At 45.1% G+C, this 288,358-nt stretch overlaps 1 protein-coding gene and 2 long non-coding RNA genes across 3 annotated transcripts; all 3 read left to right on the forward strand.

The window, feature by feature from the left end:
• Nucleotides 1-18,760: 18,760 nt before the first annotated feature.
• LOC142591137 (nucleoside hydrolase-like) lies at nucleotides 18,761-224,990 on the forward strand. The gene is made up of 5 exons (XM_075703515.1): nucleotides 18,761-18,788; nucleotides 206,571-206,851; nucleotides 216,270-216,564; nucleotides 219,105-219,241; nucleotides 224,633-224,990. Exons 2-5 carry the CDS (start codon nucleotides 206,582-206,584, stop codon nucleotides 224,987-224,989), a joined length of 1,059 nt encoding a protein of 352 aa, XP_075559630.1. The 5' UTR covers nucleotides 18,761-18,788; nucleotides 206,571-206,581; the 3' UTR covers nucleotide 224,990.
• LOC142591135 (uncharacterized) lies at nucleotides 19,817-26,885 on the forward strand. The gene is made up of 3 exons (XR_012830352.1): nucleotides 19,817-19,947; nucleotides 21,623-21,728; nucleotides 25,008-26,885. It is a non-coding gene; the product is annotated as an uncharacterized LOC142591135 (long non-coding RNA).
• On the forward strand, nucleotides 194,852-200,651 carry LOC142591136 (uncharacterized). Its single transcript, XR_012830353.1, has 3 exons — nucleotides 194,852-194,978; nucleotides 196,654-196,759; nucleotides 200,047-200,651. It is a non-coding gene; the product is annotated as an uncharacterized LOC142591136 (long non-coding RNA).
• Nucleotides 224,991-288,358: the final 63,368 nt, after the last annotated feature.

Raw genomic sequence — 288,358 nt, forward strand, 5'->3', positions numbered from 1 at the left:
TCTGGCCCTTGGCACAAACAATACACTTCCTCTTGCGAGGTCTCAGTCTTCAGCAGTTTCTAGCAGATTGCCACTGCACCTGCCAGTCCAGTAATGGAAGCAAAGTTCCGGCAGAAGGATCAACTTGAAATATTCTTCACAGCGCTTCACCATGTTGGCACAAAATTCTGCCTCCTTGTACACTCTGATTGCAATAAAATCTTTCAAAGTCCACAATACAAAGTCGCAGTACTTCACGTTACACACAAATATCTGCATTTGTATTTGTTAATAATAGGGATGGTGCTGCTTGAGCTTGACAGCCCCATCCACAACGGTTATACAGGAGCTCTCTTGTGTAGCAAGCACCCGTGCATGGTCGTCTCTGCCATTAAATGGACATTCTAACACTGCGTTTTTGCAGCAGGTGCAACTTATTATGCCATCAGGAGAGGCAGCCAGAAATGCAAACTCGGTGGAGATTTGAAGACCAGAATCCTTGCAGACAAAATTCACATGTATGTCCTGTGACATAGCCTTGTAGGCATCTCTCACTTTTCCTTCATGTTCTTTTCCCCAAGCAGTCTGTGGTGACCAAAACTGTGTACTTTCAGGATAACAAATTTTTCTGAGAAGTGACATTGCAGGATCACTCAACGATGTTCGGCATACTGCCTTTGCAATAGATTCAGTGATGCGGCCTTTCCTGAATGCAAACCATTTTGTGCATTTTGCCTGCTCCCTTGTGCTTTCCTCGATGAGCTCTACAACCTGCAACATACAACAAATTATTACAGGTTATGCACACCCTTCATTTGCTTTTTCTCTAATATTCTTTAATAACCAAGCATGAAATGCTAGATAGCAAATAGAAGTACTATGAATATTCATACTTTACCTGTGGTTCAAATGTGAGAATTTAAGCCAGCTGGGAGCATCGCTCCATTACGGAACTCCATGTGGTGGGTTGATCATCCTGCTGCATGTTGGTCAGGATGGCACTTGTAAATTTTGTCGCAGCAGGGATGAAGTGATGAGCATATTTTGGTTCCAGGGATAACAGTGCTGGTCTGCTCCCACTTTGGCGGCACGCTGATAAAAATTCTGACCACTTTTCACCTGTGGTAGGTTGAACATTCAACCGGCGCAGTTTCCCACGACATGGTGTCTCACCGTCCATTACCCTGTTCTTCATCTTTGAGGATGAAAAGCTCACACCTGATACAGGCTTTGCTTCAAGGGACCGTACAGGTGGCGGCAGCCATGCATTTTTGTCGGTACAGGCTTGTCCATCCCATCTCTGCACGACCGCCTGTATGTAAAACAGGATAGCGCCAATGTGGGAACAGACTTCCCCTGAGCGTGCCTTGCATGTGCAGTGCGCAGCTTGCACCAGCCCATCTTCTTTCACAAGGAGTCAGGGGTGCAGTGGTTTCTCACTCAGTGACGGGGAGTGTAGAACCTGCATTAAAGTGAGAATAAGCTGGTGAGAAAACAACAGTTATGAAAGCTTTTCCTTAAGGATTGTTACCTCAGAGCTCGTTCAGAAAAAAACATGTTTGCGCGCAAACATCGCAGTTGCGCCGCAGCAGCCAGAACTAGGCTGTTTGCCAATGAGCATTAGCTCATTGGCAAACACACGCATGCATCAGGAATGCTAAAACGAACATGTTGGCATAATGCATGAATGTAGGTGCTTCGGCATTTAGATTTTATGATTAGAGATTGCTCGTTTCGCGATCGAACAATCGACACATTTTACGCCGCTGCCTATGCTAAGTCAAAAGTCGCTTGTGTAACGAGAAAATTGAAAAACAAAAAAAAAACTACATCGGTTCCCGACAATGCGCGATCGCTGCGGTACACAGCGCTCAAATCAGCGAAGAAATGCGAGGAGATTGGACATTTTTGATCGAACAATGCGCACATTTGCGCTGCTGCCGATGACGCTACGCAGAGTAATGAAATCATCAAAAAAAAAAAAAAACAACTCAGCGCTCGACATCACGCCACCGCTTCAATACACAACACTTGACGGTGTTACATGAAAACAAATGAGCTTACCCTGCCAACGATGACCACTCGGCTGTCGGCGAGAGCTTTGAGACGCGGTTCCTGCACCCAACCACTGGTCAGATAATTGTGAGCTTCGAAAGCCTTGTATGATTTCAGCTTCTCTCGAGTTATGAAGATCGTTGCATGGACGAGGTAATCCTTAATGTCTGTGAAATCCACACGTGGCAAAAGGTTAACGTCGCACTTCACTTCTGATTCGTTAAAGTCAAGAGCGTCAACACCACCGCACAGGCTCACCTTTTCTTCCTAGCACGACTTTTCAGGCTCTTTCAGTCCACGCGCGTACGCGCTTAACCGCATACTGAGCGAACCACGATGGAAGCAAATCTTCCGAACCTCTCAATGCGCCGTTCACTGGCAAAAAACGATCAAAACAGTACGCACAACCTAGCACACTGGTGGTAGTCATACTGCGGTGCCAGCGCTCGCGACCACGAGTATGGTGACCGCCGCGCCAGGCGCTAGCGCCCCTTGCGGATGACGTCACGAGAATACCTCCTATACATGGGCAGCTCCGTCTGCCACTTCCACGCGGAAGCGCAGCGCGCGCTGCCCTCTGGTGCCGCACTCTGTGAGCGCGGAGAACAGAACAGAATCGGTTTCGTTTTCGCATTTGCGCTGTAGTTACTGGAACTGCAAAATAATTGCTTGAAAATTAAATGAATTCTAAAAGAGGAGAACGCTTTCTCTTCTACAAGTTAGTGCTTTTTATACAAAGGGAGAGAGAATGCAAGAATCAGAAAGGCAGGGAGGTCAACCAAAGCGATCGCTACTGGGGATAGCAAACCCCTGTGCTGCAGTGAAGTGCAACGCAGTGCCCTGCGATGCGTCCGTAAGCTCTAGTATAGTGATAATTTGGGCTGGTAGATGCATGTAATGAACGGGTAAATGAGTTGTGTCATAACATTTACCTATGTATTAACCACATGGAACTAATGATGTTGCATTCTAGGTGAAAAAGAAATAAAGCTTGAATCGTTACATCTCGACACTGGGCATTCTTTCTTTCTGTCTTTCTTTTTCTTTTTGACAGTACACACAGTACTAGCACGGTAATAGCTCCTTCATCTTCAGTCACCTTCCTGTAGTTTGCACACATATCGGTGCATGTTTGCGTTCTTTTCTCTGCCGTACAAAAACGAGCGTGCTTGCCGGTCTTGTTTCAAGATGAAGCGCCAAATGTTTGCGAATACATCTTACCGCAAGAATTAACACATGAACAGTGAAGATTATGTGTAATCGATTTGTCTCAATGAATGGGCAGTTATTGTCAAAGACGAGATATTTTGTAAATATTATGGGAATGAGTTAAACCAACTATATTGCAGTTCAGCAATGCCCTTTCACACTTGGGTTAATTCTTTGCCGCATTCGAAAATTTCATCAGACCGTTGTACTTGGATCTATAGGCTGCCAGTCCCCTTCGAGACCATTTGTTGCTTAATGTAAACGTAGTTACGGTCATTATACCACTTGTCTGTCGACCAAATTCCTTTACCTTGTGGTCAAACTTACATAGGCCAGACAGGCCGTTGCATCAATATTAGACTAATGGAGCATGCCAATTCAGTGGGCAAAAAAGACACTAACTTGGCAAAGCATTGCAGTATGTTTAAATTCGTACCTTACTTTGACGATACACAAACGTTATTTTTCCCAGTGACAAGACTACCAGAGAAGTCGCTGAAGCATTCCATATCGTCGGAAAATCTAATAATTGCGTTAGCAAAACATCTTTATTCTTGTCAGCAAAAGAAATGGCATTGCTGATTAAAGGGTAGATTGCAAGGCATGTACATCGCGTGCGTATGTTGGCTGTCCGGAGTGTGTGTCTGATGATCGATGTATGACCGGGCGCATGCGTGCCCAGCTTTGTACGTATAAGTTGACTTCTTGCTTCAAATAAATCAGTTGTAAGTTCAGCGCTGTGTTGGTCTCCTCCTCATTCTGGTCCTGTCGTCTAGCGCTGTTTGAATTTTATTGTTATGATGGAACACCAGCTCGCCCAATCCGCTGCCCTTCTGCAATTATACCACTCCCTGCGTTTCGGTACTGATTTATAGTGCGCACAATTTTTGCCGTAGAGCACCAATGTCACTCCCAGTGCACCAGCACCTGAGTGCCGCAAGCTTGTTTACGTATGCACGTATGCCCACGGCTCTTCGTTCATTTAAACATATATGCTGTATTATTAACTACAAAGCGCTTAATTTGAGAACATTGCAAGAACACGCATATATTTGCGCTGATGATCAGCGTTACAAGGCCCATATGTGCGGCGAACTGCGACCGGAATAGAAGATGCGCATATATACATTTATACGTTCTGTTATTGCAGCTTTTGGTCGAAGGTTAGCTCTCACATTTTGTACGTATCTTCATGATGCGTACAGTTTGCGTGTTCAATAAAATATTGTTAGCTGAAACTTTGTGAGTAGGAGCGCTCATTCAGACTGCTTAAGTTTTCTCACAATAATACGTATATTCGCATAACAAAAATACGGAATTCCGTCTGTTTTGTGCAAAACAGTGTATAGCCGCTATATGATTACAGTGAAATGTCCGTAAAGCTTAAAACGGAGAGCAGTTCCCGTATAATAACGGCAGATTTTGCCGTATTTTTGAAATGACATACTTTCCGTATTTTTACCTGCAATTCTCCGTATAATGACGGAAATCCTCCGTATAATGAGGGAAATTTTTTACAGTGTACTCAACAATAGACCATATTCATACTATCAATCAGGTGATGGAGAAATGTGAAGAATATAACCAATCCCTATATATAGCTTTCACAGATTACGAAAGAGCGTTTGATTCAGTCGAAACCTCAGCAGTCATGGAAGCATTACAGAATCAGGGTGCAGATGAGCCATATGTAAAAATACTGAAAGATATCTATAGCGGCTCAACAGCCACCGTAGTCCTCCATAAGGAAAGCAACAAAATCCCCATAAAGAAAGGTGCCAGACAGGGAGATACAATCTCTCCAATGCTATTTACAGCGTGTTTACAGGAGGTATTCAGAGACCGGGAGTGGAAAGAATCGGGGATAGAAGTTGATAGGGAATACCTTAGCAACTTGCAATTCGCTGATTATATTTTTTTTATTTATTTTTATTTACAACATACTGCAGGCCGTGTGGCCCAAGCAGGAGGGGGATGGTAACAAGTAAAAGTACATGTATAAAAGGCAGAATTGCAAAAATATGAAATTCAAGAAATGAAACAATATAACACGTAACAGCAATGTTAGTTAGGAAATACTAATAATATGAGTTTGAATTGATTCAGGTGAGTTTAGATGATGGAAAGGGATGAGGTTCCACTCTTCTGTGGTTCGAGGAAAGAATGAAAATTTAAAGAGGTTTGTCTTGACAACGTAAGGGGAGAGAGCGAGGGGGTGGGAATGACGGGTTTTCCTGGATGCGCAAAGTGTTATGTGTGAACTAGGATCTAAAGAAAATTTACGTTTTGTCAAGGAGTAGAGGAACTGCAGGCGTATTATTTTTCTCCTCGTTTGAAGGGTGTGAAAGCCATTTGTCCGCAGTAATTCAGAAACAGACTCTTCTCGGCCGTATTTGGAAAAAATAAAACGTATGGCTCTTCTCTGTATCCTTTCAAGGGCGTAAATTTTGATTTTTGTAAACGGGTCCCAAATAACGCACAAGTATTCCAATTTGGGTCGAATAAATGTGGTATAGGCTAAGGATTTTACTTCATGGGATGCATGTTTAAGCTTATGGCGAAGTAGACATAGCTTTCTGAAAGCAGCGGAGGCGGTAGCAGCAATATGGTTATTCCAATTTAGGTTGTTAGTAATTGTAATTCATAGATACTTGTACTCGCTCACTTCGGCCAAGGGATCTTGGCCAATAGAATAAGAAATTTTAGGGGTAGTTTTTTGTTTGTTATACGTAGAAGCACAGATTTATCTGAGTAAAGTTTCATTCCCCACTTGTTGCTCCACTCAAGAATGTTGTTTAAGGCTAAATGAAGAGATAGTTGATCATGAACTGTATTAATATCGTTAAAAATGATACAGTCGTCTGCGAACAGACGAATATTGACAGGGGTCTCTATTACATCAACTATGTCGTTACAATAAATAAGAAATAGTAGCGCGCCAAGGACGCTGCCTTGAGGCACGCCAGAGGTTACCGAAAGAGAATCGGACTGCTGCCCATCAATCACTACGTACTGTTTGCGACGCGTCAAGTAAGCTGAAATCCAGGTCAGGATAAAGGCAGGAAGACCAAGGAATTCTAATTAACAAATTAATTTGTCGTGAGGAACTACATCAAATGCTTTTTGAAAATCCAAAAATATCACATTCACTTGGCCAGCCTTGTCAAGGACAGAAGCAAACGAGTGAATGACTGTGCTTATTTGGGTGACTGTCGAGAGCCCCTTCCTGAAGCCATGTTGGAAAGGAGATAAAATGTTACGCTTGTTTAAGAAATCATTAATGTAGTCAGCAACAATGTGTTCAAATAATTTACAAGAAGAGGATAATGTGGAAATTGGACGGTAATTTAGGATTGAGCTTGGGTCACCTTTTTTAATATAGGGACAACACGTGCTACTTTCCAATCGAGCGGAAGTACCGCGGAATGTAGAGAGGCCTGAAAGATTACTACAAGGAATTTACTTAAATGTTCCGCATAACGCCGAAGGAAGGTGTTGGGAATGCCGTCTGGACCAACAGATTATTTTGCTTTTAACCAGAGGAGCATGTTAAGAACACCTTCATGAGAAATGTTAACGTCAGAAGAGCAGGATGGTGAAGTTTGGAAAGAGGGTTCAGTTGGTGGTGAGAAGACACTGTGGAAGTGGTCATTTAAAAGGTTAGCAACAGCCTTGGGATCAGTTATTGGAATGTTATCATGGATAATGTTCGTCATGGATTTATTCCGTTCCTTAATAAAGTTCCAGAACTTCTGGCGATCGTCCTTAATAAAATTTGGTAAAGTGTTGCTAAAATAAAAATTTCTTGCTTCTGTAATGGCCTCTGAAAGGGCGACACGAACACTGGTTAAATTGTCAGTAGCTGGGCCTTCCTTTCTTAGGCGTTTGGCTTTACGTTTTAATTGAATAGTGCGTCTATTTATCCATGGTGTATGTTTAGCAGGCTTTTTAAGTTTGTTAAGTATAAATTGATCAATGCAGAATAAAGACATTGCTTTAAACTTTCCCCAACGCTGCAGAACGTAATTCTGGTGAAATTCAGAAAGACAAGAGTCCAGATAATCTGTTATCCGCACATCATCAGCCTGCGAAAAATTTTTCACAATTGTAAGCGCATGCGTGCCATGCGCACGGGTAGCATTCAAGGGGAATGGTACAACAATAAGAGCATGGTCAGACAGCCCAGGTTCGATAGATACAGAATAATCGGAAAAGCAGCGTTCAAGAAAGACAAGGTCAAGGAGCGAACCAGGACCATTACCAAATCTGGTAGGTTCACGAACTACTTGTACAAGGTTGTGATCGAGCATCATATCAAAAAGCACATTTGCGTCGGTAACAGAACCGGCACTTGACATAATACGATCCCAGTCAATGCCCGGCAAGTTAAAATCCCCAACCACTAAAAGCTTATTTCTATTGAACTGTGCCATTTGTTCACTTATCGTAAATAAATAATCGGGGGAAGAGTCAGGTGGTCTGTATACCGCACATATAATAAAAACATGACCATAAATATTCAGTTTTACGAACAGACTTTCGGTGTTGCTTGACTCTGATAACAGGATGGCCTCCACGGAAGACTTTACAATAACAGCTACCCCACCACCCCTAGTAGTCCGGTCTCTACGAATTATTTTGTAAGCGGGCGGGATCACGTCCTTGTCACTGATTTCGCTATGAAGCCAGGTTTCCGTTATAACTGCAACGTTTGGCGAGTGCGACAAAAGAATTGATTCCAGTTGAATTGTCTTATTCACGATGCTACGTGCGTTAATGTTCAGTAATCTGATAAGTCTCTCTTTGACTGGTCAATCAGAATGTTGACCAGTACGGGAATTAGAGGCTATCTCGCGTTGGTTTGTTTTGTCATTTCAGATGAACATATCATTGTTAATACGAAGCTTATCATGCTGAAGTGAAACCTTCTTTCCGAGCGATTTGTCATGTTTGGCACTTTCCCATAATAGCTTGAGCTTCCTTGCCTTGCTTACCTTGCTTAGAAACTCAGGAGACCAATTGCAATGGATGCTCATTGACCTGGAGAGGCAAAGCAGAAAAGCGGGTCTCAAAATTAATCTGCAGAAAACTAAAGTAATGTTTAACAGTCTCGGAAGAGAACAGAAGTTTACTATAGGTAGCGAGGCACTGGAAGTGGTAAGGGTATACATCTACTTAGGGCAACTAGTGACCACGGATCCGGATCATCAGACTGAAATAACCAGAAGAATAAGAATGGGCTAGTGTGCGTTTGGCAGGCATTCTCAAATCATGAACAGCAGGGTGCACTATCCCTCAAGAGAAAAGTGTATAACAGCTGTGTCTTACCAGTACTCACGTATAGGGCAGAAACCTGGAGCCTTACGAAAAGGGTTCTGCTTAAATTGAGGACGACGCAACGAGCTATGGAGAGAAGAATGATGGGTGTAACGTTAAGGGATAAGGAAAGAGCAGATTGGGTGAGGGAACAAACGCGGGTTACTGACAGATATATATATATATATATATATATATATATATATATATATATATATATATATATATATATATATCTGATCATTCTATCCCATTAAATATATATCCCAACAAAAACACCAATGACAACATTACTTGTCCACACAAGGAACTTACAAAGACCATAGAAACAGACGAGGACATCATCATCATGGAGAGCCGCCTGGCCCATCTGATAGAGGCCAAACGTACGATACAGGGGCGTTGGAAGCAGCAACGGCTGAATCGCAAATTGAGGGAGAAGGTGGCTGACTTAAACAGGGCTATTGAACACCATTGCATGCTCCTGTGCCGTCAACAGTGGAACCAATTTGCAACCGAACTGACAAGGAACTGCATCGTAGTTGTACATAGAATCTATTTTGGCACCTCCTAGACGAAACAAAGACCAAGTCATACCAACGCGTCCGCCTGGCCCGCCTCATGCACACCATCACACAACAACAAAGAAAAGACGCTGTTATCAGCAGCCTGGAAGCCAAGTATCTGCCAGACACGCCAACGAAACCCACCCGCCGTAAGGAGGGCTGCCCAACGCGTGGCTCGACCGAGACATTGCCATATCAGATGTACGGGTAGCGCTGCACAAGCTCAACACCCGCTCATCAGCCAGCCCAGATCTCGTTACAAACAAAATGCTACGCAACCTGGAAGATGTTTCGATAGAGGCCCTAACCCATTACTTCAATGAATGCTGGCATTCGGGCAAGCTCCCCCGACAGTGGAAAACGGCAAGAACAATCCTGATTCCGAGACCGCGCAAACCTCTGGACATCGGCAACTTGCGTCCCATCTCGCCGAAGTCCTGCGTGGGCGAGGTGCTGGAGCACGTGGTGGCCAACTGGAGGCAGGAATACCTAGAGAACGAAGGCCTCTATCCTGACACAATGATCGGCTTCCGCCGCAGACTCAGCACACAAGGTGCCATGTTACAACTCAAACAAGAAATCATCGACAATAAGACACAAGACAGCAAAGTAATTCTGGCTCTCGATTTACAAAGTACACTTGACAAAGTCAAACACTCAGCCATATTAGCACAAGTATCAAGACTCAACATGGGGGTAATGAGCTACAATTATATTCAAGACTTCTTGACGAACCGCATGGTGGAACTGCACGCCGGAGACCTCAAGCTCCCCGAACACAAGCTCGGCAGTACAGGTACTCCGCAGGGTTCGGTCATCTCGCCGTTGTTCTTTCCCCTTGTCATGATCGGGGTAGCGAGCGCAGTAGCGGGGACCGGCGTCTGGCATACGATCTACACCGGCGACATTACCCTGTGGGCGGCCGGCGGCACCGACGCCAGCATCGAGCAACAGCTGCAAGTGGCGGTTACCGCCATCCAGCAGCACCTTGACGGCAGAGGCCTAATGTGCTCACCCGCCAAATCCGAGCTGTTCGTCCTCACACCGTTTCGACCGGGACGGAAGCGTGCTCCCTTTCAGGAGTGGGATCACATCAACACTGTGACTGCATCGGGGCAACGCATCCCCGAAGTTCCCAAGATCAGGGTCCTGGGCCTGCTGCTCAACAGGAGCGGCCTCAACGGCGAGACGACCATCAACAAGCATACCACCAAGGCAATTGACGCCATCCGGCTCATACACCGAGTCTCTCGATGACGGGCGGGCATGCGTGAGGACAGTCTCGTGCGCCTTGTCCAGTCGTTCGTGATCAGTCACATCGCCTACGTTGCGGCCTATCTCAACTGGCACGTCACTGATAGGACCAAGATCAACACGCTGGTCAAACGGGCTTACAAGACGGCGCTGGTTTTAATGGGACCACGAGTACGGCTCGACTCTTGCAGCTCGGCGTCCATAACACCCTAGAAGAAATAGCCGAGGCGCATCTCACCGCGTAATTCGAGCGCCTCACTACCACCAAGACGGGCCTCAGTATACTGACGTCCCTGAGATACAACCCCCAAGCCACCTGCCGTGGTTGCTCAGTGGCTATGGTGTTAGGCTGCTGAGCACGAGGTCGCGGGATCGAATCCCGGCCACGGCGGCCGAATTTCGATGGGGGCGAAATGCGAAAACACCCGTGTACTTAGATTTATGTGCACGTTAAAGAACCCCAGGTGGTCGAAATTTCGAGAGTCCTCCACTACGGCGTGCCTCATAATCAGAAAGAGGTTTTGGCACGTAAAACCCCATAACTTAACCCCCCAAGCTCCCAGCCGGCAACCGTGCGAGATCACAGATGAGGCGCAGGCCCACATTTACGTAGACTCCATCCCTAAGAACATGCACCCAGAGTACAACCAAGAACGGCGGCAGGCGTGGGCCAAGGCCCTCACCGAACATGCCCAAGACCCACACGTCCGGTACGTCGACGCCGCGGAATACAAGCGGGAAGGCTTCGCGGCAGTGGTCGTTGCGGTGGCTACCGGCACGGTGGCTACCGGCACGAGCGTGCGGTGCACGAACGCCACAGACGCTGAGGAGGTTGCCATCACTCTGGCGATCACCGAGGCCGAGTGTCGCACCGGGCTCAGCGACTCGAGGAATGCCGTGCGCAACTTCGCCAAGGGGCGAATATGCGCCAAGGCGGGCGCCATCATCGGCAAGCTCCAACTTCAAGACCGCGCATGCGCCGTCAGTATCAAGTGGTTCCCGGCGCACGCCGGCGAGTGTGCATCCTCACCGAACCACAGCGAGACCGCCCATTCGGCGGCGCCAGCGCTTACCTTCCGCGCCCCCAAGAGTTACTGTTCCGTGTGGTGGTTCGAAACCATGGACAGATTGACTAGTTATGCCGAAGCAACCAAGTGCTACCGCTTAGCTCGACGGACAATGCCGCCTTCCCACCCAGCACTCAGTCGGGAGGAGGCTATAATCCTAAGGGAAATACAGACCGCGTCACTCCTCGCCCCTGCAATGCTGCACGCGCTCTAGCCAGAGCTCTATCCGAGTGGGCTGTGCGGTGTTTCTGCAGCTGGTCCGGTGGACCAAATGCACATCATGTGGGACTGCGCCAGGTTCCCGACTGCAGCTACCTCCAGGACTTATCCGCCCGAACTTCAAGGTGCACTGCAGTCTGCAGACAAGGACTCACAACTATGGGCCATCCAGCAGGCCCGGGTTGCGCTCGAAAAGCACAATCTTCATGACCCACAACAAACCTGCCCACCTTGGCTAGTGCAGAGTAGGATATAACCACGGGTCGACGCTTGGCAGCGTCACGACGCGTCAAACCGTTGTTTGCCGGCACTTAATTAAACTTATCCCTATCCTATCCTACTTGTACTTACTAATTCAATATATAATTGGTAATGAAATGAATAAAAAGCAACTTGCCCCAGGTGGGGAACTATCCCACGTATTCGCGTTACGCATAATGATTTTGCATAACGATTTCGTCGAATGTAATGCGAAGAGGAGCGATAGTTCCCATCTGCGGCAAGTTGTTTTTTCGTGCACTTTCATTACCATTGATTTATCAATTCTTTAATACAATTAGTAAGTACAAGTAATTTGCCCTATGTTGTCCTTGGTGTCCTTGTTGACTTCTCATGATAGGATTAATAAAATGGGGCCCCTCAGTGAATCCCAGTTCTTGTCGTTCTTACATAGGGAAGGTCTCGAATCCGGCAACATTAATCCCTTTAGATAGCATGTGCGGGCTTATTGACCACTTGTCTTCACCCCTCCCCTTTCAGAAAAAAAAAAACATCGCGTACTCTTGGCGGTTGCGGCACAAAGGATGTTCCACATGGCCAAGGTTTGAGTAGTGGCACTGGCTAACACTCCCAAGGTTAGTTCTAGTAGTAACACATAAATACTCAAGAAAGTGGACGGGGAAACGGTGCCGTGGTAGATCAATTGTTTAGAGAATCGCACGCGTAGTGCGAAGCCGTAAGCTCGTTCTGCACCTACAGGAAGTACATTTTTTCATGCACTTTCATTTTCATACACCCGTCACTGTTTTCTTGGCATGATAATAGATCGCAATCTTTCTTGGACCACAGATGCTACTGCGCTTAGGCCTAAACTGACAGATATACACACTCTTCGCATAATATCTGGACTGAGATGGGGCCCCTGTGAGCGAAGTTTTTTGCAAGTGTACCGGACACTTTTTTGGGCTACATACGCTACAGCATGCCTGTGCTATCCAACGTGGGATCATATTGTATACGCACGCTGGAGAGCGTTCAGGCACAAGCACTACGGATATGCCTTGGCTAGCCACGCTGCACGTCACCTAAGGGCACAATAGCGGAAGCACGCGCTTGTCCAGTCGACATATGCAGGTCTTAGGAACATGTTAGAACCTACCTTCGCCTGCTAACGAGACACTCACACCATCCTCTGTCAACACGTCCAGAACCAACCTTGATTGTGGTTTTTAAAACCAACTGTATTTCACGCGAGCATTACACCTGCAAGGTTCCAAGCCACCAACATCCCCTAGACATCTCTATGGACATTGCCAAGACCACTAGTTAGGCTTCAGGTACCCGGAATTATTAAGAAATCCCAGGTTTCCTCCATGGCTTGAAACAGCTCACCCTGTCCCATATATTTACAATATATAGTGGTGCTGTGCAAGTATATACCAATGATTCAGTCACGCCATCTGTCACAACGGCCGCATTTGTCATCCTTCAACTTGGAATTAATCGGCGATTTCAATTGGACCACAAATTGACGTCTGCGGCCATAGAACATGCGGTATTATGGGAGGCTGTCCGTTTTGTGAAAACGCCAACACCTCACAAATGGATGGTATTCTGCGATGCCAAATCAGAGCTACAAGCGCTAAAATGCTTTTTAAAAAAAGGACCATACTACCTGCTCGTGCGGGAAATCGCTACGTCACAGTGCCGAGTTAAGTGGCCACGTGATCACTTTGCAATGGATGCCTAGTCATTGTGATGTGATTATCAATGAACTCGCTGACAGTGACGCGATATCGGCCTACTCCTCCTCTGATGAAAACAGATTGCCTACTCGCTACCTGACACCAACTCCTTAATCTAGGCACACATGCAGGACCTTACAAAGGCATACAGAGCCCACATATGACAAATTTCACAGACACCTACATATGATCGCCCCAGACGCTAAATTTTGTTTGCCTCCGAAGGTTGCGCGGAGCAAAACGTCATTCCTACACAGGATTCTGCTGGGCGTTGCTTTCACCCGTCGCTACGCGCACCTCATCGGCCAATCAGCCAGCCCTGATTGTGAACAGTGCCAGATGCCTGAAATACTTGAACACATACTGTGCGATTACCCAGGATATATGCTGGGGCGAAGGACGCTAGAAAGATTCCTAGGCAGCGTTGGCAGGCAACCACTGTCGGAGGAAGCTATCCTCGGCCCCTGGCTTGACACTGCAACTTCAATGCGTGCAAATGATGTGTTGTTGAAGGTTCTGCAAGACATCAAGCTCGACAAGTGCTTCTAGCAAGGCAACTGTTTGATACACATAATCACTCACTACTTCTCTTATCATCATCACACATCCCAGTGTATTTAATGCCCTTCCCTTTTCCCCAGTGCAGAGCAGCAGACTAGAGCGGACAAGCTCAGGTCGTCCTATCTGCATTTCCTGTCAATAAATTCTATTCTCTATATTCATTGCCATTAATTTTATCACTTCTTTAATTCAATTGTTAAGTACAAGTAATTTGCCCTAATTTTTGCTTCGTGTCTGTTTTTCTTCTTCCTTCTCGTCCTACATATATATATATATATATATATATATATATATATATATATATATATATATATATATATATATATATTGTATTGCTTACAGTGCCGAATTTATGCGGTTCGATTTGCTGCCAAGATATTCAACGTATATTCGGAAGCTGGCGGAGTTCTTGAAGGGTGCTTCACCTCCGCCGCGTTTCGGCCCGGTATTTCAATATCTCCTGAATCGGCTCACGCATTCCTGCCCACGCGTTGTGATGCGGACGTAAGCCAGCCCCTCCACGCAACGCATGCGGGGGATGCGTACGCGGGCTAGAAGTCTGCATATAACGAAACAGAAAATAGCCCCACGCATGCCGCTCAAACACAACTACCCGAAAGGCCCATCAGCCTTCGCCACGAATACCTCAAGCTCAAGGGTCTCTTTTGCCCCAACTACGTTGCGCCAAGTCCTTCCGCCGTTTCAATTTGGCATTTCGAAATGGTTGGTACATGAATCACGTCCGTCGCCGAATGACAATTCGTGCATAAAAGTGAGAGCACGCACTCGATTACCTTTCGTTGAAGACAGAAGGTTTGCACTCGCAAAACTAGCACGTGCATGCACACCATCATTTCTTAGGAACAAATTTTGGGAACGCCACTTCAACAGTAGCTATACGCAATTCTGGCAACCAAAAATCAAAACGTCATGGTGGCTGATGAGGGCATCATCCCTACCCAAGCACTAAATGATCTCCACCTACTTTAGTTCGAAGTATGTGCATCATCCGGTGGTAGGCTTCTATAGTTTACTTAAGGGATTTTACATCTGAAACTTGCAACCGTATTAAGAGGCACGCCATAGTGGAAGACCTCGATTTAATTTTTGCCATCTGTGGTTCTCTGTCGCGCGACCATTGCACGATAGATGAGCGTTTTCCAATTCAGTCGCCATCGGAACGGGCTTGCAGGTCAGGGATCGAAATCGCGAACTCGAGCTGAGCAGCGCCACAGCGAAGCCTCCCGCCAAATTCGGCGAGTCTCGCCTACGGTGTAAGCGTAGGAAAAGCTGTGCACCTCTCTTCGACAATGGACTGCATTGTCTTCGAGATGCCAAATAATTTGGTCGCATGAACTTTCACTCTGGCTTCGGAATGCCTGATATAGAGTCACACTACGCAAGTCACACTGTCGAAGATAGCTGAGGCGCTTGTGAGGCCGCGCTGGTGATGGAAAACCTAATCGTCCATTCTTGGGAATGGGAGTCGTCGTTAAGGCCGTCCTGTGCGCAACCAGCTTTTCTGGGGTTCCGCAATGACTGCGGCGCTCGCGTCGCATGTCTCGTCGATGATCATCTCGTCGCATCTGGCGAATCATGGAAAGTGGTCTCAGACACAATAATGCCATCTCTATCGCTAAACGGATGCGGTTGTGCAGGTCGCCGACATGTGCAGTGCCTCGGGTTGGTATACCAGGTGTCTGTGGCAACGACGGGGCGAGTTTCCATCTGGGTGTGCGACGCGACTTGCTTTCTCGCAGCGTTACTGCTCCCGCGCCTATTCTCTGCGGGGTGCTCGACCGTGCAGGACTTCACAAGAAATGGCGTGCAACCGAACTGTCCTGTCAGAAGCCGTGCCATCTGAAGCAGCTAGCCGGCCTGTGATTTGCGTTGAAAAAGTAGGATTTGCGAGCTGTTCAAGGCTCGAAATATGGACAGCGGTGTCTGTGGGCAAACCGATGGTTTTTTGCGCGTCTGGTCACTCAGTGGCGTTTGAATGTATTTGAATTCAAACAATGGCTCCTTCTAACGTCTGCAAGTGTACACAGCCTGGTTACTACAGCTTCGCGACATGAAGCGTGAAAATACTGCTCTAATTATATCCGATGTCATCTATCACTTTGAAGTGATGCCGTTCGGGTTATGCTTTGCCCCTCCTGCATTTGAACTTGTAATAGACGCTCTGCTCCACTGTTTTAAGTGTCCATTCTGTATGTGCTACCTCGATGACCTTATTGTCGTTTCATCGGCTTTTTCGACACACTACGAGTATTTTTGACCCTCTTTTCAAGGCCAGGCGTCAGGTAAATTAATCAAAATGTCACTTTGCCCGCCAGCAGCTCGCTTGCCTCGGACGCTGCGTCGATTCTTTCGGTGTGCGTCCAATTCCAAAACGTTTGAAGAACCAAAGGCTCGCCCTTGTCGACCTGTGCCAATGTTGTTCAAAGCTTTTTACGCCTCTTCTCACACTTTCGCCTGTTTAAATGCAATTTGGTAGAAGTTTCACCCTCTCGCACAGCACATTTCCAGAAAGACACAGATTCGGAGCTACGGCGTTCACTTAGCAAACTGCGCGGATCACTTCACCCCCAGTTCTCGCCTACCTCGACGTTGCCGCTCCAACAGAAGCTTTCACCAACGCCTGCAGGCATGAATGGGTGCGGTTCAGGCTGAGCTGTAAGGTTTCGAACGTGGTATTGCGTGTGCGATCTGTCTTCTCTCCAAAACAGAATTTAATTACTTCAGTACTGAGCGTGATTGCCTTGACAACGTTAGGCGAGTGGGTAAACTCGGACCCTTCTTGTACGGGCGGCTATTCCCCGTTATCACCGACCATCATGTCAGGGGCTCTCTTTCATCCCTGAAATATCCTACTAGACTCACCATTCAATGTTCTCAACGACTCCAAGCTTACTCATGGATAGTTCTGTACAAGACTAGTCGATCACATCAGGAGGCTAAGTGCTTGCTGCGTCATGCAGGAGACGCGCCAGAGCTTCCCTACAGCTTTGAGTCTACATGGTTCAAGTCGCTTCCCAAGGAACACATACGAATGGCGAGCTATGGGCAACCGCCCTCTATGGTATCACTGCGGAGGATAAGGCCATATCTGCCATCGATGCCCATACAGCGATATGGGCATACCACGTTTCACGAGCAGTGCGTCGTGTCCGATGCAAAGCAAACGAATACATGAAATCGCCCACTACATCGTAGCGACAGAGTGGAGACCTCGAAACACGTCTCGTTCGCGGTCGCCAGTACGCCACCTCTCGCCGTAGCTCCGACCGTACCCGGGCCGAACCCGTATCTAGACTGCTAGCACTTGTCCAGAAAACTAAAAGGAGCAACCGACGGAGGTGCTATGACACCGGTTGCTCCCCCATCCCCCATTCCGGCCACCTCCTAACGGGATGTATATCTCCTATCCCCCCCAATTCCGCGTGCTAAAGGTTGGCGGGAACCGTCCCCACGTTCCTCCAGCCCGCGTGAGAAGATGCCGCCGCCCTGAGCCACCATCTTTCTCGGCTAACTTTTGAATTATGCCCACTGAACCTAGAGGGCATGGCGAGCGACGCTGGCGGAAATTTTCTCGCAGTCTCCTCATAATCGCTATAACAGTGAAATTTGTTCATTGCGATTTTTTTGCAAGAAAACTTTCATGTAGCACGCATTGAGCAACACAAAGAAACCTTTGAAATTTTTCATGATGACCCACAATTTTTGTGTTAACTCTGCCCTAAGTTTATTATTATTGCAATGACAATAACAACTCCAGGCGCATTTCCGCTGTCGCCGTAATGGTCCGTGTAACGTCCAAGTGTGATAACATCGTGGCTGCATGACGCACGCGATGGGTTCTAGGGAAAGCATTCGAGGTTGAGCCGGGTATGGTGGCTCGATCTCGTGTGTTTGGGAGACGAAAGTGGGGAGGAAGCGCGCAGTCTTCCATAACATGCACGGCACCAGGTGGCGAGGCAGGGGAGGCGTCGTATTCCTGTGGCGGCTGCCAATGTGGGAAAGATAATGATATATCAATAATAATAATAATAATAATAATAATAATAATAATAATAATAATAATAATAATAATGTAGTTTGGCAGATATAGAATAAAGTCACTTTAAGCGACGGAAAAGGACATTATCTTGGTTCTGTCAAGCTACGTGGCACACGCATATTTTAATACGTTCGGATAAGATACATGGAAAACCCTGGAAAGCTCAAAGAAAGCGTTCGCCATTTTGAACTTGAAAATAAAACAACCACTATCCATAAAAAATCTAGGAACTCGTTTAAAAAGTACTAAAAGTTTAAAAGTTTAATATAAAAAGGAAAACGCAATCCTAACATTTTTTTTGGAAATAGTGAATACTGAAAAAAAAAAAAGCTAACCCTTCACTTGCGTTTGACGAAATGCCGCAGCACTGGCGTCTTCGCTAGCAATGATTGTTTAGATGTCATCACGATAGCTGCTTTAGGTGTAGCAATCAGCGCTGTTGACCTTCTCTCGGACAGTATAAAAGCCACGCACCAAGCTCACTTTCTCCGTTGCACTCACGGCCTTCTCCTCACGTGCTACGTACTTGATACTAAAGGTAAGTCGTGCCTTAACATTCATAGTCAGCATAAACCGGCCGTTTTGTTTGATAGCAGGAGAGGTTGCTTTCAAAGAAATATATTATAATTGTTGTCTAGACTCTTGCATCAATGCTCGCTAGATAAGGTGAATATATTTCCCCCACGATTATATTAAAATATTTCGGTTTACACGATTTATCTATGTGTACATGCTAAGTGAAAGAAATATAATTAAGCCAAAGAAAGCATAGGTGAAGACAAATGTCATTCTAAAGATAAATGCGGTAATTATCAGCTATGACGAGTAATGAAAGCGGACAATAAGATCTTGTCGCAGTTCGGCACCGAACCCACCTATTCCCCATTACTCGTGCGGTGGTTCAGCAGTTAGGCCACCATGACGGCGATCATATGAGCTGCTCTTCTGGGCGTACTTCTACAAGATTATATTTTGGAGTGTTAGCCAATGCCGCTCTTGTCCAAAGTAGCGAACACGAAATTTAATGATACCAGCACGTGCCACGTAGCAAATGTCGCCTCCCTTTCTCCAATATGCCTCCTCTTGCGTTCTTGTCTGTCCATATATCCTTCTTGGTTACAAAAAAAAGTTTGTCCTTTGTACAATGTAAACACAAATGAGCCCATATGGGCGTTTTAACAGTTGATATGCCATTTTTTCCCCCTAGCCTAAAATGAGTACTCCCACAAGAAGAAGTAAAATAAGCTAGAACCATTATTATACCCCCGACCCAATTTGAATGGGCATTGCGGTTGTAAAATGGGGGTTTTCAAGGAATAACGGTGGCCTACGGGAAAGTGGGAGTGTTGAAATACTCCCTTATCTGAGACGAGCCAAATAGAGAAAAGAATAACTCAGCCGTGACCAACAAGGCAGTGAGCCGCAGCGACAATTTCAGTAGGGTTATTTCTGCAGTCAGATTCGAAATATCCCGCGCAATGTGTGTCGGCGCTGTTTCTCTGTTCGGAGTAGCCGCGCCTTGGCGCTGCACAGGACGCCGAAAGTCGGAACGGTCGGAACTACGCGCGGAGGAGCACAAGCCTTCGGAGCGCGCACGCGTGCGTTGAAAGCCGCAAAGGAGCAGCCATTGTCAGCGACGGCGCATTCTTCTACCGTGGTTGTTGTTTCTCGCAGCATTGAACCCCCAAGACTCCACGGTAAGTGACTTTGAACGATTATTACACGTTCTATGAGTGTGCATGTGTTCAAAGTGAGGAGACGCGCTGATATGACTCACTGAAGGTCTCAGTACAACATGTCGCGACCGGTGGCCGTCCGGAACCATTTTGCACGATCGCTGTGTTTCTTCGAGCTTTGTCGTAATCGAGGCGACTTGAGTGCTTAGAGTCAAGCGAGTGTACTTAAATATGGGTTTTTTACATGATGACGGACTTTGCCGCGTCTTTAATTGGGTGGATGTGAGCATTCGACGTGTTCCCCGAAGCGCAAGCCACTACCATAATAGTTACGTGCAGTGCGAGGTGAGCTAAGCTTCGCCGCCTAACCGCGGCCTGAAAAATGTGGCGGCTCGTTAAGGGTTTACTGCGGTGCGCGTGTGTGAGTGTTTGTACAGCGATCGTTTGAGCGAGAACCGGCGGCGCTTCTTCGTGCGCGGTATCTGCTAGCTGGCGCGTACGTGGCGCCAATCCCCTAGCGATTGTGTGCAGTAGGTCGCTCACTAAGCGCGCATTGTGCAGATTTGCCAGTACGCTCCGTGCTATCGTCTGTGTCTCTTCGCGCCCACATCGCTGATTGTGCATGCGGCGCGCAGCATGTAGAGCCTGCACATGTCGACTTTGATCTGCGGGCGTGAAATGTCGGCTGCGCGTTTGTGGTATTAAAAGCGTGTGGTGAGCTTCCAACGGCACTACGGGTCAACGCCGCATGAGCTGCCGGTCAGAGTATAAGAACCTCTTTATTGTTAGCGTACTGCCTGGCGGTAACAGGTGTCCTGCTTGGGTTCAGATTACTGGATACGCCGTCACTTGAACGGCGACGGCCGGAGCAGGTTAGTATCAGTGGCGCCGGCACCTCGGCGGCCAGAAAACGATGCCTGTGCCGTGACGAGATATATCAATTTACGCGATAGAATTTCCGGCGATGTCTCGTACGGGCGCGTCGCTCCATGGCTGTGTTCTTTGCTGAGGCCGCCACTACGCCTGCCGTGCGCATACTACGATATATCTATATAGTCGATGCTTGGGCAATGTTGTTATTCAACAGCTGGCGCTGTGCACTGGATACCTGGACTTGTTTAATGTTTAATTACTTTGCTGCTGTGCCATTGCGCATTGGGTACAGATATTCAGTTTTGAATTCTAGGTGCCAAATCAGGATCATACCAGATCATATCATATCAACTCAGGATCATATCATACATCACAGCGTCATCCTATATTGCACGAGTATTAATAACAAAATTTCTGCTGCTGGTGAAAAATTAAGGCAGACCGATCAACCTGTACCTGTGAGAAAAATGTGCTTGAAGTCCACCATTATCTATTATAAAGAGATACTACCTTGGTGTTTAATGTCAGTAACACTCATAAATTATGCATCCTTTTGTGTGAAATAATTTGTCTTAGAAGCCATTCATTGTAGGGGATCAGTAAACATCTCATAGCTTATGTAGTGCATGAGTTGGGCAAAGCTTTTAGTTTGTAAAGAGCAAAGCCAATAAGCTATAAAATTTTGGCAAGCTTAGTTTAACATTAAGCTGACCAATATACAAAACCTAATGTAGCGGCAGATGTTCTCCAAGATAAACTTGCGACCAGCTTTTTCGTATCCTGTGTGATCATTGTAGTGTCAAATTTTTCTCTTTTATTTCAGGACTGTGGCTGCGGCCATTTCATTGCCAGCTGTGAGGGTGAAGCAGCTTCATAGCCGGAGATCAGATGCCTCGCATCAGTTTCCCTTTTCAGCAATATAGGCCTTGGTATGCTCTTACCTAGAGTTTACTTTTTTACCCTGTATGTTTTAAGTGCAATGACTAGTTTAGTGGCATCACTTAGAGTGATTGGTGTGACACATGTTCCATGGGACGTATGCAGGTTATGCCATGTAACTTTAGCAAACATTAAAAAATATGCAAATGCCACCTAGCTGCACAGAACCTAGGTAATGTTGTTTCCTGTCTCTTGGAAATACTTGGATTTTCTGCATTTTGCCTAATTACCTAATTAGCCTTGATCAATTAATAAACTTATCAAATATTATACTTAGATAAAAAGTCTCAATTATAAAATTGTAGAGCAACGTGAAAATTTCCCAGTACAGCTTTCTGTGGCTCAATATGTGCTACATAATGTTTTTAGGAGCATGAAAGAAGCCTGAGAATCTCGCAAAGTGCCTTTAGTGTGTGTGACAGCGCCTGTGTTGTGTTCTTGCTTCAGTCCTCATCTTTTGCGCTGCACAATCATGTCGACCTCGAGTGGCCAGTCCCGTGGTAGTTTTGCATATATTTGACTGCTTGCCCTGTATAGGCATGTGTGTTCGAGTAAGAAAAAAAAAGATACTGAAGGAGCCCAAAGTGATGTATTTGAAGACAAGTGTATGATGTAAATTACTATGTAACAATAAAATAAGAAACTGAAACAAGACTTCACAGTAGAGGTATGCAGGTATGTGCATCAGCATAATGACGAAAACTTCGTGCAAGTTTAGAAAAATATTAATTAGATTGGTTTCTGTCATTCTTCTCTATGACATATTTATTCCAAAAATGTGCTCTCTACTATTGCACGATTAAAGATACAGCTCAAATACATCATTTGCTAGCACCTTCACATTCATAGCAACATAGAGAGGAATAGTTAAAAATTTGCTTTGCTTCTCTGATCTTCATTTTAGGTCCTTCTCATGTTTGCTGAGCTTCTTAAAGTTTCATAGACACCTTCCAGGGTTCACAGGCAACTTGAGTACATTATGCCAGATTGTGGAGAAGCCGCAGAGGTCGCAGCATCTATAGTGGTGTCCGGTAAATGCAAGTTTCTTGCATGGTGCATTATGCTCAGTACGAATTATATTAAGTTATCATTTTAGCAAAAATCATTGTTTTACAGATATATATCAATGTGTGTCCAAAGAACTGCACTTTTTATAAAAGTTGCTCATTCTCTAAGTCTACTGTTCAGTGTTGTAAAATGCATGTTTGTTGGACAGCATAGTGTTTGGCCTTCAGCTGAAGGTAGTAGTGGCCCATTTGCATGCGCATAAAGCTGCAGTAAGCCAAATGTGAAAAGATAAGGGCTAATACGATACAGCCCGATAAGAAAGATATGTATGCAAATGACACAAGCACCAGATCTTCAAGCTTTAAAATAAGGAAGCAGGCAATATTAAGTAAAAGGCGGAGACATAATTTGATAATACCTGTTAAACGAAATTCTTTATGCAGTGCAACTAATGGACCAGTGATACATTTGTCCTTTTTAAAAGTCGCAAGCCACAATTACCTTTCATGTTGTCAGGTCGTAATACCTGGCTACAACGCAAGTTTTGTGGAACACAGGATTGCAGTCACATTCTTTGCAGTATCTAACATTGTGTGAGGGAGGGTTGTTGCACACAGATGACTCAAACTCGCTCAATCTCCCTCATTTCGCATTAATAGAGCATCCCATCTGTCCGATGTAGGCACGGCCTTATGATGGCAGCAGAGTACACAACGCTCGCGACCTTGCTCACTAGATGCATATTGTGCTTCAAGCCACAACCAACCTTTTCCTTTTTTTGGCTTCTGCCTTTTGTTACAGCACAAAACTCTCCTAGCAAGGGGCTGAGAAAAAAGTGATTTGTGCAACTAAATTAGGCATGAATATGGAATATAATGAATGAGATGATGAAGTAAAAAGTGGTTGCAGTTGTTTCGTATGCATTTGTAATTTTCATGGGTAATTGTGTAGCTGGTCCCTACGGGCAAAATTTTTTTTCTGTATGAAACATGTGGAGAGATTTGCTCTGATGAGAAAAAAAAGACTGAAGCCAGGAAAACAAATCAATTTGTTTGTTGCATGCAGCACAATTTGCAGGCGGTGCACTGTGCAACGGAGGTTATGTACAGTCTGCCGTTCCCATCCAGTCATGCTTGCATTGCATAGACACACATTGTAATAATTTGAGATTGAGGCTAATGAAGTTTGCAACAACTCTCATCCGCACATTGTAATGCACTGCAAAATAGATTGGTTCGTTCCTGTGTTCTTCAAAACTCATAGCCAGAAATTATGAGCGGACGTACATAAGATAATTAAGCTTTGGAAGATTAGCACGAATAGGACAAATGCATCAGTCATTCTCAGTTACATTGCACGAAGAATTTGTTTTTGAAATGATGACGCCACTTCATGTCTCTGCGTGTTGTATGTGATGTCTGTTTTCTTATTAAAGCCAGAGTTGAGGTGAGGCGCTTGTGCCCTGCATGTCTGTCTTCATTTGCTTCTGTGGTGCCATTACACCAGAATAAATCGATGACAGGAGCTGCCAGTCCATGCAGTTATACTACATTGGGCTCAGTACGGCTGGCGGCCTGAATGTGACGAGTTCGAAGTAGCAGTAAGTACTTCAGAAGGGCAGAATTTTGTGTCACTTGGGGGTGCATATTACAGTATGGTGAAGCAATAGATGGAACAGTGTGAGGCGAGACAGGTGGGAAAGTGCTACAGACAACTGTGAAAGTTTACTGGAAAGTTTCACTGCAGCAGGACAATGCGTGCATTATCCTGGTGCAGCAAAATTTGCCAATTTTCATAGTTGTCAGTAACACTCGCCCATCTATATTACACTTCACCGTACACTAATAGCAGTAACAACAGCAACCAACTGACCCGAGCAATAATCAAAGCCCGCAGAATTGCCAAATTGTAGGAGAAATGTTTCAGTGTGACACGTTTTGCTAACTGACAAGTAAATCTGCAAACCAATAATCAGGTGTATTTTTCATGCACATACATTATTTTGTAGAACTCCTTCCTGCTTTGGTTTTTTTATGGCTTTTAGGAAAGCATTTTAAGGTATGTAACTGTTTGTCTGTTCTAAAATTAAATCTGTTGTCTGCCAGCACTATGTGTCATTACTGTATAAGCCCTTACTTTGCCAGTGTCCTTCGCACTGTTCCCAACTAAATGTGAATAACCAGATAACCATTTTTAATTTTCAGATTATGAAGAGAATACTCTTAATATGTATTTCATTAGAAAAATTTTCTCAATTTTAGGAAGAAGTCCGGCTGACCCCAAGCCTGGTGTGAAATGAAGAGATGGCTCTCCACATCAATTCATGTTTACTTGTCGTCATAGCCAGTGTGTTAGCTTAATTTTTGGTTCTTACTATTGAATTCCCAAAAAAGGTACCAACTCTCATTCATTGAAAAGAAATTTTTGCACTTCGGGACGCAGCCATGCACAAAGCCTTTGAGCTCATTAATATCTTTTTTTTTTAAGAAAGTGCAGCACCTGCGTAGAGCAATAGGTTTAATAAGGCGAGGGTAAGTGAAAACAATGGCGACATTAGTCATCAACAGTTGTCCAACAAAGGAAGTCTCATGCTGGAGCCAATATCTTTGCAAGGGAACCAAATGGCTCTAGCGTGAGACATTCGTTGTTCAACCTGGCAAGTCTCCTTGTCGAAATATTTCCTCTAGCCTGAGACCTATATCCGTTCCACCACCCTCGACCAACAATACACCTATACATTTGGCAACCCATGGCAAGGTAACAAATTCACATTCAAAGAGAAGGTAGTGTGCACCCTGGAAAGTAGCATGAAGTGTTTTATTTACTTAATGAAATGCAGGTTTGCTATCCAATTACTTTATTTTGATCCCCATTTTATAATTGGACAGCATGGTTCCTCAGGGAGAATAATAATTCGAAGCTTACACAATTTTGCTCCTTTATGTCCGTTAGTCCTGGTTGCTACACTATCAACCCTGTCTGCAATTGCATTGCAGTGTTTTGAGTATGCATCACACTTAAAGAATAGTTAGGCTTCTACTTCGGAATGTCTGCTACTGCGTTGCAGCATGAATTTTATGTCTAGGTGGTGACTGTGATGCCATGTGCTTTTTAAATGACCAATATGCTATTTGAAGTGCAATTAAATGCAATCTCAAATGACCTCGGCTCGGGGGATGACACAATTGGAGGCCAATGTAATAAGGTGGATTTGATTTCTGAAAGCAAGGCACTTAAACGTGAGAAAGCATGACTAATTTCGTCTAAAGATGCTGCTATTAGATATTATCAGGGAAAGTACTTGTTCGTGGCTGCATTTGCAACATGTTACATTGCTAGCTTTATATATTGCACTGGGTACAGTGAAATGTTGCTGCTTGCACAATATTCAACTAAACATGGTAGCCATGCCAAAGTGTCCATGCAGAACACAACTCATCCACTATTATGGTCTACAGTGGAATCCCGATAAACGAAAATCGCTTAAGTGAAACTGCCACTTAAACAGGACACCATCCTGGTAGTTGGTTGGCTCTCTGGAATGTATCTCAGTAAATAGAACACCTGGTAAATGGAACCAATTTCCCTGGCTCCTTGAGGCTCCATTTAAAGAGCGCCCACTGTAAAAATATAGGGGGGATCCTGTTTGGAAGTTTCGCAAATCTAGTCGCAAACAAAACCACATTTCAGTGGGAGCGAAATGCAAAAGCACCGGTGTACGTAGACTTAGGTGCATGTTAAAGAACCTCAGGTTGTCCAAAATAATCCGGGGTTACTCGCTACGGCATGTCTCATAATCAGAAGGTGGGTTGTGGTTCGTAAAATACGATAATTTTTAATAGCTTGCTCTGAAATACAGCCCAATAACTACACTAAATTATGTAGCTTGTTTGTGTGATGAGTCCCAATTTCTTAATTTAGTACTTTGACATTTATCATATTTGTGTGCTAGTCCATGCAAAATGCCACTGATCGGCCTCATTATACAAGCGACTGTTAATTTGGAATGGCTTATTCAAGCAACTTAAACTTACAGCACAAACACCTAAGACGGTCCACAAAAGGAAGATACGACACACACTGGCGCTAACTTCTTTATTTCTTCGTCGTCGATGCAATATAAACCCTAGGCAACACAACCGTGCAGGCACTCAGATTAGATTACAGAGATCTGCCAAATTATCACGTACGCAAACCTAGGAAGTCAAATTCAGATGGGTGCAGGGACAAAGGTATCTCACTGATGCAATTATCGCCTTGCCTTCTTATGTGGTAGGCCTCTAAGGCAAGCCACGCATGCTCATTCTTGCTTTTGCCAAGAATTGACGTCCCATCAAGTTGTGCCTCACAATTGTTGCAAAAGTTTATATGCGCACCAAGGTGCGCTCCTCTATCTACATTTTTGTTTATTTTTGCGCATGTTCCCCGAGTCGCTCATTGACGCAATGCCCTATCTAGCCAAGCTATGTCTTACCACATCAGAGTGGAATGGTATAAACCACGCCGACAGCGCGCGACACGTATGAAGCAACATGCCGAGTTTGGCATCCTCCTCTGCTCTCTCCGCAGATGCGGAAGCATAGCTTTAAGAGCTTGTTCGGCTCAGAAAATGCCAAAGGAACACTATGCCTGCAAGCAACTTTCTTGAGTTGATAGATGACCTTATGTGTTTAAGGGACCACGCAGGGAACATTCGCAAGAAGTAAACAAAAATTTAGATAGAGGAGTGCACCTTGTTGCGCATATAAACCCTTGCAACAGTTGTGAGACACGACTTGATGGCACGTCGATTCTTGGCAAAAGCAAGAATGAGCATGCGCGGCTTGCCTTAGAAGCCTACCACATAAAAAGTCAAGGTGATAATTGCATCAGTGAGATATCTTTGTCCCTGCACCCATCTGAATTTGACTTGCTACGTTAGCATATGTGATAATTTGGTAGATCTCTGTAATGTAATCTGTGCACCTGTGCAGTTGTGTGGCCTAGGGTTTATATATGCATCGACGATGAAGAAATAAAGAAGCCAGTTATTGCCAGTGTGTGTCATATCTGCCTTTTGTGGTCTGTCTTAGGTGTTTGCGCTGTAAGTTTAAGTTCAGAATTATGTACCAATTAGGCTCAAATGAAGTTTTACTGTTAGTCAAGCAAGCTCAATATGTAGTCTGTGCAAAAGTGTGGAGTGTCAGTACAAAGTAACAATTCAAACACATGGCTCTGTAGTTACGGTTCAGTATGAAACAAGGTAAGAGTTCTTAGTATTTCTTTCATTTACTAATTTCATTGTGTTAGGACATCTAGAATACTAGTCACTGGCATGCTTACAATGTACATTGTTCTTTTTTAAAATCCAGAAAATTGTTTTACTGGGGCAGAAATGTGCTTTCTTTTGGGCCCGCAAGTAAACATATTATGTTTATTACATTTGATGTCTAATAAATTTTCTTGACTGTCAGTGTGTGTCTCGTGCATTTTCCCTTTCAACAAGTAGCAACTGCTCTCCAAGGCGTTTGCTGGCCTCGGAAGCACTGCCGATAAGCTAGGACGACTGCATAAAAGCTTTGCAAAGAGGGGCTCTGTGATCAGCGAAAAGAAAAAAAATGAAGACGTGCGGTGACGGGTTCATGACCTGTTCTGCTACCTGATTGCCAGTTCTAGAAATACGAACGCGCTCACAGTCGCTTAAATTTTTCTGTTTCACAGCGCAGCACTTTGACGCTCACTACTGCGGCGAGCGTCGGCGGTGTCCGTCGTAGCCGAGCAAACGAACACAGCGAAGGACGAAAGCGAGCACCGAATGCAGCGGGAGATGATTGGCCGCGTTAGTGAATAGAGAGAAGGGAGGAAAGCACAGGAGGAGGTTGTGGTGAAAGCGTGAGGTGCAAAGCGTTGTCGCTAGGAGAGGGCAGCAGAGTAGCGTCCGTCGAGTCTGTCGTCTGTACGGGAACAAAGCGCTTCGCGAGCGGAAGTCCGTCCGCGACGGCTGCTGTCAATTGCGCCCAGGCGATATTCCTACTATGGAAGCAGTCGCGCTACACATCCCTACGTTTGCAGCGTGCCACGTGACAAAGATTCTCCGTGCCAGCCAATATATAGCGAAATGAAAACACGTAAACAGCTGTGCTGAAATTTGGCATTAGGGAGTATCGCAATCGTCACCGCATAGTATATTTTATGTTCGTAACAGTGCGTCAATATTTTGCATATGGGATAATCAGCATGACATTCCCGCATAAAACTTACCATATCGCAATGCTCGAACATGGTGCGGGAGCAGGCGCTCACTCGTGCTCGCATTAAGAGGAGTGGCATGGTGCTGGCAAGGTCACCGGAGTTTCGGCATCTACCGGAGATCAGCTTGACCTTGTGCTCGGTCCTTTGGGGTAACTTGTCATTTACTGTATGTGCACGAGTAATAAATGCAATAATTATGATTAGTATTCCTCGCATGTCACTGTGAACATTACGGGTCAAACATTTATGGAGCATATTCGGCAGTCACTCCTATCATTGCGATTTTCCCACAGCGTTCCTCTAAATAAAGAGTATGGTGCACTTACGACCACACAGTGCGAAAATTAAAGCCAGAGTCAGTGGCTTCGAGACAGGGACTGTGCCGAGCATCTGCACGCTAATATAAGTGTTCTAATGAACATGAAACGGCACGCATGCAACCCAACAGTAGTACTTTGTAGGTGGTAAATAAAAAAAAAAACAGAGGAATGACGCTATTTTAATTAAGGGTTCTCAGTCCCGACACTGAAAATTCAAGCAAGATATCAGTTACAAGGAGCACTTACCTTTGTAATAACAGCACGGGCAGCTTCTACAGGCACTACAAAGGCCCTTCATTTGCCGACCCTACAGCTAAACCTAGGGCCACTAAACGGATCAATAAGGTGACTCTGGACCGGCGTATACATACCCTACTCGTTGTCAACACTGACGTTAGAGCAGGCATACGAATGTCACTGCAGCAAAGTTTGAGGTCGGAACCATTAATTCAGCGAATATTATTCTTTTTATCTTTCGATGGCCAATATGCAGAGTGCGTTAGCTATGCTAGGGCGAGCATTGTGCGAGTACACACGGCATACTTCTGGGCTCCCACCTGACGATGAACGTGTCCCCCCTTTGGTCCTCCCAACATCCGGAATTGCAAATGTATCGCTGAATTAGGCCTAGCAGCAAAACGCGAAGCCGTGCTTCTATAGCTCACCCGAAACCGCGGCTACTGGGTCACGCAGTGTTCATACTCATGTGGACGACTATACGCGTCGCCTGCGCCGTGCTTTTCCTGGCGGGAAACGCTGACTTCGTCCTCTCGACCGGAGGAAATGGTCAGGAGTCCTGCCTGAGGGTTCTGCTCGACGTGGACCCCGGCGTAGACGACGCCCTTGCAATCGCGCTGGCGGCGACACTCACGAACGTGACCATCGAAGCCATCACCGTGGTCGCCGGAAACGCCGAAGTCGAGGCCGGCTACAACAACACGCTTAGGACACTGAATTTCCTCAACCGAACGGACGTGAGTACCGCGCAACTAGTCGGAGGGGCAACGAACCTGCATGGGGGACGTATATTCTCGGACGATCGCTTTCGGAGATAGATATCACTCTCAGTGCGCGCTGATTGGCTGCTTGAGCAAAACCGCTCGAATAATCCCGCGTGCCGTGCACTACGTCGCGCGAAAGTCATACGGCGAATTCAACTGGTTGATCTAGAGCCAAGTCTGCGTTTTCACACGGGTCTATTTGCACCCCACCCGCTCCGCTACGGAGCGCTGTCCGTTGATCCGTCGAGCAGACTCGGATTTCCTCGGAACTCTGACGACACGTTACCGTCACTTCCGGATTGGCAGGGTGGCTCGGCTGTTTTCTGCTCTCTTTGAGGCGTTCTTTGATATGGCGGACCGGTGCGGGACCCAACTTAATCTGCGCTCCCAGCCATAGCATGTTTATTAGTGGGTGAGCATTCTTTTGCGAGTGCCCCGGGAAAATTTGTCTGTCCCGCGAAAAGTGTAAGGCCAGGTGTCTTCACAAAAATGCGTAATTTGCGAAGTTAAGACATTTAATCGTCATAATAGTGCAAGTGTAGATAATTGATTCATTTATGAGCCATAAGCAACAATTAAAAAAATATGATCAGAAAGAAAACAGTCCCCGTCAGGCCACCTTGATAGCTTATCTTAGTGCAGACAAGCGAGCTGTTGGTCTACTGAGTGCAGAATAATAACTAATTTATATATGTAATAATAATAATAATAATAATAATAATATTAATAATGATTGGTGGTGCTAAAAGAAACAAATTACTGGCGTCGCCATCGCCACGTGAAGGTCCTAACAAAACAGGAATAAAAGGGAAATAAAAGTAGAAAAGGGGACACAACATCTCTGGTGAAATCTCTTCCAAGGGGCCATAAAGCTTCCTGGTAGCTCTTCTCCACACACTTCAGTACACGAATTTAATTTCTTTGGCACCGAAAGAAAGCGATGGGTAAACATGCGTAAGAAAGGAAAAACGAAGTAAGTAAAAGCGCAGTAACATCCGGGCCCAATAATGTTCACGCATAAGTAAAAAATTCTCAGAATTTCGTTAGAATTTTTTTCACTGGTTGACCTGTATTGGTCAGCCCCGTGCCTGGTTTTGTTGCTGACTCGTGGACTCAGCAGACTACCCAAAATTGACCAATTGAATTCACCAGTAGTATCGCCGAAAGTGATCGTCTTCGAATACAGTCCCTGATTGTGATTGCGTATTCGGGCGCCTTCAGTGCAAAAGTAACCAACAGCTAGCCAACACAATCGTTGAGCGCACTGTAAACCATTTCGCATCAGTCAGTAAATCACATCCCTACAGGGCTTCGTAAGAGTGTATTTAGACTGTCGGTGGTCCGTGTACATCGCTCTCTGCTTTTGAGTATGAAGAAGAGGGTTCCATTACGGCGCGCCCGCTCTCCAAGCTCGGGGAATCGGTTTGTGGCTTGTGGGCTTTTATGGGTCCGTCTTTTTCGAAGCTTCCGAGCCTTTTTTGGTCACCTAGTGGTGTAAATTTGATATCATCGGATCCGTGAAGAAGAGAAGATTCAGCGGATACCTGATTTTGAGGTGGGCCACCCCTTTTTTGGACTTCATTGGAACTTTTGTGCTCGCGCCACGCTGGCCGAGAGCTAGCGTCTCGTAGACCTAGCGCGGCATGGCAGCAATGCACGTTGAAGGGGAAGTGCTCCCGGCGGAGGACTTTACTGAAGACCTGGGATGGCGGACAGTGTCCAACCGAAAATCTAGAACTACGACGAGGCATGGATTAGGTGATGGCGGTTCGCCAAGTGAGATGCCTGAACGACGGGGCGCAGGTGAACGGCGCGGAGGCTCGGCAATCAAGAATCGCATTGTGAAGGCGTCGCGCATGCCATCGATGCCACAAGAACACATCAAAATAGTCATTCGCCCACGGGGTGGACTGAATTTGGAGAAAGTTAGCTCTACAGCGGTGGGCAAGGCAATCGTAGAGGCGGCAGGCCTCGGTATTGAACAGATTCGGGAAGATGTTATTTGCCCGAACTTTATGCAAAATATATTGGTGGCTAGTACGCCAGAAAGGAGCAACGCTGAACGATATGTGAGACTCAGGTCAATCAGAGTGGCAGACAAGGATTTTGAAGTCAGTGCGTACGAGACGGCTCCACACACTACGTGTAAGGGGGTCGGGTCATTCGCAATGTAGACATTATGGATGGCCCTGCGACACTTGAGCGGAACATTGTTAACGATCGCAATCCGCTGGCTATGGCGGCCAAACGCATCAAAAACACATGATCAGTCATCATTGTTTTCGATGGGTTAAAGGTGCCCAATTTCGTCAGATATGGGCCAACTCTGGTACGGTGCTTCCTGTATCGAAAGCAGTTGGATGTATGTTATGTGTGTGGCAAGCTTGGACATCGGGCGGACGTCTGCCCAGCCCCGGATTGTTTTGAATGCCGAGGATGCGGGGCTCGGAACCCTGAAGAGGATCACAACTGTGTGCCTTGTTGCAAGCTTTGTGGCGGACGACACCTGAACGCGGATAAACAATGCAGACAACGATACCAGCTTCCCTACGTCGTGCGTGTTCGACGACAGGAGAGAGCTAGGGCGGAGCTAACGGCGGAACAGGAGGCAGCCGAGATGGTGCAGCTGGTGAGCGCCCGCCAACGCTCTAAGGGACGCTCGCGCTCTAGGAGCCGCTCCAGGTCGAGGCAGCGGCCATCTTCTGGGACTCGTACGACCAGGAGCCGATCCGTTTCTCTGGAGGCGCGGGTGCGCTTTCCTGCAGCTGGTGGCGGCGGCGGCGCAGCTGGGAGCCAGACCACCTGGGCTGACAAGGTCAAGGGTGGCATCAGCGCCGGCCGAGCGCCCGAGCAGCGCCAGGAGCATGTGGATGGTAATAAGGATAGGGATAGGATTGCGCAATTGGAGAGAGAGAATCGTAGTTTAAAAGCAGCCATTGACGGGCTTATCAAAGAGATAGCTGAACTTAGGAACGGCTTACCTTCCGGTAACAACGATAGCGTAAGACAGACTGGGAAACGTGATGACTCGGTTGAGGTACCAAGGTCTGTGGAGGTCGCAGAACAGAACATGGCGGACGAAGAGACGCCTGCTCCGAAAAAGAGGGCCTTATCCTCGACCGTACGGATTCAGGGTAAAGACGGTTCCGAGCTTAAAGCAACGATGGCGACATTGCAAGAAAGTGTAAATCAGATCATTAGTAGACTGGAGCGGATAGAAGAACGGGAAAATATCACGGATCAGAGATTAGGCAAAATTGAAATATATCTAAACGAGACAGTGGTCCCTGTTATGGAGCGGGAGTGCACTCGGCCGCTAGCCCAGCAGGGTAAGTCGCCGAGTGGACTTGAGCTCAAAAATAGTTCACCAAATTTCCGTGGTCAAGATGGCTCTATTAAATAGTTCATTTAGTATTTGGCAGTGGAATTGTAGGGGGTTCAATCATAAGAAGGCGTCTCTGTAGCAGTTTGTTAGAACGCATGGTGTCAAGCCTCAAGTTATCATGTTACAGGAAACACTGACGTCTAACGTGACCTTAACGAATTTCAAAGCGGAAGTTAAGGATAATGAACAGGGCAGAGGACTCGCTACTCTCATTAATAGGAGGTTGGCGTATATTAGACATGATCTTCACATGGCAGATTGCAAGACTGAATATATTATGGTGGAAGTAATCTTAGGTCGGCAAAGGTCATGTCAGAGGAGCGTTTACCTGCTTAAGCTGTACAGTAGCCCCCGGGACACGAAGCAGAGTTTCAAATCTCTCTTGACCAAGGCAAACAATCTGGCTAAGGATGCACCGTTGCTTATTGGAGGGGACTTCAATGCACCATATCATGTGTGGAAGTATGTTTATAGCACTATTAAGGGGGAGAGACTTTGGCAGCAGGCACTAGACTTGAATTTAACTCTGATTAGAGACCCCTCGTATCCCACCAGATGTGGCACGTCGACATGTAAAGATTCGACACCTGATCTCACTTTTGTTCGGGGGGTGGTGGATTCGTCCTGGTCCAATTCTAATAAAGATTTTGGTAGCGATCATTACATACTTATGATTACTTTGGCAGTGGCTAATAAAAAGGAGCGCACATTCAGGATGGTCGACTGGGATCCATTTAGGAAAAGAAGAGCGCAGAGAATCGATGATGAAGGAAATTAGTTGACCTTGGAACAGTGGACTAGTCAGCTTAAAAGTGACGCTGAGGCGTCCACTGAAGAGGTTCAGACCGATATTGACACGGAACACATGGATAGTCGCCTGGCACATTTGTTGGAAGCAAAGCAGTCGATGTTAGCGAGATGGAAGGGTCAGATATTAAATAGAAGGCTTAGAAAGCGTATAGCAGTGGTTAATCAGGAAATTGAAGACCATTGTTGGGTACTGTGCAAGCAGCAATGGGATGAAGTGTGCAATTCTATTGATGGTCGCATTAAGAGGGGAGGCGCATGGAGTTTGCTCAGACATTTAGTAGATGAGACAAACACTAAGTCTAATCAGAGGACTGTGATAGGTAAGCTGGTCCATCAGGCGTGTCGGGACTCCACGGAGCAGGAGTTGCTAAAGGATTTGGCTCAGAGATACCTTCCGTTGGAGACCTGGCACGATACACCTGATGTGGTTTTGGAATATAGTGGAGACGAAAATGCAGCTATGGACGCGGAATTTACTGAAAGTGATATCAGGATGGCGCTGCAGAATCTTAATGGTCGATCGGCATCACGGCCAGATGGCATTACGAATAAAATGCTACGGAATTTAGTCGGTGGGTCAATTGAGTTCCTTACGCGGCAGATCAATTGCCTATGGAAGGAAGGCTCTTTCCCGGAAGAGTGGAAACTGGCAACTACTGTTCTGATACCCAAACCGGGGAAGGCCATAGGGCTTGAAAATCTCAGACCCATTTCCCTGACGTCGTGTTTGGGAAAAGTCGCTGAGCATGCCATTTTAAATAGGCTAACGCGTTATGTTGAGGGCAATGGGGTCTTTCCGCATTCGATGATAGGATTTCGGCCCGGCCTCTCGACTCAGGATGCTATGATCAGGATTAAGCATCAGATCCTTGACCGGCGAACAACGGATACTAAGGCACTAATTGGACTTGATGTGGAAAAAGCTTTCGATAAAATCCGACATTCTTTCATTCTATGGGTGCTATCGGACTTGAATATGGGGCAGCGGCTTTTCAATTTTGTCAAGGCTTTCCTTACGGATAGAAAGACATGTCTCAGGTTTGGGGAGATACAATCGGAAGTCGTTAAATTGGGTTGCTGTGGTACTCCGCAGGGATCCGTACTCTCGCCTATGTTATTCAATCTGGCGATGTCGAAGTTGGCTAATAGACTGGACACTGTCCAGGATATTGGCTATTCTATCTACGCGGATGACATTACTATATGGAGTGTCGGTGGTAGTGATGGAGAGCTTGAGGCTAGGCTGCAGCAGGTGGTAACGCTTACGGAGGAGTACCTGGGTCTCATGGGGCTCAAGTGCTCCACTAAAAAGTCGGAGTTGTTGATCTTCAAATCTAAGAAGCTAGGTCGTAGGCCGAGGGGTTGGGTACCGGAAGTTGAGCCTTGCATTAGAATTCATACTAGGGAAGGGTCGGTGATACCCAAAGTTGAAGCAATCAGGGTCCTGGGTTTTGTACTTGAAGCGAACGGATCGAACATTAGAACCATTCAGCGTATTACCAAGAAAACGGAGCAGGCCATAAGACTTATAAGAAGGATCTCTAATAGGCGTAGGGGTTTAGGAGAAGAAGGTGCGATGCGCTTAGTTCACGCATTTATTATGTGTCATTTCTCGTATGTGGCAGCTATGCTAAATTGGAATAGGGAGGAGAAAAATAAATTGGAAGCATTATTCCGAAAAGCCATCAAGGCTGCGCTTGGTCTGCCTATAACTACGTCGAACGATATGTTGTTACGACTGGGTTTGCATAATACTTTAGATGAAATTGCTGAGGCTCAACGTACCGCACAGAGGGAGCGGTTGCTAGGTACACCAGCGGGTAGGTATATATTACAGTCAATTGAAGAATCGGTGGCTGTGTCGCACGATAGGGCGCCCCTACACGAGTTGAACGTGAACCTTAGGGCAAATATCATGGTTCGTCCATTTCCGCGGAATGTGCACCCCGTGCACAATGTAGGGAGGCGGGTCGCGAGAGCTAGGGCTTTGTTGCGAGAGGCAAAGGATCAGGAGGAGGAGTCTGCGTTTGTTGACGCCGCATGAATTAATGGTAAAAATGCTTATTCGGTGGTGGTAGTAGATGGCAAAGGGAGCGTTAGAAATGCTGCTTCCATTTATACCATTTATACCAAAGACCCGGGGGTTGCTGAACAGGTGGCTATTGCTCTAGCACTAATTGATTCTAGAAGAGTTTTGGTGTTTAGCGACTCGCGATCTGCGATTACAGCCCTCTCGAGAGGACTTGTTGCGGAACCGGCTAACAGACTGCTGCAGGATAGGGATATCACTTCGCATACCGTTACTTGGTTCCCGGCGCACATGGGGACAGTGGAGGGAGCCCCGCGTAACCTCAACTAGGTGGCGCACAGGGAGGCACGAGGATTAGTGTGCCGTGTACTCCCTGAAGGGGCTGGATCTCCCGCTCCTGAGTACAGGGACCAACTGTTAACCTACAACGAAATCACCAAGCACTATTACTTAGGGCGCAGGGCATTCCCGTTGCCACATCCTAAATTAAGTAGGCCGCAGGCGGTTACATTAAGGCTTCTGCAGACACGGACGTACCCTAACCCGGTCATCATGAATAAAATTAATCCGGACTGCGGGGTTTCAGTCTATTGTAGTAAGTGTGGGGGTTTGCTCGATTTACAACACATGCTGTGGCGCTGGTTGGTGTTGGCCGGTGATGGTTCCCGAGGTGAACAGTGGTGGCAGCGAATGCTGCACAGTGAAGTGCTGGCGGACCAACTCAGGGCTGTCCAGAGGGCCCGTGTGATGGCAGAGGGGCTCGGCCTCTCTCTACCGACGTGGGAGCGTCCCGCATCAGTCCCAGACTGATCCCTCAGGACCTAAATAAAGTTCTTCATACCATACCATACTGATCCTTTCCACAGTCTATATGATTCAGTACGTGTCATCATCACCATCAGCAGCCTACTTTATATCCACTGCAGGACGAAGGCCTCTCCCCGCTACCTTTAATTACCCCTGTCCTGCGCCAACCGATTTCAATTAGCGCCTGCGAATTTTCTAATTTCATCGCCTCACCTGGTCTTCTGTCGTGCTCGACTGCACTTACCTCCTCTTGGCACCCATTCTCTACCCCTAATGGTCCACCGGTTATCAAACCTTAGAATTACATGGACTGCCCAGCTCCGTTTTTCTCCCCTAATGTGAATTCGAATATCGGCTATCCCCGTTTGTTCTCTTATCCAGACCGCTCTCTTCCTGCCTCTTATCGTTATTGCCTATCATTCTTCGTTCCATCGCTCGTTGCGCGGTCCTTAACTTGTTCTCGAACTTCATTGGGAAACCTCGAAGTTTCTGCTCCATATGTTAGTACCGGTGGAACGCATTGATTGTACACCTTTCTTTTCAATGATAATGTTAAGCTTGTCAGGTTCTGATAATGTCTGCCGTATGCACTCCAACCCATTTTTATTCTTCTGTAAATTTTCTTCTCATGATGAGGGTGCCCTGTGAGCAATTGACCCAGGTAAACGTACCCGTTCATTGACTCTAGAGACTGACTGGCCCTCTTCCACTCTTGTTCGCTTGCCCGGCGATTGATCATTATCTTTGTCATCTGCATATTAATCTACAACCCCCTTCTTACATTCTGTTAAGGTCCTCAATCATTTGTTGTAACCCGTCCCCAGTGTTGCTGCACAGGGCAATGTCATCTGCAAACCGAAGGTTGCTGGGATATTCGCCGTTCATCCTAACTCCTAAATCTTCCCAATTTAATAGCTTGAATACTTCTCGCAAGCATGCAGTGAGCCGCGTCGGACAGATTGCATCTCTTTGCATGACCCCTTTCTTCATAGATACCTTCCTACTTTTCTTGTGGAGCATCGAGGTAGCTGTGGAATCTTTGTCGATATTTTCCCAGGTATTTAGGTAAGACTCCTGTACTTATTGATTATTTAATGCCTCTATGAATGCTGAATCGAATGCCTTTTCGTAATATAAGAGGCTATATAGTATTTGTACAGTAAATTTATATACTATTTGTATCGCACCCCTGTATAAGGTCACTCTGTGTATTTATTGGTTTTACGTTGCTTTTCGGCTGCACACATGTGTCTGATCTATATAGACTTGGCGTTTGTTTCATTAAATCATGAGTAGTCAATACCGCTTCGTGTCCTGTCCCTTTGTTCAAGTCTCGTGTTTTGCTTGCGGTAACTTCCCAAGATCATGAATCAGCAACTTGCGTACACGCACACTCTCCTATGTTCAGTCTAAGCCACGTTTCATGAACATTACACGCCTAAAAGCTCCCGTGATTTATCCGCGATGGGTGGGTTTCGCTTATCGCGGTAGGCAGCGTAATATAGCATTATTTCTAAATTGTTCCATCATCGTGGGACCGGAATATTGCGCACGCAGGCGACCAGGGACGCGCCTATATTGCGAACGAGACATTTTCGACGAACTTGATCAGCGCTTAAAAGGAGTAATGTAGATAGTGTACAATTGTCTCATCCTTTCTCTAAAGCTCTCGTTCATACGACAACGCCCAATAATTGCCGAAATTCCCTCTCCCGGAGAGCCGACTGGTTTACCCCGTGTCGATTTCGCCCTGGACGAGGCATCCAACTATAGGTGGCCCAGGTCGTCGCTCGAAGCTGCGGTGCAGGCTCCCAGAATGTGTCTCTTCTCTGAATATTTGTTTGATACCCCTGTAGCAAGTTTTAGGCACACGTTATCCTGGTTGGTAACGGAACCCTGGGGGTCAAAATCCGGTACGTTCCACTGTGATCTCGCTCAGAGCGCTGGTGTTGCTTTAGACTTATCGATCAATCAATCAGTCAGTGAACGACTGGTAATAATACGACGAACCAACACGGAAAGCCTGGAAACCATTCGTATTAGACATTCGTTATTTTCGAGTTTAATAGAACACTATATAAAAGTGTTACTTTGCATAAAGCTTTCTCTGCATTCCTTCAGCAGAAAGGTATTCTTTAAGCTGGAAAAAATGTCCAACATTATAGTAAGCTGAGCTACATATCTGTTACACTTCCAGCATAACAAGCAGGCCAGTCTTACCACGAGATATTCATTTACATGCCAAGGGGAAAACAAAATGGACGACGGGTGATCGATACGACCGTTGGCATTGCTGCATCTGCCATGGGTGACACGAATGTCGAAAGCGCCTGTTGGACGTCCATTGAGTGTTTATTGATAAAAGAAGGAGCACATGGTGTCCGAAAATACGCAACAACTCCAACTCGCAAGTTTTAGAAACTTTTGCCATAACAAAAAGTGCAGAAGATAGGCGAAAACACAAATAATTTACGTATTGCGCTGGCATCAGCAGTGCTTCAGTTTGAGTACCAAATTGAAAAATGTAATGCATTCTTGGTTCAAGTCGCTTTGCTCTTGCTAAGTCGTATGCTTTTAGCGCTAAAACGGGAAACACCGGAGGGACAAAAAAGAACAAAAGACAGGTAGACACGATATGCTATGCTACATCGATCTCTGGTTTTATGGAAACAGCTGTGGCTTTACACATGCGAGCGCTATCATGATCACTCGCCGTTGTTATCTATACCATGACCTTTAAATCAAGTGGACTTTTCAACTAGGAGAGCTTTTTCGTATCTCATCGTGGCCGCGCGGTCTTAGGGCTAAACCTACCAATTTCAGTACCACATGCTTAACTAGCCTAAACTGTTCAAGCGTTTCGATTTGGAGTCTTTGGAGTCATTGATGTATGGCAAGAGTATATACAAACATATATTTCGTTCAAGATGCTGTTCACAGCCCACAGGCAAAGACCACGGACCGTTGAGTGAAACCGAAGTCATCACAGCCATAAGCAGAATCACTTCTACTCTCTCTCATCTGTCTCTTCATACCCATACCCCCTTCCCCCAGTGCAGGGCAGAAAATCGGATGTGCGCTTGGTTAACCTCCCTGCCTTTCCTGTAGTCTATATATATATATATCACTTTATAAACGGTTTACTGTAGGGCAGGCACAGACGGAGCAACTCGGGCATATTGTACATCAGCCTATTCCCAGCTACTCATTTATAAACGAACAGATATTCAGAGGAAGCTTTAGCTCGGGCCCAACTCCGTCGCGGCCTATTCAAATACACGTGAAACGCAAGAACGTTTTTCTGAGATAACCCCTGGACCCATTAAAAAAAAAACTGGTTGCATTTGAAAGAGATAGTTAAATTCTAGGGACTGTTGGAAGCGGAACGTCGAATTAGGGCCTCAATAATGTTCTTCAAGTATTCGAGAGTCTGAAAAAAAAATAGAAGCACAAAGTTTACAAATTCATAGGTAAGTATCAAAAACAGATATCGCGGTTCTATTAACGGTAGCCATTAGATCATTCAAAGCGAATAATTTCTGTACGTCAATTTATATATTACCTGAATTTGTTACGTTGAGTACAAGGGTCTTGAAAAAGCTATATTTATACATTGCTGAATATATTGAGATTCATGTCAATTTTGTCCACTTCAGATGTACTATGATATGTAATTCGTAGAATTGTCTTATCGCTTTTCAATGCTGAGATACGGAATTGTAAACGTGATAGCTTCCTTTTCTGAAAATTTGCGGTTTTTGCTAATTTTTAGTAAAAATTGACGGCCCAAACAAAAGAATTTAAAACCAACAGTCGCTAGATTTTAGGTGTTTCTTTTAAATTAAATAAATCTGACCAGGCTTGGTGCAGTGGTTCCCGATAAAAACTAGTTCTCCTTTCACATGTATTTAGATAGGAGCACCCGAGCTAAAGCGTCTTCTTTAACAGGTAACGACGCTATTGGCAACTTCTTCTCGCAGGTGTCGGTTTTCAAAGGTGCCGACCGATCGATCGATGGCCATGGGAAAGCTGAGAAGAGATACTTCGGTCCCGACAACTTCGGAAACGTCAGTGAGCAGTACCCGATGCCGAGCAACCCAGATAATGGTTCCCAGACTGGCTACGCCAAAATGATGGAAATGGCGAAGGCGAACCCAGGACAAATAACGTTCATCCTCACGGGCCCTTTGACAAACTTGGCCATCGCGATGCTCGTGGATCCCGAATTTTCTAAGAACATCCAGCACGTATACATCCTGGGTGGAACCCTTTATGGTGAGAGACAGCATGCACCTTTCGTCTTCGCACCCGTCAGCATGCGACAACGTGCGCATGCACTATGTAGGCAACTGGAGCCTTAGATCGCTTCCTGTATTCTCTGTATGCGGGCCTGGGAGATGCAGTGACGTGTGCCGTTGCGGGTTTTTGTGCGCTGCATCTCCGTTTTCCCTACCCGTCCTTTTCTCTTCTAATCTCTGTGTGTCACTTTTCCAGTTCTCCAGAGCAAGGTTGCAAGTGAGACTTCTTTCTGGTTACTTTCCCTGTATTGTCTCTATTCGCTCTCTGTCTCTCACAGACACACATTCTACTTAACAAGAAATTGAGGTTGCGTAATAATGTAGAGAGCTCAGACGACAGACAGGTGGTCGATAGCCTGCCAAAACTTCCTATCAACATGGCACAATGGCCACTGCTCTACTTGACCTGGCAGAGCATAGAGATTGTGTTCGGAAGAGGTCGGCGCACTGCCACCTATTCTGCTTTTAAGGCACTAACTGATATTCAGGGCTAAGAAAACCGAAGAAAAAGAAATGTCGTTATTGTCCGGCTACAAGCAAGACAGTCATACCCTTTAGGCTTCTCCTCGAGTGAGTGTGTGAGTGAGTGAGGGAGTGAGTGAGTGAGTGAATGAGTGAGTGAGTTATTGAGAGAGTGAGTGTGTGAGTGAGTGAGTTTGTTAGTAAGTGAGTGAGTGAGTGAACGAGTGAGTTTGTTAGTTAATTAGTAAATTAGTTAGGCTTGTTTAGTTGGTTAATTAGCTTGCTCGTTCGTTAGTTAGCGAGCAAGCGAGCAGCCTGGTATCATGAGATTTGACGGCTGTTCACTAGCACTACCGCTAAAGCTGTATGATGGGCCCCTGTCGTGGTTGCAATGTCATGGTCAGTGGGAACCTGTGGTCCGTGTGCATCATAATATTACTATATCAACGAGCGATGATCAAGAGACGAGCCGCCGAGAGAACGACGATCAAGTGGGTCTGTGCCCTTGGCGCGAGCGAATGTCGGCTTGGCGCTCTGGCTCCAGTCCAGTGTAAGTTAGTGTAAATAACCTGTAAATCGCCTCTTCCGTCTGTGTCTTTCTACACGTAACAATATATTGCCGTAAATAGGGCGCCATGGTGAAGATAGCCCCTGCAGAGTGCATGCGACAAAACATACAGTCGGCCGAAAAGTTTACAGGACACGGGATTGGCAAGGAAAGCTGAATTCCCGCAAATTCTATACAGATCTATCCTAGAATTTAAGTTTTCAATATGCAGTAGTCTTGGTAACCTGCGTTTTGACAGATTGAACTATGAGTTTCGTAGCTCAATGGAGCAACGCAGTGGTGGAACAGCCATTTCACCTTTCGGCGCAGGTCCGGGCGCAAGCAAAATGCCGATTTGGCGCAGCAGCAGGCATTTTTGGCGCAGGCTCCGACGCGCGTGCGCTTACCATATACCAGGCAAATTTTTGATGATATAGTCGATATGTTGTGTAGAAGGGCTTGCGCAAGGCTAACCTTGCAAGCATGCCCAGAATAGGACGCGACCTTCCTCCACGCCGCGACGCACAAAGGGCGCTACGGCCGGGTTCATCGATACGGCACAGAGATGGCACCACAGACAGAGCGTCAATAAACACCTGTTTATTAGCCCAGGATGCGGCATAGTGTGACAGTCATGGCTTGTGGGCAAACATGGCTCACCGTATGACCGGTCAAGTATACGCCTACACTGAATACGGCTTCATGCAATATAGTCATGTCATGTCATGCACATTACGAATACGGGCCACAAAGATCATGCGGCGGAAGAAGAGAGCGTCGGAGCCACTCCGCATGCGTTAGACGCACATACGATTTTGCTCCTCCATCAGTGACGTTATCCCAACGACATAGCGCTTCGACCCAAGTTTGACGCAAAATTTTCCGTCAACGAACATGGCGGAACCCGTCGAAGTGGCGGCTCTCGCCGTGTACCACATTCTACCTCATTCGCCAATACCACTCTTAACCATGCACCGCGTGCGATTCTGATCGCAGCGGCTCTTTTCCAAAAGCCCCGCTATTATACATAAACATTGATAGAGCTTAACAAAGCGCCAGCAAGACGGCATAGCGGCATTACACTATACGTCCGACCGAGGAAAAATGTCCGAATGACGAACCGGATGACTTCGACAGGCCCGTAGTTTCTCACTATATAGTGACAAACTGTATGGACAGGTTTCTGCTTCCATCTGTGAAGATGACAATAGCGAGCCTTTGGTTTTAATATAAGTTTTGATAGCTGCGAAACATCGAAGGAAGGAGGAGTTATGTAGGCTTTGGAGCACGCTCGACGCAATTTTCCTCTGAAATGCCATTCCGGCGCAGGATGGCGCACGGAGCCGCTCTCTGCGCTGTTTGGCGCAATTGGCGCAGCTGTTCGACTACTGGCAGGAATTCCCATTTGTCGTGAATCACCCATCCCGTAAACTTTTGCTGCCGACTGTACGGCGATCAGCCTCCAAACCTAGAAGAGTACAGTGAAATATCCCCATAATGTTCTTGCTTCTTTTTCTCTCTGCTGCAGCGATGGGCAATGTCCAACCTTCTGCGGAATACAACTTTTTAACGGATCCTGAGGCAGCGCTTATTGTTCTCCAAAGGGCCGAATGTCCCATCACTATTATTCCTTGGGAAGCAAGCCTCCACGCACCAGTGTCGTGGGTTAGTATTCGGAAGGCTGCCAAGGCGTGCTGTTAATTACTACTATTTATTGCAATAAGAAAAAAAAATTAGATGGCGCAGGAGTACTGTGCCAGCTACCCTGTGCTTCAAGCACAGGTCTTGTGCACGCACATATGTTCAACTGCAACCCAATAGACAATTTTCATATTCTTGTTCTGTAGAGCATGCACATTATTAACATAAGCACACACTACACCACACACACACACACACACACATATACATATACATATATATATATATATATATATATATATATATATATATATATAGTCATGCGGTAGTGACAGTCAAGAAACACCATAGCAAACTTTCACTCGCTTCACTCACTTTTTATTGGGGGAACCTGTGCCCACAAAAGCAAGTTACACTCAAAATTTAAAGATAACGGCGAACACAGTCGGCAATCGCTGAAAATGTGACCTGCCGGTGAAGCGCGTCGGCTTTCATACATGAGTCATCGAAGGTTCCAGAGTAATCGCTGGTGCCCGCGTGTCTACCAGAGAGTTCTACACAGATCTCACTGCACGTGCAATCAACTTACACAAGCTTCGGCGACGACAGACAGCAGATAGAACCATAGATAACCGTGACAATCCGCCCTGGTTCGTGGACGAGGGGTGGGAGGGGGTGCTCGAGGCACTCTCTGGTAGAGAGACGCTCCGCAGCGTGGTGGTGATAAACGATGACTGACCGCCGAGCAGATGCATGTGCTCGTCGGTGTTCAAGTGGTGCGCTGACCAATGTTGGCCACCGAGCATGGCGGGCTAGCGAAGATTGATGCCCAGCTAGTGGGGGGGGGGGGGGAGGCGGCGTCACATGCTCGTTACAATAGAGAGTTTTAGTACGGCGCCATGACGATACGTATACACAGCACGCAACCGCTTTGCGGAACGCAGGAGCGCGTGTCGCGCCAGGGATTTTAGTACTACGAAATCCCTACGTGCAGTCAACAGCAAAAGTTTGCGGGATGCGCTAGCGCGTAGCAAAGCGACCCTTCTCCCCGTCTAGCGCTGAACCCCTGGTGTAGAGACCGACGCCAGCACGCAAGCGCGTCCCTCCAAGACTGCAAGCGTGCGTGTTTCCGCGCTTCCTCTTTGCGCGCCGGCGATATCCGAATGTAGCCGCGAGGTAGCCCCTTTGCAATGGTAGTTAGAAGTTTAAGGGTTCAATAAAAGGCGATGAACTAAATCTAAGTGTAAGAGCTTTTTTTTTACCTATGACTTCCGTCAAAATGCAACTTCTATGGCTGGCAATTCAACCCCTCGCCTTGTGTTAGCAGCAGAATGCTATAGCCACAGTGGACAGTGACCAATAGTTTTGCCTATACTTTTTTTTCTTGCTTGTATGTAAGTAAAATTTTGCATAACTTTGCCATTGCAAAAAAGCAGTTTGTGGTCCTTTATTGAATAAACCACATATTGTGTATAGCTGAAATGCAGAAATTTGTTCTAAACTCCCTGGGTGAAATGTTCTTGCAAGTAGCACGGTATGTCATTACTTATAAATAATCACAGTGGACATCGTTATATGGTTTTACACACTAATATATGTGATCAAATTGATCGCAAACTTATTAGAAACATGTAAGGCATGACTGTTTCAGCACCCTACATCAGCTTTGAACGTGCGAGAACTGCTTGTACTTAAAAGATTCAAAATTTCACAGGAAGGGATGCAACTGGCTGACTTCGCTGCACAGTTTTGATTTACTTTTCTTTAACGTGTCGTTTCTACTGTCTTATCCCCACAAGAACAGGTTGCTTGCCTGCTTTTCGCATTGTTGCACGAATTTTACATGACGGTGCCGGAGGGTACGTTGCCACTGTGCCACTATAGCAAGCGAATGATTTACTTAATTTACTAGCTGCAGAGTTAATTACCTTTCGAAGCAAATGTTGATACAGGTGCAGTAAAGATACAAAGTCCGCAGCATTTCAATGTTCATTGGTTTCTGTGCAAAAAAGAATATCTAGAGAAGACGTGCAACTTAACATTTATGTAATATTCGAAAACAAATTAACGACGCTGTTCATTCAAGGCACGGATTTAATGCTATCGTAGAAAATTCAAACCATATCCTACACTTTTGCTCTGTCAAATTTAATAAGTGAGGTAAAATAACCTATCAAGATGCATCGGGAAATTCACGCTTGAAAACCGTCAAGAAAATGCAACTGAACGGTACCTCGTTCAGCACAACGCTGAAATTTCGGGTACTTTGCTGTCTTGTCATTTGCCCTTGCCGAGGTTGAAATTATTTAGGCTGCTCCGTACGTGCGAGTTTTGTATGCTATTCAACAAAAGAAAATTGTCAAGAACCCAAAAGGCTATGCGTCTCGCAGCAACTCGCAAAGGTGTAGGAAGCAAACGTGAAAATGCACTTTATTTGCTGCGTAGCGTCTTAACAAACGCATAGAAATGGGAGAATGGAATCTGCTGCACAAGTTTTTTGTTCTCCCTTCATGTACGTACCGAATTCAGCAATCCACGTCTCCGCGCATCGTACTTGTCGTGCGAGGCGCCTTTTTCCAAAACAATCCGGCGAAATAACTCCTTGAGAGTTCTCCACGCAATTTCGACGGAAAATCGCAGCGACCGCTGCGACGGTGCGATTGTGTGACCAACCGGTTGGTCGCAGCCGAAAATCGGGGGTTTGGCAGTGCGACTGTGATTTTCATCGCAAACGACAGAAATCGCACTTCCGCTGCGACAAAAATCGCATCATGTGAAACAGGCTTTAGACCCCGGACGCGTCGGAGCACATTGGCCGCGTCCACCAGTAAGTCGAAGCGTTGGTCGAACTATATAGACTCTGTTGATCTCGCTAACGTGATGTAACTTGTGGGCAAATTCCCGCTTCGTCGAACTATATTCAGGCCTTTAAGAGACTCTACCTTTAATACGGATGAAATACATGAATCATATCGAGAAAAATAAGAACCGAGTACTTACTTTTCGAGGCTGGCACGGTCATTTGCGACGAACTGCGCCAAAAGCAGGTCGAGCCTTTCGCGCAAACAGCACACACTAAATATTTTCTCATAAACAAGGTTCCTATTTTTGCTATGGATTCCCGCCGTCTAGGATCCGGGAATGGCTTCTGCACGTTCACTTCACGCAGCAAAGCCAAATCGTAGACCACTGAAAAGTACAGCCGTCCGCTGGTCGCTTTCCTTTGACGCTGCCATTTTGGGAAACTCTTTTGTCTCGCGCTCTCTTGAACAGACGAGAACCACGAGTGCAGCACTCAAGGCTGCCCACGTACGCACGCAAGAATCGCATGCGTGCGTACGCAGCGGCCGCGTACGCATCACGTACCGTTCGTGTTGCGTTCTGCACAAGCGCACTTCGCAGAACGTAGCGATCTTACGTACGCAACGCCGTTACGCACGCTACGTACGCAGCACGTCACGTTCTCGCGCCCAAACTAGGTAAGGGCTCTGGCGCAGGGGTCGAGCGCACTCTGCACTTATGTATGCGATGCTTTGAAGCTGCTGTTTAACGAATCCTCGATGACGTCGAAAATCAACCGTCGGCTTTTATACAGCGCGTCGGCTTTTATACATCAGTCATAGAACGTTCGACCGTCATCGCTGCTGCCCGCGCGTCTTCCAGAAAGTTCTACACAATTCGCGTCGCACATGCAATCAGATTACACAAGCTTCGGCGACAACAGACAATAGATAGAACCCCCGATAACATTCGAGAAACTTCCAATACATGCGGGCGCGTCCCGCGCTGAGCGATAGCATTTGTCAGATGGTGAAAAGCGGTCACCCGAAAAAAATAAAAAAGTACACGTATCGATATATACGATGTCCCAGCTATCGCACATCAGGTTTCAAAAAAAAAAAGAAAGGCCATTTTACGTGAGGAAAATGAAGTAATTTTTGTTCATGCCAGCCAGTTTATTAATTATTTACAATTGAATATTCTTAATTAATGCACTCAAAGACGTGCTGTCAATGAAGAAATCATAGTGAAGAAAACAAAGCCGTCATGCTTCCAGCCAGTTAATTTTCTGACCATTAATTTTTTTCGGACTGATAAAGAAAGACCGCGAGAAATGAAAAAAAGATGTATCACGCACATGACCAACCGTCCACCCGCACCAAGGAAGCAGCGCACCCCCATATAAACGGGTAAAAAGTACCTCGCTGAAAACATGCCAGTTTCAAGTTACTCTAATATTTGCACAACTTCAGCGCAACAATTAAAGAAAAAGCAAATTGCATTAAATAACAAAATGAGTTGAGTCAACAGATGTATTACTGCGGCTTCTCCACTTGACTGTGAACAATATGCACTCCATTATCCTCACGCAGAATGACCCTCATATTAAAAAAAAAGGGTTGCATGATAGCTGGGGCACCCTGTATATTGCTATAGACAAAAAGCTTCGAAAACAAAAAGGGAAGCTAAAGGATGAAGAGAACGATGTGAATTCGCGAAACAGATGGCGTGGTCTGATAATAGTTAATGAATATAGCACGCTATCCCCTGGTGTAATCTCCTCGGTACAATACGGGTAGTACCCGCAACGTAACTAGAACCAAATTTTAAACATAGAGTGGTACACGTTAGAACAACGACATGCTCTTCGCAGTCGTCTTCATTTACATGGTCTACTTTTTGAAGTGTGATTAGCTATCTAATCAGTTGCGTTTAATTAGTTGTGCAACACCTTAGAGATTTGTTTTAGAGCATACGTCATAACTGAAAAGCTTTAGGGCGTTCTCAGAAACGCACAAGAAAATTTTTATACGATGATACCTTTTTAACGTGATTCTTTCTTCCGAGATCTCAAGACAGCCGGCGAAATATTCAAGCGTCGTAGGGAAACCTCATCAAACACACAGCATATGAGGCGTTCTGTTTATTTTATATTCCCTCCATGTCCTTCCACTGTGTAGAGTACACCCAACCAGACGCTTTCCTGTTGGCCTCCCTATCTAACACTATGAATATACTCTGCCTCTCCCACTTTCAGAACACCTTCTACAGCATCACGAACCAGACGGGCACGCTTCAGACATTTCTGCGGGACACCACGAATTTCACTATTCAGTGCTGCCTGAGCGGAGACTTGAGTCCGGACGGCTTCCCCGTGGGAGACTTCCTCGCTGTTCTCGCAGCAGCGGTCCCCGCCAGCGTCAACCACACTCTGCAGAATCGCGTGGATGTCGAGAGGTGCGGCATGTTCACCAGAGGCACACTTGTCCACTCGTGGGAGCCCCGGCACCTAAAGCACGTGAAGCACAACGTGACGATCGTGGAAAGCTTCAATGTCGACTTGGTCGTAAAGTACTTCAATGCCACTTTCAACCGAACTGGAGTGTGAGATTAAAAAGAACTGCCACTTTCTGAACAACGAGCGCCTTTTACTGCTAGCATTATTTCGTATCACAAATCGCTGCGGCGATTATCCGGCCACACCAGCTGCGTGTCATGTATGCGGCAAATTTTACGCCAAACGCCCGGCATACCTACCATGAATGCCTTCGAACTTATTCCTATGCATTTCTTGACCCTCGGATTTTACTTCCCTTTCTGGATCTGTGTTTCTACAAAGGCTTCTAATTAGCCGTGAAAAGACAATCCTTGTGTTATCACGGAGCGAAACTTGCTCAAGGTTATGCTATAGTTGATAAACGTAGAGGATTACGGAGATGTTCTTTCTTATCTGAAGTTGCGTAGGTTAGGGTTTCAGAGTGGCCCGGTCTTCAGCGGATTTTCTTGAGCAGCTTTTCTGCTCCTGACCCCAATAAGTTCATTGAATAGGCGATGTCATGTAAGCGTCATACCTGTTGCCTAAAGCTCTGGTTCATTAAGTGCGGGCGGATTCTTTGACGCTTGTTCAAGCACATATTCGTTATGCTTGTTTTAACTAGTTTCGAATGGCTGGAGTGAAGTGACAGAAGTCCGACGGTTGTAACACCAGCACAACCGGTGGTCGGAACTTCAAGAAATCAGATGATCCCATCGAAAGGCCATTCAACTGTGACTTCGAGGGGGTGAAGACGATCACTACATATATATAGAACGTTAGCACTCTCCTTCCGAAAATGGTCAAGCGTGCAGTCAACAAGCACTATAAAATTATCCACACACCTAAACACTTCTTCGTACATTTGATGCCTCGAAATGATCTTACAAGCATCTGTCTAGGCGAGCTAAATATATATTGTTAACACCGGAGCTAGGCAAGACCCACTGCATGGCATGGCACGGCAAGAACTTTATTTTGGTCCAGAGAAACTACGGCCCGAGGGCAAAAGCCCCCAGGTTAAGTAGGTGGCTCCACCCACGTATGCACAGGAAGGCCAAAGGCTTTCACAATGTCGTGAGCTCTCCGGGTGGCCAGTAGTTGATAGGAGGACTTCGCTGGATATGCGCCGATTCCAGTCCTCCTCATTATTGAGATCCGAAGCCCTTTGGTTGGGGCACAGCCAGAACATACGATCAAATGGACACGGAGTATGTGAACAACTTTTACATTTCGCGGGAAAATCCTGGTCAATTTTGTTAAGCATAAAAGGTATGGCATAAGATTTAGTTTGAATCATTCTTAATGTGACTGCCTGAGCTCGGTTGGGCTTCTCATGGGGGGGGAGGGGAGGAAAAAAACATAATGCCGTGCCTATAGTGGGAGCTGATCTCGTGAAAATCACAAAGCGGGTCTTTGTAGGAGCCGCAGTCATCCTGGAGCAGTCCCTTATCTGATGCGCGGCATGTGAGATCTCGCACAGCAGAGTGAGCTTGCTCGTTAGGATTGCAGCCACTGGGGCTGACCGAGCGGCCCCGATGAGCCGGAAACCAGACAACATGGGAGATTTCCAGTCGCTCGTAATTATGAGTATTAAGACTGCGTAAGTAACTTGTGTGCTTCCATTGAGACGAAGTCGGCTGGGTAGTTCCTATTAGCTGTACGGGGATCGGAGAAAATCGGGGAGCTTCTCCTCATTGTAATTGCAAGTTCTATGCTTGCTTCTTCGGCGGCATGAATTGAGGTCGTTCTTAGTGATGCCGCGCTTATTAATTAACTGTTCTCATCGATCACGGCAATAGCGTGCCAGTTGCCCGATCCGTAACTAGTTGCATTGACAAAAAGAGCAGAGCTTTGTTGTTGGTGCAGTTTACCGAGAACGCATTTGGTCCTGGCGTTCCTTCTGCCCTTGTTGTGGACAGGATGAATACTTCTAAGAGTGGGTTCCACAAGTATTTGTTTCTCCACCTGCTTGGGTATATTGAACTTAGAGACGTATCCTCGTCGAGGCAGTATTCCGACTTCATCTAGAATTTTGCACGCTGGCTTAGTGTTGGAGAGTCTTGCAATTTCTTACATTGGATGCGCCTCAGTGAGCTCATCTATAGCGTTATGAAGTCCTAACTTGTGAGGAGTTTGGTACTCTTCCCGTGCGGGAGTCCCAGAGCCCTTTTGAGTCCGGAGCGTATAAGTGTTTTTAACTTAGCGTTCTTACCTTACCCCCAGTTCAGGTGTGATGCAATGTACCTGACATGACTGACTGCAAACCCCAGTTTTTTGCAGGTATTAACAATTGTTCAACATGATGAAACTTGAAGTAAAATTTCATTCTAAACTCGCACAGCCACCCCATCTTCCCCGAGCATTATACCTGGAAGAGCTAAAGCACTCCACCGTGAGAGCTACGCCCAACTATATGGCCATGGCTAGTGGCCCACACAAAGTACACAATCGGGTGCGGACAACCCGCCTGAGCACCATCACTTGAAACCCAGCTGGACGCCAACAGCTACGACTTAGAGTGAGTCATTTAAAAATGACTTCTCTCTCTCAGCGGCTACGGCATTCCCCTGCTGAGTGCGAGGGTCACGGGTAAAGGGTTTGATTCCCTACCACGGCGGGGGTATTACTATAAATTGCGGAATCTAAAACAGCTTTGGGAGCAGGTCCAAGACACAGTGGTAGTCAAAACTGACCCGGAGCCTCCAACTGTGGCTTCATTCGTAAGTTACAACCCTTCTTTGACGTAGTACTTCTGCGGGAACCCGCTAGCTAAGAATTAAAATTGCTACAATTGCTACGAACGAATGGATGTCTGATTTTCCGTTGATTAATTACTTCTCTCCACCTGGCGGTTTTCCGCAGTACTACTACGTCAAACACTTCCCTTTGTTTCGTGTTGTCGACAAATTCGACTTCGCCCTGCCGTTTGCTAGCCGCCTGGTTAGCTCATATGGTAGAGCAGCTGCCCCGGAAAGTTGGTGGTGCCGGGTTGGAGTCCCGGACCAGGAAGAATTTTTCTTCAACTCTGAGGCTTTTCTTTCGAGGAACCCATATGGGTTTCCTTTGTAGCAAGTGCTACGAAAGGGTGGATGTCTGATGTTCTCTTTGTTAATTACAACCCTTGTGTTCATTTTGTATGTGTCCATATCCTTTTAGGCTTCGTATGCGGATCGATACAGAAATTGGACAAGGGGCATGTCAACCCACCGTCTACTTGTTACGGCGAGCATCGCAAAGCGAAAGTGCCGGTGAAAGAGAAAAAGAAAAACGCTTTATTTCGTTCACTCTCCTTTTTTATTGGGTGCGGATGTCACACGGCAAATCTAATGTCATTTCTAACAAATGACATTTGTTGCGATTAATGTCATTATCACAGCGCGCTGTCACACGACGAAAACTAATGTCATTCAAAAATGATGGCAATGACAATAGTAAAAAAAGGACATGCAAAAATAGACTGAAACCCGCTTTTGTCGAACAATTATTTTACAATATGCTAAATTCCACTTAATTATGTAATCATCCCTTGCACACCGTACTGGTCAATGACTAACTTGTCGACATTGCTAACGAAGTCTAGTGAAGCCAAGCCGGAGATAGAGTAAGCATCATGGTGAAAAGCACGATGTGCGCGTCCGCTACATCTGCTAAAGAGCAACGAGAATGACTGTTGCATGTCATCGTCGTTCTGATGTGTATGCGGGCTCCTAATATCCACATTTTTGGCGCGTGCCACAGGAAAACGCGTTGATGTATTTTCGTCAGGTGAATCGAAGTGCCCGCGGCCGATGCTACGGTGCGAACCTACTCGACGGCCGCAGCGAAGGCTAAAGTCACCTGTCTAGTCACTGCATTGAGAGTAGCTTTCTATAATTATGCACTGTGACGCACTTCAATGTCGTTAAAGTAATAATTTGGTAATGTAACTGACAGAATAATAGTTATTTTTTGTAAGCCAAAAATAAAAGAAGCATGTACTGTTTGCAAAATGACCGGTACGCTCGTGGTGTGAAGGATACACAATCGGTTCCAAAACGAATGCGAATGAATTTGAGGAACTCATTCGTTTGTAAACGTCACTTTCGACGAATGTCATTACGTTTTACCGTGTGGCAGCAAACGAATGGCTTTATCAGCGAATGTGATTTGTTGTAAATGAGATTAGATTTGCCTTGATACAGGGGTGACCCCTTTTGCTGGCGACGAACCGCCGCTAGCGGTGCGAGTGCATCACATAGCCGTGATTGATTGCTTGGTTGATTGATTGATTGATTAAAAACTTTATTATTCCACCGAGCTGAGGTGCCTGCCTCTTGACCTACACGCAGGTAGGGGGGAGCATGAAGCAGCGCCCGCGCGTTGAGGACGGCGAGTCTTCACTGCCTCAACGGCCAGGCGGATTGCTCGACGCTGGTCGTCTTCAGCCTCGCTCTGGAGCAAGGCCTCCCAAGCTTCTCTACTGTCAATGTTTTCCTTGGCCCCTGGGGAGCCAGCGCATTCCCATGTTACTTGATCTAGCATGGTGAATTTTGCAGAGGGCGTCGTTATAGTCCCTCGTCTGAGTTAAGTACATCCAATATAGTGATCTATAATTGTTGCCCTGGAGGGGCCACCAAATGCGAGTGTCCTCCAGAGAGAGGGACCAATGCGGAGGCGGAAGGATTCTTCTTTCGGCTTTGTAATTATCTACAATTTAGCTGTACGTGATGATGTTATCTTTTATCCCTGGAACTGGCTGATCTGGAGTTGCCCGGTGGTAGAGTGCTCGGGCGAGCTCGTGAGCGACTTTGTTACCTGGGACTTCTTTATGCGCTGGAAGCTACATAAAAGTTATGTCCTTCCTAGGAGGGTTCTTGGGTAGAATTTGGAGGGCGTCATCCGAGATTCTGATGTTGTTAAAATTTCGCATACCTAATTTGCTATCGCAATACGCAAAATATAGCTCCCGCTTTTGTACCCACACAAGCGAGCGCAATATATATATATATACAAAGACGCAGACGGAAAGCTATATACAAGTATATTTACTAGAGAATACGCCGCACCTGGCCAACAGGCAACATCCCGCGCTAGCCTCTAATGGTCGTCATCGTCTTCTCACTGCTCGCCTCTTCGTCATTGTAGACACTGTTCCGTAGCATTATCCCCGGCGGCAAAAGCGCCGTCTAGGAGCGACTAAACGTCGGACTCGGAAGCAGTGTAGTAGGCCTTGAGCCTACTGACGTGCACAAAATCACTACAGGCCAGAGTAGAGGACGAGGTAGGACACACAGGAGCAATTTTGTACTTCACAGGCGTCTCCTGGCGCACCACGCAGTAGGGCCCTGCGTATCGCGAAAGGAGCTTTTCTGAAAGTCCGACGTGGCGAGAGGGCGACCACAGGAGCACGAGCGCACCAGGAGAAAACTGTACGTCACGGTGGCGAGCGTTGTACTAACCCTGCTGAGCGGTTTGCGAGGCCGTCAGTCGAGCACGGGCAAGCTGGCGTAGGCAGTAGACATGTACGTAGTAGAACGCTTAGAACTGTCGACGTGTTCTCGTAGGCAGTAGACACGTTCCTGTTCCCCTCCCTTACGGCAACCGCCTGAGGGACACGTTGGGCAACCTAGCGGCCAGCGCGATAGCCATGGCGTCGTCACTGCCGGTGTCGACGTCCATGAGAACGCTCAAGCAGCGTCCGTCCACGTCGCGACTGGCGCCAGCGATAGCTGCAGTGATTGATTGCCAACGTGGGAACGAAGAGGGAAAATTTCGGCAAGACGCCTCTTTGTGTCGACATCGCCAATCTTGGACAGAGAGCAAATTCCGCGCACTGCAGCGAATAGTTACGAGCCGTGTCAGCCGACCGCGACGGAGAACCAGAAGAAGCGCTCCTCCGGCGTCTGCCGCTCATCGCCGTCAAGGCGATGGCGACTCAATGTGAGGTTCACCTAAGTATCAGTGGTGTGCAATGGGCAAGCACTCCTCCTAATCTCTGGAACATGGCGGCCGCCTCTCGCGACTGATTGGCTTGCGCGAACCTTGTAGATATATCAGCCCTGCAGTGATTTGGTGAGACACAAAGTAGAAAATGTGTAGTTCGGCAACCGTACACATGGGGAGGGAGCACGCCGAGTGAAAGACAGAGAGAGAGAGAGAGAGCGGTCAAGCGACAGGGCAAATGTTCAGAGAGGCCACGTGCGCTAAACATGGCAGAATGCGTCGACATCGGTCGGGCACTCCAGTCCACTGCGTACAAACGTTCGAGGGAAATTCTGAGGATGAGGGAGGGTGAGGCCAGGCAGCTCCCAGGACCTGGGCTGATGTCGATCGTCGAATCGGTTTGCACGGGCGTTGTTCGTTGATGAAGAAATGGTGGCAGATGACTGGCTTTTTCTACAAACTCCTCACGTCTGCGCTAGGTGCGCTTTAGCGAATGCGCGAATCAGTCTAAGTGGTTTCGTTTTTCTTCCTGTGTACTAGTGCACAGATAGGTTTTTGACTGGGTGTGCTTTGTCTAGGTTTGACTGTCACACTTGGGTGCGGACGATGCTTTGGGTGAAAAGTGGAGCAGCGGCAACGAATGTTAAACCATGACAAGCGCGAAGCGAGGAGTAATCTGACGTCGCCAGCGAAGGGAAGGCGCTTCGAAAGGCGCGACGCGGCGCGACATGCTTCCATGCATTGGGCGAATGCAAGACAGTGTCGCTCGGCTAGCTCAGCTCTAGCTTGTTGTTTTCTGCCGTGAGTCGAATTGTCTGATTCCGAGTCGGGAAATGGAGTGAACGTCGGCCTCGGGCTTCCGCTTGTTAAAACACAGCTCTACACTTCGTCCTTGTATTGGGGCGCGTTTACTATTTGTATATTACTTACAAAACATCACTCATCGTCGAAGCCAAATGAACACTGGCCGCATAAAACAAAAATTAAGTGATCTTTCGGAAACCGTGCTTTCGTTGTTCCCAAAAGGCGAAAGGAGTTAGGTCGTGCCTTATACATGCTACAGATGGCGCTATGAACTGGTCTCAATTAAAAAACCTCAATCTGCAAAAGTAGCGCCAACCACTTCCCTGCTCCTTCGCTCCACTCCCGTGGCCTCGACAGCGGCGCCGCCTACGCTGGCCCGGCCGTAGCAGACGACGGCAAATGCGCTACCGGAGAAAATCTGCGGAAAAGTTCGAGCCCTGCGAAGCAGTTTTTGAGTTTAGATTTCTCTTCATCAGTCGCTAACTGGCCTTAATAATGTCGTGTTGGAAATGTGTAAATATATAGAGAAAAGGACCATTATTTAGGACGTAAAGCGACCGCATGTTTAGAGTTCGCGGTGCTGGAACACGACGCATGCATACCGTGTGCTCAAATGCGCGCGCAATTACCTCAGTTTCAGGCTTTCACTGCGTGAAAGTATGTGTGCGTGGTTTCGTAGGTTCACTTACGTACCTGCAGGACACTTTTGTTCGACTGCGCGTGAGAGATGCCAACGGTCTGGGCCCAGCACTGCCTACCAACAGGATCGCTTCTGTTCCGCACCCTTTACAGATGTGTGTACCTCATGCACGGGTTGTGGCGGCCATGAGCAATGTTTTCACACGGAGGCAGTATTGATAATTCAAACGACGTACCAGCACATGAAATCGTTTTGCCTTTATTTATTATAGTGGAAGTGGTTAGAATTCGATAGACGAACGAACTTTTTGGGACAACTGGACAGAGATTGGTTGGTTGGTCACAACTTTATTTATAGTCCTGCAGAGCTTTCGCCGATGGGACCTTAGGTCTCCCACGTGGGGATGTCGAGGTGTTGCTTCGCCATCGCCTTGCGGGCCTGCTGTACGGCCCAGAGTTGGTCACCGAGGCTGGGGCTGCGCAAGGCAGCACCCCATCCCAGCGGAAAGGTTCCAGAGTTAGCACCCTGCGAGTTTTTGTTACAGTGCCAGAGCATATGAATTAAAGTGGCTATCTCAGTGTGGCGGACCTTGCATATATTGGACAGAGGTTCCGAAAATAATTATCCCATTGCCATCATTAGCACCAGTAACACTTTCGTTAAGTGCTTATTTTACATCTGTATGCTACGTGCGTCTGTATTCTCTTGCGCTGTAAGTTTTCGCAGGGAAGCAGTGGTGCTTTAACTGGAACACTCAATGCGCGCGAGACAGAGACAAAAAAAAATGATTCTTGGCTTTTACGTGCCAAAACCACGATCTGATTATAGGCACGCCCTAATGGGAGACTTCGTATTAATTTTGACCAGCTGGGGTTCTTGAACGTGCCCCCAATGGACAGGACACTGGCGTCTTTGCAAACCACCCCCATCGATATGCGACCGCAGCGGCGGCGATTCAGTCTCACGACCTCCCGCTATCAATCCGTCTGCGCATACTTTCGTCGCACTGGGCCAGCGATGGCGGCCGGAGCGCGCGCGAAAAAAAAAATAGACATAAGGGCGACGCGCGCTTCCACGTGACACAGATTGGCCAATGGGGGAGCGGAGAAGGCCAGGGCGACAGGAAGCGTGGAGGAGGAAACACCGGAGAGAGTTGAGTGGCGGAAAAATCAACGAATAGCGCTACTTTTGGAAGATTGAGGGGCTTTAGTGTCAATATCGGTTAGATTTCCACGTCGCCGATTGAACGCATGTAGTGCTGTGGTAATAATAAAGCTTTTAAGATAAGGCGGGACGATAGTGATCTTTTCGTGGCGATGACTGCGCTAGAATGTCAATCAATTCACTACGACCTCTCTAAAACGTATAGCTGCTTGATGGACATGTGTCCCTTGGCTAGGTCATCCAGGGGCATTTTTGCTTTTGTTTTATGTGACCAGGGTTGGTTCGCCTCCGATAATGTATGCCCCTCGCCAGTTGCTGTTTTGTAGAAACTAGTAGTGGAATATTGCTAAAAAAAGCTTTTGTTAGTATGACAATTTGTTGGACGTACCTTGGTGGTAGTGTTGGAGGGGAGCTGTCGTCTGCGTAGGATTAGCTGTCATGCAGTTTTTCGCCTCAAACTCACACAAAGGCAACCGTGTGAGGAAGCAGAATAAGTCGAACAGAGATGTTTGGTCTTCAGTGAGAGAGAGGGAGAGAGAGAAAATGATAAATGAAAGATAGGGACGTTAACCAGGACTGAGCCCGGTTAGCTACCCTACATTGGGGAAAGGGAAAGGGGGACGGAAAGATTAAAAGAAGAGAAAGTGCACTGGAGTGAAGTAACTACTATGCTAACCCAGCAGAAGATAAAGCAAAAGGAAGGGTGGAACAAAAGACTTCATAAATTTGCTTTCTTTCTGAACAGTCGAATTATTAAAGGCACGTGCAGCTTGGATTTTTCAGACGATCCTCATATTCTTGGTAAGGGAAAAAGAAAATTAACGCAAAAAAAATAAATTCGACTGATCCCTGGAAGATTCAAGAACCGGGGTTAAACGAAGCTTTCTTCGCTACTTACGCAAACGGCTGAGCGAATGTAACGCGAATGACGCGAATTCAATACAATGAAGCGAATTTAACACGGTTGGACAACTATTTCTCTCTAGATGCAGTCACTGCTTCAATGCGATGCAGATGAAAATTAAGTTTATTGGACTCAACCCACGTGTCTCTCGCGCTGCTCAAGACTTTCGCCAATCACTATAGGCGCAGTTTCGTGGTCGTGTCAGCAGTTCTCGGCGCAGGTAATGATCCGTTTGTGTACAGTTGCGCTAGGCTTGGAGAGTGGGCAGGGATGACCTGCTAGGGTGACAGCTGGAGACATACGCAGAGAACGAGTCTTCGATGAAGGTCGGCAACCACCGAGTTTCTGGCTCTTGAATAGTCAGAGGCTAAAGTATCCTTTGAGCCGGAATGGCGTCGTGATGTTGCCGATAAACGTTCGTGTGGAGGCTACCACAGTTTCCCGTTACGATATTCTGCAAATTTGCGCGATAAGAATGTCCAACGCTGTGCCCACGTAATTCGTGACGCGGCCCTGACGCAAGACAGCCGTTCACGGCGATGTGAAAACATTGATGGGTCTGCTGCTCCCAGCGTGTCCCCTCAAAGGAGGTTCCCAAGGTGGAGGAAATCAGAATTCTGGGCATGTATATCCAGAGAAATGCATATAACCTCACGACAATCAAGAAGTTAGAAGGACACACGGCGCCTGTCACGGGGATATTTAGGAGATTTGCACTCAAAGGCAGGGGCCTCAAAGAGAACAACCTCCTCAGACTAATGCAAGCCTTTATTACCAGCCGAACAACGTATGGCACACCGTATCTTTTGTTTAAAGAAGAAAACGAGAAAATAGATGCGATCATTAGGAAGAGCGTTAAGAGAGCCCTAGGGCTCCCTGACGCGACCTCGACAGACCTTTTTCTCAAAATGGGTATTTACAATACGCTAGTTGAGCTCACTGAGGCAGTACGAATGTCTCAGTTGGAATGATTAAGCCAATCCAAAACAGGGGGAAAAATCATGGAATGCGTAGGAATCCAACGCGACAGGGGTACCTCGACTGGCAAGAAGGACGTGCCGTTGGACGTGGGTAAACGCTTCCGAATTCCCCCCTACGTAAATATATGCATGCTATCTACAACAAAGAGAGGACCTCTTTACTACTAGCCCAAAAAAAGCTCTGCTGGAATGAGAGGAGAGCTCACAGGGCTAAGGCTTTAGTAAATAAACTTAAAAACACACCGGTGCATAGAGTAACGTATATCTATTGCTACGGAACAGTGTCTACAACGACGAAGAGGCGAGCAATGACAAGACGACGACGACGATTAGAGGCTAGCGCAGGCTGTTGCATCTTGGCGAAGTGCGGCGTATTCCCTTGTAAATATATATGGGTTGCACGTGGCGTCAGTTCCGGCTTGCAAATCGCACGTGCGCCATCTTTAAGAACGACAACGTGTGGCTGTACGCTTATACCGCCTACCACCGCGCCTGAGCTTGATGTCGTTCGGGTTATGTTTGCAGCATGACCAAAGAAAATTTCCACGCGCTTTGTCCGTCATACTCTGAAGAGCTCGTAGGACCGACTCGGGCACGTTACAGAGCGAAGATCAAAATGTGTGACGGCATTGACCCTTATGAACTGTGCATCGGCAAGGACGCTACGCCGAACGTCGACTTGCTGCCCACCGTGACGCACGTCGACATCTTCAGTTACTTGGTGCTTTCAACAAGTCACGTTAGTTTGCAACATATGAAGGCGTACAAATTCTTAAAAGGCTATAAATATTTTACTAGCGGATGGGTCAAGAGCATCGCAGCAAAGCAGCTGGCATGAGAGCGTGTCATCGTTTTGAGCGAGGTTACTAATGATAGATCGTTGAGCTCCGCATTTTTTTTCTTATTTTTCCGAATTTACCCTTTGTGTCTTTGATTTGTTTCTTTTTTTGCTGTTGAGCGAAACCATTTTGTTGCTTGTGCACGTGTACAGCGGCAACCTGAGAACAAGTGGTTGGAAAATGGTGCATAAATTGTTAACATATGACCAGCAAAGCATTACAGCTGTCACAACTGTTAGAAAAATTTCGGAACTGCGTGAAAACATTGATGGGTCGAGTTACACGCGGCGGAAGCTTCTTTTCCAGAGTCGACTTTATCCGTGTACTAGGTATGGTTATTGAATCGAATGGGTCCAACAGCCTCATGTTTGCTAGAATCACAGCGAAAATGGAAAATGAAATGAGGCTCATCAACAGAGTCTCTAACAGAAGGGCAGGCTTGAAGAAAAAGAGTCTGCTCAGGCTTCTCCATGCTTTCCCTGTGAGTTATATCATTTATGTAGCAGCGATGCACATTTGGAAAATTTCTGAGAAAAAGAAGTTGACCATCCTCATTCGGAAAAGCATCAAGAGGGTACTTGGCATCCACATGACAGGAAGAACTGAAGGTATCTCTCAACTGGGCGTACACAGTTCATTGGAGGATATTATCGAGGCGCAGGAATTGGCCCAACTTGCTCGACTCTCCTCCTCTTCGGCGGCGAGAATAATTCCGGCCATCCTGGGCCTTAGCCCAATACTTGCTGAAAAGAGACGGCATCGAATCACTGACGAGCAAATAGAAGGCATTTACGTTGGGCCAATCCCTCGGAATGTACACCGGCAGCACAGTGCGGGCCAACGTAGGTCCAGTGCAATTGCAACCCTGAAGAAGATCAAGCACGAACCGCAATCGGGCTGCTTTTTGGATGTGGCTGAATATGGCCGCTCCTGTCACCATGCCACAGTGGCAATCGATCACAGAGGCTATACTCTTTCAGCTCCCTTGGTAGCTGGGACCACTTCTTCTAAAGCGGAGCAGTCTGCTGTTGCTTGGCTCTTTTGAACGACAACAGAACGCCAATGTACACAGACTCTCGATCTGCAGTCAGGTCGTTCAATTCCCGCTCAATCGGGCAAGGAGCACAGAGCATTTATTTGGAAAGGGCAATGGCTCCACATACTATCACTTGGTTTTCGTCACACTTGGGCCTAAATCTGGACTCGCTCCCAATGTCAATGACATTGACTTCTCTGAGGAGCGCGTACAAACTCTCCGCGCGGGATGAGGAGCGTTGTCGCCGTCCAATGGCCAAGAGTACCGGGACACTGTATTCACTTTGAATCAATTCCCAAAATATTTCTATCAGGAGAGAAGAATCTTTCCTCCACCACATAATAATCTCAGTACACGTCAACCCTTAGGATGCTTTAGACTAGCTCTTATCCTAGTCTGGCCTTCCTGCGCTGTTTATTCGCGGTCGTTTTTAGCTCATGGTGTCCTAGCTGCGGGGAGACATGCAATTTAGAACACATGCTCCGACGGTGTCCCACGTTACGAATGAATAACGACATCACTGAACAGAAGTGGAATTCGGCCATCAAGAGCTCGGAATACCATCGTAAACTTTGGGCTGTCCAGAGAGCCTGGGATGCGGCGGTTAGGTTCGGCCTAACTGTGTCCACGTGGAACTGGCCCGGGGTATGGCGCTAAGGGGCGGCGCTTCTCAGGATATTTTTAATAAAGTTCTTCGTATTTGTATCCATATTCAAGGTAGCGTTTTCAGACAACTGCAATGTCGTAGGAGTTTTTTCCTTTGCTTTATCACGGACTCTTACCCTTGTGCTAAAGTTCCAACCAGCGGTTGTTACATAAATATGTATTTGCAATAATTCCAATGTGTTTGAGTGATCTTCCTTGGTTATACGGAATTGTGGGCTTTTTACATGCCAGGACTGTAAAATAATTTGACAAAAGATATTTTGGATGCTGCGAAATCGCTGTTGATAGCACCCCTTGTGAATGATGCGTGTAATTAAACTTATCCTGGTAAAACTAATGTACCGTTTAGCTGTGCCGTACTCCAAGGGCCGTCCGAAGATTTCTTAGGTAGCGTTCCTAGTTCCGTCATTTCATCCGCAACATTGTCGATATCGGTAGTCATCCGACTGAGCATTTCGAACATGACGGTCAAATTTTACATGCGGCAAGCTTAGCCGATTTTCCTGACCTGCGAGTGTACTGATGAAAACTACAATTTTTTTCAGACTTCCCTTCAGAAGAAATATAATAAGCTAATTAGATTGAAAACCGGATGAACGATTGGTTTGGTGCTGCGGTAGCGCTGGTTTGTATATGTCGTACTTCATGCAAGGAGGGTAAATTTCCCACCTAAACACATTCATTCGATGACATAACGTAAGTGCTTAAAGCGTATTCGACATTGACAAGTATGACCATGTTTGACTGCGATAAGTTTTTGTATTTTCATATATTTTCAATCACCCAATCCGTTCTTTCATTCTATATTTACAGGTGTCGCTGTACTTCACAGAGTCATATTTATGGTCTCTGTGTCGGTGGTCATCACACGTCCAAAAATAAGCGTTTCTGGTAGTTACCGAGCTGCTGCAGTAGCACATAAGTGCTGATTGTGCCTACAAGTTTACCGACGATTGTACGGAGCCCGCCTACTACTACACACCTAGGTTCTCTATCATCCCGTAAATTGTCCACATCGATGCCGAACGCAGCGATGTATATTTGCCGGCATCACGGATGTGTTGCCTACTTCCCCGGGCGATGAAGTTTGAAAGGCTTCACACCCTTACAGCGTGTATGAGTAGCTGCGGTTAAAATATTCCAATAAATTCAACATGAGGCCGTGAATTCTTGTGAACTGCGAGGTAATTCCGTAGAGAGGCTAGGCGGGGATCTTCTGCAGAATTGGAAGCAGCATTTACGTAGGCCACTTTCCAAGGAAAAACAATCTTTATCTTTTCTCAGATTTCGCCGAGCATGCCAGAGCAGTTGTCTTGAAAACATCGCAATGGTACATTTTTGAAGCGAGATATTAAAATGTCTAGCTGGATTCCTGCATGTTTTAAACTACTCTCCCAGCAATCTGAGCCCTTAAAATGCTCTTCTCGCAAAGCGTTAAGGTCACTGCCCGTGCATATTTCTTTTCGCACTTTGTTTTAACATCAAATTTTATGTGTGAAACGCAATCATGAATGCATACTCTTTCAGAAAAGCCTGACCTCTGTTAAATCTCGGTGTTAAGGCGAAAATGGAAAGTCTCCCGACGAGTCGTTTCTAATAGCGTCATCCACTGAGATTTGAGCTGCGAAATAACGCCATACCCGATAGTTATCCTTTCCTTTACGATTTCTCTGCGAACATCAAGTTGAAGTTTAAGAGGCGGCGTCATGCCTTGTGTTTTTATTTTGTAATGACTACTGAAGGAAGTGAAAAACATCATTCATGGGATTGGTGCTGTCCAATGATGAACACAGATGTGGCATATGTTGGAATCCGGTATTTAGTTAGAACGGGTGGCAAATGTAGTCGCATGAGCCTTGCTGTTTTAAAATCGAGCACGCTGAACCAAATATTAGTCCTGCCCTGATGACGAAGTTCCACCATGATGTTGGGTGTTAGGAGCAGTGACTACTCCTGTTTTTCTTCATCCATAACAAAAGAAGACCTGCAGCTTGCCGTAGCAAAGCGATGCCTCATTCCTGGGGGCAGCCTACAAGTAGTTAGTCGTCGTTTTATACCTTCTTTTGTCCTTGTCTTGTGTTGCGCTCTAACAAACTTTACTATAAATCCCAATCGACCAGCCCTACTTGCCATCTTCATGTAGTCAGTGCAATTGCCCTGTTCTTTGTGTTAATCATTTTACGCTGTCATTCATTCAGTTATCAGCGCCTAATATTAGTGCAATTGCAGATAATAAAATGAAACTATGCAGGACGTCTCAAGGTCGAACAAATAGCCAATGACACCCCTGGTTTGTATTTTCCAAAGAATAAAGGAATCAATTGAGCAAAATTGAAACTGAAAACTACGAAAAAACGTTTCAAACGTAAATGCTTATGCCACGGCTTGGCATATTGTGCACACCCCGCCCGGAGGAACATGAACACTTGGAAAAGTATTTGAGACGGTACAGACTTGGAAAAAGGTGCCTGAAGAGTCATTTGTGTAAAAACTTAAAGACGGCGTAGGTACCAAACTGTTTTATTATTTCTTTATGCATTTCATATGATAAACACATAGCCTACGCAAGGTGGGCGGCCCTATGCTGCATCAAAAGAAGCTTCTGTACTACTGCTGACAACAAACAAACATACGGATGCAAAGCCCCGGTGCTGTAGGAGTGGAACAACTCAGTTTTGGGATTTCTCTGGCGTGAGGCCTAATGGTTACCTTAAAATAACCAAGATGAAGATTAACATAATTTAACAAAGGGAAGAAACTTTCCTATTAAGGTACTAGGGAAGTGAGTGCCCCACTGCCCACCGTATACCAAAAGTGGTTGCCCATTTTGTTTAATGATTTTAGAAGGCTTAATAACAGCTCCTTCGTTAGTAATAGGCGCTCCTATGATTACGCTGTTACCATGCACTTTGCTGTTCCAGTATGCAAGCACCCCATTTTAGGAATACTGAACACTTGTCAATATTCACGCGGCGAAATAATCATGTTGGGGAATATGTCCCTATATGTAATGAATCTATAACCTCTGTCATAAAGGTAAATTCAGTTTCGCTTTGAGCTGGTGCACTTCTCCCTTTGTGTGAATCGGTTGTTGTTACATTGGTAAGGTTTAGTTACACTCACTACGTTTCCTGCCAGTGCGATTGCCGATGTCATTTCGCGGGTTCATATGTTGTAGTTTCCGTGACAGTGCTGAAATACTTTGCTTCAACGAGAACTCCCAGTTTTAATGATGCTGTTTTACATCTTTGGCATTCGGACACGTTCCAGCATAGCATTGTGCTGAATTGAAGAACATCGCCACGTAATACTTAGTGTAAATGCGTACGAATATTTTATTCAACCCTTTCTTTCACATGTAATGTTATCTAGAGAATTACACCTTCCGCGTAGGAAAACTCCTAGAACATCAACCTCTGTCTTTCTATACTGTAATGAAAAGGAGTGCTACTCACTAGTCTACTCATTTTTTTTCGTGATCCTACTTTTGCGATAAAACCAGATAGAAGGCAAGAACGGTATTTAGCAGCTCACATAGTGTCTTCCCAAGGTTCCTCCTTGACTCCACTTCTCTTCAACAGCGTCACAAATCGACTTCAACATCCATGCAACTGCTGCCAATCGAAGAGGCAGTTCATTATATTGAGCGAGGGCCTCCTCATGTATGGACCGTCTTCATGGATGAGACGCATTTTGATGAGGGCGAAACGCGAAAACGCCCATGTACTTAGATTTAAATTCACGTTAAAGAACGGCAGGCAGCCTAAATTTTCTGAGTGCCCCACTACGGCATGCTACATAATCCGATTGTGGTTTCGGAACGTAAAACCCCATAAGTTCATTTTAACTAATACAGCGCAATGTACAGCACGACCATACCACCTAGCATGTAAAATTTTCTTCCAAGAGACAAACTGAAAGAGAGAATAAACTCTTTTCTGCATTCCATTTCACTACCCACACCCGCCTCATTCAAGTCCTAAGCTCATTCAGCATTACTGTTTTTTTAAATACTTTTATATTAACACTGGAAAGTGTTAATTCAATTTAGCTGAACTGATAAGGCGAGAAACCAGCCCACATATTTCAACTCGCTTCAACAAACAGTAAGATCCCAATTTGAACTCAGTAGTACGCTGTACTATGCCAGAGCATGCCGCATGATTTTTCAGCATATCGTAACGTATTACAGGTGCACAAATCTTGCTTTGTAGGAGAAGAGTGACGTAATCTGGGCCCGTCTTCTGCTTCCAATTCCTTTCTTTCACTTTGCTCTTCATAATGCGTGGGCCTCTTCGCGGTCTTTAAGGGCGCAATAAATAATCCGCCTACCTTGCCAGCTAAACTCGATGGGTTGAAGTACGGCAAAAATAAAATACATCTGCGAAATAATTGCGACACCCATGAACATTTAGCTTGCTACCCTGAGCGAGCAAAGGTAGTGCCGGCTGTTAGTGTCCAGTTAAGGAACTGCTATTAGAGGAAACCGAAAGGCCCGACAGCGCTGTCAATGCAAAAGAGCATCAGAAAACCATCCAATAACTTTTGACACAATACGTAATGGGTTCGAGCGCCGTAATTGATTATACTTTAATAATCTGTGTCTTAACTAACTTCGCCCTAATTAACATCGAAGGTTGTGGGTTCGACGCACATCAAAGGTTGTGTATGCACCTCCCACCAAAGGTCGCGGGTTTGAGTTCCTTAATTACTTAGATAATAACAAAGCGGTAATTGATTTCGTCTCAACTCCAGTAGCAGCGGGTTCGGCTCTCGACCTTCACTCTGCAAATTGGAATCCAACTTTCATATGTCTTGTTCACTCATGTTCACGCGAACCAAATTTCACCTTGTATTATGGTGCCATATCCCCGCTCAACGTGTTTTTCAACCTATGTGCCATCTAAGGTTTTGCCCCTAATAAGCGCACCGCCATGAATATCCTGCGTATCTGCTCAAAGCTGCTGGTATTCCGCCAAGTGGGACAGCCAGTGCACTAAGTCGCCAGCTAAAAAGACTAGAACAGGGTGCCATGTGTTTCCTCAGCAGAAGGAAACTAAACTGAGGTTGTTTTTTTCTGGAGGGGTACCATTTCCCGGCAACGCCAAGTACCGATTTATCGGCACATTGGACGTGTCAACAGCGCCCTAGGTTGTGGTGGCAGGAAGCGAAATTGTTTACGGATTTGGGGCGTGCTGTTATGGTCGCCGCAGGCTTGTGCAAATATTTTGTTGATTTTGCAATCCAAATCCAGAAACACGCACGTGTCATCAACAGTGCTACAACGAAAGTCCTAGCGTAATTATTTTTAAAAGGTGTTGCCTTAAGTGGTGTGCGTAGACCATACTGTAATACTATAGCACCTTATTTAGCTTACACTGAGACTTGTTCATCAATGTCCAGTAGCGCGGCTATAATTTAAGTATTTGCAGTAAAACCTGTCCTGGACATCAAAGCTTTTCCCAATTAGAGAACTTTATAGGAGAGAATATTTTTACTGTTAAAGTTCAGTTGCTTTCAGATGACTTTTAATTGAACACCGTATCATATAAATTTCGGTGTAACTGGAAGCGGAAGTCTGCCGGGACGGAGTTGAAAAGATGTTAAGACGCAGTGAGCGTGACTGTGTAGCTGATTGATGCTATTCCCTGCTCTTGAATGATCCCATACCGGTGACAGTATCATGATTAATGCAGGTATGTCATGTGACTGTGAATCCGACTTTCTGTGTGAAGCCCATCTAGTAAGTGCGCTACACCGTCGGAAAAATGCCATTCGTGGACATGCAGTTAGTTACTGTTATTTGTAGAGATGTGAAATGTCTAGCTTGGTGACGAGCTTCTACATTACCCCAATGATGTTGAATGTACTGAGGCTTACACCTGTATAACAATAGTAGAAAACACCTTTGACAATTTCCAACAAAAAAGGGAAAAATAAGAAAGCAGACAGAACAACGCGGAACTATCAACTGACGATGTGAATGATAGTACGAAGAACAAAAAGAGTTATTTGGAAAAGCAAGGCCATACTGCAACCCGTGCGCGTCATCGCAAAGCTTGACGTAGGAAATCTGCCGCCTCTGTCATGCCACTGGTGCAATTAATTATCTCTCCCCTTATGCAGGATGATTGGAATAACAGCAAAATTCTCTCTTTCTTAGCCTTACCAAAAACACATATGGCTTCAAAACGGGGGCGGCCCAGACGCCTACGACAATGATCTGCCAAATGTACGATATCCGCGATCGCTTCTGTGTTGCATCTGTGCTTCCTCAGCCTATCGTTAAAGCGCCGGTCAGTGTGAGCTACGTAGCGTTTTCTGCAGGAACGTGGAATCCTATGAACCAGTTCAGGTCTACAAGCGACGAAACGCATGTTGGGCTTCTTGGAACAAGTAGTTTTATTGTGCATGTTATATACAGCATCGCACTTGCGTAACAGTTTCTCCGGTGCGGCAGGTCTATGCGGACACCGCACTTTGCGGCCACCGTCTCTACGCGGTGCGAGAGGTTGTGAACCTAGAGCAAACCAAAAGGCCGCTTAACAGGCCGCCTGATTTCGCCTTCCTACCCTTTTCAGCTAGCTTTATGTCCTTGGTGAGGCTTTCGACGCATACCCCAAACATACCCCAAGCATACCCCAAAGTCTACAGTAAAAAGGTTTTTTAACTTTCATAAAGCAGATGACGCCAGCATACTAACTTATATGTCGCATGAATTCGATTCCTTTTCGGAAAAAGCATCTCGGGAATCTACTGATGTAGATGCATTGTGGCTACATTTTAAGAGCATTGTCCTGCACTGTATAACTAATTATATTCCAATGCAAAAGAAAAAACAGCACCTTAAGAATCCATGGATCACACGCGAAATCATCCATGCTAAACGGCGCGCAAATCGGCTTCGTAAGGCAAACAAGGATAGCCCAAAACCATCTACAACCTTGAAGTTAAAATCTGCAGTTATGCATCTCAAGCAGAAACTAAAAGATTCGAAACAATATTACTACAGTGTCACTCTTGCTAACTTCCTAGAAGATAACCCACAAAGACTCTGGAAACATCTGCGCAGCGCCGAGCAGACAACAACCAAACTAACTGAAGAAGAAAAAAGTGCAACGCCAAACAAATATAACAATTTCTTCAAATCAGTCTTCACGGAAGACAATGGTACACTTCCCCCCTCTTCCACCATCCTGTACGTCAGTGCTTGATCGGTTAATAATAACGGACGCCGGAATCCACAATCTTCTCCTCAACATTGACCCTAAGAAATCAATCGGGCCTGACGAAATTCCAAACGAATTCCTAAAGAAATATGCTGAGTGGTGCAGTAGATATCTGGGACACATTTTTCGTAAATCACTAGCAACTTCTAATCTACCACATGACTGGAAAAAGGCTAAAATAATACCGATCCACAAGAAAGGAGACAAAAATAATGTTGCCAATTTCAGACCCATATCTCTCACCAGCACTTCATGCGAAATACTAGAACACATCATTCTAAAACACATGACAGTATTTCTAGAACGTGAAAAGATCCTACCGCCTCACCAGCATGGTTTTCGATCTGGCTTATCAACCATCACTCAACTAACAGAGGTAGTTCATGACCTTGCTCTTAGTATTAATAATCGTTCTCAAATTGACATGATTTTACTTGACTTATCTAAAGCTTTTGATTGCGTGAGTCACGCTAAGCTAATTGCAAAAGTGGAGCATGCCATCGGGAAAGGAGAAGTTTCTGCTTGGATAGCAGCTTTTCTAACACACCGCTCACAATTTGTTTTGTTTGACCACATGCCATCTGATGTCGTTCCTGTCACATCTGGAGTACCACAAGGCTCGGTACTCGGGCCGCTGTTATTTCTGATCTTTATTAACGATATTGCCAATAATATAGGGTGCAAAATCAAACTCTTCGCTGATGACTGCGTGATATACAAAGAAATTAACAGCCATAACGACCATCTCGATCTTTCTGATTCCCTTAACACGTTAGCCGAGTGGTGTTCCCAGTGGCAAATGTCTATTAACGTCAATAAATCAGTGGCAATGACAATAACAAGAAGAAAGCAACCCTCTTATTTCACCTATATCGTTAATGGCACGCCTCTTTCCATGGTTGAGCAACAGAAATATTTAGGGATAACGCTGACATCAAACCTCAGTTGGGAAACACACATAACTAATATTACAACTACTGCACTACGAAAGCTATTTTATCTAAAAAGACGCCTAAAGATCGCTCCAACGAAAATTAAGCTTCTGGCCTACAAAAAATTTGTGAGACCTATTTTAGAATACGCTAACACAATTTGGTTTCCTTACACAGCAACTAACATAGCTAAACTTGAAGCTGTACAAAGAAAAGCCGCAAGGTTCCTTCATAGCAAATATCGTTCTAGTGACTCACCTTCACGCCTCTTAGCTTCCTCAGGCCTCAACACATTATCCACGAGAGCGAAACAAGGTCGACTAAAATTTCTGTTTCAAATGCTGCACCGTCACTATAAAATTGATAACACCCGGTACATTTCACATTCGCAATCTAGGATAACACGGCATGAACACGAACATTCGCTAACCGAGTATTCCTTTTCTAATGACGCATTCAGGTACTCATTCTTTCCTCGAGTAATCAGAGAATGGAATGAACTTAACTCGTCATTAACAGCGACAAATTCTTTATCCCTGTTCGTTTCACAACTTTAGCTCATCACAAGAGATTATTAACGATTTCTCATGTTTGTTCCCTGTTCTCTTTATGCTAAACTAACAGTGCTTAGAAAAAAAAAGTATACACTTGTTTTTTTCTAAATACTTCACGTTTTTGCTTTGACTATGATATGCCCCGGTTCTTCATTTTATTCTGGTTTTTTTAGTGTTCTGTTCTATAGCTTATCTACCTTATCTTTTGTATTTTTGTTGAATATTGTTGCTTTTTCATTCTCTGTGTAACTCGCACATGTATTTATGTCGGGGAAAGAAAGTGTTCATGCCCGTCTGCTAGGCTCTCGGCTGAGAGCAGCAGTATTGTGAAATAAATAATAAATAAATAAATTCCTTGCGGGCAGCCTGCCTTTTTCAGGCGTTCCAACTGGCCGGTAACATCCTTGGCTACCGGCTACCAGGGTGGTTAATTATGAATATACTGAATAAAATGATGTGGTGACGAACGTCATCATGCGAGCAAGTGTGTGGCAGTTGCGGCGAAAGCGGAAGTTCCGGTGACAAAACAAACGTGAGCCTCTTGGATGCGTACGGCGAGAATATACGCCTGCTAGGGTGTTTTCGCTTTCTATCTGCGTCGCAAGTGTCAGCAAAGGCTAGGATAATTGACGCCTCTAACTAAGCAAGGATAATTTTTGAAGCTGGCGTCCAAACATCACAATATGCAGACATCATCGGCATCTCACCGTACTCCACACCCACGTTCACGTTGCGCTGCTAAGCATGCGGGGTCTTGGGCGTGATAAATTCTAAATTCCGTTCGTATTAGCCGCGCTAAGTGCCGAATCCAGGTGTAAACGCCGGCGTGGCTAGTCCATGCCAGTCATGAAGTGAGACAAAATTAGAAAGGATGTTTGTGGTTGCAACATTTACCCTCAAGTCGCATGATCCCCATTCATCTCTCATGCAGTTGAGTAGAACTTGTTGCTGGGCGAGTTGGTTGGGATCTAAAGAATACATTGTTGCGCTAAAAAAAGGAAAATAAAGACTTGGGAAGGAAGAGTACGAAACGACAGATCGAGCGCTGATACGATATGGTCTTTTTTGGTGCCGGAAGACCATATCGTATCAGCGCTCGATCTGTCGTTTCGTACTCTTCCTTCCCAAGTCTTTATTTTCCTTTTTTTTGGCGCAACAATGTATTCTTTAGATCCCTACCAACTCGCCCAGCAACAAGTTCTACTCAACTGCATTTCTAGTACAGTGGGCCCCTTTTCTACCCAGTGTACTTCAAGTTACATCAATTATTTGAGTCTTATTGTGCAATCAGTGTGTCGGTCTAGGTTCATCGCTTTCTGCTTACGGAAAGGACTTGTGCCAGCCGAGGTCAGTTTCCTTTTTGGTCCTTTCAAGGCGTCAACAGGTCACGTTAAGCGCATTTGCAAGATTCTTCGGTCATAGTTGTGGGCTCAAGTCAGACATAGCTGGGACGTCCTGCGTGTCCTTTGCTACGCTTCGTACCCTACCTGGATTGCTCAGCAGCGTTTCAGGATTCTCAAACGTCAGGCCTCCCAAGCTACCGAATTCTTGTGGTTGGACTGCATTAGAGGACTGCTTCATGTCCTGAAAGACAAGAAGGCAACACAAAAAGAGGGTCTGTGCGTGCCGGAAGACCGTATCGTATCAGCGCTCGATCTGTCGTTTTGTGCTCTTCCTTCCCAAGTCCTTATTTTCCTTTTTTTTGGCGCAACAATGTATTCTTTACATCTCTCATGCGTAGCAATTTATCGCGGTCAAGGTTAGACGACATATAGGATGTACCGAAGCATCTTTCCTCCACGTACTGTAAGCGGTGCACGCATCCTTCATTGCACAGGATTTTAAGTCGACTTTAGTCCTTCTGCATGGGATCATCTACGACATAAAATATTTTGCTTGGTCTTTAAATGGATTCATCACGCTAATTCTACCCATAGCCTGAAATCCTCGCGTACGGCACGGCGGCTGGCGCCCCCTAATGCCATACTTATAAGGAGAATGGAAATCCCGTGCAGTGTTGTCTGAGAATATTGAACCCTAGGTGATCAAAAACATTCTGCATGCCTCCAGTTCAACGCCTATGACAACTCAGTTGTCTAACACTAGTGTAGATCTGGTGAAGAAAAATATTATGCAGGCCTCTATTTCAACGCCTTTGACAACCGGTGTGCCTTTGTGGAAAGCTCACAGCGTCATCCAATCAATAATCAGCGTCAAGAATGAGCGCAACCTAGTAGTTTTTGTATCCGTTATCACGTTGAAGAACGCCTTAAGGCGTTCCCAGTGAGACAGGAACGCGTAGATGTGCTTTGCTAGGCAGCACTTACATCGCGCAATGAAAGCAATAGTAGCTGACTAAGGCCAATTTACGATGAGTCACCACACTCCTCGATACCACTAAAAATTATTTATAAAATGTTCTTGAATCAACGGGAATGATGCGTTCAAAACTACGATTACGCCCCACGTTGATTTCCACTCATTGGAAGGCAGCGAAACAAGCAGTTCGTAGTAGAATCATTAAACATTTATACGGAAACTCGATTAGCAATCTATGATTCAGGCATACGCCGGTAACTGGAAGGACCCTGCGATTGAGGAATGTTCAACTTATTTTATTCATAACACAAACCCGTGCCCGCTCATCTCTTTCTACTGCTGCTGCACCAATATAGATAATAATTCCGCCACTGTTGGCGTTCAGGACACTCGAACTCGTGAAAATTGGCTCCAGCACCCGTGATGTCGGTTATGATACAGTGTTGCACTTATTGCAACAATAAGGGTATCTCTCATGCGGCGTAGCGGGTGCAGGTGCTCCAGGGTTTGGGTTTTGTCCGCCATGAAATGGGCACCTGCATTTGAGCACGAAGTTTTCCATCCATGAAATCATCGGGTGTATAAAACTGCTACAACCCTGCCATGTGCCTAAATAAATAAATATCATTTAAAAAATGTTCACCCCACAAATATTAATGTAACTGGAAAATGTGTCGTACAGAGACTATTTATCTTTGTATGTATAAAACCAATCTATCTTGTGATCTGCCACGAGGAGCCGACGGAACGGTAGTGTTGCAACTTTTCCTCAGTTTTACGTCGATATCTTTACTTTTGGTCCTTTAATTTGCCACCAACGATGTGATGTTCCATGATGAAGTATGGAAATTTATGCAAACATAGTGGGCAGTTGCGGAAATTTCGACTAATGCCTAGGTTTTCGGCGAAGATGAACACTACAAGCGTTATTGAAGAGCTAATGCTGTAGTATAGAAACTTCTTTTATTTCAGTTTTAGAGTGGTTCTTGTTTAGCACCTAGAAGCGCTCGACAATACTATATGTTGCAATAGAGGGTGTCCAGGATGAGCTAAATGTTTCTTCAAAATTATATATAAACATAACATAGCAAATGCGGAGGTGGTGCGACAAAATTCTGAGGAATGAGGGTTAAAGATCCGCAAAATAAGATTACTACGCTATCATTTTCCCGCTTGCAAGTGCCACATGAATCACCGAAAAAGTTCTTCCGCTTTGCGGAGAAACCCGAGAGAGGGAGAAATGTTAGCTTACTTTGAAACAATTCGTGGGCGAGTCATTCTTGAGACATCAGGGAACGCTAAACAGAGAAACAGCTAAACAAACACGAGCACTGAATTTCAGCTATGAGCTCGTGCTCGTGTTATTTTGTGTTCGACGGTTCTTTCTTTTTCAAAATTGGTAACTATTTAAAGTGATCGAGGAATTTTATATGTAGAGATATACTGGCCCCTTTATGGGTGGCCTGTGCCGACAGTGTCATGTGCATACATGCATGATGCGCTTCGAAGAGGAATAGAGAATGTGTGTTCCCGCTTCAATTTCATGTGCATCGTGAGGCACCTTTATGCTTTTGAACGTCTCCGTAGAGATTGCAACGAAGCACATTCCTTATATTTCATAAAATCAGGACGATATATTTTTGAGGATATTAAAAATTTGTGAAACTCAAAGAATAAAAACAGCCTTTGGCGGAAATTACATATGCAAGCGTTCCAAAGCTTTATAACAGCACTTTACGAATGGCGTAAAAGATTTCTCCATGGGTCTCAAAGAACGAAGAATTTCTTTAGGCGGACATTTCTAAGGAAAAGAGGCCGTATAACGTTTTGATGTGTGAGCAAAATTTCAAGATCGTTCATTATTACACCGATTAAAAATTTCTTAGGTACTAAAAACGTTGTACGGCCTTGAGGGTTATATTTTCTTCTGTCGCAAAATTACTACATATCTTTCGGACCTTATATTCCCATTCATGGAAGTGGGAGTCATACTTATTGTAATGACAGGCGAAACATTACCTTTTGTGGCCTAACTATGGGTTTTGAAAATAAAACTGAAACCTCCTTATTTTTGAGTTCTTCCTGTCATAGGTACGAGTTTTGCAATATGTTTACACGGTGCTGTTTCTCAACCAAAGGAGGCACCTTGCTTTTATTATTAGTCCGTCGGGTGATTATAGCATATCCTTATACAAGCACTCCGAAATATCAAAAATGTGTGGGGCGAGGGGCACATAATTTCCCCCATATTCATCAGAAAAGTATACCCGCCAGCATGACTATAGTGGAAGAAAAAAAATTCTTTGTGTATGTAGAAGCTAAACTTAACATTACATAACTATTGCGAGAATTTGTATGCTGCCGTTAGTCGCTGAGTTTCCTGGTGTCCTAGAAAACCATTTGTGACACCCAGTTCACATTCAGTGGAAATAGTGGAGATTTGATAGGTGAAATGCGGGATATGTTTAGTGTTCCTGGCTTAGTTCTTATGTTTCAGAACTTTAACCTACTTCTCCTTTTATGCCTACATTAATGACTTTTGTGAAGCAGGTAGGCCGCATGTCGGGTGTTCTTGGTACTAAACAACCCACTGCGTACGAAATTAACCACGAGTAGGCAGATATTCAGGTGTGCTGCTCAATTATGGGCTGCGCAGTAAATTGTATATTGAACCACGCTGAATCACTATCAATACGTTTCAACAATGGTCCCAATCTCAGCGCTACATCCTGTATGAACAACAACGTTAAGAAAGATCAAATTTCATTTAATTTCCTTTATTAATTCTGTGAGCCTCCTTCAGGGGCTGTAACAGGAGTGGGAAAAACAAAACGACACTGAACAGCCTAATAAGTAGTACCGAACATATTGAAAACCATAGTTATACATTAGTCAATATAGTTATACAATATAATCTCGTAAAATACTCACACAAACAAAACAAAACTGCATCAATCTGAAACAAGAACAACTGCCATCTTATGCAGCAGCAATATGACCACATCGCCCTGTACCAGTGCCATAGATGAAATTTTCTATGTGGCGTAGAAATTCAGCTAATGATGTCAACCGAACAGCAGAATCGGGATGAGAGTTCCAGTCTTTACAAGCTCGGGGAAAAAAGCTAAACTTGAAACAATTATTTTTAATAGTCGACAATAGGGTAAACTTACTATGACGATGCCTGGACGTTTCATTAGTTTTGATCTCGAAATAATCTGATTGATTTATTTGACGATAATTTTTTATAATGAGGTAAAGAGTTTTTAGACTTTCATATCTGGTTCTGGTTTCTAGCATAGGTAGTTGGGCTTGTTGGCTGAGATCTGTTGAATGATTTCGGCGGTATTTATTAAAGATAAACCTCACAGCGAGTCGCTGAATCCTAGCAGGCTTCCTCAAAACATTTTCGCCTGCAGAGCCATCACACATTGTGAACTCCTTTAAGATGCCTTTGCACTATCACTAACAAAACTAAAACAGTAGTCTTCTAGAAGTCCAAGTTCAAATTACCTAGGTCAGGTGATTCCAAACTCTGTTATTCTACCATCCATTAGTGCAAGTGAGCTGTGGGACTTGATCAACGCAATTCCACTTAACAAACCGGCAGGTTATGACCGAATAAGAGTGCGAGATATTAAGGGCTATTCCTATCATCTGCAAAACGTGCTCTTGTTTACCTTAAACGGATGTTTCGAAACAGGTATAATCCCGCAGGGCTTAAAGACCTCAGTAAATATACCAATTTATAAGAAAGGTAGTAAATCCGATAAAAATACCTATAGACCGATTGCAATAATGAACATGTGAGCGCATGTAATGGAGGAATTTATTTTCACTTGCATGGTATCCTTTTGCGATAAAGTTGATATATCCCAGTCAACAATTCCAACAAAGCCATGTCTGTTGGCTATGCGGAAATCTGGCATGTTGGCTCGTTGGCTTATGGGTCTGTTGGCTTTATTGGCCTGTTGGCATATGGGCCTGTTGGCTTATGGGTCTGTTGGCTTATCGGTCTGTTGGTTTACCGGCCTATTGGCTTGTTGGCCTGTATGCTTATTGGCTTGTTTGAGTGCATGGCCAAGCCTATACATTAGGCCCGCACATACACAGCCTTGTGTTATTTGGCAGAAAATGTCTTTTTCTGAATGCCTGACATTATTTCTATTTGCATCAAGTAAAGGGTACAGGAAATACACAATATTTTTAGTGTACTTGTTAATAATAATACATTACTAAATGTACATGACTACATTATTACACTACTAAATGTACTAAAATTTCGCGTGCCACTGATGCCAACATCGGTACCGAGTGGTTGAAGTGGGGGAACGCTTCGAAAACTTCATCGCAGACTGCGTTATCACAGCCGATGCCCGAAAGATGGCCATACTACTACACTACGTGGGGGAAGAAGTGTGTGACATTTACTGTGCACTACCCGATCCTCCCGCAGCTGCAGCTGCGTCTACCATTTCAAGCACCGTGGCTCCAGTAACGCAACCCCTCTCTACACCACAGCACGTAGGAAGCTCGATGACTATTTCGCACCCTGAGTAAACACTACCTTCGAGGTTAACCGCTTCCGTCAAGCCAAGCAAAATGGAAAACGAGTCGCTCGGCGCATTTTACGCCAGGCTACGACAGCTCAGGCACTGTGCTTTCGCCGATGACACCGAAATCAAGAATCAAATATTGCTGTCTACAGTGTCGACACGTCTACGCCGGTATGCCATGCAGCATGACCTCAACTTGCAAGGAATTCTCAAACCAAGCAGGTTATTTCAAGAGGTCGAGCACGACATCTTCGCGACCGGGCAAGAAAACCGGCAGTGTAAGGAAAACCAGGCGTCAGCGTCTACACTTGCAGCAACTCCTAGCGCACCTCGCGACCTCATCAGCCGAAGCACCATGGGAAAGAGTCGTCATGGACTCGTGAGCCTCCGCGCCATCAACGGGCAAATGCGACGTCCTACAACTGCGGAAAACCATGGCCTCACAGTAAGGGACGCTCTAGTTTCCCCGCTCATGGCAAACGGTGTACTGCGTGTCACAAAACTGGACACTTTGCTAGTGTGTGTCGTTCAGCACACAAAGCCGTACACGCAGTCGTGTGGGACAGCAGCCCTGACAGTGACGAACACGTTTTCATGACCTCGTCTCACTGTCACGCAGTCACGGGATCTCCACAGGTGGACGTCAAACTTTATGGCGAGGACGTCCGTTTTACAATTTATACTGATGCTACCGTGTCGGTCGTCGGTTCGAACAGCTTAAGAAATCATTTAAGCAAGGAAACGCTGTCCTAGACATATGAGAAAGTATTTGCTTATGGGGCAAATTCTCCTTTACCGCTTTTGGAAGGCTTGATGTTGTCATGACCTACAAGGAGAGCAGCAGCCATGAAACTCTCTACGTTGTGTCTGGAGACTGTGCACCACTGCTCAGTTTCTCTGCAGCTTCCGTCTAGGACTAGTCCAGATCACGTATAGTGGTGGAGAGGTTACCAACAGACTGGATCCGAGGATGGCCTACCCAGACCTCTTCAAGGGAGTGGGCTGTCTAAAGGACTTCCAGGTGCACCTCCATGTTGACCCCAGTGTTAAACCAGTAGCCCAACCTCACAGACGCATACCCTTCTCTATGCGAAATCCACTGGAAAAAGAGCTCGAAAGGCTACAGTCCCTAGGCATCATCGAAAAGACTGAAGGATCAACCCCCTGTGTATAACCAATTGTGGCAGTACCGAAGCCACATGACCCCGAGCACATTTGGATGTGTGTTGACATGCGCTGTGCCAACCAAGCTATCCAGCGTGAGAGACATGTCACACCCACAGTGGACGACATCTGTGTTGCTTTGAATGGCTCTATCTTATTCTCTAAACTCGATCTGAAAGATGGGTACCACCAACTAGAACTTGACGCATCATCCCGAGTGATCACCACTTTCTCCACACATGCTGGGCTCTTCCGATACAAGAGACTCAACTTCGGAATCAACTCAGCAGCCGAAGTGGTTCAGGACACCATTCGTCAGGTTCTAACATCCCCAACGTGCTCAACGTAAGCGATGACATATTGGTGTATGGAAAGACTGAGAAAGAACATAAGGCTTTGAAGGCCACACTGGAATGCCTACTTGCAAGTGGTCTCTTACTGCATGTCAAGAAATGCAGGTTCTACCAACGGGAACTTACATTTTTCGGGCATGTGTTCTCCAGCAATGGTGTGCAACCGGACCCCACTAAGGTGTCTGCGATCTTGGGTGCATCACCACCTTCCAGCGCCACTGAAGTGAAGAGTCTCCTCGGGCTCGTTAACTACTGTGGTCGGTTCATACCCAACTTGGCCCACCTCACCCAACCACTCAGAAAACTCAGGGCCAAAGGAGAGGACTGGTGTTGGACAGACATACAGCAAGACGCCCTGGACGAACTGAAGAGAAAGCTTTCCGAGGCTACAACTCTCGCCTACTTCGATACAGTACAGAACATCACACTCATTGTAGATGTTGCTCCTCATGGCCTTGGTGCCATTCTCACGCAAATATCCGGAAGCGAAACCAGAGTGGTAGCATATGGGAGTCGTGCTCTTTCTCCTGTGGAGGCACGCTACTCTCAAATTGACCGGGAAATGCTGGCCGTGGTGTGGGGAATTGAGCATTTTCACATCTACTTGTATGGGACAGCATTCTGCCTACTGACAGACCACAAGCCATTGGTCAGCATTCTCAGCAACCCTCGCTCCCTGCCTTCAGCACGGCTGGAGCGTTTGGCACTCTGAATTCAACAATACACCTATGAAGTGCAACACACTAGTGGTCCAAGTAACCCATCTGACTACTTGTCCCGACACCCAGTAAACTCCACGTCACCATTTCGGTGCATGGAGTCTGTCACCGAACAGTATGTGAACTTCATTGTGTCTCAGCTTGCCTCGTACCCTGACCAGAGAGGAGGTAACTGAAGCCACGCTCGCTGACTCGGTGATGAACTTGATCAAGAAAGCCCTAAAGCAACCCCAGCAAGGCAAAGATTGGAAGACCACAACTCTGATGCCCTTCTCTCGCATTGCGACAGAACTGTCAGTTTCCAAAGAAGGCCTTGTGTTAAGAGGCACGCGAATAGTACTGCCAGCACAACTTCACACTAAGGCGGTGCATCTTGCACATCGAGGACACCAAGGCTTTGTCAAGACAAATCAGCTGTTGTGTGAGAAAGTGTGGTTTCCAGGGATAGACTCTTTAGTGGAGCAGACAGTTCAGAGTTGCCTGGCATGCCAAGCGAACACACCAGTACACCATCGAGATCCCTTGCCAATCCAGGAGCTGCCTCAAGGCCCGTGGACTGAACTGTCGTTAGATTTTGCTGGCCCTTTCCCTGATGGCAAGTATGCCATGGTAGTGGTGGATGATTTCTCTAAGTACCCAGTTGTTAGCGTACTACACACTCTTGCAGCACCTAGAGTCAGCAAGCAACTGCGCACTGTTTTCGCTCAGTTCGGCTGTCCAGAAGTTGTAAAGTCAGACAATGGCTCACCATTTCAGAGTGAGAGTTTTCCAGAGTTCGCCAGCGAGCTCGGGTTCAAGCATCACCGCATCACTCCACGGTGGCCAGAGGCTAATGGGGAAGCCAAAAGATTTATGCGCACCCTCAAGAAGTCTATGCTCGCCACTCGTGTCAGCCACTTGGATTGGACTAACGAGCTTCAGTCGTTCCTGCTGGCTTATAGGTGCACACCCCATAGTTCCACAGGGAAATCTCCGTTTGAACTTCTGTTTGGGAGACCCATGAAGAATCTTCTACTGACACTTGTCGCTGGTACTCACAACTGGGCTCACTATGAGGCCAGACAGAATGGCACTAAAAGAAAAGCATACAAGTCTTACGTCGATACTCGGAGGCATACGAGTAACAAACAGCTGTGTGTGGGACAACAAGTACTCTGTAAACAGGACAGGTCAAACAAGTTTTCCCCTTACTATGACCCACACCCATACACAGTCGCTAAAGTCAATGGCTCCAGAATCACAGCGTCCAGAGATCGAGTGTCGATTTGTCGCAACTCAAGTTTCTTCAAAGATGCAAGCACAGTTCAAGTGGAACGACATCAGGACCCGACCGACATGCCATATCTGGATGATGAAGCTGTGCCAAGTAACAGTGACCATCCAACGCCTAGCATAGCTACTCCTAGCCAAGCCATATCAGCAGCTCCCAAGACCATCTCACAGCGGTACCCCCAACGATACAGGCAACGACCTAGGCACCTGAAAGACTCCGTGTTTAAGCAAAACTGATTTTTCCTTCCCTGAGGGGATGGTGTAGTGTCCATATATAGCACTCTTTGGAATGAAGGAAGGCAACGCTGGGGTTCAAGGGGGCTTCCAAGATGGCTACAGTTTCGTTGAAATAAATGTGTGTGCGTTCCCAACAGAATCGGCCATAATCAGTCTCAATGCTCAAACTACCATATGTTACAAAATTACAAAAAAATCATATCTAAAGTTGACTTGAGTAACCAAGAAAAATAAACAATGCATAAACATGAGAAAATAACAGATAAACAAAAGCAATACACAGAAACAGAAAAGCAAGACACAAAAAGAACAGCTAAACATACAAAAACAAACAGAAGATGAACAACAATAGCGCAAGGGAAACACTGGCAAATCAATGCTCCCCACTTATGACAAAAAGGATGCTGTTCCACTCAACGTGAAAGTTAACTTTCACGTTGAGTGGAACAGCATCCTTTTTTTATATACCGCAGTACGCAAAGTTGGTTGGGATGGGTCAGGGAGGGCGCGGGCGTCAACCTGCTGCAGGTGGGTGGCGGGTGCTGACGGCACAAAGGATCATACCAAGCTTCTGTTCAAGGTGCGTGCGCACGTCCTTGAGCCTGTTGCTCTGGGCATCTTTAGGCACATCGCTGCCCATGTATATGCTGAAGAGAGCTGCAAGTAAAAAGCAAATGGCGAATTCAAAAACAGGTTTTAAAAAGATCAGCTGGAATCTGTATATACAGGGAAGGCTTCCCATAAATGTGTAAGGCTGGAGTGCTGAAACACGTTTGTGTTTATTCAGTGTGAGTGCAAAGCGAATTTAGGTGACATGTTGCCAAAGAATGCAATGCACCTACATGTGAATACAACCAGCATATGTTATAGGGGATGAAAGAGGCAAGCTAGCTTTCTGCTCCATTTGTTTAGGGTACCCGACTTCCCCCAGGAGGCACAGATGCAACCGTCCGCATGGCTGCACTGTGCCACAGCCAAGTGTGAGCTATTCGGCGAGAATGCACAAGTAGCAGGCAGCAGCCACGGTCAGCAAGAGAGGTGCAGGAGGGTTTGCAAAGAAAGCTTCACTTAAAAAAAATTACGTGGATCGCCCGCCTGCGCTGCGGGAATCAACGTAAGCGAAACTTTCTGTGGTGTTTGCTTTGACTGACTAGATTAGCGGTGATGTTTACAGCAAATGTTTAATTTCTTCACTGTTTAGTACAATACAAGAGTGGCGAGTTAAGCGTTTCCTTGCGTGCACCACTGTTTGCCTACGCAGTATACAGGCTGTCATTCACTTGTTTCGCGACTGTATCGGTTCTACGAATTCTCTGCCTCCACTCCCTACATCCTCTCTGCCATTATATCTGCCACCCCTGCCGACAGTTGCACGTTGGCAGAAAGGTAAGCGCAGCAGCTTCTGCAATGCTTTTCCAAGGGATCACACATAATTACAGCTGTCAAGAGGGCATTGTGATGATGCTCAGGCAGTTCCCGAGGGCACTGTGCACATGCGACAGAATAAGAAGATTCCAACAAGCTCTTGAGTGATAAACAGCACAGCTAAACTAAACACACTGAAAGCTATCTTTATTGACAAAGCATAGCGAACCTAACACATGCAAGGAGCTTGTGGCCCAATACTTCAGCATACTGAACTTGAACGATTTATGAACATTGAAAGGTTTAAAAATCTGAATAATGGAACTGTGCAGTAGTCCACCACGCCAGTTGCAACAGTAGTTCACTTAAGCAGGAGTTATACTGAATTACAACATTTCACGGCATGTCACTGTATAAGATCTAATACACTATGTTGCAAACCTTTTAGTGAGGCCACTTTCTCAGGGGTTAATGCAGGCCTTGGTTCGGTCTCCCCCTTCGAACGCGACTTCTTTGAAAGCGTGCCCGTCACACTTCGGCTCCTGTGTTGCTCGGGCGTCCAAACAACGTTCGTGGCCATGCGGCAAAATAAAGAATCCGTCGGGGCCCGGAACAGAGTGCCCCATGCCTCCTTCTTGAGCCATTGACTGCTCCCTGCATAGAGCTGTAATATGAGGAATTACATTAGGGATTATATTTCTACAAGTGCAATGAACACAATCTAGTATACACTGACAAAACATGTGTTGCATATGCCTGTGTCGGTGGACATTACATCCTACGTACTTGAGTTTTAGCAATTAACATTTCTGCATTTTCTTAAGTGTGAGCCTACCAGTGAAACAGCACAAACAATAAATTGTAAAAAAAGTTCCCTGGATGACTTTAAGGCCAAGTGCAAAGAAATTTCGACTACATAAGAACCATAGATTAATAAAGCCTAGCCAGGCAAAATTTGACATTTGAAATACAAGTGGAAAGAAAAGCTAAAAAATATGCTTGATCCCTCTTTAATAAGAATCAGTTAAGCATGAAGTGAAACGTGTCTTCACAGAACCTGTTGCATGTTTATTGTATGTGAAGAATTAAGCTGCAAGTTGCCATCAATGGCACCCCACCACTGCACAGAGATCCATGCTAGCGAAAGTTGCGGAATGATTCGCGCGCCAAAGACACTGCAGTGCATGCCCCAGAGCAATGCGCAGATAGCCATAAACATAGGTGTTTGCAAAACCATACAAGCAAAACTGAACAGGTTTTTAGTAAATCACTTCATGAACTAACACTCCACCGCAACGAAAGGCACACAATTTGCGGGTCGGTGGCCGTGTTGCAGGTTTGCTTGGCGTGCGGTGTCATGTTGGCGAGTGACGTTCAGCTGCTGAGTCGCTTTGGTAAAAGTAGGAGCATTTTGGTCCAGCTCCGTAGTGTTTTGGGCACTTGCAATGCGCTTAGCTTCAGGAATGTGAGTAGCAGAGTTTGTAGCATGCGCCACAATCCCGTTCTGCTTCACGCTGGCATGCCTCTCGCCGGACCAAAGCGAGATTTGCTCGTTGATGTAGTTGCCTTTCTGCGCGGCTTAGTGCAGCAGTTTTCTTAGTTGGTGCCATCGTAAGTGAAGCAGTAGGTGGTGTGTAAGCACTGCCGATGCATGTTGAAGCTGCACTCCGTAGGCGAGGCGTCAGTCTAGTCCGGTGTGAAAGACTAACATGTGAGGAAAGTGTTTAAGAAACGAAAGTGCTTTATGCCGGAGTCCACCGTCAACTTCCTGTAATGGATGTGACATCGGCGTGAAAACGTAAAATATGCTCTTTCTTGACAAAGAAAGCTCCGCCATCTAGGGGCACTGAAGTGGAGTACTGCATTGTGACACGAGCACTGACAGTAAGAACTTCAGTAGACTCAGCGCAGTGGAGGCTTCAACGCAGTGTAGCCTGATGTAGGCGGTGCAGGCCTTCTGCTGAGTTGACGACACAGTTTCTGCATATGGTTTGGGTTTCCTATCCCATTAGCCTGTGATGCTTCGTGGGCTATAAAGTGCAGCTTCAACATGCCTCATCAGTGCTTACACACCACCTAATGCTTCACTTATGACGGCGCCAACTAAGAAAACTGCTGTGCTAAGCAGCGCAGAAAGGCAACAACATCAACGGGTTAATCTCGCTTTGGTCCAACAAGAGACATGCCAGCACGAAGCAGAACACCTTCGCACATTGGCAGTGCACGCTGCCAATTGCATTCCTGGAGCTATGCACATCGCAACTCAACTGGCTGCCCAAGACACTACGGAGCGGGAAAAAATGCTCGTAACTTCACTGAAGCGGCTCGGCAGCTGGACGCTAACAGGACACCGCGTGCCAAGCAAACCTGCGACACGGTCCCTGATCTGCAAATTGTGCGCCTTTCACTGCAGCAAACTGCGAGTTCACGAAACAAACGCGCAACAACTTCCTTCAAGGCATGTTTAGCTTTCGTGTTCTACAAATTTATATGAAGGAGGGATCAACCATATCTTTTTTATACTAAAACTGAAGATGGCGCCGTTACCACTTGCCTGGCATGACCCCCCCCCCCCGAGATTAGGCAGCACCTGCGATGTAAAATATCTCGGAAGGACCTGTGCAAGGACTTATGCCATGGCCATCAACCCCACCTGCGTACATACATCATCTGCTTAGGTGCTGTTTAGAGGCTGCCAATATAAAAAATCACCAGACCTGTTGTTTCGCCAAGTGAGCAGATGCAAGATATGATTGCAGTGCAATGCTTTCAAAGATCTAAGCATACCTATAAATACTAGGCTGAATGGCCTAGTACGAAAATACAGGTTTTCATGGATCATAACTGCTCTTTCAATGAAGAAAAAAACCAGCCCCCAAGGCATAATGAAATTACCTTTCCATCGTCCCTTTCGCTGCCAATCACAGTGTGTAAGGCCTCTGAATGACCATCGAGGAGTGCTTCCTCCAACTCCTGTGAGGTCCAGGGTTCTAGTATATAACAAGCATTTAATAGGGATAAGATTTAGACACAGACGACAGTAAAGGTCAGGCAGTAACCAAACAGTCACACTGGCAGAAATTTTAAAAGAAATTACTACAGTTTTGACAAAATTATAAATCCTCACAACGATAGCTCTCGAAGTAATAAATGCAGTTAAAGTGTGCAGTCCTCAGTCTTATGCTGAAGCAATTCTTGGTGCAGTTCTCAACATGCTGTTGCATTTGTGCTGTGCACTCATTGGTGTTGCTTTGCTCAAGACTTTCACCTGCACTGCCTATATGTAAAACCTTGCAGTGTTGCATCAGTTTGAGAGCACACTGCAGTAAAGCTAAATGTTGTGGCGATGTGTAACAGCTGTAACAGACTACTAGAGCTCAGGTACTATGTTCATAATTTTGCAATGATTCTAGCTGTGGACCCCCAATGACAAATAACTACTCTGAATAATTTTTTACTAGCTGAAAAGTACTGCTGATGTGTGGCGATTCATTCTACAGCACCACTTTAACTAACAAAACAACTAATAACCACGCTGCTTTCTAATGGCTCATTATAGAATGGATGCTAACTCTAAATGGTGCTCTGCTACACAAAAGGCACCTGTAAAATATAGTGCACATGTGCGCAAAAAAATTCAAATAAAGAATGCATGCATGATGAATAAATGATGGATTTTACACATTACAAGGCACCCTGTATACACAGAATATACTACAAGCTATCATGTGTCGGGGAATAAACTTAAATTATCCATGTATATGACATGAAAGGTGGCCTGCAATTAGTGCTTCTGAGAAAGCTTGTTGTGAGGAACCAATATCGCCATCCCAACGCAGTGATTGTGCACTTCGTGTGACGGAAATGGCACCTAAGAGACGCAATATGACATTTGGCTAAAATGCCACAATATTTATGATCACAGAATATCACGAGTACCGTGAAAAAAATACTTGCAAGAAAATATATCTGCGTGAAAAGAGCATGTTTAAGAAAAAAGTTTCCTACCGAGCTCATCTGGCACCACTTGCTCGGTGCTGTTTTGTGCATCTTGAGAAACTGGGAAAAAAATTCAGGCTTTTTCCAAATTATAATTGATTAGTTCTCTTTAAATAACTGCTAGCACACATTTCCACTAATTATCCAAGCAATGCATCAGCTAAGTTGTAACAAATGTTATGAGCCTCACTTATCCAAGGATTTTCTTTTATGCACAGTGCACCAGAAATGCGTTGCAGTCATTTTGTTATTTTTGGGTGAATGGTATGCCACTAGAGGCACCAGCTTCCAAAAAAAAAATTTGTGGCTGCAGTTTACAAAAATGTATTGCAAATCTGGTTGCTTGGGGTCTTAGAGATTGTAGTGCGGAATTAGACGGCTGTATTGACAACCGCCACCTTTTTCAATGCCAAAATCATTGTGTATTTCGATGTTTCCTCAGCTCAAATAAACAATTAGGCGGGAAAAGCTGGTGGCCTCACCATCTCTGGTGGTCTCACCAGCTTGATAGTGGCTCCAACATGCTTTGCCACTGGCACTTCTGTGGTTTCCTGTCCTCACAGAACCAGAAATAATGTGTAGTATGCAACCTCTATTCTAAGAAACCTCAAGCTTCAAAAATAGACAGTTTCTGCAGGAATGTTTATCTACAACTTAAAAATATTGACAGACAACAGAAAATATCAAGTGAACTGATGATACAGTAAAACCTTGTAAAACCATACCCGCATAAACAGTTTCATATTAAAAGTAGCAAATTCAAATCTCCGACTCAGCAGCCATTGAACATAATGCATTTGGTATCCGCATAAACCATACCAGCTTATTGCGTACGTATCCGTTTGCACGTAGTGCTCACACTTTTCGTGGCGCAATCACAGCAGTGCATCATTCCCACTGGGCGGCCTGGCAGAACAAGCCTCAGAGATCAGACTGGCCTCCAATGTGCCCTATCCATTTGCATGTGAAGCTACATCAACATCAATTCGGGGTCGTGCCAGAGAGCATTGTGGCTGTGGTTGCGGCATCATGCTAGCTAGGACTCGCGTCATGCCGCAGCTCGAATAAACCCCCCCCCCCAAGGCGCGCAGCATAGAAAAAAAAGTGGACATTGTTCTACTCTTGAACGTGGCATGAAGTCGGTGCTGGCACGCAACGAGGATCTACCCTTGACTACTGTGTGTGGCATTTGGGATGCGAAGAAGTTGCTCAGCAGCGCTAGTGCGACAGCAAAAAGATGTCGGCTACGGGGTTCTGACTTTTTGCCATTGTTGCCTCTGTTGTTGTCAAAGTGCCTCCTAAAGACAGTGATGAGGACGACACGGAAAGCGACAGCACGGGCGATTCAGGACCGACAGTGGTAGAAGCTATCTTCACATTAACCTCATGAACGCAATGGTCGCAACAAGAACAGCACCCCGCAATGAAAAAGGCTTCCTGTGACTTCTACAGTGCTACATCACACAAACGTTTGTGCCCTGTGCACAAAGGCACAGGGCGCTTGAAGGCCATTTTTATCTCTGAGGCTTGTTGTTCTGCCGGGCCGCCCGTTGGAGACAACGTACCACCATGTTTGCGCAAAGATAAGTGGGAACACTACGTGTTAACCGATACGTATGCAATACGCTGGTACGGTTTATGCGGATACAAAACACATTATGCTCAATGGCCGCTGAGCCAGGGATTTGACTTTACTACTTTTAATACGAAACTAATGTTTAAGGGGGTTCGGTTTGACAAGGTTTTACTGTATTGCAATATAGAAAGCTATTCATAAAGGTTAGGCATACAAAAATCGAGAAATAGTGATGGTTTCCTGAAAAAAAGAAGGTTGGCTTAGAAATAGTCAAGGCACTTCTGGATAAGGGTGTGTTTATCTGAAAGCTTTCTACACAGATGCGTGTGAGCAAGTGCTCGTGAAAAGTGCTACAGTATGTAGATGAGTATTGGTGAAAGTGGCTAGATAAGCATAAGCGAGAGCACACATAAAATATTGGTTAGCAGGATCAAGTGCCTCACAACCCCTTCATGACGACTAAGCAATGGTGTCACAGAAATATTTACAAGCTGGTCTGACATAAATCTTATGGGCCTTTTAAAGGCTGCAGCTGCAGTACTGGGTGCTGAAGATAATGAACATGCAATCTTATCGCAAGGAAGTTCTGCAAAATTCGTGAACTATAGGAAGCTTCATGAAAGTGAAAAAAAACGTCATGCACTCAACAGTAGCATGAAGCTACAGAAAAATTTGTAGCCTTGTGCTGCGTAAGGTGGAGGACAATTTTTTACTTTCAAGGAATATTAAGACTGAACAACAGTCATATATGAGGATGGCAAACATGAAAAAACTGGCCCTGTACATGAAGTACTATCTTACCCGAGGGCTGAAAAGCTTCCGCGTCACCAGCGCCAGATGGCCTGTCGCTAGGTTCTGCAATGATAACACACCAGTAAGTGTTTGTACATTAATTTCATATATTTCAAAGTAAACATGTCAGTGCAGCACCTTGCAATGATATGGCTGATTAACTTGTTCTGGACTTCAAACAAGTGACCCTCTCTAAGGCAATGAGAGAGATTGCTCTCAACAACATTCACAACATTCTTGCCCAGCCTTGTCCCATACTGGAGCCAAGTGCCCATGGTATGTTTATGTCATGAGCTCCACTACCTTTTTCTTTTGTTTTTTCTGCACGGAATATTTTCAGATTTGCTTGGCTGTATTTTAAATGAAACCCACGGTGTGCTGCCAACTTGTGCACTGCGGACGAACCCTATTAAACAAGAGCTGTGCTGTCTCTGCTAATTTATAGTAGCACATAATTTTGCTTGAATTTTCAGCTGTGTCAGCCTATGTACTATTTTCCAGACACAAGCATAATGAGACCACATTTGTTAACAATGTCTAAACCTGGTGCCCCTTGCGAGCCACTTACCAAAAGGAAAATTTGTTTATCGATAATGTGGTACTTCTGGCCCGAGGTGGCACGACACTGTATCCAACAACCCCTGGCAGAAGCACACAGTTGAGCATTTAACATAACCTTCTTTCGATGGATTGATTCATGGGGTTCACCGTCCCAAAGCAACACTGCGGCTGTGAGAGATGCCATAGTGGAGGACTCTGGAATAATTTGGCCGCGCCTAAATCTAAATAAATGAGTGTGCTCGCGTTTCGCCTCATTCGAAATGAAGATGCCATGGCCAGGAATCAAACTTGCAAGCACATGCTCAGTACCACAATGCTATAGCCAATAAGCCACCACCGTGGGTATCGTGTTGAATTTTCAACTGCACACATTCCTTGTACACTGCGGGACACATTGTGGTCCCAATTTACAGTCCTCAAGTACCTTATTACAACTCAATCAAAATAAATGCCGATAAACATCTCTGTGCAAGCGGCTCCTGATGGAAGCTCTCTAAAAGCAAATGACCAGTGGTCCATAAAAAGAACTACGCAACAGTGCCATATAGGAAATCTCTTACCAAGCTGCTGTGACCCACATTCCTGGACAGAGACAGCTGAAGCCGCAGCTGCAGTGGTTCCTGAAGACCACACAAACAATAAGTTATTACAATGTGGGCAACGTATACTAGCACCCATACAGCCATAAAAGTAAGATTTATCTGAGTGTGCTAGCTAATTTAAAACTGCACATGTGCACTAAATGTTTTCTCACCCATGTGGTGCGACAACTTGTGGGCTTCACAATGTGGCCTGCTGCGGGAGTGCAAACCCAACTCTGCAATGATAATGTGCCAACAACAATGTTTCTGCTACCTTCAACATGATATCAAGCACATAGATATGTAAATGTATAACTTAGCAAATGACATGACAAATTAATTGTTCTTTGGTTGTCAAAGGGAAAGCAAGATCCAATTCTGGACATGTTGTAGACCTTAGCGTATAGAACACTACAACATAATTATGGGGCCCCGAGTTCTTAATTATAAAATAGAGAAAGAACAGAAATTGCTTGCGACTACACTGGCCCTGCCACAAAGTACCTTGAGTCCTGTATAGAGAACTTACAGCAGCTAACCGCATAGAAATTCTCTAAGATGACTGGTCTGGCATGTATTTGAAGTGGCTATATCCCAGACATGAACAGCTGCAATGTACAATTTTATTTTATGTGAAATGTTTGCAATGTCTAATCCCAGGACTGAACACATGAATTACTTTTGCCAATATATCTAACGGTCAAAATTTAACTGTATAGATTAAATGCAGGTGCCTCGTTTTTTTTCTGAAGTAAAAAAAATGGTACGATATTATAGTGAAATGAAGACAACAAAAACTAAACTTGGAAAATGAACCACATATGTAGCTTGCCTTTTGCTTCAACGTCAGAGCTCCGTGATTGTGCAGGAGCTTCTGCATCTACTGCCACGTCCAAACACCGGGCATAACTGAACTTGCTCTCTGAAATTATTATTACAACACTATAAGTCTAACTCATCAGGCACGTTATTGAGTATAGGTAACCTGTACATTTGTAAACATAGAGGCAGACTGCAGGAAGAACAGGTGACGATACTGGCGTTCTTTACTATTCACCTCTTTGTACATAACTTTTATCCAGTAGGTCTTGAACACATGGCCAGATTTACTTATACTGCTTTCATGGGAAACTGATGGCAGTAGAGTCGGTTCAAATTCATTTCAAGTTCAGACTCTCAGTCTGCTTGGTTGTTTAGAAACAAATCCGATAACTTGCATGAAAGTTCAAAGTTAGGATACTACACATACTTCAATATAAGCAATGCCATTGTATGAAGTAGACTCAGTGCAAAACAAGCACTGGTGATAGAATGACAGAAAGCTGAGCTAGTTGGTAAGGATTCGTGATGCAAGGAAGGGGTAAAGCGTGCAGACACAGACACTAGAGAAGTGGACAATTCGAACACTGACTATCAAATGAAGGAAGCACTGAGGTGAAATAAGAAACAAGACACAAAACTCATCTGCGCATGCCCTGAAGTGGTAGCACCACGCGTCAATCGAGAACATGTGCCGGCCTACAATCTTGGCACGTGTACCCGATTGTACCCGCACGTGCATGAATGTCAGCACGTGTACCCAACCGACACGTGTTGCTACCATTCCAGGGCATGTGCAGATGAGTCTTGTGTCTTTTTTCTTATTTCACCTCTGTGCTTCCTTCAGTTGATAGTTGGAATTCATGCTGTCCACTTCTCTAGTGTTTGTGTCTGCATGCCTTACCCCTTCTTCCCTGGTGATAGGTGCATGAAAACACTGCTGCCCAAGTGATTTTGTCCTGGCTTGATGCCTGCCATTTCGCTTCTCACTTTGCCAATGAGCTGGTGCTACAGCAGATATACAGGCACTATCCTAAATGTACATGCGAGACTTGGAACAAGGGCATAACCAAAGCACAGAAACAACAAGCCCAATTTTCAACATTACTTGTGATGAATTCCAATGATGGAGTGAATGCAACTTCCGCGGCTCTTTTTCGAGCAACACTGTTGCAATGACAAAGTGATGGTACGAGTCACGTCTTCCAATGAAACTGAGAGCAGATATTGCGCTGCAACCACCTTGTAAAGCACTTAAAGCTGCTCCGCAAGAACCAGCAGAGTGAAGAGCAAGTACACACCGTACTGCCTTCATGCATGCTTTTTCAGTCTTTTACTTCCCACTACGCTTAGTGGTGCCGTGTAGTTCTGGCTCTTGCAGTAATGGCAAATGCCCTCAACTCACCATAGCACACGGCATAGTTATTGATGTTTGATAGCGCTCTGACTCATGGGATGAATTGGACACAGAGAGCAATGCTGAAGCCAACACTTACGAGCTCGAACAAGATTAGCATGTAGAACAGGATGCCTTTTCTGGCAGCAAAGAGCATACGTGGATGACCACACACAGTAGCCTGGATAAATCTCACTATGCTCCAGCAGTGTGGGTTGTGTTCCAAACGTGTATTAGGATTCACTGCTCTACGCCAGAAAGGGGTGCTCACTCGTAGATTAGGTCAGCTGCTTTGAATGCAACAGTGGATTTTCCCATGACAACTATAGGTTCGTTTTATTTGCCTGCACCACTGAACCAGTTCACAGCGGGGCACGGGCACTTCAGAAATGGCAAAACTCAACTCCAGTGGTGCAGGCACATGTCAATTGAAATTGATGCTGAGGTGCAGACGCGATGCAGGTGTTATGTTTTGCCAGCCTAATGTGCACCACCCACATAAGTTTGAGAGGTTATGAGCCACAGGTATGGTTACCTTCAGAAGCTTAAGCACACCCTACATTCCCTTGGGCACAGCAGACATGCAAAAACAAGGTTTCAACAGTGTTTACGCTGATGTACTGTGTCATCTTCTGTGCTGCTGCTTCCCACCTGCGTGTCTGCACCAAGTCGGCATCATCACTAGGGAAGTAGCAGAAAAATTGTGAACCAGCACTGCACCTTTCCTGTACCTTTGACATGATTCACATGGCATCATCGCTGCGCCACTGAAACAAATGACATGGTGTAGCACCTCGTCAACTGTTTCCTGTGGTGCAGGTGAATCAAACCGACCTTAACCTGGCCATTTGCACACAGGTTAACACAGGTGGTTTCATCATGGAATACCATGGTGTGCTAAGAGAACTACCACTGAAGGCAGTTTTTCTATGCAAATGAGGGCGGAGGTACCTTTACCAGTACAAATGTGAATAATGCCCACCATTCGCCATAAAGATGCGTAAACCTGCAAAATAGAATTGAAATAAGGTGTACCTCACAGGTACGCCTGTAAGATACACCGCTCCTTTACTTGACAAACAAGGAACCTCATCAAATAAACTCGCGCAAGACAGAAGCGCAAGAAGAACACTGCCAAGAACAACTAAACAAGCAGAAGTGTAAAATAAAGATTTGTATTGGCGTTCTTTGAATTAGCTCTGGAAGAATTATAAAGAAATATATATATACATATATATATATATATATATATATATATATATATATATATATATATATATATATATATATATATATATTTGGAGAACAATCACAGTTCTTTTGGAATCCTCATTTACTGCTGTACCAATTTAAGTGCCGAAACCGACTCGTATTGTTATTTGGGAAGTTGCTTAACGATGCGTAGTCACCAGTCCCGTGCAACCGCATAGAGCGCAGGACATTGCGGTTCTAGACGTACTGTGCCCACCGCGGAAGGTTAGAAAAACGCCCACATTAGCACAGCAGAGAATAATAATAATAATAATAATAATAATAATAATAATAATAATATTTGGGTTTTTACGTGCCAAAACCACTTTCTGATTATGAGGCACGCCGTAGTGGAGGACTCCGGAAATTTTGACCACCTGGGGTTCTATAACGTGCACCTAAACCTAAGCACACGGGTGTTTTCGCATTTCGCCCCCATCGAAAAGCGGCCGCCGTGGCCGGGATTCGATCCCGCGACCTCGTGCTCAGCAGTCCAACACCATAGCCACTGAGAACACACAGCAGAGAAGTGGCTACATCAGGTAGCTCGACTTATAAATTTACAAGTGTCACACAAAACACACAGAGTAATTCTCCGCTTCCGGCAGCGTTTTATCTACTTCCTTTTTAAATAAAAAGATGTTGATCCATAAATATTTTCACGGACAACGGTGTAATTTGTTAATTTTTGCTTCTGCTTCCTGTTTGGCTGTTGCCTTGGCTCTCTCCATTAGTACATCGCTTAATTACTCAACCGAGGGTCCCGCTGCAGTTGTTTGACTTGGGGACCCTCACCTGTATACTGCTAACAACTATGTATCTTGAATGAACAATAAACTGAAACTGAATCACTTACGCGAACGCCCTGCCTGGCAACATTTTCACTTGCTGCCGCGAGCGGCGCTGTTCACAGCGTCCTCGAGTAAGGTTACAGCTCATGTAAACAAATACAAATACTTTGGTGTATGGATAAACGAAGGTGATAGATATCTGGAGCCAAAAAAAGAAAAAGCTCCTTGCGATGCTTGTTTCCAGCTGCCAATATTGCATGTAAGTGCTATACTATTAGGGAAAAGCCGTACGAGGTAACAAGTGACAGTCATATTGCTTATGGGTTTAACTGTTACTGCAGGGCCTTATGATGGATGCTCTTTCGCATTAATTTATTTTCCACCTATCTAACCCATATCACAGGTATATGGTTCCAAGGATCTGCCAGCGTCGCGGCGAGCCATTAGCTGAGGAAATAATGAAGCAAAAGGAAAAGTTAAACGCAACTGGCATTTTCTCCGGCCACTACTCGTTCCACGAGTGTACACACCAGCTGACTACGAACCGAATCCCTTTCTTGGTCCCTGGATCAGTCTAAACAAAGAAGGTTGAACTAACGAAGCAACAGCGATGTGCATGATCGTTGAACATATGATGACAACTGAACTCATCACGAGTTATTCGCGCGGGCACCGAATTGATGAGAAAACCAGCCTTCACACCCCAGGAGATGCCGATAACTACCGCCATCCAAAAGGAGGGAAAAAATAGATGACCATTCCACTCTCTGAAAATGGAATTGCAGCGAGAGCAGACGACAGTCACAGCTATCAAAGAAAAGGCAAAGTGCTTCACCTCCGCTGCGGGTCGGCTCGAAGGTAGTGCAATACTGGGTCTACCCGCGGCAAAGGTGAAGCAGGCATTAAGCACTCCCTATATGTGGGCCAATCTCGATGGTAGTGCTATGCCGGGCCGACCCATTGCGGAGGGGAAGCAGGCTTTAAGTACTCCGCATACGTGGGCCCATCCCGAAGATTTCGAAGGGTGGTTCAGGTTCCCGAGCCCACAGGGGTATGTGCCACTGAGCTGGACCCTTCTTGCACATCACCAGGATCGGCCCACATGATGACTTTTCCTGTTGATGGGCACCGAAAAAGCTATGAAATGTTAGTCGTATACAGCTTTTGCTGTAAAAGGCAGCAAAATGTTGACCGCCGAATAGATTGATTTGTCGGCGCTTTAGGAATGTGTGTGAGGAGTGGTGGCGTCGGCGCTGATTGAGGGGGGTATGCCACCTAACCTCAATGGGGGGGGGGGTGGCCCCCCCGCTGGATGGAATTTTATGTAAAACACTATCATAAGAACATGCAAAGGTCACTCACCACTTGTAAAAATCGTCGACGTCAATGCTTTCTGAAGCTCTACATTGAGATGCTGAGTGTCATTTAACTTTTTCTCGAGCTCCTCTATTTTTTTGAGGAAGCTCGATTTCTGAGCCAGTAGCTCCTCTCTCAGAAGAGCATTTTCTTTTCTCGCTTCGTCTAGTTGGCCATGCACTGCACAGCCGTCACTGCAACATGTGCAGTTAGGTGTGGCAACTCCTTCAATGTGAGCTGCAAGCTCCGCCTCAACAGTGCTTTGCGTTCCCAGACGAAGCTGCTTTGTTGATGGTGCGGGCTGCAGGATTATTAAAAAAAGCAATGATTTTGCGGCAATACACTAAAAGCGCAAAGCTTATTGCCTTTCACAGAAATAATATATCACATACATAAAGTAAGCCTTTGAAACTCAACAAGTATAAATTTACAATGATGTCTAAACTTCCGCTTGTGACAGTGTGATTCCAGACCACCATTTGGATAGAGAGGGCATTAACAGGCCACAAACACTTCGCAATATTACAATTACAGCTCACGTATTTTTGTTAAGATTGAAAGCAGGTAAAATGGCTTTTAGTTGTGCCTGACTAATTTATAATATCGCATTGCGCTTTTCACTTTGAAAATAAATGTTGGAAGACATTTCAAAGCTAGCATTCATACTCTCCCCAGCACCTTGGAGCAGCAAGTTCACTAAGGGACTCTGTAAGATATAAGCAAACAAAAGAGCTATGCTAAAATGAAGTTATTGTATATTTGCTTCTACAGTTCTCAACCATGCTTTTCTATACAGTAAATTGCACATTGCATTAGGTGTGCAATGAAAGTTGGCACATAATGATGGCCAAATGTGTTCGGTGCACGGACCCAATTGGCAGAACTTATGTGCTTTCATCGAGCAGACCCGGCAGTATGTGTCACAGTGTAGCCCAATACACAAATGCCAAAAAAGAAGAAAGTGTTGGGTAATCATACCTTCCCTTTTGTCCTCTTCTTTCCTTTTGCTTCATTGGAGTTCATGGCCTTCCCAGGCCTCTTGCTGAGGAATAAATCCATTTCCTCTGACGTTTCTGCATGGCACCAGAAGGCAGTGGCATATGAGTACAGACATAAAATAATATTGTACAATACATACACAACACTGACAGTATTGGCCCTTTTCAGGAAGCAGTTTGCTCTAGAGAAACGAGATGGCACTTTCGACGGTGTGCCGCACGTTGCCTCAGCGAAAGCACGCAAATACGAAACCACTACCTCTTCTGACCTGCTTCTGTGCGATCAACTGTCGGAAATGCAACTGGGTGTTGCTCAGCGGCAACATTCAAGTGAAAAGGAACAGCGCCTTCCATAGTCTCCCAACACAAGAAGGTTGAAAGCCAATGAACGGATGCGACTGAAACAACAGTCATACAATTCAGACAAAGAGGCAGTAATAGATAGGCTTTTGCCTACTGTAGTTTAGCTCAGCAAAGTGCCCATACATTTTTTTGTACCATCTCCAGCCATGCCGCCGGATTCTCCACTTCATGAGCCGCATAATGCTTTCGCATCAATAAGTGAATGGGCGCACACTTTAATAAATGCGCATAATAAATGAGGGACTACACTGACAGCACACGAATGGTCGAAAGTGGATTTATTTTGACAGGTCACAGGAGTAAGCAAGTCATAGCGATACTACAAGCCATTACAATGTATAGAACGGCTACGTTCCAAGACCTGTGCACAGCAAGAACAAATCTATCACAACTGAGGACACCCGCAAGCGATCAGGCAGAAAATAAACAATTAGACGGTGAACACCAAGGAAACTTTACTGAGCCAGAGATGTGACAAGCTGCTGCTTAAATGTATTTGCTAAATAAATAACGAAGAGCTAAACACAGTGATACTGATTCACTTTGTAAGTGGAAAATTAGGATAGCCTGGAATCCATTTTTAGCCCCACTTTTATTACAAGCACCATATACACTACTCGCATCGCTTGTAAAAGTGTAACGAACCCTGAAATCTCTGAAAACGTGTCCTGTGAATCTTTAGCGAAAGCTTTGCGTGTTGTCCACCCAGTCATCGTCTACGACATCCGCCGAAACAAAGGTTTACAGAGCCACACCGGTGTCATATGCATCCATTATAAACAAAGAAGCAACGGTGGCAAGCAACCGACACACCATCATGTGATCGAACATGGCAGTGTCCACAGGATTGCCGTGAAAAGGGTCAACAGATGACAACTGTTTTTCTTTTTAGTATCTTGCAACACAAATCTAACATTACAATAAAGCATGCGCTCTAAGTGTTCACCATGCATGTTATGTCTGACATTTATCTATTGACAAGCATTGCAATTATCTACAATAGCGAGATTTCCAGTTCATTCAAATTTTACCTGCAAGAACTACGTAAGAGGAAATTAACATGACTAGCATTGTGCATGTGTGTTAGACTCGTGTAATGCCATACCAACTTTAAACAAACGTCTGCCACGTTATGTGAGGTGTTTTGTCCTTCACTAAGCAATTGCTTTTTGTTTTCTTTTTATTTATTCTTTTTTTCTTTTCACTCAACTGGGAGAGCGAAGAATGCAAACGCATTTCTGCAAATTACAACGGTTGCTTTCAGAGCACCGCATCAACATTCGCACTTTCAGAGCCCGTGCACTGAGATTTGTACCATATTTCCCTATAAAAAATAAACAGTTATTATTTGAAATTTGCCCAGTCCTTGAGTTTTTTTAACACAATTGTATTTATTGGGTCGCTCAACTGATCTCTCAATGGACTCGTTGGGACAATTATGGAAAAAGATGCCCTAGATGAGTCTTAACTTTCATACGCCGCAGATAAACTTGAAACTCTATTCAAGATGCTTAGTCATGCATGAACACGCAATGGTAGTTTTCTTGAACGACATATCCGCCATTTACCGGTTTATTATGCCAGGTGCTATATATGCAAGCAAAATGTGGTTGACCAAGTGATGCCAGTGGTTCAAAGAAATCGTCAGTTTAAATGCAGATATTGAACTTCACAAATAGCTCTCCATATCTGACTGCTCACATTATATTTTTAAGGTTTTGTTTCCCGGGATTGCTTAGCCACTGAATTAAAATTAGGTCTAATTGACATTTTGAAACCCAATGATGTCTAAATGTAGGAACTTGGATCTGCAGTTATCTCCAATTGCGAGCAATTGAAAATCCGTTGAAATCCGTTGAAAATCCCAATTGGACTCAATGTTTCCTTTTATTTAACTCTTTTGGCAGCCCAATATCACTATATGTACCGATACTGCACAGTTTGTGTAGCGGCTTACCTGTCAGGTGGAGCAATTTGGCTTTATAGTAGCCGCCGGAGATGTAGTCGTCTCCGGTCCACCACACATCATACAATGTAGTGCAGTCAAAATCGGCGACGCTTGTCGGGCGAAAGTCGCTGAAGGAATCAGGCTGAACAACTTCAGTCGTTCCGTCCACTTCATATTGGACGCACACGAGCATTTTGTTTTCTGAGATCGCACCACTAACCAGAGAACCAGAGTGATTTTTGAAGCACGTGCGTAGCAGGGCAATTCCAACAAAACACACACCACGCAGGCCACGCGCACAACGTTGAGCTATGGATATGACTTCAGGGGAGCGATCAAATCCGAGCCATTACAATCCCGCCCCTAGTGGTTATTGACTGTAAAAACGAAACCAAAAACACCAAAAAGCGCAGTGTTCTAAAATCAGTAATCATACGTACACCACTGCAAGTCATATACCACTTTATATTTTACATTTATGCGCTGGATTTAGTTCTCTGCATCGTACAGGCGGCACAGGCGGAGTGTCGCAGTTAGGTAGAATATTGGGCTAGCTTGAATAAACGGGACACATTACAAAGCGGTGGGAATTATATACTGTGTTTTTGTGCGAGCTTGGCGGCGTCCACCTCGACGCCCCCTCCCCGTTCACTCATCAAGCCACTAGAAAAGTTGTTTTTTCCAGTGAAATAAATTCGAGTGGCTTGGTATGGAATCATGTCACTAAAAGGAAGGCTTGCAAACACAGGCACAAGTAACGAAAAGGGCAAGACAGACACCGCCGTATGCCCCACCGTTTTCGTCTTTCTCGGCATTTTTATTATTTTTTTCATGTTTGCATGTCTGTCTTACATTGTCATAAACCTTTTTTCCTTCCTTCATGCAGCCAGCCCGCCAGCACATCCCCATGAAACGAGGGATGCAGCGGACATCAAACTATAGCTAGGACTAATTCGCTTCGAGGCCTCCTGTAATACTCCATCACTTTTACTCGTGACTTGTATCCCAGCGGTAAATGCGTTATCTTACCCAAAACTATATCAGTCAGAGTCTGCCGTTCAGCACCTAGCGCAAAAGCTTGTACACAAATATACATATACTTATGCATGCACATATTTGATGTTTGAGAGCGGGGTCACTCGCAGTGCACGGTCATGCAGTGACATGGCGTTTCTTGCAAGAGTTTAGCCTTTATGCGAATGAAGTGAATGAATATGTATTTAAAGAAGGATTAAAAGCAAGCGCGTTTCTATGGCATGTGTAAGAAACTACAGCTGCGAACAAAATTGCAGACCATGTGGTAGGTTTCTTTTAATAAAGCATATGACTTCCTAACGTAGTCAATACTTCATTAACACGCCGCGTGCGTGGAATCGAAAGCTACGATAACTTCAAATACAGGGGCCATATCAGGATGTAGTATAACAGGAACAACAAGAAGAAAATTTGCTGATGCCTATAACATGCACAGACAGCGAAGGAACTATACGTAATATTTTGTACCCATATTCATGCATACATCACGAGATTTATCCCGTTTTTTTCGTAGAAAACCAGCAAAATGTTTTCACTGTAAGGAGCGTGTAAATGCCGTTTGTAGTAAATATATTTACATCGACAATAAAGCCGACGTTTCTTTGAAGGCTTTCGTTCATCTGCTACACACGAGGGCGCTTGCCTGTGCTTTCCTTTTTTACCTTTACGACAAAAACAAAGTTCACAATAGGAGTTCAGAAAGTTAGGTTATCAGAATTCATCATGGGTTATTCTTCTCTTTTTTAACATGGGACTTAAGGTAATACAATAGCTTAGGGGCACAACCCACCACCCCGTTCCAATGGGGACGCTCATAGTATCCATCCACTTATCCACCCTTCCTCCATGTAGGAAACTATAATACATCCATCAATTTGTGCAGCCATCCTCTTGTGGCAACGAACGACCGTATTCTGACGCACGTTTGGTGGCATATAGTACTGAGCACGTGCTGATGGTTGTCTCGTGTCTCCTTCCTACGTCCGTTATTTTTTTTTTGGCGCCTTCGTTGTAATCAGGTGTATAGTAGTGAATGAAATGTCTCAAATACGGCCGAAACGTTACTGGCAGTATCTGCAGCCTGGATCGAGCAGCCAAGTCCCAAGGCAAACTCGGAAGTACGTGTCGAAACGAACCACTCTTACCACCGCTACTACTAAGGTACGTATATACGCAATTCGCTTTATTAGATATGATTCACTGGAGTGCAAACACGAAATTAAGTGCGGTTACTAAGAACCATATGTATGGGATGTGTTACGAAAAGTACACACCTTCTAGCGTCGTCTTTACAGCCGGCATGATTATCGAAAGGATTACGTGTGGTTCACGTGGCATTTTCTGTGTTGCGCCATTGCTGTTATAGTTTCTATAAATCCCGTTTACTGGCGTGTGAAACACGCAAGAGCGCGGCACCGGCACCCGCCGCGGTATGCAATGGCGTTGCGATGTTAAGCTCAATTAAAATAATAAAAAAAGCCCAAGGTGCCCATACCGATCGCCTAAGAGACACGGATGTGAACGCCTTGTAAAGCCTACTGTAATTCACCTTGATGCATCCTAATCCACGTTAATCCTCCCTCGTCCAACTTAACCTTACTTCGCTATAAAATTCATTAATACATCTTAATCGACCTTAACCCAACATAATGATTGTACATTTACCTTAATTCACCCCCAAATCATCCTTAATCCAATCAATAACCAATCGTTAATCATCTCTTATACATTGCTGGACATGCTTTGGTTTGCTTCTGGCCATCTTTGGGTCACGTGATATTTTGTGTACTCGCAACGCGACCGTGAAACGAGACATCTAAGGCTTTTACCTTAAAATGAAATTGATGTTGGATCCCCACCACGGTGGCTGCATTTCAATGTAAGCCGAACGCAGAAATACTTGTGTACTTAAGTTTAAGTGCACATTACTCCCCCACTGTGGTGTGGCTAACAATAAGATCTTAGGTTTTACATGTAAAACAGCAGGAGTTGTTTCGTTTAAAATTGCCTGTATGCAGAGTCAGTGCGCTGAAGGTGCAAAAAGTAGTCGCCATTAACAACGGCACATCCTGGAGCTGAGGACGTAAGGCATTCCTTTAGATATGCAGGTAATTGCTGTTGTTTCCGGAATTGAATATAAACAATAACAATTTCAAAAATCAGACGCCGCCCTCTTCGCATTTTATTCGTGGTCCAATACATAACTCTGCTTTGCACAAATTACCAATGTGTCAACATTCCTCAAAGCGTTATTTCAGCAGCATTTGGGGATAGAACACTTATGTTTCAAAGGATGTATGTGCGATGGTGTTCCATTTTTTCTTTGCTCCATGTTGTTTCAGAACACGCCAGCAAACCTGAACAGCCTTCCCACAGATTCCACTTGTGGCGATATCACTCAAGACCACAGTGATAATTCAAGGCAGAACAGCTCCAACCTAGCAGAAATATCTGCTGGTGCAAAGGTGAGTGCAATTGCTAGTTCTGTAGAAGAGGAAATTAGCCAAGCTGCAAGTGAAAGAGATGTTCATTGTGATGAAGATGCAAGAAGCTTCATCGGTAGTGAACTGAATTTTGCTTCCCAGTTGAGCTCGGATAGTGATCCTCAAGAAACGGATGAAACGGACAGCAATGATGAAGAAAGTGCACAGATGCATGATGATGAAGGAACTGGGACTGAAGCTGCAGGAGATGACGATTTGATGAAGTATTTTGCGAAACTCAGACGGGAAAACCTACCTCATCAGGCAACAACAAAAGCAGAAGCTTTCCTGCTTGTGCTCACATATATTGTCACTGCAGGACTGACATGGGCACAAATTCAAGGACTTTTAACTCTGATCAATGCCCTGTTTGGGGAGAAAGTTGTGCCATGCACTACCTACTCCCTCAGAAAGTTGCGCAAAAGCAAAAAAAGAAGCATTGAGGGTACACTTATATTGTCAAGCCTGTCATAAATACCTCGGACTATCTTGCGATGCCAAAAACAAGTCCACTGTAACCTGTGCTTCCTGTGGTGCTGAAAAGAGGCTTCAAGAGTTAATGAGTTCTTGGAGTTTCTTTTTAATGTTTAACTTGAAGCAGCAGTTGCTGGAACTCTTGAAACAAGTTGGCAGAACGCTCCACACTAACTTATAGAAGCTGTCATCAGGACCTCTAGTGCCAGGCGTATTTTCTGACATCACCGATGGAAGTCTGTACCATAGTGTACGAAAGCAGATAAACATGGCATGGAGTGACATCACATTGACCTTTAACAGTGATGGGGCACCTGTGTTTGATTCCAGGAAGAGCTGAATTTGGCCAATTCAAGTAATGTTAAATGAGCTGTCAGTTTTGATGCGGTGGCAAAATGTGCTCGTCTCAGGGCTGTGGTTCTCAAGGACTCACCCACCGATGCATCTCTTCATGACACAATTTGTTGAAGAAGTCTCCAATGTTGAAACTCCAGTGTGGTCTCATGCTGGTAGGACCATTAGATCAGCAGTGCATGCAGTTGTTTGTTGTGTGGACTCTCCGGCCAGGGCAGCTATCTTGAACAGCAAGCAGTTCAATGGATACTTTGAGTACAGCTGGTGCTTGCAGCAAGGTGAAGTTATTTATGGTAAGTGTGCTTGACTCTTACCTTAGTAGGATCTTGATGAGGGCTAGTTGGTTCATATTTAGAACTGAGGTTAACCAGCGCGAATAAAACAAGGACACGAGGAAACAAATACCACAAACAAGCGCTGACTGCCAACTGGAATTTTATTTGAAATTCTCTAGCCATTTTATGCCATTCTTCAGCATAGACATGCATACAGCAGTCACAAAAAGATCTGCGAATCAGCAGTATCATAATCTTTCATCTAAAAAAGCTATTTCTTTTCCTGACAATGCAAGAGAGGGCACGCTTACACATTTATCTCCTTCCTTTCTAATGTAGTAAGCCTCTATTATTTCGCTTTCCCTCTTACCTTTTTCTTTTCCTATGAATTTTGTTTTTTCAAATATGTGAGTGCAGTTGGCAGTCGGCGCTTGCCTGCGGTATTTGTTTCCTCGTGTCCTTGTTTTATTCACGCTGTTTAACCTCAGTTCTAGACTTTTACCTGCTTTCTAAGATTATAACAAATGTATTTGCTTTGTTTTGAAGACAGTGGTAAAACTGTTTTGTGCGTTTTATCACAATCTCAATATCCATGCACTGAAAACTGCACTAACGATGCTACAATTAAAATCGAAAAGATGGTGCACATTTAGTAATATGGTAGCACATTTGGGCGACAAGTACAGGCATTGTATGGATGAAAAGCTCCAGAAAAAGTTACGAAGTTGAATTGGAAACTGTCATGTCTTTCTTTCTGTAACTCTAGAGTGGAAAGAAATAGTAACATTCTGGTTCAATTCTAGTTTGAGTGAAAAATAACATTTTATCTTGGTTTCTGGTTTTCGGTTGCATTTTAAAATCATGTGCTACTGTGATAAGATGGATATGGTGTGCAACTCCACACAGTCTTTGCAGAGACTAACCCATGTTCATTGTGTCAGGAATAGTAAACTTTAAAAAATTATCGCAGTAGAAAAAAATTTTAGTTAATGAAAAAAATTGAATTAAGGGGTTTTACGTGCCAAAACCACTTTCTGATTATGAGGCACACCGTAGTGGAGGACTCCGGAAATTTCGACCACCTGGAGTTCTTTAACGTGCTCCTAAATCTAACTAAGTACATGGGTGTTTTCGCATTTCGCCCCCATCGGAATGCGGCTGCCATGGCCGGGATTCTATCCCGCGACCTCGTGCTCAGCAGCCCAACACCATAACCACTGAGCAACCACGGCGGGTTTTAGTTAATGAGCAGTCTTTAAAAATGTTAACATGTCAGCCCATTGCAAATGCAGGAACAGGCTGGGAAAAACTACTTTAAACTCATTTATCAGATGAAACGCGAGTTCTTGGTGATTGGTATTGCACATACTGAAATTTACTTTGAAAGGTGCAACATTTAGTTTTAGATGTTGCTGCTGCAGGTTTATAATTAGCCTACTGTGTAAACATGGTTCAGTTCTTAAGGTTTACATACCGATAGACATGCTCAAGTGTGCTGTAGTTAAGTGCGCAATAATATGTCTACCTATTTGTCATGTACATCATCTAGCAAGCTTTCACACAAAAATAATCCTGATGCATAAAAAAATTGCCTTTGCATGTACACTGAAGTACTCATTTTGCAGTGACGTACCTGGAAGGACACACAGTGGGGTGTTGAAAGCAATGGTGGAAGCAGTGCAGAAGAAGGAACCAGTGTTCGGCATAAAAGGTCCATCCACTCTGATCAAGCTGCGAGGCTTTGATCTCGTCTGGGGCCTGCCTCCTGACTACATGCACTGCGTCTTGGAAGGTGTGACCAAACAGGTTACTGAAATGTGGCTGTCAGCTACAGGTTCTACGTGGTATATTGGGAGGCACATAAAGCTAATTGATTCGAGGTTGCTCTTGATAAAGCCACCAATAATCTTTTCAAGATCACGACGGCCTTTGTTAGATCGTGCTTTTTGGAAGGCTGCAGAGTGGCGCTCTTGGCTTCTTTTCTACAGCCTTCCATGTATCTCTGACATTTTGCCCCGACCTTATCTGACACATTTCGCACTCCTTGCAAAGCTTGTGTTTCTTTTATTGATGGATGTTACCCTAGAAGGTAAAATTTGTGCTGCTGAGAGGTCCCTCTTAGCATTTGTTCAGCAGATGGCCAAGTTGTATGGGCAGAATGCAATGACTTTTAATGTGCATCAATTATTGCACCTCACAAAGTCGACATGAATGTTTGGCCCCTTGTGGGCTACATCAACGTTTCCCTTTGAAGATGGAATTGCCAGGGCACTGCAGCTTGTGACAGCAGCTAAATATGTGCCTGCTCAGATTGCTGAACGGTGCATCATGCACCAAACCTTCAGAACAGTTTCAGTGCATATGGACCTTCAACTAAGTCTTTTGTCTGCCAAAAAAGAGCTTGAACATAGTTATAAGCGATGTTCTCAGACATGTGTTCTTGGACAGGCACAGCCAGTTGTTTATATGCCAGATATCCTAAAGGGGCTTTTTGTTTCGAGATTTCGTAATGTACCACAAGTGTCCAAGTATTTTAAAGCCCAGGTAGGCACCATGATTATTCACAGTTCTGAGTATTGTGTGCCTAGCAAAACTTGCTCTTGCTTTGTTAAAATGTCTGATGGTATGTACTGCTTAGTTCTAGGGATTTATGCAAAAGTAGGCGTTATGTACTTTCATTGTCAGCAGCTGCTCACCACACCATGTGCACTTGATGTTCTGCACATATTAGAGTGCCAGCTTCCACCTACTTCTGTGAATAATTTCTAGTATTGTTGTGATGAAGTGTCCTTGGAATGTGTCTTTCTTAGTGTGTGTAATAACTCATACTTGTGCGAGTTGCCCAATAGGCTTGAAAAAAATTATTAGCCACTACGCCATGCAGCGGCCAAGTTCACTGGCAAGTCATGCGTATTCTGTAAATGTGCATTTAAGCTTAGGGAGTGACTCGTGAATGAAAGCTCGTGCACCTTATTGTTACGAGTGTGAAGTACAGAGAAAGCAGTTGACACGGCCATGTAGCGGCCAAGTTCACTGGCAAGTCATGCGTGTTCTGTAATGTGCTTTTAAGCATAGAGAGTGACTCGTGAATGAAAGCTCGTGCACCTTATTGTTACGAGTGTGAAGTACAGAGAAAGCAGTTGACACGGCCATGTAGCGGCCAAGTTCACTGGCAAGTCATGCGAGTTCTGTTGTGCGCTTTTAAGCATAGGGAGTGACTCGTGAATGAAAGCTTGTGCAGCTTATTGTTACGAGTGTGAAGTACAGAGAAAGCAGTTGGCACGGCCATGTAGCGGCCAAGTTCACTGGCAAGTCATGCGTGTTCTGTAATGTGCCTTTAAGCATAGGGAGTGACTCGTGAATGAAAGCTCGTGCACCTTATTGTTACGAGTGTGAAGTACAGAGAAAGCAGTTCGTACGGCCACGTAGCGGCCAAGTTCACTGGCAAGTCATGCGTGTTCTGTAAACGTGCATATAAGCGTAGGGAGTGACTCGTGAATGAAAGCTCGTGCACCTTATTGTTACGAGTGTGAAGTACAGAGAAAGCAGTTGGCACGGCCATGTAGCGGCCAAGTTCACTGGCAAGTCATGCGTGTTCTGTAAATGTGCATTTAGGCGTAGGGAGTGACTCTTGAACGAAAGCTTGTGCGCCTTATTGTTACGAGTGTGAAGTACATAGAAAGCGGTTGGCAAGGCCATGCATTGCTTGATTCCACTCGCGAAAGTGATGCTCTACACACCGGATTGAATGCTGCACATTTGTTATGCATCTTTTAGCTCGTACTGTACATGTACAGCCGTTGGGAGACTGCACCAATGTGAGATCAAGTTGCCCGTGTGCACGTTAGAGCTGCGAAGTGGCATCATGCGGCTGGAATTATGAAGAGAGGTTGGCTCAGCATCCAATGCCTGTCGACATTGTATGTAGCCAGTTGTTGCTCCTCTGACTGAAAGACGGTTGGCACGCGAGCATTTCCTAATCACATTTGCCAATGGCTATGAGGTCTTTTACTAAGGTGGTATGAACATGCTGCATCGGCATGTCCGCACCGGTGCATAACGGCTGTGGTGACCACTCACTCTAATTGACGGAAGTGCATACGGGAGTTGGAAGCAAGGCGCTTTAGCCAACCTGGGAATAATTGCTTATGTGGATTTGTATAAAGATTCTGTCGCTTTACACATTATTGTGACTGTATTTTATACATTTTACTGCATTATTATAAACATTTTCAAATACATAGGAAAGTTTCCGCCTGCCAGATTTGATGAGAGGACGTTGAGCACAGTAGCAGGATATTTAAACTGCTACACCACTGATATGTTCTTCGTAAAGCCCCGTAAATTGCCCTTAGGTATTTCTGTTACGCAAGCAAGCATGCTGAGTCACTTGACGAATTTAGACTTGAATTTAGATCTCTGGGTCAATGGAGCGACAACAGCATGATTACATATACAGTAGACCTCCCATAATTCAAACTCGAGGGGTCCCCAGAATTTTGTTTGAATTATCAGATGCAGGTATGAATATGCCTTGGAGCAACACATCAGCTTATACTGTAATGAAATATCCATTGAATCATATGTTGAATATAAATTGCAAATTTGCGACTGCTTTCTTGCAACATGCCAATTCAAAACCAAAAGTTTTCTATAACAACAAGGACAACTTTTCCGCTTCTGGTTTTTACCACTTTGACAAGTGCAGACAGGCAGTTGGCTTTATTTTCATATGAACGCAAATGTTCAGTTAGAAATGAATAAAGCGGTTGATATTTCCAGTTTCGAAAAGCAAGAAGTACAGATGAACAGATTTAACCGAATTGTGCAGTTTGAATTAATTGGCTTTTGAATACGTTGAAAACGTAATGGGCCGACCAAAAATTAGATTTATTTGAATGGACTGAAAATAGGAAATATATGTTTGATTTATGATGAGTTTAATCTACTGTCAACAGGCGTCGTATGCCCTGCTGCACTCTCGTCTCGAATTCAGCTGCTTCCATTTCGTCACACTCACGGTCACATATGGGCCGCTTACCCCCTCGTTTAAGTCTCATGACGGCAGTGCGCTGCTTCCATAGTTGCATGCAGCAGTAGGTGGGTTGGAGGAACCTTAGAAACACGGAACAAAACTTAAAAGAACATGGCAGTGCAGGAAACCTTGTGGCTAGTGCCTGCCCGTGTCTCTGACAACGGCTACCTAAAAGCAGTGTAGCTTGACGCAGTTCTGAATTAATGACTTCAATAGAAACCTAATCGGGCCTGCTACTTGGCTGTGTGATGTGTGCAGTATGCCAGAAGCAGTGAAGAAAATGCTATTTAGGAAGTCAGCTTTTTGAACGACATTCATATATTGTATTGGAAGACCAGGTATGGTAAAAGTGCATCAAAGATGTGAACAATGTTTTGTATCCCAGCCACGGCGGCTGCATTGCAATGGGGGAAAAATACAAAAATGCCCGTGTCCCGTGCATTGGGGGCACGTTAAACATCCACCGATGGTCAAAATTAATCCGGAGACCTCCGCTACGGCATGCCTAATCAAATTGTGGTTTTTGCATGTAGAACCCCAGAATTCCAGAATTACTATTTTTGAGAGTGAATTGTTCATTGAACTTTGGCACGATGTGCAAGGATTGATGCAGAAGAAAATTTGCTGTTCTGAGATCAGTGTTTAGCGTGTTTCTCTACTCTACACACAAGTATTATAGCAAGTATGCATTACCAACCAATACAGTATATATAGTATAACGTGGCCTTGTGGGACATCATGCCCTTAATATAGTGAGAGACAAGTCACATACCTGACAGTAGCATGAAGCTTCGTGCTGCTCTTGGTTTCATAACTTCTTGCTTTTCTAAAATGTTCTCCCCCTTTTGCATTTCCGCTGAACTGATTTGCCACCTTTTACTCAAGTACATAAAAACAATTGTTTTGGAATTGTGATTATTGTTTGTTTATTATCTTTTAGAGTAATTGGTGTAGAATTATGTTCCTCAGTATTGCTGAAGTAATAAGTGGGCTGTGAAGCTGGTTCAGGTGCGATTTTGGTTTTCCCTGATCAGTATCGGAGCAAGATGTTCTCTGATCAACTTCATTGTGACTGTGCTTAGTGTATGCCTGTATGATTCCTACAAGTGCTGTCATGCTGGTAGTTTTCGATGCCAAAGTTGTATATACACATATATATATGTATATATATATATATATATATATATATATATATATATATATATATATACACACACCATGTTTAGTTGCTGCGGAGTGTAAGAATTGATGTTTCTACCAGTGTTCTTTCTTGCAATATATCTGGTGCATATTGAAAGATACCTTTATGTGAGAATAAACGATGAAAATGAAAAATGTGATGTGCTTAGTTTTTCAGCAGTTTTCTATTGACTTGCTGTTTTAAACACTACTGCTGTCTAGAGCTTGACAGCGCCGTCACGACAAAAAAGCTTGTCCAATTCGCTGTTTCCAAAATGTATGCATACATATATGCACTGTGTTGGGATAATGGAGGAAGAAAAGAGCAGGAGAGGCTCCAAAGTTTTTGTATGCTTACGGAAGTGTGTGGTGGAAGCCCAGTGGCATTTTAGCTTTCCCTGTTTTTGTTTATGTAGCAAATAGCAGCAGTAGCTAAGGGAGCCAGCCACACTCTATGACATCTTGGTGCAGTGAAATGTGTGGGGCAGCAGCGGTTAGCTCTGAGGTGAGAAAAGGCGGTTAGAGAGGAAGAGCTGCTGTAGCTGAGACTTGCATTGCACTTTTATCTTTTAAAGTGAAGCCTTCTTCGCCTCTTCCTTTGACTTTCCCACTGCTGCTGCTGTGGCAGTTCCCATACAAGGGAGGTGGGGTGAAGGTGATGCGAGAAGGCAAGCTAAGCCTTTTACTGTGCGACAGCGGTTGCGGATAAACTGGATAAGCTTAACTTTAAGGTACGGCACAGTACAGTACGGAATGGAATGTGATGAATAATCCATTTGGAAGTGACCACTTCCCTATAACTTTAAACTTAATAACGCAGCATGAAAACCCTCCTCGTGTTCCCATTAGGAAATTGGCATCGGCTGACTGGGAGCATTTTAAAGAGCCTACTCATTTATCACCCAATTTTATAAATAATTTTAGTATAGATGATGCCGTCGCATATTTTACTGCTTTTATTTGTGATACTGATGAAAAGTTTATCCCGCAAACGAATGGTGGTTCATCTAAAAGACATGTTCCCTGGTGGAACGATGACTGTAGAAATGCGCTAAAGAGGCAGCATAAGGCATGGGAAATATTGCGCAGATTGCCGAATACAGAAAATCTAATTGAATTTAAACACAAGATCGCTGGGAAGGTGGATACGACGTCGGGCGAGGACAGAAAACAGGGCAAGGTTTCTTTCAGGTATAACTTCGTACACACAGAAGGCAAAAGTTTGGAATAGCGTAAGGAAGGTAAAAGGGCCGCAAATAAATCCGTTGCCTCTGGTGAACGATCAAGGGTGAACTTTAGAAAAACAGGCAGACACCCCCTGACATTTTGAGCATGTGCCAAGCTCAATGCACTACTCAAAATCCTTCATCAAGTTCAGACAAATAGAAGAACGTAAGGCATTTGAGCGGAAATCCCCACAAAACGCACCATACAACCGTCCTTTCTGCATTGCTGAGCTGAGAGCTGCCTTGATCGTGAGCAACAGCTCCGCACTGGGACCTGATAGAATAATGTACGACATGATTAGGAACGTAGACACTGACACACAACTGTCACTACTTGCACTCTTTAACACTATTTGGGCTGCTGGATATCTTCCACCCGCATGGAAAGAAGCAATCATGGTCCCTGTTTTGAAGCAAGGTAAAGATCCTTCGTCAGCGACAAGCTACCGTCCGATAACTCTCACGAGTTGCCTTTGTAAGCTGTTTGAGAAAATGATTAACCGGCGACTCATACATATCCTTGGAATGAACAAAACACTTGATCCCTACCAGTGTGGCTTTAGAGTGGGTCAGTCCACAAACGACCATCTCGTGTGCATTGAGTGGTATATTAGTGACGCGTTTGTACACAAACAGTTTTTCATATAGATATTCCTCGATATGGTGAAGGCATATGACACAACGTGGCGATAGGAGATCTTGCGAGACTTGTCGGGAATGGGCATCCGTGGCACTATGCTAAACCTGATAGAAAGTAATCTGTCCAATTGTTCCTTACGTCCTCGTGGAGTGTCGGGAAGCCGATAGAGAAAGAAGGAAACATTTTCCTCTAGCATATCGATATTGTCTACCTCTGCATCCCGATATGTTTCTTGGTAAGGAACCCCTCTTCACCAGCAAAGCTGTCCTAGGTTTCTTGAATGATGTGGTTTTACATGTTAATAGCCCAATAGTATCGTAGCGCATCCTCTCTCTAGAGGATACTGCTGTGATAGTAGTCCTTGTACAGCACACGCCTTCAGGTCCTTGCGCTTCAAGGACTCTGTTAGGGCAGTAGTGCTCTTTAGAATTTTTATCCAAATGACCAATTTTAGCACATCGTAACTCTTTTACAATGTACCTTTCGCATCATTGCCACACTTCATAGTCATTGTCATAGTTTTATTACATGTAGCTCTTACACACTTTACAGTGAGCGTCTTTTAAGCCCCTTTATAGCTCTGTAACATTCATTGCTCGTAATTTATCGCTTCTCTTTGATCACATTACGATGGGCTTGGCGCTCTTTGCCAAAACCTGGCCCTTGCGCCATAAAACACCACGCATCATCATCAACAGTACCTTCCTGCTATTTCTGGAAGATAATTACCATGCATATATGTCAAGCGGATAAATTACGCAAGGCTTGCAGAAGCAAAGCTGCATTAATTAAAGCACAACTCGGGCTCCAGGCGACACTACGAAAGCAGTTGACTGTGAAATCAACACTTCTGTGCCTGCCACGGTAGCTTTGTGGCTATGGCATTGCTCGAGGTCGTGGGTGTGATCCCAACTGTGGCAGCCCCATTTCACTAAAATTTAGGACACGCTAAAGAGTACCACAGTGTCAAAATTAATCTGGAGTTTGCCACTATGGCATGCCTCAATCCGATTGTGGTTTTGGCACGTACAGCTCCATAATCCAACTCAAGTCTAATACAGAGGAGACGAGGCAGTTTCCATACAAGGGAGATCGGGGGAAAGGGACGCGAGAAGGCAAGGTAAGCCTTTTGCTCTGCGACAGCGGTTGCGGGGAAACTGGATAAGCTTAAGTTTAAGGTACGGCACAGTACCCTTCTGCTATTTCTGAAAGATAATCACCATGCATATATGCGAAGGGGATAATTTACGCTATGCTTGTAGAAGCTAAGCTGCATTAATTAAAGCACAACTCGGGCTCCAGGCGACGCTACGAAAGCAGTTGACTGTGAAATCAACACTTCTGTGGCTGCCGCGGTAGCTTTGTGGCTATGGCATTGCTCGAGGTCGTGGATGTGATCCCAACCGTGGCAGCCCCATTTCACTAAAATTTAGGACACGCTAAAGATTACTACAGTGTCAAAATTAATTAGGAGTTTGCCACTACGGCATGCCTCAATCCGATTGTGGTTTTGGCATGTACAGCCCCATAATCAATTCAGAGTTGATGAAATATGGCTCTTAACAACGCCTTAAGCAAATGTCTCTCGCAATGTGTTCTTTGTACTAAACAAACAGCAGTGGTGCTTGCAAGGTAGCGTTTAACACCAACTCGCCACTCTCGTGTTATACTAAACGTTGAAGAAATTAAGCTTTCGGCATCAACATCACTGCTAATTATCTACAGTCAAAGCAACCAAGACAAAAACCTACGCTTACATAAATTCCGACAGTACGTGGGATCTGGATAATATTGAAAAGAAGTGTTCTTTGCCCCTTTCTTCGACTTTCCCATAGCTGCTGCTGCTGTAGCTGGTTTTGTCTGGCATACCGTGTCAGGGCGCTGGTTCAGAGCGTGTACATGTAGATGGAAGAAGTGGGGCAGAGAAGAAAAGAGATGTGAGAAACTTGTTTGTACCGCACCGCATTGAATGTGCACAATGCTATTTGGAGCTTCCTGGGTGTCGCCGCATTAACCTCTTGGTAGGTGTAATTATCTGTCGCCCCGCCCCCCCCCCCCTGCAAAAGCATTGCAGAAATTACAGCGCTTAGCTTTCTACTAACATGCTAGCTCCGAGGGAAGCTAGATAGAATTGTGGAGAGGAGGGGGAAAGAGGGCAGAGAATGGGTAGAATCGATGCAGTCACGAAACGAGTGCACACCAGCCTTGCCACTCTTCACTTGCAGTTCCCGTACAAGGAGATGGGCGATAGGGAAAAGGTGACGTGAGAAAGCAAGGAAATGCTGCTACTGTAGACAGTGGTTACAGGCAAACATAATAAATTTAAGTTCAAGGTACAGTACAGTACGTTTCTGGTACTTCTGAAAAATAAACACCATGCAAATTTGTGAATTGGGCAACTTACGCAGGGTGTGCAAAAGCACAGCCACAATGAAGTGCACCATAGGGTCAAGACGACACTACGGAAGTGGTCACACGTCAACACTTCAGCCCCCGCCGTGGTAGCTTTGTGGCTATGACATTGCTTGAAGTCATGGGTTTGATCCCGACTGCGGTAGGCGCATTTCAACGAGGACAAAATAAAAACTGCTCGTGCACTTAGATTTAAGGACACATTAAAGAATACCACGGCATCAAAATAAATCCAGAGTCCGACACTACCGTGTGCCTCATAATTTGATTGCGGTTTTGGCATTTACAGCCCCAAACTTTAAATAATGTTTAATACTTCTGCCATGATGTGATGTGCTATGTGAGGCAATGAATGTGTTCAATCCTCTCGGAGGTTATGAAGTATGGCGCAAAACACCATCTCAAGTAAACACCTTCCGCTGTGTGTTTTGTCTACTACACAGACAAACACCAGTGGTACAGGCAACTCAACGTCTAACGTCAACTCGCCACTCTCATGTATTAAACATTGAAGGAATTCAAGATTCACTGTCAGCATCACCGCTAGTTATCTTTGATCAAAGAAAACTGCTCAGAATGCTTTGCTTACATTGATTCCCACAGTGTGTGGGATCTGCATAATTTTTCTTCCTGTATGGATAAAGCTGAAAACTAAATTAAAACTGATTTTTCATAATGAGCTCTTCGACACTGCTGGCCTAGTTTTGAACATTTGGTTTGATTTTCAGACATTGCATAGCGATTGAAATCTACACCTAGAAGGTAATTGAAATGGCAATTCTTCAGTTAGCTGGTAGCTGAGCAGCACAAGCTGCTCAAGCAGCACACTCAAGCCATCAAGCACACTGTTCAATAGTGTGCGAACTTAGCAGTAGAGCAGCTGTAGCAGCAGTATAGTAGCACTCTGAAGAGCAATGCAAACAATTTGAGCAGTAAGGTTTTAATGATTATTTTCTTGATTTCTCTGTCGCTCAGTAAATAGACAGTTAAACTTTAGCCGTGCTCCATGGCTCCATGGTCTGTTGCTTGGATGTTTGTTAGTAGCTGCAAGGAAAACAAAGCTGAGAAGAGTGTGGTGCTCTAATGTTGAATTTTTTTGGTAGCGCAGTATGCAAAGCAGCTGTATATTACAAAGATCTTAACTTGTTAGTAACACTGCTGGGTAGTCTTTCTACCACGTACGAGGTACGTATTGGCATGCCTAGTGATAAGGCATAAGTCACTGTACAGCATGGAAAACACTGAGGTGAACAGGCAGAAGTCATGAGGCATTGCACTAATATAAATTTATTTGGTAAAATATATTAGGTCTCCACAAGCAAACTATCACGCTGATGGCTAAGAAATCATAATTATTCTAATAAAGCAATTGATACTGCTGACATCGACATTTCGTGAGTGGGATATCTTTTTGGCATTATGAATCCTCACATTAGGAGATCTCTCTGTTTGCTCTCAATAGTGCATTCTTTTACTAATGGAGGCACACACTTGCTGCAATGTGCTGACAATCTGCCTCCATGCACACACTTGATCGTGTAGTTCTTTTATTCGATCATGAAGACAATGGCCAGTCTTTCTGACAATGTTTGCTATGTGTAAGGTGCATGACGTATAAATATTTGCAAACTCAAAAAATCATTTTCTTGCTTAGGCTGGTTCAAGATGGATGTTATGGAGATGGCCTGGAAAGGTTTTGGTGCTGCAGTACACATAAATGGGTTGCATGGTTGCTAAAGATCGCAAAAAAAGTAACACGAAGACACAAGGCAAGCTAAAGACTGCATGAACACCGAATAACACCAATAAAACTGTTTAGTTGGAATAGGCTCATTATGAGGCTAAAGGGTTGTACTGCGCTCGCACAATACCGCAAAGGTACGATAATCGCGGTAATCTTTCGAGCAGTGCGCTAAGGAAATATCGGAGCTACCTCGCGCATTTGGCGGCCGCTGAGATGTCAACACATCAGCAGCGCAATCGGAGAGTGCATGCAAGCAAACGCGCGAATTAAAGAAGGTCGTTCACGCCAGTTTCTTCGCGATAACGTGCGATAAATATCAATACAAATTCATCTGTAGTAGCCCTGCGCCGCAGAATTGCGTGATCGATCAAGTCGAATTTTTACACTCAGATCAAAATGGGTTTCGCGAGCGCACTCATTTTGGCCGTCGCTTGATCGTTTGGCGTATAATAAAAAGCAACCACTGCATCTGAAAAGCTATGTGTGTCAGCATAACAGTGCGTACAAATACAGCCGTCTACACAGCCACATTTCATTCAGCGAAGCGCCGCGGCGATCGAGTGCGACGTAGTACATACATGTACGTGGCGGCAGCTTTCACGTCTTTCGCGTAACAGCGGCATAGGCACCGCGCCGTGTCGACGCTTCCCGCTTGCACTGTGCGAAGGGAAAGGTGGTCTATTTCTAGTCGCTACAGTTGAAAATGAATCGCAATAAAAGCACTTCTCAGTTCAAATACGCCGATGACGTGCACATATGCATATACGAACTGGTTGACTGCGCTGCATATATAGCCTTCGCTGAACGTAAAAAGTGCTGATAGAAGTTTGTGCGTTTCCACTATCGAAGAATGGTTCAATTTTTCCGAAGCACGAGAACGTATACATATACGCGGATGCGTGGAGATCGCGCTGTCGATGAACGGCGCTGATATCAAGCTGGTACGCAGTCGATCGGCAGTTTTGCCGGCATTGCATGGAAGTTCGCTGAAGCTCGATCGCACACTGCGAGGACTCGCGTTTCGTCAGTCACGTCGTTGTCGGCCTAATATGACTGTATATTAAGTGGTCTGCCTACTAGTTTGTTTGTCAAACGTATTTAAGAAGCCCAAAAGTTCTCAGCACACACGACGCACATGTATGATTCCGCAAGAGTATTGCTGTTGGAAGGGGTCTTGAAGCAACATATTCAAAAATCGTATTTCAGTTGAAGGGTCGCCTATAGCTTGAGGGACCTTCATGAATCTTATTGGTGTGGGAAGCGCGCCGATAGAAAGCTTTGAGGGAAATCCAACAAGCATATTGCAGTAGGAGGCTCGCCTACAGCAGGTTTGAGGTACCTTCAAGAATCTCATTAGTGTTGGAAGCGTGCCCATAGAGCGTCCTGGGGGCCCTTCAAGAATCTTGTTGGTGTGGGAAGCGTTCGCACAGTCTGTACTGAGGGACCATCAGGATTCTTATCGGTGTTGGAAGGGCGCAAACAAGAAATCCTATCGGACCCTCAAGAACTCTGTGGGTCCAACAAGATCGCTCTGTCGGATTTTTTTTACTGGGATATGTCCCTCCCAATACGATTTTAGATGTACAGTCGATCTGCTTGAAGAATGTAACGATTGTGTGTGTAAAAATATTGATCAAAATAATATTGTGCTTAGCCTTTTCCTCGATCTGACAAGAGCTTTTGAAACCATAGAACACACCATGACATACAAACTAGACAGTATTGGTTTCCAAAGTCCTGATTCGAAATTCTTTTCCAATTATTTTTCAAACCGTTTGCATGTAGTCCCTATAAAAATAGATATGGTGATTTTGCATCAGTTAGATATGGTGTACCTCAGGGATTGGTTCTTGGACCTTTTTTATTTAACATTTAGGTCAATGATATTGCCAACATCCAACTAAATGCTACAATAATTCAATACGCTGATGACACTGCACTACTTATATCACACGAATCGTATTCTGAAGCCGTAAAACTACTTCAAGAAGACGCAATACGTTTAATTGATTGGTTAAATCCTAATCAAATATATTTAAACAAAGAAAAAGAACACCATGACATGTTTCAGAAATCCTCATAAGACTGTTAGCCTAGACCTCTCCATTCAATTGCATGGTTCTCAGTGTTTAAAATGCTCTTGCATGTTTCTACCACTACCCTCTTCTGTTAAGTACCTTGGTCTTCATTTTGACGACCGTATGTTTGGTATGTCCAGATTGACTACACAATGAAGCGTTTACGAAATGTAGCAGCTCAGTTACACACGCTTAAATTTAACACGCCTGTTATGTTGCGAAGGTTAGTTTTTAAGGGTCTAGGCCAGTCTGTGCTCAGATATCGCATTTAAGTTCTTGGTTCCTGCTAACAAACAAAAGTAGATCGAGTGAATAAGTTATTGCACAAGATAGCTGCGAGCATACTGTGTGGTACCGCTTATGATTTTTAAGACAATGACGTAAGAAGTAATATTTCAGGTGTTGAGTCCCTTTCGAATCTGTTTGCACAAGTGATACTTCGTAATATTTTCTCGAATCGGCACAAAATAATACAGAATAAACCTAAACCACTAAGAAAAACATACCTTTATCAGTTACCGCGTATATATACGAACTAAGGTAAAACGTTTATGTTTATGTTTATTTCATCATTCATCATCGGTACAGAAGGAGGTACCGGAGTTACAAGAACTGTCAGGGGTACTTCCTATTAGTAATTTAACATTGCATGAATTAATACATTATGGCAACATAGCAGCGACAGACAAAAGAAAACACGACGTTAATGAAAAAAATAAAGAAATACAAAAAGGTGCTTACAATAATTGAAGTTCAAAACACAAGCAAATGAAACCGATACAGCGTACGAATAAATAAATATGTAGTAATTGACACGTTATGGAAATATAGGAATAACACATGTCAAAGAACCCGAGGTTAATGTAACAGATAATTAGAAACAAATATATGGTTACAATCCGCAAAGTACAAATGGTATATAGACTATGCGACAAAAAATTTAAAATGCCTAAAAAAGGCATTTTGTTGCTAATGGAAAAGGTTGCTAAAGGAAAATCTCTTATTCTTAGCGTTAGTAAGAGCATAGTTATTAAATGCATCTAAAATTATTTCATGATTTAGTGTGCGGTATATTAGTAAAACCAATTGAGCTGGAGCATGTAACGTAAGGGTAGTATGTTTAAGGAACTGAAAATTTGTACTACATGTGACATGTAGCGAGAGAAATTTATGATCCTCAAGGCTTGATTTTGTAAGTGTTGTAGATGTATTAAGGGCGAGCAATATGTGTTTCCCCAAACTGAGATGCAGTATAACAAGTGCCAATGAATGAACGCGTAATAAAAGGAATTTCGAACGTTTTGTGGTAAATACTAGCGCGTTAGAATTAGTACTCTTATTTCAAAGGCAATTTTCTTTGAGACCACATCAGCATGCGAGTTAAACTTCAGTTGGGGGTCAAGTTTGACACCAATGAAGGCAACCTCATGTGCAGGTGAGAGAACATGAGTTTGTAAGACGAGCGGTGGCGCGGGCGCGATGACGCGTTTATGTGTATGAAAAAGCATAAACTTAGTTTTCGAAGGGTTGATGTGAAGTTTGTTACTTGTGCACTACGCAGATGAGTTGCTTAGGTGAGAATTTAGTCATTTTATTACAGTATTTATGCATTTGTAATTAGTAGATATAGTCGTGTCGTCAGCATATAGTATAGATGAAGTATTGGTTGAACAGTGAGGAAGATCATAAATGTACACCAGGAAAAGTAAAGGGCTTAAAAGTGAGCGTTGTAGGACACCCTTAGTGACTGATTTAGTACGTGAGAGTGAACCTCCGAAATTTACAAATTCGGTTCTGTTAGTCAAATAACTTCGGATGAGCGTAAGAGCTGGGCCACGAATACCCAGAGCTTCTATCTTGTAAGAAAGGATGTTATGACAGATGGTGTCAAATGCTTCACTGAAGTCAACGAAAGCTGAACCAACAATATGGGAGTTGTCAAGGGCATGTTTTATTTTGTCAGTGAACGATGTCATAGCTGTTTCAGTCAAATAACCTTTACGAAACCTGTGTTGTTCAGGCGTGAGAAGATTAAATTTGTGAAAGTAGTTTGTTAAGCGGGTTACAAGTAGTTTCTCAATGACTTTGCTAAAAAAAGATAGCATGCAGATAGGACGGTAGTTTGAAAGTAATTCTTTGTTACGTTTTTTATAATAGGAGGTATTTTATCGTGTTTTAATTCATCCGGGAAAACGCCTGTTATGAACATGCAGTTAACAATGTGCCCGAGTACATCGGCAATATGAGATATACTAATTTGATTTTAGAAGGTTGTAAATCATCGGGGCCGGGACCCGTAGTTCGTAAACTAGCGATTGAATTGGATACTTCTTTGGGTGATGTAGGGAAAGAGTAAAATGAATAAGGGGTTTGCTTGAGTACTGGCTGTGATATACTGCCTAGTGAATGATCATGTGTAGGACAGAAAAAAGTATTTAATTCATTTGTGGTATCACTGGCTTCCGTTACTACCCTTCCTGTATTAAGCGGGTTCAGTGCGTGGTTTGGTGAAGACAGAGGAAGAAAGGACCTAATGGTATGCCAGGTCTTGCGGGTGTTATTTTTGTGTTTAACAGTCGTTTTCTCAAAGTTGCAACGCTCGGCTTCTTTCAAGAGTCTGGTAAGTGTGTTAGAATAAGTTATGTGCCGCGACTTTAAAGTTACAATAAAAGATTGGCGTTTGAATTTTTATGGAGGTTATCACGTTTTTAATACTTCTTAAGAGGGATCCTGTTATTCATGGGTTTCTAGGGGTGGAGAACCAGTGAGTATTTTGTGTTAGGCTAGTACACTACGAGCACACGCTTTTCATTTTGTTGTAAATTCTTCAAATGCCAGGATTGGGTCTGTTATAGAAAGAATCGAGTTCCAGTCGTTTTCAGTAAATTGACTAATGAACTTAGTGGTGTGAAAGTTTGCTGTTTTTATGTTTCGTTGGTATGGTGGGTTAATAGACTTTAATAGAACGAATACGGCATAGTGGTCTGTTATGGGAACAGTGACTACGCCAGCTCATTGCTCTAGGTGCAAGTTTGATAATACATGATCTATTAAAGAGTGAGGTCCGGACGGAGGACATCTTGTGAATACGGTTAATAATGAATCTAGGCCATATCCCGCATAGCAGTTGGTATAGTTAGTACAATGACTGTCATTGGGATTAGTAATATCTATGTTCATGTCACCGAGGATGACGACATTCTTGTTTTCGTTTGCAATGATGTTCAAGATAGCATCTAGTTGAGAACAAAAGTTTGCAGAGCAAGATGATGGGGAACGTTATACTGATCCAATTATTGTGTTTCTACTGTTAGGTGAAAGAAAATATTTATCGAATTCCAAAAATACAGATTCAACGTTGGTGCAAGAGAAAGATGGCGACGGTGATATGGATGGCTATATTGCACAACAATTGCTGAACCACCATTCTGAACATCCTTACGGACACGTACATCTATTGTGTATCCGGGTATACCTAACAGCTTGCTATCAGCGTTTGTCAACCATACTTCTAAGAGGCAAATGATAGTGAAATGGTTATTTAGATTAGAAAAGAAATATATCATGTTATCATAGTTCTTTGAGAGGCTACGGATGTTGAAGAGTATCAGGGATTTACGGGTGAGCCTGCTGTTAGTTAGTGAACATTTTTGTTGTTCTGAAGAAAAATACACTGTTTCAAATATTGATTTTATTAGATATGAAAACGGAAAGCTTGGACAGCTACGAGGCGAGTAGCGAAAGGTCGCGTGTGCTAGAAATACCATACACACGGCCTCCTTCTGTCTTTCGTGCTTTGATGCGGCAGTTGTCTGTCCATAGAAATTTCCGCTTGTGCTCCTTTTTCAGTTCGAGGGCTTGAGCAAACAGACATTTGTTGTCTTGTGTTCATCATCATCATCATCATCAGCCTAGCTACGGCCACTGCAGGGCAAAGGCCTCTCCCATACTTCTCCAACTACCCCGTTCATGTACTAATTGTGGCCATGTTGTCCCTGCAAACGTCTTATTGTCATCCGCCCACCTACCTTTCTGCCGCCCCCTGCTACGCATCCCTTCCCTTGGAATTCAGTCCGTAACCCTTGGTGACCATCGGTTATCTTCCCTCCTCATTACATGTCCGGCCCATGCCCATTTCTTTTTCTTGATTTCAACTAAGATGTCGTTTACCCGCGTTTGTTGCCTCACCCAATCTGCTCTTTTCTTATCCCTTAACGTCACACCCATCATTCTTCTTTCCATAGCTCGTTGCGTCGTCCTCAATTTCAGCAGAACCCTTTTCGTAAGCCTCCAGGTTTCTGTCCCATATGTGAGTACTGGTAACACACAGCTGTTATACACTTTCCTTTTGAGGGATAGTGGCAACCTGCTGTTCATGATTTGAAAATACCTGCCAAACGCACCCCAGCCCATTCTTATTCTTCTGGTTATTTCAGTCTCATGATCCGGATCCATGGTCACTACCTGCCCTAAGTAGATGTATTCCCTTACCACTTCCAGTGCTTCGCTACCTATCGTAAACTGCTGTTCTCTTCCGAGCCTGTTAAACAATACTTTAGTTTTCTGCAGATTAATTTTCAGACCCACCCTTCTGCTTTGCCTCTCCAGGTCAGTGAGCATGCATTGCAATTGGTCTCCTGAGTTACTAAGCAAGGCAATATCATCAGCGAATCGCAAGTTGCTAAGGTATTCTCCATCAACTTTTATCCCCAATTCTTCCCACTCCAGGCCTCTGAATACCTCCTGTAAACATGCTGTGAATAGCATTGGAGATATCGTATCTCCCTGTCTGACGCCTTTCTTTATAGGGATTTTGTTGCTTTTTTTGTGGAGGACTACGGTGGCTGTGGAGCCGCTATAGATACCTTCCAGTATCTTTACATATGGCTCATCTACACCCTGATTCCGTAATGCCTCCATGACTGCTGAGGTTTCGACTGAATCAAACGCTTTCTCGTAATCAATGAAAGCCATCTATAAGCGTTAGTTATATTATGCACATTTCTCTATCACTTGATTGATAGTGTGAATATGGTCTATTGTTGAGTAGCCCTTACGGAATCCTGCCTGGTCCTTTGGTTGACAGAAGTCTAAGGTGTTCCTGATTCTATTTGCGAATACCTTAGTAAATACTTTGTAGGCAACGGACAGTAAGCTGATCGGTCTATAATTTTTCAAGTCTTTGGCGTCCCCTTTCTTATGGATTAGGATTGTGTTAGCGTTCTTCCAAGATACCGGTACGCTCGAGGTTATGAGGCATTGCGTATACAGGGTGGCCAGTTTCTCTAGAACAATCTGACCTCCATCCTTCAACAAATCTGCTGTTACCTGATCCTCCCCAGCTGCCTTCCCCCTTTGCATAGCTCCTAAGGCTTTCTTTACTTCTTCTGGCGTTACCAGTGGGATTTCGAATTCCTCTAGGCGATTCTCTCTTCCACTATCGTCGTGGGTGCCACTGGTACTGTATAAATCTCTATAAAGCTCCTCAGCCACTTGAACTATCTCATCCATATTAGTAACGATATTGCCGGCTTTGTCTCGTAACGCACACATCTGATTCTTGCCTATTCCTAGTTTCTTCTTCACTGTTTTTAGGCTTCCTCCGTTCCTGAGAGCCTGTTCAATTCTATCCATATTATAGTTCCTGATGTCCGCTGTCTTACGCTTGTTGATTAACTTAGAAAGTTCTGCCAGTTCTATTCTAGCTGTAGGGTTAGAGGCTTTCATACATTGGCGTTTCTTGTTCAGATCTTTCGTCTCCTGCGATAGCTTACTGGTTTCCTGTCTAACGGAGTTACCACCGACTTCTATTGCGCACTCCTTAATGGTGCCCATGAGATAGTCGTTCATTGCTTCAACACTAAGGTCCTCTTCCTGAGTTAAAGCCGAATACCTGTTCTGTAGCTTGATCCGGAATTCCTCTAGTTTCCCTCTTACCGCTAACTCATTGATTGGCTTCTTGTGTACCAGTTTCTTCCGTTCCCTCCTCAAGTCTAGGCTAATTCGAATTCTTACCATCCTATGGTCACTGCAGCGTACCTTGCCGAGCACGTCTACATCTTGTATGATGCCAGGGTTCGCGCAGAGCATGAAGTCGATTTCATTTCTAGTCTCACCATTCGGGCTCCTCCACGTCCACTTTCGACTAACCCGCTTGCGGAAAAAGGTGTTCATTATCCGCATATTATTCTCTTCTGCAAACTCTAGTAATAATTCTCCTCTGCTATTCCTAGAGCCTATGCCATATTCCCCCACTGACTTGTCTCCAGCCTGCTTCTTGCCTACCCTGGCATTGAAGTCGCCCATCTGTATAGTGTATTTTGTTTTGACTTTACCCATCGCCGATTCCACGTCTTCATAAAAGCTTTCGACTTCCTGGTCATCATGACTGCATCTAGGGGCATAGACTTGTACCACCTTCAATTTGTACCTCTTATTAAGTTTCACAACAAGACCTGCCACCCTCTCGTTAATGCTATAGAATTCCTGTATGTTACCAGCTATTTCCTTATTAATCAGGAATCCGACTCCTAGTTCTCGTCTCTCCGCTATGCCCCGGTAACGCAGTACATGCCCGCTTTTTAGCACTGTATATGCTTCTTTTGTCCTCCTAACCTCACTGAGCTTTATTATATCCCATTTACTACCCTCTAATTCCTCCAATAACACTGCTAGGCTCGCCTCACTAGATAGCGTTCTAACGTTAAACGTTGCCAGGTTCAGATTCCAATGGCGGCCTGTCCGGAGCCAGGTATTCTCAGCACCCTCTGCTGCGTCACAGATCTGACCGCCGCCGTGGTCAGTTGCTTCGCGGCTGCTGGGGACTGAGGGCCGGGGTTTGATTGTTGTATTCATATAGGAGGTTGTGGCCAAGTACTGCACCAGGGTGGCCAATCCTGCTCTGGTGAGAGAGTGCGTTACCGGTTATGGTCACCGGGATCAGGCTGCACTCCTGGCCTGTTTGTGCAATTTTCTCAACACACGGTTTTTTTTTATTTTCCGGTGGAGAATTGCGCGGCACCGGGATTAGAATCACGGTCCTCTTGCACTGGAGACGGATACTCTACCGTCCCCGCAGGAGTTAAATTAAAAATTGAATTATGGTGTTTTGCGTGGCAAAAACCACTTTCTGATTATGCACGCCGTAGTGGAGGACTCCGAAAATTTCGATCACCTGGGTTTCTTTAACGTGCACCTAATTCTAAGTACACGGGTGTTTTCGCATTTCGCCCCCATCGAAATGCGGCCGCCGTGGCCGGGGTCCGATCCCGCGACCTCGTGCTCAGCAGTCTAACACCATAACCACTGAGCAACCACGGCGGGTCCCGCAGGAGTTGTAGGCCTCATTTAACCTACAGTGGTGCCCTATTTGATCAGTCAAGGTGGACCAATCTGAGCTCGGTTATACCGCATGGATGGCACTCGGCAAGAGAACCTGGTATTTATGACCTGCACATGTGTGGCCACACATAATTGAGGATATATAATTTTTTTAGGAGGGTTTCCGTACAGTGATAAAAGGAAGGAAAATACATTAAAAGAAAGAAAAAAAAGGAAAAAAAAAGGAACATAACATGTGATTTGAACTCGTGATCCTTCAATGTTGCCCGGAGAGGTAGCTCAGTCGGTTGGTTCGTCAAGCCAACGGTTACTTTCAAGCGCCAAAGCTCCTGCTCCGAGCCTCATACTTATGTGGAAAGGGACTGATGTTGTCCGCGGCAGTCGATTTATAATAATTATAATAACCTAATTATAATTATAATAACCCTAATAGGACTTTCTTCAAAGAAATAAAAAGAGAAGAAAAAGAAAAGGGAAACGGCTCAGAAGGCTATACTACGAGAGCTATGACTGATACTTTTCTGTGTATATGTATTCATCTCATCTATGGGATCGCATGTGCGCGCTGTTGGTTTTAAAGCGCAACCGTGGTAGGGAAACGGAAGGCGATATAAGCATGCGTGTCCATGATACGCACACGACAAACTGCCTTACAATATTTAGAATTGATATATATGTACACACACAAAAGCCAATATAGGCTGCTCGACTATATCTCGCGCGTTTTTATAGCGACGTACATCAGAACTGACTCGTCGTTCCACAACAACCATTTCCTGAGTGATCGCCAGATATATGCCGAATAACTTCCTGTCATTCAATAAGAGTGTCTCTCTATCATGCAGCCTACCAATTCGCGCTGTTTCGGTTTAGACAAAACAATTTATCATTCGAGGCGCACTTGCCAAGTTTGCCTCCAATTAAAACTGCCTGCGATGCCGATAGTGCAGCTCTTATCTCACTCAACATACACAGTTCTATATACGTGCATCCGGTGCAATGCTTTCCGTTGTATCAGCAATTTCAATGTCATGGCCGATCATGTAAGCAAAAGTAGCTGTTTACTATTTACAATATCCAGAATTGATCAAACGTGAAGTTGTCACCGGCATTCTGAGTGGTTGGAAGGCATAATTTCTTGGAAAAATCGTTTGGCGTATAATAAAAAGGAACCACTGCATCTGAAAAGCTATGTGTGTCAGCATAACAGTGCGTACAAATACAGCCGTCTACACAGCCACATTTCATTCAGCGAAGCGCCGCGGCGATCGAGTGCGACGTAGTACCTACATGTACGTGCCGGCAGCTTTCACGTCTTTCGCGTAACAGCGGCATAGGCACCGCGCCGTGTCGCCGCTTCCCGCTTGCACTGTGCGAAGGGAAAGGTGCTCTATTTCTAATCGCTACACTTGAAAATGAATCGCAATAAAAGCACTTGTCAGTTCAAATACGCCGATGACGTGCACATATGCATATACGAACTGGTTGACTGCGCTGCATATATAGCCTTCGCTGAACGTAAAAAGTGCTGATAGAAGTTTGTGCCTTTCAACTATCGAAGAATGGTTCAATTTTTTCTAAGCACGAGAACGTATAACGAGAGGGCACGGCATCTGGCCTGCGGACAGCATGGCTCACCCGCTGCTGCTGTTTGTGCAGGTTCTGCCGTGGATTTTGCATGCAACGCCCACCCCGGTATCAACGACCAACATCACCGTGATACAACCATTGATGCTTTGCGCGGGCCACGTTACAAGCAACAGCACATTCAAGGGATATCGACCACGAGGTGTGACGTCACCAGCAGCCGATCTACTTAAGGAACGACGCGACACCGACCAGATCAGAGGGCACGGCATCTGGCCTGCGGACAGCATGGCTCACCCGCTGCTGCTGTTTGTGCAGGTTCTGCCGTGGATTTTGCATGCAACGCCCACCCCGGTATCAACGACCAACATCACCGTGATACAACCATTGATGCTTTGCGCGGGCCACGTTACAAGCAACAGCACATTCAAGGGATATCGACCACGAGGTGTGACGTCACCAGCAGCCGATCTACTTAAGGAACGACGCGACACCGACCAGATCAGAGGGCACGGCATCTGGCCTGCGGACAGCATGGCTCACCCGCTGCTGCTGTTTGTGCAGGTTGGTTCCCCATCCACAGACTGCTGTTACCATAGTGACAATAGATTTTTAGTTGTCCTGCCGTGCCCTGGTAGGCTTCATTGCATTGCTATTGACTGTTGGTCCGTGCTGATGCTGTTGATGTCGGGAGACATAGAAGAAAACCCCGGGCCTAAGACAGCTGAACTGTTACAGACGATTATTGATAATCAAGCCGCGTCTGACTGCCGGTTGACTAATATCAGCAAGGATATTGGTCAACTTAATGAAAAGACTGATAGACTGACTGATTCCTTGGCAGTGATACAAGAATTGAACAAAAGAATTGAATATCTTGAGGTAACAGTTCAGCAACAGGCCAGGAAATTGACTGAATATGAAAACTATAGTCGTCGTAACAATCTGCTGGTTTTTGGTGTTTCTGAAAAAATCGGCGATTCAGAGACGGAGTTAAAGGCAGCTGTCATAGATAAAATTTTTCACGACACGCTGGGAGTTGAAGTAAAAACCGTCGAAAAAATTCATCGTATAGGGAAAAAGAACAAAGAACGACCTAGGCCAATTATTATGAAATTTTATGACAGCAGAGAAAAGCAACAAGTGCTAAAGAACTGCAATAAACTGAAAGGACAATCGGTTAGTGTAAGCAATGATTATGCAAAGGAAACGGTAGCGGTGCGAAGGAAGTTGTGGGAAAGTGCCTCTGCTGAAAGGGCGCAGGGCAAGAAAGTCTTTTTGATCGACGACAAGCTCAAAATAAATGACAAGTTATACACATGGGACAACGAGAAGAACGCACGCTCGCTCCTGAACTCCCGAGATAAGTTCAAGCAACGCACTAGAAAAGCAGGCAACTCGCATGATGGCTCTGACATCTCGGATAATTCCAGCGAATCAATGCCTGAACTCACCCCGTCATAGCTACGAATCTTATCTTTGAATGCTCGTAGCCTTTTTAACAAAGTAACCGAATTAGAATATGTATTACTGACAGAAAGTCCACACGTACTCGTCGTAAGCGAAACATGGCTAAACAACGGTGTGCCTAGTCACTGTATGGTACCCCCAAATTACCAGATGTTCAGATGGGACAGGGATACTCGTGGTGGGGGTGTTGCAATCATTGTCAAAAGATCTATAGATGCAGTAACGGTCGAGTGCACTTTGCCTGAAACAGTTTGGTGCAAAATTACTTATGCGAGTGTTACTTACCTTGTTGGTGCAGTGTATAGGCCGCCTGCCACTTCACCAGAGTTTTTGGATGACCTTAATATGTTCTTATGCACTCACTTGAACCGTACCACCAGACTAATAATGACCGGAGATTTTAATTTGCCAAGCATCAACTGGGACAGACTGATACCTGGGAACGTTGAAATTTCTAGTTCCGAAGCACTGCTGCAAATAATGTTTTCGCACAATCTTAAACAAATCGTGGAAGAAGACACGAGGGTAACACTCGAATCCCGGTCACTTTTGGACTTGGTGTTTCTCTCGGGCAGAGTGGGTGACTATACTGTGTCTGTTAAAGACGGGATATCTGACCATAAAATGGTTTCTGTGCACATTCCGGTCAGAACAAACACTCGTGGCCAACCCTTTGTACCTGTACAATTTAAGGATTATAGGCAGGCAGACGACACATCCATTCAAGATTTTCTAGAAATGTCATATAGTGAATTCGAACTTGCCTGCGATTGTGAACCAGTTGAAGATCTATGGCTACGTTTCAAGAATATCATAAAACATTGCGTTGACAGATTCATTCCAACTCGACAAAAGAAAATAAAACCACGTAACCCTTGGATTAATCGACCTATTATACACATCAAGCGCAAGATAAAGAGGCTGCGCAGGAGAAAAGACAGCTCAGCTGAGGTATCGAAATTACGAAAGAGTTTAAAAACGGCTCTGATGGAATCAAAAGAGCAATTTTTTAATAAAAAACTATGTAGCTTCGTTAAAACGGCACCTCGGAAGTTTTGGCTTTACCTTAGTGGCAACAAAGAGGAAATAAATAGAATTCAAATTAGTGACAACATAGTAACAGAAAAAACAAAAATAGCAGATCATTTCAATAACTTTTTCCAGTCTGTTTTTTCTAAACCAAGCAATGACGACTTTGACGCGTACCCGCCTTCCTCCCTCTCATGTTCGATGGAAGACCTGGTCGTGACTCAGGCCGGCGTGTTTAATCAATTGTTACTTTTGGATTCTAAAAAGGCTAGCGGGCCGGATGGGATTCCAACCCAGTTTTTAAAGCGATACGCTGAGTGGATATCATTTTTCTTGACAATAATCTTTACAAAGTCCCTACACACTAACTCGTTGCCACAAGATTGGCGGTGCGCAGTCGTAACACCTGTTTTTAAAAACGGCGACCGACTACTCGCAAATAATTATCGCCCAATTTCCCTGACAAGTATCAGCTGTAAACTATTAGAACATATCATAAGTAAACATATACTAACTTTCCTCGAGGATAACGCGTTCTTTTATCAGTATCAGCACGGATTCCGAAGAGGGCTATCTACCATAACACAGCTCATAGAAACGATACATGATTTTAGTTCAGCCATAGATGCCCAAGAACAAATAGATGTCATTTGCATAGATTTTGCAAAAGCATTTGACAAGGTTCCACACAGTAAATTACTTTTCAAGTTATACAGAGCAGGAATTAGCGAAACCATTCTTAAGTGGATTAAAGCCTATTTGAACAATCGCAGGCAGGTTGTGCATGTGGATGATTGTTTTTCTTCTACACTAGAAGTACTTTCTGGCGTTCCTCAAGGATCGGTTTTAGCTCCATTACTGTTCCTAATTTATATTAATGATATTAACGAGGTTACCGAATCTCCCGTAGAATTGAAGCTTTTTGCAGACGACTGTTTAATTTATTCTCGAATAACACAAGCTACCGACCAAATTAGAATAAACCGTGTCCTTCATTCCTTGCATCTTTGGTGCGAAAAATGGGACATGGAAATTAATTACACAAAATCAACTTTTACGCATATAACTAATAAGAAGACTGTGCAGCTATTTTCTTATAATATTGGAAAAAATAATCTAAAAAAAGTTGATACCTTCAAGTATCTAGGTGTTACAATTGCACATAATCTGCAGTGGCATAAACATATTAATAATGTGTGCTCGACAGCTTCCCAAAAACTTTACTTTCTGCGGAAGAAATTGGAACATGCAACAAAAGAAGTCAAGCTGATAGCTTACAAAACATTCATCCGCCCATCCTTGGAGTACGCTTGTGTTGTCTGGAGCCCGCACCAAAAAATCCTAAAAGATAAACTGGAACGAATTCAAAGAATGGCCGCTCGTTTTATTTCGTCAAGATACAGAAGAAGGGATTCAGTGACGGAAATGCTGAACTCATGTGGGCTCGAGTCACTTGAAAATCGAAGGAAAAAATCAAGACTAAAGCTTTTATTTCAAATAATTCAAGGGCACTTTAAGATTAAATCAAACAGATATATTCAGCCTCCGGGAAAACGGAGCGCGAGAACAAACCACACACGATCCATCAAGCCTTACGAGTCACGTGTTGATGCTTTTCGTTTTTCTTTTTTTCCTGAGGTGATCGAAATTTGGAATGGTTTGCCTGCTGAAGTTGTCGAGCAATCGGACGTGCACAAGTTCGAACGTTCTATCGACATCTTTTGTCAGGAGCACCCAACTTGATGATTATGATATATGAATTTTGTATGTTGTACAAAATTGTACATTGTTGAACATTGTATTCCCTCCCTGTAACGACCCTCAAGCGAGGGTCAACAGTATCAATAAATAAATAAAAAAAAATAAATAAATATACGCGGATGCGTGGAAATCGCGCTGTCGATGAACGGCGCTGATATCAAGCTGGTACGCATTCGATCGGCAGTTTTGCCGGCATTGCATGGAAGTTCGCTGTAGCTCGATCGCACACTGCGAGGACTCGCGTTTCGTCAGTCGCGTCGTTGTCGGCCTAATATGACTGTATATTAAGTGGTCTGCCTACTAGTTTGTTTGTCAAACGTATTTAAGAAGCCCAAAAGTTCTCAGCACACACGACGCACATGTATGATTCCGCAATCGTATTGCTGTTGGAAGGGGTCTTGAAGCAACATATTCAAAAATCGTATTTCAGTTGAAGGGTCGCCTATAGCTTGAGGGACCTTCATGAATCTTATTGGTGTGGGAAGCGCGCCGATAGAAAGCTTTGAGGGAAATCCAACAAGCATATTGCAGTAGGAGGCTCGCCTACAGCAGGTTTGAGGTGCCTTCAAGAATCTCATTAGTGTTGGAAGCGTGCCCATAGAGCGTCCTGGGGGCCCTTCAAGAATCTTGTTGGTGTGGGAAGCGTTCGCACAGTCTGTACTGAGGGACCATCAGGATTCTTATCGGTGTTGGAAGGGCGCAAACAAGAAATCCTATCGGACCCTCAAGAACTCTGTGGGTCCAACAAGATCGCTCTGTCGGATTTTTTTTACTGGGATATGTCCCTCCCAATACGATTTTAGATGTACAGTCGATCTGCTTGAAGAATGTAACGATTGTGTGTGTAAAAATATTGATCAAAATAATATTGTGCTTAGCCTTTTCCTCGATCTGACAAGAGCTTTTGAAACCATAGAACACACCATGACATACAAACTAGACAGTATTGGTTTCCAAAGTCCTGATTCGAAATTCTTTTCCAATTATTTTTCAAACCGTTTGCATGTAGTCCCTATAAAAATAGATATGGTGATTTTGCATCAGTTAGATATGGTGTACCTCAGGGATTGGTTCTTGGACCTTTTTTATTTAACATTTAGGTCAATGATATTGCCAACATCCAACTAAATGCTACAATAATTCAATACGCTGATGACACTGCACTACTTATATCACACGAATCGTATTCTGAAGCCGTAAAACTACTTCAAGAAGACGCAATACGTTTAATTGATTGGTTAAATCCTAATCAAATATATTTAAACAAAGAAAAAGAACACCATGACATGTTTCAGAAATCCTCATAAGACTGTTAGCCTAGACCTGTCCATTCAATTGCATGGTTCTCAGTGTTTAAAATGCTCTTGCATGTTTCTACCACTACCCTCTTCTGTTAAGTACCTTGGTCTTCATTTTGACGACCGTATGTTTGGTATGTCCAGATTGACTACACAATGAAGCGTTTACGAAATGTAGCAGCTCAGTTACACACGCTTAAATTTAACACGCCTGTTATGTTGCGAAGGTTAGTTTTTAAGGGTCTAGGCCAGTCTGTGCTCAGATATCGCATTTAAGTTCTTGGTTCCTGCTAACAAACAAAAGTAGATCGAGTGAATAAGTTATTGCACAAGATAGCTGCGAGCATACTGTGTGGTACCGCTTATGATTTTTAAGACAATGACGTAAGAAGTAATATTTCAGGTGTTGAGTCCCTTTCGAATCTGTTTGCACAAGTGATACTTCGTAATATTTTCTCGAATCGGCACAAAATAATACAGAATAAACCTAAAACACTAAGAAAAACATACCTTTATCAGTTACCGCGTATATACACGAACTAAGGTAAAACGTTTATGTTTATGTTTATTTCATCATTCATCATCGGTACAGAAGGAGGTACCGGAGTTACAAGAACTGTCAGGGGTACTTCCTATTAGTAATTTAACATTGCATGAATTAATACATTATGGCAACATAGCAGCGACAGACAAAAGAAAACACGACGTTAATGAAAAAAATAAAGAAATACAAAAAGGTGCTTACAATAATTGAAGTTCAAAACACAAGCAAATGAAACCGATACAGCGTACGAATAAATAAATATGTAGTAATTGACACGTTATGGAAATATAGGAATAACACATGTCAAAGAACCCGAGGTTAATGTAACAGATAATTAGAAACAAATATATGGTTACAATCCGCAAAGTACAAATGGTATATAGACTATGCGACAAAAAATTTAAAATGCCTAAAAAAGGCATTTTGTTGCTAATGGAAAAGGTTGCTAAAGGAAAATCTCTTATTCTTAGCGTTAGTAAGAGCATAGTTATTAAATGCATCTAAAATTATTTCATGATTTAGTGTGCGGTATATTAGTAAAACCAATTGAGCTGGAGCATGTAACGTAAGGGTAGTATGTTTAAGGAACTGAAAATTTGTACTACGTGTGACATGTAGCGAGAGAAATTTATGATCCTCAAGGCTTGATTTTGTAAGTGTTGTAGATGTATTAAGGGCGAGGAATATGTGTTTCCCCAAACTGAGATGCAGTATAACAAGTGCCAATGAATGAACGCGTAATAAAAGGAATTTCGAACGTTTTGTGGTAAATACTAGCGCGTTAGAATTAGTACTCTTATTTCAAAGGCAGTTTTCTTTGAGACCACATCAGCATGCGAGTTAAACTTCAGTTGGGGATCAAGTTTGACACCAATGAAGGCAACCTCATGTGCAGATGAGAGAACATGTGTTTGTAAGACGAGCGGTGGCGCGGGCGCGATGACGCGTTTATGTGTATGAAAAAGCATAAACTTAGTTTTCGAAGGGTTGATGTGAAGTTTGTTACTTGTGCACTACGCAGATGAGTTGCTTAGGTGAGAATTTAGTCATTTTATTACAGTATTTATGCATTTGTAATTAGTAGATATAGTCGTGTCGTCAGCATATAGTATAGATGAAGTATTGGTTGAACAGTGAGGAAGATCATAAATGTACACCAGGAGAAGTAAAGGGCTTAAAAGTGAGCGTTGTAGGACACCCTTAGTGACTGATTTAGTACGTGAGAGTGAACCTCCGAAATTTACAAATTCGGTTCAGTTAGTCAAATAACTTCGGATGAGCGTAAGAGCTGGGCCACGAATACCCAGAGCTTCTATCTTGTAAGAAAGGATGTTATGACAGATGGTGTCAAATGCTTTACTGAAGTCAACGAAAGCTGAACCAACAATATGGGAGTTGTCAAGGGCATGTTTTATTTTGTCAGTGAACGATGTCATAGCTGTTTCAGTCAAATAACCTTTACGAAACCTGTGTTGTTCAGGCGTGAGAAGTTTAAATTTGTGAAAGTAGTTTGTTAAGCGGGTTACAAGTAGTTTCTCAATGACTTTGCTAAAGAAAGATAGCATGCAGATAGGACGGTAGTTTGAAAGTAATTCTTTGTTACCTTTTTTAAATTAGGAGGTATTTTACCGTGTTTTAATTCATCGGGGCAAACGCCTGTTATGAACATGCAGTTAACAATGTGCGCGAGTACATCGGCAATATGAGATATACTAATTTGATTTTAGAAGGTTGTAAATCATCGGGGCCTGGACCTGTAGTTCGTAAACTAGCGATTGAATTGGATACTTCTTTGGGTGATGTAGGGAAAGAGTAAAATGAATAAGGGGTTTGCTTGAGTACTGGCTGTGGTATACTGCCTAGTGAATGATCATGTGTAGGACAGAAAAAAGTATTTAATTCATTTGTGGTATCACTGGCTTCCGTTACTACCCTTCCTGTATTAAGCTGGTTCAGTGCGTGGTTTGGTGAAGACAGAGGAAGAAAGGACCTAATGGTATGCCAGGTCTTGCGGGTGTTATTTTTGTGTTTAACAATCGTTTTCTCAAAGTAGCAACGCTCGGTTTCTTTCAAGAGTCTGGTAAGTGTGTTAGAATAAGTTATGTGCCGCGACTTTAAAGTTACAATGAAAGACTGGCGTTTGAATTTTTATGGAAGTTATCACGTTTTTAATACTTTTTAAGAGGGATCCTGTTATTCATGGGTTTCTAGCGGTGGAGAACCAGTGAGTATTTTGTGTTAGGCTAGTACACTCCGAGTACACGCTTTTCACTTTGTTGTAAATTCTTCGAATGCCAGGATGGGGTCTGTTACAGAAAGAATCGAGTTCCAGTCGATTTCAGTAAATTGACTAATGAACTTAGTGGTGTAAAAGTTTGCTGTTTTTATGTTTCGTTGGTATGGTGGGTTAATAGACTTTAATAGAACGAATACGGCATAGTGGTCTGTTATGGGAACAGTGACTACGCCAGCTCATTGCTCTAGTTGCAAGTTTGATAATACATGATCTATTAAAGAGTGAGATCCGGACGGAGGACATCTTGTGAATACGGTTAATAATGAATCTAGGCCATATCCCGCATAGCAGTTGGTATAATTAGAACAATGACTGTCATTGGGATTAGTAATATCTATGTTCATGTCACCGAGGATGACGACATTCTTGTTTTCGTTTGCAATGATGTTCAAGATAGCATCTAGTTGAGAACAAAAGTTTGCAGAGAACGTTATACTGATCCAATTATTGTGTTTCTACTGTTAAGTGAAAGAAAATATTTATCGAATTCCAAAAATACAGATTCAACGTGGGTGCAAGAGAAAGATGGCGACGGTGATATGGATGGTTATATTGGACAACAATTGCTGAACCACCATTCTGAACATCCTTACGGACACATACATCCATTGTGTATCCGGGTATACCTAACAGCTTGCTATCAGCGTTTGTCAACCATACTTCTAAGACGCAAATGATAGTGAAATTATTATTTAGATTAGAAAAGAAATATATCATGTTATCATAGTTCTTTGAGAGGCTACGGATGTTGAAGTGTATCAGGTATTTATGGGTGAGCCTGCTGTTAGTTAGTGAACATTTTTGTTGTTCTGAAGAAAAATACACTGTTTGAAATATTGATTTTATTAGATATGAAAACGGAAAGCTTGGACAGCTACGAGGCGAGTAGCGAATGCTCGCGTGTGCTAGAAATACCATACACATGGCCTCCTTCTGTCTTTCGTGCTTTGATGCGGCAGTTGTCTGTCCATAGAAATTTCCGCTTGTGCTGATTTTTCAGTTCGAGGGCTTGAGCAAACAGACATTTGTTGTCTTGTGTTAAGTTGTCGTTAATAAAGACCTTGGCATCTGCAGACGGAGGGAAGCCGAGAGTAGCAGTGATTACTCGTGCTTTCCGGACTTTATTTACGACATCAGCCTTTTTAATGCGGGAACAGAAGCGTGCAATTATATGTTTATCCTTCTTCGCAGGGACGCGGTGAACAATGTCTATGTCAGATGGTGCCAAAAGGCAGCCAATCTTCTCGCCGATTTTTTGGAGAACCGCGACACGATTCTCGCCCTGTGTGGGCGGCACTTCCCTGATCTAGATATTGTTTGTACGAAAATACTGCTCGAGGTCCGCAACCTTTCTAGCGAGCTTTTCGTCTTCCTTTGCGAGTGTTTTGTTCTCCCTATTCACCGACGTCACATTTTCCCTTCAACTCTTCGTACAGCTAGTTCATCTTGCGCAAACTTTCACGCATTTCGGCGATTTCCTTCCGAAGGGCGTCAACATCGCGAGCAAGTTCTGCATTACTGGGCATTGCTAAGAAACCACGGGAGTAACCTTGGCAGCAGCAGCCGTGACGAAAGTCAAGAACAGAATGGTAAATGCTGTATAAAAGCAAAGACTAACCTCGTAATCAAAAAGTATTGCTTAGTGGTGTGTCCCTGTTGCCACGGCTGCTGCTGCCAAGTGAAGCGCAGGACCAGCCAGATCCCTTTTTTGTAGTGCTGGTGGCGCCACGGAGCGGTCCAGTTCAGTGGTAGCGTTGCAAGATGTCACGATGTGACCACGATGATATCGATTGGCGGGGATGGTGGGCGTGAAGTCCACGTGCCAAGATAGCCTTATGCTTGCCAGCACAACGGCGGTGGAAATCAACGCTTGCCGATTACTGCGCTCCGATCTGCGTAACCAAAAAGTATTGCTCAGTGGTGTGTCCCTGTTGTCACGGCTGCTGCTGCCAAGTGTCGAGAATATTACGTTCCTTATTATTTTAACCAGTTTGCGAAACAAATAATTCAACAGCATTCCCAAAAAGAAGCCAAACAAATTAAAGCGTGGTTACTTCCTCCTCAAAATACTTGGCAGGTATTGTGTGCGTATGTTTTTTTAAACAGTTCCTATCATTATTTGCACTATTGTCTTGTAAACAAAAAGATGGTGATCTTTTCTATATATGTATTTCTTTACCTTTATCCCAAAGATATAGCGGGAAATATGATTTTTCAAATTAGTTTTTTTTTCTCGGACGCTACTAACAGAGTAAAACATTCATGTTCAGTGTTCTCTTCAAGCTGTTGCGATATGTAGCATATACGTCGTACTTCTGCTAGCAGCGAGCTAGCACCTCTAGCTGCCGTGACCCGCCCACAAGCGACTTACGCTTATACGGGCACGATAGGTGTAAAAAGTTGGGAGCTCCTGAAATAAAGATGTATGTATGTATGTATGTATGTATGTATGTATGTATGTATGTATGTATGTATGTATGTATGTATGTATGTATGTATGTATGTATGTATGTATGTATGTATGTATGTATGTATGTATGTATGTATGTATGTATGTATGTATGTATGTATGTATGTATGTATGTATGTATCAAGCTTGTGACAACTGCTGTGTGAGGATCCCATATTACTTTAGCATATTCGATTATCGATCTAATTAGGGTTTTGTAAGTGAGGCACTTTGCATCCGGAGTAGCACTGTGCTTAGTGCGTAGCAAGTACCGTAGTGTTTTAAAAGCTTTGGAAATGACATTTTCAACTTCGGTATTCCATCGTAGATCTGATGTAAATGTTATGCCTAGGTATTTATACTGATAGACGCTTTCAAGCATATAACCATTGATTTGATAATTGTAATGAAGAACATTTTTCTTTCTAGTTACGACATGAACACAGACTTTACAGTTTAACTCCGTCTGCCAGTCGTTACGCCGTTTAACTATTCTTTGTACATTCAAATTTAATTTAATCTGATCGTCAACTGTATTTACGGTACTGTACATCACACAATCGTCAGCAAAAAGTCTTAATGGAACATCAACGTTACTTTGTAAATCATAAAGTTCAAAAATAGGAGTGGGCCTAAGACACTACCTTGCGGTGCACCAGAAGAAACGGGAAGGATGTTCGACTGACAACCTCTAACAGTTACATACGCTTCATGAGAGGATATATACACAGAAAACCATTGTGTGTTTGATTTTTAAAGAACACATTAACCTTACATACCAATTTTTGGTGCGAAACATTATCAAATGCTTTCGCAAAGTCAAGGTATATAATGTCTCTTTGACCACGGAAATTTATTGTTTCTTCGAGGTCATGAACTATTTCTATCAGTTGGATAATCGTGGCCAGTCCTTTTAGAAAGCGATGCTGGCGATGGGGGGGGGGGGGTATACAGGATATCATGTTGGTCGAGATAGCCGAGCAGGTGTTTGGATACGATGTGTTCTAGTAACTTCGAAAGTGTACTGGTGAGCGAAATCAGGCGATAATTACTAGCGTAATTATTTCCGCTTTTATGAAACGCTACAACTTTTGCTCGCTTCCAGTCAGTTAGAAAGCATCCACAACTAAAAGAACACTGAAAAATTTTGATCAAGTATTTAGATACCCATTCAGCGTATCTATATAAAAACTCATCAGGGATAAGATTTGGACCGTGGGTTTTCTTAATGTCAATATGTAACAGCAGATTTAGGAAACCTTGCTCGTCAAACTGTAAATCTGTAATAGGAGGTCTTTGAGTTTCAACAATAAAAGGAAGCAGTATGCCATTATCACGTATGTAAAGAGCTGAAAAGTGTAAATTAAAATCATCGGCACGCTTATGGGCGTTCTCCTCGGTCTCAGCACGGTGCATAACTTTAGATGGATTTATATAGTGCCAGAATTTGCCAGGTTACTCGCGAAGAAATTTCGCGAGCATGATATTATAGAATCTCTCTTTTGATTCTTTAAGAAGTCTCTATAAATGCTGACTGATGCGGCGAATACATAGTTTATTTTCGTGTTTTGGGCTGGGTGAGTTTCGTTTGCGTTTAAGTCTTCGTTTGAGATGAAGTCTGTCTGTAGTTATACATATACAGGGATTCGTTCTATTGCTGCACTTAGTTTTTTTTTAGTAATAAAGTAGTTAAGGCACCGTTCTGCTAATTCCGAAATAAACTCCCATAGTTGGTCCGTACTACCACCAAAGTCATACAGCTGCCTAAAATCTGCATGTGAATAATCGAGACAATCTTTCACAGCAGCGTCATCAGTGTCATGAAAATTAAAGAAGCTTTTTTGTACGAAGTACTTGTGACACCTGGTGATGTCTTTATTGACAACAAAACCACCCTGTGATCTGACAAGCCCTCCAGTGTTTCACATTCACAGACAGAACTTTGTATGCGTTCGGAAACAAAAATCAAATCAAGTATGGATGATGTTGTAGGACATATCTTTATGTAATCAGACACAACTTGAACTAAGTTGTGACAAAAAGCCAGTTAAGGTAACTGTTCACAACTAGGCACTTCTCGTGTTCAAGGTAATTGCGAACACCAGTCTATGTCACGTAGTTTAAAATCTCCAAGTAATAATCTCCTACTATCCTGAGGCAGGTAAGCGTCCATAAATGTTCGTAGATTTACCAGGACGTCTACCGGAGCATTAGGGGCCCTGTAAACACCCCCAATGAAGACTGTTTGTTTATCTAATGTTATCTTGACCCATAGCGCTTCTACGCCATTCACATCTGAAAGTACAGAAAATGCTATGTTGTCTTTGATAATTAGCGCAACTCCCACTCCCCCTCTGTCTTCTTGATCCCTTGTTACTATATTATAGTTAGGAGGAGTGACTTCAGTGTCGAGTACATCCCTATGCAGCCAAGTTTCAGTGACTACTCTTATGTGAGGTTCATGTTCTAGGATTACGCTTTCTAAATCAACAAGTTTATTTAATATGCTTCTCGCATTAACATTTATCACTTTGAACGGTTTTGACCCTGTGTTCTGGCGTCAATCGCTACTCCCAGAAGGGGTATCGCATTTGTGCCTTTGTTTCGTAGTTTCGTCCCAGGCGTAAAAGATTTTGTTCACCTTCATATTATCGAACACCATTTTTTTCTTATCCCCGTGTTTCCTTTCGTCTACAGTGGTATTCCAGAGTTTTTTTTCCGAATTTCATGCACACATTTATATTTCATGCACACCTTTATCTCTGAAATGCTTATTTTCCCTCCTTTGAGACTGTAGCAATTATTCATAATCAGTTTTTTTCCCTAAAATCATCAATCCGAAGGATAACCGGGCGACGCTTAGCCTTACTCATTTTAGCAAGACGGTGTATTCCCTCAATGGTGCTTAGCTTCTCTCTGAGTTTTGCCTCAAAAAAATCGTCGTTTACTTTTCTCAGCAATGTTTCTTCGTTTTCATTCTCTTCTTCCAGTATACCTCTTACAATCAAGTTGCTACGCCGGGATTGATTTTCCAAGCCATCAACTTGTTTAAAGCGAAATGAGCGAAATAGCATAAGCACTATGTACCCGATATTCAATTATCGTCAATAAATTGCAGCCCCTGTATAACGTTGTTTCTTCAAGGGCTTGAAACAATTGTCCAGTCTTCCGCTATTACTAATTTCTTTTTTTTTTCGAGATAACTCTCCCCAGTAGCGGGTTGTTATGAGTTTCGAAAAATAAGAATGTTCTGCGTAACTAGTGGTGACCATTTAAACCATTGGGTGTCAAAGCTGGCGACCAGTCGGGCGCATAAAACACTGGAAGCCATGGGAGGTCTTGTTGGTTCCAAAAGATAAACACAGATTCTGCATCAGCCAGTAAGCTGTGCGTATGTTTCTAAATATAGCCAACATAAGACCTTAGACGTTCAATTCAGGTTCGCTGGAATATTTTCCTCTTTTTTACTGTTCGTGAATTGTCCAAGATCCTTCGCTGGCGCGTTGCGACACCAATGCGCCTTGAAGCAGCTGCGTATACATATATCACCCGCCATATTTCGTCGAAGCCTAGCAAACCTGATATATCACGACAGTGCGATGTCTGATTTTCCGAAAGCTGTAGTGTGTGAGAGTTGCTCATTGCTGCGTTTACATACATAGGCGTTTCATATTTAAGGATTTGGCCACAAGACTGAATCTGTGAGAGAAAAGATTTGTTGTCAACTAACAAGAACGTACTTCATTTTGTAAACTGACGTGTTATCATTTCTTGAATTTTTTCATTTTTGCTGTAGAGAGCAATATAAGGAAGCTATAATTTGGATACCGTGCCCACGGAGAAAATCATATTGGACAGCGGGCCAGAAGATGCGTCTAATGTGTGCTTGCCAATGGGCTGATATTTCTGGCTTTATCATGCCCTTTGGAAATAAGGATAGAACTCTAGTTTTCTCCGTTTATTTTATTACTTGTTGAATAGAACGGCTTCCGTAGAACTCGTTTGCCGTAGTTACTTCCAACTCAAAGATGAAAAGTGCCAAAGAAAAAAACGACAGCGGCAAAGTGCTAATTGCAAATGAGCATATATTAAAGAATTATGCAAGGGGATAAATAATATGGGCGACAGCAGGAAGAGAAAAAGAGCTACAAAAGCAGCATTGCCACCACCGCACTACTGAATGACCCGTGCAGGCATAAGATGCACGAGCCTTATTTCACTTCAAGTATCTATCGACGCCATGTTGACCCCATGGCGGTCGTTTACGAAAGCAGTGCCACTCGCTAACTTAAAAGAATTGCGTTCATGAGTATGAGCTGTGTTTTTCTTTTGCGTTTGTGTGAAAGTTAGTGTCGCCTCTGTCCAACCAGTGTGAGTCATTATTTAGCTGTTACTAGCTAGGCGTAACGTACATAACTAGAGTGAGTAACGCATGTAAGTAAATCACACTTGCAGTACACGTTTTCCTTTCATAAGAGCTTACATACGTGCAATGCACAAAGATTGTTTACCCGCGAACTGTCATTGTTGTTCGATCCGGTGCGCACGAAACTTCAGCTCAGGACTGAGCAAATCTCTGAGCTTGACTCCTCGGAATGAGGTGTTCACCAAACTTGCAGCCCCCTGGGGAAAATAAAATTAGAAATACAGTATTGCCGCCGTTCAATGTGCAATAACTAAGAAATAAGATACCTCATAGAGATACAAACAATTCTATTTAAACAATGCTAAACAGAACAAGAGGCATATTAGCTTCACCGAAAGTGCTTGAATTCTCTATTGGTTGCTCACACTCGCCCAGAGGAACCTCAGAAGTGTTCAGAAATGACTGCCAGGTCATATTACTACCTGGTTAAGAAGAAAACATGGGCAGCTGAGTAGCTTCTCCAGATAGCAATCTTTGGAGCAAACATTTCTTGCGGAATTTGCAATACCTTGTTCGGGCTGCACACAACGTCGTGTTATATTTGTGCTCTTATTGTGGAATAACTGTTTGCTTCATGTTCTTCCAAATAGGATTTCAGCTATCTACAGCCAATGAGAAGCCGCACAGGCAAATTCAATTTCTTTGTAGGTTTTACTTAAAAACGTCCTTAATTTATACAGGGCCTGGAGCCACACAAACATGAAAGGTTGGCGTGAGGAACTTATTAGGAATGGTACCTTTTGGTGGGAGTGGATATGTGTGCACCACATCCTGCGCTGAACAAAAACATCCTGCTAACACTGTCAGCAATTACCAGGATGCGGTAAAGGCTTAATAGTATGGACACCATGTCAGAGAAGCACAAGCGCGACATTAGGGCATAACAAACTACTAAAGAGCGAAGACACAAAGCTTTCTTTATTTAGAAAAGTATATGCAACATTAGGAGACACTGGTGGCAATTTCAGTCCTGCCGTATGTGCTGCTTTCGTCTACGTCTTTAGCGCGTTGCTCTGAAAACTATTAATTTTGTAACGGCGCGTAATTTAGATTTTACATTATTTTTGCCCCGCTACTTTTACCCAACTCATAACTTTTTCCATCGCTGCTTCTTACGTGTGAAGAAACGAATTTCGCAGCTTATCCTGAACGGGCTAATTGTGCGTGAGGTTTGGGAGAACTTTACGACAACTTATTTTTTTTCAATACGGGTTGTGCAGTCATATGTAAGCCATATTGAAACGCATTAGTAACAAATTCTATTATTCCTAAACTGCGTGCTTTTGTTTTGAATACTTGGGACTCTTGCTTTACACATCTATAAATCTTATGCATACAATTAGCAATCTTCCTACAGATGGAAACACGATATTGCCAAGTTGTAGCGACAGTGTAGAACGCCAAAGAGTAGAACTCTGAGCGTCGAGTCTGAATTTTACTTTGTTAGCTTGTTCCCAGCAAAACAAGTAACGTACAAAGAACAATGATAACTCTGAGCTCAGCAGTCGGTCGTTGAAATATGATGTACAGTTCAAGTGCGTGGGTACATTTATGTGGCATAAAATGGCAACCGATAAAAAAGAAAATGTTGAGTTGAGTTGAGTTGAGTTTAATGGCACATAAGCAGCTCAGGCTATCATGCGCCAAACACTAGGTATGGATTCTTTCAGTAAGTTGGGACACCTCAGTGAGTCCTTGTCTGGGCAAGAGCCCGGAGAGTCCCACCAAGGTAACTAAGGACCTCGACCTTCTTCTCAGGGATGAGAAGGGGGATGAGGTGTTCTGTAATATGTAGTTAAGCACTCTGCGAGGTTTTAAAGTTTTAAGGGAATTCCAGCTTCTTTTAAAAAGCTCAAAACACATGATACTTCAACAAGCCAATCTTCTCCTAAAATCAAAGCTGGGTGAAAAGGGATATGTTCTTTGTAAAGTATGGTAAAAAACTTCTTCCTCAGTGGTTCAAGTTCAAATAGGATATGGTTTACTGTTAGTTCATTTCCACATAGTTCACAGTGGGGTTTGTCTTGCTTTGTTAGAATGAAGTTGTGTGTTAGGTGTGTGTGTCGTTTGCGAAGACGGCACAGTCACTTCTTTGAAACGTTCCTGGTGTGTGCAAGATTTCCATTCGCCTAACACGGGTTTTAACAGGTGTAATTTGTTGTTGACTTCAGTGTTCCAAGCAGACTGCCATTTTTTTCTTAGATTATGATGTATTAACTTCATGCAGTCGTTAGGAGGTACCTTTACTTTTGTGATTTCTTCGTGCCGGGCCTGTGCCGCGCATGCGTCTGCTCTCTCATTGCCACTAATTCCGACGTGGCTCGGAACCCAACATAATTTAATGTTCAGTCCTTGTGTGGTGGCTTTTATTAAATTGTGTATAATGTCTTAATAATGGTGTAACTGCATTTTTGGCATGAAGAGCTGTGAGTGTACTTAGGGAGTCTGTGCATATGATGCTATTTGCGATGTTCTCCTTTACTATTTTATCTATTGCTATAGAAATGGCGTAACATTCAGCAGTGAAACTGGATGTGCACTGCGGAAGTCTCACTGTTTCTTCCCAGTTCCCTTGGACGACTACACTTCCAACATGGTCCTTTGTTTTCGAACCATGTGTATAAAAATCTGTGAAACTGCTGTATTTTTCCTTTAGCGCTAGGAATTCCTGAATAATGTGTTGTGGCGGAGTTTGTGCTTTACGGAACTGTGTTAAAGTAAGATCGGAAGCTTTCGGAAAGATGAACCATGAGGGTAGTGAATTTTGTCTGTGGGTAATGCCAGGTAAAGTGTCCAATATGCCAAGATTCCTGCACATCTCTTCAAATCGCAGAAGCAGTGGTCTTGTAGTTTGTGGTTTGTTGTTGAAAAGTACTCGTGAAAGGCATTTTGTTACAAGTGGGTAGCAAATGTGTTTTAGTAGAGATTGTATCTTGAGAATATATGCACAGGTTAGAGCGGCTCTTCTAGTTTCTAGTGGGGGTTCGTTTGTTTCTACGTAAAGGCTGGTTATAGGAGACGTTCGCTATGCACCACATGAAATACTCAAGCCTTAGTTATGTACTGGGTCTAATTTCTTTAGGTATGTCGGTCTTGCTGAGCCATACACTATGCAGCCATAATCTAAAGAGGAACGCACTAAATAACGATAAATGCGTAGAAGACATGTTCTATCAGAACCCCAATGTTTATATGACAGTACTTTGAGTATATTTAGTGACTGGGAAGCTCTCTTTTTGAGGGTGGTTATGTGTGGTAGGAATGTGAGCTTTTTTGAAAAGTTATGCCTAAAAATTTCTGTTCATTCTTTACTGGAAGTACGGTTTTATTTAGGTGTATGGTCGTGTCAACCTGTAGGCCTCTTTAGAGTGAGAAGAGGACAGCAACTTTTTTTGGGGGTGAAAATTTGAACCCATTTTTGTGTGCCCAAATCGCGAGTTTGTTCAATGTTAGTTGTATCTGTCTCTCGCATGTTTGTAAGCTGGAGGATGTGCATGCTATTTGCAGGTCATCAACATATACAGAATACATAATGGACCTAGGAATGATTTTTGCTATGAAGTTCATTTCCACTATGAAAAGTGTCGTACTTTAATTAAAATACAAGCCTGCGGCACTCCATTCTCCTGGAAGAATTTCTTCGACAGGATTGCACCAAGGCGTACCTGAAATGAACGGTCGGAGATGAAATCTTTCAGGCAGCTCAGCATCCTACCACGAATACCAAGTTCTGCTAGGTCGCGGAGAATACCAAACCTCCAGGTGGTATCGTAAGCCTTATCGATATCAAAAAAGACTGCTAAACAGTGTTGCTTGTGTACGAATGCTTCTCGGACTGCATTTTCTAGGCGGACGAGATGGTCACTCGTTGAACACGTTTTTTTTAAATCCGCACTCGTGGATGTCAAGGAGTTCACGTGATTGAAGAGTGAACGTCAGCCTAAAGTTCAGAATACTTTCAAATGATTTTGCCAGACAACTTGTGAGGGAAATAGGCCTATAACTAGTAGGGGTGGTTGGTGGTTTTGCGGGTTTGAGGAACGGTACAATCACGGCTTTTTTCCAAGCCTCCGGAATTTTTCCCGATACACATATTTTATTGAAGAATTGCAGAAGTGCGTTCACAGCAGCGTCTGAGAGGTGAGCGAGCATTTCATAATGTATTTCGTCAGGGCCGGGTGCCGTCTGTTTACTTGTGGACAGTACCGTTTGGATTTCGTGAAGCGTGATTAATGTGTTATAGGACTCATTTGTATAGCCACTTGTAGGAAGTTTTTGTTTTTCAGTTGTATGTTTGTGCTTCAGGAACGATTGAGTGTAGTTTGAGGAACTTGAAACATTAGAAAAATGTTCCCCTAGTATGTCTGCCTGTTCCTCTATACTTGTTTGTGTACCAGGAGCTGTTAAAAATGGGATTGTGAAAGGGGAGTAGCTGCCATTTAATTTATGGACTAGCTCCCACATTTTTTTGGATGTGCTTGAGCTTTTAATAGAAGATATGTAGTTCTTCCAGGAAGTTTTCTCAGCATCTCGACGGATGCGGCGTGCGTTGGCTTTTGCCTTTCTAAAGTTTACGAGATTATCATAAGTTGGGCATCTACGGAATATGCCCCACGCTTTGTTTTGTTTCTTTTTTGCTTCCTTACATTCTTGCGTGCACCAAATTTTATGATTATGTCGAACCACTCCTGAGGACTGAGGCATAGCTAACCGCGCGTCATTAATAATACAGGTTGTGAACAATTCATTTTGATCGTCGACATCTAAATTTTTTGAAAAAACTTTTTCCAGGCTGGCCTGTTCTTGAAACAGTGCCCAGTTTGCTAAGTGTAGCTTCCAACGACGTGGTTTGCTTGGGATTAATTGTGGTGCGGATGATAAGCTAATTTTTACAGGAAGGGGATCACTTCCGTAGGGGTTGTCAACAACATCCCGTTTATAATCTGTAAAAACTGATGGAGAACTTAAAGATAAATCTAAACAGCTCATTTTTCCTGAGCTCGGAGAGCAGTATGTGTGCTTTCCTGTATTGAGGAGGCATACATTATTCAATAAAATAAAATCTTCTAGGATACGGCCTCTAGTGTCTGTGTGGTCACTCCCCCAATAAGACGAGTGTGCATTAAAATCCCCTACTACTAAATATCGTTCTGTTAGTTGTTTAAAAAGTGCTTCTAAATCATGAAGTGTAATGTTTAGATGTGGTTCCAGATACACAGTACATATAGTAATTGCTTTAAAATCAAGGACGGTCACTGCTGCAGCTTCATATTTCGTTTGAAGCCTGATTTCATGAGTAGCAGCGCCATTTTTCACTATTATCGCGACACCTCCAGAAAGCCTACTCACTTGCTCTCTATCGCAACGAAATACTTGGTAGTTTTTTAATGTGTTCTTATGTTGTGATCCTAAGTTTGTCTCTTGCAAGCATAAAGCCACAGGACAAAAAGTGTTTAAGATATATTTTACGTCGCTATAGTTTTTGATAAGTCCACGACAATTCCAACGATCCAGGAACGCCATGTTTAATTATTTTGTAGAGGCGTGGCTGTCAATAATTAGGTCCCTCGTGTTTTAGGACCCGTTATTGCGGTTCTTTTTTTTCTTTTTTTCGAGTGAGTTGTGCCTCAATAGTTGCGGGGCCGGTCTGGTAGTAGTCTCCATGGCCTCCCTGAGGCACTGGAGCTCCGCGACACCGCGGGTGTGCGTGTTTCAGGCCTCTCCCGTTGGGGAGAAGCCTTGCGGGCGGCCGACTTTAGGGCCGGCGGGTTCTGTTTAGTAGGTGGCAGGACAGCTTGTGCTTTCTCTGCCTGGGGCGTGGCTGGCTCCGCCGGAGGCCCGGTAACCGTGGCCTCAGCAGGTGCCGAAGGTTTGTGTGGCGCTACGCCCCGTCGCACCACATCGGCGAAGTTGCTTCTTCCATGGAAGGAGAATGTGTTTGTTAGCGTGATACGCCTTTTTGCTTCTTTGAATGAAATGTTTTCTTTAGTATTCAACGTGATGATTTCTTTCTCTTTTTTTCCAGGACGGACACGCGCTGGAGTACGCGGCATGTTCTCCTTTGCAGTTTACGCAATGCGCTGTACCGTCACAGTTTTCAGAAGTATGTTCTTTAGAAGCACATTTTGCACAAGTACTGCGGCCCCGGCAACTCTGTGAGCCATGGCCGAACCTCTGACAATTGAAGCATCTGCGGGGGTTGGGGATGTAGTGCCTTACAGGTATTTTCAAGTAGCCGACTTCTATTTGTTCAGGAAGTGTGTTGCTGTTGAATGTGAGGATCAGGTGTTTTGTGTTGATTTCTTTGTTGTCCTTCCGGATTTTCATTCGGTGAACTTCTATGACATCTTGGTCGGTGAGCCCATGAAGCATTTCTTGTTCTGTTAAGTGTACGAAGTCAGTTTCTGATATTACACCGCGGACAGTGTTGAGGGATCGGTGGGATGTAATGGAGACAGGGGTGTCCCCAATAGACGCGAGGTTTGATAGTTTTGTGTGTTGCAGGTTGTCTCGAAGTTCGAGCAGCAAATCGCCACTAGACATTTTTGAAAGCTTGTAGCCAGGGCCGAGGGCTTCTGTCAAGGACTTGGATACTGTGAATGGGGACAAGATTCTTGCTGGCTTTTCTTGTACTTCGCTATGTATTACATGGTATTTTGGGAAGGCTACCATTCTTTTCTCGAAATATTCACTTGCTTCGGTCTGCCCTCTTTTGTAAGAGGGGCGATCATTTTGGGGTAAGGGAGGAGCCATACAAAAATTTTGTTGTTCAGCCACGGTGCCAGCCACCCACCATGGAGCCCAACGAGCGGACGCGACAGGAACATGCGAACAAGTCTTGCAAACACCAGCTGTACATCGAGACTATAACCTAATACGACATAACCAAGGTAGGTTAGCCACACAAGGTTAACCCTTGCCACCTACGAAAAATTGAAGTGAACAGAAGATACAAGGAGACAGGACAGGTGTGAAAGTAGAGGGTAAAGAAAAAGCGTTTAGAGAAGACAGGAAAATGTGACTGCCGATTTCCCCCGGGTGGGTCAGTCCGGGTGTGCCGTCTATGTGAAGCAGATGCCAAAGAGGTGTGTTGCCTCCGCCGGGGGTCCTTAAAGGTCCGAACACCCGGCATCGGCTCAACCCCCAGGATCCCCTTTTCCCCGGACACGGCTAAGCTGCGCACGGCTACACGCGGGAGGGTCCAACCCTCGTGTGCTCAGGTACGTGGTGTCGCAACACACCAAACGCCTGCTGACGCAGACGCCCCTGCGGGGAAAAAAATAAAATGTGCACATGCAAATATTTTGACGTTTTCCTGTTGTAACGTTAGTCTAACAATTATTCCAGCAAGCAATTGTGGAGCCCTATAACCCATAGCTATTCCAATCTGCTTTTATTCCACTCTCGTATGGTTAAACTTGCATAACCACGGAAGTATGTACCGGACGGTAACAAGCAGCGTTGTTTGAAAAGCCGAATCAGGTGCGCTCCACCTTTATAGGAAGTAACTCATCTTTGCTTTCAAACAAATAGCATTGCCTGCATTGCGCGTTATCTTACAGCGGATTTGTATATGGCTGGCCTATTTTGCCGTCCATCCATCTGTCACCGGTACACCGGAAATACCTCTGGCGAAACCGCATGCGCATGCGCGACAAAAAAAAAAAAGATGAGAAAGGGAGGCGCGCGATAGGCTGAGCCAGTAGTGAGGTCGTTGCTCTCCGTCGCAGCCGAGCTCGCGCGCAGCCGTTCCTTTTCGGCTCCCAAATGAAGAACTCCACGCGTGATGAGTACTCATAAGGAGCAGGCAGCCTTCGCTCACCAACGCCGCAAGCACAACAAGGAACGAGCTCGTTTACGCCGTGCCGATGCTGCATCCCGGGCTCAAGGATATGCTGGTGCTGCCGAGCCAAAGCATGAAATGCGTACCGAGAATCCGGTAGCCTACCAAGCCGTCCTTTAATGAAATGCAGGTATTAATGGAGTGGAACTCTTCAATTTTCCGCTTCTGCATACCCGCGGGCTGCCAGAACCATCCAGGACGATTTTGGTGTGGAACTTCTCTGGTTATCAGGTCAATTAAAGGGGCGATGAGCACTCGCCACCATCTTTGTGGGCCATGTAAAACTACCGCGCGCGCGCGCGCGTGTGTACGTGTGTGTGTGTGTGTGCGTGCGTGTTTGCGTGTGTGTGTGTCGTGAAGGCTTGCCGGCAGTGCTACTCAGTGAACAGCGCACCGCGCTCAGATGTGTGCAAGTTCTCTGCATCGTGTTCCGCGCAAGTTCTAGACACTCATTCACATACACTGCGCTGAATTTTCGGTTCACCTTTCTCTGGCCGTGTTTCCTTTCTCATATCTCGAGTACACATACGGCTATATCTCCTTTTTATGGTGTTAGTGAAGGCACCGCAGCTAGCACACCTTCGCTACATCTCTCCGTCGTATGCTAGGGTGGCAGCTCGAAACCGATATGTGTTATAATGGCATTCCGTTGATGATAACAATGCACTGGTTCAGTACTATCATAAGAAGCCAACAAACACTGACACCAAGGGCAACATAGGGGAAATCACTTGTGTTCAATAAATGAAAACAAAGAAACGATAAATTAATAGAAATGAAAGCGGACGAAAAGACAACTTGCCGCAAGTGGAGAACGATCCCACAACCTTCGCACTTCGCGTGCGATTGAGCTACCACGGCCCCGTTTCCCCGTCCACTTTCTTGGCTATTTATGTTTCCTTGTAGAACCCTGCGGGAACAACGAAAATCGAAGAAACCCAGTGATAAACAACGGGGCAGCACGCTTCAGATTCATTGGGTAATCATCTTTAAGGAGTGCTCTGGCGGTAATTTTTTTATGTAGTTGGCTGAGGGAGGGAGAGGGTCACGCTCAAGTGAAGAGGGTTTCGACAGGACCGAGCCAGCGTAATGTCAGTGAATAACCGAATTAGGATGGTGGTGCCGTTGCCTGCGATTGGTTAACTTGCCATTACTTAACGGGCGGTCGGCGGCCGGAAATCGCGGCGGAGTGCAATGAAAGCTTAAAAAAGCCGCTGAACCGGATCCTCAGCAAAGACGAGAGGACAGAGCCATGTCACGAACGTGTCGAAAGGGCCCGATAACGTCATGCTTCAACGGAAATCATGTTATTACAAGAAAAGAAATCCATACTCCTTGCCAGCTCTGAGCAGCCAGTGCCATAGTGAAGGATGGGCAGTCATCTTCTATTCATTTCGGAACAGGGCAGTATTCAGCTATGCAGAAAAAAAATCAGTTTTCTTGGCATATTAGTGCAACTTTAAAGCGTAGACGTTGCGTTCAAACGGTCAATTTTCGCGGTTTTGTTACGTCGCGTAACAGACATGCGAAGTGGGTGTAGGCTGAAAAATAGCACAGAGCAAATAGCGAAAGAGATGACCAATCAGAAATAATTATCTTCCTTTCGTTCGCTCTAGTCACGCATATTCAGAGTGCACATATCATATCATATATGGCGTTTTCGCAGTTTTCGTGATTTTGCGTGACAGACATGCGAAGTGGCGGTGGCCCCAAGTTTTCTTTGACCAACCATGGAGGGCTGATTGCAGAACTGGAGTAGAAAAGTTCGGAATAGTTTTACGTTGTTGCGCCAGTGGACTTTGCATACTTCACAGAAATACGCTACACTGTACGTCTAGAGTATGAATTTTATACCTTTGCATGTATTAAAAAAACTCGAAGCTATAAATCTTAATGATATATTTCATTTAGGCCATGCACACAGCTACGTCGTAATAAATGTAATGATGTTTCTTCATTCATTGTAATAGTAGCAGTATTCAAAGTTTTTTTAAAGAATGCTAATTTGATGGTGAGCCTATAAACGGGTCTGAAAGAATGCTTTTCTAAGGAATAATGTCCTACTTTAACATAAATAGTGTATTGCAAAGAGGGAGCAGCTATTTATCAGTCCTAATGTAAAATAGTCTCATTTTGGTACCAGCCGTGAAAGCACTTTAAGGTCCACGGTGCAGAAATGGACATGGGCATTAGGCATATCATAGTGCTTTATGATGAACGATTTGCTTCATTCTATCTTTGCCAAACAGAATTAGATGGGTGCGTTTATTTACCGATTTATTTAAAAAGAATAGCGCGCTATAACGTAAATCTATTAAAGAATCTTCTATTGCGCTTCTGCTATCAGCAATCAACGATTGGTCAAAACTTTTTATAGCCCCCCCCCCTTTGCGTACCTTTCACGCGGCGCAACGAAACTCGTGATTAGCTCCCCACTTAAGCTTAGTGCCGACAGTGATTATGCAGAATCAGACCGAACAAAATAAAAATAATGATTTCTGATTTGACGCCTTCTCGCCATTAGCCCTCTGCTATTGATGAAATATTTTCAGGTGGCACCCAGTACGCCTGGCTCTCATGCGACGTCACAAAAGCGAGGAGATTCGCCTCATCAATGTGATGTGTAGGAGCTAAAGATCAATTATTATGCCGAAGAAAAATATAGGCTTATTTGAATACCGCAGGCTGTCTCGTTCCGAAAGCAATGGAACATGGCCGCCCACCGATCGCTCAGGCGCTCCATACTCAGAGCTTAAGACGAGCATGAATTCATTTGGGTATAATAAAGCTTCTTGTATAACATCGCTCTAGCATCTCTTCTTTGCTGAGGATTCAATTTAGCGGCATTCTTAACCTTCCGTTGCATGCCGCTGCGATTTTCGACCAGACACCCCAAGCTAAGTATAGGAAGCGAACCAATCATAGACGCAGACCCCACACTCCTCAGCCGGTTTATTTTTATTGCGGTGTCTTGAACACATCGAAATTCTATCCACCTGAGCGTGCTTCTGGCTTATTGGTAGCCAATTAGATAAGCAAAGTGGCTCCATATGGGCAAGTTGATTTGTTTTGAAAACATACAAAAATTACCTCCTATAAACGAGGAGAGCATTTGACTGGAGTGTTCAGACAGCGCTAAGAGTCACCGCCCGATGCTTGCGTTGGCGGTTGGGATAGTTTGACGTCAGGAGATCGGAACAAAAGAGATTAGAATAGTTTTACTTCATAGTGCCCATATACTCTCTGTGTTAAATGGAATCAATAGAATTTTTGTTATTATATTCTGTTTTCATCATTCCGATTCGTTCGAGATTATACGAACAGAAGCTTGAGAACGCTTAAATTGCCTGTACTACGATGCTGTACGGTGCAGCTGCTTGTACGACCTTGTTAAGATTTACTGTGTAAAGCTCTTTACTTCAACTCACTACCTTTTCTCTCCTTAGCAATTATTTAGTTGCAGTGAAAAATATTTAGTATTTGCATGGTATCTGAAGCTGGCATTTTTAGCGTATTTTTTCGCATATGCTAAAGTTTGCACTTTTAGAACATCGCTTTACAAGTTCCATTTATATCGATATTTTCACGTGATCTCTTAGTATACCAGTTTCTAGTTCTATATATTTCTCTCATATGCGTTCTATGGAAGCACGAAAGGGGTAAGAAAGTTCTTAAAAGGGAAAGAAATTTTCATCAGCCCAACTGTAGCACGAAGCTACCAAAGGAGCCCATAAGGGTTTCTCCAAAACAAAGCTGCGCGGCGGAGCAAAACTGTTTAAACAAACATGAAGGAACCGGACAAACTTTCCTTCACCGGCAAATCATTGTTTTAGAGAAAGACTAATACGTTTCTTTGTAGATTTGTGCTGCATTATGGTAAACCACATTTTTTTTTTGTTTCAGTGTCACTTACTACTTTCGTCGTTCCTTGTATTGCAGTCACTTGGATGGCATATACAAATGCAACCTGCATGGTTAGCACCATAACCAAAGCTGAAATCTTCATTGTAAAGAAGCACATCCCGCTGTTTTGAGCACGTGTTGAAAAGCCAGTCACGCATTTTGTAAATTGAGCAGTGCTCCAGCAATAAAGACGGTCAAATATACATAGATTCGCAGACATTACGCGTAACTTCGCTCTTCGAAAACCTTGTTAACACTATACATCAGGAAATTCGTTTGATCGCACGTACTGTCTAAAGGAATGTGGCTCCGGTTAGCGAGAACAGTTTACCACGAGACGAAATGCGCGAAGGCAAATGCTGTTAATTCAACTTTATTTTGCGATTGACTGTTTGGTTGATAAAATTGTGTGCATGTTTGTTTGCGTACAGCTGTTACATTAACCAATCAGCGAAACAAATTATGCTTTCTAGCGAACGTGACGGCGTGCCCGTAGGTAAGCTAACCAGAAGACGCTTTTTCTCAGAATTACGATAATTAACTTTAGCACCTAAGTCGGGTGTGAGCAATAAAACTTTCAGTGTCCTCGTGTTGTAGAACAAGGGCAACGCCAGTGGAGACACCTGCGTGAATTTGCACCTTGGTATGGGCATCCTGATGAAACTAAGAAAGAACGGGTGACTTCTGGAAGTACTGGTGCTAACTCGATAAGAGTTGCGTCGCGGGCTTTAGAGAAGCTGAATAGGGCATCATTCTTTGTGATTGTTTCGGCGATTCGTGAGAAATGAGCAATGAAGTGGGGACCGTATGCAGACAGGCCGAGAAAGCGTCGTACTGCTTTCGTAGCACGAGGAACAGGAAAAGCTGCGATTGCTCAACCTTGTTGTCGCGGTTATCCTGAAAGCCGTCGGCACTCACGATAGACCCGCGAAATTGTAACACTAAGCTGCCAAACTGAAACCATATCTAGCTTTAGCGGACACGTAGCAACTAGCGCCCCAAGCGGCTCGGGTACGAACCTAGCGCGTTTTCAATGGAACGAGCGGGTTTTTCGCGAATAACAAAAGCTGAAGGTGGATTATTGAAAAAGGCAGTTGACAGAGGTGTTCTGGAAGACAATCCACACGAGCCAAATGCAGTGATCACACTATGACACGTAAGAATTTTGTTGCCGCAGCGGGTAAAGATTTAGTAATGGAAGCCTATGGAAACGACGAAAATTTGTACCCGATTTTCGAGGCCATAACGGTGCCTGTAAATAAACTACGGCGTCTATCGTAATACCCATTGGAGCGTATGTAGTCCGCAGACTCAGGATTCGATTGATGCCTATCTCGACTCTCCACACATGGCGCAACCCTGTTCCCAAAAGCGTTTTTTTGTAACACTGCCGTGAAAATTCACGTGGTATCTGTAAAAACATGAGCGTACCACTCGGCAAAGTATTGTAAGCCATGGCCGAGTGGTAGAATCGCGCGGACCTTTAGTCCCGCGTCGCGGTGGGCGCGGTTCGATTCCTGATTTGCGGATATTTTTTTTTAAGCCGCATAGGACCTCATTTTGTAATCTCTCACTAGATGGCAGAAACACGAAACCCAACATTTGCTTTCGGTTCTGGTTTTTCAGCTGTGCAGTTTTTTTTAAGCCGCATAGCACTTAGTTTTATAGACTCCCACCAGATGGCAGCAACACAAAACTCATGATTTGCTTTCGGTTCTGGTTTTCCAATGGTTCTCTTGAAATATTATGTTGTCTATTTTTCCTTCCTAAAACATAGCCGTGTCGTGTCCATTTGTTAAGTCATCGCATTTATGAAGGTTTTATTCATGGGACATCATAACTAGAAGCTTGCGCATAGCTTTGTGTTATGCAAAAAAAAGAACTCTCGTGCTTTGTAGCGTGGAACCTAGGCGAACTAAATGGCTATTCTTATTGCGGTCTTCTGAAAGGTCCGTTGTCCTCGACTTTCGCCTCTCCTTAATGGCACATACTCCGAGCGAATCAGGTCCACCCAAGGAGGTTAAAGAAAAACGGTTTTTATTTAGCCTCCTTGGGTCCACCTGGGCCACAATGCCACCCGGTGACCAGTGCCATTCCTATGCAAGATTCGTGCGGAACAAAGGGTCTGCTAAGCTGTCGTTGCCCGAACGTTAATTATTTCGAAAGATTCATCCAAATAAGTAATGCACCAACTAGGAGATGATGTGCAACGTGTGGATTTATGGCTACTGTTAATGTGTTTCCTACAGCGAAGTGGTATGAATCCGTAGGTGTGGCCGTAAAAAACCATTTGAATAAATGTCCCGTGCTGTGTCTGCCCGGCCGGTCGCTCTACAAAGAAGCTAGCTTGGCTAGCCGTCAGTATTTAGGATCAACATATGGCGTCGATCGTTTGGTGCAGTTGCGTTTACTGCACAGCATTCTTTGGCGAGTACCCCAGCAATTTGGTAGCAAAATCGTGCAAAATCGTGTTTGTAACGCCAAAAAAACTTGACGCATTTCCCATATGAATACATAGGTCTTCATAAAAAGGGTTGGGGTGGCCAACTTGAAGTTGGAAGTGGCATCAGCATAAATTTGGGCGTGATACAGGGCTGGGCCAAGTTGAATTTGGTAGTGATATTTGGTTGGCCCAACCTAAATTTCAGGTGATATAGGGGTGGGTTAGCTTAAGTTTTGGGGAATATGGGCAGTGGGCCAGCGTGGATTTGGGGATGATACAGAGGTGGGAGAACCTAAATGTGGGGGTAATATGGGGGGTGGGCCACCCTAACCATGGGTGTGCTATGGGGCTGGGCCAAGCTGAATTGGGGGGATATATGGGTGGGCTAACCTAAATGTGGGAGTGATTTGCGGTGAGCCATCCTAAATATCAGGTGACAGAGGGGTGGGCCAGGCTAAGTTTGGGGCTGATATGGGGGTGGGCCAACCTCTATTTGCAAGTGGTACTGAAGTGGGCCGACCTAAATTTGGTGGGGTTGTGGAGGCGGACTGATCTGTGTTTGGGGGTGACATGGGGTTGGTCCTACTTAAATGTGGGGGCAGTCTCGGGGTCGGCGAATCTGAATTTGGGGGCGATATGGGGGTGGGCCAACCTCAATTTCAGGTGATATAGGGGTAGGTAAGCCTAAGTTTGGGGGAATATGGGCGTGGGCCAGCCTGGATTTGGGGATGACACGGGGGTGGGAGAACATTAATTTGGGGGATATGGGGGTGGGTCACCTTAACCATGGGGCTGATATGGGACTGGGCGAAGGTGAATTGGGGGTGATATGGGGATGCAATAACCTAAATGTGGGACTGATTTGCGGTGGGCCATCTAAAATTTCAGGTGGTAGAGGGGTGGGCCAGGCTAAGTTGGGGCTGATATGGAGTTGGGCCAACCTGGATTTGGATGTGACATGGGGGTGGGCCAACCTAAATTTGGGGTTGACATGGGGACGGGCTAACCTAACCATGGGGGTGATGTGCGGCTGGGCGAAGCTGAATTGGGGGTGATATATGGGTGGACTAACCCTAATTGGTGGGTGATTTGCTGTGGGCCATCTTAAATTTGAGGTGATCGAGGGGTGGGCCAGCGTTAGTTTTGGGTGAATATGGGGGTGGGCCAACCTCGATTTGCACGCGGTACTGGAGTGTGCGAACCTAAATTTGGTGGTGTTATGGAGGCGGGCCAATCGGTATTTGGGGGTGTGCCAACCTAAATTTTGGGGTGCGTCGACTCGAAATTTGTGGGACGATTTATGGAAATTTGTGCGTGGACCAACTTGAAAATTAAGGGTGGCCCAGTTGAAATTTGGGATTGGGCCAACTTGGAGTTTAAGGCTGGGCGAAAAAATCGAGCGTGGCCGACTTTAAATTTGGGAATGGGCCTACCTTATGTTTGGGATGGGCCAATTGAAATTTCGGGGCCTGTTTACGCATAGTTAGAAAACACCACTTTTGTTTCTGCATATTTTTCATCATCGGAAAGTACGCATATTAATAATTATTACCCAATACCCCTCAAGGTGAGCTAACACTCGAGCCTTCCCAGCCCACTGAGCTAATAATGTCACAGGAGTGCGCTCGTCGTGACGACTGCGACGTTCAATGCGGAGATCCACAAGAACAAATCGCAGACCGAGCTGACCATTTTCACGCCAATATCATCGCTAACACTACTCGCTCGTGCTAGACGCTACACAAGCTTACAGCGATCATAATTCAACTTTTAATCACATGCTAGTCAACACGTTCCCAGTGCACAATTTCGTCAATTATCTGGATAGGAACCTTGCTGGATGTCTTACTGTTATGTTGCTTCGTTTTTCACGAAAGCCTTCTCCCGCAAAGAGAATACATTTTTGAGAATGACGAGGCAAGCTAGTACATAGCTCATACGAAGCAAATCTATAAAGGGTTATAGTGATTTTTCAAAAAAAATGCGTAAGTAAATAATATTTCAGATGTTATTGTTTTGACCGGGCATGACAACGATTTCTTCCCGCCTGTCACAGTGCTTTGACCGAAAACCTAATCATTTCGCTCAAACGTGCTGCCCCAATACTACATGCGCTGAATGTACAAAAGTGCGCTGCGTGGTCACAGCTTCAAAGCCAGTCTATTTTGTGAACTGTTGTTGATATTTTAATTTCTCTCGCCATGATACCGCAGGCTTCTCTCCAGTCTTCGTCTTGTTTGGCCGCGACCCTACGTTACCTTTCGACACCGTTCTGCCGGCCAGTCTGAATTCCACATCCGAGTACGCCCGTGAGCCATCCTCAAAGTGCAAGAAGCACGCCATATTGCTCAACGTCGACTTCTGCAGTCGCAGGACAATCAGCGGCGCTTATATGACGCCCGCTATCGTGACGTCCATTACACACCGGGCAACCTGGTTCTCCTTTGGTCGTTGTCGCGACGCGTTGGCCTCTCGGAGAAGTCCCTTTCACGCTACTCCGGCCCTTACCGTGTCTTGCGTCAAGTAACTGACGTCACGCACGAAATCACCCCTCTTGAGCCGACCGTGGCTCCACATAGCTCCGACGCGGTCCACGTCACGCGTCTTCAGTTGTATCACTCGCCTGCCTCCTAACCAGCACTGAGCCGGTGCTTCAGCCGCCGGGGTTCATGTGACACGCTGACGGAGATGTTTTAATCATCGTCGGAAGAAGACGATGTTCTGGGCTTCGCGCGCTGGCTACCATCTTGTCAGCTGATATAATTATTGTAAATATTCTGTAAATACACGTCTTACTGTTTTTAACCCCGTAACATTTTTGGTGGAGGTGCTGTATTAATGTGGAGTTTTCCTCTTCATAAGAGCACAAAATAAAAAAAAATATCTGCTGTTCGAGGTGGTGGGGGAGAACCGGCAACTGCGTTCTTGTTTGGCGGCCCATCAATCTTTGAATGGGTGACTTAAGTTGCTCGTCCCTTGGCATGTTTCGCCACTCCAGCAGGGCGCTGTAAAATTCCATGGTTGCAAAAGGACATTTCGTTAGTAGTTTCTTCGCCTCCTGCGCTGCGCGCTCTGCCATGCCGTTACCACGAGGATAGTGCGGGCTTGAAGTTACGTGCTCAATTCCGAGCTGCGCAGCATAGAGCGGAAGCACGCGCTGTTGAAAGGTGGGCCGTTAGCACTGCACAACTTTGGCGGGATTCCATGAGTCGCGAAGACGAGCATGCACGCATTGTTTACCGCTGTCGCTGTTGTCTGACGCAGCTTTTGAACCTCGAAAAAGAACGACTAGAAATCCACGAGGATTAGATAGGACTGGTCATCGTGGTGTGAAATATCAAGCCCTACTACTTGCCATGGTAGGCCTGGTATCTCGTGGCTCAGCATAGGCAGTCTAGTGTTCCTGCGCTTGTACTTTTCGCACGCTGCGCATGACTTAGCTCGAGCCGAGATGTCTGCGTTCATGCCGGGCCAGAACATTACTTCTCTGGCTCTCATCTTCATTTTTTCTTCGCTCCCATGTGTGGTGTGTAGCAAGCGCTGAATTTGCGGTCGCTTGGCAGGAGGAATGACTATTCTATTGGTTCTGAGTAGCAGGCCTTCCTCAACATGCAGCTCGTTGCGGTAACACCAGTATGGACGCAGGTCATGCGGCACATGGTTCTTCGTTTCCGGCCATTCTGTGCTCGAGTAATGACGCAGTTCAGCCATACTGGCGTCTTTGTTAGTTTCGTGCCGAATACTCTCGAGCTGCTGGTCTGACACAGGAAGCGAAGAAATAACACTGACTTGAAATTTTTCTTCTCGTAGGTTAGTTCCGTAGCACTCGGGAAACTCCTTTCCTGGTTTGAACGTCACCTTGATTGGGAATCTGTGCAAAACAAGCCTCATGCGCTGCAATCGTAGCGGGCATTCACAAAGTGGCTTTTTGAGTATAGATTCCAGAGGCCTGTGATCCGACTCGACGGTAACCTCCGACTGCCGGAAGATATAATATTGAAATTTTGTGCAATCATGAACAATTGCTAATGTTTCCTTCTCGATCTGCGCGTAGCGCTTCTGCGCTTCCGTTAGCGAACGAGATGAGTAGGCAACTGGCTGCCCATCCTGTAGAAGAACGGCTGCTACGCCATGCTGACGGGCGTCTACTGACAAGGTCTATGGTTTTTCTTGGTTAAAATAGGCAAGGGCTGGCGCCTTTGTGAGGGTAGCTCGAAGCTGACAAAAGCTGTTATCCTGCTGGTCTGTCCAGACGCAAGCGACGTCCTTTTTCAACAGCTCGCGAAGCGGCGCTGACAACGTGCATATGCGAGGGACAAACCGAGCCCCGAAGTTGATCATGCCAAGGAAAACTTGCAGTTCTTTGCGGTTTTGTGGTGGCGGTACTTGCATCATGTCTTCGACTCTGCTCGGGTCCAGGCACAGTCCCTGGAGTCAGAATGTGGTCCATGTAGTGGACTCTGGGCTGGAGGAAATTGCACTTGTTCTTATTGAGCTTCAGGCTGTGTTGTCTACATCGGGACAGCAAAGCTACTAAATTTCTGTCGTGTTCCTCTGGCGACTGTCCCCAAACCATTATGTCGTCCATAACGACGGCAACGTCCCTCAAGCCCTCTAGTACCTGGTGCATCACCCGCAGACAAATTTCCGGCACGGAAGCGATGCGGAACAGCATGCGCAGGAATCTGTATCGCCCGTAGGGTGCGCTCATAGTACATGAGCGGCAGCTTGACTCGTCCGACTTAATCTGCCAGAATCCTAACAATGCTTCCAGAGTAGAAAAGAATTTCGCTCCATGCAGCCGTGGTAGGATATCTTCTAACGTCGGCACGTGGTCGTCCTCTCTCAGAAGTGCCTTATTTAAGTCGGATGGGTCCAAGCATATGCGTACTTTTTCTTTCTTGACTACCACAACCGTGTGACTAGACAAGGAAGTCGGTTCTGTTACCTTAGCAACGACGCCGTCGTGCTCCATCCGGTCCAGCTCAGCTCGGACGTGCTCCTGAAGGGCGATGGCGATTCGTCACGCTGGCTTGACGATGCCTCGAGCTTCGGGCTTCAGCTCCATGTGGTAGGCTACATCTTTGATTTCTCCCAGCCCCTGGGAAACATCTCGAAATGTATCTACAATTTCCTTAGTTTCCAAGGCATCCACAGTGTTTATACGGCCAATCAGCCCTAAGCGTTCAGCCACCTTGCTACACAATGTATCAGGAACAGCTTGTTTCACGATAAAGCATAGCGCCGTGGTAGACTTAGTTGTACTGGCGACCTGAAGCTCGATCTTCTTCGTCGCCTTTTCTATGTGCCCGAAAAATGATCGTAGCGTAGAGCGGCAGTCTTGTGCTGGCTTCGTAGTTATGTTTCTGAGTGTCACTTCGGGCGTAACGCATCAGTTGGCTCCGGTATCAATTTTGCAGCGTATGGCGGAACCTGCGATGTCGACAGTTGCTGACCAGCGGTCTTGGCCATAAATTGCATTGACTTCGAGCGTTTGAAGAAAATACCCCTCGTCCTCTGCCATTTTGACCTGTTTTATCTTGCATGCTTGGCCCCTCGGGCTCGCTTCTGGTTGACGACTACCACGCGCGAAGTGGTTTCGACCGCCACACTTGTTAAAGCGCTTGCCTTGGGCAGGGCACTTTCCCGTGTGTGAAAGAGCAGTTTGGGCAAATTCTGAGGCTAACTTTTGATTTCACAGCATCTACGGTGGTCTCATCGGTTGCGCTTATTTCTGCCTCCCTGATCTGGTTAAAGTGCTCCTTCGCTTGTTGCCTTGCTCGGCCTATTTCCACTGTTTAGGCATACGACGGATTTTCAGACAGAAGTTTCTGCTGCAGGTCCTTCTCTCTAACCCCTAGAATTATTCAACTACGCAGTAACCTCTCCTCTAGCCCTCCTAATTCGCACAAGTGAGCAAGAGTTCGGATATGGATCAGCCACTTGTTAAAAGATTCGCCCTCACGTTGATCTCGGGAGCCGAAACGAAACTCGTTGAACGTTAAATTCTTCGCTGGCTTGTAGTGGCCCTCGAATTTTTCAATCAGCTTATCGAGGTGTTGCTTTTCGTCCTCATTTGCGAATTTGAAAGTATAGAACACCCGACATCCCACTTCTGATACAATGTGAACGGACCTGAGGCAGGGAACAACAATGTGTTTATTATCAGACAAGGGGCAGCTTATATAAAGACAGGTACAAATATGAGCATGCGCACTTCGTACCATAAGGGCACGTGTTAACATGACAGTGCGCATACTTACAAGTTTATAATCTGATATTATTTTGCTAATTTCAGTGTGGCGTGGTGTCTGCGAACGGAGTATTTTCTTAGTATCAGTCCAGTGTTAGCAGTGAGCAGTTCGGTATACCATCCCCATGAGGGCATACCAGCCATTGTAGGGCTTTACTCCAGGACAAGTGCTAAAAACTTGGTGTGCTTTGTCCTTTCCGCAGGTCGTCCATCCATTCTGTCATGGTGACGATTAAAGTTGTGTCCGTCAGGCCTCCTCCTCATTTTAGCTTCACCATCGCGAGAGTGGACAGAGAAAGGAAGCTTTCTTCACAATCAGCCCCAGCGAGATTCCACCACTGGTAACTGCTGCAATTTGCATTCAGTGGCTGGGCATGCTAACTACACCCTTAGTTTCACAATGGCTAGAGCGCACAGAAAAAGTAGAGCTTTGGTCGCTATAACTACCACGAACCCATGTCAATGCAGGTATAAGCACGTGCAGGGGCTGCTCATGCTAACTTCTGCGCTGCCACCTGTCGCCGCCACCTCAGATTTTCTATTCATACCAGCTTCTAGTTTTCATCGCAGACGCATGCAGGAAAAACGCGGATAAGTAAATGAATTGGATTGGGAAAACGTTTGTTTAGCCTGCAGTAAAGCGCGAAGGCGCGTTTCGGACGTCGCCTACGTCGTCATCGTTGCGGGCGCGCTGCGAGGATCTCCGCTCGCCGTTGCCGGCTCGCCAGGCTCCTGCCTAGCCAGCACCTGATGGACGGCCTGGAGTTGTTTTTCTTGGTCGTCGCTCAGCGTTGCTTCCTCAAGCTGCGGCGGTATACGTCCTGAGTTAGCTTCGCTTGGTTGTTTGGAGCTATCCCATAGCATGTGCTCTAATGTGGCCGTCTCCCTGCAGCACGCTCTGCACTTCTCATGGGGGTGCGATTCTGGGTATATCCTATGCTATAGCGCCGGGATTGGAAGCGTTCTCGTTTGTAGTTGCCTGGCCAGCACGGCCTGCGACCTGCTCAGCCCTTTGCAGGGCGGTGGCAGAAGTCTGCGGGCCAGCCGAAAGCCTTGGTCAGTTCGTTATAGCTGGTCATCCGGTCTTTTGCGCAGAACACAAGCGGGCAGCCGTGGCCTTGGGCGCGCTCGGTTAGTCCTCGCGCTCGGGCGTGTGCCCTTTCGTTGTGACTGGCATGCTTCTCCGACGCTTGTCCTGCGTGCGCCGGGAACCACTTGATTCGAGTCCTCTTGTCGCCTTCTGCCTGTCGGAGCAGGACGCGTGCCGCCGTTCGGGCAGTTCTTCCTTTGGCGTAGTTCCTCACCGCCGGTCTGGAGTCGCTGAGGATCTAGTGGAATTCTCGGTCTACGATGGCCAGGGCGATGGCTATTTCTTCTGCTTCCTCCACTTGCTTGCTCGATGTGCTGGCGGTCGCCCGCACGTTGCCTCCTGTGTCGACCATCGCGATCGCGAAGCCGTTGCGGCCGGCATAATCGGCTGTATCCACGCATCTGACGCCTGTGTCTTCCGCGTGCAGGTCCGTCAGTGCCTTGGCTCTAGCGCGTCTTCTGTCTTCGTTGAATTCCGGGTGCAAGCTCCTCGGCAAGGGGTCAACCCGCACGTTCCGTCGTACGTGGTTGCGGACGGGGCATTTCGGTTCCTGCTGTTCGTGATAACCGATGCCTAGACTGCACAGGAAGTTCTACCGACCTTTGTTGATGACAGTCTTTCCAACTGAGCGGCTCCTTGCTCTTCGGCGATCTCGTCGAGCGTGTTGTGTATGCCCAGCTGGAGGAGACGTTTCGTGTTGGTAGTTTCGGGTAGACCGAGGGGTGTCTTGTAAGCCCTCCGAATTAGGATGTCTAGCTGGTTCTTTTCGCTTTTCATCTACTTGTGGAAGGCTGCCACTTACACTATGTGGCAGAGTATGAAGGAGTGTATAAGTCTGATGAAGTTTTCCTCCTTTAGCACTCCCTTCTTGGTGGTAAAGCACTGGAGCAGTCTGGTGGTGTTGGCCGCCTTACCCATGATGCGGGTGACGGTGTCTCCGTTCCTGCCGAGTGCTTCGATCGTCATGCCCAGGACTCGGGTTTTGCTGACCGTCGATATAGTGTTACCATCCCTGGAGCGGATCTTGATCTTTTCGTGTTTCCTTTGTGCGTTTTGATACGTTGCTAAAGCAGGAGCTCCGACTTACTTGGAGAGCAACGCTGTCCCGTACCTTGCAGGCTTTCTCCGATCGTGTCGACAGCCGTCTGTAGTGTGGATTTTATGCGGGCATCACTGCCACCGTCCACCCACAGCGTAATGTCGTCCGCGCATATCGTGTGCTTCAGTCTTTCAAGCTGGCGTAGTCTTTTGGTAACTTGAATCATAGCAAGGTTAAATAGCTTGGGTGAGATGACGGAGCCTTGGGGAGTGCCCTGGCTCCCTAATGTCTTCTCGCCTATCTTTAGGTCGCGGACTCTGAGCTCTGCCGTTCTGGCGGTGGGGAAGTCTGCAATATTCGTACGACCTCTCGCCTAGGTTTAGATGGGCTACCTGAGCGAGGATGGCAGAGTGCGTCACTTTGTCGAAGGCGCTTTCTAGGTCGAGCCCGAGCACGGCTTTGGTGTCCCTGGTTTCGCTGTCGATGACCTGATGTTTGATAAGTAAAAAATCTAAGTCCCCTCCCACTCTGTGAAGAAAGATGACTAGCAAAGCTGTGTATGTGGGCCCCTTAATGGCGAACTGCACCTCCGCCGTGTGTCAGCCCCGCATTGCACTGTCTTCGGGATCGGCCCACGTATGGGGAGTGCTTAATGCCTGCTTCACCTCCGCGGCAAGGCGGCCTGGCAAGGCGTTACATTCGGGATCAGCCCACGTATGGTGAGAGCTGAACGCTTGCTTCACCTCCGCAGCGGCTCAGGCCGGTATTACGCTATCTTCGGTATTTGCTCTCCACACGGACGCGATAGTGTGGAAACTGGCCCTTAAGAGGAACCTTTAGATCTGGTGGTCCTATCTAAATGCATGTAAAAGGAGAATTTGTTTTTCTCCACAACCACTGCATCAAATTTTGCAAGGTTTGTTACACTTAAAAGAAAAACTTAAAATCTAGTGATTGTTGCTTCACAGTTCTTGATTTAGGTTAGAATTTGTTTATTCAAAATTGGCAAAAATCGCAAATATTCAGAAAAGGAAACCAGCAAGCTTACAACTCTGTCTTTAGGGAATGAAAACTGATATCACAATTCTGTACACTGCACCTAACAGCACATCTAAAGCGGACAAAATTGATATATGACGCATGAATCTAAAGAAATTAGTAATGTGGAAATACAGCTTTTCCACAACCCTTGTTCACAACGTAACGACTTCACGTAAGATATACATTTGTATATTGGATTTGTCCGCTTTGAATTGTCTAAAGGATGCTGTTTCCAAAATCGCGATATCAGTTCTTGATGAGGAGTTATTAATTTGTAAACTTCGTGCTTCTGTACTTTTCGCACTTTCGAATTTTTAAAAATCTTTTACCAGAATTCAAGCCCCAAATAGAAATTCCGCTTAAAATAGTCACTAGAATTTACCTTTCTCTCCCGAATCCAGCAAATTTCATTAAAGTTGGCCCAGGGGTTATCTCAGAAAAGCGTTTCAGCGTTTTACATTTGAATAGGCCGCGTCAGAGTTGGGCCCGAGTTAAAGCTTCCTCTTAACGGCTGCTGACGACAACGGTCGCCGTCAACGTAAAATAACAAGCGGGCGTGCAAGGTCACACCTAAGGCCGAAAGCATATTCAGAAGAAATACACTATGCTCGTATGGTATGATGAACTTATCAGGCCTGTTTATGCAATTTTATCAACACGCGGATGTTTTTTTTTTTTAAATCCGGTGGAAATGTTAATTTTCTCCTTTCATTTCCTCGACGTCATGTCCTGTTAACCTCAGTGGTTGTTACAAAAGATTGAGCTCTCCTCAGTCCCCCTGCCCCCCCCCCACCCGATTTCTTTCTAGCCATGTTAGGATCGAATCTTTTCTAACAACCACTGAGGTTAACGGGACATGACGTCGAGGAAATGAAAGGAGAAAATTAACAATTTTTTTTGGTAATCGACGAGTAAAATTACTAAGAAAAACAGAAGCGCAATATGAAAGGGCAATTAAGTTAATTCCGGTGGGGACCGAGCCCACAAGTTGCGTTCGTGTGCGATGCTCTTTCTATACAGCTGCAGCTTCGGATTTGCCTCTGTTGAAGCCCTGGAGAATATGTGCTTCTCTCTCGCTCTCTCGCTCTCTCTTTCTCTCTCTCTCTACCTCTCTCTCTCTCTCTCTCTCTCTCTCTCTATATATATATATATATATATATATATATATATATATATATATATGTATGGTGTATTGCTTACAGTGCCGAGTTCAAGTGGTTCTATGTGCCTCCAAGATATTCGACTTATTTTCGGAAGTTGGCGGAGATGTTGAAGGGTGGTTCACCTCCGCCGCGTGTCGGCCCGGTATTTCAATATCTCCTGGGTTGGCTCCCACATTCCTGCCCACGCGTTGTGATGCGGACGTAAGCCAGCCCCTCCTGGCAACGCGTGCGGGGGTTGCGTACGCGGGCTAGAGGTAAACATTTTCGCCGTATTAATCAAGTCTGCATACAAACCTATACCATATGATGGTGAGGTTGAATTCGTTAAATTAACAAATCAATTAGGCATCGTGCACACCTCCAACATTACGAAATATGAACATCATGATAAGGAACCACGCTACAAAATTTTAGCTGTTGAATGAGACAATGATATACCGAAGTGGCGTTGACGCAGTTTTTGTTTAGTCTTCAAAGCTTGACAGGACAAAAATTTATTAGTGAATGAGAAAAGTTCATACACGATAATATTCATATATTGAGCGATAAGGCAAAATGTAGCCACGCATGCACATACGGATACATACTCACACACGCGCGCGCATAGTAACTGTTATCAAAAGAAATGCGAGGAAAACCGATGTCTGCAATTGGTCGGTCAAAAACTGCACGCCTCAGGGGCTATGGTGTTGGGCTGCTGAGCACGAGGTCGCGGGATCGAATCCCGGCCACGGCGGCCGCATTTCGATGAGGGCGAAATGCGAAAACACCCGTGTGCTTAGATTTAGGTGCACGTTAAAGAACCCCAGGCGGTCAAAATTTCCGGAGTCCTCCACTACGGCGTGCTTCATAATCAGAAAGTGGTTTCGGCACGTAAAACCCCAAATATTAAAAACTTCACGCAGACGTTCGAGGGGGAATTGTCTCATGATGCGTAAGCATTGTCTCACGTGCTCATCTACACGCGTTCCGTTAACATTACACCCTAGCGTTCCAGTGCATACCCTTATCGGCCGTTATCAGCCATATAGAACTAGATCCGGTGCTTATCAACTGTTATCACCTGTTGTCAACGTAACGTCACCTAATCCCAGCCTTATCAGCGCTTATTGCTCCGTATCAACCTTATCGTACTTGATACAAAGCTTCTGAGCCCTAATCTTTGCTTTATGAGAACCGCTACGATCATCATATGCACTTATGTATCTTCAGCACCTTATGTATCCGTTCTGAGCCATTATCAACTGTGGAGAGACCCATATAGCCGCTCATCACTGCTTTTCATTCTTCTATGCTCATTGACTACTTATCTGTCTGCGTTCTGCGACGTGAACTGCATCTCAGAGGTAAGCGGCATTTTCTGTGAAGGAACACACCCAAGGTAAGGTGCAACGCATGAGCACCTAAACGCGTAGGGAATGTTACGTGTGTGGCGATAAATTTTCGCAATATAGGAACTTCACTGATGTCTACAATTCGCAAAATAGGCTCTGCATATGGTCCTGAAGATGGCATTTATTGCACCGTTGCCATGTCTTTCAACAAAACTTCAAACTAACTGTTCTACTTTGACACTTCTTTCACATTCATGCGGTTCTAACATCCCCACCTATTTTAAGCATTGGTATTTAGCACACTGGGCAAGATACTCGGCTTCTGAGCGTGGTGTCATATTTTTCCTTTCCAATATATTTCAATTGTTCATTATTTCTTTATAGCAATTCATCTTACGTTACGGACAGACGGACGGGTTTCCTCAACGGTAGCCATATCAATTTTTACGGATTTAACGAGATTGCACACCGCCAAAGCTTTTCGCCAAACAAAATGTCAGGACGAAGGGAATGCCTTCGCTTCTTGGACTGCTCTCGGAACCGGGAAAACACGTTTCCAGTATACGCACGTAAAGAAATCACCAGAGGGCGAAAATTAAAAAAAAGTAAGAAGCAGTCTGAAATATAAAACTTCTTAAAAGTTACAATCATTCTCCGCTAGTCGACGAGCGCTAAATGTTTCACAACCAAGTCCCATGACTACGCAGCTGTGGTGCTCACATGGGAGAACGATTGCGGGCTTTATCAAGCCCTCTTGGCTGCATTCGTGCTTGACTAATAAGTTGTGTTATATTCAAGAAGCGCCAGAGACATTCTCGTACGTGAGAGAACCAGAAATAAAGTATATATCAGAGAAGCAGAAGTGAAAGAATTAGGTAACATCAGTTTGCTGGAGTCAGAAATCGACCTTCGTCTCGACAGGCTCCCGTTATAATGAAGCGAATGTTTGTAATGTTTAAGAACTATGAATATTTCGAGATCTTAGCTACGAATAACTAACTGAGTATCAAGCCAACGCGTTTACGGAGGACGCCGCTTAAGGACTTGAGAATGATTCTGTACGGGACAATTATTTTCATATTCACATTTATGGAGAAATGTTCGTTTGCTCACGCATGTGGAGTGAAACAGTTGAATTTATGAACCGGCCTATCGTTTCTAGGACCATTTTGGCGTTTTAATTCAGCATGCGCGATATTCTTCGCTAAGCAAAAAATGTGTTTATTTTGCCATCACACAGACCGCGCGACAGCAAGAAATGCGACATTAGAGCTCCATAATAACTTCGCCGCATGAAAAACACGTCCGTCTATCACTTATTACTTTTGAGTTCCTGAAATGCCGAAGCGATAGCTCGCTTACAGCTTCATTCTTAAGTAGCGCTTGATTCGTTCGCGTTATACTCGCCGTAAGAAAGGTAAAGACCTATTGATGAATTTTCGCGTAGTCACGTCATTTTCATGAGAATTGCATAATTGTGAATTAACAAATGTAGATGACGCGTGCGAAGATCTGATGGACTGTGGTTAAGGCAACACCAGCTATGTCAGCTTTAAGCCGGAAAAGCAGTCCGCTGAGACTCACAATATCATTTTCGCTTAATCATTTCCTCAATGGTAATGCAGCAATAGCGGAACAACTTTTGCATTTTTCAATCTTGCGTGATCTAGTTGGTAATGGCACAGAACAAATACACAAAGCTTAAACAAAAACCTTGGTTCTTTGCTCGTAGTCGCCATATGCACTTGCTAAAGGCTAGACTGGTACCCCACCCTTTCAAAGTGGGCAGTTAATTCCAGGCAGTTTTCTAGAAATTAGAATAACACATGATGAAGAAATGCCAGACTAAAGATTGAACCACCCGGAGGACAGCAATGCGTCTAATTGTAACGCTAAGATTGTTTTGCCGACCAATACATGGTTTTGCTTGTCGCCATTGCGATGTCACTCGCTGAGTAGAAACGTAAAAAAAAAAACATTACATTCAGATGGCTCATTTCGATTCAGCTCTACGTAGCGCACCGCATTGAGATATGTTTCATCGAGTGACCGAATGTTTTGTTTATTTAGTACCTTTGGGCAGGACCCATACGAATGCATTGAGACAAGGACACCTTAAAATATTATAAGAGAGGGCGTTCTTGTAAACTGCGTCATTACATTGGCTGCGCAGCAGGTAATCTTGCATGGAACAAGAACCGCTTTTGACGTATCAAATTTGCACGGCAAGAACGACGCTTAGTTTTGAAGTGAGAAAAGTACGTAGATAAGACGATATATCACTCAGGTCATTCACATTTATATAATGACAAAGGACAAAGCTCAGCTAGAGAAATTCTACCATAGCAAAGCGTTGAGCTTAGTGATATTTTGCGTAAACCTATTTTGCAACTGTTAGGTCAACTTCACTTCGCGAACGACATTGCTATGCGGTAATGTTTCGAAACATGCAGGCAAAATCGCGGATGTTCATGGTTTGCTGACAGCTCATATCTCGTGCGAAACCTCATCATTCTAATGCTTTGAGGCTTGAACTCAAAAAGCCTGTTATGTGTACTGATAATTATCAATTTGTTTCCGCCTATTTCGAGCACTGAGAAGGCTGATTACTGAGAGTACAGGGAATGTATATTGATTTGTTGAGAATGTGTGAGAAATTTCCACAAGAAATAAAGCTATACGGTCAGTCAGTGTAGATGTTCGGGCTTGTTGGTGTAACATTTTGTTATTTTGTTATTGTAGGAGTTTGTACAGTTAATATCGGGAGAAGCAAACGCGAATCAACTGGTCTCATCATTGAAAGTGCTCGCATTGAAAAGTTTCCGTTAGCCAATCCTTCATGTCGCTATCAAAGGAGGAGCTGGAATGCCTGCGCATGCGTTAAACAAAAAACCTTTTGCCTAGTCTGCAAGTGAGTTGAACTACCAATTGCTCTGATATCTTGTCAGTGGACACACGCCTGCAAAAAACAACTAGAGAAACAGTGAAGGTATAAAGGTGGGGGCTGTCGAGAAAATAAATCGTTGTTGGAAGTTAGGGCCTCTCTATGTCTATTTACTCTTTTACGTCCTTGTGCTGTTTGCGCTACTGGAAAAACTTCAATATGAGGCCAGATCGAGCATTTATAGAACTCAAGGTCTAACTTCGCGGTAGCTTCAGCAAGTTGTGCCCGACTTTTGTATTTTTCAAGATATATATATATATATATATATATATATATAAGGATAGAAATTATCAGTCATAGCACTCGTAGTACGGCCATCTGGGCCGATCCCTTTTTGAAAGTAATTTTATTAGGGTTATTATAATTACACAAAGGTTTTTTCAGCTCTCGTTAGGAACAGTCCTTGAGATAGTTACTCGGGCTAGCTTGCCATGCTAAGCGTGCCGCGCTCGCACCTGCGTAAGCTTTTCCTAGACTCTAGAGCCGCTCGAGTTCCCTCTCATCGACGGGCGGCCTTTTTTGCAAGAAAGCAGGCCTTCCAACCACACGTAATCCAACGAATCGACCATCGCGGACAACGGCAGTCTCTTTCCACCTAAGTATGAGGCTCTGGACAGGAGCTGGAATCCCACGTGCTCTTCCTTTTGGTTTTCCTTTTTCCCCTTTTAACATTTCTTTTCTCTTAAATTACCTCTCTCCCCTCTTTCCCCAGCGTAGGGAAGCAAACCGGATATTCCGCTCTGGTTAACCTCCCTGCCTTTCCCCTTTCCTCTCTCTCTCTCTCTCTCTCTCTCTCTCTCTCTCTCTCTCTCTCTCTCTCTCTTTTTCCTTTAGTTTATCACTGTGCGGGGACCCTCTCTCCTCTATTATGTATGACCACACATGTGCAGGTCGTAAGTACCAGGTTTCACCAGTTGAGTGCCATCTCTGTGGTTTAACCGAGCTCAGATTGATCCACCTTGACTGATCAAGGCAGGCACCACTGTAGGTTAAATGAGGCGTACAACTCCTGCGGGGGCGGTAGAGTATCCGCCGCGCGTGCAAGAGGACTGTGGTTCGAATCCCGGTGCGGCGCAATTCCTCACCGCAAAAGAAAAAAAAGCAACCGTGGGTTGAGAAAATTGCACAAACAGGCCTGCAGTGCGGTCTGATCCTGGTGACCAGAACCGCTAACGCACTCCCTCACAAGAGCAGGATTGGCCACCCTGGTGAAGTACTTGGGCACAACCTCCTATATGAATACAACAATCAAACACCGGCCCTCAGTCCCAAGCAGCCGCGAAGCAACTGACCGCGGCGGCGGTCAGCTCTGTGACGCAGTAGAAGGTGCTAAGAATCCCTATAGCATTAACGAGAGGGTGGCAGGCCTTGTTGTGAAACTTAATAAGAGGTAAAAATTGAAGGTGGTACAGGTCTACGCCCCTACATCCTGCCATGATGACTAGGAAGTCGAAAGCTTCTATGAAGACGTGGAATCGGCGATAGGTAAAGTCAAAAGAAAATACACTATACTGATGGGCGACTTCAATGCCAAGGTAGGCAAGAAGCAGGCTGGAGACAAGTCAGTGGGGGAATATAGGCATAGGCACTAGGAATAGCAGGGGATAGTTATTAGTAGAATTTGCAGAACAGAATGATATGCGGATAATGAATACCTTCTTCCGCAAGCGGGTTAGCCGAAAGTGGACGTGAAGGAGCCCAAATGGCGAAATGAAATAGACTTCATGCTCTGTGCTAACCCTGGCATCATACAAGATGTGGACGTGCTCGGCAAGGTGCGCTGCAGTGACCACAGGATGGTAAGAACTCGAATTAGCCTACACCTGAGGAGGGAACGGAAGAAAGTGGTGCATAAGAAGCCGATTAATGAGTTAGCGGTAAGAGGGAATATAGAGGAATTCCAGATCAAGCTACAGAACAGATATTCGGCTTTAACTCAGGCAGATGATCTTAGTGTTGAAGCAATGAACGACAATCTTATGGGCATCATTAAGGAATGTGCAATAGAAGTCGGTGGTAACTCCGTTAGACAGGGTACCAGTAAGCTATCGCAGGAGACGAAAGGTCTGATCAAGAAACGACAATGTAATGTATGAAAGCCTCTCACCCTATAGCTAGGATAGAACTGGCAGAACTTTCTAAGTTAATCAACAAGCGTAAGACAGCTCACATCAGGAACTATAATATGGACAGAGTTCAACACACCCTCAAGAACGGAGGAACACTAAAAGCAGTGAAGAAGAAACTAGGAATAGGCAAAAATCAGATGTAAGCGTTCAGAGACAAAGCCGGCAATATCGTTACTAATATGGATGAGATAGTTCAAGTGGCTGAGGATTTCTATGGAGATTTATACAGTACCAGTAGCACCCACGACAATAATGAGAGAGAGAATATTCAAGAGGAATTTGAAATCCCACAAGTAACGCCGGAAGAAGTAAAGAACGCCTTGGCAGCTATGCAAAGGGGGAAGGCAGCTGGGGAGGATCAGGTAACAGCAGATTTGTTGAAGGAGGTGGAAACATTGTTCTAGAAAGAGTGACCGCCCTATATACATAATGCCTCAGGACCTCGAGCGTACTGGAACCTTGAAAGAACGCTAACATAATCCTAATCCATAAGAAAGCGGGCGCCAAAGACGAAAAATTATAGACCGATCAGCTTACTGTCCGTTGTCTACAAAGTATTTACAAATGTAATCGCAAAGGGAATCAGGAACACCTTAGACTTCTGTCAACCAAAGGACCAGGCAGGATTCCGTAAAAGCTACACTGTCAAAAAAATTTGCCTTACTTTACAGAAAATCTGCTGGTAATTTGTGACCAAAAACTTTTCCGTAAATAAAGAACGGTCATTTCCGTAGAACGGACAACAGTAAAAGAGAGACCGTAATAAAAGATACGAGTGCTTCTGTGTCTAGAAAACGGAAGACTCTGTATTCTGAATCTGTACTATAACCGCTAAAGTACTGTGCTTCTTGTATTCAGAAAACGGAACACAATGTGTGCCGAATCTGTACTATAACCGTTAAAATACAGGTGCTTGCCGTATTCTGAAAACGAAAGACTCCGTATGCTGAATCTGTAGTATAACCGTTAAAGTACAGGTGCTTCCTGTATTTACTCTTGCAGAGCATATCCATTGTTCGGAGAATGTGTCATTGGGGACAAAATTGCCCAGGACGTGCGAGTCGACCGAATTTTACTGGTGCACTATATGCTGGAATCAGCCGTGCTAACATCTGCGTTCGGAATTTGCATACGTGACCCACTGTTTTCAGCGGTCTTGAACAGATATGCAATTTGGTCGATGCTCGCACTTCCAGTGTACTTCTGTCCACGATAGTACATCTCCTTTAATGCAAATGTCATGAAGACAGCTCATAGCAGAAGCAGCAGGTCGCCATTGAGAAAATTGTATTGCCAACACACTGACATGGCTGCAGAGATAAAACACTTTGCACTTTGTGTTATGAATGCATTGTGTAGCGTATATACGAAACGGTGCAACATTTCAGTCCTCAAGTTCTTAGATCACAGAAGCAACTCTATTTTCTTCAATCACTCATCTTGCACTTTTTCCTCGTGAATGTTGTTCTTGACGCCAAACGCTTGCAAGGATAAACCTGCTGCTGTTAGGAAAAACAAATAGTATTCGTGAATCTACATACTAAAGAAAGTGGCAAAAAAGTATAATCACAGAACACGACAAACAGTAACTTCTGTTTTAGAAAAACATGTAAGCAGACCGACATTGTTGGAACATGGGATGTTGCTGTAGCCAACATTTCGACATAGGTGCCTGTCATCAGGGTAGCAAATGCTTTCCTTGGCTGTGTTGTTTTGGATTGTGCATAGCTCACTGGCTATATAATAGGTCAAGAGAAGCCAAAGTGTTAAAATAAAGGCAGGAAGGGTGTGCATAGCAGTGGTGATTGTGATGGAATGGGTATAAGCACTGCTGTCAGTTCTTGCTAAGAGTAGGCGTGACCAAAACAGAAAACGATGTACACGTGTAAGCTGTCATTAATCCAGTAGACCTAATCTTCCCAGAAGCCAAAATAGGTATTAAGATAAACAGTTTGCACATTTGGAAAAAGGAAACGAAGAATTAAGGAAAATAAATTTTGTATCAAGATGCATCTGGTTGAGATCACTGTAAATGGTAAATGAAGGCACATTATGAATACACATTTTGTAGAAAGCCACGAAACATGGCTTTGCACTTCCATATTTTACAATGCTGAGCCAAATGGCAACCTGTGCCTGTTGGTATGAATTACTGACGTTCGCAATGTTTCATGATACTACAATTTCGAAAAAGAGCCGTGATAACACCGCCCGAGGGTTATCGGAAGCTTTCTTCATACAGTCATTGGGGTCACAGTGCATTAGTGTGCCTTCTTTAACCTTGTACAGTGCTCAATATGGTTTTTTTATTCTGTCGCGTGAGTGTGCTCTAGTGATCGGATGTTGGTGGTTCCTGCCCATGGTGTTCACAGCGCATGTTCTTCTAGATTCTGCTGTCGATAAAGGAGTGACACAATAAAGTGATGTCAGTTGAGAGTAGCGCCTTGTCCTGGGGAAGGGAGGGTCGTCTTTCTTGTGTCCGCCGTTTTGCGCTAAAAAATGTAATTATGTATTCCTTTTGTATGTTTGAAGACAGCTCCACACGCAGTAGCGATTCCAGTATTGCTGCCCAGTGGTTTAGCTCGCCGCAGTTTGAAGTGCCAGAAAGTATAAGGAGAGAAAACTGCATTATAGTCTTGTTGAAACAATATTACGTAAAGTGAATTCTGGGGCGAGAAACTATAAAAAAATTGCATCATGCACCACTGTGCAGGGTTCTATAGCAAAGTCAAATACATTTAGTGCAAATATCACACTAAGGTGGGTGGTACACAATGGTGGTAATGTGGAATAATATAAAAGGTGCCTTAATGTTACAACAAAACTTGACATTACTTTATCATAGCCCTGGAAATTTTATCATGTTTTATCATGCAAGAGCACCACTTGGTTAAACAATAGTGACGTAATGTCTATGTGTACCAGTATTACCCATGCATTTTGCCATTGTCCAAATGGCAGAAATCAATGGGTAAGACTTGCATACATAGATACTACGTCACTATTGTTTAATCAAGTGGTTAAACTATGTCTGCTTCATAGAAGATTAGAAGTATAGCATAAATTATATATAGTCATCCTAACAGTAACACCTTATTTGAACTTCACAGTAAGTAGATATCTGTTGATGCCAGCCTCCCCCAATGCTAAACTGTGCTGCATGCTTTACAGAGAAATTATAGTGGTATCACTTAACTCTGAAGCTATTCAAAACTTCAGCATTGTAGAAGACATCTACAAATGTCCCATTTCATGTATAACAGCCTGAATTGCTTGAACATCTTACCAAGTGCAAAGTATTAAGATCACTTCTTGGTTAGCATTTTTGCCTGCTAGGCCACAATCCAATGACATCAATATATTAACATATTACCTCAAACAACCTAATTTGGCCAGTAGATTAACACCTTCGCATACTGCCACAGCTGCACTCTGTCATACGCATTGCAATCATAAAGGAGTGCTTGTCCACCAGCACTCCAATGTCACTAACAGTGATCACCTACACAGCTAAGTAGATGGTCATGATTCAGGTAGCATAAAGCCAAGAGAAAAAAATCCACTCACTTTGAGAGCTACAATACTCCGATAACTTGAGAGAGATGGACCCATTGTAGGCAGCAGACCTCTTCTCAGCTCCAGCAGAACAACAGCAACCTGCCTTTCAGTAAAAAAAAAGGATTAATTAATATTGATAAGTTACCTTGTTTTTGCTGAGTAATGTTAGGAATGGCCTGCCAGGGTGGCAAAGTGCAAGTTACTTCAGCCCGCTGCACGTGTTTCGATCCAGACGGGGTGGTGGCGTACTTCACGGAACTGCTGATAACCGGCAGCCACGCGGCGAGGGGTCAGCTCAGGCAAGTTCTCAAGGGGAGGTAATTGGCGGAACCTCCCCATGCGCGTTTCGAGAGACCAGACGATGTGCAGCGGCGGAGGCTACTGTGCGAGGCCCGCTCTGGAATTGAGGCGCTGACTGGGTTCGGGTGTGACCAGTTGGCTACGGGGACGCAGGACAATGGACACCACGAGGACTGTGCTACAAAGGTCGTCTGCCCGCGGCGTGGTGCGTGAACCTGTGTGTGGGTGCGTGTGTGTGTGTGTGGAAACCGTCCCGCGGAGAGGCGGCTGGTCTACGGTGACGTACAACGATGACGTCGAACGTTTTGCCTCACCTAGGGATCTAGGGAACACGAACTGGATATAACGAGCTGTTGTCGGCGGCTAGGGTGTCCTTGTGCTCGTCGTCGTGCTCGAAATGTACTCGTGAGCTGTGTGCTCGTTCGCGGTATGCTTCGTCTTGCGGGCCCATTTGGGGGTACGCTAGACTGTGTAATGTACCCCATGTTCAACTGTAAATACTGTAAATACTGTAAATAAATCCTGCTCGCCTAGTCCTGTCGCCCCAAGTTCCCCCGATCGTCCTACAAGCCCGACTCCAAATCTAATAGTATCAATACAATCTGAATTTCATGCATATCCGCCCTCCGCCTTAGTAATACAACTGACTTATTCGTAAAATAGAGTCTATGATGATACCATTCGCTTCTCTTGTATGTCCAAATTTTTTCGCACTGATACACCGTTTACTGCTTGCTTACTGACACGAATGCCTTGACTGCCCAGACATCATTCGAAGCAACACGTCTTGCTGCACCGGAAGAAGTTGCACCAAGGGAACACAGCAGAGCAGCCAGAGCGAAGAACTTTTATTCTGGTCACAATTAAAACGTGCACCCAAGCAAGAAAGTAACGATCACATGTAGTGAGCCACTGCTATTGCCTCGAACGTTTATTTCCATATTCTAACAGATGTTCTTGTATCGGATACAGTTTGCTCTCAAGCCAATGCAAGCGTCAATACAAGTGCGCAAGTAAACGCAATTTTATTCGACACTTTTAACGCGACTGAGCAAGAGGTTAGGAGTACCAAACGGAAATAGCGATCGAGCCGATCGCGCTACCACTGGAATCGATCTGAAAAGATAGGGTGATCACTTTGCCCATTCATGCGTCATTTTTGCCGTAAGACGTTGCATAGTGGTCTTTTGAAACAATATTTCTGTTCGCGACACCGGCTTACCACACATAATTTTAACACCTACGCTATGGAAACCAAATAAGACTAAAATGGGCTTACCTCATGAGCAAGTTACGAGCGCGCGTAGACTGTTGAACACCCGTTGAGAGCAAGTAGGCTATCCTTGTCCAAGCACATACGTGCACCCAAACACAGGAAAACTTCGATGCCGCAGCGTGCAGAGTGTTGTACACGAAGTGAAAGACAACCAGCGCAAATATCCCCGCGCGATGACGGCAAATGACGAGCGCACAATGGTACACCACAAAGCGACAAATTCAGAACTTTGCCAATTCGAACGTGCCGAGACTCAAGCAGCGTAACCATCCATCGTTTCTGTTCTTCGCTCCCGATACGTCAATCTCTCTTCCTTGGGGTCTAGATCCACTCTTGAGTACAAACAAGAGATATTTACGGCAAATTAACAACTTTTATAACACGACACGATAAATTCCGGCTGACTACACATGCGCAGCTCCGTCTGCCACTCCTAACTTCCACGCGGAAGCTCAGCGCGCGCTGCCCTCTGGTGCCGCACTCTGTGAGCGCGGAGAACAGAACAGAATCGGTTTCGTTTTCGCATTTGTGCTGTAGTTATTGGAACTGCAAAATATTTGCTTGAAAATTAATTGAATTCTAAAAGAGGAGAACGCTTTCTCTGCTACAAGTTAGTGCATTTTATACAAAGGGAGAGAGAATGCAAGAAGCAGAAAGGAAGGGAGGTCAACCAAACCGTTCGCTACTGGGGATAGCAAACCCCTGTGCTGCAATGCAGTGCAAAGCAGTGCCCTGCGATGCGTCCATAAGCTCTAGTATAGTGATAATTTGGGCTGGTTGATAGCATGTAATGAACGGGTAAATAATGAGTTGTGTCATAACATTTACCTATGTATAAAGCACATGGAACTAATGGTGTTGCATTCTGCGTCGAAAAGAAATAAAGCTTCAATCGTTACATCTCGGCACTGAGCATTCTTTCTTTCCGTCTTTTTTTTTCTTCTGTTTGACAGTACACACAGTACTCGCACGGTAATAGGTCCTTCATCTTCACTCACCTTCCAGTAGTTTACACACATGTCGGTGCATGTTCGCGTTCTTTATTCTGCCGTACAACAATGAGCGCGCTTACCGGTCTTGCTTAAAGATGAAGCGCTAAATGTTTGCGATTACATCTTACCGCAAGAATTAACACATGAACAGTGAAGATTATGTGTAATCGATTTGTCTCAATGAATGGGCAGTTATTGTCAGAGACGAGGTATTTTTGTAAATATTATGGGAATGGGTTAAACCAAGTACATTGCAGTTCAGCAATGCCCTTTCACACTTGGGTTTATTCCTTGCCGCATTCGAAAATTTCATCAGACCGTTGTACTTGGATCTATAGGCCGCCAGTCCCCTTCGAGACCATTTGTTGCTAAATGTAAACGCAGTTGCGGTCATTATACCACTTGTCTGTCTACCAAATTCCTTTATCTTAAGGTCAAACTTACATAGGCCAGACAGGCCGTTGCATCAATATTAGAGTAATGGAGCATGCCAATTCATTGGACAAAAAGGATACTAACTTGGCAAAGCATTGCAGTATTTGTAAATGCGTACCTTACTTTGACGATACATGAACGTTATTTTTCACAGTGACAAGACTACCAGAGAAGTCGCTGAAGCATGCCATATCATCGGGAAATCTAATAATTGCATAAGCAAAACATCTTTAATCTTGTCAGCAAAAGAAATGGCATTGCTGCATAAAGGGTAGATTGCAAGGCATGTACATCGCGTGCGTATGTTGGCTGTCCGGAGTGTGTATCTGATCATCGATGTATGACCGGGCGCTTGCGTGCCCATATAAGTTGACTTCTTCCTTCAAATAAATCAGTTGTAAGTTCTGCGCCATGTTTGTCTCCTCCTCCTTCTGGTCCTGTCGTCTAGCGCTGTTTGAATTTTATTGTCGTTATGGAACACCAGCTCGCCCAATCCGCTGCCCTTCTGCAATTATACCACTCCCTGCGTTTCGGTACTGATTGATACTGCGCACAATTTTTGGCGTAGAGCACCAATGTCACTCCCAGTGCACCAGCACCTTAGTGCCGCAAGCTTGTTTACGTATGCACGTATGCCCACGGCTCTTCGTTCATTTAAACATATATGCTGTATTATTAACTACAAAGCGCTTAATGTGAGAACATTGCAAGAACACGCATATATTTGCGCTGATGATCAGCGTTACAAGGCCCATATGCGCGGCAAACTGCGACCGGAATAGAAGATGCGCATATATGTATTTATACGTTATGTTATTGCAGCTTTTTGTAGAAGGCTAGCTCTCACATTTTGTACGTATCTTCATAATGCGTACAGTTTCCGTGCTCAATAAAATATTGTTAGCTGAAACTTTGTGAGTACGAGCGCTCATTCAGACTACTTATGTTTTCTCACAATAATACGGATAGTCGCATAACAAAAATACGGAATTCTGTCTGTTTCGCGCAAAACAGTGTATAGCCGCTATATGATTACAGCGAGATGTCCGTAAAGCTTAAAACGGTGAGAACTTTCCGTATATTAACGGCAGATTTTGCCGTATTATTGAAATATGACATACTTTCCATATCTTTACCTGCAATTCTCCGTATAATGACGGAAATCCTCCGTATATTGACGGAAATTTTTTACAGTGTACTCTACAATAGACCATATTCACACTATCAATCAGGTGATAGAGAAATGTGCAAAATATATCCAACCCCTATATATAGCTTTCATTTATTACGAAAAAGCGTTTGATTCAGTCGAAACCTCAGCTGTCATGGAAGCATTACAGAATCAGGGTGTAGATAAGCCATATATATAGAAATACTGAAAGAGATCTATACCGCCTCCACAGCCACCGCAGTCCTCTATAAAGAAAGCAACAAAATCCCCATAAAGAAAGGCCTCAGACAGGGAGATGCGATCTCTCCAATGCTATTCACAGCGTGTTTACAGGAGGTATTCAGAGACCGGGAGTGGGAAAAATTGGGGATGAAAGTTGATGGAGAATACCTTAGATACTTGCGATTCGCTGATGATATTGCCTTGCTTAGCAACTCAGGAGACCAATTGCAATACATGCTCACTGACCTGGAGAGGCAAAGCAGAAGGGCGGGTCTGAAAATTAATTTGAAGAAAACTAAAGTAATGTTTAATAGTCTCGGAAGAGAACAGAAGTTTACGATAGGTAGGGAGGCACTGGAAGTGGTAAGGGAATACATCTACTTAAGGCAGGTAATGACCACGGATCCGGATCATGAGACTGAAATAACCAGAAGAATAAGAATGGGCTGGGGTGCGTTTGGCAGGCATTCTCAAATCATGAACAGCAGGTGGCCACTACCCCTCAAGAGAAAAGTGTATAACAGCTGTGTCTTACCAGTACTCACGTATGGGGCAGAAACCTGGGGCCCTATAACGTAAAACTATTCCAATATGTTTTTATTCCAATCTCCTGACGTCAAATTTGCGTAACCGGCGACGCAAGCATCGGGCGGTCACCCGCAGGGTTGCCTGAACAGACGAATCAAACGCTCTCCTCGTTCATAGGAAGTCCCTTCGGTTTGCTTGAAAAACGAATAACATTGCCTACAATGAACAACTTTTTCTGATCTGATTGGCTGAAAAGAGGCGAGGAGCACGCTCAAGTGGAGAGGGATTCCATGGGGCCGAGCCACTGCACTGAATATCGATAACGTGTCGCCGGCGTCTCCGATTGGTCCGCTTTCCCTTACTTTGCTTGCGGTGGCTCGTCGACAATCGCGGCGGCATGCAACGGAAACTTACGCTAAAACGGATCCTCAGCAAAGAAGAGTTGGCAGAATGAGGTCATAAACGTGCCGAAAGTGCTCGAAAACATTGCACGGCCACGCAAAAAGTCTTATTACACGCAAATAAACCCATGCTCACCGACAGGAGCGAGTAGCCAGTGCGTGAGCGATCGGCGGTATCTATCTTTTATTCCTTTCGGAACGGGGCAGCCTGCCGCTATTCAGAAGAAAATTGGGTTTTGTTCGGCATATTAATGCATTTTTATCGCGTACACGTCACTTTGACGCGGTGAGTTTTTGCGGTTTTGTGACGTCGCGTGAGAACCAGGTGAAGTGGGCGCAGCCCGAGAACTTTTGACCAATAGCCGAGGGCTACTGGCGAAGAGGCGTCGAATCAGAAATAGCTATTTTTCTTTTGTTCGGTTAAATTATGCATAATCCGTGTGTACACGTTATATCAGGTGGGGAGCTATCGCGGTTTTCGTGACGTCGCGTGACAGGTAGGTGAAATGGGGGTGGCCCAGAAAGGTTTTTGACCAATCGCGGAGGGCTTATTGCAGAATTGGAATAGAAAAGTTTGGAATAGTTTTACGTTATAGCGCCCCTGGAGCCTTACGAAAAGGGTTCTGCTTAAATTGAGGACGACGCAACGAGCTATGGAGATAAGAATCATGGGAGTAACGTTAAGGGATAAGAAAAGAGCAGATTGGGTGAGGGAGTGAACGCGGGTTAATGACATATTAATTTGAAGTCAAGAAAAAGAAATGGGGCATGCGCAGGACATGTAATGAGGAGGGAAGATAACCGATGGTCATCAAGGGCTACGGACTGGATTCCAAGGGAAGAGAAGCATAGCAGGGGGCGGTAGAAAAATAGATGGGCGGATGACATTAAGAAGTTTGCAGGGACAACATGGCCAAAATTAGTACATGACCGGGGTAGTTGGAGAAGTATGGGAGAGGCCTTTGCCCTACAGTGGGCGTGACCAGGCAGATGATATTACACACATATATATATATATATATATATATATATATATATATATATATATATATATATTCTAACAATGACACGAAGGACAACATTACTTGTCCTGACAAGGAAATTACAAAGACCATAGAAACAGACCAAGATGGCATCATCATGGACAGCCGCCTGGCCCATCTGATAGAGGCCAGACGTTTGATACAGGCGCGTTGGAAGCAGTACCGGCTGAATAGCAAATTGAGAAGGAAGGTGGCTGACTTAAACAGGGCCATTGAACACCATTGCATGCTCCTGTGCCGTCAACAGTGGAACGAAATCTGCAACCGAGCTGACAAGGAACTGCATCGTACTTGCACATGGAATCTATTTCTGCACCTCCTAGACGAAACAAAGACCAAGTCGTACGAGCGCGACGACCTCGCCCGCCTCATGCACACCATCACACAACAACAAGGAAAAGACGCTGTTATCAGCAGCCTAGAAGCCAAGTATCTGCCAGACACGCCAACGGAAACCCACCCACCGTACGGAGGGCTGCCCAACGCGTGGCTCGACCGAGACATTACCATATCAGATGTACGGGTAACGTTGTACGAGCTCAACACCCGCTCAGCAGCCGGCCCAGATCTCGTTACAAAGAAGATGCTGCGCAACCTGGAAGATGCTTTGATAGAGGCCCTAACCCATTTCTTCAATGAATGCTGGCATTCGGGCAAGCTCCGCCGACATGTAAAACGGCAAGAATGATCCTGATTCCGATACCGGGCAAACCACTGGACATCGGCAACCTGCGTCCCATCTGGCGGACGTCCTGCGTGGGCAAGGTGCTGGAGCACGTGGTAGCCAACCGGTGGCAGGAATACCTAGAGAAGGAAGGCCTCTATCCTGACCCGATGATCGGCTTCCGGCGCAGACTCAACGCACAAGATGCCATGTTACAACTCAAACAAGAAATCATCGACAACAAGACACAACACAGCAAAGTAATTCTGGGTCTCGATTTACAAAGTGCATTTGACAAAGTCAAGCACTCAGCCATATTAGCACAAGTATCAAGACTCAACATGGGGGTAATGAGCTACAATTATATTCAAGACTTCTTGACGAACCACACGGTGGAACTGCACGCCGGAGACCTCAAGCTCCCCGAACACAAGCTCGGCAGTACGGGTACTCCACAGGGTTCGATCATCTCGCCGTTGCTCTTTAACCTCGTCATGATCGGGGTAGCGAGGGCAGTAGCGGGGACCGGCGTCTGGCATACGATCTACGCCGGCGACATTACCCTTTGGATGGCCGGCGGCACCGACGCCAGCATCGAGCAACAGCTGCAAGTGGCGGTTACCGCCATCGAGCAGCACCTTGACGGCACAGACCTAATGTGCTCGCCCGCCAAATCCGAGCTGTTCGTCCTCACACCGTTTCGACCAGGACAGAAGCGGGCTCCCCTTCGGGAGTGTGATCACATGAAGATTGTGACTGCACCGGGGCAACGCATCCCCGAAGTTCCCAAGATCAGGGTCCTGGGCCTGCTGCTCAACAGGAGCGGCCGCAACGACGAGACCATCAACAAGCTTACCACCAAGGCCATTGACGTCATCGGGCTCATACACCGAGTCTCTACACGACGGGCAGGCATGCGTGAAGACAGTCTCGTGCGCCTTGTCCAATCGTTCGTGATCAGTCATATCGCCTACGTTGCGGCCTACCTCAACTGGCACGTCACTGATAGGACCAAGATAAACACGCTGATCAAACGGGCTTACAAGAGGGCGCTGGGTTTAATGGGGACCACGAGTACGGCTCGGCTCTTGCAGCTCGGCGTCCATAACACCCTAGAAGAAATAGCTGAGGCGCAGCTCACCGTGCTATTCGAGCGTTTCTTTACCACCAAGACGGGCTGCAGTATACTGACGCCCCTGGGTTACAACCCCAAAGCTCCCAGCCGGCAACCGTGCGAGATCAAAGATGAGGCGCGGGCCCACATTTACGTGGACCCCATCTCGAAGAACATGCACCCAGAGTACAACCAAGAGGGGCGGCAGGCGCGGGCCGAGGCCCTCACCTAACAACACGCCCAAAACCCGCACGCCCGGTACGTGGACGCCGCGGAATACAAGCGGGAAGGCTTCGCGGCAGTGGTCGTTGCGGCGGCTACCGGCACGAAGACAACGGCACCGAGCGTGCGGTGCACGAACGCCACAAACGCTGAGGAGGTTGCCATCGCTCTGGCGATCACCGAGGCCGAGTGACGCACCATGCTCAGCGACTCGAGGAATGCCGTGCGCAACTTTGCTAAGGGGCGAATATGTGCGCCGGCGGCTGCCATCATCGGCAAGCTCCAACTTCAAGACCGCGGCAGCACCGTCCGTATCAAGTGGTTCCCGGCGCACGCCGGCGAGTGTGCATCCTCACCGAACCACAACGAGACGGCCCATTCGGCGGCGCCAGCTCTTACCTTCCGCGCCCCCGAAAGTGACCGTTCCGTGTGGTGGTTTGAAACCAAGGACAGATTGATTAGTTATGCCGAAGTAACCAAGTGCTACCGCTTAGCTCGACGACAATGCCACCAACCAACACACCCGGCACTCAGTCGGGACGAGGCTGTAATCCTAAAGCAAATACAGACCGTGTCACTCCTCGCCCCTGCAATGCTGCACGTGCTTCACACAGAGCTCTATCCAAGTGGGCTGTGCGGTGTTTATGCAGCGGGTCCGGCGGACCAATGGCACATCATGGGGGACTGTGCCAGGTTGCCGACTGCCGCTACCTCCAGGACTTATCCGCCCGAACGGCAAGGTGCACTGCAGTCTGCAGACAAGGACTCACAACTATGGGCCGTCCAGCAGGCCCGGGGTGCGCTCGAAAAGCACGTCTCATGACCCACAACAAACGGGCCCACCTGGGCTGGGGCTGAGTAGGGTATAACCGCGGGTCGACGCTTGGCCAGCGTCACGACGCGTCAAACCGTCGTTTGCCGGCATTTTATTAAAGTTATCTCTATCCTATCCTACTTGTACTCACTAATTCAATTAGAGTAAATATATATTAATGGTAATGAAATGAATAAAAAGCAAGTTGCCCCAGGAGGGGAACTATCCTACGTATTCGCGTTGCGCATAATGATTTTGCATAATGATTTCTTCGCATGTAATCCGAAGAGGAGCAATCGTTCCCACCTGCGGCAAGCTGTGTTTTCAAGCACTTTCATTACCAATGATTTATCATTTCTTTAATTCAATTAGGAAGTACAAGTAATTTCCCCTATCTTGTATTTGGTGTCTTCGTTCGCTTCTCATGATAGGATTAATAAAAATGGCGCCCCTCAGTGAATCCCTTTTCGTGTCGTTCTTACATAGGGAAGGTCTCGAATCCGGCAATAAGAGTGCCTTTAGATAGCATGCGCGGGCTTATTTACCACTAGTCTTCACGCCCCCCCCCCCCACCCTTCAGAAAAAAAAAAACATCACGTACTCTTGGCGATTGTGGCACAAAGGATGTTCCACATCGCCAAGGTTTGTGAGTGGTGGAACTGGCTAACACTCTCAAGGTTGTTCTAGGAGTGACACATAAATGCTCAAGAAGGTGGATGGGGAAACGGTGCCGTGGTAGATCAATTGCTTAGAGCATCGCACGCGTAGTGCGAAGCCGTGGGCTCGTTCTCCACCTGCAGAAAGTAGATTTCTTTCATGCACTTTCATTTTCATACACCCATATCAGTTTTCTTGGCGTGATAATAGATCGCAATCTTTCTTGGACCAAACATGCTACTGTGCTTAGGCCTAAACTGACAGATATACACATTCTTCGCGTAATATCTGGACTGAGATGGGGCCCCTGGGAGCGAAGTTTTCTGCAAGTGTACCGGGCACTTTTTTGGGCTACATGCGCTACAGCATGCCTGTGCTATCCAACCTGCGATCACCTTGTATACGCACGCTGGAGAGCCTTCAGGCAAAAGCACTGCGGATATGCCTGGGCTTGCCACGCTGCACGTCACCTAAGGGCGCAATAGCGGAAGCACGGGCTCGTCCATTGGACATATACAGGTCTTGGGAACATGTTAGAACCTATCTTCGCCTGCTAACCAGACACTCACACCATCCTCTGTCAACACTTCCAAGAACCATCCTTGATTGTGTTTTTTTAAAGCAATTGCATGCCACGCGAGCATTATACCTGCAAGGTTCCAGGCCACCAACATCCCCGAGACATCTCCATGGACATTGCCAAGACCACTAGTGAGGCGTCAGATACACGGAATTATCAAGAAATCCCACGTTTCCTCCATTGGCTTGAAGCAGCTCACCCTGTCCCATATATTTACATTATATAGTGGTACTGTACAAGTATATACCAATGGTTCAGTCACGCCATCTGTCACAACGGCCGCATTTGTCATCCTGCAACTTGGAATTAATCGGCGATTTCAATTGGACCACAAATATACGTCTGCGGCCATAGAACTTGCGGTATTATGGGAGGCTCTCCGTTTTATGAAAACGCAGACACCTCATAAATGGATGGTATTCTGCGCTGCCAAATCAGATCTACAAGCGCTAAAATGCTTTTTAACGAAAGGGCCATACTACCTGTTCGTGCGGGAAATCACTACGTCACAGTGCCGAGTTAAGTGGCCACGTGATCACTTTTCAATGGATGCCTAGTCATTGTGATGTGATTGGCAATTAACTCGCTGACAGTGAAGCGAGATCGGCCTTCTCCTCCTCTGATGAAGTACGGATTGCCTATTCGCTACCTGACACCAACTCCTTAATCTAGGCACGCATGCAGGACCTTACAAAGGCATACAGAGCCCACGATGACAACATTCACAGACACTTACATATGATCGCCCCAGACGGTTATTTTTGTTTGCCTCCGAAGGTTACACGGAGCAAAACGTCATTGCCACACCGGATTCGGCTGGGCGTTGCTTTCACCCGTCGCTACGCGCACCTCATCGGCCAATCAGCCAGCCCTGATGGTGAACACTGCCTGATGCTTGAAACACTGAAACACATACTGTGCGATTGCCCAAGATATATGCCGGAGCGAAGGACGTTAGAAAGATTCCTAGCCAGCGTTGGCAGGCAACCATTGTCGGAGGAAGCTATCCTCGTCCTCTGGCCTGACACTGCAACTACACTGCGTGCAAATGAAGTCTTATTGAAGGTTCTGCAGGACATCAAGATCGACAAGCGCCTCTAGCAAGGCAACTGTCTGATATACATAAGCACTCACTACTTCTCTTGTGATCATCAACCATCCCAGTGCATTTACTCCCCTTCCCTTTTCCCCAGTCCAGAGTAGCAGACTAGAGCGCTCTAGCTCAGGTTGGCCTATCTGTATTTCCTGTCAATAAATTCTATTCTCTATATTAATTGCCAATGATTTACCCCTTCTTTAATTCAATTAGTAAGTACAAGTAATTTGCCCTAATTTATCCTTCGTGTCTTGGTTTATTATCTTTCATGATAGGACTAATACACTTCGGCCAATTGGTTTCTTTTCCTCTCCTTTCTTCTCGTCCTCTCTCTCTCTCTCTCTCTCTCTCTCTCTCTCTCTCTATATATATATATATATATATATATATATATATATATATATATATATATATATATATATATATATATATATATATATATATAAAGTGTATTGCTTACAGTGCCGAATATATGTGGTTCTATTTGCTTCCAAGATATTCCACGTATATTCGGAATTTGGCGGAGTTCTTGAAGTGTGGTTCAATTCAGCCGCGTTTCCGCCCGGTATTTCAATATCTCCTGAATCGGCTCATGCATTCCTGCCCACGCAGGAATGTGATGCGGACGTAAGCCAGCCCCTCCAGGCAACGCATGCGGGGGATGCGTGCGCGGGCGAGAAGTCTTCATATAATGGGACATAAAATAGCACCACGCATTCCGCTCAATCACAACTGCCCGAAAGGCTCATTAGCCTTCGCCACGAATACCTCAAGCTCAAGGGTCTCGTTTGCCCCAACTACGTTGCGGCAAGTCCTTCCGCCGTTTCAAGTAGGCGTTTCGAAATGGTTGGTACATGAATCACGTCCGTCGCCGAATGACAATTCGTGCATAAAAGTGAGAGCACGCACTCTATTACCTTTCGTTGAAGACAGAAGGTTTGCACTAGAAAAACTAGAACGTGCATTCACACCGTCATTTCTTAGGAATAAATTTTGGGAACGCCCCTTCAACAGGAGCTATACGTAATTCTTGCAACAAAAAGTGAAATCGTCATTGTGGCTGATAAGGGCATCATCCCTACTCAAGCACGAAATGATTGCCACCTATTTTAGTTCGAAGTATGTGCATCATCCGGTGGTAGGCTTCTATAGTTTACTTATGGGATTTTACATCTGAAACTTGCAACCGTATTAAGAGGCACGCTATAGTGGAAGACCTCGATTTAATTTTTGCCATCTGTGGTTCTCTGTCGCGCGACCATTGCACGATAGATGAGCGTTTTCCAATTCAGTCGCCATCGGAACGGGCTTGCAGGTCAGGGATCGAAATCGCGAACTCGAGCTGAGCAGCGCCACAGCGAAGCCTCCCGCCAAATTCGGCGAGTCTCGCCTGCGGTGTAAGCGTAGGAAAAGCTGTGCACCTCTCTTCGATAATGGTCTGCATTGTCTTCGAGATGCCAAATAATTTGGTCGCATGAACTTTCACTCGGGCTTCGGAATGCCTGATATAGAGTCACACTACGCAAGTCACACTGTCGAAGATAGCTGAGGCGCTTGTGAGGCCGCGCTGGTGATGGAAAACCTAATCGTCCATTCTTGGGAATGGGAGTCGTCGTTAAGGCCGTCCTGTGCGCAACCAGCTTTTCTGGGGTTCCGCAATGACTGCGGCGCTCGCGTCGCATGTCTCGTCGATGATCATCTCGTCGCATCTGGCGAATCATGGAAAGTGGTCTCAGACACAATAATGCCATCTCTATCGCTAAACGGATGCGGTTGTGCAGGTCGCCGTCATGTGCAGTGCCTCGGGTTGGTATACCAGGTGTCTGTGGCAACGACGGGGCGAGTTTCCATCTGGGTGTGCGACGCGACTTGCTTTCTCGCAGCGTTACTGCTCCCGCGCCTATTCTCTGCGGGGTGCTCGACCGTGCAGGACTTCACAAAAAATGGCGTGCAACCGAACTGTCCTCTCAGAAGCCGTGCCATCTGAAGCAGCTAGCCGGCCTGTGATTTGCGTTGAAAAAGTAGGATTTGCGAGCTGTTCAAGGCTCGAAATATGGACAGCGGTGTCTGTGGGCAAACCGATGGTTTTTTGCGCGTCTGGTCACTCAGTGGCGTTTGAATGTATTTGAATTCAAACAATGGCTCCTTCTAACGTCTGCAAGTGTACACAGCCTGGTTACTACAGCTTCGCGACATGAAGCGTGAAAATACTGCTCTAATTATATTTGATGTCATCTATCACTTTGAAGTGATGCCGTTCGGGTTATGCTTTGCCCCTCCTGCATTTGAACTTGTAATAGACGCTCTGCTCCACTGTTTTAAGTGTCCATTCTGTATGTGCTACCTCGATGACCTTATTGTCGTTTCATCGGCTTTTTCGACACACTACGAGTATTTTTGACCCTCTTTTCAAGGCCAGGCGTCAGGTAAATTAATCAAAATGTCACTTTGCCCGCCAGCAGCTCGCTTGCCTCGGGCGCTGCGTCGATTCTTTCGGTGTGCGTCCAATTCCAAAACGTTTGAAGAACCAAAAGCTCGCCCTTGTCGACCTGTGCCAATGTTGTTCAAAGCTTTTTACGCCTCTTCTCACACTTTCGCCTGTTTAAATGCAATTTGGTAGAAGTTTCACCCTCTCGCACAGCACATTTCCAGAAAGACACAGGTTCGGAGCTACGGCGTTCACTTAGCAAACTGCGCGGATCACTTCACCCCCAGTTCTCGCCTACCTCGACGTTGCCGCTCCAACAGAAGCTTTCACCAACGCCTGCAGGCATGAATGGGTGCGGTTCAGGCTGAGCTGTAAGGTTTCGAACGTGGTATTGCGTGTGCGATCTGTCTTCTCTCCAAAACAGAATTTAATTACTTCAGTACTGAGCGTGATTGCCTTGACAACGTTAGGCGAGTGGGTACACTCGGACCCTTCTTGTACGGGCGGCTATTCCCCGTTATCACCGACCATCATGTCAGGGGCTCTCTTTCATCCCTGAAATATCCTACTAGACTCACCATTCAATGTTCTCAACGACTCCAAGCTTACTCATGGATAGTTCTGTACAAGACTAGTCGATCACATTAGGAGGCTAAGTGCTTGCTGCGCCATGCAGGAGACGCGCCAGAGCTTCCCTACAGCCTTGAGTCTACATGGTTCAAGTCGCTTCCCAAGGAACACATACGAATGGCGAGTTATGGGCAACCGCCCTCTATTGTATCACTGCGGAGGATAAGGCCATATCTGCCATCGATGCCCATACAGCGATATGGGCATACCACGTTTCACCAGCAGTGCGTCGTGTCCGATGCAAAGCGAAGGAATACATGAAATCGCCCACTACATCGTATCGACAGAGTGGAGACTTCGAAACACGTCTCGTTCGCGGTCGCCAGTACGCCACCTCTCGCCGTAGCTCCGGCCGTACCCGGGCCGAAACCGTATCTGGACTGCTAGCACTTGTCCAGAAAACTAAAAGGAGCAACCGACGGAGGTGCTATGACACCGGTTGCTCCCCCATCCCCCATTCCGGCCACCTCCTAACGGGATGTATATCTCCTATCCCCCCCAATTCCGCGTGCTAAAGGTTGGCGGGAACCGTCCCCACGTTCCTCCAGCCCGCGTGAGAAGATGCCGCCGCCCTGAGCCACCTTCTTTCTAGGCTAACTTTTGAATTATGCCCACTGAACCTAGAGGACATGGCGAGCGACGCTGGCGGAAATTTTCTCGCAGTCTCCTCATAATCGCTATAACAGCGAAATTTGTTCATTGCGATTTTTTTGCAAGAAAACTTTCATGTAGCACGCATTGAGCAACACAAAGAAACCTTTGAAATTTTTCATGATGACCCACAATTTTTTTGTTAACTCTGCCCTAAGTTTATTAGTATTGCAATGACAATAACAACTCCAGGCGCATTTCCGCTGTCGCCGTAATGTTCAGTGTAACGTCCAAGTGTGATAACGTCGTGGCTGCACGCCGCACGCGATGGGTTCTAGGGAAAGCATTCGAGGTTGAGCCGGGTATGGTGGCTCGATCTCGCGTGCTTGGGAGACGAAACTGGGGACGAAGCGCGCCGTCTTCCATAACATGCACGGCACCAGGTGGCGAGGCAGGGGAGGCGTCGTATTCCTGTCGCGGCTGCCAATGTGGAAAAGGTAATGATATATCAATAATAATAATAATAATAATAATAATAATAATAATAATAATAATAATAATAATAATAATAATAATAATAATAATAATAATAATAGTTTGGCAGATATAGAATAAAGTCACTTTAAGCGACGGAAAAGGACATTATCTTGGTTCTGTCAAGCTACGTGGCACACGCATATTTTAATACGTTCGGATAAGATACATGGAAAACCCTGGAAAGCTCAAAGAAAGCGTTCGCCATTTTGAACTTGAAAATAAAACAATCACTATCCATAAAAAATCTAGGAACTCGTTTAAAAAGTACTAAAAGTTTAAAAGTTTAATATAAAAAGGAAAACGCATTCCTAACATTTTTTTTTGGAAATAGTGAATACTGAATAAAAAAAAAAGCTAACCTTTCACTTGCGTTTGACGAAATACCGCAGCACTGGCGTCTTCGCTAGCAATGATTGTTTAGGTGTCATCACGATAGCTGCTTTAGGTGTAGCAATCAGCGCTGTTGACCTTCTCTCGGACAGTATAAAAGCCACGCACCAAGCTCACTTTCTCCGTTGCACTCACGGCCTTCTCCTCACGTGTCACGTACTTGATACTAAAGGTAAGTCGGGCCTTAACATTCATAGTTAGCATAAACCGGCCGTTTTGTTTGATAGCAGGAGAGGTTGCTTTCAAAGAAATATATTATAATTGTTGTCTAGACTGTTGCATCAATGCTCGCTAGATAAGGTGAATATATTTCCCCCACGATTATATTAAAATATTTCTGTTTACACGATTTATCTATGTGTACATGCTAAGTGAAAGAAATATAATTAAGCCAAAGAAAGCATTGGTGAAGACAAATGTCATTCTAAAGATAAATGCGGTAATTATCAGCTATGACGAGTAATGAAAGCGGACAATAAGATCTTGTCGCAGTTCGGCACCGAACCCACCTATTCCCCATTACTCGTGCGGTGGTTCAGCAGTTAGGCCACCATGACGGCGATCGTATGAGCTGCTCTTCTGGGCGTACTTCTACAAGATTATATTTTGGAGTGTTAGCCAATGCCGCTCTTGTCCAAAGTAGCGAACACGAAATTTAATGATACCAGCACGTGCCACGTAGCAAATGTCGCCTCCCTTTCTCCAATATGCCTCCTCTTGCGTTCTTGTCTGTCCATATATCCTTCTTGGTTACAAAAAAAAGTTTGTCCTTTGTACAATGTAAACACAAATGAGCCCATATGGGCGTTTTAACAGTTGATATGCCATTTTTTCCCCCTAGCCTAAAATGAGTACTCCCACAAGAAGAAGTAAAATAAGCTAGAACCATTATTATACCCCCGACCCAATTTGAATGGGCATTGCGGTTGTAAAATGGGAGTTTTCAAGGAATAACGGTGGCCTACGGGAAAGTGGGAGTGTTGAAATACACCCTTATCTGAGACGAGCCAAATAGAGAAAAGAATAACTCAGCCGTGACCAACAAGGCAGTGAGCCGCAGCGACAATTTCAGTAGGATTATTTCTGCAGTCACATTCGAAATATCCCGCGCAATGTGTGTCGGCGCTGTTTTTCTGTTCGGAGTAGCCGCGCCTTGGCGCTGCACAGGACGCCGAAAGTCGGAACGGTCGGAACTACGCGCGGAGGAGCACAAGCCTTCGGAGCGCGCACGCGTGCGTTGAAAGCCGCAAAGGAGCAGCCATTGTCAGCGACGGCGCATTCTTCTACCGTGGTTGTTGTTTCTCGCAGCATTGAACCCCCAAGACTCCACGGTAAGTGACTTTGCACGATTATTACACGTTCTATGAGTGTGCATGTGTTCAAAGTGAGGAGACGCGCTGATATGACTCACTGAAGGTCTCAGTACAACATGTCGCGACAGGTGGCCGTCCGGAACCATTTTGCACGATCGCTGTGTTTCTTCGAGCTTTGTCGTAATCGAGGCGACTTGAGTGCTTAGAGTCAAGCGAGTGTACTTAAAAATGGGTTTTTTACATGATGACGGACTTTGCCGCGTCTTTAATTGGGTGGATGTCAGCATTCGACGTGTTCCCCGAAGCGCAAGCCACTACCATAATAGTTACGTGCAGTGCGAGGTGAGCTAAGCTTCGCCGCCCAACCGCGGCCTGAAAAATGTGGCGGCTCGTTAAGGGTTTACTGCGGTGCGCGTGTGTGAGTGTTTGTACAGTGTTCGTTTGAGCGAGAACCGGCGGCGCTTCTTTGTGCGCAGTATCTGCTAGCTGGCGCGTACGTGGCGCCAATCCCCTAGCGATTGTGTGCAGTAGGTCGCTCACTAAGCGCGCATTGTGCAGATTTGCCACTACGCTCCGTGCTATCGTCTGTGTCTCTTCGCGCCCACATCGCTGATTGTGCATGCGGCGCGTAGCATGTAGAGCCTGCACCTGTCGACTTTGATCTGCGGGCTTGAAATGTCGGCTGCGCGTTTGTGGTATTAAAAGCGTGCGGTGAGCTTCCAACGGCACTACGGGTCAACGCCGCATGAGCTGCCGGTCAGAGCATAAGAACCTCTTTATTGTTAGCGTACTGCCTGGCGGTAACAGGTGTCCTGCTTGGGTTCAGATTACTGGATACGCCGTCACTTGAACGACGACGGCCGGAGCAGGTTAGTATCAGTGGCGCCGGCACCTCGGCGGCCAGAAAACGATGCCTGTGCCGTGACGAGATATATCAATTTACGCGGTAGAATTTCCGGCGATGCCTCGTACGGGCGCGCCGCTCCATGGCTGTGTTCTTTGCTGAGGCCGCCACTACGCCTGCCGTGCGCATACTACGATATATCTATATAGTCGATGCTTGGGCAATTTTGTTATTCAACAGCTGGCGCTGTGCACTGGATACCTGGACTTGTTTAATGTTTAATTACTTTGCTGCTGTGCCATTGCGCATTGGGTACAGATATTCAGTTTTGAATTCTAGGTGCCGAATCAGGATCATACCAGATCATAGCATATCAACTCAGGATCATATCATACATCACAGCGTCATCCTATATTGCACGAGTATTAATAACAAAATTTCTGCTGCTGGTGAAAAATCAAGGCAGACCGATCAACCTGTACCTGTGAGAAAAATGTGCTTGAAGTCCACCATTATCTATTATACAGAGATACTACCTTGGTGTTTAATGTCAGTAACACTCATAAATTATGCATCATTTTGTGTGAAACAATTTGTGTTAGAAGCCATTCATTGTAGGGGATCAGTAAACATCTCATAGCTTATGTAGTGCATGAGTTGGGCAAAGCTTCTAGTTTGTAAAGAGCAAAGCCATTAAGCTATAAAATTTTGGCAAGCTTAGTTTAACAATAAGCTGACCAATATACAAAACCTAATGTAGCGGCAGATGTTCTCCAAGATAAACTTGCGACCAGCTTTTTCGTATCCTGTGTGATCATTGTAGTGTCAAATGTTTCTCTTTTATTTCAGGGCTGTGGCTGCGGCCATTTCATTGCCAGCTGTGAGGGTGAAGCAGCTTCATAGCCGGAGATCAGATGCCTCCCATCAGTTTCCCTTTTCAGCAATATAGGCCTTGGTATGCTCTTACCTAGAGTTTACTTTTTTTACCCTGTATGTTTTAAGTGCAATGACTAGTTTAGTGGCACCACTTAGAGTGATTGGTGTGGCACCTGTTCCATGGGACGTATGCAGGTTATGCAATGTAACTTTAGCAAACATTAAAAAATATGCAAATGCCACCTAGCTGCACAGAACCTAGGTAATGTTGTTTCCTGTCTCTTGGAAATACTTGGATTTTCTGCATTTTGCCTAATTACCTAATTAGCCTTGATCAATTAATAAACTTATCAAATATTATACTTAGATAAAAAGTCTCAATTATAAAATTGTAGAGCAACGTGAAAATTTCCCAGTACAGCTTTCTGTGGCTCAATATGTGCTACATAATGTTTTTAGGAGCATGAAAGAAGCCTGAGAATCTCGCAAAGTGCCTTTAGTGTGTGTGACAGCGCCTGTGTTGTGTTCTTGCTTCAGTCCTCATCTTTTGCGCTGCACAATCATGTCGACCTCGAGTGGCCAGTCCCGTGGTAGTTTTGCATATATTTGACTGCTTGCCCTGTATAGGCATGTGTGTTCGAGTAAGAAAAAAAAAAGATAATGAAGGAGCCCAAAGTGATGTATTTGAGGACAAGTGTATGATGTAAATTACTATGTAACAATAAAATAAGAAACTGAAAAAAGACTTCACAGTAGAGGTATGCAGGTATGTGCATCAGCATAATGACGAAAACTTCGTGCAAGTTTAGAAAAATATTAATTAGATTGGTTTCTGTCATTCTTCTCTATGACATATTTATTGCAAAAATGTGCTCTCTACTATTGCACGATTAAAGATACAGCTCAAATACATCATTTGCTAGCACCTTCACATTCATAGCAACATATAGAGGAATAGTTAAAAACTTGCTTTGCTTCTCTGATCTTCATTTTAGGTCCTTCTCATGTTTGCTGAGCTTCTTAAAGTGTCATAGACACCTTCCAGGGTTCACAGGCAACTTGAGTACATTATGCCAGATTGTGGAGAAGCCGCAGAGGTCGCAGCATCTATAGTGGTGTCCGGTAAATGCAAGTTTCTTGCATGGTGCATTATGCTCAGTACGAATTATATTAAGTTATCATTTTAGCAAAAATCATTGTTTTACAGATATATATCAATGTGTGTCCAAAGAACTGCACTTTTTATAAAAGTTGCTCATTCTCTAAGTCTACTGTTCAGTGTTGTAAAATGCATGTTTGTTGGACAGCATAGTGTTTGGCCTTCAGCTGAAGGTAGTAGTGGCCCATTTGCATGCGCATAAAGCTGCAGTAAGCCAAATGTGAAAAGATAAGGGCTAATACGATACAGCCCGATAAGAAAGATATGTATGCAAATGACACAAGCACCAGATCTCACTTCAAGCTTTAAAATAAGGAAGCAGGCAATATTAAGTAAAAGGCGGAGACATAATTTGATAATACCTGTTAAACGAAATTCTTTATGCAGTGCAACTAATGGATCAGTGATACATTTGTCCTTTTTAAAAGTCGCAAGCCACAATTACCTTTCATGTTGTCAGGTCGTAATACCTGGCTACAACGCAAGTTTTGTGGAACACAGGATTGCAGTCACATTCTTTGCAGTATCTAACATTGTGTGAGGGAGGGTTGTTGCACACAGATGACTCAAACTCGCTCAATCTCCCTCATTTCGCATTAATAGAGCATCCCATCTGTCCGATGTAGGCACGGCCTTATGATGGCAGCAGAGTACACAACGCTTGCGACCTTGCTCACTAGATGCATATTGTGCTTCAAGCCACAACCAACCTTTTCCTTTTTTTGGCTTCTGCCTTTTGTTACAGCACAAAACTCTCCTAGCAAGGGACTGAGAAAAAAGTGATTTGTGCAACTAAATTAGGCATGAATATGGAATATAATGAATGAGATGATGAAGTAAAAAAGTCGTTGCCGTTGTTTCGTATGCATTTGTAATTTTCATGGGTAATTGTGTAGCTGGTCCCTACGGGCAAAATTTTTTTTCTGTATGAAACATGTGGAGAGATTTGCTCTGATGAGAAAAAAAAGACTGAAGCCAGGAAAACAAATCAATTTGTTTGTTGCATGCAGCACAATTTGCAGGCGGTGCACTGTGCAACGGAGGTTATGTACAGTCTGCCGTTCCCATCCAGTCATGCTTGCATTGCATAGACACACATTGTAATAATTTGAGATTGAGGCTAATGAAGTTTGCAACAACTCTCATCCGCACATTGTAATGCACTGCAAAATAGATTGGTTCGTTCCTGTGTTCTTCAAAACTCATAGCCAGAAATTATGAGCGGACGTACATAAGGTAATTAAGCTTTGGAAGATTAGCACGAATAGGACAAATGCATCAGTCATTCTCAGTTACATTGCACGAAGAATTTGTTTTTGAAATGATGACGTCACTTCACGTCTCTGCGTGTTGTATGTGATGTCTGTTTTCTTATTAAATCCAGAGTTGAGGTGAGGCGCTTGTGCCCTACATGTCTGTCTTCATTTGCTTCTGTGGTGCCATTACACCAGAATAAATCGATGACAGGAGCTGCCAGTCCATGCAGTTATACTACATTGGGCTCAGTACGGCTGGCGGCCTGAATGTGACGAGTTCGAAGTAGCAGTAAGTACTTCAGAAGGGCAGAATTTTGTGTCACTTGGGGGTGCATATTACAGTATGGTGAAGCAATAGATGGAACAGTGTGAGGCGAGACAGGTGGGAAAGTGCTATAGACAACTGTGAAAGTTTACTGGAAAGTTTCACTGCAGCAGGACAATTCGTGCATTATCCTGGTGCAGCAAAATTTGCCAATTTTCATAGTTGTCAGTAACACTCGCCCATCTACATTACACTTCACCGTACACTAATAGCAGTAACAACAGCAACCAACTGACCCGAGCAATAATCAAAGCCCGCAGAATTGCCAAATTGTAGGAGAAATGTTTCAGTGTGACACGTTTTGCTAACTGACAAGTAAATCTGCAAACCAACAATCAGGTGTATTTTTCATGCACATACATTATTTTGTAGAACTGCTTCCTGCTTTGGTTTTTTTATGGCTTTTAGGAAAGCATTTTAAGGTATGTAACTGTTTGTCTGTTCTAAAATTAAATCTGTTGTCTGCCAGCACTATGTGTCATTACTGTATAAGCCCTTACTTTGCCAGTGTCCTTCGCACTGTTCCCAACTAAATGTGAATAACCAGATAACCATTTTTTAATTTTCAGATTATGAAGAGAATACTTTTAATATGTATTTCATTAGAAAAATTTTCTCAATTTTAGGAAGAAGTCCGGCTGACCCCAAGCCTGGTGTGAAATGAAGAAATGACTCTCCACATCAATTCATGTTTACTTGTCGTCATAGCCAGTGTGTTAGCTTAATTTTTGGTTCTTCCTATTGAATTCCCAAAAAAGGTACCGACTCTCATTCATTGAAAAGAAATTTTTGCACTTCGGGACGCAGCCATGCACAAAGCCTTTGAGCTCATTAATATCTTTTTTTTTAAGAAAGTGCAGCACCAGCGTAGAGCAATAGGTTTAATAAGGCGAGGGTAAGTGAAAACAATGGCGACATTAGTCATCAACAGTTGTCCAACAAAGGAAGTCTCATGCTGGAGCCAATATCTTTGCAAGGGAACCAAATGGCTCTAGCCTGAGACATTCGTTGTTCAACCTGGCAAGTCTCCTTGTCGAAATATTTCCTCTAGTCTGAGACCTATATCCGTTCCACTACCCTCGACCAACAATACACCTATACATTTGGCAACCCATGGCAAGGTAACAAATTCACATTCAAAGAGAAGGTAGTGTGCACCCTGGAAAGTAGCATGAAGTGTTTTATTTACTTAATGAAATGCAGGTTTGCTATCCAATTACTTTATTTTGATCCCCATTTTATAATTGGACAGCATTGTTCCTCAGGGAGAATAATAATTCGGAGCTTACACAATTTTGCTCCTTTATGTCCGTTAGTCCTGGTTGCTACACTATCAACCCTGTCTGCAATTGCATTGCAGTGTTTTGAGTATGCATCACACTTAAAGAATAGTTAGGCTTCTACTTCGGAATGTCTGCTACTGCGTTGCAGCATGAATTTTATGTCTAGGTGGTGACTGTGATGCCATGTGCTTTTTAAATGACCAATATGCTATTTGAAATGCAATTAAATGCAATCTCAAATGACCTCGGCTCGGGGGATGACACAATTGGAGGCCAATGTAATAAGGTGGATTTGATTTCTGAAAGCTAGGCACTTAAACGTGAGAAAGCATGACTAATTTCGTCTAAAGATGCTGCTATTAGATATTATCAGGGAAAGTACTTGTTCGTGGCTGCATTTGCAACATGTTACATTGCTAGCTTTATATATTGCACTGGGTACAGTGAAATGTTGCTGCTTGCACAATATTCAACTAAACATGGTAGCCATGCCAAAGTGTCCATGCAGAACACAACTCATCCACTATTATGGTCTACAGTGGAATCTCGATAAACGAAAATCGCTTAAGTGAAACTGCCACTTAAACAGGACACCATCCTGGTAGTTGGTTGGCTCTCTGGAATGTATCTCAGTAAATAGAACACCTGGTAAATGGAACCAATTTCCCTGGCTTCTTGAGGCTCCATTTAAAGAGTGCCCACTGTAAAAATATAGGGGGGATCCTGTTTGGAAGTTTCGCAAATCTAGTCGCAAACAAAACCACATTTCAGTGGGAGCGAAATGCAAAAGCACCGGTGTACTTAAACTTAGGTGCATGTTAAAGAACCTCAGGTTGTCCAAATTAATCCGGGGTTACTCGCTACGGCATGTCTCATAATCAGAAGGTGGGTTGTGGTTCGTAAAATACGATAATTTTTAATAGCTTGCTCTGAAATACAGCCCAATAGCTACACTAAATTATGTAGCTTGTTTGTGTGATGAGTCCCAATTTCTTAATTTAGTACTTTGACATTTATCATATTTGTGTGCTAGTCCATGCAAAATGCCACTGATCGGCCTCATTATACAAGCGACTGTTAATTTGGAATGGCTTATTCAAGCAACTTAAACTTACAGCACAAACACCTAAGACGGACCACAAAAGGAAGATATGACACACACTGGCGCTAACTTCTTTATTTCTTCGTCGTCGATGCAATATAAATCCTAGGCAACACAACCGTGCAGGCACTCAGATTAGATTACAGAGATCTGCCAAATTATCACGTACGCAAACCTAGGAAGTCAAATTCAGATGGGTGCAGGGACAAAGGTATCTCACTGATGCAATTATCGCCTTGCCTTCTTATGTGGTAGGCCTCTAAGGCAAGCCACGCATGCTCATTCTTGCTTTTGCCAAGAATTGACGTCCCATCAAGTTGTGCCTCACAATTGTTGCAAAAGTTTATATGCGCACCAAGGTGCGCTCCTCTATCTACATTTTTGTTTATTTTTGCGCATGTTCCCCGAGTCGCTCATTGACGCAATGCCCTATCTAGCCAAGCTATGTCTTACCACATCAGAGTGGAATGGTATAAATCACGCCGACAGCGCGCGACACGTATGAAGCAACATGCTGAGTTTGGCATCCTCCTCTGCTCTCTCCGCAGATGCGGAAGCATAGCTTTAAAAGCTTGTTCGGCGCAGAAAATGCCAAAGGAACACTATGCCTGCAAGCAACTTTCTTGAGTTGATAGATGACCTTATGTGTTTAAGGGACCACGCAGGGAACATGCGCAAGAAGTAAACAAAAATGTAGATAGAGGAGTGCACCTTGTTGCGCATATAAACCCTTGCAACAGTTGTGAGACACGACTTGATGGCACGTCGATTCTTGGCAAAAGCAAGAATGAGCATGCGCGGCTTGCCTTAGAAGCCTACCACATAAAAAGTCAAGGTGATAATTGCATCAGTGAGATATCTTTGTCCCTGCACCCATCTGAATTTGACTTGCTACGTTAGCATATGTGATAATTTGGTAGATCTCTGTAATGTAATCTGTGCACCTGTGCAGTTGTGTGGCCTAGGGTTTATATATGCATCGACGATGAAGAAATAAAGAAGCCAGTTAGTGCCAGTGTGTGTCATATCTGCCTTTTGTGGTCTGTCTTAGGTGTTTGCGCTGTAAGTTTAAGTTCAGAATTATGTACCAATTAGGCTCAAATGAAGTTTTACTGTTAGTCAAGCAAGCTCAATATGTAGTCTGTGCAAAAGTGTGGAGTGTCAGTACAAAGTAACAATTCAAACACATGGCTCTGTAGTTATGGTTCAGTATGAAACAAGGTAAGAGTTCTTAGTATTTCTTTCATTTACTAATTTCATTGTGTTAGGACATCTAGAATACTAGTTACTGGCATGCTTACAATGTACATTGTTCTTTTTTAAAATCCAGAAAATTGTTTTACTGGGGCAGAAATGTGCTTTCTTTTGGGCCCGCAAGTAAACATATTATGTTTCTTACATTTGATGTCTAATAAATTTTCTTGACTGTCAGTGTGTGTCTCGTGCATTTTCCCTTTCAGCAAGTAGCAACTGCTCTCCAAGGCGTTTGCTGGCCTCGGAAGCACTGCCGATAAGCTAGGACGACTGCATAAAAGCTTTGCAAAGAGGGGCTCTGTGATCAGCGAAAAGAAAAAAAATGAAGACGTGCGGTGACGGGTTCATTCGCCATTGGACCACGTGGGCGCGTGACTTGGTCGATTCAGCGGTGGCCCTGTGCCGTCGATTGGACCACGTGTGGCGAGCCCGCGGCGAAATGCTTCGTGGCGGTACGCCGCGCCTATGCAGCAGCAGACGGAACACCGCAGTCCAAGGTGTCGGACGCCGGCGTTCGCTCCGAGCAGGTGCGACGCCTCCTCGGGTGGCAGCTCACGGACGGCCGAGTTCCCTTGAGCCTTGATCGCCAGCGTTCGACATTTTGGGCTGCGGTGTTCCGTCTGGTGCTGCGTAGGCGCGTCACCCGCGCCACCAAGCATTTCGCTACGTGCTTGCCGCACCTAAATTAAAATGCCTTTAATTCCTTCACAAAACTCCCATTGTACCTCCCAGTCAAATAAGGGTGAAGTGAGAGTATTACGGTACCCCCGTTGTGTGCCCAAATAATGCTCACGTCAATGGGAGTTCTGTCGTACGCCCTTTCAATGGGAGCAAAAAGATGTACAAAAGGGCATGCGCTAGAGGACAAGCAAAAAATGCCCATCTGGGTGTTTTCTTGTTTACAGTGTACTACATAATTTCCATTTCTTTACGGTATATGTAACACTAAATTATAAGGCGGTGTTCGTTTAAGTCAGTTTCATTTATTGGACAACTGGCGACACAAATATTTGGGGAGCAACAGGCTCCCGAACATGCAACAAAATGCAGTGGAGTCGAGACGAGAAACCATGTTACAAAGAAAACCAGCCCGGCCAACCCACCCCTTATAGGAAGCATTTGCTGTACAAGTAATTTTTACAGAAACCAATTATCCGCCTTTTTATTTATTTTGTGCAGAGTTTCTATTTTTGCGAATGTTCTTAATTGAATTCACCGCATTCACTAATTCGCTTACTATACTGTGAGTTACAAAGAACGAAGAATTGTTTCAAAATGTATTTCTTACCATCCATTAGTGAAAAGGTTTTGGTCCTTCCAACACGAAAGAAAGAACATTGCCCGCCGTGGTGGTGAAGTAGGATTGGCGTTGCGCTGTTAACCCGAAGCACGGAATGAAGTAGCAGCTGTGGCAGCCGCATTTCGGTGGGCCTGACCGGCAAGAATTCCAGTGAACTGTGTGTTGGGTGTACGATAATGTGCCCCACGCGGGTTAGCAATAATTATGAGCCTCCCGCTGAGGCCTGCCTCATTATCATATCGTACACCCTGGCGTATAAAAAGCCAGAATTTTGTTATGTTTGGTGAAAATAACATATTACCAGATAGCAGTGCGATCTATCCTCTCTGCAACGCAGACTCTCTCCGCTTGCCGAAACCAACATTTGTAGAAGAAGAGCACTCGTCTACCTTCTCCCGTATCGTAACCGAGATCTCCCGTCACGTTGACGTCACCGCATTTGTTTCTTTTGTGATATCTCAACCTCTGTCTCTTGCGGCCCACCTTCGGTGTCGATCTTGCGCGATCTGGACTCTTTAGGGTTATTCGAATGGCTGCAAGCTAACTGCAATGCTGGATGGACGCGTGACGCATTGCTCTGGACTTCTGACATCGCCTGTTCTGCTACCTGATTGCCAGTTCTAGAAATACGAACGCGCTCACAGTCGCTTAAATTTTTCTGTTTCACAGCGCAGCACTTTGACGCTCACTACTGCGGCGAGCGTCGGCGGTGTCCGTCGTAGCCGAGCAAGCGAACACAGCGAAGGACGAAAGCGAGCACCGAATGCAGCGGGAGATGATTGGCCGCGTTAGTGAATAGAGAGAAGGGAGGAAAGCACAGGAGGAGGTTGTGGTGAAAGCGTGAGGTGCAAAGCGTTGTCGCTAGGAGAGGGCAGCAGAGTAGCGTCCGTCGAGTCCGTCGTCTGTACGGGAACAAAGCGCTTCGCGAGCGGAAGTCCGTCCGCGACGGCTGCTGTGAATTGCGCCCAGGCGATATTCCTACTATGGAAGCAGTCACGCTACACATCCCTACGTTTGCAGCGTGCCACGTGACAAAGATTGTCCGTGCCAGCCAATATATAGCGAAATGAAAACACGTACACAGCTGTGCTGAAATTTGGCATTAGGGAGTATCGCAATCGTCACCGCATAGTATATTTTATGTTCGTAACAGTGCGTCAATATTTTGCATATGGGATAATCAGCATGACATTCCCGCATAAAACTTACCATATCGTAATGCTCGAACATGGTGCGGGAGCAGGCGCTCACTCGTGCTCGCATTAAGAGGAGTGGCATGGTGCTGGCAAGGTCACCGGAGTTTCGGCATCTACCGGGGATCAGCTTGACCTTGCGCTCGGTCCTTTGGGGTAACTTGTCATTTACTGTATGTGCACCAGTAATAAATGCAATAATTATGATTAGTCTTCATCGCATGTCACTGTGAACATTATGGGTCAAACATTTATGGAGCATATTCGGCAGTCACTCCTATCATTGCGATTTTCCCACAGCGTTCCTCTAAATAAAGAGTATGGTGCACTTACGACCACACAGTGCGAAAATTAAAGCCAGAGTCAGTGGCTTCGAGACAGGGACAGTGCCGAGCATCTGCACGCTAATATAAGTGTTCTAATGAACATGAAACGGCACGCATGCAACCCAACAGTAGTACTTTGTAGGTGGTAAATAAAAAAAAACAGAGGAATGACGCTATTTTAATTAAGGGTTCTCAGTCCCGACACTGAAAATTCAAGCAAGATATCACTTACAAGGAGCACTTACCTTTGTAATAACAGCACGGGCAGCTTCTACAGGCACTACAAAGGCCCTTCATTTGCCGACCCTACAGCTAAACCTAGGGCCACTAAACGGATCAATAAGGTGACTCTGGACCGGCGTATACATACCCTACTCGTTGTTAACACTGACGTTAGAGCAGGCATACGAATGTCACTGCAGCAAAGTTTGAGGTCGGAACCATTAATTCAGCGAATATTATTCTTTTTATCTTTCGATGGCCAATGTGCAGAGTGCGTTAGCTATGCTAGGGCGAGCATTGTGCGAGTACACACGGCATACTTCTGGGCTCCCACCTGACGATGAACGTGTCCCCCCTTTGGTCCTTCCAACATCCGGAATTGCAAATGTATCGCTGAATTAGGCCTAGCAGCAAAACGCGAAGCCGTGCTTCTATAGCTCACCCGAAACCTCGGCTACTGGGTCACGCAGTGTTCATACTCATGTGGACGAGTATACGCGTCGCCTGCGCCGTGCTTTTCCTGGCGGGAAACGCTGACTTCGTCCTCTCGACCGGAGGAAATGGTCAGGAGTCCTGCCTGAGGCTTCTGCTCGACGTGGACCCCGGCGTAGACGACGCCCTTGCAATCGCGCTGGCGGCGACACTCACGAACGTGACCATCGAAGCCATCACCGTGGTCGCCGGAAACGCCGAAGTCGAGGCCGGCTGCAACAACACGCTTAGGACACTGAAGTTCCTCAACCGAACGGACGTGAGTACCGCGCAACTAGTCGGAGGGGCAACGAACCTGCATGGGGGACGTATATTCTCGGACGATCGCTTTCGGAGATAGATATCACTCTCAGTGCGCGCTGATTGGCTGCTTGAGCAAAACCGCTCGAATAATCCAGCGTGCCGTGCACTACGTCACGCGAAAGTCATACGGCGAATTCAACTGGTTGATCTAGAGCAGAGTCTGCGTTTTCACACGGGTCGATTTGCACCCCACCCGCTCCGCTACGGAGCGCTGTCCGTTGATCCGTCGAGCAGACTCGGATTTCCTCGTAACTCTGACGACACGGTACCGTCACTTCCGGATTGGCAGGGTGGCTCGGCTGTTTTCAGCTCTCTTTGAGGCGTTCTTTGATATGGCGGACCGGTGCGGGACCCAACTTAATCTGCGCTCCCTGCCATAGCATGTTTATTAGTGGGTGAGCATTCTTTTGCGAGTGCCCCGGGAAAATTTGTCTGTCCCGCGAAAAGTGTAAGGCCTGTTGTCTTCACAAAAATGCGTAATTTGCGAAGTTAAGACATTTAATCGTCATAATAGTGCAAGTGTAGATAATTGATGCATTTATGAGCCATAAGCAACAATTAAAAAAGTATGATCAGAAGGAAAAGTCCCCGTCAGGCCACCTTGATAGCTTATCTTAGTGCAGACAAGCGAGCTGTTGGTCTACTGAGTGCAGAATAATAACTAATTTATATATGTAATAATAATAATAATAATAATAATGATTGGTGGTGCTAAAAGAAACAAATTGCTGGCGTCGTCATCGCCACGTGAAGGTCCTAACAAAACAGGAATAAAAGGGAAATAAAAGTAGAAAAGGGGGCACAACAACTCTGGTGAAATCGCTTCCAAGGGGCCATAAAGCTTCCTGGTAGCTCTTCTCCACACAGTTCAGTACACGAATTTAATTTTTTTAGCACCGAAAGAAAGCGATGGGTAGACATGCGTAAGAAAGGAAAAACGAAGTAAGTAAAAGCGCAGTAACATCCGGGCCCAATAATGTTCACGCATAAGTAAAAAATTCTCAGAATTTCGTGAGAATTTTTTTCACTGGTTGACCTGTATTGGTGAGCCCCGTGCCTGGTTTTGTTACTGACTCGTGGACTCAGCAGACTACCCAAAATTGACCAATTGAATTCACCAGTAGTATCGCCGAAAGTGAACGTCTTCGAATACAGTCCCTGATTGTGAACGATAAAGGCGTATTCGGGCGCCTTCAGTGCAAAAGTAACCAACAGCTAGCCAACACAATCGTTGAGCGCACTGTAAACCATTTTGCATCAGTCAGTAAATCACATTCCTACAGGGCTTCGTAAGAGTGTATTTACACTGTCGGTGGTCCGTGTACATCGCTCTCTGCTTTTGAGCTTGAAGAAGAGGGTTCCATTACGGCGCGCTCGCTCTCGAAGCTCGGGGAATCGGTTTGTGGCTTGTGGGCTTTCATGGGTCCGTCTTTTTCGAAGCTTCCGAGCCTTTTTTGGTCACCTGGTGGTGTAAATTTGATATCATCGGATCCGTGAAGAAGAGAAGATTCAGCGGATACCTGATTTTGAGGTGGGCCACCCCTTTTTTGGACTTCATTGGAACTTTTGTGCTCACGCCACGCTGGCCGAGAGCTAGCGTCTGGTAGACCTAGCGCGGCATGGCAGCAATGCACGTTGAAGGGGAAGTGCTCCCGGCGGAGGACTTTACTGAAGACCTGGGATGGCGGACAGTGTCCAACCGAAAATCTAGAACTACGACGAGGCATGGATTAGGTGATGGCGGTTCGCCAAGTGAGATGCCTGAATGACGGGGCGCAGTGAACGGCGCGGAGGCTCGGCAATCAAGAATCGCATTGTGAAGGCGTCGCGCATGCCACCGATGCCACAAGAACACATCAAAATAGTCATTCGCCCACGGGGTGGACTGAATTTGGAGAAAGTTAGCTCTACAGCGGTGGGCAAGGCAATCGTAGAGACGGCAGGCCTCGGTATTGAACAGATTCGGGAAGATGTTATTTGCCCGAACTTTATGCAAAATATATTGGTGGCTAGTACGCCAGAAAGGAGCAACGCTGAACGATATGTGAGACTCAGGTCAATCAGAGTGGCAGACAAGGATTTTGAAGTCAGTGCGTACGAGACGGCCCCACACACTACGTGTAAGGGGGTCATTCGCAATGTAGACATTATGGATGGCCCCGCGACACTTGAGCGGAACATTGTTAACGATTGCAATCCGCTGGCTATGGCGGCCAAACGCATCAATAACACAGGATCAGTCATCATTGTTTTCGATGGGTTAAAGGTGCCCAATTTCGTCAGATATGGGCCAACTCTGGTACGGTGCTTCCTGTATCGAAAGCAGTTGGATGTATGTTATGTGTGTGGCAAGCTTGGACATCGGGCGGACGTCTGCCCAGCCCCCGATTGTTTTGAATGCCGAGGATGCGGGGCTCGGAACCCTGAAGAGGATCACAACTGTGTGCCTTGTTGCAAGCTTTGTGGCGGACGACACCTGAACGCGGATAAACAATGCAGACAACGATACCAGCTTCCCTACGTCGTGCGCGTTCGACGACAGGAGAGAGCCAGGGCAGAGCTAACGGCGGAACAGGAGGCAGCCGAGATGGTGCAGCTTGTGAGCGCCCGCCAACGCTCTAAGGGACGCTCGCGCTCTAGGAGCCGCTCCAGGTCGAGGCAGCGGCCATCTTCTGGGACTCGTACGACCAGGAGCCGATCCGTTTCTATGGAGGCGCGGGTGCGCTTTCCTGCAGCTGGTGGCGGCGGCGGCGCTGCTGGGAGCCAGACCACCTGGGCTGACAAGGTCAAGGGTGGCATCAGCGCCGGCCGAGCGCCCGAGCAGCGCCAGGAGCATGTGGATGGTAATAAGGATAGGGATAGGATTGCGCAATTGGAGAGAGAGAATCGTAGTTTAAAAGCAGCCATTGACGGGCTTATCAAAGAGATAGCTGAACTTAGGAACGGCTTACCTTCCGGTAACAACGATAGCTTAAGACAGACTGGGAAGCATGATGACTCGGTTGAGGTACCAAGGTCTGTGGAGGTCGCAGAACAGAACATGGCGGATGAAGAGACGCCTGCTCCGAAAAAGAGGGCCTTATCCTCGACCGTATGGATTCAGGGTAAAGTCGGTTCCGAGCTTAAAGCAATGATGGCGACATTGCAAGAAAGTGTAAATCAGATCATTAGTAGACTTGGGCGGATAGAAGAACGGGAAAATATCACGGATCAGAGATTAGGCAAAATTGAAATATATCTAAACGAGACAGTGGTCCCTGTTATGGAGCGGGAGTGCACTCGGCCGCTAGCCCAGCAGGGTAAGTCGCCGAGTGGACTTGAGCTCAAAAATAGTTCAACAAATTTCCGTGGTCAAGATGGCTCTATTAAATAGTTCATTTAGTATTTGGCAGTGGAATTGTAGGGGGTTCAATCATAAGAAGGCGTCTCTGCAGCAGTTTGTTAGAACGCATGGTGTCAAGCCTCAAGTTATCATGTTACAGGAAACACTGACGTCTAACGTGACCTTAACGAATTTCAAAGCGGAAGTTAAGGATAATGAACAGGGCAGAGGACTCGCTACTCTCATTAATAGGAGGTTGGCGTATATTAGACATGATCTTCACATGGCAGATTGCAAGACTGAATATATTATGGTGGAAGTAATCTTAGGTCGGCAAAGGTCATGTCAGAGGAGCGTTTACCTGCTTAAGCTGTACAGTAGCCCCCGGGACACGAAGCAGAGTTTCAAATCTCCCTTGACCAAGGCAACCAATCTGGCTAAGGATGCACCGTTGCTTATTGGAGGGGACTTTAATGCACCATATCATGTGTGGAAGTATGTTTATAGCACTATTAAGGGGGAGAGACTATGGCAGCAGGCACTAGACTTGAATTTACCTCTGATTAGAGACCCCTCGTATCCCACCAGATGTGGCACGTCGACATGTAAAGATTCGACACCTGATCTCACTTTTGTTCGGGGGGTGGTGGATTCGTCCTGGTCCAATTCTAATAAAGATTTTGGTAGCGATCATTACATACTTATGATTACTTTGGCAGTGGCTAATAAAAAGGAGCGCACATTCAGGATGGTTGACTGGGATGCATTTAGGAAAAGAAGAGCGCAGAGAATCGATGATGAAGGAAATGAGTTGACCTTGGAACAGTGGACTAGTCAGCTTAAAAGTGACGTTGAGGCGTCCACTGAAGAGGTTCAGACCGATATTGACACGGAACACATGGATAGTCGCCTGGCACATTTGTTGGAAGCAAAGCAGTCGATGTTAGCGAGATGGAAGGGTCAGATATTAAATAGAAGGCTTAGAAAGCGTATAGCAGTGGTTAATCAGGAAATTGAAGACCATTGTTGGGTACGGTGCAAGCAGCAATGGGATGAAGTGTGCAATTCTATTGATGGTCGCATTAAGAGGGGAGGCGCATGGAGTTTGCTCAGACATTTAGTAGATGAGACAAACACTAAGTCTAATCAGAGGACCGTGATAGGTAAGCTGGTCCATCAGGCGTGTCGGGACTCCACGGAGCAGGAGTTGCTAAAGGATTTGGCTCAGAGATACCTTCCGTTGGAGACCTGGCACGATACACCTGATGTGGTTTTGAAATATAGTGGAGACGAAAATGCAGCTATGGACGTGGAATTTACTGAAAGTGATATCAGGATGGCGCTGCAGAATCTTAATGGTCGATCGGCATCACGGCCGGATGGCATTACGAATAAATGCTAATAATTTAGTCGATGGGTCAATTGAGTTCCTTACGCGGCAGATCAATTGCCTATGGAAGGAAGGCTCTTTCCCGGAAGAGTGGAAACTGGCAACTACTGTTCTGATACCCAAACCGGGGAAGGCCATAGGGCTTGAAAATCTCAGACCCATTTCCCTGACGTCGTGTTTGGGAAAAGTCGCTGAGCATGCCATTTTAAATAGGCTAACGCGTTATGTTGAGGGCAATGGGGTCTTTCCGCATTCGATGATAGGATTTCGGCCCGGCCTCTCGACTCAGGATGCTATGATCAGGATTAAGCATCAGATCCTTGACCGGCGAACAAGGGATACTAAGGCACTAATTGGATTTGATGTGGAAAAAGCTTTCGATAAAATCCGACATTCTTTCATTCTATGGGTGCTATCGGACTTGAATATGGGGCAGCGGCTTTTCAATTTTGTCAAGGCTTTCCTTACGGATAGAAAGACATGTCTCAGGTTTGGGGAGATAAAATCGGAAGTCGTTAAATTGGGTTGCTGTGGTACTCCGCAGGGATTCGTACTCTCGCCTATGTTATTCAATCTGGCGATGTCGAAGTTGGCTAATAGACTGGACACTGTCCAGGATATTGGCTATTCTATCTACGCGGATGACATTACTATATGGAGTGTCGGTGGTAGTGATGGAGAGCTTGAGGCTAGGCTGCAGCAGGTGGTAACGCTTACGGAGGAGTACCTGGGTCTCATGGGGCTCAAGTGCTCCACTAAAAAGTCGGAGTTGTTGATCTTCAAATCTAAGAAGCTAGGTCGTAGACCGAGGGGTTGGGTACCGGAAGTTGAGCCTTGCATTAGAATTCATACTAGGGAAGGGTCGGTGATACCCAAAGTTGAAGCAATCAGGGTCCTGGGTTTTGTACTTGAAGCGAACGGATCGAACATTAGAACCATTCAGCGTATTACCAAGAAAACGGAGCAGGCCATAAGACTTATAAGAAGGATCTCTAATAGGCGTAGGGGTTTAGGAGAAGAAGGTGCGATGCGCTTAGTTCACGCATTCATTATGTGTCATTTCTCGTATGTGGCAGCTATGCTAAATTGGAATAGGGGGGAGAAAAATAAATTGGAAGCATTATTCAGAAAAGCCATCAAGGCTGCGCTTGGTCTGCCTATGACTACGTCGAACGATATGTTGTTACGACTGGGTTTGCATAATACTTTAGATGAAATTGCTGACGCTCAACGTACCGCACAGAGGGAGCGGTTGCTAGGTACACCAGCGGGTAGGTATATATTACAATCAATTGAAGAATCGGTGGCTGTGTCGCACGATAGGGCGCCCCTACACGAGTTGAACGTGAACCTTAGGGCAAATATCATGGTTCGTCCATTTCCGCGGAATGTGCACCCCGTGCACAATGTAGGGAGGCGGGTCGCGAGAGCTAGGGCTTTGTTGCGAGAGGCAAAGGATCAGGAGGAGGAGTCTGCGTTTGTTGACGCCGCATGGATTAATGGTAAAAATGCTTATTCGGTGGTGGTAGTAGATGGCAAAGGGAGCGTTAGAAATGCTGCTTCCATTTATACCAAAGACCTCTCGCAATACTTCTCGCAAGCATGCAGTGAGCCGCGTCGGACAGATTGCATCTCTTTGCATGACCCCTTTCTTCATAGATACCTTCCTTCTTTTCTTGTGGAGCATCGAGGTAGCTGTGGAATCTTTGTCGATATTTTCCCAGGTATTTAGGTAAGCCTCCTGTACTTATTGATTATGTAATACCTCTATGAATGCTGAATCGAATGCCTTTTCGTAATATAAGAGGCTATATAGTATTTGTACAGTAAATTTATATAGTATTTGTATCGCACCCCTGTATAAGGTCACTCTGTGTATTTATTGGTTTTTACGTTGCTTTTCGGCTGCACACATGTGTCTGATCTATATAGACTTGGCGTTTGTTTCATTAAATCATGAGTAGTCAATACCGCTTCGTGTCCTGTCCCTTTGTTCAAGTCTCGTGTTTTGCTTGCGGTAACTTCCCAAGATCATGAATCAGCAACTTGCCTACACGCACACTCTCCTATGTTCAGTCTAAGCCACGTTTCATGAACATTATACGCCTAAAAGCTCCCGTGATTTATCCGCGATGGGTGGGTTTCGCTTATCGCGGTAGGAAGCGTAATATAGCATTATTTCTAAATGGTTCCAGCATCGTGGGACCGGAATATTGCGCACGCAGGCGACCAGGGACGCGCCTATATTGCGTACGAGACATTTTCGACGAACTTGATCAGCGCTTAAAAGGAGTAATGTAGATAGTGTACAATTGTCTCATCCTTTCTCTAAAGCTCTCGTTCATACGACAACGCCCAATAATTGCCGAAATTCCCTCTCGCGGAGAGCCGACTGGTTTACCCCGTGTCGATTTCGCCCTGGACGAGGCATCCAACTATAGGTGGCCCAGGTCGTCGCTCGAAGCTGCGGTGCAGGCTCCCAGAATGTGTCTCTTCTCTGAATATTTGTTTGATACCCCTGTAGCGAGTTTTAGGCACACGTTATCCTGGTTGGTAACGGAACCTTGGGGGTCAAAATCCGGTACGTTCCACTGTGATCTCGCTCATAGCGCTGGTATTGCTTTAGACTTATCGATCAATCAATCAGTCAGTGAACGACTGGTAATAATACGACCAACCAACACGGAAAGCCTGGAAACCATTCGTATTAGACATTCGTTATTTTCGAGTTTAATAGAACACTATATAAAGGTGTTACTTTGCATAAAGCTTTCTCTGCATTCCTTCAGCAGAAAGGTATTCTTTATGCTGGAAATAATGTCCAACATTATAGTAAGCTGAGCTACACATCTGTTACACTTCCAGCATAACAAGCAGGCCAGTCTTACCACGAGATATTCATTTACATGCCAAGGGGAAAACAAAATGGACGACGGGTGATCGATATCACCGTTGGCATTGCTGCATCTGCCATGGGTGACACGAATTTCGAAAGCGCCTGTTGGACGTCCATTGAGTGTTTATTGAAAAAAGAAGGAGCACATGGTGTCCGAAAATACGCAACGACTCCAACTCACAAGTTTTAGAAACTTTTGCCATAACAAAAAGGGCAGAAGATAGGCGAAAACACAAATAATTTACGTATTGCGCTGGCATCAGCAGTGCTTCAGTTTGAGTGCCAAATTGAAAAATGTAATGCATTCTTGGTTCAGGTCGCTTTGCTCTTGCTAAGTCGTATGCTTTTAGCGCTAAAACGGGAAACACCGGAGGGACAAAAAAGAACAAAAGACAGGTAGACACGATATGCTATGCTACATCGATCTCTGGTTTTATGGAAACAGCTGTGGCTTTACACATGCGAGCGCTATCATGATCACTCGCCGTTGTTATCTATACCATGACCTTTATATCAAGTGGACTTTTCAACTAGGAGAGCTTTTTCGTATCTCATCGTGGCCGCGCGGTCTTAGGGCTAAACCTACCAATTTCAGTACCACATGCTTAACTAGCCTAAACTGTTCAAGCGTTTCGATTTGGAGTCTTTGGAGTCATTGATGTATGGCAAGAGTATATACAAACATATATTTCGTTCAAGATGCTGTTCACAGCCCACAGGCAAAGGCCACGGGCCGTTGAGTGAAACTGAAGTCGTCACAGCCATAAGCAGAATCACTATCTACTCTCTGTCATCTGTCTCTTCATACCCATACCCCCTTCCCCCAGTGCAGGGCAGAAAATCGGATGTGCGCTTGGTTAACCTCCCTGCCTTTCCTGTAGTCTATATATATATATATATATATATATATATCACTTTATAAACGGTTTACTGTAGGGCAGGCACAGACGGAGCAACTCGGGCATATTGTACATCAGCCTATTCACAGCTTCTCATTTATAAACGAACAGGTATTCAGAGGAAGCTTTAGCTCGGGCCCAACTCCGTCGCGGCCTATTCAAATACACGTGAAACGCAAGAACGTTTTTCTGAGATAACCCCTGGACCCATTTAAAAAAAAAACTGGTTGCATTTGAAAGAGATAGTCAAATTCTAGGGACTGTTGGAAGCGGAACGTCGAATTAGGGCCTCAATAATGTTCTTCAAGTATTCGAGAGTCTGAAAAAAAATAGAAGCACGAAGTTTACAAATTCATAGGTAAGCATCAAAAAGAGATATCGCGGTTCTATTAACGGTAGCCATTAGATCATCCAAAGCGAATAATTTCTGTACGTCAATTTATATATTACCTGAACTTATTACGTTGTGTACAAGGGTCTTGAAAAAGCTGTATTTATACATTGCTGAATATATTGAGATTCATGTCAATTTTGTCCACTTCAGATGTACTATGATATGCAATTCGTAGAATTGTCATATCGCTTTTCAATGCTGAGATACGGAATTGTAAACGTGATAGCTTCCTTTTCTGAAAATTTGCGGTTTTTGCTAACTTTTAGTAAAAATTGACAACCCAAACAAAAAAATTTCAAACCAACAGTCGCTAGATTTTAGGTTTTTCTTTTAAATAAATAAATCTGGCCAGGCTTGGTGCAGTAGTTCCCGAGAAAAACTAGTTCTCCTTTCACATGTATTTAGACAGGAGAACCCGAGCTAAAGCGTCTTCTTTAACAGGTAACGACGCTATTGGCAACTTCTTCTCGCAGGTGCCGGTTATCAAAGGTGCCGACCGATCGATCGATGGCTATGGGAAAGCTGAGAAGAGATACTTCGGTCCCGACAACTTCGGAAACGTCAGTGAGCAGTACCCGATGTCGAGCAACCCATATAATGGTTCCCAGACTGGCTACGCCAAAATGATCGAAATGGCGAAAGAGAACCCAGGAGAACTAACGTTCGTCCTCACGGGCCCTTTGACAAACTTGGCCATCGCGATGCTCATGGAGCCCGACTTTTCTAAGAACATCCGGCACGTCTACATCCTGGGTGGAACCCTTTATGGTGAGAGACAGCATGCACCTTTCGTCTTCGCACCCATCAGCATGCGACAACGTGCGCATGCACTATGTAGGCAACTGGAGCCTTAGATCGCTTCCTGTTTTCTCTGTATGCGGGCCTGGGAGATGCAGTGACGTGTGCCGTTGCGGGTTTTTGTGCGCTGCATCTCCGTTTTTCCTACCCGTCCTTTTCTCTTCTAATCTCTGTGTGTCACTTTTCCAGTTCTCCAGAGCAAGGTTGCAAGTGAGTCTTCTTTCTGGTTACTTTCCCTGTATTGTCTCTATTCGCTCTCTGTCTCTCACAGACACACATTCTACTTAAGTAACAAGAAATTGAGGTTGCGTAAAAATGTAGAGAGCTCAGGCGACAGACAGGTGGTCGATAGCCTGCCAAAACTTCCTATCAACATGGCACAATGGCCACTGCTCTACTTGACCTGGCAGAGCATAGAGATTGTGTTCGGAAGAGGTCGGCGCACTGCCACCTATTCTGCTTTTAAGGCACTAACTGATATTCAGGGCTAAGAAAACCGAAGAAAAAGAAATGTCGTTATTGTCCGGCTACAAGCAAGACAGTCATACCCTTTAGGCTTCTCCTCGAGTGAGTGAGTGAGTGAGTGAGTGAATGAGTGAGTGAGTTATTGAGAGAGTGAGTGAGTGAGTGAGTGAGTTTGTTAGTAAGTGAGTGAGTGAGTGAACGAGTGAGTTTGTTAGTTAATTAGTAAGTTAGTTAGGCTTGTTTAGTTGGTTAATTAGCTTGCTCGTTCGTTAGTTAGCGAGCAAGCGAGCAGCCTGGTATCATGAGATTTGACGGCTGTTCACTAGCACTACCGCGAAAGCTGTATGATGGGCCCCTGTCGTGGTTGCAATGTCATGGTCAGTGGGAACCTGTGGTCCGTGTGCATCATAATATTACTATATCAACGAGCGATGATCAAGAGACGAGCCGCCGAGAGAACGACGATCAAGTGGGTCTGTGCCCTTGGCGCGAGCGAATGTCGGCTTATTGCTCTGGCTCCAGTCCAGTGTAAGTTAGTGTAAATAACCTGTAAGTCGCCTCTTCCGTCTGTGTCTTTCTACACGTAACAATATATTGCCGTAAATAGGGCGCCATGGTGAAGATAGCCCCTGCAGAGTGCATGCGACAAAACATACAGTCGGCCGAAAAGTTTACAGGACACGGGATTGGCAAGGAAAGCTGAATTCCCGCAAATTCTATACAGATCTATCCTAGAATTTAAGTTTTCAATATGCAGTAGTCCTGGTAACCTGCGCGTTGACAGATTGAACTATGAGTTTCGTAGCTCAATGGAGCAACGCAGTGGTGGAACAGCCATTTCACCTTTCGGCGCAGGTCCGGGCGCAGGCAAAATGCCGATTTGGCGCAGCAGCAGGCATTTTTGGCGCAGGCTCCGACGCGCGTGCGCTTACCATATACCAGGCAAATTTTTGATGATATAGTCGATATGTTGTGTAGAAGGGCTTGCGCAAGGCTAACCTTGCAAGCATGCCCAGAAAAGGACGCGACCTTCCTCCACGCCGCGACGCACAAAGGGCGCTACGGCCGGGTTCATCGATACGGCACAGAGATGGCACCACAGACAGAGCGTCAATAAACACCTGTTTATTAGCCCAGGATGCGGCATAGTGTGACAGTCATGGCGTGTGGGCAAACATGGCTCACCGGTCAAGTATACGCCTACACTGAATACGGCTTCATGCAATATAGTCATGTCATGTCATGCACATTACGAATACGGGCCACAAAGATCATGCGGCGGAAGAAGAGAGCGTCGGAGCCACTCCGCATGCGTTAGACGCACATACGATTTTGCTCCTCCATCAGTGACGTTATCCCAACGACATAGCGCTGCGACCCAAGTTTGACGCAAAATTTTCCGTCAACGAACATGGCGGAACCCGTCGAAGTGGCGGCTCTCGCCGTGTACCACATTCTACCTCATTCGCCAATACCACTCTTAACCATGCACCGCGTGCGATTCTGATCGCAGCGGCTGTTTTCCAAAAGCCCCGCTATTATACATAAACATTGACAGAGCTTAACAAAGCGCCAGCAAGACGGCATAGCGGCATTACACTATACGTCCGACAGAGGAAAAATGTCCGAATGACGAACCGGATGACTTCGACAGGCCCGTAGTTTCTCACTATATAGTGACAAACTGTATGGACAGGTTTCTGCTTCCATCTGTGATGATGACAATAGCGAGCCTTTGGTTTTAATATAAGTTTTGATAGCTGCGAAACATCGAAGGAAGGAGGAGTTATGTAGGCTTTGGAGCACGCTCGACGCAATTTTCCTCTGAAATGCCATTCCGGCGCAGGATGGCGCACGGAGCCGCTCTCGGCGCTGTTTGGCGCAATTGGCGCAGCTGTTCGACTACAGGCAGGAATTCCCATTTGTCGTGGATCACCCATCCCGTAAACTTTTGCTGCCGACTGTACGGCGATCAGCCTCCACACCTAGAAGAGTACAGTGAAATATCCCCATAATGTTCTTGCTTCTTTTTCTCTCTGCTGCAGCGATGGGCAATGTCCAACCTTCTGCGGAATACAACTTTTTAACGGATCCTGAGGCAGCGCTTATTGTTCTTCAAAGGGCCGAATGTCCCATCACTATTATTCCTTGGGAAGCAAGCCTCCACGCACCAGTGTCGTGGGTTAGTATTCGGAAGGCTGCCAAGGCGTGCTGTTAATTACTACTATTTATTGCAATAAGAAAAAAAAATTTGATGGCGCAGGAGTACTGTGCCAGCTACCCTGTGCTTCAAGCAAGGTCTTGTGCACGCACATATGTTCAACTGCAACCCAATAGACAATTTTCATATTCTTGTTCTGTAGAGCATGCACATTATTAACATAAACACACACACACACACACACACACACACACACACACACACACACATATATATATATATATATATATATATGTATATATATATATTTATATATATATATATATATATATATATATATAGTCATGCGGTAGTGACAGTCAAGAAACACCATAGCAAACTGTCACTCGCTTGACTCACTTTTTATTGGGGGAACCTGTGCCCACAAAAGCAAGTTACACTCAAAATTTAAAGATAACGGCGAACACAGTCGGCAATCGCTGAAAATGTGACCTGCCGGTGAAGCGCGTCGGCTTTCATACATGCGTCATCGAAGGTTCCAGAGTAATCGCTGGTGCCCGCGTGTCTACCAGAGAGTTCTACACAGATCTCACTGCACGTGCAATCAAATTACACAAGCTTCGGCGACGACAGACAGCAGATAGAACCATGGATAACCATGACAATCCGCCCTGGTTCGTGGACGAGGGGTGGGAGGGGGTGCTCGAGGCACTCTCTGGTAGAGAGACGCTCCACAGCGTGGTGGTGATAAACGATGACTGACCGCCGAGCAGATGCATGTGCTCGTCGGTGTTCAAGTGGTGCGCTGACCAATGTTGGCCACCGAGCCTGGCAGGCCACTGAGCCTGGCGGGCTAGCGAAGATTGATGCCCAGCTAGTGGGGGGGGGGGGTGGAGGCGGCGTCACATGCTCGTTACAATAGAGAGTTTTAGTACGGCGCCATGACGATACGTATACACAGCACGCAACCGCTTTGCGGAACGCAGGAGCGCGTGTCGCGCCAGGGATTTTAGTACTACGAAATTCCTACGTGCAGTCAACAGCAAAAGATTGCGGGATGCGCTAGCGCGTAGCAAAGCGACCCTTCTCCCCGTCTAGCGGTGAACCCCTGGTGTAGAGACCGACGCCAGCACGCAAGCGCGTCCCTCCAAGACTGCAAGCGTGCGTGTTTCCGCGCTTCCTCTTTGCGCGCCCGCGATATCCGAATGTAGCCGCGAGGTAGCCCCTTTGCAATAGTAGTTAGAAGTTTAAGGGTTCAATAAAAGGCGATGAACTAAATCTAAGTGTAAGAGCTTTTTTTTTTACCTATGACTTCCGTCAAAATGCAACTTCCATGGCTGGCAATTCAACCCCTCGCCTTGTGTTAGCAGAAGAATGCTATAGCCACAGTGGACAGTGACCAATAGTTTTGCCTATACTTTTTTTTCTTGCTTGTATGTAAGTAAAATTTTGCATAACTTTGCCATTGCAAAAAAGCAGTTTGTGGTCCTTTATTGAATAAACCACATATTGTGTATAGCTGAAATGCAGAAATTTGTTCTAAACTCCCTGGGTGAAATGTTCTTGCAAGTAGCACGGTATGTCATTACTTATAAATAATCACAGTGGACATCGTTATATGGTTTTACACACTAATATATGTGATCAAATTGATCACAAACTTATTAGAAACATGTAAGGCATGACTGTTTCAGCACCCTACATCAGCTTTGAACGTGCGAGAACTGCTTGTACTTAAAAGATTCAAAATTTCACAGGAAGGGATGCAACTGGCTGACTTCGCTGCACAGTTTTGATTTACTTTTCTTTAACGTGTCGTTTCTACTGTCTTAGCCCCACAAGAACAGGTTGCTTGCCTGCTTTTCGCATTGTTGCACGAATTTTACATGACGGTGCCGGAGGGTACGTTGCCACTGTGCCACTATAGCAAGCGAATGATTTACTTAATTTACTAGCTGCAGAGTTAATGACCTTTCGAAGCAAATGTTGATACAGGTGCAGTAAAGATACAAAGTCCGCAGCATTTCAATGTTCATTGGTTTCTGTGCAAAAAAGAATATCTAGAGAAGACGTGCAACTTAACATTTATGTAATATTAAAAAACAAATTAACGACGCTGTTCATTCAAGGCACGGATTTAATGCTATCGTAGAAAATTCATACCATATCCTACACTTTTGCTCTGTCAAATTTAATAAGTGAGGTAAAATAACCTATCAAGATGCATCGGGAAATTCACGCTTGAAAACCGTCAAGAAAATGCAACTGAACGGTACCTCGTTCAGCACAACGCTGAAATTTCGGGTACTTTGCTGTCTTGTCATTTGCCCTTGCCGAGGTTGAAATTATTTAGGCTGCTCCGTACGCGCGAGTTTTGTATGCTATTCAACAAAAGAAAATTGTCAAGAACCCAAAAGGCTATGCGTCTCGCAGCAACTCGCAAAGGTGTAGGAAGCAAACGTGAAAATGCACTTTATTTGCTGCGTAGCGTCTTAACAAACGCATAGAAATGGGAGAATGGAATCTGCTGCACAAGTTTTTTGTTCTCCCTTCATGTACGTACCGAATTCAGCAATCCACGTCTCCGCGCATCGTACTTGTCGTGCGAGGCGCCTTTTTCCAAAACAATCCGGCGAAATAACTCCTTGAGAGTTCTCCACGCAATTTCGACGGAAAATCGCAGCGACCGCTGCGACGGTGCGATTGTGCGACCAACGGTTGGTCGCAGCCGAAAATCGGGGGTTTGGCAGTGCGACTGTGATTTTCATCGCAAACGACAGAAATCGCACTTCCGCTGCGACAAAAATCGCATCATGTGAAACAGGCTTTAGACCCCGGACGCGTCGGAGCACATTGGCCGCGTCCACCAGTAAGTCGAAGCGTTGGTCGAACTATATAGACTCTGTTGATCTCGCTAACGTGATGTAACTTGTGGGCAAATTCCCGCTTCGTCGAACTATATTCAGGCGTTTAAGAGACTCTACCTTTAATACGGATGAAATACATGAATCATATCGAGAAAAATAAGAACCGAGTACTTACTTTTCGAGGCTGGCGCGGTCATTTGCGACGAACTGCGCCAAAAGCAGGTCGAGCCTTTCGCGCAAACAGCACACACTAAAAATTTTCTCATAAACAAGGTTCCTATTTTTGCTATGGATTCCCGCCGTCTAGGATCCGGGAATGGCTTCTGCACGTTCACGCAGCAAAGCCAAATCGTAGACCACTGAAAAGTACAGCCGTCCGCTGGTCGCTTTCCTTTGACGCTGCCATTTTGGGAAACTCTTTTGTCTCGCGCTCTCTTGAACAGACGAGAACCACGAGAGCAGCACTCAAGGCTGCCCACGTACGCACGCAAGAATCGCATGCGTGCGTACGCAGCGGCCGCGTACGCATCACGTACCGTTCGTGTTGCGTTCTGCACAAGCGCACTTCGCAGAACGTAGTGATCTTTCGTACGCAACGCCGTTACGCACGCTACGTACGCAGCACGTCACGTTCTCGCGCCCAAACTAGGTAAGGGCTCTGGCGCAGGGGTAGAGCGCACTCTTCACTTATGTATGCGATGCTTTGAAGCTGCTGTTTAACGAATCCTCGATGACGTCGAAAATCAACCGTCGGCTTTTATACAGCGCGTCGGCTTTTATACATCGGTCATAGAACGTTCGACCGTAATCGCTGCTGCCCGCGCGTCTTCCAGAAAGTTCTACACAATTCGCGTCGCACATGCAATCAGATTACACAAGCTTCGGCGACAACAGACAATAGATCAAGAAAATGCAACTGAACGGTACCTCGTTCAGCACAACGCTGAAATTTCGGGTACTTTGCTGTCTTGTCATTTGCCCTTGCCGAGGTTGAAAGTATTTAGGCTCCTCCGTACGCGCGAGTTTTGTATGCTATTCAACAAAAGAAAATTGTCAAGAACCCAAAAGGCTATGTCGTCTCGCAGCAACTCGCAAAGGTGTAGGAAGCAAACGTGAAAATGCACTTTATTTCCTGCGTAGCGTCTTAACAAACGCATAGAAATGGGAGAATGGAATCTGCTGCACAAGTTTTTTGTTCTCCCTTCATGTACGTACCGAATTCAGCAATTGTTATCGTGTCATGTCCCCGATAACATTCGAGAAACTTCCAATACATGCGGGCGCGTCCCGCGCTGAGCGATAGCATTTGTCAGATGGTGAAAAGCGGTCACCCGAAAAAAATAAAAAAGTACACGTATCAATATATACGATGTCCCAGCTATCGCACATCAGGTTTCAACAAAAAAAGAAAGGCCATTTTACGTGAGGAAAATGAAGTAATTTTTGTTCATGCCAGCCAGTTTATTAATTATTTACAATTGAATATTCCTAATTAATGCACTCAAAGACGTGCTGTCAATGAAGAAATCATAGTGAAGAAAACAAAGCCGTCATGCTTCCAGCCAGTTAATTTTCTGACCATTAATTTTTTTCGGACTGATAAAGAAAGACCGCGAAAAATGAAAAAAAAGATGTATCACGCACATGACCAACCGTCCACCCGCACCAAGGAAGCAGCGCACCCCCATATAAACGGGTAAAAAGTACCTCGCTGAAAACATGCCAGTTTCAAGTTACTCTAATATTTGCACAACTTCAGCGCAACAATTAAAGAAAAAGCAAATTGCATTAAATAACAAAATGAGTTGAGTCAACAGATGTATTACTGCGGCTTCTCCACTTGACTGTGAACAATATGCACTCCATTATCCTCACGCAGAATGACCCTCATATTAAAAAAAAAAGGTTGCATGATAGCTGGGGCACCCTGTATATTGCTATAGACAAAAAGCTTCGAAAACAAAAAGGGAAGCTAAAGGATGAAGAGAACGATGTGAATTCGCGAAACAGATGGCGTGGTCTGAGAATAGTTAATGAATATAGCACGCTATCCCCTGGTGTAATCTCCTCGGTACAATACGGGTAGTACCCGCAACGTAACTAGAACCAAATTTTAAACATAGAGTGGTACACGTTAGAACAACGACATGCTCTTCGCAGTCGTCTTCATTTGCATGGTCTACTTTTTGAAGTGTGATTAGCTATCTAATCAGTTGCGTTTAATTAGTTGTGCAACACCTTAGAGATTTGTTTTAGGGCATACGTCATAACTGAAAAGCTTTAGGGCGTTCTCAGAAACGCACAAGAAAATTCTTTATACGATGATACCTTTTTAACGTGATTCTTTCTTCCGAGATCTCAAGACAGCCGGCGAAATATTCAAGCGTCGTAGGGAAACCTCATCAAACACACAGCATATGAGGCGTTCTGTTTATTTTATATTCCCTCCATGTCCTTCCACTGTGTAGAGTACACCCAACCAGACGCTTTATTGTTGGCCTCCCTATCTAACACTATGAATATACTCTGCCTCTCCCACTTTCAGGACACCTTCTACAGCATCACGAACCAGACGGGCACGCTTCAGAGATTTCTGCGGGAGACCACGAATTTCACTATTCAGTGCTGCCTGAGCGGAGACTTGAGTCCGGACGGCTTCCCCGTGGGAGACTTCCTCGCTGTTCTCGCAGCAGCGGTCCCCGCCAGCGTCAACCACACTCTGCAGAATCGCGTGGATGTCGAGAGGTGCGGCATGTTCACCAGAGGCACACTTGTCCACTCGTGGGAGCCCCGGCACCTAAAGCACGTGAAGCACAACGTGACGATCGTGGAAAGCTTCAATGTCGACTTGGTCGTAAAGTACTTCAATGCCACTTTCAACCGAACTGGAGTGCGAGATTAAAAAGAACTGCCACTGTCTGAACAACGAGCGCCTTTTACTGCTAGCATTATTTCGTATCACAAATCGCTGCGGCGATTATCCGGCCACACAAGCTGCGTGTCATGTATGCGGCAAATTTTACGCCAACGGCCCGGCATACCTACCATGAATGCCTTCGAACTTATTCCTATGCATTTCTTGACCCTCGGATTTTACTTCCCTTTCTGGATCTGTGTTTCTACAAAGGCTTCTAATTAGCCGTGAAAAGACAATCCTTGTGTTAACACGGAGCGAAACTTGCTCAAGGTTATGCTATAGTTGATAAACGTAGAGGATTACGGAGATGTTCTTGCTTATCTGAAGTTGCGTAGGTTAGGGTTTCAGAGTGGCCCGGTCTTCAGCGGATTTTGAGCAGCTTTTCTGCTCCTGACCCCAATAAGTTCATTGAATAGGCGATGTCATGTAAGCGTCATACCTGTTGCCTAAAGCTCTGGTTCATTAAGTGCGGGCGGATTCTTTGACGCTTGTTCAAGCACATATTCGTTATGCTTGTTTTAACTAGTTTCGAATGGCTGGAGTGAAGTGACAGAAGTCCGACGGTTGTAACACCAGCACAACCGGTGGTCGGAACTTCAAGAAATCAGATGATCCCATCGAAAGGCCATTCAACTGTTACTTCGAGGGGGTGAAGAAGATCACTACATATATATAGAACGTTAGCACTCTCCTTCCGAAAATGGTCAAGCGTGCAGTCAACAAGCACTATAAAATTATCCACACACCTAAACACTTCTTCGTACATTTGATGCCTCGAAATGATCTTACAAGCATCTGTCTAGGCGAGCTAAATATATATTGTTAACACCGGAGCTAGGCAAGACCCACTGCATGGCATGGCACGGCAAGAACTTTATTTTGGTCCAGAGAAACTACGGCCCGAGGGCAAAAGCCCCCAGGTTAAGTAGGTGGCTCCACCCACGTATGCACAGGAAGGCCAAAGGCTTTCACAATGTCGTGAGCTCTCCGGGTGGCCAGTAGTTGATAGGAGGACTTCGCTGGATATGCGCCGATTCCAGTCCTCCTCATTGTTGAGATCCGAAGCCCTTTGGTTGGGGCACAGCCAGAACATACGATCAAATGGACACGGAGTATGTGAACAACTTTTACATTTCGCGGGAAAATCCTGGGCAATTTTGTTAAGCATAAAAGGTCTGGCATAAGATTTAGTTTGAATCATTCTTGATGTGACTGCCTGAGCTCGGTTGGGCTTCTCATGGGGGGGGGGAGGGGAGGAAAAAAACATAATGCCGTGCCTATAGTGGGAGCTGATCTCGTGAAAATCACAAAGCGGGTCTTTGTAGGAGCCGCAGTCATCCTGGAGCAGTCCCTTATCTGATGCGCGGCATGTGAGATCTCGCACAGCAGAGGGAGCTTGCTCGTTTGGATTGCAGCCACTGGGGCTGACCGAGCGGCCCCGATGAGCCGGAAACCAGACAACATGGGAGATTTCCAGTCGCTCGTAATTATGAGTATTAAGACTGCGTAAGTAACTTGTGTGCTTCCATTGAGACGAAGTCGGCTGGGTAGTTCCTATTAGCTGTACGGGGATCGGAGAAAATCGGGGAGCTTCTCCTCATTGTAATTGCAAGTTATATGCTTGCTTCTTCGGCGGCATGAATTGAGGTCGTTCTTAGTGATGCCGCGCTTATTAATTAACTGTTCTCATCGATCACGGCAATAGCGTGCCAGTTGCCCGATCCGTAACTAGTTGCATTGACAAAAAGAGCAGAGCTTTGTTGTTGGTGCAGTTTACCGAGAACGCATTTGGCCCTGGCGTTCCTTCTGCCCTTGTTGTGGACAGGATGAATACTTCTAAGAGTGGGTTCCACAAGTATTTGTTTCTCCACCTGCTTGGGTATATTGAACTTAGAGACGTATCCTCGTCGAGGCAGTATTCCGACTTCATCTAGAATTTTGCACGCTGGCTTAGTGTTGGAGAGTCTTGCAATTTCTTACATTGGATGCGCCTCAGTGAGCTCATCTATAGCGTTATGAAGTCCTAACTTGTGTGGAGTTTGGTACTCTTCCCGTGCGGGAGTCCCAGAGCCCTTTTGAGTCCGGAGCGTATAAGTGTCTTTAACTTAGCGTTCTCACCTTACCCCCAGTTCAGGTGTGATGCAATGTACCTGACATGACTAACTGCAAACCCCAGTTTTTTGCAGGTATTAACAATTGTTCAACATGATGAAACTTGAAGTAAAATTTCATTCTAAACTCGCACACCCACCCCATCTTCCCCGAGCATTATACCTGGAAGAGCTAAAGCACTCCACCGTGAGAGCTACGCCCAACTATATGGCCGTGGCTAGTGGCCCACACAAAGTACACAATCGGGTGCGGACAACCCGCCTGAGCACCATCACTTGAAACCCAGCTGGACGCCAACAGCTACGACTTAGAGTGAGTCATTTAAAAATGACTTCTCTCTCTCAGCGGCTACGGCATTCCCCTGCTGAGTGCGAGGGTCACGGGTAAAGGGTTTGATTCCCTACCACGGCGGGGCTATTACTATAAATTGCGGAATCTGAAACAGCTTTGGGAGCAGGTCCAAGACACAGTGGTAGTCAAAACTGACCCGGAGCCTCCAACTGCGGCTTCATTCGTAAGTTACAACCCTTCTTTGACGTAGTACTTCTGCGGGAACCCGCTAGCTAAGAATTAAAATTGCTACAATTGCTACGAACGAATGGATGTCTGATTTTCCGTTGATTAATTACTTCTCACCACCTGGCGGTTTTCCGCAGTACTACTACGTCAAACACTTCCCTTTGTTTCGTGTTGTCGACAAATTCGACTTCGCCCTGCCGTTTGCTAGCCGCCTGGTTAGCTCATATGGTAGAGCAGCTGCCCCGGAAAGTTGGTGGTGCCGGGTTGGAGTCCCGGACCAGGAAGAATTTTTCTTCAACTCTGAGGCTTTTCTTTCGAGGAACCCATATGGGTTTCCTTTGTAGCAAGTGCTACGAAAGGGTGGATGTCTGATGTTCTCTTTGTTAATTACAACCCTTGTGTTCATTTTGTATGTGTCCATATCCTTTTAGGCTTCGTATGCGGATCGATACAGAAATTGGACAAGGGGCATGTCAACCCACCGTCTACTTGTTACGGCGAGCATCGCAAAGCGAAAGTGCCGGTGAAAGAGAAAAAGAAAAACGCTTTATTTCGTTCACTCTCCTTTTTTATTGGGTGCGGATGTCACACGGCAAATCTAATGTCATTTCTAACAAATGACATTTGTTGCGATTAATGTCATTATCACAGCGCGCTGTCACACGACGAAAACTAATGTCATTCAAAAATGATGGCAATGACAATAGTAAAAAAAGGACATGCAAAAATAGACTGAAACCCGCTTTTGTCGAAGAATTATTTTACAATATGCTAAATTCCACTTAATTATGTAATCATCCCTTGCACACCGTACTGGTCAATCACTAACTTGTCGACATTGCTAACGAAGTCTAGTGAAGCCAAGCCGGAGATAGAGTAAGCATCATGGTGAAAAGCACGATGGGCACGTCCGCTACATCTGCTAAAGAGCAACGAGAATGACTGTTGCATGTCATCGTCGTTCTGATGTGTATGCGGGCTCCTAATATCCACATTTTTGGCGCGTGCCACAGGAAAACGCGTTGATGTATTTTCGTCAGGTGAATCGAAGTGCCCGCGGCCGATGCTACGGTGCGAACCTACTCGACGGCCGCAGCGAAGGCTAAAGTCACCTGTCTAGTCACTGCATTGAGAGTAGCTTTCTATAATTATGCACTGTGACGCACTTCAATGTCGTTAAAGTAATAATTTGGTAATGTAACTGACAGAATAATAGTTATTTTTGTAAGCCAAAAATAAAAGAAGCATGTACTGTTTGCAAAATGACCGGTACGCTCGTGGTGTCAAGGATACACAATCGGTTCCAAAACGAATGCGAATGAATTTGAGGAACTCAATCGTTTGTAAACGTCACTTTCGACGAATGTCATTACGTTTTACCGTGTGGCAGCAAACGAATGGCTTTATCAGCGAATGTGATTTGTTGTAAATGAGATTAGATTTGCCTTGATACAGGGGTGACCCCTTTTGCTGGCGACGAACCGCCGCTAGCGGTGCGAGTGCATCACATAGCCGTGATTGATTGCTTGGTTGATTGATTGATTGATTAAAAACTTTATTATTCCACCGAGCTGGGGTGCCTGCCTCTTGACCTACACGCAGGTAGGGGGGAGCATGAAGCAGCGCCCGCGCGTTGAGGACGGCGAGTCTTCACTGCCTCAACGGCCAGGCGGATTGCTCGACGCTGGTCGTCTTCAGCCTCGCTCTGGAGCAAGGCCTCCCAAGCTTCTCTACTGTCAATGTTTTCCTTGGCCCCTGGGGAGCCAGCGCATTCCCATGTTACTTGATCTAGCATGGTGAATTTTGCAGAGGGCGTCGTTATAGTCCCTCGTCTGAGTTAAGTACATCCAATATAGTGATCTATAATTGTTGCCCTGGAGGGGCCACCAAATGCGAGTGTCCTCCAGAGAGAGGGACCAATGCGGAGGCGGAAGGATTCTTCTTTCGGCTTTGTAATTATCTACAATTTAGCTGTACGTGATGATGTTATCTTTTATCCCTGGAACTGGCTGATCTGGAGTTGCCCGGTGGTAGAGTGCTCGGGCGAGCTCGTGAGCGACTTTGTTACCTGGGACTTCTTTATGCGCTGGAAGCTACATAAAAGTTATGTCCTTCCTAGGAGGGTTCTTGGGTAGAATTTGGAGGGCGTCATCCGAGATTCTCATGTTGTTAAAATTTCGCATACCTAATTTGCTATCGCAATACGCAAAATATAGCTCCCGCTTTTGTACCCACACAAGCGAGCGCAATATATATATATATATATATACAAAGACGCAGACGGAAAGCTATATACAAGTATATTTACTAGAGAATACGCCGCACCTGGCCAACAGGCAACATCCCGCGCTAGCCTCTAATGGTCGTCGTCGTCTTCTCACTGCTCGCCTCTTCGTCATTGTAGACACTGTTCCGTAGCATTATCCCCGGCGGCAAAAGCGCCGTCTCGGAGCGACTAAACGTCGGACTCGGAAGCAGTGTAGTAGGCCTTGAGCCTACTGACGTGCACAAAATCACTACAGGCCAGAGTAGAGGACGAGGTTGGACACACAGGAGCAATTTTGTACTTCACAGGCGTCTCCTGGCGCACCACGCAGTAGGGCCCTGTGTATCGCGAAAGGAGCTTTTCTGAAAGTCCGACGTGGCGAGAGGACGACCACAGGAGTACGAGCGCACCAGGAGAAAACTGTACGTCACGGTGGCGAGCGTTGTACTAACCCTGCTGAGCGGTTTGCGAGGCCGTCAGTCGAGCACGGGCAAGCTGGCGTAGGCAGTAGACATGTACGTAGTAGAACGCTTAGAACTGTCGACGTGTTCTCGTAGGCAGTAGACACGTTCCTGTCCCCCTCCCTTACGGCAACCGCCTCGAGGGACACGTTGGGCAACCTAGCGGCCAGCGCGATAGCCATGGCGTCGTCAGTGCCGGCGTCGACGTCCATGAGAACGCTAAAGCAGCGTCGGTCCGCGTCGCGGCTGGCGCCGGCGATAGCTGCAGCAATTGCCAACGTGGCTACGATGAGGGAAAATTTCAGCAAGACGCCTCTTTCTGTCGGCATCGCCAATCTTGGACAGAGAGCAAATTCCGCGCACTGCAGCGAATAGTTACGAGCCGTGTCAGCCGACCGTGACGGAGAACCAGAAGAAGCGCTCCTCCGGCGTCTGCCGCTCATCGCCGTCAAGGCGATGGCGACTCAATGTGAGGTTCACCTAAGTATCAGTGGTGTGCAATGGGCAAGCACTCCTCCTAATCTCTGGAACATGGCGGCCGCCTCTCGCGACTGATTGGCTTGCGCGAACCTTATAGATATATCAGCCCTGCAGTGATTTGGTGAGACACAAAGTAGAAACTGTGTAGTTCGGCAACCCTACACATGGGGAGGGAGCACGCCGAGTGAAAGACAGAGAGAGAGAGAGAGAGCGGTGAAGCGACAGGGCAAATGTTCAGAGAGGCCACGTGCGCTAAACATGGCACAATGCGTCGACATCGGTCGGGCACTCCAGTCCACTGCGTACAAACGTTCGAGGGAAATTCTGAGGATGAGGGAGGGTGAGGCCAGGCAGCTCCCAGGACCTGGGCTGATGTCGATCGTCGAATCGGTTTGCACGGGCGTTGTTCGTTGATGAAGAAATGGTGGCAGATGACTGGCTTTTTCTACAAACTCCTCACGTCTGCGCTAGGTGCGCTTTAGCGTATGCGCGAATCACTCTAAGTGGTTTCGTTTTTCTTCCTGTGTACTAGTGCACAGATAGGTTTTTGACTGGGTGTGCTTTGACTAGGTTTGACTGTCACACTTGGGTGCGGACGATGCTTTGGGTGAAAAGTGGAGCAGCGGCAACGAATGTTAAACCATGACAAGCGTGAAGCGAGGAGTAATCTGACGTCGCCAACGAAGGGAAGGCGCTTCGAAAGGCGCGACGCGGCGCGACATGCTTCCATGCATTGGGCGAATGCACGACAGTGTCGCTCGGCTAGCTCAGCTCTAGCTTGTTGTTTGCTGCCGTGAGTCGAATTGTCTGATTCCGAGTCGGGAAATGGAGTGAACGTCGGCCTCGGGCTTCCGCTTGTTAAAACACAGCTCTACACTTCGTCCTTGTATTGGGGCGCATTTACTATTTGTATATTACTTACAAAACATCGCTCATCGTCGAAGCCAAATGAACACTGGCCGCATAAAACAAAAATTAAGTGATCTTTCGGAAACCGTGCTTTCGTTGTTCCCAAAAGGCGACAGGAGTTAGGTCGTGCCTTATACATGCTACAGATGGCGCTATGAACTGGTCTCAATTAAAAAACCTCAATCTGCAAAAGTAGCGCCAACCACTTTCCTGCTCCTTCGCTCCACTCCCGTGGCCTCGACAGCGGCGCCGCCTACGCTGGCCCGGCCGTAGCAGACGACGGCAAATGCGCTACCGAAGAAAATCTGCGGAAAAGTTAGTTCGAGCCCTGCGAAGCAGTTTTTGAGTTTAGATTTCGCTTAATCAGTCGCTAACTGGCCTTAATAATGTCGTGTTGGAAATGTGTAAATATATAGAGAAAAGGACCATTATTTAAGACGTAAAGCGACCGCATGTTTAGGGTTCGCGGTGCTGGAACACGACGCATGCATACCGTGTGCTCAAACGCGCGCGTAATTACCTCAGTTTCAGGCTTTCACTGCGTGAAAGTATGTGTGCGTGGTTTCGTAGGTTCACTTACGTACCTGCAGGATACTTTTGTTTGACTGCGCGTGAGAGATGCCAACGGTCTGGGCCCAGCACTGCCTGCCAACAAGATCGCTTCTGTTCCGCACCCTTTACAGATGTGTGTACCTCATGCACGGGTTGTGGCGGCCATGAGCAATGTTTTCACACGGAGGCAGTATTGATAATTCAAACGACGTACCAGCACATGAAATCGTTTTGCCTTTATTTATTATAGTGGAAGTGGTTAGAATTCGATAGACGAACGAACTTGTTGGGACAACTGGACAGAGATTGGTTGGTTGGTCACAACTTTATTTATAGTCCTGCAGAGCTTTCGCCGAAGGGGACCTTAGGTCTCCCACGTGGGGATGTTGAGGTGTTGCTTCGCCATCGCCTTGCGGGCCTGCTGTACGGCCCAGAGTTGGTCAACGAGGCTGGGGCTGCGCAAGGCAGCATCCCATCCCAGCGGAAAGGTTCCAGAGTTAGCACCCTGCGAGTTTTTGTTACAGTCCCAGAGCATATGAATTAAAGTGGCTATATCAGTGTGGCGGACCTTGCATATATTGGACAGAGGTTCCGAAAATAATTATCCCATTGCCATCATTAGCACCAGTAACACTTTCGTTAAGTGCTTATTTTACATCTGTATGCTACGTGCGTCTGTATTCTCTTGCGCTGTAAGTTTTCGCAGGGAAGCAGTGGTGCTTTAACTGGAACACTCAATGCGCGCGAGACAGAGACAAAAAAATGATTCTTGGGTTTCACCTGCCAAAACCACGATCTGATTATAGGCACGCCCTAATGGGAGACTTCGTTATAATTTTGACCAGCTGGGGTTCTTGAACGTGCCCCCAATGGACAGGACACTGGCGTCTTTGCAAACCACCCCCATCGATATGCGACCGCAGCGGCGGCGATTCAGTCTCACGACCTCCCGCTATCAATCCGTCTGCGCATACTTTCGTCGCACTGGGCCAGCGATGGCGGCCGGAGCGCGCGCGAAAAAAAAATAGACATAAGAGCGACGCGCGCTTCCACGTGACACAGATTGGCCAATGGGGGAGCGGAGAAGGCCAGGGCGACAGGAAGCGTGGAGGAGGAAACACCGGAGAGAGTTGAGTGGCGGAAAAATCAACGAATAGAGGTACTTTTGGAAGATTGAGGGGCTTTAGTGTCAATATCGGTTAGATTTCCACGTCGCCGATTGAACGCATGTAGTGCTGTGGTAGTAATAAAGATTTTAAGATAAGGCGGGACGATAGTGATCTTTTCGTGGCGATGACTGCGCTAGAATGTCAATCAATTCACTACGACCTCTCTAAAACGTTAAGCTGCTTGATGGACATGTGTCCCTTGGCTAGGTCATCCAGGGGCATTTTTGCTTTTGTTTTATGTGACCAGGGTTGGTTCGCCTCCGATAATGTATGCCCCTCGCCAGTTGCTGTTTTGTAGAAACTAGTAGTGGAATATTGCTAAAAAAAGTTTTTGTTAGTATGACAATTTGTTGGACGTACCTTGGTGGTAGTGTTGGAGGGGAGCTGTCGTCTGCGTAGGATTAGCTGTCATGCAGTTTTTCGTCTCAAACTCACACAAAGGCAACCGTGTGAGGAAGCAGAATAAGTGGAACAGAGATGTTTGGTCTTCAGTGAGAGAGAGAGAGAGAGAAAATGATAAGTGAAAGATAGGGACGTTAACCAGGACTGAGCCCGGTTAGCTACCCTACATTGGGGAAAGGGAAAGGGGGACGGAAAGAATAAAAGAAGAGAAAGTGCACTGGAGTGAAGTAACTACTATGCTAACCCAGCAGAAGATAAAGCAAAAGGAAGGGTGGAACGAAAGACTTCATAAATTTGCTTTCTTTCTGAACAGTCGAATTATTAAAGGCACGTGCAGCTTGGATTTTTCAGACGATCCTCATATTCTTGGTAAGGGAAAAAGAAAATTAACGCAAAAGAAAATAAATTCGACTGATCCCTGGAAGATTCGAGAACCGGGGTTAAACGAAGCTTTCTTCGCTACTTACGCAAACGGCTGAGCGAATGTAACGCGAATGACGCGAATTCAATACAATGAAGCGAATTTAACACGGTTGGACAACTATTTCTCTCTAGATGCAGTCACTGCTTCAATGCGATGCAGATGAAAATTAAGTTTATTGGACTCAACCCACGTGTCTCTCGCGCTGCTCAAGACTTTCGCCAATCACTATAGGCGCAGTTTCGTGGTCGTGTCAGCAGTTCTCGGCGCAGGTAATGATCCGTTTGTGTACAGTTGCGCTAGGCTTGGAGAGTGGGCAGGGATGACCTGCTAGGGTGACAGCTGGAGAGATACGCAGAGAACGAGTCTTCGATGAAGGTCGGCAACCACCGAGTTTCTGGCTCTTGAATAGTCAGAGGCTAAAGTATCCTTTGAGCCGGAATGGCGTCGTGATGTGGCCGATAAACGTTCGTGTGGAGGCTACCACAGTTTCCCGTTACGATATTCTGCAAATTTGCGCGATAAGAATGTCCAACGCTGTGCCCACGTAATTCGTGACGCGGCCCTGACGCAAGACAGCCGTTCACGGCGATGTGAAAACATTGATGGGTCTGCTGCTCCCAGCGTGTCCCCTCAAAGGACGTTCCCAAGGTGGAGGAAATCAGAATTCTGGGCATGTATATCCAGAGAAATGCATATAACCTCATGACAATCAAGAAGTTAGAAGGACACACGGCGCCTGTCACGGGTATATTTAGGAGATTTGCACTCAAAGGCAGGGGCCTCAAAGAGAACAGCCTCCTCAGACTAATGCAAGCCTTTATTACCAGCCGAACAGCGTATGGCACACCGTATCTTTTGTTTAAAGAAGAAAACGAGAAAATAGATGCGATCATTAGGAAGAGCGTTAAGAGAGCCCTAGGGCTCCCTGACGCGACCTCGACAGACCTCTTTCTCAAAATGGGTATTTACAATACGCTAGTTGAGCTCACTGAGGCAGTACGAATGTCTCAGTTGGAAAGATTAAGCCAATCCAAAACAGGGGGAAAAATCATGGAATGGGTAGAAATCCAACGCGACAGGGGTACCTCGACTGGCAAGAAGGACGTGCCGTCGGACGTGGGTAAACGCTTCCGAATTCCCCCCTACCTAAATATATGCATCCTAGCTACAACAAAGAGAGGACCTCTTTACTACTAGCCCAAAAAAAGCTCTGCCGGATAGAGAGGAGAGCTCACAGGGCTAAGGCTTTAGTAAATAAACTTAAAAACACACCGGTGCATAGAGTAACGTATATCTATTGCTACGGAACAGTGTCTACAATGACGAAGAGGCGAGCAATGACAAGACGACGACGACGATTAGAGGCTAGCGCAGGCTGTTGCATCTTGGCGAAGTGCGGCGTATTCCCTTGTAAATATACATGGGTTGCACGTGGCGTCAGTTCCGGCTTGCGAATCGCACGTGCGCCACCTTTAAGAACGACAACGTGTGGCTGTACGCTTATACCGCCTACCACCGCGCCTGTGCTTGATGTCGTTCGGGTTATGTTTGCAGCATGACCAAAGAAAATTTGCACGCGCTTTGTCCGTCATACTCTGAAGAGCTCGTAGGACCGACTCGGGCACGTTACAGAGCGAAGATCAAAATGTGTGACGGCATTGACCCTTATGAACTGTGCATCGGCAAGGACGCTACGCCGAACGTCGACTTGCTGCCCACCGTGACGCACGTCGACATCTTCAGTTACTTGGTGCTTTCAACAAGTCACGTTACTTTGCAACATATGAAGGCGTACAAATTCTTAGAAGGCTATAAATATTTTACTAGCGGATGGGTCAAGAGCATCGCAGCAAAGCAGCTGGCATGAGAGCGTGTCATCGTTTTGAGCGAGGTTACTAATGATAGATCGTTAAGCTCCGCATTTTTTCTTATTTTTCCGAATTTACCCTTTGTGTCTTTGATTTGTTTCTTTTTTTGTTGTTGAGCGAAACCATTTTGTTGCTTATGCACGTGTACAGCGGCAACCTGAGAACAAGTGGTTAGAAAATGGTGCATAAATTGTTAACATATGACCAGCAAAGCATTATAGCTGTCACAACTGTTAGAAAAATTTCGGAACTGCGTGAAAACATTGATGGGTCGAGTTACACGCGGTGGAAGCTTCTTTTCCAGAGTCGACTTTATCCGTATACTAGGTATGGTTATTGAATCGAATGGGTCCAACAGCCTCATGTTTGCTAGAATCACAGCGAAAATGGAAAATGAAATGAGGCTCATCAACAGAGTCTCTAACAGTAGGGCAGGCTTGAAGAAAAAGAATCTGCTCAGGCTTCCCCATGCTTTCCCTGTGAGTTATATCATTTATGTAGCAGCGATGCACATTTGGCAAATTTCTGAGAAAAAGAAGTTGACCATCCTCATTCGGAAAAGCATCAAAAGGGTACTTGGCATCCACATGACAGGAAGAACTGAAGGTATCTCTCAACTGGGCGTACACAGTTCATTGGAGGATATTATCGAGGCGCAGGAATCGGCCCAACTTGTTCGACTCTCCTCCTCTTCGGCGGCGAGAATAATTCCGGCCATCCTGGGCCTTAGCCCAATACTTGCTGAAAAGAGACGGCATCGAATCACTGACGAGCAAATAGAAGGCATTTACCTTGGGCCAATCCCTCGGAATGTACACCGGCAGCACAGTGCGGGCCAACGTAGGTCCAGTGCGATTGCAACCCTGAAGAAGATCAAGCACGAACCGCAATCGGGCTGCTTTTTGGATGTGGCTGAATATGGTCGCTCCTGTCACCATGCCACAGTGGCAATCGATCACAGAGGCTATACTCTTTCAGCTCCCTTGGTAGCTGGGACCACTTCTTCTAAAGCGGAGCAGTCTGCTGTTGCTTGGCTCCTTTGAACGACAACAGAACGCCAATGTACACAGACTCTCGATCTGCAGTCAGGTCGTTCAACTCCCGCTCAATCGGGCAAGGAGCACAGAGCATTTATTTGGAAAGGGCAATGGCTCCACATACTATCACTTGGTTTTCGTCACACTTGGGCCTAAATCTGGACTCGCTCCCAATGTCAATGACATTGACTGCTCTGAGGAGCGCGTACAAACTCTCCGCGCGGGATGAGGAGCGTTGTCGCCGTCCAATGGCCAAGAGTACCGGGACACTCTATTCACCTTGAATCAATTCCCAAAATATTTCTATCAGGAGAGAAGAATCTTTCCTCCACCACATAATAATCTCAGTACACTTCAACCCTTAGGATGCTTTAGACTAGCTCTTATCCTAGTCTGGCCTTCCTGCGCTGTTTATTCGCGGTCGTTTTTAGCTCATGGTGTCCTAGCTGCGGGGAGACATGCAATTTAGAACACATGCTCCGACGGTGTCACACGTTACGAGTGAATAACGACATCACTGAACAGAAGTGGAATTCGGCCATCAAGAGCTCGGAATACCATCGTAAACTTTGGGCTGTCCAGAGAGCCTGGGATGCGGCGGTTAGGTTCGGCCTAACTGTCTCCACGTGGAACTGGCCCGGGGTATGGCGCTAAGGGGCGGCGCTTCTCAGGATATTTTTAATAAAGTTCTTCGTATTTGTATCCATATTCAAGGTAGCGTTTTCAGACAAGTGCAATGTCGTAGGAGTTTTTTCCTTTGCTTTATCACGGACTCTTACCCTTGTGCTAAAGTTCCAACCAGCAGTTGTTACATAAATATGTATTTGCAATAATTCCAATGTGTTTGAGTGATCGTCCTTGGTTATACGGAATTGTGGGCTTTTTATATGCCAGGACTGTAAAATAATTTGACAAAAGATATTTTGGATGCTGCGAAATCGCTGTTGATAGCACCCCTTGTGAATGATGCGTGTAATTAAACTTATCCTGGTAAAACTAATGTACCGTTTAGCTGTGCCGTACTCCAAAGGCCGTCCGAAGATTTCTTAGGTAGCGTTCCTAGTTCCGTCATTTCATCTGCAACATTGTCGATATCGGTAGTCATCCGACTGAGCATTTCGAAAATGACGGTCAAATTTTACATGCGGCAAGCTTAGCCGATTTTCCTGACCTGCGAGTGTACTGATGAAAACTACAATTTTTTTCAGACTTCCCTTCAGAAGAAATATAATAAGCTAATTAGATTGAAAACCGGATGAACGATTGGTTTGGTGCTGCGGTAGCGCTGGTTTATATATGTCGTACTTCATGCAAGGAGGGTAAATTTCCCACCTAAACGCATTCATTCGATGACATAACGTAAGTGCTTAAAGCGTATTCGACATTGACAAGTATGACCATGTTTGACTGCGATAAGTTTTTGTATTTTCATATATTTTCAATCACCCAATCCGTTCTTTCATTCTATATTTACAGGTGTCGCTGTACTTCACAGAGTCATATTTATGGTCTCTGTGTCGGCGGTCATCACACGTCCAAAAATAAGCGTTTCTGGTAGTTACCGAGCTGCTGCAGTAGCACATAAATGCTGATTGTGCCTACAAGTTTACCGACGGTTGTACGGAGCCCGCCTACTACTACACACCTAGGTTCTCTATCATCCCGTAAATTGTCCACATCGATGCCGAACGCAGCGATGTATATTTGCCGGCATCACGGAAGTGTTGCCTACTTCCCCGGGCGATGAAGTTTGAAAGGCTTCACACCCTTACAGCGTGTATGAGTAGCTGCGGTTAAAATATTCCAATAAATTCAACATGAGGCCGTGAATTCTTGTGAACTGCGAGGTAATTCCGTAGAGAGGCTAGGCGGGGATCTTCTGCAGAATTGGAAGCAGCATTTACGTAGGCCACTTTCCAAGGAAAACAATCTTTATCTTTTCTCAGATTTCGCCGAGCATGCCAGAGCAGTTGTCTTGAAAACATCGCAATGGTACATTTTTGAAGCGAGATATTAAAATGTCTAGCTGGATTCCTGCATGTTTTAAACTACTCTCCCAGCAATCTGAGCCCTTAAAATGCTCTTCTCGCAAAGCGTTAAGGTCACTGCCCGTGCATATTTCTGTCCGCACTTTGTTTTAACATCAAATTTTATCTGTGAAACGCAATCATGAATGCATACTCTTTCAGAAAAGCCTGACCTCTGTTAAATCTCGGTGTTAAGGCGAAAATGGAAAGTCTCCCGGCGAGTCGTTTCAAATAGCGTCATCCACTGAGACTTGAGCTGCGAAATAACGCCATACCCGATAGTTATCCTTTCCTTTACGATTTCTCTGCGAACATCAAGTTGAAATTTAAGAGGCGGCGTCATGCCTTGTGTTTTCATTTTGTAATGACTACTGAAGGAAGTGAAAAACATCATTCATGGGATTGGTGCTGTCCAATGATGAACACAGATGTGGCATATGTGGGAATCCGGTATTTAGTTAGAACGGGTGGCAAATGTAGTCGCATGAGCCTTGCTGTTTTAAAATCGAGCACGCTGAACCAAATATTAGGCCTGCCCTGATGACGAAGTTCCACCATGATGTTGGGTGTTAGGAGCAGTGACTACTCCTGTTTTTCTTCATCCATAACAAAAGAAGACCTGCAGCTTGCCGTAGCAAAGCGATGCCTCATTCCTGGGGGCAGCCTACAAGTAGTTATTCGTCGTTTTATACCTTCTTTTGTCCTTGTCTTGTGTTGCGCTCTAACAAACTTTACTATAAGTCCCAATCGACCAGCCCTACTTGCCATCTTCATGTAGTCAGTGCAATTGCCCTGTTCTTTGTGTTAATCATTTTACGCTGTCATTCATTCAGTTATGAGCGCCTAACATTAGTGCAATTGCAGATAATAAAATGAAACTATGCAGGCCGTCTCAAGGTCGAACAAATAGCCAATGACACCCCTGGTTTGTATTTTCCAAAGAATAAAGGAATCAATTCAGCAAAATTGAAACTGAAAACTACGAAAAAATGTTTCAAACGTAAATGCTTATGCCACGGCTTGGCATATTGTGCACACCCCGCCCGGAGGAACATAAACACTTGGAAAAGTATTTGAGACGGTACAGACTTGGAAAAAGGTCCCTGAAGAGGCATTTGTGTAAAAACTTAAAGACGGCGTAGGTACCAAACTGTTTTATTATTTCTTTATGCATTTCATATGATAAACACATAGCCTACGCAAGGTCGGCGGCCCTATGCTGCATCAAAAGAAGCTTCTGTACTACTGCTGACAACAAACAAACATACGGATGCAAAGCCCCGGTGCTGTAGGAGTGGAACAACTCAGTTTTGGGATTTTTCTGTCGTGAGGCCTAATGGTTACCTTAAAATAACCAAGATGAAGATTAAGATAATTTAACAAAGGGAAGAAGGAAGGAAGGAAGGAAAAAATAGAGAATGAAAGGCAGGGAGGTTAACCAGTTTAGCGTAACCGGCTTGCTACCCTACACATGGGAGAGGGATGGGTGCGATGAAAGATGGGGAAGGGAGAGAGAGAGAGAGAGCACATAGCACAGCACACAAACATCGTCCGGTAGAGTCTATCAATCTGGCATTGTACGTGATAACACTGTCAGAGCCGCTTGTCCAATCCCGTCTCTTTCAAAAACTGAAGTAGTCCCTTTGTCGCCTTCACCTGCGATGTCTTCTGTCGGCGGCATGTGAAAATCGTGTCGAGGGACAATGGTCTAGTGTCAAGGTGCGCGAGAACGGATGCCAGGGACTGTCGCTGAACATTATATTCAGGACAGTCGCACAGAATGTGTTGCAGCGTCTCCTCGCAAAGACAGGCATTGCAGAGAGCGTTGTCGGCCATTCCAATGCGGAATGAGTAAGATTTCGTGAAAGCCACCCCTAACCATAAGCGATAAAGCAGAGTCGCCTCGCTTCGGCGGAGTCCAGTTGGCATATAGAGATGCATCAAAGAGGGCAGGTGGTATTGACGGTTGCTCTGGTTGGTCTGGCTGTTTGGTGTGCACCATGAAGAGAGCGTCATCTCCTGTGCAAGCACTCGAAGTCTGCTAGCTGCGTCGGATCGTGAAAGCGGTATGGCCTCTTCTTGTGCGTCTTCAAGAGCTGCCCGAGCTGCATTATCGGCGTCTTCGTTTCCAGTGACGCCGCAGTGACTTGGCAGCCACTGAAACGTCACGTGGTGTCCTTTCTCCTGTGATGTATGGAGTAGGCATCTAATATCGAATACGAGCTGTTCGAATGGCCCGCGACGCAGAGCTGATAGTACAGATTGTAAGGCTGCCTTTGAGTCGCTGAAAATGGACCATTGTCGAGGTGGCTCCCGACTGACGAAACGGAGTGCAGCGCGAAGAGCAGCTAGTTCAGCAGATGTCGATGTTGTCGGGTGGTCAGTCCTGAAGCTGATGGTAATAGCTTTTGCTGGGACAACCACAGCACCGGACGAACACTGGATGTTTGTGGAACCATCAGTATAAATGTGTTCACTGTCCGCGTACCTCTCGTGCAGAAGAAGCAGAGACAGTTGTTTGAGGACAGGCGACGACAGTTCAGACTTTTTTCCGATTCCTGGTACACTGAGATGTACTGTGGGGCTGATAAGACACCAAGGGGGTATCGATGGTTTAGATGCAGCGGTGAAGCCCGAGGGAAGTTTGTCGTTGTACTTGTTGATAGTTTTAGAGAATGATGATTGGTGCCTGTCTGAAGGTAGTGCTGCAAGGTGGTGATAGGGGGCACGTGCAAAATGTCTGATGTGCGTTCTCAGGGCTTCCACCGTAATGTGAGTTCGCATTGGATGGTCCCGAGCAATCGCAAGAGTCGCCTCTGTTGACGTACATCTGGGCAAACCAAGGCAGACTCTGAGTGCTTGAGCTTGTGCTGCCTGCAGAACACGAATATTTGTCTTGCAGGTGTTGTTCAGTACAGGTAGACTGTAGCTTAAAAAACCGAGAAAGAGAGCTCTGTAGAGTTTAAGCATTGCGTCTACTGACATCCCTCACGTCTTCCCTGTCAAGTATTTGAACAACTGGGAAGTAGCTGTCAGGCGCCGTTTCATGTAGGCCACGTGTGGGCTCCAACAGAGGTCTCGGTCAATAATGACGCCAAGGAATCTGTGGTTTCGGACATAGGAAATGGTCCGCCCATTGATTGAGATGATATAAGGCGTCATCGGTTTCCGAGTAAATGCGACTAGTGCGCATTTTTCAGGTGAAATGCTGAGACCCTGTTTACACAAGTAGTTCGCTGTCAAAGTGGCCGCTCTTTGAAGTCGCGCACGTATCTGAGGACGTGTGACTGCCGAAGTCCAGACACAGATGTCGTCAGCGTATGTTGAAATCTTGATGGTAGTTGGCAAGCATTCAGCAAGTCCAAGAAGAGCGAGGTTGAATAGCGTCGGGCTGAGAGCACCGCCTTGAGGAACGCCCCTGCTGGTATAGCGTCGCGTAGTTGGGCCATCGTCAGTTAACACATAGAATGATCTTGCAGACAGGTAACTTGCAATCCACAAAAAAACTCGACCACCTAGGCCAACCGTCGCAAGAGCGTCGAGAATGGCCTCATGTAATACGTTATCGTATGCCCCTTTCACATCTAAGAATAAAGCTGCAGATAAACGCTTACGGGACCTTTCGTGCTGGACATATGAAACGAGATCAACTACACTGTCGATGGAAGAGCGGTCACGTCGGAAACCAGCCATGGAAAGCGGATAAATCTTGTAAAATTCAAGGTACCATTCCAGGCGGCCAAGGATCATCCGTTCCATTATCTTTCCTACACAGCTGGCCAGTGCTATTGGGCGGTAAGAGGTGAGTTCTAATGGGGATTTGCCCTGCTTTAAGAGTGGCACCAGGCGGCTTACTTTCCATTCGTCAGGAACATTCCCCTCCTGCCATGAGGAGTTGTAAAGGCTCAACAATTCTACCCGTGCGGACTCTCCGAGATAGCACAAGGCCCGGTATGATATACCATCTGCACCCGGAGATGATGAGCGCCTGCAGAGAGCTAGTGCCGCTTCGAGCTCCTCCATTGTAAAAGGAAGGTCCATGCGGCAATCACGGGAATGGGGGACGTCAGCTCGGGCTGGAGGATCTGGACGACCCGCTTGGTCTGCGATCCGCGCACAAAAGTCTTCTGCGACATCGATGTCTTGCCGCCCTTGGAAAAGCGCTAGCGCCTTGAATGGAAAACGCCGTTCCGGAAGGCAACGCAGACCTTGCACCGTTTTCCAAATGTGAGACAGTGGCTTGCGCGGGTCGAGTGTCTGGCAAAACGTTGCCCACCGTTCCGACGCTAATCTATCCATACGACGCTGAATCTTCTTTTGCATCCTCCTGGCTGCCCTAAGGTCATGGATTGATTTTGTACGTCGATATCGACGTTCCGCCCGGCGACGAAGCGCTCGAAGTCGCTCTAATTCTATGTCGAAGTCATTTCGCGTGGAAGAGATCGTCATCATGCGAGTGGCGTTTTGCATCGTCATTTTAATCGTTTGCTCTAACCCAGAGGGTAGGCCCTCGCGGCAGGCATCTTCCATCTCAGATTTGAAGTTGGCCCATTGAATCGTCCGAATGGTATTCCGTGAGCCTGATGTAGACGACAAGCCTTTGATGTTCAGATAGGTGGGAATGTAGTCACTCCCATGTGTCTCAATGTCTGGAAACCACTTCACACATCTGGCGAGAGAGTTGGAAACGAAAGCAAGGTCGAGGCAGCTGCCGTATGTCACGCCTCGAAGAAAGGTGGGGCTACCATCGTTCAGGAGAATAAGGCCATAGTTGTGGGCGATACTTGCTAATAATCGTCCTCTTGCATTTGTCCTTGTACTTCCCCATGCTGGATGGTGTGCATTGAAATCTCCTATGATGACCCATGGGGCGGGACAAACACTCAAGATATCCGCAAATCTTTTGGTATCGAAATTGCTGGAAGGCGATATATACACGCCTATGAGAGTAAACAAGAGTTTGTTCTTTTTAACTGTGATGCATATATATTGATTGTCGTCGTGGGGCGCAATTGGTTGCCAAACATAGGTGAGTTCACGACGAACAAAAACGACGATTTTCCTGCATGCACCGTTTGTTGATGAGATGATAAACTCGTATCCTGACAGTCTTATTGGTTTCGACAAGTTGGGCTCACAAATGACGATGAGTGGAAACCCATTGGTGTAGACAAACTGACGAAAATCTGAAATTCGTGATTTTAGCCCTCTGGCGTTCCACTGGATGACGGACGCTGCTTTGACTTCTTTCCGGAAGGATGGGGTAGGAGTAGCCATCTTTCTAGTTGAGGGATGCAAGCACTGGGCTTAAGGCGTCCAACACTTTAAGTGCGCTTCGAGCAGATGGTGTCCTCATGTCCACTAAAAGCGCTCGAATGGCCTCCATGAGAGAACGTAGCACCGAGATGACTTGACGGTCTGTTTTACGTGAATCATCCATGGCCGGAGAAGGATCAGGTGGGGCCCCGACCTTCTGAGGTTCTTTCGCAAGGGAGCGGCTCGGTAGCGTAGGCCATTCCTCTAAAGAAAGAGCCTTTTCTGCTTCCTTCGTGGAAGTGGCGGGCCTTTTCGCGGCGCGACTAACTGGCACCGCAGAGGAGTGGGTACTGTCACTTCGCGCATGCGTCTTCTTCGAAGACGTACGATGGTGCCGACGTCGACGCCGACGCCGGACTACTTTGGCGGCCTCCCTGTGGGCCGAATTGTCTCTGGCCATTTGCTTGAGAACCGCGCGTTCCCTCTTGATGCGGGGACAGTCTTTCGACGAGGCCGCGTGAGGGCCGCTACAGTTAGCACACTTCAGGACCGTGGCACCGCAGGTCTGTTCTGCATGAGGTTCAGCGCAACGGGGACACAGTAGCGAGTTGGGACACACGCCCTTGACGTGTCCTAGCCGGAAACACTGATGGCATTGAAGCGGCTTCTGGATGAATGGTCGGACCGGATGTCGAAAATGTCCGACTTTAACGTGGGATGGGATACAATCCCCCTTGAATATTACTTTTACGCAGCGCGTATTCCCAAGGCGGCGCACTTGCGTAATGATCGTGCCTTCGTATGCCGGCTTGATGAGGCTAGGTAAGTCACATTAGGAATGGCTATGTCGATGTCATAAATCACACCGGCTATGGATGTGTCGTCGATCGGGATAAAGGGGCGCATTTTGATTCCGCCTAGCTCCGTGATCGCTTGAAGTTTTCCAAGCGCACTCGCGTTGTACACGTCTATGGCGAGTATATTCTTGCGTGGATTTATTCTTATATCTTTAATTTGATCCGGCACCGCACGTTCCAGAAAAATGGATAGGGCTTGCCTGTTCAGCAATCGTAGGTTGCTTGATGGCTCTTCCGGCATATAAATGATGACGTGTGGCCAGCGCGCAGGCCTTGACTTCATAGTCGTTGTGCTCGCAGGAGTTGACGGCGCTGTGTTGACGATTTTTCTTCTCGCCCTCTTACTCCGGACGGGTATGAAGCCGTCGTCGGATGAGTCATCCGACATGGAGTAGAGCTCGGTGTCTTCGGTGTCACTGGGGGAGCCAACTCACTTCCTTGCGGTTGACGGCTGTGATGACGTCTGGCCAGGCGGGCCTCTAGCATGCTCCGCGTCCATGGCTGCAAGACGGGGAGGCGAGGCACCTCGAAAGCCGAAGATTTTACCAAAAATTCACAGAGCACAGAAACAAGTGTTCTGCCAAGAAGACACTTCGTCGTCTTCCCCAAGGGAAGAAACTTTCCTATTAAGGTACTAGGGAAGTGAGTGCCCCACTGCCCACCGTATACCAAAAGTGGTTGCCCATTTTGTTTAATGATTTTAGAAGACTTAATAACAGCTCCTTCGTTAGTAATAGGCGCTCCTATGATTATGCTGTTACCATGCACTTTGATGTTCCAGTATGCAAGCACCCCATTTTAGGAATACTGAACACTTGTCAATATTCACGCGGCGAAATAATCATGTTGGGGAATATGTCCCTATATGCAATGAATCTATAACCTCTGTCATAAAGGTAAATTCAGTTTCGCTTTGAGCGGGTGCACTTCTCCCTGTGTGTGAATCGGTTGCTGTTACATTGGTAAGGTTTAGTTACACTCACTACGTTTCCTGCGAGTGCGATTGCCGATGTCATTTCGCGGGTTCATAGGTTGTAGTTTCCGTGACAGTGCTGAAATACTTTGCTTCAACGAGAACTCCCAGTTTTAATGATGCTGTTTTACATCTTTGGCATTCGGACACGTTCCAGCATAGCATTGTGCTGAATTGAAGAACATCGCCACGTAATACTTAGTGTAAATGCGTACGAATATTTTATTCAACCCTTTCTTTCACATGTAATGTTATCTAGAGAATTACACCTTCCGCGTAGGAAAACTCCTAGAACATCAACCTCTGTCTTTCTATACTGTAATGAAAGGGAGTGCTACTCACTAGTCTACTCATTTTTTTCGTGATCCTACATTTGCGATAAAACCAGATAGAAGGCAAGAACGGTATTTAGCAGCTCACACAGTGTCTTCCCAAGGTTCCTCCTTGACTCCACTTCTCTTCAACAGCGTCACAAATCGACTTCAACATCCATGCAACTGCTGCCAATCGAAGAGGCAGTTCATTATATTGAGCGAGGGCCTCCTCATGTATGGACCGTCTTCATGGATGAGATGCATTTTGATGAGGGCGAAACGCGAAAACACCCATGTACTTAGATTTAAATTCACGTTAAAGAACGGTAGGGAGCCTAAATTTTCTGAGTGCCCCACTACGGCATGCTTCATAATCCGATTGTGGTTTCGGAACGTAAAACCCCATAAGTTCATTTTAACTAATACAGCGCAATGTACAGCACGACCATACCACCTAGCATGTAAAATTTTCTTCCAAGAGACAAACTGAAAGAGAGAATAAACTCTTTTCTGCATTCCATTTCACTACCCACACCCGCCTCATTCAAGGCCTAAGCTCATTCAGCATTACTGTTTTTTTAAATACTTTTATATTAACACTGGAAAGTGTTAATTCAATTTAGCTGAACTGATAAGGCGAGAAACCAGCCCACATATTTCAACTCGCTTCAACAAACAGTAAGATCCCAATTTGAACTCAGTAGTACGCTGTACTATGCCAGAGCATGCCGCATGATTTTTCAGCATATCGTAACGTATTACAGGTGCACAAATCTTGCTTTGTAGGAGAAGAGTGACGTAATCTGTGCCCATCTTCTGCTTCCAATTCCTTTCTTTCACTTTGCTCTTCATAATGCGTGGGCCTCTTCGCGGTCTTTAACGGCGCAATAAATAATCCGCCTACCTTGCCAGCTAAACTCGATGGGTTGAAGTACGGCAAAAATAAAATACATCTGCGAAATAATTGCGACACCCATGAACATTTAGCTTGCTACCCTGAGGGAGCAAAGGTAGTGCCGGCTGTTAGTGTCCAGTTAAGGAACTGCTATTAGAGGAAACCGAAAGGCCCGACAGCGCTGTCAATGCAAAAGAGCATCAGAAAACCATCCAATAACTTTTGACACAATACGTAATGGGTTCGAGCGCCGTAATTGATTATACGTTAATAATCTGTGTGTTAACTAACTTCGCCCTAATTAACATCGAAGGTTGTGGGTTCGACGCACATCAAAGGTTGTGTATGCACCTCCCACCAAAGGTCGCGGGTTTGAGTTCCTTAATTACTTAGATAATAACAAAGCGGTAATTGATTTCGTCTTAACTCCAATAGCAGCGGGTTCGGCTCTCGACCTTCACTCTGCAAATTGGAATCCAACTTTCATATGTCTTGTTCACTCATGTTCACGCGAACCAAATTTGACCTTGTATTATGGTGCCATATCCCCGCTCAACGTGTTTTTCAACCTATGTGCCATCTAAGGTTTTGCCCCTAATAAGCGCACCGCCATGAATATCCTGCGTATCTGCTGAAAGCTGCTGGTATTCCGCCAAGTGGGACAGCCAGTGCACTAAGTCGCCAGCTAAAAAGACTAGAACAGGGTGCCATGTGTTTCCTCAGCAGAAGGAAACTAAACATAGTTTGTTTTTTTCTGGAGGGGCACCATTTCCCGGCAACGCCAAGTACCGATTTATCGGCACATTGGACGCGTCAACAGCGCCCTAGGTTGTGGTGGCAGGAAGCGAAATTGTTTACGGATTTGGGGCATGCTGTTATGGTCGCCGCAGGCTTGTGCAAATATTTTGTCGATTTTGCAATCCAAATCCAGAAACACGCAAGTGTCATCAAAAGTGCTACAACGAAAGTCCTAGCGTAATTATTTTTAAAAGGTGTTGCCTTAAGTGGTGTGCGTAGACCATACTGTAATACTATAGCACCTTATTTAGCTTACACCGAGACTTGTTCATCAATGTCCAGTAGCGCGGCTATAATTTAAGTATTTGCAGTAAGAACTGTCCTGGACACCAAAGTTTTTCCCAATTAGAGAACTTTATAGGAGAGAATATTTTTACTGTTAAAGTTCAGTTGCTTTCAGATGACCTTTAATTGAACACCGTATCATATAAATTTCGGTGTAACTGGCAGCGGAAGTCTGCCGGGACGGAGTTGCAAAGATGTTAAGACGCAGTGAGCGTGACTGTGTAGCTGATTGATGCTATTCCCTGCTCTTGAATGATCCCATACCGGTGACAGTATCATGATTAATGCAGGTATGTCATGTGACTGTGAATCCGACTTTCTGTGTGAAGCCCATCTAGTAAGTGCGCTACACCGTCGGAAAAATGTCATTCGTGGACATGCAGTTAGTTACTGTTATATGTAGAGATGTGAAATGTCTAGCTTGGTGACGAGCTTCTACATTACCCCAATGATGTTGAATGTACTGAGGCTTACACCTGTATAACAATAGCAGAAAACACCTTTGACAATTTCCAACAAAAAAGGGGAAAATAAGAAAGCAGACAGAACAACGCCGAACTATCAACTGACGATGTGAATGATAGTACGAAGAACAAAAAGAATTATTTGGAAAAGCAAGGCCATACTGCAACCCGTGCGCGTCATCGCAAAGCTTGACGTAGGAAATCCGCCGCCTCTGTCATGCCACTGGTGCAATTAATTATCTCTCCCCTTATGCAGGATGATTGGAATAACAGCAAAATTCTCTCTTTCTTAGACTTACCAAAAACACATATGGCTTCAAAACGGGGGCGGCCCAGACACCTACGACAATGATCTGCCAAATGTACGATATCCGCGATCGCTTCTGTGTTGCACCTGTGCTTTCTCAGCCTATCGTTAAAGCGCCGGTCAGTGTGAGCTACGTAGCGTTTTCTGCAGGAACGTGGAATCCTATGAACCAGTTCAGGTCTACAAGCGACGAAACGCATGTTGGGCTTCTTGGAACAAGTAGTTTTATTGTGCATATTATATACAGCAGCGCACTTGCGTAACAGTTTCTCCGGTGCGGCAGGTCTATGCGGACACCACACTTTGCGGCCACCGTCTCTACGCGGTGCGAGAGGTTGTGAGCCTAGAGCAAACCAAAAGGCCGCTTAACAGGCCGCCTGATTTCGCCTTCCTACCCTTTTCAGCTAGCTTTATGTCCTTGGTGAGGCTTTCGACGCATACCCCAAACATACCCCAAGCATACCCCAAAGTCTACAGTAAAAAGCTTTTTTAACTTTCATAAAGCAGATGACGCCAGTATACTAACTTATATGTCGCATGAATTCGATTCCTTTTCGGAAAAAGCATCTCGGGAATCTACTGATGTAGATGCATTGTGGCTACATTTTAAGAGCATTGTCCTGCACTGTATAACTAATTATATTCCAATACAATAGAAAAAAACAGCACCTTAAGAATCCATGGATCACACGCGAAATCATCCATGCTAAACGGCGCGCAAATCGGCTTCGTAAGGCAAACAAGGATAACCCAAAGCCATCTACAACCTTGAAGTTAAAATCTGCAGTTATGCATCTCAAGCAGAAACTAAAAGATTCGAAACAATATTACTACAGTGTCACTCTTGCTAACTTCCTAGAAGATAACCCACAAAGACTCTGGAAGCATCTGCGCAGCACCGAGCAGACAACAACCAAACTAACTGAAGAAGAAAAAAGTTCAACGCCAAACAAATATGACAATTTCTTCAAATCAGTCTTCACGGAAGACAATGGTACACTCCCCCCTCTTCCACCATCCTGTACGTCAGTGCGTGATCGGTTAATAATAACGGACGCCGGAATCCACAATCTTCTCCTCAACATTGACCCTAAGAAATCAATCGGGCCTGACGAAATTCCAAACGAATTCCTAAAGAAATATGCTGAGTGGTGCAGTAGATATCTGGGACACATTTTTCGTAAATCACTAGCAACTTCTAATCTACCACATGACTGGAAAAAGGCTAAAATAATACCGATCCACAAGAAAGGAGACAAAAATAATGTTGCCAATTTCAGGCCCATATCTCTCACCAGCACTTCATGCGAAATACTAGAACACATCATTCTAAAACACATAACAGTATTTCTAGAACGTGAAAAGATCCTACCGCCTCACCAGCATGGTTTTCGATCTGGCTTATCAACCATCACTCAACTAACAGAGGTAGTTCATGACCTTGCTCTTAGTATTAATAATCGTTCTCAAATTGACATGATTTTACTTGAGTTATCTAAAGCTTTTGATTGCGTGAGTCACACTAAGCTAATTGCAAAAGTGGAGCATGCCATCGCGAAAGGAGAAGTTTCTGCTTGGATAGCAGCTTTTCTAACACACCCGCTCACAATTTGTTTTGTTTGACCACATGCCATCTGATGTCGTTCCTGTCACATCTGGAGTACCACAAGGCTCGGTACTCGGGCCGCTGTTATTTCTGAACTTTATTAACGATATTGCCAATAATATAGGGTGCAAAATCAAACTCTTCGCTGATGACTGCGTGATATACAAAGAAATTAACAGCCATAACGACCATCTCGATCTTTCTGATTCCCTTAACACGCTAGCCGAGTGGTGTTCCCAGTGGCAAATGTCTATTAACGTCAATAAATCAGTGGCAATGACAATAACAAGAAGAAAGCAACCCTCTCATTTCACCTATATCGTTAATGGCACGCCTCTTTCCATGGTTGAGCAACAGAAATATTTAGGGATAACGCTGACATCAAACCTCAGTTGGGAAACACACATAACTAATATTACAACTACTGCACTACGAAAGCTATTTTATCTAAAAAGACGCCTAAAGATCGCTCCAACGAAAATTAAGCTTCTGGCCTACAAAACATTTGTGAGACCTATTTTAGAATACGCTAACACAATTTGGTTTCCTTGCACAGCAACTAACATAGCTAAACTTGAAGCTGTACAAAGAAAAGCCGCAAGGTTCCTTCATAGCAAATATCGTTCTACTGACTCACCTTCACGTCTCTTAGCTTCCTCAGGCCTCAACACATTATCCACGAGAGCGAAACAAGGTCGACTAAGATTTCTGTTTCAAATGCTGCACCGTCACTATAAAATTGATATCACCCGGTACATTTCATATTCGCAATCTAGGATAACACGGCAGCAACACGAACATTCGCTAACCGAGTATTCCTTTTCTAATGACGCAATCAGGTACTCATTCTTTCCTCGAGTAATCAGAGAATGGAATGAACTTAACTCGTCATTAACAGCGACAAATTCTTTATCCCGGTTCGTTTCACAACTGGAGCTCATCACAAGAGATTATTAACGATTTCTCATGTTTGTTCCCTGTTCTCTTTATGTTAAACTAACAGTGCTTAGAAAAAAAATGTATACACTTGTTTTTTCTAAATATTTCACGTTTTTGCTTTGACTATGATATGCCCCGGTTCTTCATTTTATTCTGGTTTTTTTAGTGTTCTGTTCTATAGCTTATCTACCTTATCTTTTGTATTTTTGTTGAATATTGTTGCTTTTTCATTCTCTGTGTAACTCGCACATGTATTTATGTCGGGAAAAGAAAGTGTTCATGCCCGTCTGCTAGGCTCTCGGCTGAGAGCAGCAGTATTGTGAAATTAATAATAAATAAATAAATTCCTTGCGGGCAGCCTGCCTTTTTCAGGCGTTCCAACTGGCCGGTAACATCCTTGGCTACCGGCTACCAGGGTGGTTATGAATATACTGAATAAAATGATGTGGTGACGAACGTCATCATGCGAGCAAGTGTGTGGCAGTTGCGGCGAAAGCGGAAGTTCCGGTGACAAAACAAACGTGAGCCTCTTGGATGCGTACGGCAAGAATATACGCCTGCTAGGGTGTTTTCGCTTTCTATCCGCGTCGCAAGTGTCAGCAAAGGCTAGGATAATTGACGCCTCTAACTAAGCAAGGATAATTTTTGAAGCTGGCGTCCAAACATCACAATATGCAGACATCATCGGCATCTCACCGTACTCCACCCCCACGTTCACGTTACGCTGCTAAGCATGCGGGGTCTTGGGCGTGATAAATTCTAAATTCCGTTCGTATTAGCCGCGCTAAGTGCCGAATCCAGGTGTAAACGCCGGCGTGGCTTGTCCATGCCAGTCATGAAGTGAGACAAAATTAGAAAGGATGTTTGTGGTTGCAACATTTACCCTCAAGTCGCATGATCCCCATTCATCTCTCATGCAGTTGAGTAGAACTTGTTGCTGGGCGAGTTGGTTGGGATCTAAAGAATACATTGTTGCGCCAAAAAAAGGAAAATAAAGACTTGGGAAGGAAGAGTACGAAACGACAGATCGAGCGCTGATACGATATGGTCTTTTTTGGTGCCGGAAGACCATATCGTATCAGCGCTCGATCTGTCGTTTCGTACTCTTCCTTCCCAAGTCTTTATTTTCCTTTTTTTGGCGCAACAATGTATTCTTTAGATCCCTACCAACTCGCCCAGCAACAAGTTCTACTCGACTGCATTTCTAGTACAGTGGGCCCCTTTTCTACCCAGTCTACTTCAAGTTACATCAATTATTTGAGTCTTATTGTGCAATCAGTGTGTCGGTCTAGGTTCATCGCTTTCTGCTTACGGAAAGGACTTGTGCCAGCCGAGGTCAGTTTCCTTTTTGGTCCTTTCAAGGCGTCAACAGGTCACGTTAAGCGCATTTGCAAGATTCTTCGGTCGGAGTTGTGGGCTCAAGTCAGACATAGCTGGGACGTCCTGCATGTCCTTTGCTATGCTTCGTACCCTACCTGGATTGCTGAGCAGCGTTTCAGGATTCTCAAACGTCAGGCCTCCCAAGCTACCGAATTCTTGTGGTTGGACTGCATTAGAAGACTGCTTCATGTCCTGAAAAACAAGAAGGCAACACGAAAAGAGGGTCTGGGCGTGCCGGAAGACCGTATCGTATCAGCGCTCGATCTGTCGTTTTGTGCTCTTCCTTCCCAAGTCTTTATTTTCCTTTTTTTGGCGCAACAATGTATTCTTTACATCTCTCATGCGTAGCAATTTATCGCGGTCAAGGTTAGACGACATATAGGATGTACCGAAGCATCTTTCCTCCACGTACTGTAAGCCGTGCACGCATCCTTCATTGCACAGGATTTTAAGTCGACTTTAGTCCCTCTGCGTGGGATCATCTACGACATAAAATATTTTGCTTGGTCTTTAAATGGATTCATCACGCTAATTCTACCCATAGCCTGAAATCCTCGCGTACGGCACGGCGGCTGGCGACCCCTAATGCCACACTTATAAGGAGAATGGAAATCCCGTGCAGTGTTGTCTGAGAATATTGAACCCTAGGTGATCAAAAACATTCTGCATGCCTCCAGTTCAACGCCTATGACAACTCAGTTGTCTAACACTAGTGTAGATCGGGTGAAGAAAAATATTATGCGGGCCTCTATTTCAACGCCTTTGACAACCGGTGTGCCTTTGTGGAAAGCTCACAGCGTCATCCAATCAATAATCAGCGTCAAGAATGAGCGCAACCTAGTAGTTTTTGCATCCGTTATCACCTTGAAGAACGCCTTAAGGCGTTCCCAGTGAGACAGGAACGCGTAGATGTGCTTTGCTAGGCAGCACTTACATCGCGCAATGAAAGCAATAGTAGCTGACTAAGGCCAATTTACGATGAGTCACCACACTCCTCCATACCACTCAAAATTATTTATAAAATGTTCTTGAATCAACGGGAATGATGCGTTCAAAACTACGATTACGCCCCACGTTGATTTCCACTCATTGGAAGGCAGCGAAACAAGCAGTTCGTAGTAGAATCATTAAACATTTATACAGAAACTCGATTAGCAATCTATGATTCAGGCATACGCCGGTAACAGGAAGGACCCTGCGATTGAGGAATGTTCAACTTATTTTATTCATAACACAAACCCGCGCCCGCTCATCTCTTTCTACTGCTGCTGCACCAATATAGATAATAATTCCGCCACTGTTGGCGTTCAGGACACTCGAACTCGTGAAAATTGGCTCCAGCACCCGTGATGTCGGTTATGACACAGTGTTGCACTTATTGCAACAATAAGGGTATCTCTCATGCGGCGTAGCGGGTGCAGGTGCTCCAGGGTGTGGGTTTTGTCTGCCATGAAATGGGCACCTGCATTTGAGCACGATGTTTTCCATCCATGAAATCATCGGGTGTATAAAACTGCTACAACCCTGCCATGTGCCTAAATAAATAAATATCATTTAAAAAATGTTCACCCCACAAATATTAATGTAACTGGAAAATGTGTCGTACAGAGACTATTTATCTTTGTATGTATAAAACCAATCTATCTTGTGATCTGTCACGAGGAGCCGACGGAACGGTAGTGTTGCAACTTTTCCTGAGTTTTACGTCGATATCTTTACTTTTGGTCCTTTAATTTGCCACCAACGATGTGATGTTCCATGATGAAGTGTGGAAATTTATGCAAACATAGTGGGCAGTTGCGGAAATTTCGACTAATGCGTAGGTTTTCGGCGAAGATGAACACTACAAGCGTTATTGAAGAGCTAATGCTGTAGTATAGGAACTTCTTTTATTTCAGTTTTAGAGTGGTTCTTGTTTAGCACCTAGAAGCGCTCGACAATACTATATGTTGCTATAGAGGGTGTCCAGGATGAGCTAAATGTTTCTTTAAAATTATATATAAACATAACATAGCAAATGCGGAGGTGGTGCGACAAAATTCTGAGGAATGAGGGTTAAAGATCCGCAAAATAAGATTACTACGCTATCATTTTCCCGCTTGCAAGTGCCACATGAATCACCGAAAAAGTTCTTCCGCTTTGCGGAGAAACCCGAGAGAGGCAGAAATGTTAGCTTACTTTGAAACAATTCGTGGGCGAGTCATTCTTGAGACATCAGGGAACGCTAAACAGAGAAACAGCTAAACAAACACGAGCACTGAATTTCAGCTATGAGCTCGTGCTCGTGTTATTTTGTGTTCGACGGTTCTTTCTTTTTCAAAATTGGTAACTATTTAAAGTGATCGAGGAATTTTATATGCAGAGATATACTGGCCCCTTTATGGGTGGCCTGTGCCGACAGTGTCATGTGCATACATGCATGATGCGCTTCGAAGAGGAATAGAGAATGTGTGTTCCCGCTTCAATTTCATGTGCATTGTGAGGCACCTTTATGCTTTTGAACGTCTCCGTAGAGATTGCAACGAAGCACATTCCTTATATTTCATAAAAGCAGGACGATATGTTTTTGAGGATATTAAAAATTTGTGAAACTCAAAGAATAAAAATAGCCTTTGGCGGAAATTACATATGCAAGCGTTCCAAAGCTTTATAACAGCACTTTACGAATGGCGTAAAAGATTTCTCCATGGGTCTCAATGAACGAAAAATTTCTTTAGGCGGACATTTCTAAGGAAAAGAGGCCGTATAACGTTTTGATGTGTCAGCAAAATTTCAAGATCGTTCATTATTACACCGATTAAAAATTTCTTAGGTACTCAAAAGCGTTGTACGGCCTTGAGGGTTATATTTTCTTCTGTCGCAAAATTACTACATATCTTTCGGACCTTATATTCCCATTCATGGAAGTGGGAGTCATACTTATTGTAATGACAAGCGAAACATTACCTTTTGTGGTCAAACTATGGGTTTTGAATATAAAACTGAAACCTCCTTATTTTTGAGTTCTTCCTGTCATAGGTACGAGTTTTGCAATATGTTTACACGGTGCTGTTTCTCAACCAAAGGAGGCACCTTGCTTTTATTATTAGTCCGTCGGGTGATTATAGCATATCCTTATACAAGCACTCCGAAAGATCAAAAATATGCGGGGCGAGGGGCACATAATTTCCCCCATATTCATCAGAAAAGTATACCCGCCAGCATGACTATAGTGGAAGAAAAAAAATTCTTTGAGTATGTAGAAGCTAAACAGACATTACTGAACTATTGCGAGAATTTGTATGCTGCCGTTAGTCGCTGGGTTTCCTGGTGTCCTAGAAAACCATTTGTGACACCCAGTTCACATTCAGTGGAAATAGTGGAAATTTGATAGGTGAAATGCGGGATATGTTTAGTGTTCCTGGCTTAGTTATTATGTTTCAGAACTTTAACCTACTTCTCCTTTTATGCCTACATTAATGACTTTTGTGAAGCACGCAGGCCGCATGTCGGGTGTTCTTGGTACTAAACAACCCACTGCGTGCGAAATTAACCACGAGTAGGCAGATATTCAGGTGTGCTGCTCAATTATGGGCTGCGCAGTAAATTGTATATTGTAATACGCTGAATCACTATCAATACATTTCAACAATGGTCCCAATCTCAGCGCTACATCCTGTATGAACAACAACTTTAAGAAAGATCAAATTTCATTTAATTTCCTTTATTAATTCTGTCAGCCTCCTTCAGGGGCTGTAACAGGAGTGGGAAAAACAAAACGACACTGAACAGCCTAATAAGTAGTACCGAACATATTGAAAACCATAGTTATACATTAGTCAATATAGTTATACAATATGATCTCGTAAAATACTCACACAAACAAAACAAAACTGCATCAATCTGAAACAAGAACAACTGCCATCTTATGCAGCAGCAATATGACCTCATCGCCCTGTACCAGTGCCATAGATGAAATTTTCTATGTGGCGTAGAAATTCAGCTAATGATGTCAACCGAACAGCAGAATCAGGATGAGAGTTCCAGTCTTTACAAGCTCGGGGAAAAAAGCTAAACTTGAAACAATTATTTTTAATAGTCGATAATGGGGTAAACTTACTATGACGATGCCTGGACGTTTCATTAGTTTTGATCTCGAAATAATCTGATTGACTTATTTTACGATAATTTTTTATAATGAGGTAAAGAGTTTTTAGACTTTCATATCTGGTTCTGGTTTCTAGCATAGGTAGTTGGGCTTATTGGCTGAGATCTGTTGAATGATTTCGGCGGTATTTATTAAAGATAAACCTTACAGCGAGTCGCTGAATCCTAGCAGGCTTCCTCAAAACATTTTCGCCTGCAGAGCCATCACACATTGTGAACTCCTTTAAGATGCCTTTGCACTAACACTAACAAAACTAAAACAGTAGTCTTCTAGAAGTCCAAGTTCAAATTACCTAGGTCAGGTGATTCCAAACTCTGTTATTCTACCATCCATTAGTGCAAGTGAGCTGTGGGACTTGATCAACGCAATTCCACTTAACAAACTGGCAGGTTATGACCGAATAAGAGTGCGAGATATTAAGTGCAATTCCTATCATCTGCAAAACGTGCTCTTGTTTACCTTAAACGGATGTTTCGAAACAGGTATAATCCCGCAGGGTTTAATGACCTCAGTAAATATACCAATTTATAAGAAAGGTAGTAAATCCGATAAAAATAACTATAGACCGATTGCAATAATGAACGTGTTAGCGCATGTAATGGAGGAATTTATTTACACTTGCATGGTATGCTTTTGCGATAAAGTTGATATTATATCCCAGTCAACAATTCCAACAAAGCCATGTCTGTTGGCTATGCGGAAATCTGGCATGTTGGCTCGTTGGCTTATGGGTCTGTTGGCTTTATTGGCCTGTTGGCATATGGGCCTGTTGGCTTATGGGTCTGTTGGCTTATCGGTCTGTTGGTTTACCGGCCTATTGGCTTGTTGGCCTGTATGCTTATTGGCTTGTTGGAGTGCATGGCCAAGCCTATATATTAGGCCCGCACATACACAGCCTTGTGTTATTTGGCAGAAAATGTCTTTTTCTGAATGCCTGACATTATTTCTATTTGCATCAAGTACAGGGTACAGGAAATACACAATATTTTTAGTGTACTTGCTAATAATAATACATTACTAAATGTACATGACTACATTAATACATTACTAAATGTTCTAAAATTTCGCGTGCCACTGATGCCAACATCGGTACCGAGTGGTTGAAGTGGGGAAACGCTTCGAAAACTTCATCGCAGACTGCGTTATCACAGCCGATGCCCGAAAGATTGCCATACTACTACACTACGTGGGGGAAGAAGTGTATGACATTTACTGTGCACTACCCGATCCTCCCGCAGCTGCAGCTGCGTCTACCATTTCAAGCACCGTGGCTCCAGTAACGCAACCCCTCTCTACACCACAGCACGTAGGAAGCTCGATGACTATTTCGCACCCTGAGTAAACACTACCTTCGAGGTTAACCGCTTCCGTCAAGCCAAGCAAAATGGAAAACGAGTCGCTCGACGCATTTTACGCCAGGCTACGACAGCTCAGGCACTGTGCTTTCGCCGATGACACCGAAATCAAGAATCAAATATTGCTGTCTACAGTGTCGACACGTCTACGCCGGTATGCCATGCAGCATGACCTCAACTTGCAAGGAATTCTCAAACCAAGCAGGTTATTTGAAGAGGTCGAGCACGACATCTTCGCGATCGGGCAAGAAAACCGGCAGTGTAAGGAAAACCAGGCGTCAGCGTCTACACTTGCAGCAACTCCTAGCGCACCTCGCGACCTCATCAGCCGAAGCACCATGGGAAAGAGCCGTCACGGACTCGTGAGCCTCCGCGCCATCAACGGGCAAATGCGACATCCTACAACTGCGGAAAACCATGGCCTCACAGTAAGGGACGCTCTAGTTGCCCCGCTCTTGGCAAACGGTGTACTGCGTGTCACAAAACTGGACACTTTGCTAGTGTGTGTCGTTCAGCACACAAAGCCGTACACGCAGTCGTGTGGGACAGCCGCCCTGACAGTGACGAACCCGTTTTCATGACCTCGTCTCACTGTCACGCAGTCACGGGATCTCCACAGGTGGACGTCATACTTGATGGCGAGGACGTCCGTTTTACAATTCATACTGATGCTACCGTGTCGGTCGTCGGTTCGAACAGCTTAAGAAATCATTTAAGCAAGGAAACGCTGTCCTAGACATCTAAGAAAGTATTTGCTGATGGGGCAAATTCTCCTTTACCGCTACTTGGAAAGCTTGATGTTGTCATAACCTACAAGGAGAGCTGCAGCCATGAAACTCTCTACGTTGTGTCTGGAGACTGTGCACCACTGCTCAGTTTCTCTGCAGCTTCCGTCTAGGACTAGTCCAGATCACGTATAGTGTGGGAGAGGTTACCAACAGACTGGATCCGAGGATGGCCTACCCAGACCTCTTCAAGGGAGTGGGCTGTCTTAAGGACTTCCAGGTGCACCTCCATGCTGACTCCAGTGTTAAACCAGTAGCCCAACCTCACAGACGCATACCCTTCTCTATGCGAAATCCACTGGAAAAAGAGCTCGAAAGGCTACAGTCCCTAGGCATCATCTCAAAGACTGAAGGACCAACCCCCTGGGTATAACCAATTGTGGCAGTACCAAAGCCACATGACCCCGAGCACATTCGGATGTGTGTTGACATGCGCTGTGCCAACCAAGCTATCCAGCGTGAGAGACATGTCACACCCACAGTGGACGACATCTGTGTTGCTTTGAACGGCTCCATCTTATTCTCTAAACTCGATCTGAAAGATGCGTACCATCAACTAGAACTTGACGCATCATCCCGAGTGATCACCACTTTCTCCACACATGCTGGGCTCTTCCGATACAAGAGACTCAACTTCGGAATCAACTCAGCAGCCGAAGTGGTTCGGGACACCATTCGTCAGGTTCTAACATCCCCAACGTGCTCAACGTAAGCGATGACATATTGGTGTATGGAAAGAGTGAGAAAGAACATAAGGCTTTGAAGGCCACACTGGAATGCCTACTTGCAAGTGGTCTCTCACTGAATGTCAACAAATACAGGTTCTACCAACGGAAACTTACATTTTTCGGGCATGTGTTCTCCAGCAATGGTGTGCAACCGGACCCCACTAAGGTGTCTGCGATCTTGGGTGCATCACCACCTTCCAGCGCCACTGAAGTGAAGAGTCTCCTCGGGCTCGTTAACTACTGTGGTCGGTTCATACCCAACTTGGCCCAGCTCACCCAACCACTCAGAAAACTCAGAGCCAAAGGAGAGGACTGGTGTTGGACAGACATACAGCAAGACGCCCTGGACGAACTGAAGAGAAAGCTTTCCGAGGCTGCAACTCTCGCCTACTTCGATACAGGAAAGAACATCACACTCATTGTAGATGTTGCTCCTCATGGCCTTGGTGCCATTCTCACGCAAATATCCGGAAGCGAAACCAGAGTGGCAGCATATGGGAGTCGTGCTCTTTCTCCTGTGGAGGCACGCTACTCTCAAATTGAACGGGAAATGCTGGCCGTGGTGTGGGGAATTGAGCATTTTCACATCTACTTGTATGGGACAGCATTCTGCCTACTGACAGACCACAAGCCATTGGTCAGCATTCTCAGCAACCCTCGCTCCCTGCCTTCAGCGCGGCTGGAGCGTTTGGCACTCTGAATTCAACAATACACCTATGAAGTGCAACACACTAGTGGTCCAAGTAACCCATCTGACTACTTGTCCCGACACCCAGTAAACTCCACGTCACCATTTCGGTGCATGGAGTCTGTCACCGAACAGTATGTGAACTTCATTGTGTCTCAGCTTGCCTCGTACCCTGACCAGAGAGGAGGTAACTGAAGCCACGCTCGCTGAACCGGTGATGAACTTGATCAAGAAAGCCCTAAAGCAACCCTAGCAAGGCAAAGATTGGAAGACCACAACTCTGATGCCCTTCTCTCGCATTGCGACAGAACTGTCAGTTTCCAAAGAAGGCCTTGTGTTAAGAGGCACGCGAATAGTACTGCCAGCACAACTTCACACTCAGGCGGTGCATCTTGCACATCGAGGACACCAAGGCTTTGTCAAGACAAAACAGCTGTTGTGTGAGAAAGTGTGGTTTCCAGGGATAGACTCTTTAGTGGAGCAGACAGTTAAGAGTTGCCTGGCATGCCAAGCGAACACACAAGTACACCATCGAGATCCCTTGCCAATCCAGGAGCTGCCTCAAGGCCCGTGGACTGAACTGTCGTTAGATTTTGCTGGCCCTTTCCCTGATGGCAAGTATGCCATGGTAGTGGTGGATGATTTCTCTAAGTACCCAGTTGTTAGCGTACTACACACTCTTGCAGCACCTACAGTCAGCAAGCAACTGCGCACTGTTTTCGCTCAGTTCGGCTGTCCAGAAGTTGTAAAGTCAGACAATGGCTCACCATTTCAGAGTGAGAGTTTTCCAGAGTTCGCCAGCGAGCTCGGGTTCAAGCATCACCGAATCACTCAACGGTGGCCAGAGGCTAATGGGGAAGCCAAAAGATTTATGCCCACCCTCAAGAAGTCTATGTTCGCCACTCGTGTCAGCCACTTGGATTGGACTAACGAGCTTCAGTCGTTCCTGCTGGCTTATAGGTGCCCACCCCATAGTTCCACAGGGAAATCTCCGTTTGAACTTCTGTTTGGGAGACCCATGAAGAATCTTCTACTGACACTTGTCGCTGGTACTCACAACTGGGCTCACTATGAGGCCAGACAGAATGGCACTAAAAGAAAAGCATACAAGTCTTACGTCGATACTCGGAGGCATACGAGTAACAAACAGCTGTGTGTGGGACAACAAGTCCTCTGTAAACAGGACAGGTCAAACAAGTTTTCGCCTTACTATGACCCACACCCATACACAGTCGCCAAAGTCAATGGCTCCAGAATCACAGCGTCCAGAGATGGAGTGTCGATTTGTCGCAACTCAAGTTTCTTCAAAGATGCAAGCACAGTTCAAGTGGAACGACATCAGGACCCCACCGACATGCCATATCTGGATGATGAAGCTGTGCCAAGTAACAGTGAGCTTCCAACGCCCAGCATAGCTACTCCTAGCCAAGCCATAACAGCAGCTCCCAAGACCATCTCACAGCGGTACCCCCAACGATACAGGCAACGACCTAGGCACCTGAAAGACTCCGTGTTAAAGCAAAACTGATTTTTCCTTCCCTGAGGGGATGATGTAGTGTCCATATATAGCACTCTTTGGAATGAAGGAAGGCAACTCTGGGGTTCAAGGGGGCTTCCAAGATGGCTACAGTTTCGTTGAAATAAATGTGTGTGCGTTCCCAACAGAATTGGCCATAATCAGTCTCAATGCTCAAACTACCATATGTTACAAAATTACAAAAAAAATCATATCTAAAGTTGACTTGAGTAACCAAGAAAAATAAACAATGCATAAACATGAGAAAATAACAGATAAACAAAAGCAATACACAGAAACAGAAAAGCAAGACACAAAAAGAAAAGCTAAACATACAAAAACAAACAGAAGATGAACAACAATAGCGCAAGGGAAACACTGGCAAATCAATGCTCCCCACTTATGACAAAAAGGATGCTGTTCCACTCAACGTGAAAGTTAACTTTCACGTTGAGTGGAACAGCATCCTTTTTTTTAAATACCGCAGTACGCAAAGTTGGTTGGGATGGCTCAGGGAGGGCGCGGGCGTCAACCTGCTGCAGGTGGGTGGCGGGTGCTGGCGGCACAAAGGATCATACCCAGCTTCTGCTCAAGGTGCTTGCGCACGTCCTTGAGCCTGTTGCTCTGGGCATCTTTAGGCACATCGCTGCCCATGTATATGCTGAAGAGAGCTGCAAGTAAAAAGCAAATGGCGAATTCAAAAACAGGTTTTAAAATGATCAGTTGGAATCTGTATATACAGGGAAGGCTTCCCATAAATGTGTAAGGCTGGAGTGCTGAAACACGTTTGTGTTTATTCAGTGTGAGTGCAAAGCGAATTTAGGTGACATGTTGCCAAAGAATGCAATGCACCTACATGTGAATACAACCAGCATATGTTATAGGGGATGAAAGAGGCAAGCTAGCTTTCTGCTCCATTTGTTTAGGGTACCCGACCTCCCCCAGGAGGCACAGATGCAACCGTCCGCATGGATGCACTGTGCCACAGCCAAGTGTGAGCTATTCGGCGAGAATGCACAAGTAGCAGGCAGCAGCCACGGTCAGCAAGAGAGGTGCAGGAGGGTTTGCAAAGAAAGCTTCACTTAAAAAAAATTACGTGGATCGCCCGCCTGCGCTGCGGGAATCAACGTAAGCGAAACTTTCTGTGGTGTTTGCTTTGACTGACTATATTAGCGGTGATGTTTACAGCAAATGTTTAATTTCTTCACTGTTTAGTACAATACAAGAGTGGCGAGTTAAGCGTTTCCTTGCGTGCACCACTGTTTGCCTACGCAGTATACAGGCTGTCATTCACTTGTTTCGCGACTGTATCGGTTCTACCAATTCTCTGCCTCCACTCCCTACATCCTCTCTGCCATTATATCTGCCACCCCTGCCGACAGTTGCACGTTGGTAGAAAGGTAAGCGCAGCAGCTTCTGCAATGCTTTTCCAAGGGATCACACATAATTACAGCTGTCAAGAGGGTATTGTGATGATGCCCAGGCAGTTCCCGAGGGCACTGTGCACATGCGACAGAATAAGAAGATTCCAACAAGCTCTTGAGTGATAAACAGCACAGCTAAACTAAACACACTGAAAGCTATCTTTATTGACAAAGCATAGCGAACCTAACACATGCAAGGAGCTTGTGGTCCAATACTTCAGCATACTGAACTTGAATGATTTATGAACATAGAAAGGTTTAAAAATCTGAATAATGGAACTGTGCAGTAGTCCACCACGCCAGTTTCAACAGTAGTTCACTTAAGCAGGAGTTATACTGAATTACAACATTTCACGGCATGTCACTGTATAAGATCTAATACCCTATGTTGCAAACCTTTTAGTGAGGCCACTTTCTCAGGGGTTAATGCAGGCCTTGGTTCGGTCTCCCCCTTCGAACGCGACTTCTTTGAAAGCGTGCCCGTCACACTTCGGCTCCTGTGTTGCTCGGAAGTCCAAACAACGTTCGTGGTCATGCGGCAAAATAAAGAATCCGTCGGGGCCCGGAACAGAGTGCCCCATGCCTCCTTCTTGAGCCATTGACTGCTCCCTGCATGGAGCTGTAATGTGAAGAATTACATTAGGGATTATATTTCTACAAGTGCAATAAACACAATCTAGTATACACTGACAAAACATGTGTTGCATATGCCTGTGTCGGTGGACATTACATCCTACGTACTTGAGTTTTAGCAATTCACATTTCTGCATTTTCTTAAGTGTGAGCCTACCAGTGAAACAGCACAAACAATAAATTGTAAAAAAAGTTCCCTGGATGATTTTAAGGCCAAGTGCAAAGAAATTTCGACTACATAAGAAGCTTAGATTAATAAAGCCTAGCCAGGCAAAATTTGGCATTTGAAATACAAGTGGAAAGAAAAGCTAAAAAATATGCTTGATCCCTCTTTAATAAGAATCAGTTAAGCATGAAGTGAAACGTGTCTTCACAGAACCTGTTGCATGTTTATTGTATGTGAAGAATTAAGCTGCAAGTTGCCATCAATGGCACCCCACCACTGCACAGAGATCCATGCTAGCGAAAGTTGCGGAATGACTCGCGAGCCAAAGACACTGCACTGCATGCCCCAGAGCAATGCGCAGATAGCCATAAACATAGGTGTTTGCAAAACCATACAAGTAAAACTGAACAGGTTTTTAGTAAATCACTTCATGAACTAACACTCCACCGCAACGAAAGGCACACAATTTGCGGGTCGGTGGCCGTGTTGCAGGTTTGCTTGGCGTGTGGTGTCATGTTGGCGAGTGACGTTCAGCTGCTGAGTCGCTTTGGTAAAAGTAGGAGCATTTTGGTCCAGCTCCGTAGTGTTTTGGGCAGTTGCAATGTGCTTAGCTTCAGGAATGTGAGTAGCAGAGTTTGCAGCATGCGCCACAATCCCGTTCTGCTTCACGCTGGCATGTCTCTCGCCGGACCAAAGCGAGATTTGCTCGTTGACGTAGTTGCCTTTCTGCGCGGCTTAGTGCAGCAGTTTTCTTAGTTGGTGCCATCGTAAGTGAAGCAGTAGGTGGTGTGTAAGCACTGCCGATGCATGTTGAAGCTGCACTCCGTAGGCGAGGCGTCAGTCTAATCCGGTGTGAAAGACTAACATGTGAGGAAAGTGTTTAAGAAACGAAAGTGCTTTATGCCGGAGTCCACCGTCAACTTCCTATAATGGATGTGACATCGGCGTGAAAACGTAAAATATGCTCTTTCTTGACAAAGAAAGCTCCGCCATCTAGGGGCACTGAAGTGGAGTACTGCATTGTGACACGAGCACTGACAGTAAGAACTTCAGTAGACTCAGCGCAGTGGAGGCTTCAACGCAGTGTAGCCTGATGTAGGCGGTGCAGGCCTTCTGCTGAGTTGACGACACAGTTTCTGCATATGGTTTGTCTTTCCTATCCCATTAGCCTGTGATGCTTCGTCGGCTATAAAGTGCAGCTTCAACATGCCTCATCAGTGCTTACACACCACCTAATGCTTCGCTTATGACGGCACCAACTAAGAAAACTGCTGTGCTAAGCAGCGCAGAAAGGCAACAATATCAACGGGTTAATCTCGCTTTGGTCCAACAAAAGACATGCCAGCACGAAGCAGAACACCTTCGCACATTGGCAGTGCACGCTGCCAATTGCATTCCTGGAGCTATGCACATCGCAACTCAACTGGCTGCCCAAGACACTACGGAGCGGGACAAAATGCTCGTAACTTCACTGAAGCGGCTCGGCAGCTGGACGCTAACAGGACACCGCGTGCCAAGCAAACCTGCGACACGGTCGCTGACCTGCAAATTGTGCGCCTTTCACTGCAGCAAACTGCGAGTTCACGAAGCAAACGCGCAACAACTTCCGTCAAGGCATGTTTAGCTTTCGTGTTCTACAAATTTATATGAAAGAGGGATCAACCATATCTTTTTTATACTAAAACTGAAGATGGCGCCGTTACCACTTGCCTGGCATGCCCCCCCCCCCCCCGACATTAGGCAGCACCTGCGATGTAAAATATCTCGGAAGGACCTGTGCAAGGACTTATGCCATGGCCATCAACCCTACCTGGGTACATACATCATCTGCTTAGGTGCTGTTTAGAGGCTGCCAATATAAAAATCACCAGCCCTGTTGTTTCGTCAAGTGAGCAGATGCAAGATATGATTGCAGTGCAATGCTTTCAAAGATCTAAGCACACCTATAAATACTAGGCTGAATGGCCTAGTACGAAAATACAGGTTTTCATGGATCATAACTGCTCTTTCAATGAAGAAAAAACCAGCCCCCAAGGCATAATGAAATTACCTTTCCATTGTCCCTTTCGCTGCCAATCACAGTGTGTAAGGCCTCTGAATGACCATCGAGGAGTGCTTCCTCCAACTCCTGTGAGGTCCAGGGTTCTAGTATATAACAAGCATTTAATAGGGATAAGAATTAGACACAGACGACAGTAAAGGTCAGGCAGTAACCAAACAGTCACACTGGCAGAAATTTTAAAAGAATTTACTACAGTTTTGACAAAATTATAAATCCTCACAACGATAGCTCTCGAAGTAATAAATGCAGTGAAAGTGTGCAGTCCTCAGTCTTATGCTGAAGCAATTCTTGGTGCAGTTCTCAACATGCTGTTGATTTTGTGCTGTGCACTCATTGGTGTTGCTTTGCTCAAGACTTTCACCTGCACTGCCTATATGTAAAACCTTGCAGTGTTGCATCAGTTTGAGATCACACTGCAGTAAAGCTAAATCTTGTCGCGATGTGTAACAGCTGTAACAGACTACTAGAGCTCAGGTACTATGTTCATAATTTTGCAATGATTCTAGCTGTGGACCCCCAATGATAAATAACTACTCTGAATAATTTTTTACTAGCTGCAAAGTACTGCTGATGTGTGGCAATTCATTCTACAGCACCACTTTAACTAACAAAACAACTAATAACCACGCTGCTTTCTAATGGCTCATTATAGAATAGATGCTAACTCTAAATGGTGCTCTGCTACACAAAAGGCACCTGTAAAATATAGTGCACATGTGCGCAAAAAAATTCAAATAAAGAATGCATGCATGATGAATAAATGATGGATTTTACACATTACAAGGCACCCTGTATACACAGAATATACTACAAGCTATCATGTGTCGGGGAATAAACTTAAATTATCCATGTATATGACATGAAAGGTGGCCTGCAATTAGTGCTTCTGAGAAAGCTTGTTGGGAGGAACCAATATCGCCATCCCAACGCAGTGATTGTGCACTTCGTGTGACGGAAATGGCACCTAAGAGACGCAATATGACATTTGGCTAAAATGCCACAATATTTATGATCACAGAATATCACGAGTACCGTGAAAAAAATACTTGCAAGAAAATATATATGCATGAAAAGAGCATGTTTAAGAAAAAAGTTTCCTACCGAGCTCATCTGGCACCACTTGCTCGGTGCTGTTTTGTGCATCTTGAGAAACTGGAAAAAAAATTCAGGCTTTTTGCCAAATTATAATTGATTAGTTATCTTTAAATAACTGCTAGCACACATTTCCAATAATTATCCAAGCAATGCATCAGCTAAGTTGTCACAAATGTTATGAGCCTCACTTATCCAAGGATTTTCTTTTATGCACAGTGCACCAGAAATGCGTGGCAGTCATTTTGTTATTTTTGGGTGAATGGTATGGCACTAGAGGCACCAGCTTCCAAAAAAAAAATTTGTGGCTGCAGTTTACAAAAATGTATTGCAAATCTGGTTGCTTGGGGTCTTAGAGATTGTAGTGCGGAATTAGACGGCTGTATTGACAACCGCCACCTTTTTCAATGCCAAAATCATTGTGTATTTCGATGTTTCCTCAGCTCAAATAAACAATTAGGCGTGAAAAGCTGGTGGCCTCACCATCTCTGGTGGTCTCACCAGCTTGATAGTGGCTCCAACATGCTTTGCCACTGGCACTTGTGTGGTTTCCTGTCCTCACAGAACCAGAAATAATGTGTAGTATGCAACCTCTATTCCAGGAAACCTCAAGCTTAAAAAATAGACAGTTTCTGCAGGAATGTTTATCTACAACTTAAAAATATTGACAGACAACAGAAAATATCAAGTGAACTGATGATACAGTAAAACCTTGTTAAACCATACCCGCATAAACAGTTTCATATTAAAAGTAGCAAATTCAAATCTCCGACTCAGCAGCCATTGAACATAATGCATTTGATATCCGCATAAACCATACTAGCTTATTGCGTACGTATCCGTTTGCACGTAGTGCTCACACTTTTCGTGGCGCAATCACAGCAGTGCATCATTCCCACTGGGCGGCCTGGCAGAACAAGCCTCAGAGATCAGACTGGCCCCCAATGTGCCCTATCCATTTGCATGCGAAGCTACATCAACATCAATTCGGGGTCGTGCCAGAGAGCATTGTGGCTGTGGTTGCGGCATCATGCTAGCTAGGACTCGCGTCATGCCGCAGCTCGAATAAACCCCCCCCCCCCAAGGGGCGCAGCATAGAAAAAAAGTGGACATTGTTCTACTCTTGAACGTGGCATGAAGTCGGTGCTGGCACGCAACGAGGATCTACCCTTGACTACGGTGTGTGGCATTTGGGATGCGAAGAAGTTGCTCAGCAGCGCTAGTGCGACAGCAAAAAGATGTCGGCTACGGGGTTCTGACTTTTTGCCATTGTTGCCTCTGTTGTTGTCAAAGTGCCTCCTAAAGACAGTGATAAGGACGACACGGAAAGCGACAGCACGGGCGATTCAGGACCGACAGTGGTAGAAGCTATGCTTCACATTAACCTCATGAACGCAATGGTCGCAACAAGAACAGCACCCTGCAATGAAAAAGGCGCCCTGTGACTTCTACAGTGCTACCTCACACAAACGTTTGTGCCCTGTGCACAAAGGCACAGGGCGCTTGAAGGCCATTTTTATCTCTGAGGCTTGTTGTTCTGCCGGGCCGCCCGATGGAGACAACGTACCACCATGTTTGCGCAAAGATAAGTGGGAACACTACGTGTTAACCGATACGTATGCAGTACGCTGGTACGGTTTATGCGGATACAAAACACATTATGCTCAATGGCCGCTGAGCCAGGGATTTGACTTTACTACTTTTAATACGAAACTAATGTTTAAGGGGGTTCGGTTTGACAAGGTTTTACTGTATTGCAATATAGAAAGCTATTCATAAAGGTTAGGCATACAAAAATCGAGAAATAGTGATGGTTTCCTGAAAAAAAGAAGGTTGGCTTAGAAATAGTCAAGGCACTTCTGGATAAGGGTGTGTTTATCTGAAAGCTTTCTACACAGATGCGTGTGAGCAAGTGCTCGTGAAAAGTGCTACAGTATGTAGACGAGTATTGGTGAAAGTGGCTAGATAAGCATTAGCGAGAGCACACATAAAATATTGGTTAGGAGGATCAAGTGTCTCACAATCCGTTCATGACGACTAAGCAATGGTGTCACAGAAATATTTACAAGCTGGTCTGACATAAATCTTATGGGGCTTTTAAAGGCTGCAGCTGCAGTACTGGGTGCTGAAGATAATGAACATGCAATCTTATCGCAAGGAAGTTCTGCAAAATTCGTGAACTATAGGAAGCTTCATGAAAGTGAAAAAAACGTCATGCACTCAACAGTAGCATGAAGCTACAGGAAAATTTGTAGCCTTGTGCTGCGTAAGGTGGAGGACAATTTTTTACTTTCAAGGGATATTAAGACTGAACAACAGTCATATATGAGGATGGCAAACATGAAAAAACTGGCCCTGTACATGAAGTACTATCTTACCCGAGGGCTGAAAAGCTTCCGCGTCACCAGCACCAGATGGCCTGTCGCTAGGTTCTGCAATGATAACACACCAGTAAGTGTTTGTACATTAATTTCATATATTTCAAAGTAAACATGCCAGTGCAGCACCTTGCAATGATATGGCTGATTAACTTGTTCTGGACTTCAAACAAGTGACCCTCTCTAAGGCAATGAGAGAGATTGCTCTGAACAGCATTCAGAACATTCTTGCCCAGGCTTGTCCCATACTGGAGCCAAGTGCCCATGGTATGTTTAGGTCATGAGCTCCACTATTTTTTTCTTTTCTTTTTTCTGTACGGAATATCTACAGATTTGCTTAGCTGTGTTTTAAATGAAACCCACGGTGTTCTGCCAACTTGTGCACTGCGGACGAACCCTATTAAACAAGAGCTGTGCTGTCTCTGCTAATTTAGTGTAGCACATAGTTTTGCTTGAATTTTCAGCTGTGTCAGCCTATGTACTATTTTCCAGACACAACCATATTGAGACCACATTTGTTAACAATGTCTAAACCTGGTGCCCCTTGCGAGCCATTTACCAACAGGAAAATTTGTTTATCGATAATGTGGTACTTCTGGCCCGAGGTGGCACGACACCCCAGGTAGCACAAAAGAGATACGTAAGGTTGTCATAGCGTTTATCCGAGACGATAAAAACGGGTTAAAGAAGACACGAATGAGAGAACTTCGGCGGGAAAACGTCGTATATCTCTGCTAATGTCCGGCTTAATTACTTTCTTGAGACGATCTAGAACAGGTCTGCAAGACGTATTCGAAAAGCTGGTCTAGAAATAGGATTGGGAAAGACACAAGTAATCCCTTCGGCAAAACTATTCGTAACCAATTTCTAAACGTTTTTAGGACGTTATCAAAAAGCTGGTCTAGAAGCGGTCTTGAAAGGTTTACGATCATCTGAAGCTAATTTTCGCGGGTGACGGGCGCGATCAGACATCGTTATTCAAAATACGCGTTTAGTTTCGCCTCACGCGACTGGCCTATGCCGCGCAGACGTCTTCAGCCGCACCCGTTGGCACGGCCTAGGCTAATCGCGTGAGGTGAAACTGATCGGGCGTTTCGAACAACGATCTCCAATCGCGCCCCAGATGAGTATAAGCGTCGGTGTTGACTGTAAGAGCCATGGCGCAGTGCCAAGCACTGTTCCCCGCATGGCCGGCGCATCCTCTCCCAAGTCGCACGAAAATGAGCCTGTTAGGAATAATAAATCCTTAATACCTCCTTTAGTAAGCTACGATGCTTACAACCACAATGGGAATGACATCCTGCAAAGAACAAATGGCCACGTCTTGGCAGGTGGCCAGACCAAGCCCTTCATGCCAAGAGTGCATGAAATGAGAACATTGTGACAAAGCAAAAACACTTTATTAAAATGTAATGCTTATGCAAGCTTCGAACAAACTATGTGAGAAATGCAAATAGAAGTAAAGTACATCAACAATGACAAAAGTCGCAGAAAGGATTCGTAATGAACTCGAAAGTGAACATTCACTAGCACATAAACAAAATTCCAAGTACACATACAAAAATGAACAGAAAAACCTGGAGTGTACTAAAGTGTCTAATTTATCATAGTAAAGTGCACGTGCTATTAAATGGACTAGAGTTATGCAGAAGTGACATCGGAGCGAATGGAAGAAGTAGACTGAAAAATGAAAGAGTATGAATCGGATGGTAACTGCCTCCAAGCAATGTTACCAATCAGCTAGAAGCTTGAAAAGAGCACAAAAAGGAATACCACCGCATACCATCATAAAACAATCCTGTGACAGAAATAAAAAAATGGGAACAATGCAAAATTGGAAATATTGCCTTTAGGATATATCAAAGAAGGTAATGGCGAGAGAAAATAACCATACAACAAAAAAGCAATAAAGTGAAATTAGTACAGAATACTTAAACGGGGGATTCAGTGTAACAAGTGAACACTACTGTAGTACAGCGAACGATGAGACAGTAATGCTGCATCTTGCCACTCCAGAACGTGAGAAATGAATATGCAAGCCTCATATTAGAAACTTACATAAACACGGAAATAAACTGGAATGCACTGGAAGCTGCATTTGTGTAACAAAGGAAGCAACGGTCATAATAAATAGTAAGTGTTTTATCTAAAAAGCCCTTTACAAGAGGCAAAGTTGTACCTATATGGCAAAAACAAAGTTGCAACGAATAATTTGCAAACCAGCAAATACATTAATTAACACACTGGCATGTCACACTTTGCGCACATCTCTAGTCTCCTAAAGTAAAAAAAAAGCACTCTGAATGAGAAAAACGTTTAACACATGTAGCCCAGAGCAAATTCTTTGCCAGTTCACTCACACTTTCACATCCAGAAACATTTGCCACAAAGTCCAAGCACAGTTCCACTGATGTTTACCAATTCACCCCCACTTCCACGTCCAAAAATATTTGGCGCACAGTCCAGGCAGAGCTTCATAGATAAACAGCTTGAGAGCACCCTACTGATTATTGTGCAGTCCCGCTGCTGGAAATAGAACTGCCGCACATGCTGGTAGTGGTTTCAATGTAGACACTACGCTGGTAATTGAAATGTTTTGAATGCACAAGTATTGGCTTCACCAGAAAGACTTGCCCACATACCACCACTGGCATATATATGCACTTGCTCTTCACTCAGTAGCATTGAACTTAAAGTGTTCCCTATGTGGGAGCCATGTGTAAAACCGGTGTCACACGACCACTCTCGATCGCGATCAAGCCCGATCCGGATCGAAATTATCGATGCGACTGGCTCACTCTCGTAGCTTGCTCAGAGGAGCCGATCACGACAGACAGCGTACATTACGACACATGTCCCAAACTGCAAACAATCGTACTACCTAAAGCATACAAGTTATTTTATACCAAGGGCATACTCGACTCACGTATGCAGTATCCACAAGCGAGTTATGCAGCGTACATGCTGTATCCATTCGCCAAATAGTAAAATTGATAACAAGCACAAAGCCTGGACTGTGCACAAAAAATATTTGGCGAACAGTCCAGGCAGAGCTTCATAGATAAACAGCTTGAGAGCACCCTACTGATTATTGTGCAGTCCCGCTGCTGGAAATAGAACTGCCGCACATGCTGGTAGTGGTTTCAATGTAGACACTACGCTGGTAATTGAAATGTTTTGAATGCACAAGTATTGGCTTCACCAGAAAGACTTGCCCACATACCACCACTGGCATATATATGCACTTGCTCTTCACTCAGTAGCATTGAACTTAAAGTGTTCCCTATGTGGGAGCCATGTGTAAAACCGGTGTCACACGACCACTCTCGATCGCGATCAAGCCCGATCCGGATCGAAATTATCGATGCGACTGGCTCACTCTCGTAGCTTGCTCAGAGGAGCCGATCACGACAGACAGCGTACATTACGACACATGTCCCAAACTGCAAACAATCGTACTACCTAAAGCATACAAGTTATTTTATACCAAGGGCATACTCGACTCACGTATGCAGTATCCACAAGCGAGTTATGCAGCGTACATGCTGTATCCATTCGCCAAATAGTAAAATTGATAACAAGCACAAAGCTACAAGGGACTCAATATATTACTACCATTTGAGGCGTCAAATAAAATCGAATTTGGCCGTTTCATATATTGGACACAATATATGGACACATTTGGTACCCGGTAATACCATGAAATACCCATCACGTGGGTAAAGGGGGCGAAAACACAATCGAGAACCTGAAGCGCATACGGTAAAAGCACGGTATGGTGCACGCAAAATTCTGTCAGTGCGCTGTAGCGCGAGGGAAGAAAATAGGGCGAGCACATGACCTCACCTTTTGGGACACCGCACTAGTACTGAATCATTAAAAAAAAAGCCTGTTTGAACCAGTTCCCTTGTCTGCAACACTCTTGCTAAGCGGCAGACTAAAATACCACGATGACGGCTCTATTGCGGAGATCGGCAAGGTGCGCACAGACAGAAATTTTCCCGCCTTTCTTCGCATTCTGCAAAATGCTTTCTTGTTAGGATCACGCATAGCGGCCGATCCCGATGCTAGGGACACACAGGCACGATTTCGTCCCTCTAACTTTCGTCCTTATACTGCCCTTAACGCCTTAATTACGGCGTTAGTGAAAAGGCGCCTCACATAACATGACAACGAACTTGAAGAGCTAATTAGTGCCCTCCACTCCGCGCCCTCCAATTGAAAACACTACTGATTTCCAAATTAAACTACACAAACAGATCGCACAACCCAAACTAATCACAGAACGTCGTTTTCTTGACGGCAAATCCCTGCAACACTTACATGACAAAGGGCATCGGCAGCGCATTCAGAACAGCCGCTATCATACCACAGCGCAATGCAAGTGCGATAACGCTATTGTGCCCGGCTCAAACAGATCGCACAACCCAAACTAATCACAGAATGTCGTTTTCTTGACAGCAAAGCACTGCAACACTTACATGACAAAGGGCAGCGGCAGCACATTCAGAACAGTCGCAAACAGCCCATAGTGCCATGCGAGTGCGATAACGCAACTATGCCCGGCTTCACGAATAACGTGGCCGCCTCGGTCACATAACAATTGAAAACACTACTGATTTACAAATTAAAACCACACAAACATATCGCACAACCCAAACTGATCACAGAATATTGTTTTCTTGACAGCAAAACACTGCAACACTTACATAGCAAAGGGCAGCGGCAGCACATTCAGAACAGCCGCAAACACACAATGCGAGTGCGGTGACGCGACGACGCCATGACGACGCGACTATGCCCGCCTCGCCCGGCTGCCCGGCATCACGAATCACGTGGCCACCTTGGTCACATGATTTGACGACGGTATCGCCACCTTGCGCAAGGTTGGATCGCGTTGATGGGTTGTTGAATATTGTAGAAGCCGCTAAAGAGGCTGACGCGCCGTGGCGTGGCGGTGGCACCTTCGAGTCGTTTTCAAAACGTATTCACGCCTCGTTTTTAAGCTGTCTGGCTTCCAACGTTATTAAAACGTATTCACCCCTCGTTTTTAAGCTATCTTGTTTGGAACGTCTTTGATGCGTCGATTTTGGTCAAAAATCCGTTTCAGAAGTTGAATCCCTTAATACGACGTTTTCAAGACTTTGTGTGCTACCTGGGACTGTATCCAACAACCCCTGGCACAAGCACACAGTTGAGCATTTAACATGACCTTCTTTCGATGGATTGATTCAGGGGGTTCACCGTCCCAAAGCGACACTGCGGCTGTGAGAGATGCCATAGTGGAGGACTCTGGAATAATTTGGCCGCGCCTAAATCTAAATAAATGAGTGTGCTCGCGTTTCGTCCCCTTCGAAATGAAGATGCCATGGCCAGGAATCAAACTTGCAAGCACATGCTCAGTACCACAATGCTATAGCCAATAAGCCACCACCGTGGGTATCGTGTTGAATTTTCAACTGCACACATTCCTTGTACACTGCGGGACACATTGTGGTCCCAATTTACAGTCCTGAAGTACCTTTTACAACTCAAACAACTCAATCAATATAAATGCCGATAAACATCTCTGTGCAAGCGGCTCCTGATGGAAGCTCTCTAAAAGCAAATGACCAGTGGTCCATAAAAAGAACTACGCAACAGTGCCATATAGGAAATATAGGACCCACATTCCTGGACAGAGAGAGCTGAAGCCGCAGCTGCAGTGGTTCCTGAAGACCACACAAACAATAAGTTATTACAATGTGGGCAACGTATACTAGCACCCATACAGCCATAAAAGTAAGATTTATCTGAGTGTGCTAGCTAATTTAAAACTGCATATGTGCACTAAATGTTTTCTCACCCATGTGGTGCGACAACTTGTGGGCTTCACAATGTGGCCTGCTGCGGGAGTGCAAACCCAAGTCTGCAATGATAATGTGCCAACAACAATGTTTCTGCTACCTTCAACATGATATCAAGCACATAGATATGTAAATGTATAACTTAGCAAATGACATGACAAATTAATTGTTCTTTGGTTGTCAAAGGGAAAGCAAGATCCAATTCTGGACACGTTGTAGACCTTAGCGTATAGAACACTACAACATAATTATGGGGCCCCGAGTTCCTAATTATAAAATAGAGAAAGAACAGAAATTGCTTGCGACTACACTGGCCCTGCCACAAAGTACCTTGAGTCCTGTATAGAGAACTTACAGCAGCTAACCGCATAGAAATTCTCTAAGATGACTGGTCTGGCATGTATTTCAAGTGGCTATATCCCAGACATGAACAGCTGCAATGCACAATTTTATTTTATGTGAAATGTTTGCAATGTCTAATTCCAGGACTGAACACATGAATCACTTTTGCCAATATATCTAACGGTCAAAATTTAACTGTATAGATTAAATGCAGGTGCCTCGTTTTTTTCTGGTGAAGTAAAAAAATTGGTACGATATTATAGTGAAATGAAGACAACAAAAACTAAACTTGGAAAATGAACCACATATGTAGCTTGCCTTTTGCTTCAACGTCAGAGCTCCGTGATTGTGCAGGAGCTTCTGCATCTACTGCCACGTCCAAACACCGGGCATAACTGAACTTGCTCTCTGAAATTATTATTACAACTCTATAAGTCTAACTCATCAGGCACGTTATTGAGTACAGGTAAGCTGTGCATTTGTAAACATAGAGGCAGAGTGGAGGAAAAACAGGTGACGATACTGGCGTTCTTTACTATTCACCTCTTTGTACATAACTTTTATCCAGCAGGTCTTGAACACATGGCCAGATTTACTTATACTGCTTTCATGGGAAACTGATGGCAGTAGAGTCGGTTCAAATTCATTTCAAGTTCAGACTCTCAGTCTGCTTGGTTGTTTAGAAACAAATCCGATAACTTGCATGAAAGTTCAAAGTTAGGCTACTACACATAATTCAATATAAGCAATGCCATTGTATGAAGTAGACTCAGTGCAAAACAAGCACTGGTGATAGAATGACAGAAAGCTGAGCTAGTTGGTAAGGATTCGTGATGCAAGGAAGGGGTAAAGCGTGCAGACACAGACACTAGAGAAGTGGACAATTCGAACACTGACTATCAAATGAAGGAAGCACTGAGGTGAAATAAGACACAAGACATACAACTCATCTGCGCATGCCCTGAAGTGGTAGCACCACGCGTCAATCGAGAACATGCGCCGGCCTACAATCTTGGCACGTGTACCCGATTGTACCCGCACGTGCCTGAATGTCAGAACGTGTACCCAACTGACACGTGTTGCTACCATTCCAGGGCATGTGCAGATGAGTCTTGTGTCTTTTTTCTTATTTCACCTCTGTGCTTCCTTCAGTTGATAGTTGGAATTCCTGCTGTCCACTTCTCTAGTGTTTGTGTCTGCATGCCTTACTCCTTCTTCCCTGGTGATAGGTGCATGAAAACACTGCTGCCCAAGTGATCTTGTCCTGGCTTGATGCCTGCCATTTCGTTTCTCACTTTGCCTATGAGCTGGTGCTACAGCAGATATACAGGCACTATCCTAAATGTACATGCGAGACTTGGAACAAGGGCATAACCAAAGCACAGAAACAACAAGCCCAATTTTCAACATTACTAGTGATGAATTCCAATGATGGAGTGAATGCAACTTCCGCGGCTCTTTTTCGAGCAACACTGTTGCAATGACAAAGTGATGGTACGAGTCACGTCTTCCAATAAAACTGAGAGCAGATATTGCGCTGCAACCACCTTGTAAAGCACTTAAAGCTGCTCCGCAAGAACCAGCAGAGTGAAGAGCAAGTACACACCGTACTGCCTTCATGCATGCTTTTTCAGTCTTTTACTTCCCACTACGCTTAGTGGTGCCGTGTAGTTCTGGCTCTTGCAGTAATGGCAAATGCCCTCAACTCACCATAGCACACGGCATAGTTATTGATGTTTGATAGTGAGCGCTCTGACTCATGGGATGAATTGGACACAGAGAGCAATGCTGAAGCCAACACTTACGAGCTCGAACAAGATTAGCATGTAGAACAGGATGCCTTTTCTGGCAGCAAAGAGCATACGTGGATGACCACACACAGTAGCCTGGATAAATCTCGCTATGCTCCAGCAGTGTGGGTTGTGTTCCAAACGTGTATTAGGATTCACTGCTCTACGCCAGAAAGGGGTGCTCACTCGTAGATTAGGTCAGCTGCTTTGAATGCAACAGTGGATTTTCCCATGACAACTATAGGTTCGTTTTATTTGCCTGCACCACTGAACCAGTTCACAGCGGGGCACGGGCAGTTCAGAAATGGCAAAACTCAACTCCAGTGGTGCAGGCACATGTCAATTGAAATTGATGCTGAGGTGCAGACGCGATGCAGGTGTTATGTTTTGCCAGCCTAATGTGCACCACCCACATAAGTTTGAGAGGTTATGAGCCACAGGTATGGTTACCTTCAGAAGCTTAAGCACACCCTACATTCCCTTGGGCACAGCAGACATGCAAAAACAAGGTTTCAACCGTGTTTACGCTGATGTAGGGTGTCATCTTCTGTGCTGCTGCTTCCCACCTGCGTGTCTGCACCAAGTCGGCATCATCACTAGGGAAGTAGCAGAAAAATTGTGAACCAGCACTGCACCTTTCCTGTACCTTTGACATGATTCACATGGCATCATCGCTGCGCCACTGAAACAAATGACATGGTGTATCACCTCGTCAACTGTTTCCTGTGGTGCAGGTGAATCAAACCGACCTTAACCTGGCCATTTGCACACAGGTTAACACAGGTGGTTTCATCATGGAATACCATGGTGGGCTAAGAGAACTACCACTGAAGGCAGTTTTTCTATACAAATGAGGGAGGAGGTACCTTTACCCGTACAAATGTGAATAATGCCCACCATTCGCCATAAAGATGCGTAAACCTGCAAAATAGAATTGAAATAAGGTGTACCTCACAGGTACGCCTGTAAGACACACCGCTCCTTTACTTGACAAACAAGGAACCTCATCAAATAAACTCGCGCAAGACAGAAGCGCAAGAAGAACACTGCCAAGAACAACTAAACAAGCAAAAGTGTAAAATAAAGATTTGTATCGGCGTTCTTTGAATTAGCTCTGGAAGAATTATAAAGATATATATATATATATATATATATATATATATATATATATATATATATATATATATATATATATATATATATATATATATATATTTGCAGAACAATCACAGTTCTTTTGGAACCCTCATTTACTGCTGTACCAATTTAAGTGCCGAAACCGACTCGTATTGTTATTTGGGAAGTTGCTTAACGATGCGTAGTCACCAGTCCCGTGCAACCGCATAGAGCGCAGGACATTGCGGTTCTAGACGTACTGTGCCCACCGCGGAAGGTTAGAAAAACGCCCACATTAGCACAGCAGAGAATAATAATAATAATAATATTTGGGTTTTTACGTGCCAAAACCACTTTCTGATTATGAGGCACGCCGTAGTGGAGGACTCCGGAAATTTTGACCACCTGGGGTTCTATAACGTGCACCTAAACCTAAGCACACGGGTGTTTTCGCATTTCGCCCCCATCGAAATGCGGCCGCCGTGGCCGGGATTCGATCCCGCGACCTCGTGCTCAGCAGTCCAACACCATAGCCACTGAGAACACACAGCAGAGAAGTGGCTACATCAGGTATCTCGACTTATAAATTTACAAGTGTCACACAAAACACACAGAGTAATTCTCCGCTTCCGGCAGCGTTTTATCTACTTCCTTTTTAAATAAAAAGATGTTGATCCATAAATATTTTCACGAACAACGGTATAAGTTGTTAATTTTTGCTTCTGCTTCCTGTTTGGCTGTTGCCTTGGCTCTCTCCATTAGTACATCGCTTAATTACTCAACCGAGGGTCCCGCTGCAGTTGTTTGACTTGGGGACCCTCACCTGTATACTGCTAACAACTATGTATCTTGAATGAACAATAAACTGAAACTGAATCACTTACGCGAACGCCCTGCCTGGCAACATTTTCACTTGCTGCCGCGAGCGGCGCTGTTCACAGCGTCCTCGAGTAAGGTTACAGCTCATGTAAACAAATACAAATACTTTGGTTTATATATGGATAAACGAAGGTGATAGATATCTGGAGCCAAAAAAAGAAAAAGCTCCTTGCGATGCTTGTTTCCAGCTGCCAATATTGCATGAAAGTGCTATACTATTAGGGAAAAGCCGTACGAGGTAACAAGTGACAGTCATATTGCTTATGGGTTTAGCTGTTACTGCAGGGCCTTATGATGGATGCTCTTTCGCATTAATTTATTTTCCACCTATCTAACCCATATCACAGGTATATGGTTCCAAGGATCTGCCAGCGTCGCGGCGAGCCATTAGTTGAGGAAATAATGAAGCAAAAGGAAAAGTTAAACGCAACTGGCATTTTCTCCGGCCACTACTCGTTCCACGAGTGTACACACCAGCTATCTACGAACCGAATCCCTTTCCTGGTCCCTGGATCAGTCTAAACAAAGAAGGTTGAACTAACGAAGCAACAGCGATGTGCATGATCGTTGAACATATGGTGACATCTGAACTCATCACGAGTTAATCGCGCGGGCACCGAATTGATGAGAAAACCAGCCTTCACACCCCAGGAGATGCCGATAACTACCGCCATCCAAAAGGAGGGAAAAAATAGATAACCATTCCACTCTCTGAAAATGAATTGCAGCGAGAGCAGACGACAGTCACAGCTATCAAAGAAAAGGCAAAGTGCTTCACCTCCGCTGCGGGTCGGCTCGAAGGTAGTGCAATACTGGGTCTACCAGCGGCAAAGGTGAAGCAGGCATTAAGCACTCCCTATATGTGGGCCAATCTCGATGGTAGTGCTATGCCGGGCCGACCCATTGCGGAGCGGAAGCAGGCTTTAAGTACTCCGCATACGTGGGCCCATCCCGAAGATTTTGAAGGGTGATTCAGGTTCCCGAGCCCACAGGGGTATGTGCCACTGAGCTGGACCCTTCTTGCACATCACCAGGATCGGCCCACATGATGACTTTTCCTGTTGATGGGCACCGAAAAAGCTATGAAATGTTAGTCGTATACAGCTTTTGCTGTAAAAGGCAGCAAAACGTTGACCGCCGAATAGATTGATTTGTCGGCGCTTTAGGAATGTGTGTGAGGAGTGGTGGCGTCGGCGCTGATTGAGGGGGGTATGCCACCTAACCTCAAAGGGGGGGGGGGTGCCCCCCCCCGCTGGGTGGAATTTTATGTAAAACACTATCATAAGAACATGCAAAGGTCACTCACCACTTGTAAAAATCGTCGACGTCAATGCTTTCTGAAGCTCTACATTGAGATGCTGAGTGTCATTTAACTTTTTCTCGAGCTCCTCTATTTTTTTGAGGAAGCTCGATTTCTGAGCCAGTAGCTCCTCTCTCAGAAGAGCATTTTCTTTTCTCGCTTCGTCTAGTTGGCCATGCACTGCACAGCCGTCACTGCAACATGTGCAGTTAGGTGTGGCAACTCCTTCAATGTGAGCTGCAAGCTCCGCCTCAACAGTGCTTTGCGTTCCCAGACGAAGCTGCTTTGTTGATGGTGCGGGCTGCAGTATTATTAAAAAAAAGCAATGATTTTGCGGCAATACACTAAAAGCGCAAAGCTTATTGCCTTTCACAGAAATAATATATCACATACATAAAGTAAGCCTTTGAAACTCAACAAGTATAAATTTACAATGATGTCTAAACTTCCACTTGTGACAGTGTGATTCCAGACCACCATTTGGATAGAGAGAGCATTAACAGGCCACAAACACTTCGGAATATTACAATTACAGCTCACGTATTTTTATTAAGATTGAAAGCAGGTAAAATGGCTTTTAGTTGTGCCTGACTAATTTATAATATCGCATTGCGCTTTTCACTTTGAAAATAAATGTTGGAAGACATTTCAAAGCTAGCATTCATACTCTTCCCCAGCACATTGGAGCAGCAAGTTCACTAAGGGACTCTGTAAGATATAAGCAAACAAAAGAGCTATGCTAAAATGAAGTTATTGTATATTTGCTTCTACAGTTCTCTCTCAACCATGCTTTTCTATACAGTAAATTGCACATTGCATTAGGTGTGCAATGAAAGTTGGCACATAATGATGGCCAAATGTGTTCGGTGCACGGACCCAATTGGCAGAACTTATGTGCTTTCATCGAGCAGACCCGGCAGTATGTGTCACAGTGTAGCCCAATACATAAATGCCAAAAAAGAAGAAAGTGTTGGGTAATCATATCTTCCCTTTTGTCCTCTTCTTTCCTTTTGCTTCATTGGAGTTCATGGCCTTCCTAGGCCTCTTGCTGAGGAATAAATCCATTTCCTCTGACGTTTCTGCATCGCACCAGAAGGCAGTGGCATATGAGTACAGACATAAAATAATATTGTACAATACATACACAACACTGACAGTATTGGCCCTTTTCAGAAAGCAGTTTGCTCTAGAGAAACGAGATGGCACTTTCGACGGTGTGCCGCACGTTGCCTCAGTGAAAGCACGCAAATACGAAACCACTACCTCTTCTGACCTGCTTCTGTGCGATCAACTGTCGGAAATGCAACTGGTTGTTGCTCAGCGGCAACATTCAAGTGAAAAGGAACTGCGCCTTCCATAGTCTCCCAACACAAGAAGGTTGAAAGCCAATGAACGGATGCGACTGAAACAACAGTCATACACTTCAGACAAAGAGGCAGTCATAGATAGGCTTTTGCCTACTGTAGTTTAGCTCAGCAAAGTGCCCATACATTTTTTTGTACCATCTCCAGCCATGCCACCGGATTTTCCACTTCATGAGCCGCATAATGCTTTCGCATCAATAAGTGAATGGGCGCACACTTTAATAAATGCGCACAATAAATGACGGACTACACTGACAGCACACGAATGGTCGAAGGTGGATTTATTTTGACAGTTCACAGGAGTAAGCAAGTCATAGCGATACTACAAGCCATTACAATGTATAGAACGGCTACGTTCCAAGACCTGTGCACAGCAAGAACAAATCTATCACAACTGAGGACACCCGCAAGCGATCAGGCAGAAAATAAACAATTAGACGGTGAACACCAAGGAAACTTTACTGAGCCAGAGATGTGACAAGCTGCTGCTTAAATGTATTTGCTAAATAAATAACGAAGAGCTAAACACAGTGATACTGATTCACTTTGTAAGTGGAAAGTTAGGATAGCCTGGAATCCATTTTTAGCCCCACTTTTATTAAAAGCACCATATACACTACTCGCATCGCTTGTAAAAGTGTAACGAACCCTGAAATCTCTGAAAACGTGTCCTGTGAATCTTTAGCGAAAGCTTTGCGTGTTGTCCACCCAGTCATCGTCTACGACATCCGCCGAAACAAAGGTTTACAGAGCCACACCGGTGTCATATGCATCGATTATAAACACAGAAGCAACGGTGGCAAGCAACCGACACACCATCATGTGATCAAACATGGCAGTGTCCACAGGATTGCCGTGAAAAGGGTCAACAGATGACAACTGTTTTTCTTTTTAGTATCTTGCAACACAAATCTAACATTACAATAAAGCATGCGCTCTAGGTGTTCACCATGCATGTTATGTCTGACATTTATCTATTGACAAGCATTGCAATTATCTACAATAGCGAGATTTCCAGTTCATTCAAATTTTACCTGCAAGAACTACGTAAGAGGAAATTAACATGACTAGCATTGTGCATGTGCGTTAGACTCGTGTAATGCCATACCAACTTTAAACAAACGTCTGCCACGTTATGTGAGGTATTTTGTCCTTCACTAAGCAATTGCTTTTTGTTTTCTTTTTATTTATTCTTTTTTTCTTTTCACTCAACTGGGAGAGCGAAGAATGCAAACGCATTTCTGCAAATTACAACAGTTGTTTTCAGAGCACCGCATCAACATTCGCACTTTCAGAGCCCGTGCACTGAGATTTGTACCATATTTCCCTATCAAAAAATAAACAGTTATTATTTGAAATTTGCCCAGTCCTTGAGTTTTTTTTAACACAATTGTATTTATTGGGTCGCTCAACTGATCTCTCAATGGACTCGTTGGGACAATTATGGAAAAAGATGCCCTAGATGAGTCTTAACTTTCATACGCCGCAGATAAACTTGAAACTCTATTCAAGATGCTTAGTCATGCATGAACACGCAATGGTAGTTTTCTTCAACGACATATCCGCCATTTACCGGCTTATTATGCCAGGTGCTATATATGCAAGCAAAATGTGGTTGACCAAGTGATGCCAGTGGTTGAAAGAAATCGTCAGTTTAAATGCAGATTTTGAACTTCACAAATAGCTCTCCGTATCTGACTGCTCACATTATATTTTTAAGGTTTTCTTTCCCGGGATTGCTTAGTCACTGAAATAAAATTATGTCTAATTGACATTTTGAAACCCAATGATGTCTAAATGTAGGAACTTGGATCTGCAGTGATCTCCAATTGCGAGCAATTGGGCCCCGTTGAAAATCCCAATTGGACTTAATGTTTTCTTTTATTTAACTCTTTTGGCAACCCAATATCACTATATGTACCGATACTGTACAGTTTGTGTAGCGGCTTACCTGTCAGGTGGAGCAATTTGGCTTTATAGTAGCCGCCGGAGATGTAGTCGTCTCCGGTCCACCACACATCATACAATGTAGTGTAGTCAAAATCGGCGACGCTTGTCGGGCGAAAGTCGCTGATGGAATCAGGCTGAACAACTTCAGTCGTTCCGTCCACTTCATATTGGACGCACACGAGCATTTTGTTTTCTGAGATCGCACCATTAACCAGAGAACCAGAGTGATTTTTGAAGCACGTGCGTAGCAGGGCAATTCCAACAAAACACACACCACGCAGGCCACGCGCACAACGTTGAGCTATGGATATGACTTCAGGGGAGCGATCAAATCCGAGCCATTACAATCCCGCCCCTAGTGGTTATTGATTGTAAAAACAAAACCAAAAACACCAAAAAGTGCAGTGTTCTAAAATCAGTAATCATACGTACACCACTGCAAGTCATATACCACTTTCTATTTTACATTTATGCGCTGGATTTAGTCCTCTGCATCGTACAGGCGGCACAGGCGGAGTGTCGCAGTTAGGTAGAATATTGGGCTAGCTTGAATAAACGGGACACATTACAAAGTGGTGGGAATTATATACTGTGTTTTTGTGCGAGCTTGGCGGCGTCCACCTCGACGCCCCCTCCCCGTTCACTCATCAAGCCACTAGAAAAGTTGTTTTTTCCAGTGAAATAAATTCGAGTGGCTTGGTATGGAATCATGTCACTAAAAGGAAGGCTTGCAAACACAGGCACAACTAACGAAAAGGGCAAGACAGACACCGCCGTTTGCCCCACCCTTTTCGTCTTTCTCGGCATTTTTTATTATTTTTTTCATGTTTGCATGTCTGTCTTACATTGTCATAAACCTTTTTTCCTTCCTTCATGCAGCCAGCCCGCCAGAACATCCCCATGAAACGAGGGATGCAGCGGACATCAAACTATAGCTAGGACTAATTCGCTTCGAGGCCTCCTGTAATACTCCATCACTTTTACTCGTGACTTGTATCCCAGCAGTAAATGCGTTAGCATACCCAAAACTATATCAGTCAGAGTCTGCCGTTCAGCACCTAGCGCAAGAGCTTGTACACAAATATACATATACGTATGTATGCACATATTTGATGTTTGAGAGCGGGGTCACTCGCAGTGCACGGTCATGCAGGGACATGGCGTTTCTTGCAAGAGTTTAGCCTTTATGCGAATGAAGTGAATGAATATGTATTTAAAGAAGGATTAAAAGCAAGCGCGTTTCTATGGCATGTGTAAGAAACTACAGCTGCGAACAAAATTGCAGACCATGTGGTAGGTTTCTTTTAATAATGCATATGACTTCCTAACGTAGTCAATACTTAATTAACACGCCGCGTGCGTGGAATCGAAAGCTACGATAACTTCAAATACAGGGGCCATATCAGGATGTAGTATAACAGGCACAACAAGAAGAAAATTTGCTGATGCCTATAACATGCACAGACAGCGAAGGAACTATACGTAATAATTTGTACCCATATTCATGCATACATCACGAGATTTATCCCATTTTTTTCGTAGAAAACCAGCAAAATGTTTTCACTGTAAGGAGCGTATAAATGCCGTTTGTAGCAAGTATATTTGCATCGACAATAAAGCCGACGTTTCTTTGAAGGCTTTCGTTTATCTGCTACACACGAGGGCGCTTGCCTGTGCTTTCCTTGTTTACCTTTATGACAAAAACAAAGTTCACAATAGGAGTTCAGAAAGTTAGGTTATCAGAATTCATCATGGGTTATTCTTCTCTTTTTTAAGATGGGACTTAAGGTAATACAATAGCTTAGGGGCACAACCCACCACCCCGTTCCAATGGGGACGCTCATAGTATCCATCCACTTATCCACCCTTCCTCCATGTAGGAAACTATAATACATCCATCAATTTGTGCAGCCATCCTCTTGTGGCAACGAACGACCGTATTCTGACGCACGTTTGGTGGCATATAGTACTGAGCACGTGCTGGTGGTTGTCTCGTGTCTCCTTCCTACGTCCGTTATTTTTTTGGCGCCTTCGTTGTAATCAGGTGTATAGTAGTGAATGAAACGTCTCAAATACAGCCGAAACGTTACCGGCAGTATCTGCAGCCTGGATCGAGCAGCCAAGTCCCAAGGCAAACTCGGAAGTACGTGTCGAAACGAACCACTCTTACCACCGCTACTACTAAGGTACGTATGTACGCAATTCGCTTTATTAGATATGATTCACTGGAGTGCAAACACGAAATTAAGAGCGGTTACTAAGAACCATATGTATGGGATGTGTTACGAAAAGTACACACCTTCTAGCGTCGTCTTCACAGCCGGCATGATTATCGAAATGATTACGTGTGGTTCACGTGGCATTTTCTGTGTTGCGCCATTGCTGTTATAGTTTCTATAAATCCCGTTTACTGGCATGTGAAACACGCAAGAGCGCGACACCGGCACCCGCCGCGGTGGGCGATGGCGTTGCGATGTTAAGCTCAATTAAAATAATAAAAAAGCCCAAGGTGCCCATACCGATCGCCTAAGAGACACGGATGTGAACGCCTTGTAAAGCCTACTGTAATTCACCTTGATGCATCCTAATCCACGTTAATCCTCCCTCGTCCAACTTAACCTTACTTCGCTATAAAATTCATTAATACATCTTAATCGACCTTAACCCAACATAATGATTGTACATTTACCTTAATTCTCCCCCAAATCATCCCTAATCCAATCAATAACCAATCGTTAATCATCTCTTATACATTGCTGGACATGCTTTGGTTTGCTTCTGGCCATCTTTGGGTCGCGTGATATTTTGTGTACCTCGCAACGCGACCGTGAAACGAGACATCTAAGGCTTTTACCTTAAAATGAAATTGATGTTGGATCCCCACCACGGTGGCTGCATTTCAATGTAAGCCGAACGCAGAAATACTTGTGTACTTAAGTTTAAGTGCACATTACTCCGCCACTGTGGTGTGGCTAACAATCAGATCTTAGGTTTTACATGTAAAACAGCAGGAGTTATTTCGTTTAAAGTTGCCTGTATGCAGAGTCAGTGCGCTGAAGGTGCAAAAAGTAGTCGCCATTAACCACGGCACATCGTGGAGCTGAGGACGTAAGGCATTCCTTTATATATGCAGGTAATTGCTGTTGTTTCCGGAATTGAATATAAACAATAACAATTTCAAAAATCAGACGCAGCCCTCTTCGCATTTTATTCGTGGTCCAATACATAACTCTGCATTGCACAAATTACCAATGTGTCAACATTCCTCAAAGCGTTATTTCAGCAGCATTTGGGGATAGAACACTTATGTTTCAAAGGATGTATGTGCGATGGTGTTCCATTTTTTCTTTGCTCCATGTTGTTTCAGAACACGCCAGCAAACCTGAACAGCCTTCTCACAGATTCCACTTGTGGCGATATCACTCAAGACCACAGTGATAATTCAAGGCAGAACAGCTCCAGCCTAGCAGAAATATCTGCTGGTGCAAAGGCG

The sequence above is a fragment of the Dermacentor variabilis genome, chromosome 8, assembly GCF_050947875.1.
Source record: "Dermacentor variabilis isolate Ectoservices chromosome 8, ASM5094787v1, whole genome shotgun sequence".
Lineage (NCBI taxonomy): Eukaryota > Metazoa > Arthropoda > Arachnida > Ixodida > Ixodidae > Dermacentor > Dermacentor variabilis.

Coding starts and splice junctions, on each gene's coding strand:
- LOC142591137 (XM_075703515.1), top strand. CDS start 206,582: ATGTGGACGAGTATACGCGTCGCCTGCGCCGTGCTTTTCCTGGCGGGA. Junction 206,852..216,269: donor AGTTCCTCAACCGAACGGAC/GTGAGTACCGCG, acceptor TTCTTCTCGCAG/GTGCCGGTTATCAAAGGTGC. Junction 216,565..219,104: donor CCTGGGTGGAACCCTTTATG/GTGAGAGACAGC, acceptor TCTCTGCTGCAG/CGATGGGCAATGTCCAACCT.